We start from the raw sequence: 288,358 nt of genomic DNA, 5'->3' as shown, positions 1-288,358 counted from the left end.
CTGATTCTATAAGTAAACAAAATGTTGTAAGATTGGGCTTGCGATCACTTCATTTGCATAAAGGGTGGCAGAACAAACAAGAAGAGTATCTTGTAGGAAATCCGTCATTTTCTCCGGTTCTGTTACGTTGGAAGAGAGAAGCAATTCATTAATATGATCACTCTGATTCCAGTCTTGTTTCAGAAGGTTTACATGAATAAACCACCACAATAAAATAAAAGTATATATGTGATAAAAAGACGCCAACTTCTCAAATTGAAATATAATCTTTGATTATGAAATTCTTGTGATATTGGATTCCATCTATTGACATGAATTATTCCAAAATTATTTTTTATCAGAGCCCTTGCTGGGTGTGTGCCTCCAAGGAAGATTCTTGGCAATAGAACAGGAATTAAGATTTTTAGTGCACGGAATCTCTGTTAAATCTAAGGAGATATTTCATGAGTAAACTATGCAAAATCTCCTTGGTCTAGGAGCTTAGGGGAACGATAACATTTCAGACTGGGATGCTCAGAAGAAGCTTTACAGAAGAGTTTGATATAAGTTAGGATGTATTAAAGAATGTAAAACGTGCATTGAGTAGCGGATGCCAAGAATAATAGTGCAAAGGTGAAAACATACAAAGGATGTTTTTCTGACAGTTAGTAAAGCAGCCAGAATGCAGAAGGTCAGACATGGTGGTGGTGGAAGATAAGGCTTGAAAAACAGGTTAGCCCTAACTGGGGATGACATTGAGTGACATTGAATGGATGAACTTCAAAGAATTTTATCCTTTAGGCAAGAAAGAGTACATTCAAAACTTTTTACAATGACATTAATGGAATGAAGGCTTTTATTTGAAAAATATTTCTATCATTCATCAGAATGGGTTTAAAGAGGAGAAAGTGACAACAAGCAGAAAAATTAACACATTATTCCCAAGGTCCAAGTCTTCACTGACACAATCCTCAACTTGGTGGGTGGCAGTAGGAAATGGAAAAAAAGAAGAGAAGCAAAATATTGGAAGGAGAGGATTGCAGGGAGAAGCAATAACTGAGGGGAAAAGGCAAATGCCTGTGAGGTTTTAGGTCTGGGAAACTGAGCAAATTAGCGGTACTTTTATAAAGAAGAGAAAGTACAGGAAAGCAAACATATTTTGAGACAGTGCATTTGGGTAGTGGAAATAGAGTTCAGGCAGAGTTAAGTTCGGGTAAAAGTGCCAGGAGGGGGGTTCTCTGAGAGTAGGTATCACGGTGAGGACCTTATGGGGGGGGGGGGTTGAGAGCTAAGCACACCTGCTTTGCATTCTCTAATGTGTCGACCTGGCCCTGGGGCAGCAGGCTTGGATTTTGGGGTCAGACCCCTCCAGGCTTTATCTACGAGCCCCACCACTTGCTGGCTATGTACGTGACCTTAGGCAACATACTTAACCACCTGTGCCACAGTTTCCCTCCTGTAAAGATAGACATTAATAGTGCCCTTCTGTTAGGATTGAGCAAACAAACCTATGTAAAGTGTTTGGGATGCTCTAAGCGCTTTTAAATGAACTTTCTTATGACTTGATTTCCTCCTGTGTATATTTAGGATTGTAATAGTATTTATAGGATTGTCTAGTATTTATAGACCTACTGTCAGAATTAAATAGGAAAAAAAAAGTACCCCAAACTGTCAACAAAACGACTAGTTGATAGTAAGGGCTCCCTTTTGAATAGTCACTGAGTTCAATTACCCAATAAATATCTATCATGTACCTACTACCCACCAGGCACTTTCCTGGTAACGGGGGACGTGACAGTGGAGGAAATAGTGAAGGCACTTTCATCCCACTGAGATGAGGTCAGTGATCTGATGTCATGTGAGAAAAGGAAAGCAGATTCAGGGCATTGAAAAGGATGTGAGTGGGCTTAGACAGAGTGGTAAGGAAAGACGTCCCTGGAAAGGTGACATTTGAGTAGAGTATTAACTGAATGTAAGGAGGTGAAAGCGAAGCAGTGATCTACATGGGGTGTGGATGGGGGCGGGGAGAGGTCAGCGGAAGAGTTTTCAGACAGAGCCAACCACGCATGTGATGCATACCTTGGCATGGAGGACCTTGTAGCCTAGAGAACCCCTGGGCTTCCTGAGGCCAGGACACTGAGGAGGGAGTAGAGGGAAGTGAGATCTGGGGAGGGCAGTTCCTGGAGAACAGTGGGTCCAACAGAAGTAAAATGCCAGCTGTGTATCTAATGCTATTAACGTTTCTAGGAGCTACATTTTTTTTTGCCAGAAACAGGTGCAATTAACTCAATGTATCTCACACACCATGTCAACACATAATCACTATAAAAAAATACTAACCAGAAATGTGGGATCTTTTTTCTTTCTTTCCTTCTTTGTCCTAAATCTTTCAGACCTGGTGGGCATTTTCCACTTACAGCACATGTCAGTTCAGACCAGCCACGTTTCAAGCGCTCAATTGCCAGATGTGGCCTGTGGCTACCATCCTGGGTGGCACAAATATAGTGCAGGGAGCATTGAAGTTCATGGAAAGGAATCTGGATTTCATTCTATAAGGAATAGGAACTCACTGAAGAGCTAGAGTGCTGGGGACAGTGTGTGTGTGTGTGTGTGTGTGTGTGTGGTCCAGGATAGGGGACAGGGGGATCATGATTTGATTTCATTTTTAGATTGTCACCCCATAGATGTTTCACCAGGTATAAATCTTACTTCACACACTTGGTTAAACAAGAAGCATCTCCTAGACGTCCTTCTTTGAAATCACACTGAGCCCAGTTCCAAACTCTTTTTGTTAGGTGGACGAGGAACTTACTTCCCCCAACTTTTGTGATGCCACTTCCTTTTTCTTCCTTCTTTTAATCTTTTTAACTCATGACTTCAGTGTGGGTGGGGTGGTTGGAGGAGGCTAGGGAGTGCCGTGCCGAAGCCTGGAGTCCATTCCAAGCACCAGTCTACTCTGGTGGTTGCTGAGAGGCCCATTTCCAGAACCCAGGTATTCCCAGAAGCCTGTGGCTTCCATGCCACCTCTGGCCCAGGTACCTGGCAGAGCGGGAGCCCGGTATCTGGTGCCCTGCCTGCTTAATGCACCTTGCGGTGTCCTGTCACGCTTTCCAAGTCGTTTTTAAGTTTATGAGACATGCTGATTTTCCTCTCCTTTCCAGGCCCAGTGACAAGTTTTTCCCATTGCTCTTTCTTTCTCCCCTCCCCAAAGAATACCTAGTCTGATCTTTTCAATCGCTCAGATTTCAAGAGAGACAGAAAGAAGGGTTGTCTTCCTCAGCTCTTGCTCTCCCACCCCCTGCCTCTTGAGTCTCTGAAGCCAAGCATTTGAATGGGGTTGACTACCTGTTCGGAACAAATGGATGAGAAATAAAGGAAACAAATGCAAATTAACACCTCGGTGCATTACCTGCTCTTGCCGTTGCACAGAGGACCTTTAACTGGTGATTGAACATTTCTGAAATCTCTACACTGGATAGATTCACATCAACCAGAAGTGTGATCTGTGTGTGGCTCTGCAATGGCATAAAAAGCAAAGAGATGATTGCTGAATAAATGATTCATGTCTGATTTTCTCCATGTCTAAAATCTTGCTCCTTGAACCAATATCAGTGGTTCTCCTCTGCGAGTTGGAAATGCGGCCTCCCAGGCTCCACCACATCTCTCGGACTCAGAAGCCACATTTTAACAAGATCCCTGGGTGAGTGATGTGCACATTCAAGTGTGAGAAGCCCGGGTCTAAGACGCAGTGGTTCTAATTTGGAGCTTGGATTTGTAGTCAGCCAGTGGCTGGCTCTTCCTGATAAATTAAGCCATCAAAGGTGATAACCAGGTGCCTATAATGTGTAAGGTGCTGAGCTTAGGGACTGCAGGGATGCATAACAGTGTAAGACAGGCCTTGCCTTCAAGTTGGAAAGATAAGGTACAAACGCATGAAAAGCAAATGAGTATCTAACAGAGTACAGACAACAGCACGGTCAACAGGAATTTATGAGTCGGGTGTTTAGGGGATAGAGAGGATTTCAGCCAAGTTTGAAAGATGGGAAGGATTTATTGTTCCAAATTATCGAACTTTATTCTCTTTGTGTTTAAGGTCACAGGGAGAAAAAAAAAATCTCCCCTACTGAAGAATTACAAGCCAGAGGCAGACCACACTTCTGAGAAAAGCAATCAAGAGTCTCTCTCTCTACACAAACCCAAGCATCCCATTAGAAAGACTCCATAAGTTGACAGTTTGCTGCCAGCTTTCTCTTTTCCTTGAGGCATGTTTGGTGGCAGAGTGTTGAAAAGAAATAACCTACAACACATTCCTATAAGTAGCAGCTTTCTGCCCTTGCAAATGAGAGGCACATCTCAAATGTCAGACCACGCCCATTGTTCCCAGCCAATGTGGGCGGTTTTCAGAGGTGCAAAATTGAAAATTCCATAAATACATGTATCATATTCTTTGCAAGCTGAAGTCTTCTACTTGCTTCAACAGAAAAATCCGAGAGGAATGCATGGCCCCGTTCTTCCTGATGAGACTGTTAGATGTGCGAGGGATAAGAGGTATTGGGTGATCACAGTGAGGGCCCCAAGGTTGGAAACACACAGCAGATCAGAAAAAGATGCTATGGTTTGTCCCCATCTACGCTCCCTGTTCGTCTTCAGCATTAATAAAACTTAATGGAAAGCCCTACCTTTCGTTGAACTCATAATCTCATTTTAGCATTTTAATGATTATTCGTCATGATTTGTAGGGGCCACATTGCCCACAATGCACAATTAGAGGTAGCATGTCCTTTCCAGGGTCAATGGCTTTATGCAACTTTTGTAAATATGACCGGTGTGTTATACTTTTATTATTTGATTAGCTTTGGCAATCAGGAATTTAAGATATAATTGAATCATGTCAAGTACATTTACATTGCACATGTATCCAGGAAAAAAATGTGATGAGTACACCATAGGTTTAATTCAGGGTTATCTAATTGTTTTATCCTAAAATACAACTCCTCTCATCTCGCTGAACCCACACACTAAATTAGGGACTTCTGGCTGCCAGAATTCATTTGTGTTCTTGGATTTTCACTTTGAAAACTTCCAAAGGAGACCGGGAATCCTGCTGATAGCAGAGTAAGCCTCAGCTATGAAAGTCAAACTGGTGATAAATATGAAGAAAACCTTAATCAGTTTTAATGAATACAAATAGCATAATGCCTGGATCAGGGGAGTCCAGGGAAATGTTCAGCATGGTTCGTGGGTGGAATTCAACAATTTTTTAAACAGGGAGACGGTTGCAGAAAAGGGCCTCTGGTTGTGGTAAACAGTAATGGTGGAGAATTTATTCATGCTTACAGAATACATCTTTCAAGGCATAGGCTTTAAGCGAACAACGACTTTCCTTATTCAAGGCAGCATGAACTTCCATTGAGCTGCGGAGTGGGTAACTGTCATTTGGAAAGAATGGCCAACCGAGCTCTGTCCCAGAAGGTAGTCCAAGCAAATGAGAGAAGCCGAGTGCACCCTGGTTAGGCAGGTTCTTGATCCAGACTCCCTGGGTGTGGATCCTGGTTTTTCCAATTTGTTCCAACACTAGAAGAAAGCCTCACTGTGTTGGATTTACTGAAAAGCACTTATGTGTGTTTTCTCTAATTCTACCGGGCAAGTTACTCTGTCTCTCTGTGACCCTCTGTTCTCCTCTGTAAGAGGAGAATGTAATAACAATTCTGTACATTATTAGAAGAGTCTCTATATAATGTATGTAAATAAATATATATATACACATATGCATATATATATATTTATTACATATAAATATAAATATCTTAGAAGAAGGCCTAGCATGTAAACTACAAGCATCAGTGTTTGTTCTTATTGATGTGGTTGTAATTATAATAATAATTGTTATTGATGTTGAGTTGCAAATGAACTGGCATTACAGGAAAACAAATCAACAGCACGGTGCCACGGAACACAACTGTTTCTAAGTCTCTCACTTTCCTTAGAGTGTTAAAAACATGGAGTGATTGCTTTTGGACTTTGAACTGCCAGCCATGGGTTAGAAATGCACAGGCTTAGCCGGTGGGAGAAATGGCAGTGCTATAGATATTTGAGGAAGTTCCTTGAGAAGATGATGTCTAAACTGAGCTCTTAAGGAGGAAAGAAAGTTAGTTAAGCAAAGGCGGAGACAGAGGGCATGTGGAAAAGTCCAGAGGCAAGGGAAAGTATTGCTTTTTTACAGAGTACAAGTAGTTGAGTTTCACTGGAAGTGGCAGCAGGGTGGTGGGAGAAGAGGCATACAGAAAGCAGAGAGAAGGCTCTCAAGGGCTCCTAGGTCACGCCAAGGACTTTCCACTCATCCCCAGGACAATGGGAAGCAGGTGAGTGAATTTACAGAGGGAAGTAACAGCTAGCCATGATCAAATCTGTGCTCTTGAGCTATCATTCTGGCCACAATAGGTAATGGTTTGATGAAAATTAATACCGGAGGATTACGGTCTCTTTAGAAGACCTTCATTGTAACTCAGACAAAAGATGTTGGTACCTTTAAATCAGCACAGTGGAGTGTCGCCATAGGTTTACTTGAACTCAGCTATAGGCTTGAAGTGACAAAGTGAGAGGTGGGAATTGGAGAAAGCAGAAGACGTAGAGAAATAGCCTATTAAGTAACGCCAGCCATTCCATTCTGCCATTTGTCCCAGAGAGAGCCCAGACATCTCATCAAGTGAAATGTCCATCTAGGGTTCAAATATAAGTGCATTTTCATCCAATATGGCCCCCAAATGCAAACCAATGTCTTCATCTAGGGCTTAGCTGAAGAAACAACCATTTGTTCTGACACTAGAGAGAAAACTGTGTTAGATTTGCTGAGAAGCAGTATGTCTGTCTCCACTGAGGCACTTTCCTGAGGAATTCTCAAGGGTAATCATAACTATACATGACTCACAGCCAGCCTCAACTGTTTAGAGCCTAATCCTTCCATGAGGTGTGACTTCCCTGCAGTGACAATGAGAACAGAAAAAAGGAGGAAGATTGGACAGATATTTAGTGGGTGGAAATGACAACACCTGTGGTAGCTTGAATGTGTACAAGGGGTCAGAAGGGGTCGAGACGGATGCCCAAGGTTCCTACTTGACAATAGGGTCCAATCCTCACCTTTCATTCCCTATTGCAAAAAAAAAAAAAGTAAGGAATTATCCCTCTACACTCTTGAACTCTGGACTTTATAGGGACAAGCTGGGTTCACCCTTGAAGAATAATATCAGAAAAATCATGCTGTGGACTCATATCCTCTCTCCTTATGTGTGTACAGTGATAGGTTCGGATTTGAAGAAATAAGAAAGACAGACAAAATTGAAAAGCTGTGATCAGATTTCTCCAATGGTTAAGTCTGCGGAATTCCCAGAAATTAAGCTACCCAGACCCTGTAATCTACCCAGTAGATTCAAAGCAAGTAAACTCCCTGGAGCTAAAAGAAATATAGTTGCCATCTGACAGGTGAATAAGCAGAGTGGCGATGAAAGGAAGAAAACGAGGGATTAGTCTAAACTCTAGGGAGGTAAATAATTTCCAGGGTTGACAGACAGTCAAAGGCAATCCAGGAAGATAGATGAGCCAAGTCCAGTAAATTGTAGTGTAATCCTTGTGCCAGAGGCTGCTCTGACATGAATGACTGGTATATATTCTAGGAATTTATCACATTTCTTTGGCTAGAGCCTCCATCCAGAAATCTGCCTAAATGCAACCATGCTAGTTCCTAGAGAGGATGAGTGGGAGAGGATATTGGAAGGGTGATTTGGGGGATTTATTTGTCTGGGTTCTCTAGAGAAACAGAAACAATATGAGAAGGGATTTATTATAAGGAATTAGTTAGGTTAGGGGGGCTGAGAAGTCCCAGGACCTGCAGTCGGCAAGCTGGAGGCCCAGGAGACCACTGGTATAGTTGCCGTCCGAGTCTGAGTCTGAAGGCAGGAGAAGACACCTTGCCTTCACGTTGAAGACCATCTGGCAGGAAGACAAAATTCTCTCTTATTCCTCCATTTTGGTTCTATTTAGACTTTCAATAGGTTAGATGGGGTTCACCTCACTAAGTCTACAGATTCAAATGTGCATCTCATCCAGGAACACCTTTACAGATGATAATCTTTAACTAAGTATCTGGGCACTCTGTTGTCAAGTGAACACACAAAATTAGCCATCACAAGGCTTCAGGGCTCCACACTCTCGATTTAAATCGGGTAAGTCTGATTGGACCCTCCCGGTCGGATATGACTTGAAGACAGGGCACTGCTTTTAAAGGAAAGTTTTCTAGAGACTTCTAGAAGGGACTTCCTTTGAGACTTGTAGAGCTCAAGTCGCCAAAGCACTTACACTATTTGCTGACAAGAGTCTACCTCCCGCTTGCTTGTTTTCACAATCAGCTAGATGCACCTGCCGGTGGCGATCTTGTTCTCTTCTACAATGCCAATGCCACGCAGTGCATTCAGTTGGACAAGGCTCGCCTTGCGTATTCCTTTGGGTTTCTCAGGTCCTGCAGGGTATCTTTCCTCCATGACCTGAGGCTTCCCCCCCAGAGGTGTCAGTCCATCTCTTGGAACGAGTTTTTTTTTTTGTTGTTGCAGAATTCACCCTTCAGTTCGCACTGTATTATGACACCATTACTTCTAATGATCCCATCACAACTAGAATCAAGGGCTTGTCTGCGGAAGGCTTGGGGTTGCCCTAAGAAGAATGCCAGCTCCTTCCTAGATCTTCCTCTAAGGCTCCTACTAGAGGCAATGAGAGGAAGACAGAATGGGATTCCAAGTCAAAAGACTTGCAGCGAAATCTTGGCCAGATTCTAATTTTTGCACCTCTTTGATTCCCATTTAGCATTGGGGCAACTCTTTAAAACACCTAGATATTTAGGAACAGCAAACATATACTCCACTAGGATAGTGTTTCACTTGGGTGAAAGTGAACATAGCCACCCAAAGGAATGGCATTTTTTTTAATGTTTTTTATTTATTTTTGAGACAGAGACAGAGCATGAGCAGGGGAGGGGCAGAGAGAGAGAGAGAGAGAGAGACACACACACACAGAATCCGAAGCAGGCTCCAGGCTCTGAGATGTCAGCACAGAGCCTGACGCGGGGCTCGAATTCACGAGCTGTGAGATCATGACCTGAGCCGAAGTCGGACGCCTAACCCACTGAACCACCCAGGCACCCCAGGAATGGCATTTTTCAATAACACCATGAGTTTATCAAGTTTATATTACAAAATAAATATGTGACTGTACTAAATCAGGTATTACTGTCAACCGTATTCTAGGAGAGGCCAGTGAGGCCAGGCGCCGAAGGTGTAGGCCAAAGGTGTGGAAGAAATACTTAAAATAGAAAAGATGATATCTATAAACTTAATTTTTCCGGGGATGTGGGGAATGGCTGCCATCAATCAATTTTAATGGTAGATTTCTGTGGCTCTTCTGAACACCACTGAACTAGGTTATCAAGGTTTGCCAGAAAAGGGGAGGTAATTAGAAAAACGATAGAACTTTCTAATCCCATAAGGGTGGATGCTCTTGTCAAAAATAATCACTCGGCTGACCTGTACGAAAAGGTTTACCCGGGCAGCATGTATAACCTAGAGTCCAGTTTTATTCCATGGCTGCTGTGGGATTGCTACCTCTTAATGTCATGTTCCAAACCACTGAATCCCTGTTGGGAAAAGCAGTCACATGCACTCAGGTTTTCCAACCTCTGAATGGTTGCATATGAATTTGCCTTGGACCCTAAACATTCCCTTGGGGAGATAAAGAGCCCTCACGGCCTGGTTGGGAATATTTGTCCCTGTTTTGGACTTGATGGGTACCTCTCTGTTCTGCTCAAGTGTGTGCACAGGATGGCGCTGGCCAACACCACTTGTATCTCTTCTCAGTGTGGAGGGAATGGGGTCCTTCACCTGCAGCCTAGAAGGCCATGTGCACACCATTTCCCTGCATCGACTATACAGTGAGGTCTGCTGGCCCACGGGGGACAGACAGGCTAGGGAGGCTGATCAGTCTGTTGCTTATGTGAGTAAAGCATTGTCCCATCCAGTGCCTGCGTGAGTCATGTCTTTCTCGGTGCCCTGCCACCTGCCAACCATGCGGCGTGTTGGCATCCTGGGACTGTCGCCTCTGGTCGCAGGCATTGCTATGCTCTTTGCTATCCTGCGGGCAGTGAGACTCTGCCGCTCGAGGTGTAACAGGTCTCGTTTGCTCAGACCTATTTCCTCCCAAATCTAAGGAACAATCTAAGTTTGAAAAGAGTCTCTTCTGCGCTGCTGTCCCTGGCACTTCCCTGCCCTGGCCTCTGCGGTGAACTGCCAGGGGTCAGTTGTTGAGATCTGTTGGGGGCGGGGGGTCCTGAATATGCACCTCAGCGTTAGAGGGAGGGAAGGTCAGAGGATTCATCTAACCACTCCAGCCACACTGGTGAAGGGCTCCCCGTGCCACCTGCTGCCGGAAGTGGAGAAACTCCCGAAGAGAGGAGTCTAGTGTCCAGCCGGAAGAGAGGAGTCTAGTGTCCAGCTGTGGTTTGAGTGACAGGAGTTAAGGCGGGTCACAGAGGTGTCTTGAGTTAATGCTTAATGTAGAAATGTGGACTGCACAGAAGAGGCAAAGATTTTGTTTTCTTCCTAATCACTCATCATCTCACCACCAGAGAAAAACCACTGGCTAACCTCCTTACATCACTCTGACTAGGCATTTTTGTTCTAATTTTGCATTTCATAGCTTCTTTTTTAGTGTACATGTTTCTATCTCCAATATATTTTCATGTTGAGAAATACTCCTCTTGGCATTTTTTCTTTTATGGTTGAACAGCATTCTACTCTACAGAAGTGCTAAATAACATCTCTCACTTACATCGTGTTCTTACGGTTGGCTGTTTAGACTGTTCTTGATCTTTTGCCATTAAAACAAACAAACACAAACCCCTGCATAATGGTACACTTGTTCAATTACTTCTTTACCATTAACACCGAGCGGTGAAATTTTTAGGTCAAAAGTGTAAAGTATATACATTTTAAGGCTTTTAGCCCCAATTAGCTTCCAGAGAAGTTATAACTACACCCCACCAATGTATAAAAATCCCCATACTCGCCCCATTTGATGCTATTATTGTTTTCTGGCTCCTGGCACTCTAATACATGATTCTCTTTTACAATTAATTATTGTAAAATATTTTGGTTTTTTCTTTGACTCTCGTATCCTTCACTCTAGTGAATTCGAAAGTTTTCGCAGGTTTGTTGACGGTGTGTATGATTATTTTTGTGAATTGTTTATTCATGTTATTTCCCCATTTTGCTATCCAGAGCTTCATCATTTAAAAAAAAATAACTTGCAATTAATCTTTTCCATGTAGTGATGAAATTAAAAATAAAATATGTATCTAGCTAAAATATGGAAGTAATCTAAGCATCCATCGACTGATGAATGGATAAAGATGTGGTATATATACACAATGGAATGTGTAAGAATGAAGTCTTGCCATTTGTGAGAACATAGGTGGCCTAGAGTGGAATAAGTGACATAAGCCAGACAGAAAAACAAATACGACATGATTTCAATTTCAGTTATACGTGGAATCTAAAAACACAAAACAAACAACGACAACAGAAGAGAAACAGACTCATAAATGTAGAGAACAAAATGGTGGTTGCCAAAGGGGGAGGGGTGGGCAACATGGGTGAAGGGAATTAAGAGGTACAAACTTCCAGTTATAAAATTAGTAAGTCACAGGGGTGAAAAGTGCAGCACAGGGAATACAGTCAGTAGTACTATCATAATACATTTATCATGGTGAGCGTTTCATAACGAATACAGTTGCTAAATCACTGTGTTGTACACCTGAAACTAACTGAATATTTTTGTCAACTATATTTCAAATAAAAAATTCAAAGTAAATGAATACATTGCCATATACAAGTTTCTGTTATTTGCTCATTAATGGGGCTTTTTGACATTCAGATTTTAACTTTTGATGTAGCTGAATCTATAAGTACTTTATCTCAGGTACTCAAGCCTTTGCTTCAGAACTAAGTTTATTTATGAAGATGAATATGATATGTATGATGTCAGTTCTTATACCTAAGTGTCTTCCATTTTCAAAACCCTTATAAGTCTTTCTGAATTATATTTTTGGCTGTCTGGACCCAAGATTTATGATTTATCTTTAGTGAAATTTTATTACAGTGAGATTAGGGTATCTTCATTGATTGCAAACTGCTCTATTGAGCTAATATATGGATGGTGTGTGGGCCTATCCTCTCTACACAACCTCTCATCCTCAGCTTTTATGGCATAAAATACAAAACAAGAAGGAATAAAACTTACTACAAACACAGAAGAATCCATATGCTGACTTCACATGTATTGATGCTAAAATAAATATAACATCCAAGTTGAATCTATCTTTAAAAATAACTTGAAGAGTGTAAATGGAAGTTCTGATAATGACATGACAACCAAGAGATGGGGAAAAAAATCCCATTATCTAGATAAGGTGTTACTTCAGTAAATGGACCATCTGGCTCTGAAACAGAATGTTTTTTTTTTCTTTTTTTTATAATGAAAAAACAATTGGCCAAGGCAGGGTACGAATAATGACAAATCAGAAATATAGGGCATTAATACAAAGAATGGAGACCTTGTCAAGAACAAGTATCACAAGAAAGAGGACTTTCACCCTGTAGCTTTAGACAGACATGAATGACAAGTTCTTTTAAGATACCCTCTCACCTGAATTACACATTGCACAAACCCTTGTTGAGCCCAGCTAAGTGCTGTGACTAGGTAATAGGGGTTAAAGCATCAGCGATGTTGTGAGCCTTCCCACAAAGAAATAAATTCTAGTGAGACAGACAGGTGGTAAAATAACCATACTACAGAGCTGAATGAGAAAACCAACAGAGAAATTCACAGCACAACATGGATGGGCTGTGCGATGTGCGATTGGGTGGTTGAGTCAGGGAAGGTTTAGTTGAGTAGGTGGTACTGGACCTGAGATTTGAGAAATGAAAGGGTTTTGAAAGGAGGAAAAATATAATTCTGCGCTGAAATAGCATCTCAGAAGAAGGCAAAGGTATGTGAAAATGCATGTATGCTTCTGTTTAGGGTCTGTTGAGTAGTTTAGCGTGAGTAGAACAGAAGGCACATTGAGGCATACAACAGGAAAGAGAGCCAAATAAAGTTCAGCTGTGACTCTTTTGAATGCATGTGATAGGATTCCAAATGAGACCAGCGTTAGCAACAGTGGAGTCAACAGAAGTATACGGAGCAATTTATTTCACGGACTGCCCAAATAACAGAGCACATGGGGATCTGCGAGCCTCAGAAACAATGAGAAACAGTTCCTTAACCATCAAGGCCACCTCATTCTTTTCTCTTTCCTCCCAGAAATGGTGGCCTTATACCTGTCTGATTGGCATGAATGCAGTGGCCCGCATGGTCACGAGTTTTACATTCTATGGTTTTGGACTTATTCACCCAGCTTGGGTCAGGTACCCACCTCAAACCAATCACCTTGGTCAGGGGCAGGGAAAGACACTTCCTGCAAGAAGAAGGGGGGTGGGGGGGGCGGCTATGGAGCTATAGAGATAGTTAACACAGGTTTCTTCCGAGACTAGGTAATGACAACCCCACAATTAGTTGCAGGAGTCAGTTGGTTTCCTTGGTGCACTAGGCTTCTTTAGATAAGTATCTACCAATTAGTGAAGGTTGCTTGTCACGAAATATTAAAAAATAGTCTTCTATGAAAAATGTGCCTGGTTTAGCTTGTAACTGAAATCATCACATAAGGGCTTTTCCTCGCGGCAACCGTCGAACTTTGGTTACACAGCAGAAATGCTATGTGCGAACTCCCTACTTGACTACATAAGAATATTTAAAAAGCACGTACTTAGAGTCACATTTAATAAAATCAAGAATTTTTACTGCTTCGCCAAGACCATTCCTAAGTGAAACTGGCAGAGTTTTACTGCAAGCGTGTGGCAGAGAAGAATTCAACGTTTGATGCCTTAATTCATTTTGAGTTACCAGCCACCTTAGTCTCCATTTGCTTTTATACCATCATTGCAAAGGTCAACAGAGTGAAAAAGGTAAATAACGTATATTATTATGAAAATAATTTTGACCTCGACACCCTTCCGTGACACACTAATGGCATAAATGCTGTGGTATTGGTTTTAAGAATGACTTGGTGGCATTACAAAGTCTGCAACCACAAACTGCCTCCACTGCTGGTCCCAGGAGGAGTCGTGAGTTCTGAAAGGAGGCTCCTCATAGCTCAGGATTCACCTCTCTCAACCTTCCCAGCTCTCCCTTCTCACCAACAGATCTAACAAACTTATCCACAGGAACAGAGGGGCTAAGAGGAAACATTCCAAATTCAGATGATGTCAGCAAGGTCCTATTAACTATAATCTTGGACAAATTATCATCTCTGGTCTTGCTTCCGTGTTTGAATTTGTCAAATGGGGCAACCGGTTGGCTGTTTTGAAGATGAGCAGAGTTAAATAATACAAAGAACTCTTATGAATATTGTAAGCTATCAGGAAATTGGTTGTTGCCATTGGTATTATTTACTAATTTACTCCTGTTAGTGAGATTTGCACGTGAGACAGGAATGTGTTGGGCAATAGTATTGAATGTTCAACGATGGAATTTCAAGTGCAGTTAGCAAGCAGGTTGTTGTTGTTGTTGACTTTTAGGATCTTGTTTTGGGGGAGGAGAGAGGCTTCACGGCCCCTGAAGTCATCCATGTAGTTCTAATTACTCATATTAAATGACTCTGTTAATAAGCTCATTCTTAATGTTCAGCCAGCACTATACTCCCAGAGAATTCACGAGGAGGTAGTTATGTCTTTGTTCAGTTTTTATGCTCTACTAACATCGCTCTCCTAAATGGCTCACACGGCAATTTGCATATGGTCAAGGCCTGATAAGTGCATATAAACTACGGATCCTTACAAGAGAAAACATTCATTTGCCAGAGAACCGTTCCTTGGAAAAAAGAACTCTCCGCCAGCAATATTTCCGGAGTTTCACTGAACAAACCAAACGCAGTTTTTCAAAACAGAAAAGAAAACTTGAAACAGCATGGGTCTTCTGGCTCTAACACCCAGCGGTACACACTTTGAGAAAGCTATCACTTCCCTCGCCCCTTTGGAGACTGGAAAAGCAGCTGTTTGTTGAATTACAGAAATGAAAGCTTAGCAATGATTTCCCCACCAAGAGAAGCACAGCTTGTTGCATGTATCCATATTAGTTTCTTCTCTAGCAGCCAATGGCTGGTATAATTGCATTTTGAGAACTCTCTTGTAGAGAGAGATTCATAGTTTTTTGCTTATAAAAACCTATTTCTATTTTAAAATATAGACTCTCGGCAAGTGTCACCCTGAAGAATTGGGCCCTGCTAGACTATTTTGTTACATTTTAGGGGATAAAAAAGCATGCAGCAGTTACACTATTAAGCCACAGAAATGGAGCTGCCACTCACAACCTCATTACTCAAGACTCTCTTTAGTTCAATTATACACCTCTACAGCTAAGGAAGATAGATGGAGGTCATTTGGGAGCTGTAAACCACAATGCCTTGAATGCAGAACTATGTTCTTAAACTGATTTACACCTTGTTCTCTAGTGTTCTACAGCGGGGGCTTGGATTGAAATGCAGGGGCCATGATTGAAAAGGCTTTTTCTTGGTTTTAGCATCACAGTCCACGCGGACTGGCAATTATTACCTCCATTAAATGGCAAGGGACAATGAATGTCGCCTTCATTACTTCAGTAGTAGCAGCCAAACTCAACCCAACCCAAAGGGAAACGGGGGGGGGGCGGTGTTGGTCAGAATATCCCTTGGGGAAGGAGAAATGACATGTACGTCTCTGGTAAGTTTTAACTTGATTGTCTGAATCGGTCCAGCCAGAAAGGAATTGGGTAATTGAAAGGAGCGATTTGCTTTTCCAGCAGTGACAAAAATACCGTCATGCTGCTCTGATTTCACTCACATACATCTCTCAGTGCAAAAGACGTAAAGTGTACTCAAGGAAGGTAATTAAACAAGGCAACTCCATATGAAACCGCACAGAGAAATGAAAGATCTTCATGAATTGAAGGTAAGTGTATTTAATGTCCTATAGCCATCCTCATTGATTGCCCTGGTTTGACTTCTGCAGCTTCACCCCTAGCTGCTTCTTTAGTGTCATTTCAGACTGCTGTCGCTACTGAGAATTAGGAAGTACATTAGCAAAACAATTAGAGAGAACAACCAAAAAACGTGCCTAGAAGAACATGATGTTCTTCTTTCCCTTCCCTTATCTAAAGGTGGATGGGAGGATGTATCAAGACAGAGGACAGTGTGAACTGGGGAGGGACAGAGAGAGAGAGGGAGAGAGAGAATCTCAAGCAGGCTCTGTGCTGCCAGCACAGAGCCTGATGTGGGGCTTGAACTCACGAGACCGTGAGATCATGACCTGAGACAAAGTCGGCCACGTAACCAACCGAGCCACCCAGGTGCCCACTGAGTTTATCTTAATGCCTCGCCAGAAATGAAACAACCTAGATTTTTCAGTTGTACGTGACTCCATTGGGCATATATCCACAGTGCCAAAGTGTTTCATAAAAAGTTCACTTCTGAATTACAAGCTGTAAAGAATTTTATTCCCACAGATATATTTTCATTTGGAAAGGAATAGATCCTTTCAAGAACTTACTGGAGGCCAGTACAAAATCCATTCTGTTTCCTTCTCAGAAGAAAATGAGAATTGAATTCAAGTCATATACCTGGTCTTCTGTGACGTATTTTCTGTATGCAAGTTAATTTTAAGTTAGATGATTTTTTTTTTTTTTATGAGATGGTATTTAAGAAATTCTTTAGACTCCTGACAGGCTTCAAAACAGCGGACTTATGAAACATTTCATTCACATTTAAAGTTATCTCAGACACACTGCTGAGCTGTAGAAGGTGTTCTTAAGGGCTAAACGTTGTATGGCCATCCTAATGGTGCCTTATAAAAGAGCCAAAACATTCTAGGGCTCTGTTCAGCCTTTGGGATTCAAGATATCTTGTGAAATGAGTAGAAACTAAAATGAGAAAATGTTTCCCATTCTGCACATTTATTAGTTTGCCTTTGAAATTACACTACTGCTGTTAACAAAGACTCTACCCATTCCCTCTTTGAATACCTACAATGTATCCACATTATCAGTCTTCCTTGTTGACCTTGTTCCTAAATCACACTTCTCCTCACACACTCTAGCTGAGGACCCTTCTGGTCCTCAGACATGGCAAGCTTGCCCCATTAAGTGCCCTGTGCTTGGCATGCTGTTTCCCCAAATATGTGTAGGACTAGTTCCTGGTCACCTTTGGGCTGAGCTCAAGAGTCTCTCCAGATGACTTCTGTGACCCCCCTCTGTTCTGGGTCACTTCCTATCTCATTACCACATTTATTCTTATGTTCTGTGATGTCCATCTGAAATATTTTTATTTGTGTTATTTATCCATGTCTTACAACTTTAACAGGAGCTCCCTAAGTGTAAGAACCCTGTCTTCTTAATGACTGCCAAGTCTCCAGACCTTGGAATGGCAGGCATGTAACAAACATTGCTTGGAACGGATGAATGATAAGTTTCAGAACCCTCAGGAAACTCATAATTCTTAAGAAGGTGAATACTGTTGCATAGTTAAAAAAAAAAAACAAAATCGAGAAATCGGTATAAGTAACTTTGAAACTTTCCAGGAGTAATTGTTATATGGGAAAACAAGCTATAGAATAATTCATTTAGAAGAACATATTCCTTTGGTTAAAAAAAAAGAAAGCAGTACGTGCAATGTATTTACATGTAAGTTGGTATATAAACAACACAATTTAGAAAAAAAAATTATAAACAACAGTAATTATTTCTTGGAGAAGAAATTGCATGGGCTTTTGCTTTCTAAATTATACTTACCTGTAATATTTTGATTTTTATAACAAATGATCATGTATTCAGCAAATAGCTAATGGTCATCTACACTGTGCAGAGACTATACTTGTTGCTAATTGGTATACTAATGAACAAAGCAAAGTCCCTACCTTCACGAGCTTCCAATCTATTGAGATAAATAGATCCAATGAAGGAAATAAAGCCAAGCTGGGACAGAGAGAAAAAGTAGGGAGAGGGCTACTCTTTTGGATAAGGTGGTCAGAAAAGACCTCTTGGATGAGGTGACTTTTGAGCAGAGACTTAGATGAGGTGTGTCTCTTAGAAGAGTCTAGGTTATTCTGGAGTAACCAACAACCACATAACTTCAGTGCTTACAATGACAACGGAGGGTTTGCTTCTCATTCACGCTGATATCCAACATGGGCTGGTGAGTCATTGCGTGGTCATCCTGGCCAACAAGGGCTTTGCCATCTTGTAGTGATGCCATCTGGAGCCCATGTCCTATCCTGATCACGACAACAAGAGAACAGAGGGCTGCAGAGTCAAGCAACAGAATTAGATTCACCTAAACCCTTCACTTAGAAGTCACATGTCCCTTGTGTTCACATGTCATTGGCCCATCATTAAAGTAATGCTCTGCGTACCTGGAAGCGAAAGAAAACTGGAGTTAGTGATCATTTGTGATGTGCACTGTAAAAAGTAAGCTGTGTCAATATCTGGAGGAAGAGTTTTCAAGGAAAGGAGACCCTGAGGTATGTGTGTGCTTGTGTTCCCTGAAGGTAGGCGATGTAGCTGAAGTTAAGAGAAGAAAAGATGAGTTTGAAGAAGTTGTCAAGGGGTGGATCATGTAGGTTCTTGCAGCTCATCATTATTATTCTAAGTACGATGGGAAACCACCGGGACAGAGTTGTGGATGTGCCTGATACTATCTGATTAATGAATCACTCCTGTTATCACAAAGAGACGGCAACAGAGCAACAGCAAACAAAGATAGGCTATCAAACTGAACAGATACGGAAGAGGAAAGAAGATTCACTAATCAGATGGATAAATAGAAAGAGACCCAAATGGTTTTAAGATGCACACAGTTCCAAGGCTTTGACTGCACCTGGGTAAATCCCTCAGCTCTTTTTTTTTTTTTTTTTAACACCAGCTGAAGCCCTAAAATGTCAAAAGACACAAAAAGAATATGAGCTCCTTTAATATGGATAAACAAATTGATTATGCTCAGATGGCTCCTGCAGGGAGCAGGGGATAGGGTAGCTTTCAACGGAAGGTGCCCAGAAGCTGCTGCTGCTACCACTTAGGGAAAGAAACCCATGGGCCCTTTGAGAGGTTCTGCCCATTTTAACACAGGTGTTTTATAGTCTCTGGTTCCTTCTCAGTGTTTCTGGAGACTCTGGGGTCATGTGTGCCTTCTTGCTAGACTCAAGTAGCCAGAAACAGCCCTGGTGTGTTTAGTATGTTTCTGAGTGCTTAAGGTGAATCAAAACTCAGTCTCCAGGGTCGCATTGCTGAACATCCTGTCCCACTAGGAGACCTTCAGGCTTGCTCTGGTCTGCAATAATTAAGTGAAATTGTAAAGGGCAGATAGTGCCATAGGAATATAAATTACCATGAATGGAAGACATCAGGCCTCCAGGCCTTGCAGGATATATGTGGTGTATTTAAAATAAAAGCAAGAAGTTAAGCTTTCCAAAAAAAAAAAAACTGGTTCAGAGGCAAGAAAAAATTCAACTTGTTTGTGGACTACAACACCTGGCTCTCTTCTTATTGGTACTTTCATCTATTTATTTCAACAAATAAGACACTCCCTCTTCTTCCTAACCCTCCAGCCAAGGCATCGCCGAATCTTATAAGTACCCCACTATATGTCGCACATCACACCATTCATTTTCATCTCTGCCTTCTGTCCTGCTCCCATCTTGGCCCAAAGCCCCATCATCTCCTGCCTGAACTTCAACTTTGCATCCTACCTGACCTCTGGCCTCCACTTCTCTGATTCTGTCCGACTTCCATACGGTAGGTACGAATAAGTTTTCCTCATCCAAATCTGATCATGTCTGCTGCTTTTCTTAACCTTTTCGTGCCTCCCTATTGTTTTCAGGTAAAAACCAGGATCTTGGTTCATAAGAAACGGATCCACAAACAGTTGCTTGGTCTAGCTCCTGATTATCTCCCCGCTACATGCCATCCTACCACTCCTCCTCCACTAGTGAATTCTAGCCACACTGTTTCCCTTTCCCTCAAAAACACCAAGCCCCCTTCCCCTGTAAGGAGATGCATCACAGCTCTTCTCGAGGCCTAGAACAGTGTCTCCGTAACTTGCACTCAAGGATTGTGTGTGCACGTGCCCTCTCTTTCTCGCTCTTTTGCTTTCTCTCATTTATTTATTTATTTATTTATTTTTGCTTCTTTTTAGAGATAATGCTGTCTGTAAGGTAGCAATTCTTCAATCTTTTTGAGATTTGCTTTGGGGTATAATGTGTGTCCAATTTTTAGATATGTTCCAGGTGTGCTTTAAAAAACAAACAAACAAACAAAAACATGTATCGGGATGCCTGGGTGGCTCAGTCGGTTAAGCGTCCAACTCTTGGTCTCATGGTCATGGGTTCCAGCCCCGCATCAGGCGCTGTGCTGGCAGTGTGGAGCCTGCTTGAGATTCTCTCTCTCCCTCTCTCTCTGCCCCTCTCCGATTTGGGCTATCTCTGTCTCTCTAAAAATGAATAAATAAACTTAAAGAAAAATTTTTAATATATTCTCTTTTGGTTGGATGTAGTATTCATAAACATTTATTGACAGGTGTATAAATTATATTACTAAATGATACAAATATTTAATTTAGCTTTATTACTACTGAAAAATGCATGTTAAAATCTTCTGTGAGCATGAATCCATTTCTTCTTGTGATTCTCTCAGTTTGTCTTTAGTTTTTTGAGTCTGTGTTGTTAGTGGCATATGAATTGAGGATTTTCTTACAAAAGTGTCTTTTCAGCATTGGGTATTGCTTTACTATTATCTCTTATGTTTTTTGAAAAAGTTAGTGACTTTTCCTTGAAGCCAATTTTTCATTGGAGGGTGATCTATCTTCTTTATGATTGCCTTTTTTTTTTTTGAGAGAGTGTGCACAAGAGTGGCAGGGAGAGGGGCAGAGGAGCAGAGAGAGGATCTTATGTAGATTCCACACTGAATGTGGATCCCAACACAGGGCTCAATCCCACAACTGTGAGATCATGACCTGAGTGGAAGTCAAGAGTGGGACACTCAACTGGCTGAGTCACCAGCCTAGGCCCCCTTTATGATTGCTTTTAAGATTGACTTTTACCTCTAGTATTTTGGAGTTTTACTCTAAGTCTAGGTATGGATTACTGGTTGTTTGTCCTTCAGAGGAATTATTTTGCGTCCTTAACCTGAGGATTAATTTCTTTGGTCAAATGGGAAATCTTTCCTTCTTATCTTTGAAAATTACCTTTCTCATTTTCTCTACTCCCTTTTTTTCAGAAATACTACTAATGGATACTAGACTTCTTTATTCTATCCTCTACTTACCTTTTTTTTTTAAAGTTTATTTATTTATTTTGAGAGAGAGAGCACATGTGCATGAGAGGGGGAGGGGTAGAAAGAGAGGGAGAGAGAATCCCAAGCAGGTGGCTGGCTATCAGCTCTGACTCAGGGCTCAGTCCCATGAACCATGAGATCATGACCTGAGCTGAAATCAAGAGTCAAATTCTTAACTGAGCCACCCAGGTACCCATGTCCCCCTGTCCTACACACATATCTTAACTTCTTTAAAAAAAAAAATTCCATTCCTTTATCTCTCTGAACTTCATTCTGTGAAAGTGTCACATCTACTTTCCAGTTTACTATTGCTTTCCTTAGTTTGTCTGATACTATGTTTAATCTATTTACTGAGCTTTTCCTTCCAAAGACTTTGTGTTGTTGTTGTTTTTAATTTCTAGAAGTCTCATTTGGTCTTTTGCTTAGAGTGCTCCATTAGGCTTTTGATTTTTTTTTTTTATTGGTCTTTTCTTTCTTTATCCATTTTAAACATGCTTGTTTGATACTCCCCTGTGATTGTTTCATGTTATCTCAAGTTCATGAGATTCTAGTCTTGCTATTTATTGAGTCAGCTTTATAATTATTTCTTTCATAGCATAGCCCTTCCCCTGAAATATTCTTCATGACCTTTTTGGGGATCATATCTTGAGAAGAGTTTTCGTACTTCTTCCAGGAACCACCTTGGATAGTATTGTCCAAGCATCAATTTTTATATTAGCAGACCCCGAGGGTACGTAATAGCTAGGCAAACATAAACAACGTTTTTTGTTGTCTACATAAGCCAAAGGGAATTTTTTTCTTGCCCACCCTTCCATGAAGGGTATAGTTCTTTGAGGATTTTGGCTTTATGGGGGGGGTATAGGTTCTGACTCTTCGCCTCACACTGACCCACGAGCTGTTGACATAAAAACTCACGCCCCTAGACTACAAATCCTGTGGTTCTCACCTGTGTGCTCATTCTCAGTGCAGCTTCACTGTAACTGCATTGCTAGTCATTCTGGTATTCTCATATTCAATATTCCCTGCCTTTCTAGCACTTTACAATTTCTCTTTCTTTATTTAAATTCAGCTATATAGATATATATGAATGTTTATTATCTATGCTGCATTCACACGATATTGTGAAAATGAGGAAAATCATTGTAAACTGATATAGAATTATTTCCAGGATATATTGTTGAGTAAAAGAACAAGGTACAAGAGAAAACACATACTCTGCCATGTTTTATGTAAGAAAGAAGATAAAATATAAATGCATAAATAAATCTGTGTATGTGCATGCAGGCAGTTATTTTTTGCAGAAGAAACAGAGGAAGGCTAAGTCAGATTCCAATTAAAAATGGTTTCAACTATGGGAGTAGGTAGGCACATGGAGGAAAGGTTAGGGATTAGAGTGAGATATCACCAGTATGTTTTTATATATTTTGACCTTCAAAATTTGTAAGTGTTCTACATGTTCAAAAATAAGGGCATCTGGGTGGCTCTTGGCTAAGTGGGTGACTTGATTTCAGCTCAGGTCATGATCTCGTGGTTCATGGGCTCGAGCCCCATGTTGGGCTCCACACTGTCAGTGCAAAGCCTGCTTGAAATTCTCTCTCTCCCTCTCTCTCTCTGCACCCCTGTCACTCTGTCTCTCTCTCTCTCAAAATAAATACATAAAGTTTAAAAAAATTATAGTAAATAAAAAAGATATAAAATTTAATATATACAGAAACAAATGGAGCTACCTATATGTTAAACTGGTAATGTAATCACGCAGATAAAATTATTAACTTTTATAATTTTTACACACAATAATCTAATGTATACCCTTAATGAGCTACAGACAGTCTAAGGTGAAAAGGAACTGCAGAGAAATTTTGAATTTTCATTAGAAAGTTTCTTTTTTTATATATTAATATTGGTGTAGTAAATATGAAACGAACTTGCATGGATTATAAGACAAAACAAATGAGTACATACATTGGTATTGTTAGAAATCAGCATTGTGACTATGGAGGAAGGAGATTTTGATGTGGAATGGAGAAAAATAAGAAAGAAACCTATAAAGCTGCATCTGAAAATCTCAGGATGAACCCATGGTTTAGAACTCTGAAACTCTGAATTCTTAGCTCTATCCATTGAAAGGGCCCAAGAAGGAGTGACGTCCAGTGGGGACAAACACAGTAACTGCCTGGGTCTTGCTTTCCAAATGACTTCCCCCCACTGTTCTATGCTTGCATGGATACAGAGAAAGCTGAAAAAAATAGACACCAAAGGGTTTCAGTGATAATGGAGCGGAGATGGTGGGCAGCGAGCAGATGGAAAAATGGAAGGGAACATCTTCACACAGATTACCCTGTTGCCATGATCAGACACTACTTGTACAATTCAAAAATTCTAATGCAGTAAATAAAAACAATATACACAAAATGAAAAGAGAACCACATACGTGTCTTTTAAGCAAGAAAGCAAAATAAACCTTGCTCTATTTTTTTGTAATGTTTATTTATTTTTGAGAGAGACAGAGACAGAATGTGAGTTAGGGGCAGAGAGAGAGGGAGACCCAGTATCCGAAGCAGGCTCCAGGCTCCGAGCCATCAGCACAGAGCCTGATGCGGGGCTCGAACTCACGAGCTGTGAGATCATGACCTGAGCTGAAGTCGGACGCTCAACTGACTGAGCCCCCCAGGCGCCCCAATATTGCTCTATGTTTTCTTTAAAATTTTTAATAGTATTAAGGAGGATGCTTGCTGTGATGAGCATGGGTGTTATATGTAAGTGACGAATCACTAAATTCTACCTCTGAAACTAATATTATACTGTATGCTAACTGACTGGATTTTAATTTTTTTAATGTTTATTTTATTATTTTTGAGAGAGACAGAGCATGAGCGGGGGAGGGACAGAGAGCGAGGGGGAGACAACAGAATCTGAAACAGGCTCCAGGCTCCGAGCTGTCAGCACAGAGCCCAACATGAGGCTGGAACTCACGAACTGCGAGATCATGACCTGAGCCAAAATCTGGCGCTTAATCAACTGAGCCACCCAGCCCCTGAACGAACTGGATTTTAAATAAAAACTTGAAGCAAACAAAATAAATAAAAGCGAAATTAAATTTTTATTAAACGCATTTCAAACTAACGTTTGAAAATACGCCTAATGAGCTCTTCTATGCCATTCAAAGACAGAAAGCCAATCTCCTGTACTCCTGCATCTCTGAAGTCATAAGAAGCCACATGCTGTGTATCTCTATATGTCTTTCTCTCTGTCCTACAAATATCTAGAATTTATTGCTTTATGACGTCTAGTTGGGGTCCAATGTTATCTTCTTCTATATAGCTGGCACCATTTCTTAATTTTTTCTCTTAATACTTTCTTTACTAAATACATTCCTGAACCTTTCTTCCCATGAGCAGCCCAGCTCCCTGGGGAAAAGCTCTCTCTGATATTATGCTAGCTGCTTATTCGGTGCCTGGATATTGTTGATACTGATACTCATATATTGGCTGGGAATAGTGTACCTGAGTATAGCTGCCCTCCAGGGGGGCTTTTACAGAGTTTTATTGCAGTTTGAACCTTTACCTATTTAAGTAACTTGTTCTTTCTCCAAAGAAGTGTACGGGTGTCTCTTTACCCTTGAGATTCAGCAATTGAATAAGAATATACCAAGGGAAGTATCTTATGGATCTTTCTTGGCGAACCCTTTAAAACTGTAGGCTCAGTTCTTTTCAGCTCATAGAAATTTTCTATCACTAGTTTATACTTGGTCCCTTCTCCATCTGTCTATTGCTACCCCGCGTTTATCATTATATACGCGTGAGACCTCATCTATCTAGGAAGTCTCTTACATTTTCTGTCCCACTGCTTTGCATTTCAGTTCTAGAGCTTGAGAGATTTCTTCTACTTGACATTTTAGGAACATTGGGACAGTCCTCTTTTTTTTAAGCTCATTTATTATGTTTTTTAGTTCAAGACAATATTTGTCATCCCCCAAAGCCTTTTTTTGTGTTGGTCTTAAATCCACTCTACTGTTCTAATTGTTCAAGTTGTCAGCTGTCCCCTTAAACAGCTCAATTTCAGTAGGAGACTATTTATTTTCCGTTCCCTGGCTCTTGAGTGTTTTGTTTTGTTTTGTTTTCTTCTTTCTTCTCCATTGTGATCCTAAAATGTCAGATCTCCAGCTGCAAGGCGATGCTAAGAGGCAGTGGTCCTGTGGGCTAATGGTGCAACAGCCGACAGGTACAGTGTTTAGAATTCCTGATGTGATCTCAAGGCTCTCCTTGTATCTTGGATGGAGAGGACTCTACCCTTCTGCTCACTCCTCCTAAGCCCTTGTGGGCAAAGATGGTCCAGCATAGTCCCATGGGCAGAAGGTAATTTCACTGAGAGTTCTTGGGACCACCCCCCCAATCCCACCCCGGCTCCAGGTGATTCTCAGGTGGCTGGTGATCTCCTCAGCTGGTTCCCAGGACCTGAGCAGAAAAGGAAAGTTATGGCTTTTTATTGATGCTTTCCAATCTCACCTGACTGCTGGCCTCAGGAGTCACTTGCTGAGAAGAGGCAGGTGAGTTGGAACGAAGTTGAAAGTAGAAAACAGGTGGAGACCCTTGTCTTCCCAGAATCCCTTGCCTCCTCCTGAATTTAGTGTGATGTTAAGTCATTTCTCTTCTCTGGAATCAATACCTCAACCCATTAATATTTTCATAAGCTTATTGGTCTGAGGGCAGTTGTCTTGTGTAAAGGTGACTACAATTAAAAGCATTGTCAGCATTATGAAAGGACAGTAAAGCAAATAAAATATGCTTGACCGTCAGTTGAACCTCTGTTTGGGAGAACAGTTACCAAAGTAATTTTTTTTTTTTTTTGGAGGGGAGAGAGAGGAGGAGGAGGAAGGAGGGAAAAGGAGAAGGAGGGACATTGTAATGACTCCTGATGTCCAGATGAAAAGAGCTTTGTAAATTTTTAAAATTATTTAACAACAGGCCCCTTATGCCCCTTTCTCTTACTTAACAAAATACTTCTAAAATTCATAAAGTAAGGGAAAAAAGAAAAATCCTGGATTTCTTTCCATAATTACACATACATTAATGCCTTTTTAAAAATATTCATGGGGGGGGTGCCTGGGTGGCTAAGTCAGTTAAGCGTCCAACGCTTGATCTCGGCTCAGGTCATGATCTCACGGTTTGTGACATCGAGCCCTACATGGGGCCCTGTGCAGATACTGAAGAGCCCATTGGGATTCTCTCTTTCCCTCTCTCTCTGGCCTCCCCCCTCCCCGTGCTCTTTCTCTCAAAATGAATAAATAAACTTAACAAACGAAATAAATTTTCTTTTCGAAGTGGGAAAGTTTGGCTGTAAGTGGTGAAAACAGAATAAACCAAAACGAAATTTTCTACTTCTATCTGATGGGGTAAAAAGAGGCACCAAAGTGGTATATATATATTTTATGGTTCATCATTTTAGGCTAGAAACATGAGCAGGTGCTTCCTGTATTAGTTTTCCGTTGCTGTGTAACAGATTAGCACAAATTTAAAGGCTTAGAACAACATGCATGTATTATCTCATAGTTTTTATGGGTCAGGAGTCTGGGTGCAGCTTAGCTGGGTCTTCTGCAAGCAGCAGTTGAAATGTCGGCTGGGGCTTTGTCTCATTCAAGGCTTGTCTGGGGAAGAATCCACTTCTCCGCTCGTAATTTTGTTGGCAGCACCCAGTTCCTCGTGGCTGTAGGAAGGAGAGCTTCAGTTTTTTGCTGGCTATTGACTGGAGGTCACTCTCAACTTCTAGAGGCCACCCATAGTTCTGTGCCACGTGACCCTCTCCACAGGGAGTTCACAACATGGCAACTGGCTCCTTCAGAGCCACCAAAGGAGAAAATCTATCAGAACCAATCTGTTAGTGAACGTGATCGTGAGAGTAGCAACCCTTCACTTTTGGCATATACCATTCATTAAGAGCAGGGCATGGGTCCTGCCCAAACTCAAGGAGAGAGGTTTATACAAACCTAGGAGCATCAGGAACCCAGGAACCAGGAATCACAAAGAGTGGGGAGAGTTAGCTTACCGTCTGTCTATGATACCTCCTATATTATAAGGATTGATTTATTTGTATGCTTACTTCTTTTGGATTCTATAACTATACTAATATTGCATAGTAAGTGGTTAAGAGGTTAACTCATGTCTGGGTTCAAGTTTCAGGTTGAATATCTCCAACTTTATATGAACTCAGGTCATTTTCATAAACCTTTGTGTCTCAGTTCCCTCATCATTAAAATCAATATCTTAAGAATACCTACCTCATAGCGTTGCTGTAAGAATTAAATCAGACTAATAATTTTAAAGCACTTAGTGCCTTAAATATGTTCCTGGCACATATTAACTGCTTGTAATACTTAATGAATATAAAACATAAATATATAATAGGACACCTTTAAAGGTAATTTTAAAATAAATGCAAATAAATAAAGTTCTAATGAGTTCTTCCCATACTCTGGAAATGGTTTTTTATGCCTCCTATGGTCCAGAGACTCCACTCTGAAACCGCTGTATAAACTACCATGTAGACTATGGAATTCTGACAATAATCCCATTCATGAAGTAGAATAGACATCCATTTACATAAAATCACAGAATTCTAAAGCTGGAAGAAAGTTTTGGAACCATTTTCCCCAGCCTCTCCTGTTTTACAGATAAAGAATCAAAAATCCAGAGAGATTAAATGCTGTGCCAGAGGTTAACATGGCTCCAGAGTACTGGAAGAAATAAAAGAAAGGATCTCCCTTGGATCTCAAAGAAAGGAGCCATGAGATAAAAGACAGTCATGCTTTATCCAGCCTAGAGTAAAACAATCTATATACAATTCAACACTATCAGTATGTACCAGTATGTTCCTGCAAGTATCTTGCCAGTTTGGGGGATAGCCATTTCAGATATGCCGATGTCTGACTTTTGTATTAGATTTAAAAAATCTTCCTTAGAAAACGCAGAAAACAAGTTGTGTTGAGTTGGTAGTTATGAGACATATTTGCTGGGGATAATCCCCATAAAAAAGAAGAATTAAATACTACTTAATCATAGTGGGATGATAGATAACATACTAATATTATGTGAGTCCAATGGGCATTGTCAGATGATTGGAGTCCCCCATTTAGGGTCCTACTTAATTATACTTTCTATCATGGCAGAGGCTTTGGTGCCTTTTGTTAATCAGTATCACTCTAAACCACTATGGGACATTCAGCCAATCAGACCGCTCAATTACTGTGGTTGAATGTCCTGACCTCATGAATATGAATAGTGGATGTACACAATAGCGTAGTACTTTTAATGACAATGAAACTGCCAGGAGGGATGAAAGAAAGTGTGGATTTAAAAAAATAATTAAAATTGCAAAGAGAAAAATCATAATTAGCTGTGAGGATTACATATATTTGTTAAAATGTTTCTCACTTGCCTTTTGGACAAAGAGCCAGAGTGAGTCATTTTATACTTCATTTCCTCTCGATATGGATGTCCCAATTGCTGACAGCTGGACCGATCTTGCATTTCAATAATATAAAGATCCATGTAAATATTTGGAAAACGGAAGCAGAAGGACGAGGGTTCACACAAGCCCTTAAACCAAGTGTCATAAGGTTCAACTGTGGATATACAACTTGAATGGTGCCTCCTCATAGGTTGAAGTTCAAAGGCAGCACAATGCAAAGGGTGTCCGTCAAATCCTAGGAAACCAAACAACATTGTGAAGGAAGAGACCGTAGAAAACATGTAACATTTAGTTGCCCAGTCCTCTTATTCCACGCTCGCTCCATCCAAAAAGTGCTCTGCTTTTGTTTACGGAGAGACAAAATATAGAGCAAAACGACACAGATTCAAATCATTTTAGAAAGGTAAAACAAAAGGAAATAAAGGAAGACACGGATAAAGTCAATGTGCACACGTACACGCCGTGACATTTTCCTTGGAGGGGGCTGGTGTGATCTGAATTCATTTGCAGAGTCCCAGAAGTTACAAGGACCGCGTAAGACAGGCAAAGGCTTCAGGAAGACATTCACTGATGACTCTGAAAATGATCTCTCTTAGCCGTGGCACCCATCCCCACCAGTGAGTCTTCTATCCATCTCTCCCCGATTGTTGCACTTGTACGATGGAAAACAGGGCATTTTACGCTAAGTTTGCGCATCTTGAAAAAGATGCCAGGCTTCGGGAAATAGGTGCGAGTCAGGTGGAAACTGCCTGAGGCACAAGCCCTTGGCAAATGATCTGGCAGTCGGGTTAGGTGACAACTAAATAAGGGAAAATGGATGAGGAAGACGCCATTGGTACATACTTCAAAAGCGAAAGATTTGAATATCAAAGGCTTAAGAAAACCCCTTGGGAGAATCAATGAAGCTCTTGAATATTTCTGCAGAAATGACCTTCTATATCTCACTATGAAAGTCAAATGTGAAAGATGTCTTACTGAGCCATCATATAATTTTATCAGAATAAAAGCACCAAATAATCAACATAAGGGCATGTTTTCTATTTGGCAGAAAGTATGTCAAATATTTGAGAAAATAAACTTTTAAAACTAAGTGTAATGTCACTGTTTTGAGATAAGATTTCTGTAATCCTCTCTACGCCTGCCAATCTTCCACCCCCACCACGACTCATCCCCCACCATGATCCTTTACTAGAGAATTCTGCTCTTTGATCTAAACGCTTCTTTTTTAGCATTAATTATTGCTAATAATGAGTGCCATATATGTGCTTCTAAGAGTGGAGCCCTATCTTCCAGTAGCAAAATCCAGGCGCAAAGCGCAGTCAGTTGTATGATTCATAGTGTGCCTGAGATTTAAAAAAGAGTCAGCTGCTCAGGTTTGAAAAGAGACATTTACTCCTGCTACCAAGCCTGGACCCACACAAGCAGGATACCGTGAGGTGTTAAAACAAAAACAAAAACAAAAACACAATTCTTTTTCTTGTAACAAGCACGACTATGATCTCCATGGGGTTATGTTTTCACTGTAGCTCATGAGATAAGTGAATGGTTTCTCACCAGAGCCAAATTATTATGTAAGCAAGTTGTGTACCAGACTGATGTAGTTTTTGCTTCAGTGACCAGCATTTATATTTACATTAAAAAAAATTTTTTTTAAATATATCTTATTGTCGAGTGAGCTAACATACAGTGTATACGTTGTGTTCTTGGCTTCAGGAGTAGATTCCCATGATTCCACTGCTCACATACAACACCCAGTGCTCATAAGGAAACCATCCAAACCTTAGAGGAGGAAACAGACAACAACCTCTTTGACCGCAGCCACAGCAACTTCTTACTTGACACGTCTCTGAAGGCAAGGGAAATAAAAGCAAAAATGAACCATTGGGACCTCAATGACCAACATTTAGATAATCTTGCTTAATCCCAGAATGGAATTTAAGAGTTTGTAAAGCAGTGTTTCCCAGAATGTGTTCCAGGAGCATTACTTCCAAAAGCTTCTCTGGGACAAAATGGGGGTGGGGGAAACGGTCCATAATCAAACGAGTCTGAAAAAGAACAGATGGTATTCTTAGAGATTCCCTGAGCATGTGACGCTGCTAGGAATTTGGGTAAATGGCTATAGCATGGTTTCAACACCCCAGACTCTAGAGCTCAAGTGTCTGGGCTTTCCACTGGCTTTTCCACTTACCAGCTGTGAAGCATACTCTCCCCACCTCGGTCCTCATCTGCAAAATGGGAATAAAAATAACAGTACCTTCTTCATGGGGTTGCTATTTGGCTTAATTTTTTCATGCACGATGCCTGACACCAACAGCTGCTGCACAAGTAACAACTATAGATTTGTCCTGAAGAGTAGCTAGCTCAACATTATTGAATTCTGTATTCCATGGCATATTTGATCACAGGAGCCTCCTTTCGTCCTTATAAAAAGCTATTAACGACTTATAACAGCTACTAACATGCTGAAAATTCCCGACTCTAGTTTTCAAATAGATGTGCATATCGCAATCACTTGTAAAACTTTTTTGAAAAGAAAAGACCCACCCTCCACCACCTCAAACCGAGATACTGATTCAATAATGTGCGATGGACATAATTATCTGAATTGGAGAAAGTTTCCTAGGTGAGCCTGAAATGGTTCTTAACCACTGTTGGGAGCAGTGGTTTTCAAGGTGTTCTTGCATCAGCATTACTGGGACTTGTTACAAATGCAAACTCTTGGTCCATGCTCCAGACCTAACAAGATTAGAAACTCTGTCGTGGGGACTGACGATCACCTCTGAGTGGTTCTCTTTAAGAGCCAATGATAAGGGGGGAATGAGTAGAACTGACTGCCTTCAATCATTTTTCCATATGTTGAACTTCTTTCTGCTGATTTCAGAAAGATGTGATAAATTTCAAGTAGATTTCAGTGAGTCCTGATAGTATCCCCCTGAAAAGAAGGGTAGTTTTTCCATCTTGCCGATTAAATTCAGAGCCAATGGCTTTAGAACTCAGTTGAGCTTGGATCAAAATTAGCATTGTCCCTACAAGGAGCTGCGTCTAAACAGAAGGTCACCTGGGGTGGTTTTGCACATTGTCAGCTTAGCCAGACTGGAACCCGTTTCTGGTATGGCTATGGGTCAGGGCAGGCCACAAGAAAAACATGCATAAGGTTGAGAAAATAGATGTGAAGTAGCAGCCATCACTCTCTGAAGGTCCACGTAGGGTGTCAGGTGCTGTTAAAGCCCCTGGATGTTGTAACGTATGTTGGCCCGCCTTGCTGGCAGAGGCCAGGAGCTAGTCCCATAGCTGTTGTGTCCCAGAATCTCCTCCTAAGCTTCTCCAGGCCTGGGCCAGTGTGTATGTAGCTCCTTGGTGAAGGTCTCAAGCTTCTTTTACAGGTCATCCACATCGCTGGGGTTAAAGATGGAGGTTCCAGTTTATTTCCACTCTCCTCTGCTTGACGGTCACTCTTTTTCCTCTTTGCCTGCCCTGCTGACCTGTGGTCACCTGAGCCCCCTCTAACTCAATTCAGAGACGGTTGCCATTCATACACCCCTTGAGCCGTCCCTTCATGGTTGTTGGTTAACGTCTTGTCCTTGATCCCCCAACAGCCCCATTCCAGAACGTATGCTTCCTGCCTGACATCAGAACTGCGATGCAGAAGTGTGTGCTGTGTGTGTACTGGTGTGCATTCTCTTGTGTAGAAGGTCCACACAACTCTAAGCAAAGAATTGTGTATCCTAAAAAGAGTTGCAACGAGATGAGCTATCTATAAACTTCCCTAAAGGCAGAAAGTTTATTCCTCCCTAGAGCAGGAGGGATAAATGGCTTCTGGCCCTATTGGTGGACTTGACAGTAACCCTGAGCTACGGTGCGTGTTTACAATATGCCAGGGCTTACGCTAAATGCTTTGCAAGGATCGCCATTTAATCCCCACTGACACATTCATCCCCCTCATTTCACAGGTGCCGAAACTGAGGCTCAGGAAGCTTCCATTGCTGACCAGCCTCTTGCACTTTTAAGAAGTTTTTGTGAGGTTTTGTCCCAACCAGATGAGCAGAGAAGAGTTCTGACTCACAGGAACCACACTGCCTCAACTCCGTGTTCATTAAATAAACTTACCATGATTTGCCCATTCTTAGACTTTTTTTTCCTTATGACAATAGTAAAATATTTATTGGAAGGAAATTGGACAATTCAGACAAGTGTAAAGAAGTAAATAAAATCACCCAGAGTCCCATCAATTAGGTAATTTATGTAAAAATGGCTTCCTACTTCTTCTACTTCTATAAAGATAAAATCCATTTTTATAGGTTTTCTGCTCCTACCACTTTTCATTTTAAATACATGTCTGTTCCTATTAAACATAAGATGATTTCAGCTTAAGTTTTATGTAAGAATGGACTCTGGTGTGAATAGAACTGTCTAACATTTGAAATGCAGTCGTTTTGTTAATGGTTAACATGCCAAGAAAAGAGCTTAAGACACAATAAAAAAAAATGGCGGTGGTGGAATTTGCCTTTAATGGCCTCTGATCAGTTTTTACTTGCGTTCTGAAAAAAAAAAATCTTTTATACTCTTTTATGGAGATGCCACGAAGTCACTGTGATCAAGATTTACTGTTGTTAATATGCCCTTCAGTAATGCTAAATTCAAGTATGAAAGGCTTATGAGGCTCCTTCTGACATAAAACTCCGTGGGTTCCTGGACTCACCGTCATAAATGGTTCCTTTATGGGAGGAACTAACCAACAGGTCAGAGAGTGGCAACAAAGGGCAGGAAAAGATTTTTTTTTTTTGGCACTTCTTTGTGTTTTCAAGTGATATAAAGATAAGTGGGTTCTAAGGGTATAGATCATCATTCATTGTGAGTTTCCACCTCTTAATATATAATCTTGCGAATGATGAACTCTGCGGTGTCATTGTGGCACTGTGCAATTATCTAATAGAAAAGTGAGAGCCGTTCTGCATTTTTTGAGTAGCACTCATCGGGTCAATTAATTAAATGAGTGCAGTGCCTTCGAGTGAGAGATTCAGGTCCAAGCCAGGCTGTCTCATGACATCAGACTATAAGAAGCTAAGAAATGAAAGGAGACTGGGGGAAAGAAAAGGGAGGCCATTTTAAAGAAACTATTAAGATTATTCCACTTACATGAGGCACCTACAATTGCCAAACTCATAGAAGCAGAGAATACGATGATGGTTGCCAGGAGATGCGAGGAGGGGGAAATGGGGAGTTGTTCAATGGGTATAAAGCTATAGTTACAAAGATCAGGATGTTCTAGAGCTAAGGTCTCCAACATAAAGCCTATAGTGAACAATATGGTGCTGTGCACTTAAAAACTTAAGAGAGTAGATCTCATGCCAAATGGCCTTAACACACACACACACACACACACACACACACGCTCGCACACACACAGCAAAAGGACACCAGAAAGTTTTTTTTTTGGGGGGGGGGGTGATGGATATGCCTATTACCTTGTTTGTGAAGATGGGATCACAGGTGTATGCATGTCCAAACTTATCAAAATATATACATTAAATATGTGCAACTTTTTGTATATTAAGTATACCTCAATAAAGTTGAAAAAAAGACCAAGAATTCTTATTCTCTGCACCCAGAGATAAGAGTCATGTTCAGCCCATATCGGTTTGGCCGGTATGAATCCTTGAAACCCCTTCCTCACTACCATGTAGTTACTTTTTGAGCATCTCTCCATTCAAGCTGACTTGGATCGTAGCGTCTGTATACAGTTGACCCTTGCACAACCCAGGGGTCGGGGGTGCCGGCTCCTGTACAGCCAACAATCTGCTGTAACTTTCAACTCCCCATAATCTTAACTACTGCTAATAGTCTACTGTCGACCGGAAGCCTTACCAGTAACATAAACAGTCAACTAACATACTTTGAATGTTACACGTCTTCCGTGTGGTATTCTTACCATAAAGCAAACCAGAGAAGAGAAAACGTTGTTTAAAATACCATAAGAAGCAGCAAATACTACTTCAGTACAGTTCTGCACTTATTGAAAAAAGCCTGAGTATAAATGGACCCGCTCAGCTCAAACCCATGTTGTTCAAGGGTCAACTGGTCCTCTGAAAATAGAGCACTGTGAGTGTATATACAGTCTTCTTACCGATTTGGATTTCATGACACTGAAAGAGATATCTAGTTTTTTCTAGGTACTTCGCTCTTAGTGTAAGCTTCCTGTTTATGGGAAGTTCATCTGTGGCTATGATATTTGATGCTATAACAGGGAATTGATTTAGAGAATCCAATGCACACGTAATCTTCACCAAGCCAAGAAGCAGGAAGAGAAAACCCTGTATTAAAACAATGGGGCAAAACCCTTAAAGAGCATAATTTCAGGCCAAACACAAGAAAATATGATTCAAAGAAATTAGAAAAGCCAGATACAATTAGACATCGCATATTATTAACCCACATCCCCTCGGGAGGCCTTCGTACCACAGGAGACCCATCAATTGAACGGACCCTAAGAGTCGGAAACCCGTACTGGTTCTGCACGTATTTGCTCCTCACCACCTCTGCCTCCAAGACTGTTTTCTTCTTGAGCTCTTTGTCTTTCTCATTATGCCTTCCTCGAAGTAACATCTCGTCCCACAACCAACAGCAATAACAAAATCATTCGCGAAGACTGTTCTGTTTAGGAACTTTTACTAAACATTCGAAAGGGTAGCATGAAGGCGTTATATTTTCTGCCCCTAAACTCTGCACCTTGTTTCTTGTTCCACCTCTCCTCTTTGTCCCTCCCCTCCCCTTCCCTCCCCTCCCCTCCTCCCTTCCCTTCCCTCCTTCCTTTCCCTTCCCTTCTCTTCTTCTCTTCTCCTCTTCTCTTCTCTTCTCTTCTCTCTTTCTCTTCTCTTCTCTTCTCTTCCCCTCTCTTCTCTTCTCTCCCTCCCTTCTCTTCTCTTCCCTTCCCCCCTTCCCTTCCCTCTTCCCTTTCCCTTCCCTTCCTCTTCTTCCCTTACCCTCTTCTTCGTCCTTCTCTCTCTTCCTTCTCTTCTCTTCTCTTCTCTTCTCTTCTCTTCTCTTCTCTTCTCCCCCCTTGGATGCTCAGTCTATTATGGGGAACACTTTTCCTGCCCTTTCAGAAACCTTGGCACACTGACACCAATGCCTCACATAGGGCAGCAAGTGGAAGGTAGAATAAAAGGGAAGGAAAGAGGCCCACCTTCTACCTTGTGTCCTGATCAATGCATTTTTCAAATGGGCCAGTTTTCTCTTAAAGATCATTTTTTATCGAGGCATATTTTATAGTCTATAAAATGCATCCGTCTTAAGAACACAGTGCGATGAATTTTGACCACTTTATCTGATGGTGCTTGAGTAACCATTACATGGTTACTCAGCATGTATCAGTAGCTTGTTCCTTTTTATTATTAAATAGAATTCCACGGGGTGGATACATTATCCATTCTGCACTTGGACATTCAGGTTGTTTCCAGGATTTTGTTCTGACGAACAAGCTGATCTGAACCTTCTTGAACAACCCCTTTTGTAGACGTGGTTTTACTTCTCTTGGGTCAACAAAGGGTATAATTGTTAGGTTATGGGGTCAGTATAAACTTAACTTTATAAGAAACTGCCCAGCAAGGTTTTCAGAATAGTTTCAGCACTTTATGCTCACACCAGCAATCTAAGAGAGGCTAAGTGTTGCATATCCTCATGAGCACTTGGCATCGCAGTCTTTTCGATTCTGGTTATTTTAGTGGTGGGTGTATAGTTGTTGCCCACTGTGGTTTGTGGAGAAATTTTGATGCTAGCTCTTCAGGTAGTCAAAATTTCTCCACCTTGTTACAAAAACCATACCTGAAGTGTTGCTAATCACTGCTTGATGTGATCCCATTATCTCCAGTTTTGTAAGCAAGTAATTCACCCCAGAATTTTCTTTTTCTCTGGAGTACATCAGTGTTTTTGTTCATGGTTCTGCAGTCACTAGTTACTTTTGAAACCAAAAGCCCCGCCTATACTTTTCCCTTCATCCAACAATGTTCAGCAGCTTATTTAAAAAATATATATATATATATATATTTATAAAATCATTCTCTTGTAGAGACGTGTACGAAAATATTTATCAATGAAATTGGATGATAAACGGAATTTGTTTCAAAAATAACGTAAAGTGGGAGAATGCTGTCTAGTGGTTAGGATATAGACAAAACAAAAGAAAACATAAATTCCTAATTGTGAATATGGGTTTGGGCACACGAGGTTCTCCTTTTATATATATTTGAATATGACTTCATGAAAGTTAAAACATGTCTTGAATTTTTTGTTGATCTCTGCTCCACCTTATTTCATCAGTAATTTGTGGTGGCTAATAAGCTATTGTCATAAGATGGGAAACTACAAGCAGATAAAAACCATGGATCACTAAAAACAAATAGAAGGGCAAACACAGAATTGAATGGACAACTGTGGCTGGAAGTGGCAGGAAGATGCAGTGAGGGACGATGGGCTACGTTACAAAGTAAATGAGCAAGAGGGGATACAGGTGAATAGCTTCCACAGGCTCTCTCCAGCCAGCAGGTGGGGGACATTGTCTTGGGACTTGGGAGAGAGCCCCGAAGAGGGGGATTGGAATTGGGGTAAGGAAGGGCAGCGGGGCGTGGAATTGGAATCAGAATGCAGAAACGCAGAACCTAGAGTCTTACATCATGGATGTTGGGACACAACACGGGCTCCTATCTTCCTGGTGGATAAAGCCCAGGACGAAATATGATCAGTCACATAATTTTCCATTTCACATGAGGGAAAAATCTATCTGGTCTCTAGAGAAAGCACAGTTTTTCCTAACACACAGTACTGAATATATATATATATATATATATATATATATAGTTTTTTAACATGGGAATTGGCCTCAGGGATGCTGAGAGCTGGTTTAGCCAATGTGGAAAAACATTTTGAGCCCTCCAGCAAGGGCAGATGGAGAAAAGACAAAAACAAAACCCGGAGCTTCCCACAGCATATGCGTGCCTCTGAAACACCAGGGGCCTGGCTCCCCCAGGCCTCTGGCCAGTAATGTGCCCAGGTCTCTTCACTACCCACTTGGGGTCCTGACTGGCTCTCAGTGATTAAGAAGGAACACTTTTTCTTCTCATTACCCCTGTTCTCTCTGCAACTCTTTATTCTTATATTCTTGTCTGTGAAAACTCAAAAGAAGAAAAATAGCTGGTAATTTTGTGCCTGGCTGAAAGGAATGTCTTCTCTCTCTTTGATTAATTGATCAGCCTCCTCTCCCATTAAGAATATACCTTCCCGGGGCGCCTGGGTGGCTCAGTCGGTTAAGCGTCCGACTTCAGCTCAGGTCATGATCTCAAAGCTTGTAAGTTTGAGCCCCACATCGGGCTCTGTGCTGACAGCTCAGAGCCTGGAGCCTCTTCAGATTCTGTGTCTCCCTCTCTGCTCCTCCCCTGCTCACGCTCTGTCTCTCTTTCTTTCTCAAAAAGAAATAAACCTTGAAAAACATTAAAAAAAAAAAAGAATATACCTTCCTCAGTGGCCTTTAAAGATTAATTTGAGTGAATAGAGAATTTAGATCTTTCTGGGTCTTTAGAAACCTCCTGTTTAATTTCTTCACTTCACAGATGAGGAAACTGAGGCCCAGAGAGGTTGAGTGATTTTGCCCAAAGCTTCTAGCTGGCTACGGCTGACCCAGTCTCCTGGGTCCGAGGCTCAGGCTTGTCCCTGTGAAGAGACAAGTAGCCCCTCATCATTGCTTGCGGGTTCCCTGCAGGTTTAACCCCCCTGGTCGCGCAATACAGATGTTCTTTTTTTTGTTTTTAATTTTTTTCAACATGTATTTATTTTTGAGAGGCAGAGAGAGGCAGAGCATGAGCAGGGGAGGGGGAGAGAGAGAGAGAGAGAGAGAGAGAGAGAGAGAGAGAATCTGAAGCAGGCTCCAGGCTCAGAGCTGTTTGTTAGCACAGAGCCCAATGCGGGGCTCGAACTCACAAACTGCCAGACCATGACCCGAGCCGAAGTCAGACGCTCAACCGACTGAGCCACCAGGCGCCCCCAGATGCTCTTCTTTTTAAAGAGACTTGCTGTCTTTCACAGACCTTCACTTGCGTAAACACTTTCAAAGAGTTTGCAAAGCTGGGTAGAAAAACGATTGTAGCTCAAGCTTTGGCAGAAGCATTTGCTGTTTTCCGTCTCTCCTCTGCGATTCCAGGGGCGAATTTCTTCACACAACACATGTCTCGGACTCTCTTACCTTTTTAAAAAACAAGGACACCCATCAAGTTCCCTGAATGGTGATGCTAAAACAGCTGGTCCCATCGCAGAGTCCCAGGCTTGCGGCCCTCATCAGGACATCACCCGGGAGAGGAGAGCATCTGCCAGGAGCAGAGAGAAGGGTGGCCGTGTTCTGTGTGCCGTGTGGAAGCTGCTGCAACCAGAAGGCCTGTGTATGGACTGAAATGTCCACAGGGTCCAGCCGGAAGCTTGGTGCTCATGCAGATTTCCAGCCCCCTGCCGTAGACTTTCTAACCAAGGTGGGGAGACGCAAAAGGAAGGGTTCTGGGGAGCAGTCTCTGAATTTGCATTTCCGGGAGGCATGGGAGGAGACCCCGTTCCGGGCGTAAACCTGGCTTCAATATTCCATCTATAGAAACAGGGAGGATGAGAGTACTTTCCTCACAGGAAATAATGTGAACCTGCCCTAGTATTTCTACATCAGGCACTCTTCCAGGGGCTTTGCATGGCTTAATCAACAATCCAAAGGGCTCCATATCATCTCTGCTTTACAAATAAAGAAACCGAGGCACAGAAAAGCTTTTTTAAGAAAGCTTGCTCGAGGCCATGCAGCTAGAAAGCCGCCTTGGTGGAACTGAGGGTAAGTAGTGTGAGCTGAGTCTTAGATTTAACCACCACTTTAAATCTTATCTTCATGTGTTACCAGCTGTAGTTGGGTCCTGCTTTCTGGGCAAAAATGTGTACAAAACAAAATTCAGACTCACAAAACCATAGAGCTGGGCTTTATTTCTTTTACTGACACAGTTTTTATGATAATCTGGAAAGGGTCAACGCAAATATTAGTAGTAAAATAGTCTTATTTTTATTTACTCTGATGAAGAATATATCAAATATTCATTTCTGAAATACTATAGTTAGGCTTTCACCAAAGAAATACATGGAATCGATCCCTAATAGAGGAATGACTCTTTTTTCCTCACTGGAAATTCTCACCCTAGATATTTAAAACATTCATTCGGAATCCCGTAACTTAAGATATAATCGCCAGTCAAGTTATGGATAGTCCTGGGAAGCTGAATGGGTGGCCATCAACCCTTTGTATGTATAGACTTAATACCCTCTTGGTTTTGGTAATTTGGAAGAAGGGTCAGAGGCCTGGAGAACTTGCCAGTTTGCTGTGATAAAAATAAGAGGCTTATTTAGAATAAAAATTAAAATGACAGTTGGGCGTATTTAGAACAGTGCCTCACTATTTCAACACACACTGATTGACCTACATTGTGCCAGGCCCGGAGGGTATAGCAGAGACCAAAGCAGACATAGCCTCTGCCCTCTTGGGATTTACATTTAGGGCCAGGCATTAGCATTAAACAAATAATCACAGAAATGACTCTGAATGTGGAAGTGTTAGCAAGGCAAAGTAGATGGTGCTAGAAGGTCATATGGCAGAAGCTAGTTTAAATTGAGAAGGGATCATCATGGAAGAGGTAAGTGTTTACCAGGAGTTGCAAAGGTCAATGGTTTGTGATGTAAGGAAGGTGTGGGACACGGGAGACTCTTACTGGAAGAGTGACTCAGAAGCAAGTCCCAAAGCCACGCAGGAAATTCTACACTTGCAAAGGTAGGGATTCAACAAGGTCTCCCAAGCATACCCTCGCGAAAAAAGGCATGTGTCTACCATATATAACCAAGTATGCACTGCGATATCAAGAACAGTCACCTGGCTTTGTGAGAAACGAATAAAGGACTGCAATTTCGCTCTTTGAAGCACCTTAGGACCTGCAATGAAGGAGCCAAATACATTTCGAAACAAATGAAGACCGGACGCTTGAATTCAGCAGAATACCGCCCTCCAATAGCTTCAGAATTAAGACGTCCATATTCCTTCAAAACCTCCCCCAAATGTCCCCCTTCCGATTATCATGGGAAAAAATAGCAAAACGATTTGGGGTTGACAAGTACGCTTTCTTAGAACCGTCTGGCGTGCTCTCCTGTCCTGCTCCTTCCACCTGTCCAGGTAATTACTCCTATTGACGTGTGTGGATCCTTTCAGAATTCCTAGGTGTATGCAAGAAAATACGGAGATATTCCCGCTCACGTGTACCCACAAGAGATCCTGTTATACAAACGGTCCTGCACGTTGCTTTTTTGGCTCTTATCAGTCTGTTTTGGAGATCGATTTCATTCTTTACCTATTTGCACTCTTCTCCACAGCCTCAAACCAGTCCATTTTATGAATCTGTCTAATGTATTTTATCAGTACTCTCTTGATGGGCGTTCATATTGTTTCAGTTCTTTGGCTATTACAACCATGGCACATGAATTACCTTAAAACTATCCATTAGTCTGCATGAGTGTATCTAGAGCATAAACCCTGTGAGGCTTAGGCACTGTCTCCTTTTTCTAGATATTGCCAAATATCTCTGTGGTTCCGTTTGTTTGCCCGCAATTTTCCAACCAAGTGTTCCTTTAAACTTTTGGAATTTTGTTACCGTGATGGGTGGAAAAAAAAAAAAAATGGTATCCCGTATAGGTTTGCTTCGTTTTTATTTTATCTTTAGTGAATTCAGGCAACCATTCGCATGTTTAAGAACCTTTTTTATTTTTATTTTACTTTATTTTTTTTGGCCAGGTCATAGAATATTCCATGTTGAATGAAATCACTGGTCTTTTTTATAAAATCAAGGTTTTGTTTTGTAACATCTGCAAAATTAAGCAGCCTCTATGTTGTTGTTCTTATCCTTCCATAACTCTAAGCAACTGGGCTAACTTGCCTAAGCAAACTGCTTAAAATAACTCAAACTAAAAACAAGACCATTATGGAAATGAAGATAAACAATTCTCCAACTTGACATAAAATTCTTTTCGAGTTTTTAAATCAATTTGAACCGTGCCTCCTCTTTTGTGGTCACGGGCTTTTTAGAGCACAGCTTGAAGAGAGAAAAACGTATTTAACGCATTTAAAGATTTTTTTTTTTAAACCGGAAAACTAGAAAAAGAAAGAGAGGCACTTTTGTACTCAATCTCTATTGTATAACTTGGATAACAATTGATCGTCTGAGTGTAATCAACACGTCATTTCCATCCCAGTTATGCTCAATGAAGGATTTGTTAAATGAATATGAAGTTCACACAGGATTAAATGAGTGACTGATCTTTACGGGGGTGATTATGTTGTGTAAGTATCTGGACATTTGCCTATTTATTCTCTTGACTTTAATCTAGCCAGGGGTACGGATTCTTAAAGTAAATGCACTATAAAAACCAGTTAGTCCTCATTTAATATGTGATAAAAGTACAGACTTGTTCTCCTTCTTTACAGGCATGACTACTTTTTGTCTGTGATACATAAGACTTTGTTAGCAAAGTCAAGATTCTCCAGCTATTGAAAGGCTGATTTCAGCACCCCCTGGAAAGCATTCTTATTATCTCCTAACAGATTCCTCCTTTGGCCACTTTGACTTTCCCAGACATCCAATGCAAGTGCTCACAGTCCAACTTGGAAGCCCCAACTAATGGATAGATGTGTCTGTGGGGAAGCTTGGTTAACTCCCATCCATTGCCATCGACCTTGCCCGGCACAGCCCCCTGTATACACTCGAAGCACAATGGCTTTGCTTATCAGATTAATCAACAGATACTCTATCTTCAATCTTGATGCTTACAACTTTTCAGTTGTTTTATAGAATAGGTTTTCAGACTGTGGAGATTTTAGAGACAGCTATTGTAAAAATTGCTGCTACATCTGCCCTTTACCTCTCTTTAGGCTTTTCACCAGCCATCCATGAATTCTCAGAGATAATGAACTGTGGTTCTGTGCATTCAATTCCTTAAGTGCCCCATGACGTATCGTCAAGCCTCATAGAGGTGATGGCTACGTCCAATTTACTTACAGAATCTTCCTATTTTATGGTGGCTTTTGATTCTCCAATCACAAGTGCCTCTTATTTTATATCATATGTGACCCTCTTTATTTAAAAAAAAAAGTCTATTAAAAAAAGCCTCCTAAATTATTGAGAATAGTCTGTCTTCTCAATGTTGTTGATTTAGAGACATTTAAAATGGGTAAACCACACAGTCATAAATACCCTCTGATTTGTTATACAAAGATAATAGAGGACGTTAAAAAGTTCAGTTGAACCCAAGCAGCTCATTACCATGTGTTGATGATAATGTCTATGTCTATGAAGAGATCTTGGGTTTTGAAAGCACAATGACCACCAGGAAAAAGCAATCTGCCCCCTCCCCGTTCCCTATACTCCCTTCTTTTCTTTTTATCTATTTTACACCCTATACCCAGAGAGCCCACTGCTGTTTCATTTACAGGGCCACTATAATTTTTCTTGACATGGCAATTACTTTTTAATCTGGTTAGCATAGACTGTAATGGAACCAAGTTGTAAAACATCCTTTCTTGTTATTCTTTTGTTTTGCTTTTAATTTATTGCCTTGATTTCAATCCCTTTTATAAACCCATTAAAACTCAATTACTCACTTTGAAGTCAATCACTAATCAATTCCATTTATTTTGGTATTAAAGGGAGTAGGGAGAGTAGTTACCCAGTATGTCTCAATTTCAATAAATTTTGTGATAAAAATCAGATTATTTTAGGGTTTGCTATCGAGGCAGAGGGAGAATTCTACGCAAATAAAGAGAGAAGAGGCAAAATCCATAACCTGGTTGATGTTGTAGGAGGTAGAAAAAATGAGGTATGTGCAGTATCTGAAACGGACCTGACTTCATGAATTTAAATTGATTAGTGAAGATAAATGAGGAACTGTCACTCTCTTACTGGCTGGGGTCTCCTTTATGAAACTGAATCTAGGAGCTCAAAGCTAGGAAGAAGAACATATTTTAATAACAGTTCACAATTTTAAAAATGCTTATGCACACATGAATTTCTTCATTTTTTCTTCAGTGTGACTTGTGAGATACGTAAGGGAAGGCATTAGTTTTTCCACTGTGTAGGTGATGGTATGAAGGCCCAGAAGAGATTCAAGCAATTTGCTTAACGTCTCATAGCTTGCAAATGGAAAACTGAGGAAAGTCCTAGATTTTGGTGCTTTGGTATATTTTACACCATGCCATTCTGAACAGTGAAGTTTCCAGGGCTTGGAGCTATGTGCTTTACTTACAAACGGTGGCTCTCAAGATTGCTAAATGTATTTTTCCTATTAGATCGGATTCTATGAAGGCACATGGGAATTCTATGACTATTCGGTTGTTGACAGTGGTGTACTAGTAAATCATTCTCAAAAAACAAAACAAAAAAAGACAAAAAACAAAACAAAACCCAAACCCTGACTTGTAATATTTGCTGAGGGCACCTGCGTTGGCTCAGTTGGTTAAATACCCAACTCTAGATTTCAGCTCGGGTCATCGCAGGGTTGTGGGATCGAGCCTTATGTCAGGGTTTGAACTGAGTGTGGAGCCTGCTTGAGATCTCCCCCCACCCTCCCTCACTCTGCCCCTCTACCCTGCTCATGCGCATGTGTGTGCATGCTCTCTTGCTCTCTCTCTCTCATAAATAAATAAGTGTAATATTTGCTAGTCTCTGTGGTGTGAATACTATCACTGTGATTGGTTTCAAGCTTACCCAAAAGATGTCACTGAACTCAAAGTTGGGGAACACACCCACACCCACGTGGTTTTTCTAAACCCATATAAGCTAGCTCAACACGACACCTTGCCATTTCACCGTTACAAACGAGGCTACTCTGTCCCATAACGGCAGGTTCTACTGCTCTCAGGACAAGATGCATTATTTCACGAAATGTGGCACATATACGCAAAGGGTCAAATTTGGTCATTTGGCAAATATTTAAAGAGTATCTATGACGTACAAGCTTCTACGTTGAGCACTGTGGTTGGAAAAAGGAGTAAGTAGGAACTGGTCTGCTTCCAAGAGTTGCACAGTCTAGTGAAGGTAAGAGGGATGTACACAATCAGGAGACATTCAGGAAAAAGTCTACCACACGGGATGACGGAGTGCATCACAATAGTGCGTCAGTGCCTTCTTTGGAGGAGAGTTGGTGAAGAGAGAATCTATGGAAAAGTTAGTAGTTGCACTGAGAATTTAAAAATAAGCAGTTTGGCAACAAAGTTGAGAGAGTAAAGAGAATTTCCTGGCTTGAAGGGCGCGTAAAAGCAAAGGACAAGTTCTAAACATGTTCAGTTCGTACAAACGGTGGTTTAGACAAAACCGTGAACAAGGAAATTAGCCTCAAGGGACCGTCTTAGGATGGTGTTTCTCAGATTGTGGTCTGAGCCAACTAGCATGTGAATCACCTAGCAAATTTGTTAAACGTGTATATATCTCAGGAACACATCCCAGGTCACATTCAGAACCTCTCTGGTTCACTCTACATAGAAAAGTTTGAGGACCAGTGTATCCAGAATAAAAAAAAAAAAAAAAAAAACAATCAAAAGAATTTGAGTAAGAAAATGTTGTTTTAGAGAAAACAGATTCTGTGAGTGTATGGAATCTAGGTAGATGAAAGAACATACTGGAATCCGGAGGACAGGCTGGATTAGGCAAGAGGTAAAGAGGGTTGAAACTAGCATGGAGGCCAGAGAAATAAAAAGAATCATTTAGATTGGAAAACTATTGCGGAGTTGGGTTCTCAACTTGAGTCCCTAGACACCTAGAGAGTACCCATATGGGACTTGTGGGGTCCGTTTATCCTAAAAATGTCCTATGAAATTTTGTACACTTGGGTGCATTATCCTATGGAGAGGGTTCATGCTTTCACAAATTCCCAAAAGGGTCTATAAATGACAGAAAGGTGGAAATCATTGTTTTAAAGGAAAAAAAAAACAGGCAGTGAAAGAGGTTTGATTAACTGGGTTGGAGGATAGGGAGGCTAAAGGATTGGGGGAAAAAAACAATAAAAAGTCCAATATGTCTCATTTTTCAGTTGGGAGATTTCAGCTGAGAGATTGATGATGTTATTAATCAAAATAAGGGCAATGAGAAGAGTGAGCTTTGTTGAAAAATAAAGCAAGTTCTCTTTTATACAGAACAAACTTGGATATTTGCACTTCATCGATATAAAGATGCCCTTCAGGCTCGTAGAGATATCATAGGACACAGTGACAAATAATAATATTTTATTCAGTGCTAAATATTTATTGGGTGCTAAATATTTTATCAGGTGCTTGCTAAGCCCTTTATATACATTCTTATTTAATTCTTACAACAACCAATTAGTTATTATTATTCTAATTTTATAGAAGAATCACGGTTCAGAATATTAAGTGAATTTGCTAAGGTCATAAATCTGATAAAAACCTTGATGGTCTCTTACCAACTGGCTCCAGAGATGACATTCTGAGCTTTTCTCCTATGGCTGCCACCTGGGTATTCAGTAGGTGAAAATCAGGTCTATTTGAGCAAAGGGATAGTACGTTTGTATGGGGATGAAGCTTAGCTACACTGTCTAGAGACTGGATTGTGTCCACACATTTAAGAACAGTTTTCTCTATGACTAAATAAGAAAGAGACCATTGCTATGGCAAGAGATGCTGGTGAGAATATCATTAATCTACATGGGAATTATCCTAATTCTCCCAATTCTCTTGGAATCAATCTCTGCACCAAACCCAATACTCTTTCTCTACACTATTCACTTCTGCTCATATTTTTGTTACTGTTAGGAAAGTCATTAATTTGATTTGAAAGTCCATAAATTAAAACTCAACTGCAGTCAACGTATTCCTTTAAAAGGTTCTATATGAGATTGTTTGAGCCATGTGATAGACATGCGATTTGAGCATAACATTCAAAATAAGAAATTAGTAGAAGCATGTAAATATGTAAATGACCTGTGATATGTGTAAGGCAATATTTAATGCCAAAGTAATTTTTCACTGCTTTCTATGGCGTTAGAGGTCAGAGAAGGGTGGTTCCAAGCATTTTATTCCCACTTCTTTAGTTAGATGGATTCCTTGGCTTAGAGTGAAAAGAATCAAGATAAAGCACAGTAGGACTCTGATTGTATGTTAACTTACTTTCTGGTTACCTAGCTCTGTCCTGTTGGGGTTGAGGGCAGAGAAAAGTTCTTGGTAGGAAAGGGGAGAGCTGAGAGCAGTCATTGGAAAGGAAGAGGAAGCCTGTCTGAGTTGCAGGGCACAATGCAAAAGAGTATTTCATATTAGTGGTTAGGAATGAGAAATATGTAGAAGGTGGAAGAAGGCTGTGTCAGGACAGAGCAAGGGAGAGGTCTGGGGTCCCTATACCATCAACAGTGTTATAAGAACACAGAGCAACAGGCACGGAGTTCTACATTTTCCTCTTTATTGATTTTATTTCTCAAAAAATATATACACTGACATTGCTGTGATAAAACAAAAAAATGCAATAAATCAGGCCCTTCGTCAAATCAATAACTTTTCATATTTGAAAGGACTTGTTCAGAAATACCATTTAGTCTCCTACCCAGCTTGGACAGAGTGACAGCTAGTTTTTGTTTTTGATGTTGTTTTTTCTAGTCCAGATTCTCTTTAGGGAAAACCTACAGGGAGTCTCTTCTGGGGAAAAAGACAGGAGGTCCTTCCTAAATCTTTGGAAGACTTCCTTCTATGGGTTATAACTGTCCCACTTCCGGCCTTGGAATCACCTTCAACAATGCCTGCTCCCCAAATCCTCAGTCACCACACCTTTTAAAGGGCTCCCCAATTTGGCTTTGTCTTCCTCCCTCCTCTTCAATGACGATGAATGCAAGTCCCTGTTGCTGAGTACCTATTTCTCTAACTTTCCCCCAAACCGTGCCCTGCTTAATCAGTTTTGCACACCGAGGCTGCTTTCGTCGTGAACTCCCCTCCCAAGACCCTACAAGAAACTCTATGGCTTGCGGCTGCAAGCCCAAATTCTTCTGTTGAGTTGTCAAGGTCCTTCATTCTGTTCGCATGACACTTCACCCGTCTTATTTTTGACTCCCCTCTACTAACAACCTATGTTTTGTCAGAGAGACCTTCTGCCCATTCTGCCACATTCCTATCCTAATCCTACTGAGTCATGCCAACTGTTTATTTATTTGTGCTGCTCCCCACATGTAAAATTTCATCTCCTCATCGTGACATATTCAAATGCTGACGCTCAAAGTACAGTTCAACTGTTATCTCCTCAAGGAAGTATTCTCTGAGCGTGCCAACCTTCATTTTTCTCCTCTGAATTCTGAGAGCGCGCTTAACATCCACACCCCAGGACTCCTCTGGCTTGATCAGATGCTATTGGTTTGTCTCTCTGTCGTTGCTTTGAGTAAGTTAGCGCTGCTGTCCAAACGCCCCCTTAAGCTCTTCAATTACAGTAAAACTGCACACCACACTTCAGTATAATTTTCACAGGAAAGGACACTTAACAGGAACTCAGAAAGTTCTTAATGCTTGACATACAATCCACAGATCCATAATTTAGACCTAATAAAATTGATTCTCCTCAGTATGCAAAATCTGTCCTCATAGGAGACTTTCTGAAATTTTGTATTAGAACAGAAAGAACGTTTTTCTGGAGAGAAGCCCTCATGGACAGGAATTCGGCTGTCTAGTGTTCTGGAACATTCTTCTGATATGTGCACAAAAGCATACCTTACCTAGGGAATTTTCTCCCCACCGCGGCAATATTGAAGAACAAGTATAGGAGAGTTGAGATCTTCTGTAACTCAATGGTGATGATATTCATTGATGAATATCATCTCTTTTGCCTGTGATTATTTCCAATTCTACCCTAAGTACTACAGAGCCAGAGCAGTGATACATGGGGTCAATACTTGCTCAATTATTAATAGATTTGGGGGAAAAAATCCTCACGAAGCCACTAACTACGCTGTGCTATGAAAACGGCCAAAGGCCTGGAAGGTCAGAGTGGCTCTGCCCCGCATTCAAGTTTTCTGGCCACTTTGCTGGAGATTCTCCCTTTGATGAGATTTTTACAGAATATCTGTGTACAGCTCTTAAAATAGCGATCCCAGGGGCAAAAGGAATATTTGGTTGGAAATGAGAGGCTAAACCTCTTGGTAGCTTTTCTGCTTTCTTTTGGAAACTTTTTCATTTAAATAAACAAATTAGACATTCCGAAATTCAAAGGCCCATACAATGAAAGCAGTCTCTGTTCATGATGGATGAGTCTGATGTTTAAAAAGAAGGCAAAAAAATGCAAAACAAGCTGCCACCCCTAGTTACAGAAGAAATAGATCACAGGTGACACTGGCTTCCCTTCCATCTGTGGGAGTTAAGGAATGCATTCAGAAAAGAATACATTTCACTCCAGGTATAACTGGTGGGAGGCTTCTGGGCTATGTTTTGTATTATTCTTTTGAGGACGTGTATACACCCCCTGAAATTCTAGCTCTTTAGAATATTTTTCAGCCCCAAACTCAAAACCAAGCTCGGATTTATTTATTACCACTAACTACCACATTTGTAATGTGTTTTCTAAATCCCCAGGCCCTCAAAGACAATGGTGGGTCACTTTGTTGGTAAAGACTCAAGTGTTTTAAGGGGAAAGAAGTCTTGCCACGTTGCTTTTGAGTTCTGGAAATGGGTTAATTGTTTATTCGCCGCATGTGAGGAATGGGAAGGGGCACCTGGGTGGCTCAGTCAGTTAAGTGTCTGACTCTGGATTTCTGCTCGGGTCATGAGCTCACGGTTCGTGAGTTGGAGCCCTGTGTTGGGCTCTGCGCTGGCCGTGCAGAGCCTACTAGTGATTCTCTCTCCCTCTCTCCCTCTCTTTCTGCTCCTCCCCTGCTCCTCTCTCTCAAAATAAATAAATTAAAAAGAAAAGAATATGTAGGTCTGTAGGCTGCATATGTCTAGGTTACTGATCTGAGATAGCGGTAAGTATTTGTGGCTAGTTCAGGGTGGGGTAGCACAGACACAGAATGTGTACAAAGACCCCCCTAAGGTAGTTGTTTACCCTCCCAAATACTCTGACATTATCTCAGGTGGACCGTGGCAGCTTCTAGCAAATTCTGAGTTGATGTCTTCACTTCCGGTCATCCACCCCTAGTGGTTGCAAGTAGGGCCTGGAGAACTGCCGCCATCCTTTAAATAATCTTCACTTCTCCAGCCACCCCATCTACTGCCAGATCGAACCTTCTAAAGGCGATTTCTAACCAGCTGCTGCAAGATCAACCCCCAGCCCTCTACTTCTATTAAATCCATATTGCCTACAAAAGCATTCGGGAGCCTCAACCATCTGACCCTGAGCCAATTTCACTTTGACTAGCTTCAGGGGAAATTACATTAGCATCACCTTACCACTGGCTGGCTTTCTAGATGCCCTGGGTTTTTATGTTCTCCTGTCTCTACTCACTCTTTTTTTTTTTTTTTCCCCTGGCTATTGTGCTGGAAGTTTTAGATTCAAATTCTGCTGCCAACCTCTTAGGTACGTGAAAAACAGCATATTTGAAGGGAGACACGTGGATTTATTCGGGGATGGGAGTTTGTTCTGTTAGCAAGGGATTTCAACCTCAGCACTAATGATATTTCAGGCTGGATACTTCTTTGTGATGGAAAATTACCCTGGGCATAGTAGGGCATTTAGCAGTATCCTTGGCCTCTGCCGACTAAATGCTAGAAGCTACCCCTTCCCACAGTGTTGACAACTAAAAATGTTTCCAGACACGGCCCAGTGCTACCCCTGTTTTATTTCCAAGGCAGGGAAAAAAAATCAACCTACTAAGAATCACTATTAGAAATTTCAGAGATACATTATGTCCGCATAACTGTCCTAATACCTTGAACACAATTTTCTAAAAGGACATAGTTCCTGCCTCAAGGGCCTTATGAACTAGGGGGCAGACAGATATGTAAGGAACACCCTGTAAAACATGTCCAAAACAAATGAATGTTGTGAAAGAAACATAATCTCAAGGTTTGAGCCGTTAGAGGCACAGAAAGAAGGAGCCATCCAGATTTGGAGAGTGGAGGTTGTAATACATGGAAAGGACAAAGAGACATTGGCCTCAGCCATCTGTCTGGAGATCAGAAAGGCAGCCTTTGGCTCCTGGCTAGCTCACCATTGAAAGTCAATTTCAATACATTTGTCGCTAAGGGAAGATTTTCCGGAGACTGAACAGGTGAAAGTTTTTGCAGAGGAATTGAACTCTAAAAGAAGCAAGGGCAGAGAGGAAGAATGGAAATGGAAGGGTCCAGGAGAAATGTCAGACTTTGTAGAATCGTCATATTTTAAATTCCTTAACTCTTGCATGAAAGCAATCATCCCTGCCCATTCTGGTAGTCCCTTTGGCTTTGCTTTCCTTTTCACTATTCCTCCTTCCTACAAAATGGTTTTTATATGCTCACAGTTCAGGTTCCTGAAGCCATTGATACAATCACGCCTTCCCCCAACACGCGCGTGCACACACACACACACACACCCCTTGATGGTATCAGAGTGAATCTAAATTACTGAAACCTTCAGGTGAGCCATAGCGGTGGCCTTCCCTATTTTGTCACAGGCAAGGAGACAATCAACACTGAGTGTGCAGAGTGAGGACAGTTGGAAACTCAGTTTTAATGTGACTCCTCTATCCTTATCTATAAGAAATTAGAGAGGTAGTCAGTTTAACAATGGGGGCTAAAATACACTTGCAAGTGCGTAGCAATATATCTGGTTGTCACGGTGGGGATTAAAGAACAGGAAGCCGGAGAATGTGCCATAATTGACAGGGTCCAGCCCAGGGTTTTTGAGGTCATGGCTACATGATACCAGCCTTTTATCCCACCCTGCTCAGAGAATGCAGAAAAAGCCAGGAAGGATGGGGCTAGCGTGATGCAAAACACAATCACTGTAAATATCTCAGCATGCGTCTTGCTGACAGTGGGAAGTCCAGCTCTGGAAGAAACACTGTCAGCAGTCGTATCTATTTATGTGAAGGATTAAGCTAGAAAATGCTTATTCTTGTTGATATTTTTAGTAGTTCTCTGAGAAATTTGAAACTGTTTTCTATATGCTTTTTTGCTTGTTTGGACTTTCATACTCATAACTGATTCTATCGAATGCATCCATAAGGTTTAGATTGACCAACAGACTTTTAATATCTAAATTAAATAGCAGTTGGGTGGTTAGAAATATTGGGGGGGCGGAATCCTGCATCAAATGTTAGGAAACCTGAGTTTGAAACTCAGATATATCAACTATTAGGTACTTGACCTTGACAAAGTCATGAGTCTTATTTGTAATACTCAAGTATCATTCTTGTGGTCGTACTTCTTAGGATTTCTATGAAGATAAGATAAATCGATATATGTGAAAACATTTGGGAACTTTATGGCTAGAAAGGAAGGAGCCCACACGGTTCAGTGTTCTATTTTAAAGGCTTGACCAACTCAAAACACTCTTTTTTTTCAGCTTTATTGAAGTATAATCAACAAATAAAGCTACAATATATTTGAAGTGTACAATGTGATGATGCGATATATCCATTGTGAAAAGGTCCTCCCCATCAAGTTAATTAACACATTGACCCATCCATCACCTACCTCACATATTTACTTTTTTTTTTCTTGGTGGGAAATTTAAATTCCACTTTCTTAGCAGAATTCAATTATAAAATACGGTATTGTCGACCATAGCCACCATGTTATACATTGGATCCTCAGACTTTATTCATATAATAACTGGAAGTCTGTGCCCTTTTACCAGCCTCTCCCCATTTCCCCCACCCCCCACCTGCCAAACACTTTTTCGTCTTTGTATCTGTGAATTCAATTTTTTAAAAACAGTCCACATTTAAGTCATAGCATGCAGTATTTATCTTTCTCTATCTGGCTTATTTCACTTAGCATAATGTTCTCCAGGTTCATCCACATTGCCATAAATGACAGGAGTTTCTTCTTTTTTTAAGGCTAAATAATATTCCATTACACATATATCACATCCCCTTGACCCCGTTCATTTACTGGTGGACACTTACATTGTTTCCATACCCTGGCTATTGTGAATAATACAGCAATGAACAGAAGAGTACAGATACCTCTTTCAGATAATGTCCACATCAAACTAAAAATCTCCTCAGCAAAGGAAACCATTAACAAAATGAACAGACAACCTATGGATTGGGAGAAAATATTTGTAGACCCAATATCCCAATATCTGATAAGGGGTTAATCTCCAAAATATATAAGGAACTCATAGCAATTGAAAGCAAAAGCAAAACAAAACAGAATACAGTTAATAAATGGGTAAACAACTTGAATAAACATTTTTCCAAAGAAGACATACAGATGGCCAACAAGTACATAAAAAGGTGCTCAACAGCATTAATCGTCATCAAAACCACTATGAGATACCACCTCACACCTCTTGAGATGGCGATTATCAAAAAGGCAAGCGATAACAAGTGTTCATGACGATGTGGATTAAAGGGATCCTTGTGCAGGTGGGATTGCAAATGGGTGCAGCCAATGTGGAAATCAATATGGAGGACCCTCAAGAAATTAAAAAGAGAGCTATCGTGTGAATCAGCAGTACCACTGCTGGGTATGCATCCAAAAGAATCAAAACTCTATAGTGAGATGAGAAGTATTTCTGACAGAGAAACTCTATCCGGGTCAATGGCCATCCCGTTACACACTGTGCGAGTATTTTTAGGTTGTGGTTTTTATTCACCTTACTCTATTGTCTTCACCATATTTCTTGGAGAGAAGAGGGGGTAAGCAACTCCCTTTTCATGTGCAAAAAGCCTGCTTAATAGCAAAAGTGTCACCTCCAACGTAGATCTACAACTTGGCTGATGGATCTTCACTGGTGGGTGAAGCCAGTCTACCTAAGTGAGACCCTTTGGGGAGACTTATTGTTAGTAGATGCTCATGTTTCATGTGTTTCCTTTAAAGGGTAAACAGTAGCTACAGAGCTAGGGTAGTAACCTCATTTAATATGACTGAAAGGGTCAGTTCTGACACAGTTTTGTTAAACTGTTTGCGCCCCAACTGTTTTTGAGAGTAATCTCTTAGAAAGAGCATTTAAATTTTGAATAAGCAAACTTAAAAATTACATATTAGGGGCGCCTGGGTGGCGCAGTCGGTTAAGCGTCCGACTTCAGCCAGGTCACGATCTCGCGGTCCGTGAGTTCGAGCCCCACGTCAGGCTCTGGGCTGATGGCTCAGAGCCTGGAGCCTGTTTCCGATGATGTGTCTCCCTCTCTCTCTGCCCCTCCCCCGTTCATGCTCTGTCTCTCTCTGTCCCAAAAATAAATAAACGTTGAAAAAATTTAAAAATAAAATAAAAAAAATTTTAAAAAATTATATATTATTTACTCATAATAATAGGGGAAGGAGGCACAGAGTGACAAAACTGGTTTGTAACACCTTAACAACGCATGGGGTTTTTTTTGTTTCTTTGCCTGATTGATTAAGTGTTGTAGTTGTTTGTATTTTCTTATGATAAGTGACTGAGGACATTTTTTTTTTACATTTTACTTTCCCATCAAAGGAGATTCCTACCATCAACCAACCAGATCCAGATGTAATTTCACTGATGAGCAAGACATCTCTGCCAACTGAATTCCTATTGATTAGCATCTGATTTTGTTTGTCAGCAAAAAGAAAACCTTATTCTTTAATGGCATGTTTCAGTACATAACCAGCGGGTGTACGTCAGGGGGAGGGTGCAGACGGAGGGGTGTCTTTCAAAAGCTGATGAAAATATATTAGTGTGTATAATCATTTTTGCTCGCAACCATATAAATAACGTCCATAATCTTAAAGCAGCCAACATCTTGCCCTGAAAATGAAAAGAATAGTTGGCTTGATGTTCTTTGGAATTGGAAACTATCATGGGTTGGGATGGAGGAGACACTTTGCTGGCTCTGGGATCAGTGTCACTGTCCACACACCTCATGGGTTCCGCCTCTCTGGAGGGCTCAGAGGGGTCACACACAAGCCAGTCATTCTCTCCAGATGGGAAGAATGACAACTTGTAATGACCGAGTGTATAGCTGTTTTGGGAGATAGGTTTCTCACCAGAATAATCTGAATGGGTTTTTTTTTTTTTTTTTTTTTTTTTTGCAAACGGAGTAGACCTAAAGTATTATAATCACACACCAAGACAGATTACAGTTACAGAATACTTCAGCATTTACCAAGAAGATTTTCACATGTTATTTCATTTGATCATGACTACAATCCCATGAGGTAATTATTATTATCTGTACTTGAAAACTGGAGAAAGAAATCAAGACCTGGAGTGACTCAATGACTCATCCAATATTCTACAACTTGTAAATACAACTTGTTATAGACTTAAGGTTTGAGTCCATGCTTATGGCCCTAAGTTCAGTGTTCTGTCCAATACAACAGGCTTTCTATCTGGTTTTACTAAGGGAATATATATATATATATATTTTTTTTTTTTTTTCTTTTGGAGAGAGAGCACGCAAGCTGGGGAGAGGGGCAGAGAAAGAGAGAGAGAGAGAGAGAGAGAGAGAGATCTTTAGGCAGGCTCTGCACTCAGCACAGAGCCCAACAAGGGGTTGGATCCCATGACCCTGGGATCATGACCTGAGCTGAAATCAAAAGTTGGCTACTCAACTGACTGAGCCACTCAGGCACCCCAAGGGAATATATTTTCTACACTTTTCAGGAAAAACCTTAATTTCCCATGGGTAAGATTTTTTTTTTCTCTTAATGAGGACGTTTTATCACTCATCATATAAAATTTCAATAATTTATGAATGCAAATAATATATTACTTAAGCATCATAAGGAAAAAGCATAAGGAGTCATTGTTAATATTACAACTAACCCATATACAGCTGTTACTTAAACAGCTTGATTTCTTTGTCAAATGGATATGCTTCTCTCATATTAACCTGTGTGTCCTTACATGAGAGCGAAGCAAAAAGGTGCACAAAATACTTAAGTAATCGAAAAAAAATTCCAGGAATGACTTCAACGAAATAGATGTTCTTTTTTTTTTTTTTTTTTTAACGTTTATTTTTGAGACAGAGAGACAGAGCATGAATGGGGGAGGGTCAGAGAGAGGGAGACACAGAATCCAAAGCAGGCTCCAGGCTCTGAGCTGTCAGCACAGAGCCTGACGCCGGACTCGAACTCACGGACCGAGAGATCATGACCTGAGCAGAAGTCAGGCCACTTAACCGACTGAGCCACCCAGGCGCCCCCATGAAATAGATGTTCTTAAGTGATTGACCAAAGACCTATCAAGAGTTCTTTTCAACTCCCCATGCAGTTGAGAGTATTTCCAGTCAATTGTAGCCCTCAAGGAATGAAGAGGCCAGAATGCCCACACAGGGCTAAAATAAAATACAGAGTAACAAGAGGAAAATAGAGAAATTGGCATCAAAATGTGGAACCATCCAGGCTTGTACAAGTGCAAGGTTTCTGACAGGCCCCACCTGCTCTCAAGTGGTAGTAAGAATTTAGTTAGCTGAATATCAGCAAGCTATCTCCTTCAAGCCAATGAAACCCTATTTCATATAGCCTATCAGGAAGCACAGTTCAATAGGGAAAAGATTTTTGTCACAGAATTTTTATAAACGGAATTTTAACTCTGAGAGCATGCAGGAGACTCTCATCTTGGCTCTTCAACCCGACTCCTACTCAGATAATCTTTCCCAATAATCCGGTCACTTACTGTCCATTAAGACGATATCCTCTTAACGAATTCAGACATCTCCAAGCCACACCCGTTCTCTGTAGATCCTGCTGGAATTTCAGTGCCCTGCCCATGATCTCGAATGATCCTCCTTTCTTGGCCTGTTCCCTCAGAGACCCTATTTCACTAGACACCCTTCTCCTGCTGCCCACCCCACTAGTCACGTGCCTAGTTTATACTTTTTCATTTTTTGACTCCTTCTTTTCATATCATTGCGTCTGCATCTAATGTTTTCTCCCTCTACTTTGCCCCTGAAGTTGATGTCTTGCTGGCTTGAAGGCAGCAAAAACATGGTGGCAAAGCACCTGTGGCAGTTTCAAAGAGGTGGCTAATTAAAATTTTCAAATGTCTTCTCTTGATTTAAAGAATCAGCTAAGGTTCTAGGTGTAATATTGATAGCACGGAAGTTCTTCCTAATTAGAAAACCAAGAAGTTATATATATGTATATGTTACTATATGTATGTATTTGTATAAATATAAAAATAAAAATAAATATGAAACAAAAAAATATATATACTTCTCTGTATAATTATAATGTATACATATAATAAAGTTAGAGTGGGATACAGAGAAGGGAAAAGGGAGAGATAGAGAGAGCTACATTAGGTACTTAGGAAGGTATTAAAAAACAGAGTATAAAAAAGATCTTTCCCTAAAAGATCACTCAGTCTTACTGACTTGCACTTCAGTATTATGTTTTGAACTGTTTTCCATATAAATTTCATGTTTGTATTTCCGTGAAGCCCTCATTGAAAATGTTATTATACACCTCAAATGTGTCTCCTACTAATACAATATGAAAAATATTATTGGCATGGAGTCTTGGGAATAAAAACAAAATAAAATACAAATTTTCTTTTTTTTTCTTTTTTTAAAAATTTTTAATGTTTATTTATTTTTTTCGGGGGGGGGGAGGGGTAGAGAGAGAAGGAGACACAGAATCCGAAGCAGGCTCCGGGCTCTGAGCTGTCAGCACAGAGCCCGACGTGGGGCTCGAACTCACAAACTGTGAGATCATGACCTGAGCTGAAGTTGGATGCTCAACTGGCTGAGCCACCCAGGCGTCTCTAAAATAAAAATTTTCTAAAGACAACCGCCAATTTATGTAACCTGTCACGTCTCCGTTTTCAACTTGGCTGTTAGGATGCATAGACCCAAATATTGTGATTAATTACAACACACATTTACACTATGGTTAGCATATGTGTGTCCTCTTTTTCACAACTGTGTTTTCCTCTTTTTTTATTTATTTGTTTATTTTGAGAGAGAGAGAGCACGTGCACGCGCACAGCATGAGTGTGGGAGGGCAGAGAGAGGGGGGGAGAAAGAGAATTCCAAGCAGGCTCCCTGCTGTCAGCATACAGAACCCCGACTCTACTCGGGGCTCAATCTCACAAATCACGAGATCATGACTTTAGCCGAAATCAAGAACTCAGATGCTTAACCATCAGTGCTACCCAGGCGCTCCTGTCTTTTTCTTTATTTCAAGCAGCTTAAAATCACTTTCAGAGGAATCGAAGTATAACTAAATTGAATAAATGGATTGAAAGTGTGCTTTCAAGGAGAAGAAAAATATCAATTAAGGGAAAGCATTTATTACGGGATGAGTATGTACATATTGAGAAAATGTAGATATAGTACATTATAAAAATGGGAGGAGAACAGAGAGAAGCAAAGCTTTTAATTGTTAACAATAATTATATTGGTGGTGATAGTATGAACATTATTACTTAGAGACCATGTATGTGACGTGGAATAAAGGTAATGAATAATTACGGAATGTTCTCTTTCTATAACCTTCAGTGTCCAAGGGAACCAGGTCGTTTGGTGTGGAAGAAGAAAAACATATATGAAGAGGTTAAGTGAAAAATCTCTGTAGTTTTCCATTTGAACTGGAATTGAATTCAATAGAATTCCAATCCAAAATCCCAGCACAATTTTTTTTTTTGAGGAAATTGATAAGCTAATTTTCAAATGCATATGGTAATACAAAGGAACGAAAATAGAACAGTTTTGAAAAAGAGTCAAGTTGGACAACTTACATTACTTGATTTCAAGACTTACTCTGAGCTATAGTAATCAAGCCAGTGCAGTAATAGCAAAAGGAGAAAGGTGTTTTTATTTTTTAAATTTTTTTTTTTCAACGTTTATTTATTTTTGGGACAGAGAGAGACAGAGCATGAACGGGGGAGGGGCAGAGAGAGAGGGAGACACAGAATCGGAAGCAGGCTCCAGGCTCCGGGCCATCATCAGCCCAGAGCCCGACATGGGGCTCGAATTCACGGACCGCGAGATCGTGACCCGAGCTGAAGTCGGACGCTTAACCGACTGCGCCACCCAGGCGCCCCTTTTTTTTTTTTTTTTTAATTTTTTTTTTTTTTTGAGAAAGGTGTTATATCAGAGGAGTGGAATAGAATCCAGAAATAGGCACACATATATATGGCTTAATTGATCCTTTTCAAAGTTGAAAAGGTAGTTCAGTGCAGAAAGGATAGTTTTTTTCAGCAGACGCGGTCAGAACAATTGGATAGCCATGTACAAATACGAACCGTGATCCGTATCTTACTCCATATATAAAAAATTTACTCATGGGCACTTCGGCAGCACATACACCAAAATCGGAACGATACAGAGAAGATTAGCATGGCCCCTGTGCAAGGATGACATGCAGATTTGTGAAGCTTCCATATTTTTACAAATAATCCAGCGAAGAAATGGGCAGAAGACATGAATAGACACTTCTCCAAAGAAGACATCCAGATGGCCAACAGGCACATGAGAAGATGCTCAACATCGCTCTTCATCGGGGAAATACGAGTCAAAACCACACTCAGATATCACCTCACGCCGGTCAGAGTGGCTAAAATGAACAAATCAGGAGACTATAGATGCTGGCGAGGATGTGGAGAAACGGGAACCCCCTTGCACTGTTGGTGGGAAAGCAAGCTGGTGCAGCTGCTCTGGAAAACAGTGCGGAGGTTCCTCAAAAAATTAAAAATAGATCTATCCTATGACCCAGCAATAGCACTGCTAGGAATTGACCCAAGGGATACAGGAGTGCTGATGCGTAGGGGCACTTGTACCCCAAAGTTCATAGCAGCACTTTCAACAACAGCCAAATTATGGAAAGAGCTTAAATGTCCATCAACCTGATGAATGGATAAAGAAACTGTGGTTTATATACACAAAGGAATACTACTTGGCAATGAGAAAGAATGAAATATGGCCTTTTGAAGCAACGTGGATGGGACTGGAGAGTGTTATGCTAAGTGAAATAAGTCATACAGAGAAAGACAGATACCATATGTTTTCACTCTTACGTGGATCCTGAGAAACTTAACAGAAGACCATGGGGGAAGGGAAGGGGGAAAAAAGTTACAGAGAGGGAAGGAGGCAAACCATAAGAGACTCTTAAAAACTGAGAAAGAAACTGAGGGTTGATGAGGGGTGGGGGAGAGGGGAAAGTGGGTGACGGGCATTGAGGAGGACACCTGTTGGGATGAGCCCTGGGTGTTGTATGGAAACCAATTTGACAATACATTTCATATTAAAAAAATTTACTCAAAACAGATCATAGACTCCATGTGAAATCTAAAACTGTAAAAGTTCTAGAAGGAAGCAAAGGAGAAAAATCTTGGTTCTGCGGTGTCTCTATGTCCCCTCCAGAAATGAGGGAGATTTTAGTCTATTTGTATCGTCTCCTGAAATTTGCTGGATGTCGGATCCACAGGTAGAAGGAAATGGTGTTTCTGGGGGGACCTTGTGACTGTGGGGACCCTGTGGTCTAAAATAGTTCCAGAGTGCTTCAGCTTTTATGACCCAGCTGCGGCAGGTGTAATATAGCCATTGATTTGGCACAGTGGAGAACATCATATATTCTCTAGCTTTTCCCATTTGTGCAAATGGCCCTACTGGGCCTAAACGGCCATTTGGATGGAGCCAGCCTACTTTTTGTCCTGTGAGTGAGAGGGAAGAGCTCCTCTTGCCCAATGATGGAAGAAACGTGTGGCGTTCCTCACTCCCTTTCTCGCCGATGATTTGTTTTGCAGCCTCTCCCCTGGTAGCGCCCTGCAGCATCTGTTCCTTTTCTTTGCTGTGTATATGTCTCCTTTTTATCTTGGCAGACAAGGCAATTTCTTTGAAATAAAGGCCCCTTCTCTGTAGCAAGTGACCTTGAGACATTCGGCGCTATCATTTCCCAGCTGTATTAGTGACTCCAAATTCAATTTCAAGGTTCTTGAAAGCTTTCCCTTGTCCACCTTGTGCTCACTTGCCTTCGTTTAAGTGTCCTCCAAGGCAATTGCTTTGGGATCCTTGTATCCATTTTAGCATGTGTCTAACTTAGCCAAAGAGAATGGCAGCAAGCGTGGCTTCAATGCCTGGGGCCTGGCAGCGATCAGGGCATCACAGTTGGGGCCTCTGTCATGTCTTTGGATGCTGTGAATAGCCAGTAATGAGAAAAGAGGGAAATGTCAGGCTAGGACCTCAGGGTCCAGATCATGCAAATCACTTAACAATATATAGTTGAGACTCAATTACTCACAGTATATGGGACTATGAGTGCTTTTCCAACAGTCAACTTGAATAATAAGCAATTATAAGCATATTTTAAAATGCAGATGCTTGCTTCTGATTGATGGGTGGGATGGTGTACATGGTGAGGCCATTGAAACATGCTATTTATGGTTGTCATCAATTATGTTGGTGTTCGTCAAGGAACAGCCTCCTGAAACCTAGCTTCCTCATTTGTAAAATTTATGTCTAAGGCATTTTTCAAATCAGGCCTGCTAGGCCACCTGCTTAGTGAGTGTTCAGAAATCTATTTGATTCAGTTGTCCATGATTTCTCATCTTTTGTCCCATAAATCCTATCCAAAAACAAAAAAACCAAAAAACCAGAGAAATGTGTTTCATCTCTAGTGCTCACGATCATTGAGTGGTTTTGGCTGCCTGAGTTGTGAAGGATTCTGAAACTGCACTTGGGATCACCTAGGCACAGGATGGAGGTGATCCCAATTATATTCTCACTTCCCATGTCTGGTCCATTTTACTCCTCTCCTCCATTTTTCTCCCTCTTGGTAGAATTCAGATTTCCTGAATGAAAGCTATCCCCCCACCTCCCCTCTGGTAACCAGCAGTCTGCTCTCCAAAGTTAAGAGTCTGTTTCTTGGCTTTCCACTCTCTCTCTTCTTTTTCCTCTTTGCTCCTTTGTTTTGTTTCTTAAATTCCACATATGAGTGACATCATATGGTATTTGTCTTTCTCTGACTGACCTAAGCAGAATACTCTCTATCTTAGCAGAATACTATCTCCATCCATGTCTTTGCAAATGGAAGGATTTTATTTTTTAGGGCTGAATAATATCCCATTGTGTGTGTGTGTGTGTGTGTGTGTGTGTATGCATACATACATACATACATACATACATACACCACATCTTCTTTATCCATTCACCAATCAACGGACACTTGGTCTGTTTCCATGATTTGGCTATTGTAAATAATGTTGCTATAAACATCGAGATGCATATATCCCTTTAAGTTACTGATTTTTTATTCTTTGGGGAAAGGTCTAGTAGTGCAATTGCTGGATTGTAGGGTGGGTCTGTTTTTAACTTTTTGAGGAAACTCCATACCATTTTCCACCGTGGCTGCACCAGTTTGCATTCCCATCAACCGTGCAGGAGGGTTCCTCTTTCACCACATCCTCACCAACACCTGTTGCTTCTCGTGTTTTTGACTTTAGCCACTCTGACAGGTGTGAAGGGATACCTTATTGTGGTCTTGATTTGCATTTCCCTGACGATGAGTGATACTGAGCATCTTTTCATGTGTCTATCGGCCATCTCTGTCTTCTTTGGAAAAAGTCTGTTCATTTCGTCTGTTAGAGGGGAGGGTTTCGGTATTCCCTAGACAAATACACAGAGTGAGTGTTGGGAGGATGAAGGTGAAATGGAGCAGTGAGTCCTAAGGCATCCCAGACTGGTATAGGCTTGGCCCTACACTTCTCCGTCCCTTTGCCTTCCAGGGTTTATTCTATCCCATTCTAGTAGCTCGGCTAGAAAGGGTGGGGAAGAGACCTATTTCCATATGTCAAGATTCCTCAGGGTTCTGGGTAAGTTCCTAAACTTTCCTTTAAATATGGAGATGATTAAAAAAATAAGGCAGACCCCATTATGAGGTTCTTCAAAGAGTCTTGTGAAACATTGATATGTGTCATGAGAAAGTATCTATATGTATTTTCACGCCTAAATAAGCAATCCCCTTTAGCTGTGGCTCCAGTCCTGAAATTAAGCAAAGTGCAGAGCAGACGGTCAATAAATGCCACTGAATGGATGCAATTATTCAATATTGGTGATATTTTTAAATGTTATTTTCTTAGAGTCATAGAATTTCAGAAATTCAAGAGGGCTTAGGGTTTATCCCGCCCAGAGCCTTTATTTTTAAGTAAAAAAACTCAGAGAGCGAATCTTGTTTGTAGGTCTTGATAGCATAACACGAATTTACTGTTGACTCCGAACAACACGAGGGTTTAGGGGTGCCAATACCGTGTGCGGTCAAAAATCCATAAAAATGACTGCTTGAAGGGATATCCTAAGTATAACAATCCTATCACTTCAATATATTTGGTATATAAAAGTCAGAAGCACTGGAATGAAGGCATTAGTGAGTTATTTTTGTTTAAACTCTCTGCATTTTCCCTAGAGATTCTGCCTTCTGTCAAGATTAAGTTGCCCAGGCCTTAATATTTGTTGTGAAATAAATGGCTTTGATCTCACAGATGCCATGGAGACAGAGGGTGGAAGAGCCCCATTACTCAGGAAGAAAACAAATTTCATGGGCTGTAGGCATACATTCTGCATGTCAAGCCAGATACAGTAGTCATTCTCAAAACAGAAATGAAGGACCTGCAGAGAAATGGCTTCCCTAAGAGGCAGTTCATCACAGAAAGCATGACAGATCGACCTCCACATGGTCAAACTGGGCTTTACTGATTCGAGGCCAATCTGTCCGGGGAACAGTTAGACGTTCATGTGTACCACCAACTTTCTTCTTAGACACATTTCTGTGCGTCAACGAGACACAGCTATCTAAGGCCAGAACCAGATTTTTCCTTTCCCCCCAGCCTGGGATATAGTGAGTACTCAACAGAAGAGTTCAGAATGAACCGATTTCTAACAAATAGAACCAGAGTCTCGGCCGGTGGTTCTCAACCAAGGCCAATTTGACAAGGCCTGGAGATATTTTTTAGTTGTTGCAACTCAGAGCAAGGAGGTTATGGGCTATTAGTGTCCAGTGAGAGGGGCCCGAGGATGCCACTAATATCCCACAATGTGCAGGACAGGGCCACAGCAAAAACGTATCTGGTCCACATTGCCAATAGGGCTGAGGTTGGGAAACTCTGGCGGGGGCCATTAGAAGGACCAAGTTGTTTCTCACCTTCTTAGCTTTTCTCTCCACTGAAGGTAGCTCCACGTGCTTAACACCCGTGGCCTCGCTCCAATTCCGCACAGAGGCGAGTGGGTGATTTCTCAGGCTGGTGAGACCCGGCTGAGGACGTGGGAATGAGAAGACCAGCCCTTCCTTGCCCCTTTTGAGGATGATCAGCCCATAGGCTCCTGCTCTGTTTCTCCACACCACAAGCTTCCTAGTTCAGACCCCAAGAAAGCCTGCCCAGCCTGGGCCTGAGGGAACGAGTCTAACTTGGCATTTCAGTATTAGGGGGCCCATTGTCCTTCCCGACTTAACACACATCATAAACCTCGCACTTGATTCAGAATTCAGACGGGAAAAAAAACCAGTGCTATTTATGGCCATCCCAGTTTCCCCACTAAGTCGTGTTTGCTACTCATTAAGACGTGTGAGTTGTTTCATTAGGAATATCCCGTGCTATGCCATCCTGGAAAATTGTGGGTATTTTCTCAGCGGACACTCCCTTCCAGGTACAGGCCCTGCTCAGACAGGTGCAGTGAAACACTCTCGCTGCCAGGAAAAGGCCCTTAAATTATTAGGAAGCACAGGGCTTAAAGGTATGTTTGAAGTCATTGCCCAGCCAGCCCTGCTGTGACAGTGTCCTCACAGACGTAAGCCACAGGGAAGTGAAGTTTTCTGCTTAATGACTGGATGGCTTGGGCGAAGTAGAGAGTATGGCCCTCAGGGATAAGGTGGTGATATTCTCTCAGGCTACACAGATACAGAGGCAGAGAACCAACCTTTTCTAGGACGTGGCCGCGCACGTCCTCGCTGTACTGACAGCAGAGGGTGTAACTTTTTGGGACACGATCTAGGCCTGAGAGATTTTGTTCACGTTATCACTCTTCTATAATAATGAGACTTACCAAAAAAAAAAAAAAGCATCTGAAAATGCTCTCACCAAAAAGGGCAGAGAAAAACGACTCTAGTGATTTTGAATTCTCACAGCTCGGTTCCCCAAAGACACATTTGTTTTTATTTTTAGTGCTTTCCCTATAGCATCATTGATTATATCTGATTCATAATTAACTTAGAAAATATGAGGAAGGCTTGCGATTTCCATTTAACACTTAGATTTAGGAAAGAGAATACCGATGATTTTGTTCGCTTATGTGAGTATATCTCAGTGAACTTGGAGCAGACATCAGTTTTACGTTACCCTTTCTACCACATGGAATGAAAACAGACGTTTGACGTGGAGCAAAACCAATTTATTCTGTAGGAAGTCTTCCCCCAGTCATTACTGTTAATTTGTTTTGCAGCTTCCGTTCTTTCTTTCAGTTGGTAAGACTAAACTAGGATTGGGGCGCCTGGGTGGCTTAGTCGGTTAAGTGTCTGACTTCGGCTCCGGTGATGATCTCGCGGCCCATGGGTTCGAGCCCCGCATCGGGCTCTGTGCTGATGGCTCAGAGCCTGGAGCCTGTTTCGGATTCTGTGTCTCCCTCTTTCTCTGACTCTCCCCTGTTCATGCTCTCTCTCTCTCTCTGTCTCAAAAATAAATAAATGTTAAAAAAAATTTAAAAAAAAGATGAAGCTAGCATCATCAACGTCCCCAGCGTCATCAGGACCACGGTCACAGCTCTTATTACTTGAGTACCTACTTTGTATCCCACATTGTGTTGGGTTCTTTACGCAGCATCTTTCGAAACCTTGCAATAATCCCATGCAATGGGCATTATATTCTAGATGTTACAGATAAGGAAATGGAATCTCAGAGACGTTACGTTACGTAGTTTGCTCAAGGTCACATTACTATGAGGGACGGAGTCAGATTCAACTGAGGTTTGTCTGACGCTCCTATCGGGAATCCAGGCACAGGATCATCTCAGTCAGACACAGAGGGATTCAACCAGTATCAGTTTTTGAATGCCCTGTGCCAGCCACAGCGAGGAATAATCAGATGGCAACTGCAAAGTAGCCTGGCCTCAAGGAATGCCATGAACAAGGAGGTGGAGGATAGCAGGTATGGCCGTCACTAGCAGTGTTTCTCGAAGTTTTTACCAATGGGGCAGAAAAGATGACTGAAGTACTGTGTTAAGTTCAACAACATGTATCGTACTCTTCTCCGCAGTATATCCATGCTGTATTAACATAAAAATACATTTAAGAACTGCTTACCATTGACTAGGGGTGCCTTGGTGGCTCGGTCGGTTAAGCGTCTGACTTCCGCCTAGGTCATGATCCCGCGAGTTCAACCCCCACTGCGGACTGTGTGCTGACAGCTCAGAGCCTGGAGCGTGTTTCAGATTCTGTGTCTCCCTCCTTCCCTCTCTCTCTCTCTCTCTCTCTGCCCCTCCCCCACTTGCACCCTGTCTCTCTCTCTCAAATATAAATAAGCAAAAAAAAAAAAAAAAAAAAAAAGGTTTTTAAATACTTACCATTGACTAGAAAGGGTGGTCCCAGGAGACACAGAATTTTCTCCTTGTGATTTCAGGTACCCTTGGCACATCGCACTGCGATGAAGTTCTATAGGGTGAGTCATCAAAATGGACACCCAGGAGAACAGATCATTTTGAAGACAGGCAGGCTTGCGACTGATATTTCAGTTCAAAGGCAGTCAGGCAGGAGTTTTCTCTCAGCATTTTTATTCTATCCCAGGTCAACTGATTAGACGAGGCCCACCCACGTTAGAGAGAGCAATCTACTTTACTCAAATTTATCTTTTTTAAAGTTTTTTTTTTAGCGTTTATTTATTTTTGAGAGAAAGAGACAGAGCATGAGTGGGAGAGGGGCAGAGAAAGAGGGAGACACAGAAGTGGAAGCAGGCACCAGGCTTTGAGCTGTCAGCACAGAGTCCAACGCGGGGCTCGAACTCACGAGCAGTGAGATCATGACCTGAGCTGAAGTCTGACATTCAACTGACTTGAGCCACCCAGGCGCCCCTGCTTTCCTCAAAATTAAATGTTAACCTCATCCAGAAACACCCTCAAGGATAAAACACCCAGAATAATATTTGATCAAATATCTGTCCACCTCATGGTCTAATCAAGTTGACACATAAAATTAACAATCACAAAGCAAAACAAAAAAAAAAGCAAATTGACAATCACAAAGCAAAACAAAAAAAATGAAAATAAAAAATGAAAAATATCAAAATATCTTAATAAAAGCTTTCATTTTTTTAAAAGTGAAAAAAAAATATCTGTAGATTAAGAGAAAGTAAATCTGGACCTGATATAGATTATAAGATCCTGGACTCGGAGCTTGATGCTATGATTGGATAAGAGTTTGGAGGTCTTGGGATGGGGGTGGGTGTATTTTTCAAGGAGAAGGGACGTGAATAATCGTGACCATGAGTGTGGACATGTTACTTGCTCTCCAAGAGCTTATAGTCATGAATCTGTCGTTCTTTGTGTGAAAGAGAAAAAGAATTCTTCCACGTTGGAAATAATCGCCGTCCACTATCTACTGCTTTTAAAATTCAACTCAGGTCTTGAAAGTATTCATGGTCATAACGATTCGGGAAAAGGCTACGGTTCCAGAAACTAGACAATGTGCAGAGTTTTGGCGTTTTGGTTTTGTTTTCGTTTTCTGCAAATCAGAGCAGTATAATCGGGAAATACGTTGGCTGAATGTGATAAATAGCACGGTGGGTTTCTGAGCGTATAAACCTGAGTGTGTGTGTGTGTGTGTGTGTGTGCGCATATGCATATAGAGAATCTCAATAAGTGGCATCATCTACTAATTTATTCAACTGGAAAACCTGTGTTACCTCTGACTCGTCTTTTCCCCCAATGTTCCTAAATGTTCCTGGAATATGTGAATGTCTCTCTCGTAGTGTCATCCTAACCAAGTCATTACCATCTGCTCCTGGATTATGAGACAATAGCGTATTACCAGGTCTCTCTGTCTTTGCTCAGTCTGCTGTCCTTGTTCATTCTGCACCGGAGAGATTTATTAAAACTGTGAAACCGGCCTTTTGCTCCCTTGCATTGATGCCTTTTGAGGTTTTCCTATTCCTGGAGAACGAGGTCCAAGTTTTCTAAGACACAAAACAAGACCTTTCCTTATCTCACCTTTGCTACCTCACCTCCTACTACTCTCCCCTTCAGACCCATCCACCAGGAAATAGACACATCGTTAGGATGGGAATTGGTTGGTGCTGCCTCTTGGCATCCTGTGAGGACACGTCCGCAAATGCTGTGCCTTAGGAATCTCAGGTGCCTCACTTCCTCGAGGGATCTCCACCTTGCCCTGCATGCTGTGTGACGTGTTCCACTCCTTGGCTCCTACTATTTCCTTTGCCAGCATATCATTCTCACCTTCCTTTTCCCATCAACACGCATTCGTATATTTTAGACTTGCCTTCACCTGGCATTTTGGGGGAAGCATTCCTTGACCCCCAGGTAGTGGGAGTTTACTCATAGCCTCTATGCTCCCATAGGGGGTTTACTTCTATTTTAGCTCTTAGCTTTATTAGGTCACAACTGGTTATTTACCCCGCCCCTTGACTCGAAAATCTCTTAAGATGGAATATTTTGTCCCTCATCTTTGTAGCATACAATGCTAGGCCAGTCATTCTTCAAACTCTCCCTCTCCCTAGTCTCCCATACGTAACCCATCACTAAATTATGTGGCCGTTGCCCCCAAACATTTTTCAAGTCCGGCTACGTTTGTTCATCTCCATCCAAACCACAAAGCTAATATCATGTCTTACCTGCACCGTTATAGTAGCTTCTTACTGGCCTTCCTGTGTGCCGTAGCACACCCTTACCCCCACCGCACCCCCCTCATTCATTTTTTCATCGTAGCCAAGGTAATCATCTTTGCAAAATGCAAACGCGATCTTATGCCTCCAAACTTTAAAGGCTTCTTATTATTCTTAGGACAAGACTCATACCCTCAGATTGCCCTAAAGCCCCCCCTGCATGGTCTGGCCATGTTTGACCTCGACAGCTAATTGCACGGAACTTGTGCCATTGTTTTTTATAGTCCAGCTTTCTTTAGGTTCTAAAACATTCCGTGCAGTCCTCTAACGAATGGTCTGGACACAGGTAGGTCTCACTGCTTGGTATGTTTTACCTGCCCCATTATTTCACCAAATTAGCAGTTCCTCTTCCTCAGGTGAGTCCAGGAGTCACTAATCCAAGCCTTCTTGGTGACTCGATCTAGGTCAAGCTCTCTGCTATTCATTTTCCTAGTTCTATGTTCCATTCCTTCAAAATACTCCTCTCAGTTCATATGTTTCATGTTTCCAGGCAATTGTTTTTGTTTAACGGCATCTAATTTTCTTGGTGCTCAGAAAGAGAAAAAAACACATTTTATTATGGAAATTTTCAAGCACGCGCAAAGTAGAGAAAATATAATGCACCACATTTCCTCCTCCTGCTTTAACAATTAACAACCTATGCATCTTTTATCTCTTCTGTCTTTTATACTGCCCTACTTCCTCCCCAAATATCATATCTTACCCTTAAATCCCTTAGTCTATATCTCTGGACAATAAAAAACCATTTTTTAAAAAATCCACAAAACACTTTCACACTCTCACACTGCCAAAAATTAACGAGTGTCCTACAATCATCAGCTAGCCTGTCAGTGTTCAAATACTGTATAAGATTTTGATTTAAGTTTTGACTTCCCATCATATCGGAGACAGAAACAATCAGTCTGCCACACTGCTTGCCACATAGCAGACAGTCAAAATATAGCTGAGCAAGTGACTGACTGAATGAATTATTACTTAATGAACTGGACACCGGAGTTCAAGGAGACCTGGGGAGCAAGACCGGAAAATGGCCAGTTAAATACGATTCTACCACTTTCCTTATGGGCCACACCTCCTCTTCAGGTGGCATTCTTGGGTCTTGGGGCAAGATGGTACACTGTCACGAGGGATTTTCCTTTTTTCCTTCCCCTTGTTCCCTTTCCCAATCCCAAAGAGCACTGGACATCTACAAGTGCCCACTAGTCAACCGGGCTGAACTGGGCATTGCAGGGGTCGGTGTTTGATCAGGAGGCTCCGTGTTTCTGCGCAGACACTTGATCACTGGCTGAGTGTGCTATTAAGGACCCCAAGGTTTATGTGATCTCACCACTGGGGAAGAGAGCTGTTATAGTCAGATTTGATCAAAGGGAAAGCAAACCTTTGATGCTTGTTACTTCTATTTTCTTTTCTTTTTCTTTTTCAAATACGCAGTTGATATGATATTTTTATACAAATAGTACTTAACCCTAGTTGCAATTTTTCACTCTTTTGTGAGAAGTTTTCTATGTTATTATAAACCCTTTGCATTATCTTTTACTCCATAATATTCCATGGAGTGGCATTTCCAAACTTTATTCAGCGAATATTTCAGTTGCTTCCAATTCTGAACTATTACAAATAATGCTTTGATAAACAACTTTGTACGCAAAGCTTTTTCTGCATCAAATTTTCTTAGGGTAGATTCCCAGAAGTAGAATGACTAGGTCAAAGAATACGAACAATTTAAAAGTTTATGTATGCACATTACCAAATTGCTTAGAAAGCATGTTGTTTGCTTATAACATTAGTTTGCCTTTAAATTTAATTTAATTTTGAAGTAACTTTTATTATTTTTCTATTGCCTGGATGGTGCATATTCATCATAGAAAAACTAGACAACACAGATATGTAGCAAGAAGGAAGCAAAGAGCATGAACTACTCCAGTACTCAGAGTTAACCGCAGTGTCTTACTGCATAGACTTCCAGAGCTTTCTTTATGCATAGAAACAATGAGATTATGTTTTGCATATATATCATTCGGCTCTATAAAGTCTCAAGGAAGAAACATTATAGATGACTATTGATAACAAGGATATGTTTCAGGGGTAACACAGGGTCCTGGATGGTGAGGGAAGTCAAATCGAGAAGCAGACCAGGGCTTTCTCTTTGTACATCTAATCCCAGTTCAGTAAATGCTTTTAGCATTTTTACTTCCTGAAAAAGAGATTCAATTGGGCTTTTTGGTGTCCTCCAGATAGAACACTCGTTTTTCTTTCCCCAAAACTTTATTATTATTTTTTAAATAGACCACCCAGAGCTCACCCCAACAAGTATCCTCCTTAATGCCGTTCACTCATTTGGCCCATCCCCCCACCCACCTCTCCTCCAGCAACCCTCAGTTTGTTCTCTGTATTTGAGAGTCTCTTATGGATTGTTTCCATCTCTGTTTTTATCTTACTTTATTTTCCCTTCCCTCCTCCTATCTTCATCTGTTCTGTTTCTTAAATCCCACATATGAGTGAAATCATATGATACTTGTCTTTCTCTGACTGATTTATTTCACTTAGCATAATACGCTCTAGTTCCATCCACGTTGTTGCAAATGGCAAGATTTCATTTTTTGGATCACTGAGTAATATTCCATTGTATATCTACACCACATCTCTTTCTCCACTCATCAGTTGATGGACATTTGGGCTCTTTCCATACTTTGGCTATTGTCAATAGTGCTGCTATAAACATTAGGGTACCTGTGCCCTTTCGAACCAGCATTTTTGTCTCCTTTGGATAGATACCTAGTAGTGCAACTGCTGGGTCATAGGGTAGTTCTATTTTAACTTTTTGAGGAACCTCCATACTCTTTTCCGGAGTGGCTTCACCAGTTTGCATTCCCACCAACAGTGCAAAAGGGTTCCTCTTTCCAGATGGAACACTTCTGCCTCACTGTTGGGGAGTGCTCACCTCAAGCCATCTCTAAGCAGCTGTGTTCTCTCATACCCATATCCATTTATCTTGTGCTCTTGTATGGAGCCTTCCATCAACTGTGGAGAGAGTAGCATGACTGGTTCTTCTCCCATCAGGCAATTTATGATGCAAATAACTAAGTCAAGCCACTTTTCTGGAAGTGCAGGATCTCCGGAGGATGTCCATTTTTGAACTGTCGTTCATATTGGTGTCAGTATAATATAACACTAAACGTCAACCCTGACTTCTAGCCTTCTATGGGAGGAATGTGCCAGATGTGAATTATCCAGTCCCTTGCAACTAGATACGAGGCTGCTTCCAAATTGGGGCCATAGATTTTTAATAACAGAGAATCTTTGTAAACAAATTCTTTTTGGTTTCTTTCTATCCTATAAATGTTTGTCCATCTCTTTGATTTTAACCCTTATAAGTCATTTCTTTTCTTCTGCTTTTTTTTTTAAATTTACTTACAGAGAGAGAGAGAGAGAGAGAGAGAGACAGAGAAGAGAGTGGGGAGGGGCAAAGGGAGAGGAAGAGAGAGAATCCCATGCAGGCTCCTTGCTGCCCATGAAGAGCTCAATGTGGGGCTCAATGTCACGAACCATGAGATCATGACCCGAGCCCAAATCAAGAGTTCATAAATAGCAAAGTCAGCCACCCAGGCACCCTTGCTGTCATTTTTAAAAAATTGAAGTATGGTTGTACGTCATGTTATTTTAGGTGTACATCTTAAACTAATGTAAAGTTTTTGTTTTTAAATTAGAAAGTTTGGCCTATTCACATGGATTTGAATAAGCAAACATATATTATCTGTTTTCTTTTTAAAATGAATCTTTTTAGATACAGCAATTTATATAAACAAAAAAAAAATAAATTCACCCATTTCTCTCACCCTTACTTTCTATCTATGTGGTTTGTTGTTTCCTTGTGCATCCTTGATTATGTTTTTCCTTTTAATCTTATTTATTACGTCACCTGAGTTTTACTTGGAAATAATACAGTCTCTGATTTGGAAGAATACATTTCATTTTTCTGCTAGCTATCTTTAAAAAAAAATCTATGCTTCCCTAAAAAATGAGAAGTAGAATCTTCTAATGTTTCTCCTAGAGGCTCATACATTTAGAAAAAATGGAATTCTTCTGCCTCTTGAACTTACCAACCAGATTTTTATAGGAATAAACTGATCATGATGTGTAAATAAGCACATTTTATTCCTCCTTACTCAAGAATTTCAAGAAAATGTAAAATCCCAAGAATTTTAATGTCTTCACTAAGATTTATAGTGGATCATTACTTCTACATAAGTTATGATGTATTGACTTTATTTATCATCATCATTTTATATACCTTCCTTATTCTTTAGTGCATTATTTTTATTAACTTATTAGTCAGCTCTAGTGTTTCTTCACTTAATTTGATGAGTAAAGCTACGCGGCTACTATATTTTCTCAAGGCTTGCTCGTCTCAGAATATGAAGATTTCTTGGTTTGATTTTATAGTATCTGAACTGTTTTTCTGTACTAGTCAGTCAGCTACCTGTGGCCCCACTTCCTTCTAGAATTAAACTTTCATGGAAACCCAGTCTTCTCTGGCCGTACTTCGCCCCCTTTTCATGACTCAGTGTTCGAAGGAATTATATTGATCCTATTATGTATTCGATCATTTCGAGAGATCGGTTTCTCTTTCTTATTAGTGGGTTCCACAGAGGCATGTAATCTCGTTCCTCAGGTTGGTCCTTCAGAGTCTTTTAACACCTGTGATTTTTTTTCTGCATTACTAATTTATGAATCTGAGTGTGGGTGCATGAGTATATATCAGCGTGGGGTGGAGGTTGTCTTTATAGATCCAGTTCTAGGAGCTTAGATGGTTTCCCTCATAGAGTCTGTAAGACTCAGTTAAGGGGAAAAGGAGCATTTGCGTGTGTAGTATGTGTTTCTGTTCGTTATTGCGCCATTTTGTTTGTGTATGTGTGCAGTTATCTCTTTGAATCGGTGTTTAAGTTATGTGTACAGATGAAATGATCCTACAGTTAGAGGCAGACCTGTCAGGACCTATTATTAAGATGTAGGGTTTTTTTTCCCTCTTTTTTTTTTTTTTTTTTTTTTACGAGAGAGAGAGAGAGAGAGAGAGAGAGGAGCAGAGGGAGCGAAAGAATCCCCAAGGAAGCTCCACGCTCAGTGCAGAGCCCGGACGCAGGCCTTGATCCCACGACCGTGAGATTATGACCTGAGCTGAAATCAAGAGTCAGACGTTCAACCGACTGAGCCACTCAGGAGCCCCTCCTCCATGCTTTTGTGGCATTCTGAGCTCTTCTGGAGGCACTCTTCTGAATATTTTCTCTCATTCTGTCTTCTAGCTAAGCTGTTTCCACATCAACTTTATGTTGTTACAGACTTAAACCTATTTTTTTTCCAATTTTTTAATGTTTATTCATTTTTAAGAGAGACAGAGAAACAGAGTGTGAGCAGGGGAGGGACAGACAGAGAGAGGGAGACACAGAATCTGAAGCAGGCTCCGGGCTCCGAGCTGTCAAGAGGTCAGCACAGAGCCTGTCGCAGGGCTCGAACCCATGAGAAGCGAGATCATGGCCTGAGCCAAAGTTGGACGCTTAACCGACTGAGCCACCCAGGCGCCCATAGATTTAAACCTATTAATCTTCTAATAAAAACATAACTAACTTTGTTATCTTGCTTAGGAAGGTCCCCTTCACTTCAACGTTTAACAAATATTTGCCTATATTTTTCTCTGATATTTAAAAAAAAATTTTTTTTAAATGTTTATTTTTGACAGAAAGAGTGACAGAGCATGAGCGGGGAAGGGCAGACAGAGAGGGAGACACAGAATCTGAAACAGGCTCCAGGCTCTGAGCTGTCAGCACGGAACCCGACGCGGGGCTCAAACTCACAGACCGCGAGATCATGACCCGAGCCGAAGTCGGAAGCTCAACCGACTGAGCCACCCAGGCGCCCCCGCCTCTGATATTTTAAATTTACACAGATATTCAAGCCTTCTCTGAGTTATTTTTGTGTATCTTATGAGATGGAAGTCCTTCATTAGTTTCTCGCAGACAGCTGGCCAGTTGTTTCCGTGCTGTATTGAATAATCCTTCATTTTTCCATTGGCCTGTAGTGTTACCTCAATCATATACATCTCCATATGAACATGCCTTTATTTCTGTGCTTGAGATTTCAGTGATATCTAATAATATCTAGATTTCAATGAAATATTTTGCTGATGATATGCCCGTATCAAACTCTTTTGATTATACTTGCTTTTAATGCAGAGAATTATTAAGTTTTCTTGTAAAGTAAAGCTAGTCTTTTGGGACACCTAGGTGGCTCAGTTGTTAAGCATCCGACTCTTGATTTTGGTTCAGGTGGTGATCCCAGGGTCGTGGGATCAAGCCCTGCCCTGGGCTCCAAGCTGAGCATGGAACCTGCTTGAGATTCTCTCTCTTGGGGCCCCTGGGTGGGTCAGTCAGTTAAGTGACTTTAAGCGACTTTGGCTCGGGTCATGATCTCATGGTTTGTGAGTTCAAACCCCGAGTTGGGCTCTGTATTGACAGCTCAGAGCCTGGAGCCTGCTTCAGATTCTGTGTCTCCCTCTCCCTCTGCCCCTCCCCTGCTCGCACTCTGTCTCTCTCTCTCTCTCTCTCTCTCTCTCTCTCTGTCTCAAAATAAATAACCATTAAAATAAATAAAAAAAAAAAAAGAGATTCTCTCCCTCTCCCTCCACCCTTGCCGCTCTCCCCACTTGTGTCACTCTCTCTCTCTAAAATTAAAAAAAGAAAAAACTTCTCTCCCTATTTTAAAAAAATAAAAAATAAAGTAAAGCTAGGTTTTTTTTTTTTTACAAAAATTCATTTTTAATATGGGATTTATTATCATTATTCAGCCAAATTTTACTCTACATATTGCATCATTTTTTCATATGTTGTCTTTCCCCATCTTAAGTTCTTGATCTGACTCATTTTTCATTAAGCGGAAGTAATTCCTTGGTCTTTAGCAAGAATTCTTTGATGATATACTTTCTGAAGTTCCACCTATCTGAAAATAGTCTCCCTTCCTCCACAGGCGAAGGCCATCCTCATTGGTTACAGAAATCTTGGGATTCACAAGTTTATGCTTCCAGCTTCCAGGTTTACAAATACCTGATACGTTTACAAATCTGGCATGTCTCTGATTTTTTTTATGTAACCTTGTTTTCTTTCTTTCTCTCTTTCTCTTCCTTCCTCTTTCTTTCTTTCTTTCTTTCTTTCTTTCTTCCTCTTTCTGCTTACAAAGAGGGTCACATCTGGCCAGCTGCTTCTTTCTGTAAATAAAGTTTTATTGGGACCCAGCTACAGCCATCCATTTCCGCGTTGTCTAACTACCGCACAGGCAACAAGGCACAATTGAATGGTCGCAACAGGGACCATATGGTCCACGAAACCTAAACTATTTACAATCTGGCCCTCTACAGGAAAAATTTGCTGACTCCTTTCTTAACCTAACTCACGGAACACACCTCGCAGAACAGATCTCCAGTGATGGCATTTCAGACCCGACCCAACAGCGATGTGGTAGACTTTTTGGAGCTTGGCGATCTTAGGGCGGTGCTTCTCACCCCACGCCTTGACTGTGGCCTCCTACAAATATGGGAGACCAAGCTTGTAAACCCTCCTCTGAAAGGGTGAACAAGCCAGACATCTGATACCCAGATGGGTCTGTACCAAGTGTAATTCCAAGCGGCCTGCAGGTGCCAATTTCACTCTCTGGGAGTGAGGTGGGCGCCAGGCAGAGAGAAGAGGATGACCTTTTTGAATGGCTTTATAAATTCCGTGGCAGATTCAGCTGTCACGTTATCGAAGCTGCTTATTGCCTGAGAGCAACACTTCCTTCAGGGCAGTGCAATCTTGCTAGTGGAAGACGTTTAATTTATAAGCAGTCTAATTTAATTTTCTCTGTTTGGACAATCTGTAATTTGGTGCTAGAAAGAAACCCTTCGAAGAGCTTTGTTGTCTTAGCTGACAATTACATGGCTTTAAGTTGCCCCAGCTCAGAGGCCCGGTACTCACACTTACGTGGCAGATTTATGTTCTTTTTTTCCTTCAGGTGCTATTTCAAATCAGCACTTGGGTGATAGCAATTTAGGCAGACAAGGTAGCTCGTCTAATTCTACTTATGCCAAATTATGTTCGGTACAAGGGAGCAGAACATTTTAAATCATAGAATCCAAAATCTACAGATTCTTTTAGAGCTCCTAATTGGGGGAGGTAACGTATTCAGGAACACCCTGGGACTCTGGCAGAGCTAATTCGTCTCACCAGAAGGAGCAATTATTATCAAAGACCAGTGTGCCTGGCTCACTCCACATAGGACCAGGCTCACAGAAAGGAATCAGGCTTTTTTAGAATACTGCATTATTCTAAATTTGCTTTCTGTTCCCTCTACGAGAATTTAACTTTCATAAACCACTGAGCAAGCAACGCAAGTTTCAAGACCATTCTAGAGTTCACTGTGTTCATATGTGTCTAGAAATAGTCCAACAGTCTTAGCAGAGGGAAAAATCAAACCCATCTGTTTTGGAGACTCAAAAAAGCTCCCCTTTTCCATCACTGAGTGTTTTGAATTGAGCTCTGGAAAAGCAAGTTCATATGGGTCAAGTCAGGCACTGCAAGCTCCTTATTTCTGTTCTGTCTAGCAAACACTGGCGTAGCACTTGCTGGACTGACAGGCACTGTGGTAAGTACTTGAAAAGTTAAACTTTTAATCTTCACAATAGCCCTATTAGAACAGGTAGTATTATTAAAATCCACTTTGATGAGAACACAGAGACATGAAGCGGTTAAATAATTTGTCCGGAATCATGGAAATAGGAAAAGCCAGGATCAGGATTTATACTCAACAAGCCTGGATCGCAAAGCCCAAGCTTTCATCCACTCAACCCACGCTGCCATCGTGCCCTCTCCACCGGCATCGCCAGCCACAAGAGAGAGCTACTCAAGTCTCATGGCTTCCGGGAAGCATCCTTGACTCACCCTGAGCCACCAACGGCAAGCTCTCCCACCACAGAACTCCTACAGCATTTATCTGCTTCTCCAAACCTCCACTGAGGATACTTGTCTTGGAAATAACATTTCAGAGGTATGCTATAAATCTTACATTCTAAATTTCTTGGGGAGAGTGTGAGCTCAGCACCGTGCTCACTGAATACTTAGTACTGACTTCTGCATTGATCCCTATTGTTCTTAGAATAACTGAGACCCTGTGGATATTTTATTTACTAAAAATGGAGGTGTCCTTTTGAGGTGAGTTGTATGGGAGGCAGATTGCTGGCTAGCATTACAGCTATCTCCCAGCGAGATGAAGAGATCTCACTCAGTCCATGGTGATCTGAGGGCTGTGGCCCCCACTATTTTTGAGTGGACATTTGTAGTTCTTATTCTCTGTTGATAAACCAAACTCCACAGTTTATAATAATCTTTCCCCTCCCTAGCATGAACTAAAATTGCACGTGTTCAAGGTTGGTGTATGAAAAGAAAGTCACTTAGCTATAGACAGACTTGCTCATCCACCAGTTTTCCTTTCAATGCAGCATGGTGGTCTCTCTTTTTTTCAAAATATGACTGCATTTAACTCCCACAGCCTGTGATGTAATCAGTATTGGGACCACTTTGCAGAAGAGAAAACTGAGAACACTAATTGTGTGGTGGTTATTCGCAAACACTACTTTGAGACTCGTGAAAATCTCGGGATCCAATTCTGGAGACTACCAAGATTTTCTTGTAGTTAGCAACTTATAGACTGATTCTGTCTTGAAAAGACCACACCTTTTCAAACACATTGATGGCAGTGGAACTTTCTGTAAAACGAAATGTACACAGAACCAAAACATAAAGCAAAAAAAAAAAAAAAAAAAAGGCAGAGCTCCTCAACTTGGCCTCTAGGACTTTATAGGTCTGAAAAGTACTGCTATAGGTCAAGGATAGCTAAGGGTTTTCTGTGTTATTGGTTAGAAAGGATACAGGCAGGAGCAGGGAGTGGGCAGACTGCATTTTTGATAGCTTTGTGAGTATGTACCTTTTGATTTTCATTGAATACTTTCACATGCAAAGATGCCAAGAGCAGAATTTGTTGAAGTTGCTTAGAATTCCATTTAGATTGTTACTTAAACATCGATTTAGTTCCACTCAAAGCAGATTTTTTACAAAGCAGAGACATGAATTCAAACTCTCTTATTTCACTGGGAGGACATTCTCAGATGAATTAATGGTAGTCTGAAGGACCTCTATCTACCAAGATGGCTCCATACGTTCATAGTTTGAAATACCTTTTCATCTCCTTGGCTCCAAACATTTCACTAAGACTGATGGAAAGCAGAAAGGGGGCAGAAGGGTAACAATGAATAGAGTTGAAATCCCTGTCCTGATGGGTTCCATTGCTGGAAGTTAACAGTAGTAGCTGAGAGTGCAACTTAGGAAGGGTAGTAGGGACTAAAATAACAAGATGGAGAATTAGAAGTCAGTGCCCAAAGATAAGAGCTGGGTTTTAACAAGGCTTGCAGACTTGTTAAAATAGACCAAGGAGGGGAGGGGGGGGGGTTGAAATGCTGCCCAACTGAGTTCTGGGCTTAGGGCTTTAAAAGAAGCTGTGTAGTAGTTATTTGCAAATACTACTTTGAGACTCATAAAGATCTCAGGATCCAATTCTGGAGACTATCAAGATTTTCTTGTAGTTAGCAACTTATAGATTGATTCTGTCATAGACCACACATTTTCGAACACATTGATGGCAGTGGAACTTGGGCGCCTAGGTGGCTCTCTCCGTTGAATGATTCGACTTTGGCTTAGGTCATGATCTCGTGGTTCATGAGTTCGAGCCCCACACCAGGCTCTGTGCTGATAGCTCAGAGCCTGGAGCCTGCTTCAGATTCTGTGTCTCCCTCTTTCTCTGCTCCTCCTCTGCTGTCTCTCTCTCTCTCTCTCAAAAATAAATAAACATTAAAAAAAAGTTTAAAGGAAGCTGTGTCCTGACATTTGTACAAACAACCAGCAATGAGGCAGCTCATGGCACTGAATCTGTGACGTCTCGATGCCCCTGCAGAACAGGTACTCCTAATTGCATAGTAAGGCATGTTTTGAAATCGGAGACAAAGTGCCTCAGGGCAGAAAAGTCAAAATTATGAAAGTGATAAAGGCATAGAAATAGAAAACAAAAATAAAACAGAAATCAACATTTCCCTGAAAATGAACCTGCAAAGCCGACTTTCATGCTTAAGAAGAAAACTAATGCTATGAAAGACTAATATTGACAGAGGTTTTCTATTCTGTTCCATGAGTTTCTCAGTCCCTCTCTTTGTCAATATCAAATGCTCTTGATTATATGTTTTACCATATGTATACATTTTACTATATAGGACAAGTTCCCAATCTCTTACTATTTTTCTTCAAAATTGTGTTGGTTTTGACCCTTAGCTATTCCGTCGTACTTACTAGATAAGCTTGCCACATTCCATTCAAATCATGTTGGGATACTTATTGGAATTGAATGGAATTTAGAAAGCATTTATATTTTTACAAAGATATAAATGAGATTTGCTTACATATGAAGCTGGACTATTTATGAGGCTATCCAAGTCTTTCTGTAAATGCTTTGTAATTTTCTTCAAAAAGGTCTTGGACATCTAGTTTTTTTTGCTATTGTGGATTCGACTTTAAACATAACATTGTAGATTAGTTGCTACTGTTGTGTACTTTACCTTACATGAATGACCACTGAGTTGACAAAGAATTCTTGGGAGCTGGAGACCAGGAGACGATGAACTAATATCGTCATAGTGTCAAGGAGAAAAAAAATGACCAACTTAGAATTTTATGTTCTGCTAGACTGACATTCAAAAGAGAAAAATAAAAGAGATGCTCTTCAGAGTACAAAGGCTATGAGAATTTACCACCTACAGATCCCTGCCAAAATACAGATTAAAAAATTATGATTTATCTTAGCAGAAAAAAAATAACCCAGTGAAAAAGTGGAGGAAGCAAAACCATAGGAGATTGGTAGATTGTTTTTTTTTCCTTATTGTTCTTCAGCTTCATTATCATGTTTCTAGGTGTGGACTTATCTACATTTATCCTGCTGAATATGCAAAATATACTTTGTTCTGAGGTCCTTTCTTTTCTTAATTCTGGAAAATTCTCAGTTATTATCCTTCCACATTTTCTCTTTTTTTTTTTCCTTTGAAACTTTTATGAGAGTACCCTAGAAAATGCAAAAATGCTATATTTTTGGTGGATGTCATTCCTTTGCTTCTCCTTTTAAACGTCTTTGACATGGTCACTTTAAAATTCTTTATCAGACAGTTTCTCAAAATTGGTTTAATTTGGAGTGAATCAATAAAATAGAGACAAATGACCAGATAGTGAAACGGGCAAAGGTTATATCCAATAAATAAATAAATAAATAATCACAGGATAAGAAATCTAAATGGCCAAATAAACATACAAATGTTTGCTCTCATTGTAAAAATAACAAAAACACTCACACAGCATTTACTGATGCCAAGCACCATTCTAAACCCTTTATCTTAACTCATTAAAACATCAAAAACTCCTATTTTTTGATGAAAAGGGAACATAGAAATGGAAAGACTAAGTAACCTGCTTAAAGATAAACATGGGGTGGTGACCTGGGATAAACCCAGGCAGAATGGTTGGCTGTGAACTGTGCTATCCAGTATGATAGCCATGAGCTACGTGTGGTTATCTAATTCAAATTAAAATTAGTCAACATTAAATAAAATCAAACATTCAGGTCCTCCATTGCACTGGCTACATTTCAAGTGCTCAGTAGCCACATGTGGCTACATGCTTTACCATATTGGATGGAGCAGGTATAGACGATTTCCATGATGTAGCATCACTGAGAAGGGAAACTGAACCTCAGTTTTTCTTCCTGCCAAGTAAGACTGCTTATGGGCTTTACTTTCTTAAATTTTTACAATGTGCAATATACATTTATATTCTTCTCTGAGCCTTCTACTCCTTTCTATTCCTCCCCATGTGGACTAATGAAATTAACTAGGCAGCCTCTGCCAGATTTGATGACAGAGTCCGTTTCTCTACAGTAGACATGAGCCCAGGGATTCAGGGGAGCTGTGTGATGCCTAAGCTCCCCTTCTGGCATCTCAGGATAAAGTCTCATCATCTGGTACCTGAGGTGTCTCTTACTTTCAACCTGAAAGAGCCTACTAGACTTAGAATACTTGGTCTTCCATTTCAAGCTGGTGCTCACACATTCATTACTCATTATTTTTAAAAATGTTAAATATATATATTTATATTAAAAGAAAATATTAAAAAACATAAACCATTGTCAATTCTGGTTATTCAGAACCTAGATGTTTGTTATGTTTCGTACTGCTCTGTAATTTGTAAATTTTCCCTTCAGAAAATAAGTATTATGAGAAAAATGATGTAATACCCATTTTACAGATATGACTCACGAGCCCCCAGAGAAATCAAATAACCCACGCAAAGTCATAAAGCAAATAAGTGATTTGAGAAATGGGGTCTCACCTGGGCGCCTGGGTGGCTCAGTCGGTTGGGCATCTGGCTTCAGCTCAGGTCACGATCTCACAGTCCGTGAGTTTGAGCCCTGCACTGGGCTCTGTGCTGACAACTCAGAGCCTGAAGCCTGCTTTGGGTTCTGTGTCTCCCTCTCCCTCTGCCTCTCTCTCTCTCGCCCTCTCTCAAAATAAATAAACGTTAAAAAATAAAGGGTTCTTATCTTTCTCAGAGCCAAATTAGCTAGCTACCCCACAACTAAAAGCTCCTAGAGTCAGTAATTTATCTCTTCTTTGCTGCCACATAGAAATAGCCTGGTTTTTACTCTGCCTTTGGAGAGCCTGGAAAAAAGGAAATGCATGATTTTCTCTGGGACTGAAAGGTGATGGGTCTCTCAGAGGACAAGTGCCTCATGATGGGCTGGTGCATGGTAGTCACACTGTAAAGATTTGTTGGGTTGAACTAAACCGAACTAAATTCAATTGAACTGAGCTCAAAGAAGAGGGGTGGGGATTCCCCTTCCCGAACATCTTGGGTGAAACAGCAATCACTTCTCCAGGGCTGGTAGAATCCAGGCATCCACAAGCACAATGTAGCTACAGTGTTTATAGCTGAGGTGAGTTACGCCTGTTGAGTAAAGCAGTCATCTTTCTAATTTCATAAACAGCGACGGAACTCAGGAAAAAGAAAGAAAAGACAAAAGGACTCAGGACGATTTGTCACTGAAAATTTATTTTCCTGGTTTTGCTTCTGTTTTTGTTTTACTAATAACTTCTTTACATCTGGGAACAAATGTGTCAAAGCATTTATTAGAATGGATTCTTTCATTTTGTTCAAAACAACTTGAGGAAATATTTTTTAGATGTCTAGAAAAGACATCGTAGGTAACTTTGGAATTAGCATCAGAAAATCCTTTCTTTTATTACAATCTTCCAGTATTTGCTGGTTTGTCCTTCACTCTCTATGTATATGTTGCCTTTAACATGTCACTTTTCCAGGTGACAACTGCCCTAAAGAGGCCAGGTTCCCACAGCAATATGTCAGAAACGATAAGCTTTTTTTTTTTTTTCGTTGCACACAGCTAAACTAGGACTTTTAAACACGAAGCTTTCCAGTCTATTACATGCTTACGAACCTTTGTTTTGCTGTCACTCGGAGGGAAAAAGTGTACAAATCAATTGGGCCAGGGTTGGTTTTTTTCTTTGAATTAACTAGTGAAACCTTTTTCTTCTCTATTCCTTTTTACTTACACGACTTGTAGTGTCTTAATTCCTACTAATGGTTCCAGCCAACTGTACTGCGTGGTCCTCCAAGTTGCAGGAGGCACAATGCTTTGGGATCAAATCAATCATAGCTCTACAAACGAGAACAAACTACGGAACTCATGCTAAAATAGCAAAGCCAATTGTCCCTACTTTTAATAATGCAGCTTTGCACACGGAGCACATAATGACCTTTAAATTAAGAAATTAGTTACATTTCCTTGATAGCTCACATTCTTATTAGCATGATTGGCATGCTTCCTTGGCCTCCGTCTAATTATTCATAAAATGTCATCTTATACGAGAGGTCTCATTTTCCATTTAATTTTTCAGTTTTTAAAAAAATATTATTATTACTATTACTAGCATTATTATTATCAGCAGCAATATTAAATGGCATATGCCCAGTTTTTGTGTAAAAGGAAGAAAAAGAAATGAAAAGATCTTTTCTGTGAGATGGAAACTGGTAATTACGCTCCGCTAAGCACATCACGGACGCCCAGCTGGCGCAATTAAAGAAATAGCTGATCAGTTCCAGTTATTGATTCTGCTAACATGTTTGTTCACGGTTGCTTCTTGTCTAATTAGTTTTTTCTGCTTTCTTAGTCTAAAAGCATACCTTTCCAGACAGGGCTATTTTCAAACATTAGCGAGCAAGACTTCCTTCGGCGGCCTTCTAGGGTTTGTTTGTTTGTTTGTTTCTTTGACACACACAGTTTGTGTATTCATTTGTTCATTTGGCAATGAAAACTAGACTTTTCTCTGAATTCCTTACTGAATTTCAAACCTGGATTTTACATGCTTCTCCTTTTAAATGGATATCCCCGTCGCGTTGCTACAGCCACGTTTGACGCTGTTGTCATCGCCCATGACGTGCGACTAGGGCCGCTGCGCAAACACTGGACAAACTGAAAATACCTCCAAGATGTCGCGGGTCCTATTTGGCGAGGCTTGGGGGAAACGATTATTCTGTCTTCTGCCAAAAGGAAATCTCTAACTCACTGTGATTTCCATTTCCTTAACGTAGACTCGACCGGAACAGCGAAAATGTTTTCGCTGTTAACAAACCGCAGGCAACCTGCGTCAATTTCCAGGAACAAAAGCTCACGGTCTGGGTCCTGGAAAACTGACCGAAGGAACGCAGCGCTGCGGCAGGAGCCAGGGCGTGCGGTAGAGACGCGCTGCCTTTGTCAAAGTTGCGGAAGTAGAGCCTGAAAACACGACACCAGATGCTGGTGTGAAATGGGGGCAGAGCGTCCCTGGCCCAGCAGAGTTGTTTACCAATAAATCCCGCCCTGGCTCTGTGGTCCTGCTCTGTAGAAATGGCAGCTGTCACGAAGCCCAAGGACGCTGGTGTGCCGTCAACGTTTTAATCACTTCATGGGCAGGAAAAAAAAAAAAATGTTGCTCTTTTTTTAAGACTATTTTTTTTTTTTTCCCCAATGCAAAATTTAGGAGCAAAGGCGTTTGTTTACCTAAGCATTAATAATGAGACAGAAAAGAAGTTGAGTCTTTCGGTAAGAATTCCTACTCTCTGGGTAAAATAGGATGGGACCCATCCATTTTCATCTGGTGTTTTTACTGGTAATTGCTGATTTAGTTGGTCCTGTTGCTATAAACCTTTCAAACCATGGAGGATGAGCCAGTTTTCCTTCTTCAACAAAAGAGCATCTTGCAGATTATAATATTCCATTAACTTTACAGTTTTACTTTTAGCATCACATCGAGGCCTTGGGACACTTTGATTCAAACGATAGAAAATTAATTTTCACTTTTTTATTACATTTGCCATGGAACACTACTGATGACATCGCTGCTGTGGCATAAAAATGACACAAGAAATTATGAATTTTATTTCCTTCAGGGAAAAGAAAGCGGACAATTAAAAGCTTTACCGTTCCCTGTACCCATCCTCAAAGTTCACAGAAGACTGACGTTTGGGGGTGGGGGGAAAGAAAAGGAAAATGCAAGACAAGAAAAAAGAAAGAAGGAAAATACGAAAAAGGTTAAGCTTTTAAAAGTTCTGTTCAAATCATTAGATTTGGGTGTAACACATGATATCAAGTAAGAATAAGAACGAATTATAGCAACTCAAATAGAAAAAAAATCCGACAACAGAGGCAGACTTCAAACATGGTAATGAAACCCAACTATGGCTCTTGGGGCAAACCCTGCCCACTACCTGCTTTCCTAAATAAAGTTTTATTGAAACGCAGTCGCATTCAACCTCCATTTACATACTGTCTAGGTTGCTTTTGCATTAAAATAGCAGTCCTTAGTAGCCCGGACAGAGAATATGGCCCTCAAAGCCTAAAATAGTTACTATTTGCTTTGTACAGAAAATGTTTGCCAACTTTGGGCATTTTATCCTTTAAAAAGAAAACAGAAATAATGTAGGAACTCCCTTGTTTGTTAGTTCTTTTTTTCTGGCACAAAAATAATCAGTTTAGTTGTTGTTGCAATGATTTATAATTCCAGGTCCTTTCCGAAAGGGAATCCCAAAGGAAATCCAGTGAGAATCAAAGCCTAAAGGAAAACTGGAACTTTGGAGCACTCTTCAAGAAATAAATGTGCTGCTACAGTTCATTTACTCAGATATTTAGAAGGCACTGAGCCAAATAGGAGATCCTGTCTGCACACGTTTTATTCAGTGTATTACAAATCGGTAATTTGTGGAGCCCGCTTGGGATTCTCTCTTTCCCTCTCTCTCTCTCTCTCTCTCTCTGCCCCTCCCTCGCTTGCTCACTCTCTCAAAATAAATAAATAAACTTAAAAAAAAATCAAACAAAACAAAACCCAAAAAGAGAAATTGGTAATGCTTTAGCTTCCGTAATGTTGCTCAAAGTCGCTCGTTTCCCTACTAATTTCTTCCATAGCTTCTGTCGCTATCTGGCTTACCTCCTTTACATCTGTTTAACTCCATTGCCTCCACTGAGCCACAGAGTTCATGTCCCACTATTCTGTCCCTCAGGATCAGTTTACCTTTTTCGTCACCAGCCCCTATAAATCTCTGCCTCCCCGTTTCCCACCCTCATTTCTACCTCAAGCATTTAGTCGTTGGAGACTCTCTTTTTCCCATTCAAAACTCATTCAAAAGGGAGGATCCACACTGAGGTCACTAGGGTATGGGAACCGATCAGATGAAGACCACTCTCATCAGCACCACTCTCATCAGGGTGGTCAGATGAAGACCACCCTGGGGGATATCGTTTCTAGAGGGCAGTCTGTGAAGGTTGGGGTGAGGCGTGGCCTCTGAACATGAGGCTTGGATCATTGTCTTTACGCTGCTGAAGGTATGTGACCAAGCTTCTGCCCACATCTAAGACTTTTGGCCAACCATGTGCTTTCTCCACTACGCTTGCTCTGAACCCACCATGTCCCTTCATTAGGTGGTATCAGGGACCAAATTCTCCAATAAATTGCGAATTCCCTGAGGGCAACGGCGGTTTCACACTCACCACTGTATCTCCAGCACGTGGCACAACATTGGGTCTGAAACCCAGGCTCACTGAATATTTGAATACGTGAGCATATTCTGCTGCACAAAATGCCCCCATAACTGTCCTCTTGACTCAGAGTAAAAGCCAAAGTCCTCACCAGGGTCCCCAGGACCCACATGGTCTGGTTTCATTTTCTTTCATTTTCTTTCTGACTCACCCTTTGCTCTGTCCTCTAGTGACTCAGTTTTTCTTGCTGCCACCTCAGGGCCTTTGTACGTCTTGTTTCTTCTGTCCAGTTATACCCATGGCTTACCACCTTCCTTTCTTTCAAGTTTCCCCTCAAATGGCATTCTTTCCCATAATCGTCCGTCCTCTTAAGCCTGCTTTATTTTTTTTCCCCACACACTTGTCACCTTCTAAGATGATACATAATATGCCTTCTTATTTTTCTTGCTTTGTACCTCTCTCCATTAAAACATGAACTCCACAAAAGCAGGGGATTTATCTGTTTTCCTTGTGATTGTCTTCCCGGGATGTAGGACAGTGCCTAGGACACAGCGGGCACTCGGTAAGTCTTTTTTGAATGAATTTTTTTAAAGCATGTGAGCAAGAAGCATTCTTCCCTCCATCTTCCCACCCTGACTCTGTGTTGTAAATACGCACAATGGCTAACTTATAAAAACGTGCTTCTTTCCCTGCTCCCCACCGCCCCCCTCCCACACACTGTGTTTTCTATTCCGTGAGCTTCATTTCACCTTCCGCTGAAATCTTCTCAAATTAAAACAAACAACACAACACCTTATTCCACAACAACAACAACAAACACCTTATTCCTCCCATCCCCAACTCCATATGCATTAAGACCCTTGTTACAATGGACTCCTTCAAACCCACGCGGTATCTCTGCCCTGCTGCTTGAAAAACCACAGGATCTACACCCCAAGTGGTCGTCTTGGCCCATCCCACCGGGTCCCAGATGGCACAGATTTTCCAGACAGCGAATCTAATATATGTGGAGTCAACAGGCCATGGTGTCCTATGCCTACAGAGGAGAGAACCTCTACAGAGTGATCATCATTATGTAGCCATATGACAGTCCTTTCCCCTGACATATGGGCTGGGAATTGGGATGGCTGTCACCCCACGTAGATCCTAAATTGCTGAAGGGCAAAAGAGCATTTCTTCGGACCAGGTAAAACCTCATCGCGGCTGGCGTGGTGCTTTTGTCTCGGTAAGCATTCAGCAGAGATGCTGATAGACAACAGAAACGAGAAAACAGAAGAGAAAGCGGGCAATGGATTAGCTATTTGTTTAGAATTATGACACCGCCATATGCAGGTAATGGCGCTAGTGGGAATGGGGCGCTGCGCACAGGGGAAGCTGTTTTGACAACATATGTGATGTGTATACGGAGAGACGCAAATGCAAAGACTATGCATACGTACAGCGAATCCAGATACGTTTATATCTGGATGACTCCGTGCTCTTTCCACGTAATATCCAGTGTGCAAAACAGATATTCACGGAAAAATTTATTCTTTTGTTTCTGCAATTTTCAATGTGTAAATATTTTTTAAAACTTTTTTAATGTTATTTATTTTTGAGAGAGAGAGAGAGAGAGAGAGACAGAGCGCAAGCAGGGGAGGGGCAGAGAGTGAGGGAGACACAGAATCCGAAGCAGGCTCCAGGCTCCGAGCTGTCAGCACAGAGCCCGACGTGGGGCTCGAACCCACAAATGGCGAGATCGTGACCTGAGCCGAAGTCAGACGTTTAACGGACTGAGCCACCCAGGAACCCCAATTTTTAAATATTTTTTAATGTTTATTTTATTTTTGAGAGACAGAGAGACAGAGCGTGAGCAGGGGAGGGGCAGAGAGAGAGAGAGAGAGAACTGGAGAGAGACAGAATCAGAAGCAGGCTCCAGGCTCTGAGCTATCAGCACAGGGCCCGAAGTGGGCTTGAACTCATGAACTGTGAGATCATGACCTGAGCCGAAGTCGGAGGCTTAACCAACTGAGCCACCCAGGCAACCCTGCAATTTTTGATTTTCAAGCAAAATTACAGTATGTGTTTTTCCATAACAAAATATAAGATGTGGCGTTCCCTGAGTGAGCTTTGAGTCTCATAGTCGATAGGTAATTTTAAATTGAATTAAGCTAATGCAGCTCTTATTTATGATATCAACTTATTTATTTCTCAGTTGGGGAAAAAATATGACCACCTTACCAGGGTGGCTGATGATTAAAAAAAAAAAAAACAAACCACAAAAGTATAAATGATTAAAAGGTGATGTGAGCTTCCTCTGGGGAGTGTGGGAACTGAAATCTGCATTAAGGTCTGGGGTGACAGCGCCCGCTGCCCTCCCACAGAATCTGTCCCTTTGTCGCACTTCTGTATCTGCTTTTGTCTCCTTCTACTGCAACCTTACTGTTGTCCTTCCTTCCCTGCCTTTATATCCCCTCCGCTGCTCCAAATACCCTTCTCATCAGCTTGTCCGTGATCGCAGGACGGGTGAGGCACAATGATGAAGGCAAAGGAGGAGGACGGTTGGCCCTAATTCCACCGTCACAGCCGTGAACCAGTGTCCCCATGCCCGCCTTCCCTGCGGTCCACCACCACAGTGCCTTCTCATCTCAGTCCTGATTCCCTCCTTTTCCCCCGTGTCTGCTCCCGGTGTCTCAGGATGCCTCACATACTACACGCCTCATTCCAGAGTTCCTACCATGGTTCTGTATTCAGAGAGTAAGGAGCTTTTAACGCAAGCCATGGATCTCCTTTGGCCATAGGAGCCCCACCCCCAACCTCAGTAGCTTCAGACCTACAACCAACACATGCACGCTGAATGGCGTGAGAAGAAACCTCTGCTCTCACTTCCAGGCCTGCGGTAAAGAATAGGAACGTTCCCCACATTCACCTTGGCCCTAGTCATGCACTTCCTCCCAGGGACATTGTCATGCCCGGTGACTGGAGCGTTCAGTACCATAGAGCAGAAGAGCCTCAGTAAGTACGTGAGAATGGGGGTAGGTGGATCGTGGCCACAAACACCCAGCCACCAAGTTCAGAAGGGAAGAGAGAAACCTCGCAACCGTTGGAAGCTTTTTCTTTAGCTTTACTGAAATATAATTGACATATAATATTGTGTTCGTTTAAGGTGTATGTGTGATAATTTGACACACGTATCTATCGTGAGATTAGTACCACCGTAGGGTTAGATATCTCCTCCATCACTCACATAAGTACTGTGTGTGTGTGTGTGTGTGTGTGTGTGTGTTGCGATAAAAAGCATTTAAGGGGCGCTTGGGTGGCGCAGTGGGTCAAGTGCCTGACTCTTGAGCTTGGCTACGGGTCATGATCTCAGGGTTTGTGAGTTCGAGCCCCGCATTGGGTTCTGCACTGATGGTGCAGAGCCTGCTTGGGATTCCGTCTCCCTTTCTCTCTGCCCCTCCCCTGCTTGTGTTTTCTCTCCAAACAAATAAATAAACATTAAAAATTTTTTTTTAAACTTTAAGGTTTACTGTCAGCAATTTTCAAGTATATAGTACAGTATTGTTAACTACAATCACAACACTGTGCGTTAGATCCCCAGAACTTACTCGTATTGTAACTGGAAGTTTAAGCCCTTTGACCAACATCTCCCTATTTCCCCATTTCCCCCACCATGCAGGCGTGGCAGCTACCATTCTACTCTCTGTTTCCGTGTTTGGATTTTTAGACTCCACATATAAGTGAGATCATATAGTATTTGTCTCTCTCTGTGGTCACAAATGGTAGGATTTCCTCCTTTTTTACGGCTGAATAATATTCTTGACGGAGGTGTTATCGCTGTTAGCTTCCTTCTTGGAACTGTTCTTGCTGTATCCTCTACGTTTTGATGGATTGTGTTTTCAATTTTGTGTGTTTCCAGATATTTTTTGGTTTCCCTTTTGATTTCTTCTTTGACTCATTCATTGTGCAAGAGTGTATTGTTTATTTCACACCTGTTGTGAATTTTCCAGTTTCCCTGCTGTTATTGATTTCTACTTTCAAACCAACGTAGTCAGAAAAGATACTTGGTATGACTTCCATCTTCTTAAATTTGCGAACACTTGTTTTGCTCGTTTTGCTAACGCTCTGTTCTAGAGACTGCTCCACATGCACTTGAGAAGAATATGTATTCTGCTGTTGGATGCACATATCTTTTTGTGCACTTTCGCTTTGAGCCTATGTGTGTGTCCTAGAAGTTAAAATGATTGGAGAGTTTAATCCGTACGTTTAGAATAATTATTGATAGGTATGGGCTTATCAGTGTGATTTTTTAAATTAATTTATTTTTGAAAGAAAGAGAGAGAGAGAGAGAGAGAGGACAGAGGAGAGAGAGAGGGAAAGGGGCAGAGAAAGGGAGAGAGAGAATCCCAAGCAGACTATGCACTGTCAGTGCAAAGCCCAACACTGGGCTCGAACTCACCAACCATGAGATTGTAACCTGAACTGAAATCAAGAGTTGGACGCTCGACCGACTGAGCCACCCAGGCACCCTTTACCAATGTGATCTTATTAATTATTTTCTGACCCGTGTTCCTTCCTTCCTATATTGATGTCTTTCTTTGAGAATTGATATTTTCCATGGTCGTATGTTTTGATTCTCTTCTTTTTATCTTTTGTGCATCCACTATATATTTTTTTGCTTTGGGGTTACTATGAGGCTTGCATAAAACATCGTAACAGATATAGCTCTCTATTTTATGTTCATAACAACTTTGATCACATACGAAAGCAAAACAAAACAAAACAAAACGAAAACCACTACCCATTTACTCCATTCTTTTATGTAGTTTATGTCAGAATTTCCTTCTTTTTGTATCACATACTCATTGAAAATTATTGTTGCTATCGTTATTTTTAATACTCTTATTCTTTAATCTTTATGCTTGAGTTAAGCAGTTAGCACATCCAACATATTACAGTATTAAAGTATCCTGAATTTGATTATATACTTACCCTTACTGCTATAACGTTTCTGCTGAGAAATCTGCTGATAGCTTTCTGGGAGTTTCTTTGTAAGTTGCAAGCTTCTTTTTCTCTTGCTTCTTTAAAGATTGCCTCTTTGTCTTTGATTGTTGACAGTTTTGTTGTACGTATCTTGGAGAAGATCTCTCTAAGTTGAGTTTTTGGTGAGCTTATGAGCCTTGTGAACTTGGACGTTGAAATCTCTCCCCAAATTTGGGAAATTCATAGCCATTTTACCTTTAAATAAGCTTTCTCCCCCTTTCTCTCTTTCTTTGTCTTCTGGGACTCCAATAATTTGCAGATTGTTTCTTTAGAAGGTTTCCTATAGACCACAGACGGTTTCTTCACTCCTTTTTCATCCTTTTCTCTTTGTTCTCTTCTTGGGTAATTTTAAAGGTCCTGTCCTCTAATTCACAGATTCTTTCTTCTGTTTGAACCACGTGGCTATTGATGCTGTCTACTGCATTTTTCTGTATTTTATTCATTGTAATCTTCAGCTCCAGAATTTCCGTTTGGTCCTTTTTCACAATTTCTTTTTGTTAAATGTCTCCTTTGGTTCATGTATTCTTTTCCTGATTTCATTTCATAGTCTTGCTCTGTTTTCTTGTAGATCATTGAGCTATTTTGAATCCTTGATGGGGTAAATCACAGATCTCCAAGTCGTTAGAGTCGGCTCCTAGAAAACTTATCGTGTCCCTCTGTATTGTTAGGTTTCCTTGACCTTTTATGGTCTTTGAAGTCTTGCCTCGCTAACTTCACTTTTGAAGTGGCACTCACCTCCTCCAGTCTTTGCTGACTGACTTCAGGAGAGACATACTTCCCATCGGCACTGCTAGGGATCCTGAGACTCTCAGACCTTCTACGGATATACCTGCTCCACATTTCTTGCTCTCTCTTATGGCAGAATTCTTATGTTTGTATGCCCTCTCTAGATCCTGCAGGGCCAAGCCATATGTCCATACCCTCAGTTTTGGTTTTCCAAGGGGATTCTCTCCCAGGCCCACAGATTCAGACTGGCTTTCTGTACATGCTTATTAGCCGCCTGCAAAATCTCACTCCTGCCGCCATCTGGAGCATGCACAGGCAATCCACCACAGAGTGAAGGCAGGTGTGTGGATGAGGCACATGGAATGCTGCGGGTGCCAGTGGACCAGGTGGGGGTATCTGTGGGCAAGACATCACCGGTGGCTCATAGACAGGCCTCCTGATTGAGTCCTGATGTGCTCAGAATGATCCTTGTCCCCTATATATGTTTTGTTCTGAGTCCCAGCTGCTGTTCCTCCAGTCTGTCATGTTGCCTAGCCATGCAGCTCATGACTCAGTGCTCTGGATGTGGCAAGAGGGAAAGGTCCTCTTTGGCAGGGTCCCGCAAGGCTAGGGAAGCCAGGAACTCACTCACATGCCATCACTTTCCCCCACAGAAGAAATCAAGGCTCTCTTGTCATCAAGCTATACTTCCCTGGGGGAGGAGGAATGCAGGAAAAGTTAAACGTTTCCTCTCACCCTCTCCAAGACATCCAATCTTATTATTTTTCTTTCCTACAATGGTATGCTAGAACTTTTTTGCTGGGTTCTGGACTTCTACAAAGCCTCTCTCCTCTGTGAGTGATTATCTCCAGGGAGTCTCAGACCATGGTTGGGAGGGGCGGGAGCCAGTCTTTGGGGCACTTTGGGTCCACAACCAAGACTGAAGTCTATATGCCTATTACCTGATGCATAGGTGGGTGAGAATTCTCCCAGGTCCCTTGATGTATGGCTGCTGACAGAACTAAAGTAACATGGGGCTGTAGTCAAGTCCTTGGAGGTACAGAACTGCTTGCTGGTCTAGTGCTGGGACAATGGTTGACAAGTCAGCTACCTAAGTGCAGACCTGTCTTCTAAAAACAGCTCTCCTCATTTGTCGACTACACCGGGTTTCCCAGTCTCCTATCTGGATCCCTCAGCTCCCGCAAAAACACTTTTGCCCATGGATCAATGCCAAATTGTTGCTGTTGAGGGCAAGGCATGAATGAGGGATATCTTATTTGGCCCATGCCACTCTCTGGAAACTTTAAAAGTTGTCAAAAATGTACAGCCCAGTTGAAAACCGTCAGCCTGAATTCCATGATAAAACTTCCTTTATCTTTGGTTAAGCTTCATCTGTGTAGATATTTACACTCCAACAGTTAACTAATCTACCTTCCATACCAGTTTGGCCTAAACTACGTCCTCCAAATTCTAATGTTGAAATCTTAATCCCAAGTACCTTAGAATGTGACTATATTTAGAGATAAGATCTCTAATGGTGTCATTAAGTTAAAATGAGGTCACTAAGGTGGGCTCTAATCAGACATGACTTGTATCCTCATAACAAGAAGAGAAGGACACAGATACACATAGAGGGGAGACCACATGAAGACACACAGAGAAGATGGCCAACTACAAGCCAAGGAGGGAGGCTTCTAGATAAAAAACAAAACAAAACAAAACCAACTCTGCTGATCCCTTGATCTCTGGAATTGGGAGAAAACAAATTCTTGTAGTTTAAGCCCCTTAGTCCATGGTAGTTATTACAGGAGCCCTAGAAAACTAATACAACACCCTCCTATACACTGTCAGTGGTTTGCAAATGACATGGCCCTAAGTGACAATTTAAATACGTCTAACTTTGTTTCCATGTGAATATTTTGTGCAAACTCTTAATCCTTTAGGGAAAAACTTTTGAAATGCTTTCTCTGTTGAGGACTGCTACCTAGAAGGGATATCAAGTACTTTTCAGATCCCACTTTTGTCATTTTAAAGACATACACTAGAGGTACCTACCTGAGAAATCTTTCTAATTTCTAAATTCAGGGATTAGAGATCTGTCAATTCTCGCAGTGGCAGAGACTGCTATCGTTCTTTCTCCCCTTCTCCCACTATAATAGAGGCTTTAGAGAGGCAAAGCCAGCACCAAAGTAAGAGTATATATCCCAGTAAGGAAGGTTTGGCCATAAAGCTAGGATCTGGCTAATGAGATGTGACTTGAAGTATACATCCTTTGAGACATATCAAGAGAGTAGAAAAAAAACATGCCCTTCTTTTCTTTCCTTTTACCCTTGAGTCCAAGTGGAGAAATGGCGATGAGTGGAAATGATGACTACCTTGGGGACAAAAGCAATGCCTGCAGGATCGCAGATATTGAGATGGAAGAAGTTTGGTCCCCAACACAGCTGAGCTACTCAACATCCCAAGCTGTTCAGACTGCTACGTGAGAAAGATATACTTTCTAACACCTTTAAGCCACTGCATTTTGGAATTATAATTATAGTAAACTAGATTGTATCTTGACTAACACAAGGGGAACTGTGAAAGAAGAAAGCAGGTAAAGATCTGGAAAAAAGTGCAAGTTCCTCACGTATATCATTTATCCCTGCATTAATAGTTAAAATCCATACTTTTCTACAAATCAATAAGGAAAAGACAGATGACCAGGTAGGAAAAAGGAGCAAGTTACTTGAAAAGGTGCTTCCCAAAGAAGCTATCCATATGGACCACAAACATGTGCAAGGGTGTTCCGTCTCATTAGTTATGAAAAACAATACTACCTCGCGACCTCTGGAATGGCTAAAATCAAAACCATTGGTGACACCAGGTGTTGGTGAAGATGTGAAGAAACTGGAATTTCCTATGTTGTTTGCTGATGGGAAGGTAAATGGAACAGTCATTCTGAAAACCATTTGGCAGGTGTTTACCACCAAGAGTTGATCGTGTCCCACCACTTATAACACCTAAAGAAATGTGTACGTGTATTTCCCAAAAGATATCTAGTAGAATGTTCATAACAGCATTGTTCATCCCGGCCCCAGATTGGAAACATGCAAATGTCTCCCAGTAATAGAGTAGATGAATAAATCGTGGCATGTGCATACAATGGAATAGCATATGGAAATTATACCAGACAAACCACTGCTACACAAAGCAATATGGGTAAATATTGCAAATGTGATGTTGAGTCACAGGAGCCTGTACACACAAGTAGAGAAACTCTCTGACCTAGGGCTTCCGGCCAATGAGAATCCTGGGTTCTAGTAAATCCTGGCCCGTTCTTCTCCGTTTGCTTCCTGATTCCTTCGTGACATCAACACACAAACACAACTTGAATGAGGATATTCAGGACTTAAACAAAGACATATTCTTCTTCCTAATCTAGGTTAGCCAATTAAAATAGAAGGAGGCTAACTGATACATGATCATAAAAGGGTAAAACTTTATAAGTAGGAATTTATAAGACGGGAACGCATGAGTTTTAGATTACAAAGCAAAGGGCATACATTTCCAGTGTCTGAGTGCATTACTTGAAGCTGATATTCATCAAGGAAGGGTTGTAATTGACTGACAAGAGAGGAGATGGGCAGAGAAAAGTGTTGGTAATAGGAATAGAGGAGAAAGCCCTCATTAAAAAGTCATCTGAGGGGCACCTGGGTGGCTCAGTCGGTTGAGCGTCCGACTTCAGCTCAGGTCATGATCGCATGGTTTGTGCGTTTGAGCCCTGCATCTGGCTCGTTGTTGTCAGCACAGAGCCCACTTCAGATCTTCTCTCCCCCCCACCCCCCGCCAATCTTTCTGCCTCTTCCCTGCTTGTTCTCTCTCTCTCTCTCTCTCTCTCAAAAATAAATCTTTTTTTAAAAAAAGAAGTAATCTGAATATGGAGGGCCTGGGTGGCTCAGTTAGCTAAGCGTCCAACTTCAACTGAGGTCATAATTTCATGGTTCCTCAGTTCAAGCCCCACATCGGGCTCTCTGCCATCAGCACAGAGCATGCTTGGGATCCTCTGTTGCCCTCTCTTACTGTCTCTCTCCTGCTGGCACATGCTCTCTCTCTCTCTCTCTCTCTCTCTCTCTGCGTCTCAAAAATAAATAAACATTAAAAAAAAAAAAGACATAATCTGAATATATGGCAGAAAGAAGCTGTATTTAGAAAACTAGGCTTTGGAGCCAGACAGCTCTAGGTTCAAATCAGAGCAATTTCCTACGTGTGTAACTTTGGGCAGATTAGCTCTCTAAGCCCCCATTTGCAAATGGGAGAATGTTTGTTTCCACCTTCCAGTGATTTGGGGAGGATTAATGACTCCACAGAGCACCTGGCATGTACACAATGCTCAGTTAATTTAAGGTCTAATTATTTCTATAATTACTGAAATTTTACTATTATTATTAACACATGCACAGTTTAGGAGGGATATCGTCATTAAACTATATGATTCTTCATAATTCTGGCTTACATGGTTTATAAAGTGCTCCTATGCTCAGTATCACTGAACCTTGGGAAGACTTCATATTTAGAAGATTTACTAACCGAGAGTCGTTGTCCTTAAAACATTTTCATAGGCCATATTCTGATTGTCCTTGTCTACACATACGTTGTGAGTGCCCTTTAGAGGTCCCCAGTCTTAATATGCAAATATAAAACTGAAAAATGCCATTTAGCCTTTGTTTATCATATCATATGGTTCTTTGAGGCTCCTTATGTCTCTGTGACTCTATGCCACACACACTAATTGAAAAGAAAAGCAAGGATAGTTATCCGCATCATTCAAAGAGCAAACATTTGCTGGAAATAATTAAAAGAAAAACTTTCTTGAATCACGTTTTCTATGATACAGCTCACCAAGGAGCTGTTCAACTTAGCAATTTCTTCTATTTGTACCCCTTTTCTATGCCTTCTAACTCTGCCTTTACTTGCTTTCATAAAATGATGTTTAGCGTTTGCATAAATGGGCCTCTAAAATATGGAAATCTGGTTTATAGACATGGCCTTGTAGAGAAATACCTGGAGATAATGCTCACAGTCAACTGTTATTAGGAACAAAGAACTCTCTGGCTTGCTACAAATTGGAATTCCTAATCTTACCCCCAAGAAAGGTGTACGTCTTTATGGCAGTCTGAATTATAGACTGTTTTGGATTCTCACATTTGTATAGTCATTTGCATAGAACAGAAAACATATTACATAACAAGTCAGTCAAGCTAAATTATAGGCAGTTCTTTCAATCAGGCCACTGCAGTTCTGCGTTGCTCAGTTTCAGCTCCTGTCTCCCACTGTTCAAATGTTGCCATGGTGAACCAATTTTTGTCATGTATATTCCCAGATCCCGTGCGGCCTCCTTATTCATAGCACTTTGCCATCGCTACAGCGACCGCTAGCTGCTGTCTTATTATCTAATCTCCCCTTAGTAATACATATCACCTTTAAACTACCTGGGTGAATTCTTGAAACCTGAGTATAAATGATATGTTACAGAAACCAGAAAATAAATTCACATTAGATAACGTTATAATGATAATAACAAATAAATAAGACTCCTTAAGCCGGCCATAAGCAGGGGCTTTGTGAATTCACTCCCTTACATTGCCTCGCTATGTCACCGTCCGTGTCACTGGAGGACCATCTGATTCTTTTACGACAATGGAGTAACAAGATGGCAGAACCGGTGAGCTGAATTTGATCAACCGTGTTGCAATTCATCTGACTGTTGAGCTTTTTGGTGTTATGACAGCTGAAAAACACAAATTATCAGCATATTGGAAGAAGAAGCCGAGAGGTGCAGAGAGAGTCTAATTTATCCACATGCCTGAAAAGACAAGGTCGTCTGGCTCAACCAAATGTCACCCCTTTTTCCTTTTTAAATATTGTAGGCTGACCGTCTTTCGAGTAAAAGCACAACCTTAAAAAGAATCACAAGAAACCAGATCAAAGACATAAATAGAACAAAATATGCACAAGAGATCTCCTCCAAGATCAAAGATGTGAACGGAATTGCCATGAATAAGCAGTGTAGAGCTCACCAGAACAGAATGTCTTCGGCATACATAGAATTCTACCAAAAAGAGAAAATAGAAGAAGGAGGAGAAGGAGAAGAAGAAGAGGAGGAGGAGGGGAAGGGAGAAAAAAAGTCTCTGGGAAATCAGGCCCTCTGCAAAGCAAGTAAGATGTCTTTATTTTTCCCTTTGCAGTAAGCAAAATTTCTATGTCGTTTCCCTGAAATGACCGAATACAGAGCAGTGTAATCTGAAGGAGGGAAGCATAGAGACCCTTTCCTTTCTGGGGGCTAAGCATCTTTCGTGTTGTTTTTTTTTTTCTTTTTTCTGTCAAAATCCACTCCCAAGACTTCAATCTTTAAATGTGTTTCACTGTAAATCAACCCGGTACAGAGAGTTTTCAAGGGTGTGAAATATTGAGGCAGTAACATTCGAGAGGGCAGCTTTGCTTGTGAAAATGAAGTAATTAATTTAATGCATATGGGAAAAAAGAAAAAAAAAAGTAAAGGGAGTTCCCTTTATTAAATATTTATCACTGGAGCCCCGGTGGATGCCACTCAGAAAAGCAATCATTAGAGATGGGACATTGATTGAAGTGAATATTAAGTAGCACTCTACACTAAATAACGGTTGCTGATTTCTTGGAAGAAAAGTTCTTGGGCTTCTTAGCTACTTCTCTTTGAGTGTCTTACAGCATGTGCTTAATTTTAGTAATTCGGTCTTTTAAAATGTGTCTCTGTCCCTGACCTTATAGAACTTTCATCTCATTCGAGTCAATGAACCCAACTCTTTTCTACCCTCTGTAGGCACAGCGTGCAGGAGAAAGAGGGACAGGGAGCTTGAAACAGTGAGGGAGAGCGGCTAGTTATCAGAATGCAAACTCATGCCTGCAGAAGGAGGAAAATAACAAATTAATTAATCCATGATTCTATTTAGCCTACTAGGGGGAGGACAAATTTATGATTCAAGGTAAACTTTGATCAGATTATGTTAGCGGCTGAAGGTAAATTTTCTGAACTTGATTCTTTAAAGCAAAAAACATTCACGAGGCAATATATTTCCTAATGATATTTAGTCTTAAATATGTACATTAACATATACCTTCTGTTTTACCCTTAGAGGATAAATATAATAATTGCAAATATATTTTTTAAGTAGGCTTTCCACTCAACATGGGGCTTGAACTCACGACCCTGAGATCAAGAGTCACATGCTTTACTGATGGAGCCAGCCCGGTGCCCCCCTTTTTAAAAAACTCATGCGATTTTGGAGCAATCTCTTTCTATGAGGCTCCTGTCCCCAACAAATGTGCCTGAATTCATGTTGAGACAATTTCTTATACTGTAGTATCATTGCAAAGAGCAGGATTTTCATGTTATTCTAGATCCTGAGTATCATCGGACTTCTATTGTGACTAAAGTCTTTACATGCTTTGTACTCCTGAAGAAGTAATTCTCTTCCTGCAGTATCTGGAATTTCTAAGAGAACTCCTTCCTCCCTCCATCTATGCACGTTAACATGACTATGGGTAGGCTGCTTTGGAGGAATTTGATTGACGCCATGGGCAGGGACGTTTTTTTAAAAAATGGTTTTTTAAAAAATGGACGTTGTCTCACAGCCAAAAAGTACAATGTTATATTGACAGTTTGGGGCCCTTTTCTTCACAAGCAACAAAGTGGTCTAGTAAAATGGAAGAACATTCCTTTGAGTGATGCTCACTTTAGAGTAGTGGTTCTTAACCAGAGGCAATCTTCCCTCCCTCACCAGGGGATACCTGGCAACGCTTGGAAGCATTTTTGATTGTCACAATAGGGTGAGGTGCTCTGGTGGCATCACGGAGGTAGAGACCAGAGACAACGCGTAACGTCCCGCAATGCAGTTCCCATGACTTATCCTTGGATTTCATGGGAACATTTTTACCAAGAGATGAAGTTTATGCTTTCCTTAAGGGCAACCAAATCACAATTTTTCTCAGGTAACCATCATGTGTTCATGATCCATTTACAGCAATGGTGCTTATGATGCTTCCAATTCATGTATTGAAATTTAAACTTTTATAGTATTCAGCTTGAGGTTTGAATTCATAATTTAGCACCCTGGCTTAAGCCTATACGTTTTGTTGGAATGAAGTGATTCTCCACCCTGTCGTTTCTCTTTTGCGTCCCTCTCGCGATTAGGGTCTGACGCCCAGAAATGGCTTGGTAGCTTTACAGACAACACTTCCACACTTTTCCATGCGTGGGAACTTTTGGGACATGATACGTGATTGCCTTGGAAATTATTTGATGTTGACGAATTAGGTCCTTTCCAAAAAAGAGAAGTGATTTTCAGCCACCTTGAGACGCCATTTTCTCCTGTTACACAAAGGTAGACTTCTGGCGATCTTCTCAGAAAGCTCAAATAGTTTTCTTGAATGAGGGACTCGCTATGGTGGGGATTCCCGAAAAAAAATAATACGCTCTTTTCTAGTCTTTTTGACTCATAGAGTCCTGCTAGTTCAAGTCAGAATTCTAGATGATTTGAAGTTGATAAAGGAGGCTTAGAGCTTATCTGTGCAGCCATCCCATTAGAATGCAGCACCTTCTTGTAGATGTTTCGTACTTCGGTGAAGGAAATGGCCTTGGACGCCATTATGGTGTCAGAAACCATCACTGATCCACACATTGTGGCCGGATCCACAGCACAGTAGGTCACCAAGTCGTTTGGTGACGTGCAACGTATTCATCACTGGTCATTGATTTCTAAGAATTCTAATTAAAAAGGATCAAGCAAGTTGGTTATTTGAAAACTTCCTTTTACCAATTGTGAGGCTGCCCTTGAGCTTTAGGCTACCTTCCTTTAGTAATGTTCTATAATCTTTGGTTTTCATACAATTAGTCAAAGATATGTGTTGAGTATCCACCGCCAAATATATATGTAAAGTCTATATTTTTGCTAAGCTTATCTCTGGTTGTCGAAGTATTCTCTTGAAAAGCAAAATGACAAAAAAAACTACACAACTTTTTACTTTTCTCAAAGTCAGTGCTTTCCAAAATGTCCTCAGCATAAAAATGATGTGGATTGCTTATTAAAAGAAAAGACACTTAGTTCCACCCAGACCTCTCTGGGAAGACCCTAAAAATCTGTATTTTTGAATAGCACCCAGGAAGCCATATGATTGGTAATTTGGGAGGACAGTGCCATAGGAGAACGCACATATTTGGAGACCACAAAAGACACCATATTAAATTATAATGGATTGAGTAGCTGCCCTTCAAAAGGTTGTGTGATGCATATGCAATACTTACGACAAGTGTCTGTATCATTTCACAAGGTGAGCCTTCCAAAGCCATTAGCCTTTTCAGCCACTTGTATTAGTATATCCTTTCATCTTTTTACTTCAGTGTTTGACCACATTCCTGTCTCTTTTTCAGTAACTCTCCTATTTTGGCTCCTTTCTTCCCTCTCCTTTTAACTGAGTGTGCCTCCTGATACTGACTTTCCCAAGAGTCCTTTAATTCTTTATCTGTGCATACAGGAGCCCTTCCTGGGAATTCTAGCATTCCGTTGATAACTATCAAGGTACGCTCCTTGATCCTACTCTCTAGACCCAATTAACCTGGAACCTGGAGCCTAAGACTGATTATTTAAAATTTATCTACAATTTCCAGGCATCCGTGTGGCTTTCACCCTCCAGAACTAATGTCACTTCAATCCGCAAATATTTAAATGCTAGTTTGGAGTGTTCCATTTGAGTGGTCTAAACCACCCACACGTTGCACCTGCCGTGGGGGATATGTTGAACCTGAGAGCACCCAGACGACATATTGATTTCTTTCTACGATTCAGAAGGAATCTCTGTGCTCATTCGCTGGCTTATCCATAACTACAGCTTGTATTATCTTTTATAGAATGCTTGGAACAATTGTAAGAAAAGAACAGGAAAGACTGTGTGCATAACCAATCTGTTCCTTTCTACATTACTCATCCTCGCAGACTCTCTTAAGTAAAAAAAAAAAAATATTTGCTGCATCAATGAGACATGCAGTCTATGTCATTGAGCTAAAGAAAGAAAGAAAGAAGAAGCTATTACTCTGGACTCTATCAACTCATGTACGTTTCACTTCTGCATCTAATATGAATACCGTTGGGCTGAATTTTGCACTTGAGAGATCACTCCACCTTTTGTCGGGAGTTCATGCGTGTATACAGATGGCTTTACGCACAAAGAGAATATGTTTTTCTCTCTAACGAAGACGCGAATTCTGAAGTGGGTGGAAAACACACTCGTGTGTATTTTGTCTACCGAGTCTCTCCGTTTAGACCTTAATGAATTCTATCCGCGGCACCTCTGGAAATTCCGAAATGGCCACAATCGCTACCAGTCCTCTGGTGTTAAAAGAGGTCAAAGTGCCCAAAGACATAATTTCAAGTCTTAATTGAATGCTAGCAACTGAACCATGAGCAGGACCCTGAAGAATGGTAAAGTCCTCTGTGGGCTTCACACAATGGGAACGTGTGGGTAGATGCCATCTGTAGCTCCGGGGTGGGGGAAACAAAAGGGGCATTTGAGGAAGAGGGGATTGCTTACAGATATGATATAATGGGAAAGATCTGAAAGTCATCCATCATGCCCGTGACACACATCACACCCAACAACAGCCAAAAGCCACGAGATGTCACACACCGCCTGCAGCGTGTCAGGCCTTCTGGCATCAGCACTTTTGTGCACCCTGCCACCTGCCCTCTCTGGCTGCGCTGCGTGGGGAGGCCCAAGAATGCTCTGCCCGCCCCCCACCCCAACGTTTGCTAACGCGGGCTTTAGCCTCATAGGCCCCCCCCCCCCCCCCAGGCGCTCGGGACACATTCATCCCGTGACAGGGAGTGGACAATCAGAGCCGAGCAGGGATGCCAACGCTACCAGATGTTTGCCGAAGCTCCTAAATTTGGTTAGCCCAACCGCGCTGCTCTGAGACGGTCAGACAATGTGGCCCAGGCGGGGACACGGGGCCGCTCGGAAGCTCCCATGCGGACAGCGGCTCAGAGGCACGGAGATTAGGCCGAAGCTTCCCTCCTCTTCTTTCCGTTTTCCGTACAGGGCTTGCTTGAAAGTACTCATCTCGGAATATCAAATGCGATTGGGTTAAGATGAGCAAGAAAAATATATAAGCTATGTTTTCGCATCACTGTGTGACAGCAACCTGTCACATCCAAGGGTTGCTCTTTAATTTTGAAGGAACACATGGCACACACACACACACACACACACACACGCACACAAACATCAGAACGAGTTTGTAATTAAATTTGTATTATGTCTCTTGGCTTTCACTTCTGTGGACGCTTTTTATCTCATCTTCCAATGAAATGGCAGGGTCTCCAAGTGCAGGTGCCGTGGGTAATGGTGCCCTTTGGCCCTCACGGGGCCTAAGCAATATTAAACACACACTAGTTGCTCGTATGACTAATCAGATCGGTTTCAAACGGGTTTGTTTGTGGTTTTTGTTTGTAATATTTCCAAAGGCTAAAGAAGAACACTGAAGACAGCACGCAGCGTGAAAAAAAAACCAAGGTGGAAATTATTAGCTGGGACCAGGTTACAAGAAATATAAAGCCAAGCATTTAAAGTTTATCACTTGAAGGAGGATATTAGTAGCCTGAAATCCTAGGCTGTTCACAATGATTTACAGGCTAATATCCTAAATATTGTGCCAACATTTCACGTTCTAGGCTTGTTTATGCCCCAGTATAAATAGCCCACTGGCGGTGCATTTAGGTGTCTCTGTACTAATTCATAGTGACCCATAAAAACTACAGTAAAGGACAGTTCTCCAGAGCAATAACTTGTTGGGGTGCAAAATAATTGGGACACTGGGACTCTTGCTGACTGAATGAGTTGTAGTGTTTGGAAACAACCCTAGGAAAATAGCAACCATACGCTGAAGCTAGCCCTTCAACTGTATCTGGGAAAATCCATATAATTTGGGCATCGCGTACTGTTTTCATCCCTATTCCAATATCTTTTGAATACGTCCAGATCTTCTAGATCTTATCTAATCGTGTTTCTTCTAACATCTTGTGATCTTTACCATACATGCAAGGAGAGTTCATTTATATTGAGGTCAGGTAATTGTATCCATTCCTTGAATATATTCTCTTGTTTCAGTTCCAGAACTTGGTACCATTTCAATGTTGTATTGCATCCAAAACAACTTATATTTTGGGCACTGATGCGATTAAAAATATTGCATATTTATCATGTGTACTCGTTGTCAAGAGGACCTGATGGCAATGACAGATTCTACTCTGTTTGATGGAAACTTTCCATTGAGCTCCAATTTATAAATTGTGGACGAAAATGTGGGGTGGGAGAAGTAACAGAACTAAATCAAGCACGTGATTGTCGGTAATTCTTACGAACAAGTTGATGTGTTGAACACACTGAAGATAGCGTGTCTGACCCAATTCTTAAACTACAGGTCAAACCAAAATATGAACCTGAGCACAGAAAGGATTTCCTTAATGTATATTTCCTATAAATAATGTTTCCTTGTTAGATTTAATCTATAATTGAAGTGACTAGATTCACTGCAAACAAGAGGTTGTGGTAAAAGGAATTAATCAGTATTTTAAATATCTGTGCCTTTCTTGCTGGGATGAGCACTGGGTGTTGTACGTGAGCCAATTTGATGATAAATTATATTTTAAAAAAATCTGCGCCTTTTTGATCAGGCACCTGGAGACTGACATTCCAGGTTTTCTGCATAGAGAAAATGAATAGATTCATATATATACGTGTGTATATATTCATATATTCATAGATATATTCATATAATATATTCATATATATCGTGTGTATCTATATATACGTATATACGTATAGATCATATTATACGTATATATATATATACACATATATATGTATATATATATATATATATACACGTGTATATATACATATATATAGATATTCATTACGCATACAACGAGAAGATATTCCATCTAGGCATGTAATCACCTTATCTGAGTGGCCTTCCCTGATATCTTATTCCTGCAGCAGCATCGGTCCCCCACTTCTGGCTGCGACTACCCCTTATCATTTATGACGTACGTGATTTGCGCATTTGCCTTGTTCTCCCCCTCCCCCCCCCCCCACTGGTTTACCTCTAGGGCGACAGAGACTTTGCTACTTTGGTCCCTACAGGATTCCTAGCACTGCACAGTGTCAGTGCCTGACCCTCAAGAAGTACGTGCAAACGTTTGAATATGTATGAAATACACGTGTTCTTTTAGAAGCAGATGAATGAAGGACACCAAGACGGCTATGCGTGTGTGTAATTAGGATCTTAGAGTGTCAGTTGTAATATAAAATATTTCATTCAAATTGAGCGCTTCACCCAGAATGGTTTAGTAGGCATCGCACAAATAATCTTTTTTCAGTAAATCATTTTCAATAAGTGCTTTTTTGGAGAGCAAATGAAAAGGGAGTGTGGAAAGAAGGTTAGAGACAAAACATAGCAAAGCTTTATGATTAACATTTCTGAGATCCTTAAGGTAGTAATCCATAACTCAAGAAATGAAGGCCCATAAAATCAGTTAAATGAAACCAAGTTCGGTATGTTGTATTCGATACTTAGATTTTCTGAGTTTTAATGTTTCTTATTTCTTGAGAGAGACACACAGCACAAGTGGGGAGGGACAGAGAGAGAAGGAGACACAGACTCCGAAGCAGGCTCCAGTCTCCCAGCTGTCAGCACAGAGCCTGGTGCGGGGCTCGAACTCACAAGCTGTGAGATCATGACCTGAGCCGAAGTCGGGCGCTCAACCGACTGAGCCACCCAGGCGCCCCGATTTTCTGAATTTTATACAATGTTTATGTTTGCCAGAAAGGATGCATTATTTATGCTTATGTTAGGTGTGCTGATGGTAAGTAACTACAGTGATGAATGGGGAGATTTTCCTAATCACAGAGAGTAGCATATAAACTGTTTTAAAAGTTTCCAAGAATGTGCATAATTTTAGAATATTTATAATAAATTAAAAACAATGTAAATCTTGTATGTGGCAAGCACTTCTAATTCTAGTTAGCTCTAAATGTGTGGATAGATGGAAATGTTAATAAAAAAGGAAGTAAGTTCCGTAATAAAAGATTTAGGCCGTTGAAAAGTTTTTCTTCTAGGAGACTTGAGATGATACTTGGGACAAACTAGACAAAAATGGGGGGGATTCCAAAACTTAAGAATTACACTTCTTACCAATTGTCTAAGATATTTCCCTTCAGCTTATTACTAACCACCAGGGTGCCTGACTTCAAACCAAATAACTCAGACATTTGGCAGGAGACCAAATTTATCAGTACCATACCCAAGGATAATGTGTTTTGAACATTGTGTACAATGTAATCTAGAATGCTCTCCTTGAGAGAAGACCGAAAAAGCATGATATTTATATTCTAGCTCTGCCTTTCTGTAAGGAAAATTATTTATTTGTTTTTTGCAAAAATTAATAGACATTTACATGAGTCAAACAGCAAAAGCCCCAAAGGTATGTTGCCACATAACCCCCTTCCCTTACAAAGTGTTTTTGGAGTTGGTTCCCCGGTTTCCACCAAGAGCAAATTTGTATTGTTCTCCGTTTTACATCTTGGTCTTGGGAGTGTTTCGAGGAACAGGTGTTTATAGATCAATGTTCATCCAGAAGTTAAGGATCAAACTAAGGCCTCTGATTTTTTCCCCCAATACGTTACCTTTCCATTGTATTCAATGGCACCTGCCTGCCAGCCTGATGGAAAACTTTTCTCTACGATTTCGTATCTGAAAAAGGGATTCTTTCATCAATCTCGCCCTTCTCCCCCACCCCAGGTACATTGGTTCTCCTGTAGTCATCAGCACCAAAGCTCTTTAAAGACTAAGCCAGATTCATCACCACTATCTCTTCTACCCACTCTTTGATTTTGTGAAATCCCATTTCTACACCATGACCATCACCCCCCCCCCCACACACCACACACACAGATTTCAGTGTAATTTCTCTTTCCAGAATCACTGTGACCCACACGACATCCTAATCAACAGTGTCTAACACGCTGGCAGCTCCCCAGGCTCTCCCTCCCTCCCCTCCCTCCCCTCCCCACCCTCCCCTCCACCCCGCCACCCCCCCCCCCCACCTCCAAGCAGCTCCTTCCTTGGGGATTCTCTTCTTGCTCAACCTGGCTTCCTTCTCCTGGCCTTAAGATACTCCTTGTTCCCTTCATTGGTATTCTTTCTTCTTTCCTTTCTTGTTTATTCCAGAGCCTCTGCCTTTTATTTTATTTTGCATGTCTGTCTGCCTGTATTATGTATGTATCGTCTCTTTGTTTTAAACCTTCTCTTCAGATATCCTGTCCACTATTGCTTCTTTGCAAGATAATACAAACATCTTCCCTTTGGGCTCTTATCTCTCCCTGGAATTTCAATTAAGGCACTCCCCAGGGCTCCTGGGTATTTTACCTGATTGTCCCACCACTACCTCAAAGTCCACTAACCTCGTGTTCTGTTTCCTAAATCAGTGCAGCTTCCGAACGGAGGGTGATTTCGCTGCTGCCCCCTTTCTCCCCCAGAACACTGCAGGCAACATTTAGCAATGTCTGCAGACATTGCCACACTGAGCAGGGGTGCTGCGGGCCTCTGGTGGGTAGAGACCAAGGGTGATGCTAAACATCCTGCAGGGCACGGGACAGTGCCACAGCAAAGAATTTTCTGGCCCCAAAGATGAATAGCATCCAGGCTGAAACTCTGTCCTCATGTATCACAGAAAGGAGGACTTTTCTGTCACTTACTCGCTTTGGCAGAATGAACTGGATTTAATCCTGGGTTGTCCTTCTTTTCTGTTTTCTTCATGCTGCTCACTCCATTTACTATCCAGAGTCTCACTTGGGTTTTTCCTTGGAAATTTCTGTCCAGTGATTATTTCCTCGATTCCTACTACTGCTGTCCTTACATGCGTGCACTTGGGTAAAAATATATACGCTTCACTGGTCTCAGTAGCTCAAGTTTCTTCTCCCTCCCATCCTGACATGCTGCTGTAAATTAAATGCCTTCAGATACTGTTTTCCTCACATCAGCCATGTTCAATGGCACCTTTCTGGAGCCTCGCTCTTTTAGGATTCTTTGGCAGTTGGACCCTTACCACACCTCCCTCCTATAGGCCATATGCGAACCTTCCATTCTGGCCAAGTTGGCCTACTCATTTCATTTCTGTCCTAAATGTCATAACCAAGTCAATAATTCCACTACATTAGTAGTTCTTTTCGATAACAAAATAGTTGATTAGTTACCCTCATTAATGAAAATTGGTTTATTGTTTTGAAGTTTCCATGGCAGACATCTTGGAATATATCTAAGGGTTCTGGAACCAAGCTAACTGGGAATCAGGTCTTGTCTCTGTCACTTGTGAGGTTGGGCCAGTAACCACATCTCCTCACCCGTAAAATGGGCTAGCAAGAATGCCTGGCACATAGGGTCGCTGCATAATTTAGAATAGTCCCCAGTATCTAATAAGCACTAGATAATTATTCACTCTTATTCCAAAAGAAAAGTGTTATATTATTTCCTTCATAAACCCACATTTGAAGACTAAGCTAGACTCATCACCACTATCTCTTCACCACCATTTACCCACTCTGATTTTGTGAAATCTCATTGCTACACCACGACCATCACCCCGCACACACACACACACACACACACACACACACACTTCAGTGTAATTTCTCTTTCCATCATATTACTGATGCAGGGTGTTAATAATATTGTTGTCACTACTGGTGTGATAGCTAAAGCCACACACCCTCCAAGGCACTAAATTGTTTGATCAGTTGTGGAGAATTTTCCAGAAATACCATCCACCAGATATTTAAGTGTCTTGTTTTTCTGAGAGGCCCCGAAAGATTCTGGAAACATGAAAACGGCTACCAGATGCAAAACCTCAATATACTCACTATTCCCACATCCGAGACGTTCTCCTTGTTGCCAGGGTTATCGAGTTTCTGAAGTTCAGTATTCAACTTGTTCACTATTAATTAATATGGGGCTCTGATCTACTTGGGGAAACTGTAAAAAGCAATTAAGAGCAAACCAGACCCAAGAATAAAGCATCGGCTTTCTTTCTCCTTTTTATCTTTTCCCAGAGTTTCAATGTTTTTCGGGGTAGCTCCCCCTGGGTGGGTTGGGAGGCAGAACAATTCGTAAGAATTTATTTTGAAATCGGTGGGGCTGACGGAATCTGCGTTCCTCCCTAAACCCTGTGCCTGCCTTGTAAAGTTGCTGTTGTCAATCCCGTTCTTTCCTCTCCTTCCCCTGGGTGGTCTCTCTCCCCTGAGTGATGGTAGGAAGCGGGGAAAGCCAAACAAATGGGGCAACGTGGATGTGTAACCACAGGACATTATCGCCTGGTGTAGAGGCTCCCAATAGCCATTCTCTTTTGCAACTGGAATCCTTCCCTCTTGCGATCCCTTCCATGCAGTCCCAGGCTCTCCCCAACTCCTCTCTCAACCACCACCCCCTTAAGTGGAGCTCGTAGAACAAGTGAGGATCTGCCTGTAATTACTGCTTAATTCATTTGCATGTGGATGTTCTCATTATAATGTCATTAGCATGGGGAGGGAGTCTGGTTGCCAGAGCAACCAGGAGTGGGGCAGGTGCAGTTCAGCCTCAAATGGATTCTCGGTTCTGTTCGGTCAAACTCCACCTGTATTCCTGGCTCTTACCGCTCTGGTGGTTGCCAGAATGAAAACATTCCGCAGCTTTCCCCTCTTTATTTTGGCCGTGTCTCTGGAATTTCTTGGTAACCTGTTCTGCCTGGTTTTTACTGAGAACTCCCTTCATTTTAACTAGCCATGCTCCGGGACTTAAGCTCCTAGTCTTTGCTGCCCAGGGCGGTAGCCGTTCACTGCATATAGTTTTGAGCCCTTCAAACCGGATCAATCAGAACTGAGGCATGCTGTAGGCGTCGTATATACAAAGGTCGTCAAAGACAATACAAAAAAAAAAAAAAAAGAGTGTAAATTAGCCCCATACATTTCTTAATTTTGAGTACCTATTGAAATGGAAAGATTTCAGATACGTGGGGTTACATTAAAAATATATATAATTAAGGTTCATTTTACCTAGCTCTTTTATTTTAAAAGTTCAGCGCCAAAACATTTCAGGTAACAGAGGTGTCTCATATATATGGTCTATATTATATTTGTATGGGCAGTCCTGTCCTTGATCATAGATCCCTCTTCCAGGTCTTTGACAAATACTGCCTCCTTGATCTTTACATAATTTACAATAGCAGTCATTCCATGCAAAACTTCCAGCCCGAATTCTTTCTGGATGGCCAAGCAATTTGTTTATTTTAGCCATCATTTCTCGAATGCTCTTAGAGGTAAAGGAATTCTATTTTCTCAGCAGGGTTTTCCTCTTCAAGCCACGCTGATAAATGGTTAACCGGGTTCTGCAGGAGTCTTTCCTTGCAGGTCACTGCTTCACAGACCATCAGATAGAGAAAAACCCCAGTTGTAAGAAAGTTTCCTTTCTCACATTGACAAGAAGTCTGTTTCCTTGTAAAAGCTACCCGCTGATCTCATTTCTGCCCTTGGAACAAAATAGAGTAAAGGTTCTCCTCTTCCACATGACAGCCCTCCATTTCCTGGAAGACAGCTGTCATGGTCTGCTAAGCTAAGCTTCTCTTTGTTAAACATGACCCACTCTCCTCAACAATTTCTCACAAGTCATGGCCTCAAGGCTCAACCATCCTGCTGCCCTCCTCCGGATTTTGGTCATTTGTCAACGTCCCTGTAAAAATGTGGAGTCCAAAGAAGGACATCCAGCTCCAGATGTGGTACACGCTACGTAGAAGACAGTAGGGACTGTACCTTCCATCTCTTCATCTGGACACGGGAACTTGGTTTATTTAGCCCCAACGTTGCGTTTGTTTTATCACCTCCTCTCCTTCATGGCGGACACGTGTTGAGCTTTCCATCCACCATACCTAACAGATCTTTTCTTCACATAAACTGGTACGAAGTCATAATTTTTTTTTATCACAGACTTATAGAATTGATTTTTAAAAATCTAAACCCAAGGCTTTATGTTGATCTCAGTAAATTTCACGTTGGGGCTTTATTCCACTGTTTCAGTAGACCAAGATCATTTAAAACCTGATTCCTGCTCAGTAAATTAGCTGTTCTCACCTGTGTACCAAAGACATGGTAAGCTGGCTTCTGATTTCATCTTAATCACTGATAAATGTGTTAAATTGGACAGAGCCATCTTGTCCATTACGATATGAGAAATCCTGTGAACTATCTTTCTAAAATAAAGATACACTGTGGTGTTATCTGATCAAACTATTCCACCAGAAAAGAAGAGTCGTCAACACAATTTATTGTGTGCCTACTATGTGCCAGAAGTTAGTGAGGCACTGAGGTGTGACTTGAGTTTAGTGAAACAATTCTAGTTTTTAAAAGTTTTTAAAAGTTACTTATTTAGAGGGGGTGGAAGGGGAGAGAGGGGACCTCAGGCAGGCTCCACACTCTCAGTGCTGAGCCAGATGTGGGGATCAAACTCAATAACTGAGATCACGACCTTTGCCGAAATCAAGAGTTGGTTACAAGAGTCTGTTACAAGAGTTGGATGCTTATCCGACTGAGCCACCCAGGCACCCCTAATGAAACAATTCTAGGGGCGCTTGGGTGGCGCAGTCGGTTAAGCGTCCGACTTCAGCCAGGTCACGATCTCGCGGTCCGTGAGTTCGAGCCCCGCGTCGGGCTCTGGGCTGATGGCTCGGAGCCTGGAGCCTGTTTCCGATTCTGTGTCTCCCTCTCTCTCTGCCCCTCCCCCGTTCATGCTCTGTCTCTCTCGACCCCAAAATAAATAAACGTTGAAAAAAAAGAAACAATTCTAATGCCTAGCGATCCTCTCTTCCATCCCTATATGTTCCCAAGCTGTATTTTTAACAACTTGTTAGGACTGTTAGGACATTTTGCCAGAGATCATTGTTAATCTTACTGGTTTTTCATTTTTGTAATCTAGCCTTTTCGCTCTGCAAATAGCAGAATGCCGTATGTCGCTTGCCACTTTTTCATATCCCATTCGTTCTCAGGGTGTCTTAAAGATGATCAACCATGACTCCACAATCATACCTGTAAGTTATTTTGTTTTTCAGGGGAAGAACTGAATGGCACTTGAAGATTTCTAGTTACTTGAAGTTGCTCTCTCTTTTCTTTTCCCCGTCCTGGGGAGGCTATCTGCTTTCATTATCACTGTAGCCGAGCACTTAACACAAGGCTTAATTGTTGGCTGCTTAAATTTTCAATCTTTGTTCCTTCCTTTTCCATTGTGAAAGCCTATCTCTTCATTTCAGCGAAAAAGAAGGAAAATGAAGCTAACTAGGTCTTCTGTTTCTTTTGTTATTAAAACATCTTTCCTCAGGCGTGACCAACAAATCTGTCTCTTATTCATTTTCCGAAGGCAAAAGGTACACCTCTTCTATTTTTAATGTTTATTTATTTTTTTTTAATTTTTTTTTTCAACGTTTATTTATTTTTGAGACAGAGAGAGACAGAGCATGAACGGGGGAGGGGCAGAGAGAGAGGGAGACACAGAGTCGGAAACAGGCTCCAGGCTCCGAGCCATCAGCCCAGAGCCTGACGCGGGGCTCGAACTCACGGACTGCGAGACCGTGACCTGGCTGAAGTCGGACGCTTAACCGACTGCGCCACCCAGGCGCCCCAAATGTTTATTTATTTTTGAGAGAGAGAGAGAGAGAGAGAACGTGTGTGTGAGTGCGGGAGGGGCAGAGAGAGAGAGAGACAGAATTCCAAGCAGGCTCCTCACTGTCAGGGCAAAGCCGGACGTGGGCCTGGAACCCAGGCACCTTGAGATCATGACCTGAGATGAAGTCTGACGCTCAAGGACTGAGCCACCCAGACGCCCCACATCTTTTTTTTTTTTTTTTTTTAATGTGGAATTTTCATGAAGATAATGACACTAGATTCCAAGAGGCTCTCTTGGTTTCTATTCCTGGGTTTACTAGTGGATCGTCTAGAGGTTTTGTAAACTTCTTTTCCCCTTTTGTACTATGTTGCTAACTTACAAAGTTGTGAAAACGTAGTCAATGAAAATGAACCCTTTATCAAAATCATCATCAGATTTCTAAAGAAACAAATTTCCGATTTAGGGCTGATCCTTTATTTTTTTGTGTTTGTAGCTTCTGAAGACGCTTACAAGCTCTTGACATTAACACATTTTATTGAATGGACCGATAAAATCTAATTAAACTCATTATGCACTTAATTCCAAGCTCAATGTTTACGTCATTACCTGTATTTTGTATATCGTACATGCCGCAGCGGTTGGCAAAAGTTGTATGGCGAGAATGGTCTAATGTCATACATGGAACTCTTGTAGAGTGACACTACAGGGTCCCAGAGGAAAAGTTCTAACATAGGTGCTTTTGGAGAAGAGGATGATAACTTGTTACTATCTATGTTGCCAAAAGGTAAGTGATTATGTATAATTGGATGAATCTTGAAAGGTACTGTAACCTATGAGTTCAGTGTTCTGCATCTATAAATGTTACATCCACACTTAGATTGTATCTACTCACATAATGAGAAGGCAAAGTCTGAAAGAGTAATTTGATTAATTCAGTCAAAATTATCATATCAATCATTGGGATATTTTAGAAGAAAGTTTTAAGTGCCCGAATTATGGAAATAATTACTTTATTTCTCCATTCCCTTTTACTTTGTGCATATGAAAAGATAATCTGATAGACGACTTCTTTTTTTTTTCTTTTCTCCTTAGAAAAAGACAGCATTTAAAATTAGGAACCACCCAATATAATCTCTGAAAACCTGGCACAATTTTGCATCTGGCTTCTTTTGATAAAGATTATCTTCTCACTTTTGTAGTAATTTTTCCAAAGCAGAGAGAATCTTTTTCCACAATTATTTGTCAGTATAATGCAAATTAAAAACTGAAGCATAATATTGTAGATTCTTTCCTTCTAGCATTGCAAAAACGGCCTTGAATTGAATTGGATTATACTGGCTTACTTAACTCTGTTAAAATCAGTAAACATAAAAGAAACTAGATACTGATGTTAATTTTACTCATGTCTCAGGTTTACAATAACCTCAAATTTTTTGTTTGATTTGTTTCTCCACCAATAATTTAGTTTAATTTACACTATAAAAATGAATAGGTTATCAAAGTATTGAAATACATAGTTCTCTCAGGAAACCTGTGATCTGAGATTGTCCTGGTTTGTACTCAGCGGAAGATTGTAAACCTGCAAGAAAATTTTCTAACCAAAGATAGCAATGGATTGACTAATTAAAAATGAATCCATCTGTTGCCTTGCTTTTTGAAACATGCAGATCTAATGGGCGTTTATTTAGAAGACCCTCTAACTCTGAGAGTTATGAATTCATAAGCTTACATTCATAAACACAAAAAGGTTAACACGATAACAGAGAGTTAGCTACACGGAGCATTTCATATTTCTCTGACACGCTGAGTTTTACATGTGTCATTTTGGAAAACGGAGCTTTAATGTAAAATCCAAAATAGGTTTTAAGTATTCTCCTTACAGATTTGACAGAAATTAAAGGATTTACACACAGAAACACAAGTTTCATACAACCCACTCGATGTTTGCTTTGTTCATGAATAGTAGATAATTATTTGGAAGTGATTGGATATGAAGCTTTATTCTTCCCCAAGGAAAAAGTGTGGAAGTTGCTAGAACTGGGATCATATTATCTTAGAGTTGAAAGGAACCATCTTGATGCTCTAGATTAGAAACCGAGGCTCACAGGGAGGCAACACTTCTCCAACATCCACCAGCCCACGACTTTTGCTTTCTAATATGGCATTCCTTTTATTGTTTCACATGTGTTTGCAGCCCCTTTAGCTGAATCGTTTGATTTCCATACTCTGCTTTTTAATATCATAAACAGAATCCACATTCCACGAATTGAGAATTGGTCATCTGTGTTTGAGAAAGAGCCGTTTTGACTGATATCTATATTTCCATGTAAATTTCAGGTCTAGGAGAAAAAGTTATGGCTCACCCTTTGTGACAGTCAGGCAAAAAAGCAGTTTGTACATGTGCACACACATTCTGCAATAGAAGAAGCCTAATGTACAGATTAAATATAAAAACAGATTAATATCTACAAGAGATGGGGCATGGGAGGAAGGCAATCCATTATGGACCACCAATGAGTCCAACTCTGAATTTAAGACTAGTAACAAATCAAAATATAATCATCGGCAGAGAAATAGTTGTCAGGCTCTTTAAAAACATCTCCTAAGGGCGCCTGGGTGGCTTAATCAGTTGAATGTCCAACTTCGGCTCAGATCATGATCTTAAGGTTCATAGGTTCAAGCCCCATGTCAGGCTCTCTACTGACAGCTCCGAGCCTGGAGCCTGCTTTAGATTCTGTGTCTCCTCTCTCTCTGCTCCCCTCCCCCTGCTCATGCTCTCTCTCTCTCTACCTCTCTCTCAGAAATAATAACATTAAAAATATTTTAAAAAAATCCTCTGGACAATTACATTGTAAAAATATAGTGGAATTAAAAAAAATGGCTTACCACAATTATTAGCCCTCTCTCACTGAACACCAAATTAAGATACAATACTATTAACAAAAAACAATTATTTTGCGCCTGGTCCTCTGTTTATGGCAGTAGGTGGAGTATCTCACTTATTCCCTATAACAATCCCGAAGTAGGCGCAATTATTAACCCCATTTTACAGATTAAGAAACTGAGACTCTCACTAGGGCATGTATTTCTCTACTAGAATGTGGAAAATGTAGAGAGAATGATGTTTTGAGATGAAGAGCAGAAAACATGAGAGCTGAGATGAGGTTGAATGCCAGATGGACAGTTAGTGTCCTTTAAGTAAATGGCACCTTCTCTTGCTTTAGCTATAAAGTGCATAATTTAAATTTGAGTCTCAGTGATGTTAGAAATCACATGCCATTGTCAATCAAATGGTCAAAAACTCCCATGTCGAGTCTGTATATGGCTCTGCTACACCATACCATGAAGAAATAGATTTTTGTGCAATGCTTAATTCTGACAATATTTTCAAAAGGTCAATGAATTCTAAGTTAACTTTGACTTCTGGAAAAAAGTGAGAACAGGGGGAAATGACTTTAAAGCATCAGTTTCTCTAAATCTCATCTTAATCAGCAATTTGAATCTTCTAAACCATCTAACTTTTAAGCGTACTTGCTAACACATAGCTAAGCTATTTGCGTTTGTTTGGGGTTTTATTCCTCTCTTTGTTGAGGGCAAATAATCAGCTAGCAAAAAAGCCGATGTCAGTGGCTTTTGGGGACAATCTTCAAGCTCCTAAAATCAAAAGTTGACTGAGGAGACAATGGGGAATGTAATTAGATACTCTGTTTACAGAAGTGGGCACATTTGTCCAATATGGTACAACATAAGGCCATTCATTTTGGTGTGGCAACAAGCAAGTAATTGTGTGAAAATCTACATTTATTCCCCAAATGGCTATAATGAATGGGCCTCATAAGGAGAGTCAATGCAAATCTCACGTGGTCACACAAAAGAAGCAAACCTTCAAAAGTTCTGGGGAAGTTTTTACCATCAGCTAGCTCAATTTTATTTCATAGATTAATTATACCCTGATTTAATTATGAATACACATATAGGAAAACACCCCTCCATGCACAGTATGACTACCTACTGAAATTCATCTTTTATGGTTATTACTTCCAAATTAAATACACTGAACATAAAAGGAAAAATGTATGCTTTTCTATGGTGAAGAAAGAATTAAGGAGAAATTCAATATTAGGGACTTAAAAGAGAAAATCAATAACTTATTTTGAGGTTTAAAGAGGCAATTTTATACAGATGCCGATTTTTAAGGAGTTTATTTTTTTTCCTTAACAATCCACCGTCCTTCCCCCCTTCCCCATATAAATTGCTTTTATTTTGAGTTAGAAGGTGAGATAGGATTACCCGAAGGTCTGTTCTTTAGGGACAATGACCTTAGTGGAGTACCAAGAGTATTTCTGGGTTTGTGTGAGTTTGTGCACACACATGTACGTGTGTGTGTGTGTGTGTGTGTGTGTGTGTGTGTGATATTTGTACAGATAATCTCCTGGTATGCTTCATATTGAAATATACCAAATCAACCCAAACTGAATTCTAAAGACCAATATTATTTTGGGCACCATCTTACTGAGAAGACAATTTACTAAAAGCTTTCTTTCTACCTGCAACCAAGTGTAATTTATTGGGGGTTTCCAGAGCTTTAAAATATTAATTCCCAGTATTACTTCATTTGTTCTCACTGATTTCATCATTTTGAAACTTGATCAACCGTCAAAAAAGTTGAACTCTAAGTGATATTACATTTAAATTATGCATGTGTATTTTATCAGAACATGAAGAGCAAAACACATTACAGAATGATATACAGGTAAATTATCCTTGAAAAAGATCTATGTAAACTGAGAACAATCAATAATAGGGCTTTGATTTTAAAAGTTAAAGGCTGCTCTCTTTGCCACTCTTCCGCTGTGTGTGTATATAATTTCCCAGAATTCTTTACATTTAAACTGGTTTTATTTTTTATACTAAGTACCAGAGAGTCACTGATTTTGAAGATTAACTCTGTTCAGGCAAAAAAGGAAAAAAAGAAAAGAAAAAAGAAAAATCACAAAATTGTTTTCTTGGTAATTATTGGCTTTATACTTGATAGGTTTAAGGCACTGGTGAATCAAACATTTGCTGAACATTCCCCATGGATTTGCCAAGCATCTGTGTTAACATCCCAAATAAACTCCAGGGTTATAAAGTTATTGACTCAGGTTTATTGGTTATACTCTTGCCTCTGAACAACTGCGGCTTATCTTCTGCCTGCTAGAAGACAAACCCAAATGTTACAAGCAACAATGCTCCCAGACAGCAAAACAATTTATAGGTAGGATGGAAAATTATAATATTCAAATTTATATCATCACACTTTTTACTTTCATATCTTCTTACCTCCAATAAAACAAAAATAAGAACACATTAAAAGTAGAACTTGAATGTAGCTAGTACAAAAAGTAAATGTAATACATGACGATGTTGTACGATGTTACAGTGTATAAAATATTTTGGAAGACATACACCTTAGTGGAAACAGAGGCAACTATATTTCATTTCCCGAGACAAGGTGAAAATTAATCTGTTTACTTTTAGAGAATATCAGGGCTCCCAGTGATTTTAACATAGACCTGGAACATTTTGTTTAAAGATCCTGCAACTTCAGTGGATTGAGAAAATGATGTCAAATTTAAGAGACACTTATAATCAGAATGCCGATGGCACCAAATAAAACAGAGTAATTAAAATAAGGCCCACATCTTAATTCAGGCTCTCTTTCTAGAGATCAAAATTTGAATTTGTGCTAATGACCTATCTGGCTTTTCAGGGAAGTAATCTGCTGTACAAATAGAAATGTCTCCAAAGTGTGGCTTCGTATTATAGGACGCGACCTCCTCCCAATATTAAGACGTTAAACGGTGCAGGATGCAATCCATACGAAGCCATATGCAGAACGTTCCTCCCGCTACTCTCCAATTAGCAAAAATAAATATACCCAGGCAATTTTTATGCAGAGATGTTAGTACTTACAAGTCGGCTAAGAATCGGTCAATCCAAGACGGGGAAGCTAGACACATGTGATCAGTCACACTAGGAGAGAAACTAGGTCTATTCTTGGATTCCGACCCCTGATAAAATTCAGCAAGGGTGCTTTATTCTTTGCATCAGCAAGCCTTGGAATGCTTGCCCTCCCAGGGTGCTTTTACATCACGTTGGTGCTGGGCTACAGATGTGGGGGTTTGGTATATGTGTTTGCATTTTTGCGTGTGTTTGAGAAAGCCTTTTCTGAAGGGCTGTGGGCCAAAACTCCCCCACTGGTACTTTCCCACCCCCAGTTTTCCAAGAAGAATTGGTTATATCCCCCCCCAACCCTTTTCTATCTAAATGTGGTGCTGGGCCTCAGGAGGCCTTGGTGCACAAAGCTTCCATCGAAGACTGTCACTTGACTGACAGCAAAAAGGTTGCAGGAAGATGGACAGCTGGGTGTAGGTGGACATGGGGAAAAAAAGACAGCCGAACAGATTAAATCAGAACACAGCAAGAGGAAGGTTCTAAATCACAGACCTGTCCAGACGGAGAAGGCTTTAGGAGTTTTAAAACCAGCTAATCTTATTTTTAATCGAAGTCAGGTTTTTGAAACAGCACCCAAGTTTATAAATAAATCTGCAACACATAAATACATATTGTAAAGGGGCACAAGGAGTAAATTGCTGAAGACAGCTGGAAGTGGAGAGGCCCAAAGCATCCTAAATTGTCTTATTACTTTTGCAGCGGTTTCTGCAATGCAAATTTAGATTCGTGTGTCACTTAACCAGGGTGGCCTGCTAAGCAGTGTGGGTACAAGGAGGCATTTATCAAAGTATTTTAAATGATAACAATCCGAGGGAAAACTGTAAAAGTTTCAGATTAGAGCATAATGAGAGGAAATGGGGCCCAGCTTTACTGAGCTGCAATTGATCATTTGATGCAAGAGACTTGATTGATTTCCTGCCAATGTTCAATTACCTCTATAAGTGTCCAATGTAATATAAATAGGCTGGTTGAAATTGCAGAGATAGGACCTCACTCTTAAAGTTAAAATATGTTGGAATCTCCCTCATAACCACCTGTGCATGTTTTGATTCAAAAAAAATTCTAATGTTTATTTATTTTTGAGAGCGAGAGTGGGGGGGGGGGGTCAAGCACATGAGTGGAGGAGGGGAAGAGAGAGGGAGACACAGAATCTGGAAGCGGGCTCCAGACTCTGAGCTGTCAGCACAGAGCCCAAGGCGGGCCTTGAACTCCCAAGCCGTGAGATCATAACCTGAGCTGAAGTCGGTGCTTCACCAACTGAGCCACCCAGGGGCTCCTGAACTGACATACTTTAGATGTCACTTTGAGTCAAATGATCCACTATTAACTGAATTCTTTTTACCCCCCTGCTTCAAATAAAACTCATTTTTTGTCTGAATTTACCCCAGTCTATTTGTGCAGATAGAGTCAAGGTCTAAGAAAAGGTGGTCCTACCTATAACTTAGGGGCAGAGGGCTGCTTAGTACGTTCAAAATTGTGTGATGCAGGTTTATGCATACACTCCTGAGCTGGCATTTATTTTATAGAAATTCTTCATTGTTTTCAACATTATACATCCAGAATGCCCCCAAATAACGCTACCTGAACCAAACCCTGTTCATGAATCTCACTCTTGTATTTCTTTATATAGGGAATGTATTTGTGTTCAATTGATTTTAATAAGGTTTCATTAATTTACAGTGGAACTCCCATAGTATGTGATGCAGAAAAGAGCATATGCTATGTTTTCTCGGAGTTTTGACTGAGTTTCCTCTTAGCCCCTTTGCATAAACAGTCAAGAGGCCTAGTCTTTTGCAAAGAAAAGACTTTTCCTATTTACTGTTTGGCATAAATGATTGGGTTACAAAAATGATACATAAATATAATTTCAAAAGTAACATTTCCTCTATAAATACACTTTTAAGTTTCCATTATCTAAACAAGCATTTACAGGATTTATGTTGTACATAAGGAAATGCATTACGTGTCATTTTAGACGTTGTCAGAATATTCGGAGATCTTTGGAAATTATAAAACAAATGTTTGGGACATAAAATACTCTGTAAATGCTTTAGACTATCATGGGGAAAAGAAAAGTTAGGTTTCCAAACTTACATTCTCATTATGCAGTAAATCATAAAGTATGTTCATGGTTATGTTCTTTTTCCTACAACATTTCATTGCAATTACACATTGTTTTTCAGGGGGGGAAAAAGAGGGCTATTACAGGACTTCCATAAATTGGTTCTCTAACTAGATAATTATTTCTCTGGTAAAAATGGCTTTAAAAAATTGCACCAGTTTCTGTTATCCACGTATATATTATCATTAATATTTCATCATAAAACAACCATAATTTCAAGTTTTTTAATGATCATAAATCAATATAACTATTAAATATCGAAGTATTTAATCACTGTAACTTGAAGCCTTATGTTGGCATTTTGAGTTACACTGAGTGGACACCATTTCATAGGTGTTCTTCGAAGGTTTCCAAGTAAACAGCATTTTCTGTTTCTTTGCGAGCATGGATTTCATGCAAAATAGTTTCAGTGTTTAACAAAGCAAATAGTTTCAGTGTTTAACTCCTGTTCCCAATGTAGCCAAAACCCGATGCAAATGATCTCCTCCAAATTCTCTTGAACAAAGGTTGATTTTCTCCACAAAATGTTTAGTTCTTGGGATCGAGAGCTGTCCCAGGACTGAACTGAGTGTCTTTCTCTCTCTCTCCACCACCCTTTGAGGAGTCCTGAGGATGACAGAATGTTCCTGATGGTATCCACTCAGCCCCCACATCCCCATGTGGTAGGTATCACGCATCATCAGGGCTGACAAGAAACCTCTGTTGACAAATGTTTGTTAAAGCTGAATTAGACTTCGGGTCCAGTGCCAAAGTTTCAGAAAAGCCTTCGTCCTGGAGAACTCCTTGTCTGTTTCCTTCTCAGTGACTCAGAAAGGCCTCTTTCTGTGTCCCGCCCTCACTCTTCTGACTGGTCAGGACCTGAGCTCTGGGGCCATTTTTCTCACTCAGGTGTTAAGGGCTCACAAGAGTCCTGCCTTCTTATTTGCATCAGAGTTAACATCAAAGTCTCGGTATCAAAGGATGAAATCTCCAAAAGGGTTTTCTGGGAGCTTTACGAGGCCCACCAAATGTTGTTTTAGGATACCATATTTCAGGCGGTAGCTTGTGGTCAGGAGTGCCCTCTTGGCTGTGTCATCAGACAGAGCATCGGTTACTCATGATCGCAGATATTTTGATTTGGTGGTGGGCGTTGGGTTCCCCACACCTGTTTCACTTAATTGTTTTTGAAACTATTAAATTTGGAGATAAGTGTAATCCTCAGGCTCAAATCCAACTGTACCATCTAGGAACGTGGGTTGAATGTGAGCTGTAACAAATCAACAACGAAAGAAAGGAAGAATTGAGAAGTTATTTCCCTCCCGACTCCAGGAGGTGCTGAAATACAACACTCCCCTCTCAGGGAGCCTACTGTGTAAATCACAGTGGCAACTTTCCTCATGGAAGGGAAGCTTCAAGCTGAATAAATGCTTGCCCACTTAATAACATTAAATTATTAATATTAAATTGATGATATAACATGATTAATATTAAGTTATTAACTATGAAAAAGTTATTAGTAAAATATTATTTGAGAGTAATAATAACTGTCGACCGCACGTCAGAGACCATACCAGGTACTCTACAAAATTCACTCCATTTTTAGAAGAATCACATAACCTAGATGCAATTCACACATGAGAAAACCATATCTCAGAGAGGCTAAATGCCTTACCCGAAGACACACAGCTACTAACAGATCAGCTAGAGGTCTGTCTTGAAAACCCTGCTTCTGGCAATGACAGGGAGTCATTGCAGTACTGGTGGGGGGTCCCTTGATAAAAAGACTGATGGCCAGGGGCGACTGGGTGGCTCACTCAGTTAAGCATCAACTCCTGATTTCAGCTCGGATCATGATCTCAGGGATCATGAGCTAAGCCCCGTGTCAGGCTCTACGCTGACAACTCAGAGCCTGCTTGGGATTTTCTCTCTCCCTCTCTCTTTGCCCCTATCCTGCTTGTGCGCTTCCTCTCTCTTTCTCTCTCTCTCTCTCCCCCCGCCTCTCAAAAATAAACATTAAAAAAAAGTGATATCCAAGGAGGTCCAACAAAACTAGCTTTAAAGAAATCTGGCAGTGTTCAGTAAAAGGCCGAGTGGATTCGTCTTCTTGGTGTTATCCTCTCTCTAGCGTTTATGTATTTTTGTCATTGCTTACTTGTCCAGAGGTCAAAGGTCCTTTTGTTACCACTTTGTTGAAATCGGCCCCTCCACTCAGAGGTGGAAACTCTGGGATACTTGGCACTTTTTTAAAAGGTCTTTGCAAATTAAAAAGTAGCTCAAGTCTTTGTGGTATAGGCACTGTACAGGAGGGAAAAAAATGTATCCAAATTTTTGAAATACTGGATTACTATATTCATTACGCTTATAACCACATACCTTTTGACATGTCTTGTAATGGGTTCAAAATACTCTCGAATTCTTTTTTATTTTTTAGATTTTTTTTTAATTTTAGAGACAGCATGAGTGGGGAAGAGGGGCAGAGGGGAGAGAGAGAGAGAGAGAGAGAGAGAGAGAGAGAGAGAGAGAGAGAATCTTAAACAGGTTCCATACTCAGCACTGAGCCCCATGCAAGGCTTAATCCCCCCCACCCTGGGATCACGACCTGGGCTAAAATCAAGAGTCAGATGCCGAATTGACTGAGCCACCCAGACACCCCAATACTCTTGAATTCTTACAGCATTTAGGAGGCTTGTTTTATTCTAAAGCCTAGCGAATTTATTTTAAAAGATGGTGGTTTTAGGTACTTTTTGAGATTATGGTATTCTATTGTATGCTCCTGACCCCAGTGGATTATTGATTTCTTGAAAATTCTTGTGTCTTCCAGTAAAGTGGTTCCAGGCTGACGACAGACTGGACCATCATCTTTTATTCCACTTTTGCCCGATTTGGGGGCAGGAATCATGCCTCTTAGGTTAGAGACCTTTTCCTCTAAGTAGAGGAAACAGTTCAGTTTTCCAAGACAGCATTTCCCGCCTCTTGGTCTTCCAGGTTACTGGGTCGCTTTGGGTTCTGAAAAAGGAAAATGAGAAGAAAAAAAGGGGGAGTCACTGAATGTACCCCAGCAAACGGAGCCTCGCTTTCAGGCAGTCGGGGCTGGAAAGACCATGTTCAAAATTCAGTGCACGTATCCCAGGAGGCGAAAAACGGTGCGTGTTCTAGAAATGTTACTGTTTTTTAGGAAGGCAGGCAGTCCATTTTCCATTCCAACCACAGGTGCACGCCAAACGAAAACTAACTAAAACTTAAACTCTTGCGGAGAGGCAACAGGCAACTATTGTTTCAAAACGTTAATCGCTCTTTCCTCTTTCCAGGGGCTGTGCCAAATGGCCAGGACCAAATTCACCTTTCTTTTTCTATAAAACCCAGGGAAACACAACAAAGCATCTAGAAGTGAATCCCTTAAAGGGACTCCGTGTAGTTGTTTAAATAATTGATACATACACATAAGGGTACATCCTCCCGTCTGCATTACCCACCCCCCCTTCTTACTTGCGTGAAAACAGTAGCTACAATAACTGACATCCACGTCCTCAGACTGTGACGTTGCGGGTCTTTCACCGAGAAGCCAAAATACCTGGGGCCCGCGCAAGCTGTCCCTCTAGGCCACCCACCCGCACAGCTGCGGCCCACGTCCTCGCCCCGCGAGCTCAAATAAAACTTGCCCATCTCATCAGCCCGCTGCGGAGTTTGCAAGGGTGCAGATCTCCAGCCACGGAGGAGACACGATGCGCTGCGGTGGCCGACGACCCGAAACCGCAGCCGGGACCCCCTCTTTCCTCCACACCGCCCTACCCCCACCTCTTGTTTGATCTAGGATTCCGTTTTATGTTTTTCAGGGACAGAAGCGACTCCAGCAACCTTGGGGGTGTTGGTTATGAGTTTCTCCTTGAAACGCGTTCTGATTCCATTTTCCGTAACCCAGCTGGCGAGAAGCACGGCCCCTGGGTCCTCGGCACCCCGGCCGGCCACCACACCGCAGGAGCGGTCGGGGTGCGCGGGACGTGGGCGGGTGGTTGAAAAGACACCCCGCGGACACAGGCGCGGGTTGCAGGTTGCGGGTCTTTGTCCGCTCGCCTTTCCGCGGGGGCCGCGCACTCCCGCGCCCGGCGGTGGCGCGGTTGCCTCATGATGAGCCGCTGCCTGCGCGGGGAAAGGCGCTGCCACCTCCCCGCGGTCGCCCTCCCGCTGGGACCCAGGCTCCGGAGAAAATCCCGGTCCTACCCTGGAGGTTGACAGAGGAGGCGCGGCCTGGGGGAGGGAAGAAGGAGGCTTCAACGGGAACCGGGGTCCCTTTAAAGGTCCGGAGGAACGCACCGAGTCGCTTCGGGGGGCCCGTCCCGGGGCCGCCCGCTGCGTTACAGTCGCCGGGCGGCGCTCGGATGGTTGCGCCCGCAGCCGGGACATCTGGGAACAGACCGAGGCCCAAGTGGGGCCTGCGTTCCCCCAAAGGTCGACAGTGACACTCGCGGGCCGGGGCAGGGGCAGCTGCGAGGATTTGCGCCGCCTCTGCAGCCCTCCACCGGCCCCCGGGCGCGGAGAGCGGTGCGGAGCAGCGGCCGGCAGCCGTCGGAGCGCAGAGCTGCAGCGGCCGCGCCAGGCAGCCTCCGCGTCCCCACCTGCGTGGTCTGGGCAGCAGCAGGCACCCCCGCTCCCGCTTGAAGCCCTTCGCTTGTGCCCCGGCGCTCCGGACTGACCAGGCCTGGTCCCAGGGACGACCCCCCGGGTAGCACGCAGTCTGTTCCCTGCAGCTCAGGCCAGGCCCTCTCCGGGCGTCCTGCGGCGATGGGAAGTCCTGTCCCGGCCAGGGCGAGACCCGCTGCGTGAACGCCAGGTGCAACCAGAGGGCTCTTCTCCGTTGCTCAGAAGTCACTGGTTCCGTCTCCGGAGACGGTGACTGAGCCTTGCCTCCCGCCGGGAGCTGCCCTGGACGTTGGGGACCGATCGGGTCTCTGCTGTCCAGGCAGCTGGGGAACCAGGGAAGAGAGAGATAATCAAATCACAGAACTCCCCCAAAGAGCATTCATCTGGAGACGCGCCGTAAAGACACAAACGGGGCAGGGTAGCAGAGGGTGCCAGGGGCGGTGCGCCAGCCCGGGCGCTCGAGACGCGAACGCTCCGACCCTCAGAAAAAAGCGACAGCAAAGCGGCAGGGTCAACTTTATACTTATTTTATTGCAGTAAAAGAACCTTTTCCTCCATCTCAAACCGCCCGTGGCGGGGGGGAGAGGGGGTTGCCAATCTTCATCGGATCCCCCCCACCGCGCCCCCCACCCCCAGTCGATTCAGTCTTCGAAGCTCCTTCCACTGCTCAGGGGCTGGACCCCTGAGGCGACGTCCAGGGACCAGGCCGTCTCCCTCCGGCGGGGGCGCGAACCTGGCAGAGCTGGGGCCCCGAGGCCCCGGGAGACAGCGCGCCCCGCGGAGCCCGGAGGGGGCGGGGCCTCGGGGCGGGCTCTGCTCAGTGGGGCGGGGCCGGGCCGCCCCGTCTGCGCCACTATTGGCCGCGGGCCCCGGACTGGCGGGTGAACGTCACGGGCTGGGCCCACCCCCTTGGCAATGTCTTCAGCCTGCTGCACTCCTAACTTAAGCATTTATTCCACTGGGATAGAAGCGGCAGGAGCAGCGTTGGCACCGGCGAACCATGGCTGGGATTTTCTATTTCGTCCTCTTTTCCTTTCTCTTTGGGATTTGCGACGCTGTCACCGGTTCCAGGGTGTACCCCGCGAATGAAGGTAAGAGCGAGGCGGTCCTTCTGCGGTCCCGGGCAGAGAGGTGGATCTGCGGGCGAATGATCCCCGGGCGCGAGGCCGGGGTGTGAGGGGATCCTGGCGTGAGTGGCGCACCCCCACTTCGGAGAAGGGGACCAGGACGAGGGGATCCGCGAGGAGGAGGGGGGAAGCTGCCGGGCAGCCTGCCCCGGGAGGTGACCGTGCATTCGGCGGAGCTACCCAAGTTTGTAGCGAAAGGACAAAGTTTATCAGCATCCGCCAGCGAGGCGAGCTCCAGGCGCCCCAGGGGATACACGGGAGCTAACGCCAGGATTAAAAAAAAAAAAAAAAAATGGACCTACCACCGTTCCCAACCCAGCCCCGGTCAAGGGGGGACGCAAGCCTGGAACCAAGTGAGTGCTTGGTGCTCCAGGGTTCTTGCGAAAGCCTTGGAGCTCAGGTTTCTGCAAAGTTTCCCGAGCCTTGGGCTTCCCAGGACCCGGCTGCGGGGCCTCAGCTGCACAGCGGTCGTGGCGCCGCTAGCAGGTCGCCAGTGACCTGATTTCTGTAGCGCCCGGCGTCAGACACCTTTCTCCCCGCTGGGCCGCGCGCTCCGGGTGCGCGATCGCTGGCCTAAGGGCGCCCATGCTCTTCAGATAACCCCGCAGACCCCGGGAGCCCGCTGGCAAGTTGAACGTACTAGTTTTCGGGTTTTGCCCCCAGAACTATACACTGGGTTAGTTTGGATGGAATGTGCGAGACCGACCGGACCCGTCTGGGTGTATTTTCCGCGCGTCTCTTCGGACGTGCTGGAAAGATTGTATCCGTGTAGGAGGTTGATCATTTAGTTTCTGATGATCTCAGAGAAAGGCGAATTGAATGCGTGTGTGTGTGTGTGTGTGTGTGTGTGTGTATGCGCGCGCGCACAAATGCGTGTGTGTGGGTGCGCGGGTGCCCGCGTGGACGCGGACGATTGTGTGTGCCTATGCGTGAGTGTCCTGATTGTGTGCGCCTGTGTTCGGTGCTGCTTGTGTTCAAGTAAGCGTGCATCTAGCCTTGCACCCGTCTCGTCGACTCTTGCACACACACCCCCGCCCCGCGCTGCCTCCCCCAGCCATCTATCCATCCATCCATCCATCCATCCATCCATCTATTCATCCGTCCATCTCTCCAGAATCCGTCCACGCGTCCCTGCGCAATCTATCATTTTTCCTGTTCCGAAGGAGGGAGCCAAAAACCAACTTAGCCTTGGCTGGGCATCCGGTACCCAGGAGCTCGCCAGACAGAGGCGAGATTCGGAGAGATTCGCACACCTGCCGGCAGACACTGTTTGGAGGAAAGGGGCGCCCTCCCACCCTCTCGATCTCCTCCCTTCTTCCTTACTGGCTTCTGGTGCCATCGTGGTCGCTGAGGCCCCTCGATCCCCAGGGTCATTCCTTTCAGGGGAAGCATGGATCTCGCTTTCTCTTGACTACTTCGCACACTTGTTAGGACGTCCCTCAAGACCTCTCTGGCACCAGACGTAACAGAGATTTTTTTTTCTTTTTTCTTTCCTCTTTTTTTTCTTTTTCTTTACCCTTTTCTTGTTTTTTCTTTTGGAGGCAAAACTTGGGAGCGCTAGACAAAAACGGTGTTGATGGAGCTGTAGACTGATGTAGAACGAAGGGGGGGTGGTATCTCCCCTCCCCCCTCCGGCCGCTCCTCCCCCTTAAAAATTAATTCATTTTGTTGCTTTTTATTCCCATCACGTTTCCTTTTCTCCCTTTTACCCTCCCTTTCTACTCCCTCCCTTTTTTTGTAAATTGGGTCTTATTGTTCCCTTTGTGTCCCTAATCCACCTTACATAAATCCAAATGGATGTAGCGGGCTTTTCTCTAGGGACCCAGAAGAGGGAATGAGGGGGGGGGGGGGGGCGCAACTCCGGGCGGGAGCGACCCAGGGTAGGGCTCTACATTTTAAAATAATTAAGAGACCCTAGGAATTCTGGCTCCTCGGGAAAACCGGGAGAAAGCGCTGATTTGAAGCCCTTGACTTGGGGATGAAACGAGGGAAGGTGGGCAGAATTCAGGGGCCTGGCGGTGAGATGGTGAATCTGAGTGCCCAGGAGCAAGGTTGAGGGCTCCCTATTCCCACCCCTCCCCCAGCCTAAAGAGCCAGCCTCACTGATCAAAATTAATAACCCGGGGGTTCCTTTGAGATGGGCCTTTCGACCCCCAGGCCTGCAGATCTCGGTGGGAAAGGGAATGTGGAGAGGTTAAGAATCCATTGTGTCCTTTTCAGTGTCCTCGGTGCCTAGGACAGTTCCAGCCTGGGTGGGGTGTAGCAGCTCTGTGGCCTTCCCACCCCCGCATCCCCCACCCTCTTAGGTGCAGCACAAGGACACTAAACCTGTTAGACAGCACTCCCTCACCTAAAATTCAAACCGGTGATGTCCTTCTAGGCTGAGGAGAAGTCTCTGGTTGTCCTCCAAAAGACCTGGGGAAGAGAATATTCCAGTGTGTTTGCATTTAATTCTACAACGGTTCTGCCATTACCCCTCTCTGAAACTTTCATATTTTAAAAAAAAGGAGCGGATACCACATCCGGGGCCTCTTTCTTTGGTGGGGGAGGGAGAAAGAAATGATAGAGAGAGCCTTTTCATGACCCTTTGGAGTACTCTCTGTTAGAATTCACATTGATGATGAGTTATGTGGTCATCGAAACTTGCAAAAACAAATAACTCTAGTAGATACCACACAGAGAATGAATGCAGGTTTTGCTCTGGAGTGGAACTGCACTACATAGATATATTTATTTTTTGAATTGTAACTTGAGATTCTCTATTCATCCTTTTTTCGAAAATGAATCAACTCAGTCCTGGGATGGAATTTTAATGCCAGCAAGTTAATAAATAAGAACGTGCAGATTTCAAGAGGGGAGAAGATCAAGTAAGTATGATTATTTACATAAGTGAGACCAGTTTAGGTTTTGATCAGGAGTTGGATATGCACACCCTCAGCACATATGGAAACGCTCAGGCAATGGTTTTTGTAGTATTAGGGTTTTTTTGCCATTGGGAAATTACATCCATTTTTTTTTTCTTTGTTTCATTGCAGTACCTTATTGGATTCCAGGTCTGTTCAGGGAAAACTTGGGTGGATAGCGACCCTCTGGAAGGAGGGTTAAGTTTCCGAGTTGCTCTCTGATCCAAAGGGTAAAAAAGGGAGTGATTAGCAACTTTCTGCGAGTCCTAATGGCTTTATTCTTGTTGATTGTGGTAGTGGGTCAGATTTCCACCATGGCCTATGAGTGAATTACGCTTTGTTGGAGAATCCTATACTCCCTTGGATGGCTCTGTCATAGAAGAAGTAGAAACCAAAAGGGCAGAAAGGGGTTTCAAAATTAGGAGATTGGTGGAGGCATAGACTTAGATGCCTATTTAAAACTAAAATACCCTCAAGAAACACAATCCAGGGACCAAATTAGAATTCGTGCCTATTAATATGATGGCCGTGAAGTCCTGACAGGGTTCATTTTAGAGCAATTGTTCTGTTTCCAGATGAGGAAAATGCATAAGTAAAGAGACCAGGGAGAAAACATTTTCTGATTGCAGCAGGTACAGGTTTAGTTCTAGGTGTAAGCAACAGGGCGGGGGGGGGGTGGGGGGTGATGGGGATGGTCCTTACCTTGCTATCTGCAGCTCTCTTGCACACAAAGAGAAAGACCTATGAACTTGTGCCAGAGGCACAATATATGCAGAAACAAACAAACAAATGAACGAACCAAAACACAACAACAAACAACGCTTTTGAATTGTTGGTGCTGAATGTGGCAACAACACAACAACAACAACAGCTTTTGAATTGTTGGTGCTGAATGTGGAAAAGTTTACATATTGGAATCTTGAATCTTTGGGAAAGGGGAAGCTAGAAGAATAAAGTATTGAGAGAGTTCATCACTGTTCATTTCTTCTCAAATGTGCCACCCCTGCCTCCTGAAGATTTACAGACCACGGTTAGGTCAATGGCCCACATCTTCCCCCTCACGCCCTTCAGAACACGGTCAGAATGCATCAGCTTTGGAAAGAAATCCATTTAGCCTTTAACTCGGCTTCTGCCAATTTAAGTATTCTCAATCCTTTAAAAATTAAGTAGATCAGTCTACTTTTATATGCTTGATAATCTATGACAGAGTCAGTTGTTAAACACATGAGGTGAACAGAGAGGGAGTGTTTAGCAGGCGAAAGCCCTAAGGGCCGCTCCCGTATGGTGCCCTCACACCACCTGTCCATTGAATCACAATAAAGGATGAAAAAGTAAAGATTCACAGAAACTTGTAAAAAGGCGGGCTGCAAAAAATAAGGCAAGAAAGTAGTAAGGCAATGGAGACTCTTAGGGGGCCTTTTTTCCAAAAGAGGTCGTGTAATCCACATGAAATAAACCGGAGGTCGCCTTGCCTTCCTGTTTATCCGCCTGAACTTGACTGCACTTGGTTGGCTCTCTGCTGAAAAAATTCTAGTCGGGGCCTCAAAACCATTTTTTAAAGGGAGGGGAGTGATTGGCAGCCTCTGGCATTGTAGACGGCTGTATTCACTGCTGTTGCAGGCAATTGCCCTCATCCTTTGAATGCGAAGAAAGGTAAAAGCTTATCTTGTGAGAGTCAGCCTCTTGTTAATCCTATACCCTGGAAAGGTCACTGATTCAGGGAGGCTTTCCCATGCTGTACCAGGAGGATAGCTCTGTAGGTTGACTGTATTAGAACTGCTAGCAAAATTGAGGATGGAACGCATCAGTACTTTGAAAATTTAATGAGCCTTATTTTCTTACTGGCCACTCTCAAGTTTGAAGGGAGAAGGCATCGAATATGATTTTGGACCTGCCTTGCTACACTAAATATACATGTGATCTGTTTAAAAGCAAGGAATGACACATTTCTGAGTACAGCCTATGGTCTATCTAGTTTCTGGAAAGCTTTTACCGCAACTTAATATGCTGTAGACATCCCACATCCTGCACCCACCCCCCAACTGCTGAAAGGACACCTGCTCACTTTTTCTAAACACAAAACTTCTTTCGGTCGTCTTGAAGTCTCTTAAAATAATACTGTGCGTATATAGCTGATTGTGTACAACCCAGAACTTTTTATGGACCTAATGTGGACTTCTGAATGCAGAATGTAGTTGTTTTTTTTTTCCCCCTCTCCTTAAGTATTAGGGGTGCAACATTTTAGATATTATTGCAAGGGGCTGGAAATGACATTTTGTTTATGTATAATAGAATTAGTCATTCCAAAATATATAGTAGCCATTGAGAAATTATGTGCCGAATTATAAAGTCTCATTAATCTGTAGATCTTGTAATTTAAGAAGACTTTTTCAGGCTTAGAATGAAGGTATGAATTGGATTATCTACCAAGTATGGATGGACTGGCTTTAAAAAGTTCTTTCTAGCTAAACGTAAAAGCACATTTGTATCTTTTGGTTATTCTGAAATTTCTACCTGCAGGGAGAACGGCTTATATCTTTCTTGGCTGGAAACTTGGGATCACGGTTTGGTCAATAAGTGTTGTCCTTTATTTGTTGTTATTGTTATTTTTAAAGAGGAAGGGAAAACTTAACAATACCACAGAGTCAGATATGAAATATAGTCAGAGACAACTCCCTGTTCTCTTTTTTTCTGTAAGAACAACTAAGCAGAACATAGAATAATTGAAAGGAATGGCTCCTGATGGCAACATTGTAGCAAAAACCTAATTTCTTGGCAGTGGTCCTTTAAAGGAGTCTATTGAGTTTCTGATACTGATTGTAAAATACAAAACTAAGGCCGAGATTTGTCATTGTTCTGGTGAATTGATCGATGTGTTTAGACAATTAAGGTCAGGCTGGAAAATTCACATTGGACCCAAACTATCCTGTATGAACTCTATGGAGATATCCCTGTGTGCTTTCATTTACATTGATAAATGTGTTTTTCCATATTCCCTTTGTTCTGAGATGAGAAGCATGCTGAGTAGGGTTTTTTTGAAGGTGGAGATCTATTTTTGGATTTACATGAATTTCCCCAAATAAGTAAATTACTGGTGATTTATTGCTTAGCGGATAAAAAGAAATTTTAATCACCACAGGGCACTTATCCCTCCCAGTTCCAACTTTCATAATGGTCGCAGATGAAAGGGATACAGAATTTTATGCAGTGTGGCCCTTCACAGAGTAACATTTCCATCCATTAATAGTTTTCCAATGCACAGATGGAAAACCCGTTAAAAGATACATTATGGTTGTACGTACTTCATTGGATTGAATGGAGCTTTAAGTGGAGCTATTATGGAATATGAATTTTTTTTACACTATCTTTTTTTTTCTTCTAATTATATTCATGTGTTAGATACTTAAGCTGATTTATACCAGATCTATATAAATGCATCACTGTAGATATTAGGGAAGAATTGGAGGCTTCCTGCTAGCCCTCTAGGAGCCCCCAAACAATCTTGCTGCTCTTAGGATTATTTTTAAAAGCTGTGGCAAGAGTGAAATTACTACTCTAGTCACAGTGAGTTCAGACTGTCCCACCAGTAGAATCTTTATGTGAGGAAGTCGATTGCAAAGAAAACCCTAAAAGCCTTCTTTAATTTTCTTGGGCTTTCAATCATACATACCACCTACTATTGTATTTTCAATGTCCACAGAATATTTGGAAGAGGCATATGTGCGTTCTTGTTTCCTTACGGGTATGTGTTTTAAAAATAGGAATACGTATATGAAAATCAGAATATACATAATTCATTGAATCCATTGCTCTGCAAAGGTGTCTCATTGTTATGAATGACAGTGGATTTGAGAAATCCAACCATAAAGTTTGCTCTCTGTCTTCCCAGGATTACCAAAACCAGAAGAGTGAGATTTTCTTTACCTCTTTAAAGAATAGGGACGGTGCCAAAAAAAAAAAAAAAAAAATCGACTGACATTTTTTTTTTAGGTATTAGAGAGCAAAGTTCTGACAGGAGCACCACTAATTAACTGATAATTGTCTTCCTTTGGCAAGCTTCTTTCTTCCTGCTCTTAATTTGCAGGTCTCTGCTCAGTTGTTGAAACAATACACATACTAGTTTTTCATTTACGAGTAAATTTGAACTGTTGCCACTTGAAATTGTAGCTGTTGTAATAGGCGAATTTGAGGTTGTTAGACCACCACAAGGAGCTGCTAGTGAATTCATAAGCGATACATCTACCAATGCCTCTGGATTTTAGGCAAAAGAATGAAACCACCACAAACACACACACACACACACACACACACACACACCACACAAACACACACACACCAGAAAACAAAAAATAAAAAAAATACTTCCCCAATAAAATGTTGTCTTGTCTCCCATAAGATGTTTCATTAGTGAGGGTTGATGCTCAGGAGTTTGCTTCCTCACTGGAACAAAAATCATCACTGTCCTGCGAGGGTAAAACGGAATGGACAAATCACTGTATGATGACGTTTTGTAATTGATACATTTCCTCTGGATCTTTGCAGTGGGAGGAAGTGAGCATAATGGATGAAAAAAATACACCAATCCGAACCTACCAAGTGTGCAATGTGATGGAACCCAGTCAGAATAACTGGCTACGAACTGATTGGATCACCCGAGAAGGGGCTCAGAGGGTGTACATTGAGATCAAGTTCACCTTGAGAGACTGCAACAGTCTTCCGGGTGTCATGGGGACTTGCAAGGAGACGTTTAACCTGTACTACTATGAATCGGACAATGACAAAGAGCGTTTCATCCGAGAGAGCCAGTTTGCCAAGATTGACACCATTGCGGCCGACGAGAGCTTCACCCAAGTGGACATTGGTGACAGAATCATGAAACTGAACACTGAGATCCGGGATGTAGGGCCACTGAGCAAAAAGGGGTTTTACCTGGCTTTTCAGGATGTGGGGGCCTGCATTGCCCTGGTATCGGTCCGCGTGTTCTATAAGAAGTGTCCGCTCACCGTTCGCAACCTGGCCCAATTTCCAGACACCATCACAGGGGCTGATACGTCTTCCCTGGTGGAAGTTCGAGGCTCCTGTGTCAACAACTCAGAAGAAAAGGATGTGCCAAAAATGTACTGTGGGGCAGATGGTGAGTGGCTGGTACCCATTGGCAACTGCCTATGCAATGCTGGGCATGAAGAGTGGAATGGAGAATGCCAAGGTAAGGAGAGCCATATTGTACTTTTCATTAGGGCTTAGTGCACGTAATTAAATCAGAGATGAGACTAAATGGAGTAAAGCCAGTAATTAGCAGCCCCTGTGGGATGTGGTGGGACAGAGGGGTCTAATGAGTAAGTGCTATAGCTCCAGGTGGCAAGGCTAAGACATTTCTAATACTGACAAAATAAATGATGCTGTGTAATCAGCAGAAGGCCAAACACATTTGCTAACAGGCACTTAGATCTGAACTGGCTTGATGTGCCCTCTGAAATGTAAATGAACAAGTGGAAGAAACAGACTCGATTGATCCTTACTTTAAGCAGGCAGACACGTTTTCAAACCATAGTTTTGCTGTCTACAGATCTGGGAAAATGGCAGCAATGGTTAAATATCTCTCGTCGCGTATGTATGTACAGGAACGACTTAACTGTGACATTAGGATCGCATTCTTGCAATTCCCTCCCACTGATTAAAATCGAGCTGTGTGAAGAAAGTCCAGTTTTTCCTGCCTCATGGGCCAGTGTAGACGAGTGGAGTGGAGTATAGACAACATGGAGTGACAGAGTTTCAAGTACACTCTGTTCCACCGAGCACCCATTGATAGGGTCTGCAAGTGACATTAATCTTGATGAAAGACCTCTTGATTTCCCCGAGGAGGTGATAAAGAGCTAATGAGAGTCTTATTTGATCTGTATGGTCGGAAGCCATAGTGAATTGTGATCCATTTTGGTTATTGAGTTTTTGAAGAAATCGAGACTTTTTTTCTATCACGTTAATTACTACTTATCAGATTACCAAGAAGATTTTCTTTCCTGAAGTTTAGTGTATGCAATTCTTCCTTCCCTTATTTCTCCTTCCTGGGGAGTTTTTGTAAAAGAGTTTTCTTTGCAGCGGCTTTGTTTCTGAGCAGGGGGATGAAAAAAGTTCATATTTAGATGGATTGCTCGTGTTGTGTGTGGATTAAGGCTTAAAAAACTCAGTCATGCCTAGCGTTGTTATTTTTGCTTGATGTTTTATTTTTAGTGGTTATCAATAGTCTGCTGCCACCAATCTTATGGTTACTCCTAAACAGTGTAACTCTGGTCCCGACTATGGAACGGATCCGATTAATCTGTTCTCAGGGTGACTGTTGAGCTGTAGACTGATTGCCACATGGTTCATCTGATTTGGTGATTAAAGACCCCGCAATAACTGACTGCCAAACAATTTGTCTGGCATTTCAACCATCTTAATGACAGGGTGGGATTAGCCATGGGACAATCCACTTGACTGACTGGAAATCAACAGTTATAACCTCAAGAAAGTTGCATTTGTGGTAATTTGATGTCATAGGTTATGCATTTTTCTCCTTTATACTTTATGCTGTTTTAAAGTGGCACTCCTGATTTGCTAGTTATTTCTAGGAGTAGCTAACAAGGAATGTCGTAAATCCATCATAAATAAAACAATAAACCTTTTCTGTTGACCCAGAGTGAAAAGGTAAACTTGTAAATTTGAAAACTTTTAGGTTGGTTGTTAAAGTTGTTTGTTTGTTTGTTTACAACGATTAATTTCTTGGTCACTGTGTTGGCTCTTGACTTAGCAGCTACTAGATCGGCTCTACCAAACTGAAACCCTGAAGTATATTCTGGTAGGAGTATTAGAACATATATGAGAGCATTGTTATTGGCACCTAGATGGCAATCATCATAGCAGGAACAGTGACGTGAACAGGACAATGACACCGCATCACATCTAGAGTAAATTATTCTGCCTCTTCGATTTTTGTAACACAGGACTTGCACGTCTTCCCATGTCAAGATTCTTATATATATATTTAAAAGAAAAAAGAAAAAACACCATTGTCTTCCATTTCCTGCTTTGGCATTAGGACATCTCTGTATCTAATGTCATTGATTTTCAATTGTCACAGAGCCCAGTAACTCATACATTGCTACCCTGTGAAAGTCCTTGACAGTTTTACAGCCCAAATTAGAAGAAGAAGAGAAAAAGATGGAGGGGGAAGTGAATGTAAAGGCAATTGAACATTTTAGTGGTTTGCTTTATGGAAATAATCTTGGGAATCCAGTTAATCATATGGTTCATGGAAAGGGTGGGGCTCCGTGTTTTAGGTCCAGTCTATTTCTAAGCAAACTGTTCCTAACACAAGGCCAGATATTTAATGGAAGGGGAGGTTGAGGCCTTTTTTTTTTTTTTTTTTTTTTCTTTTTGAATCTGTATTGTTCTCACTCTGGTATTTTCTTTGCTGCTCATAAAATGATTAACTCTTTCAAGAAGACATTTTTGACCAAAATCTTGCACGTTGTTTGTTTGTTTGTTTTTAATACTACCAGGGAGGACTTGCTGATGCATTTAGGGAGGAAGGAAAAACTTGAATGGCAAGATTCTTCAGATCCAAACTTGAGTGAAACTTTTTAAAGGTGACTCAAGCCCGTAAAAATCTTAACAGTAATAAAAATAGTCGTCTCCATCCTTGACGTCATTACTGGGACGCATCCAGGTAGAGCAGAGAGAGCACTGAGGCAAAGAAATGTGTCTCGGTGTGGTCACTTAACTGTGTGACCTTGAGCCCGTTTCTTAAGCCCTCTGAGCTTTGTTTCTTCATCTGTAAAATGGGTTGACGATAACTCTACTTAGCTTGTAGTCATCGACGAGGACACAGTGATGTAGGAGTAGTAAAAGTCACCTTGTAGACCATAAAGCATTAAGCCCGTGTTAATGCTAGCAAGTTTTTGATCACTTGCTCTTCCCAAAGCTGTGGACGTTTAAGGGTATTGAGTTGGAAAAGTAAAAGAGAAACTCAATCTCCCAGCCACTCGGGGACGTCAAGGCTAAAGATAGGAAGGAAGCAGGGCCCTTGCCTTAACCAACAATAATGTCTATTTTCACACTTCATCTTGAAAATGATATCTGGAGGGTGTCATTTGATCTCTCCCCTGCAGGAAAGAGAGCTGTCCTTTGAGTGAGAGGAAAGTGATTTGGGGGCGGGACAAGAAAGACCAGGGTTGCAAAGAGAGCTTTAGGAGGGATATAAAGGGGGAACTGGCAGTCTTCAGAACTCTGGCAACAGGTTCCTCCCCAATTGTCTTTCCAGTGGGCCTACTGTTGCAGGCCCACTAAAGCAGGTGAAAGGTCACCCGCTTCCTCATCCATCTTCCCTGGGGTCCAGGGGGTCAGAGTGAAGACGGATTCAGGTCTTACATGTTTGACAAAGGATCCTTGGACAAAAATGGCCGGGGGGGGTGGGGGGCTTGCCCGGGGGGTGCTGTTGTTTGAATCTAAGCCTCGTCATCTGCCGGAGTCCTCAAGGGACTTTGGGGACAGAACGACACTTCCTCTTGGCGTTCTTACCCCCAAGCAGTCCATGCTCATGGAGTCCTCCAGGGACGCTGGGGACAGTTGGGGACAGAACGACACTTCCTCCTCCGGGAGAACCTACCCCTGGCTGGCTTAGGCAGTGGTGTGAACTTGCCTCGTGATTGGCTGCAGAGGACAAGTAAGTTCTAGTTTGTCTGGTGGCCGGGTCTCCTCAGGCTGTTGGAAGAAGGAAAAGAAAATATACACCTTGGACCACCCCCCACCTCCCCGCAGAGCCGCACATGTACCCCCCATTGAGGAAATGGTCCAGATGTTTTATACCTTTGTCTGCATTCCTTCAGAAACATTAAGCAGAAGAAGAGAGGAGAGGATTCTTTATTAATATAGTCTTTGCTTAATTAAAAAGCTGAAAAATGAAAGGAAAGTCACAGATTTACTCTTTGTGAAATATTAATGAGAGATATTTTAGAGAGTATATATAAAAATAATACTAATAAAAAAAGTCTTTTTTTTTTTTTTTTCTGGAGTCACTCTTAAAGTCAAAGAATCACAACTGTGACAAAGTTAAACTACATAGGAATCAAGCCTTGCTGAAATACACGGTTTTGCTGTAGATTGTTTGGGTTCATATATATCTATCTAGGACCTCTATTACCTGTTATTAAAATGTGATGCCTTCGTATCAGCAAAAGGGATCATTAAAAGCTCTTCTGAGAGAGAACAAGATAGAAACGCTTTGACGGCCATAACAGAAATATTTCAGATTTGTGCTCTGAAAAGTGGGAGAGAGTTATGTTAAAAAAAAAAAAAAAAAAAAAAGACAACGAAGAAGAAATTACTTTGTTTTCTTACTATGCTGTAGAAAGAGTTTAGGAGAAAAAAGTACCGGAAAGGAAGCATTACGAATATAGTTCAGAGAAATGTTGTTCCATATCCTTTCAACCTTTGAAATTTTTCTTCTACCTTTGAATCAGATCTTTAAGAATCAATTACTTGAATCACATGGCTGCTTTTATCTTCAGCTTTGAAGCCTGGCTGTGATCACTGAAAGACGCAATTCTTTATATAAAAGAGCAGGGTTTAATTATTGTCCTCTTTGTGTCATACTTTTTCTTAACTCTTCCCTTCTTCGTGTGACCAGGGTTCTTTTGTAAGTGTGAAATCATGGAGTGGTCTCTATTTTGGGCTCACCGGAGCATCACATAGGAAATTATCTCAGTTAGGGACTTTTGAATCTGCTATTTCAGATTTGATGACTTATTTGAGTCTCACCGAGCTTTCTCGTACCTTTCAAAAAATGAATTAAGACGTCGTTATTCTGTTAAGACTTGAGTCTTTGGAAAAAAAGACTGTGTAAATGGCTTTTCAGTTACTACTGTGTAAAGCAGAGGTGGTCCTGAGAGAAGTTTGACTTTCTTATCATTGAACTTTACCACTCGGGGTTTTGGGTTTGCTTTTTCGTTTTGTCATTTAATTGAAGAATTTAACATTACCAAAGAACTATATGCCTCAAACTCTTCAACTTTTTATGAGTGACCACTCTTTATAATTTGGCAGGCAGCCCAAATGTCATCTATCTTCATGTTTTTACAAAATTAACAGAAATAGAATCATCCCCTTGATTATCATCTTGTTTTTTACGACGCTTGACTATTTATCATGGACATTACTCCGTGTTAGAGGATATGACTTTTCTTCATCCTTCATGATGGATAATTAATATTCTGAAGCATGAACATCGACATTATATGTAATTTTTCCCTTACTGATAGATATTTGGGATTTGAGTTTTTCCTGGTAATATTTTTGTGGCATAAGCAGACAAGTGACGCCAGTAATCAATACGGAACATAGTGGGATCTCATTAAATGTTCATTGAATGAATGAGTTCCTTAGTTCCACCCAAGGAACTGTGGCCTGCTTCATATTAAATGCTTAGTTGGTGGAGTAATGTTTCATGGGGTCAGCATGCTATATCAAAATCTTTGCATGTGACTAAATGTATTAATGAGGTCCTTGTTTATAATTCCTACTTCAGTTGGGTCTTCTCTTTTCATCGTGTTTATGAAGCATCTCTATGCCTGAACATTCACAAATCTCTGCAGCTCATGGGTTAACGTAATTCTTACTATAAAATGGCTAAGACCTGGTTTTGGAGTTTGAGACTTGGGTTTAGTTTCTAATGGTGCTACTTAACCAGTTGTGTGATCACGGACACTAACTTGACCTCCAGTTCACTTTTGCAAATTGGCGGCACCGGTATGTTACTATGTACGATACGCACCCATAAGCATGTTTGGAGAAAAGGGTTTCATGCAGCGTCTAGAATCATTAAGCACTTGGTCAGGGGAAGCTGTTACTGTTAATTTTATTGTTGTTAGATACAAATAGGCTGAAGGGATGGGTTATTTGACCAGTGTCTGTCCAACACTGAAAGCAATTCATTTAGGTTCCAGAGTAGAAGTTGGTTTGTTTTTGTTTCTCTTTGGCGGGGGAGTGGGGGGGGGGAAGACGTCACATAAGCAAGGGTAGGAGGTGACATGAAATGATGCATCTTACGTGCATTGATTTAGATCCTCTGTTCCTCCCATCATTGTACCAGGGTAGTGGTTCTCAAAGTGTGTTCTAGCTGGATTCCCCAAGACCCTTTCTTGTGATCTGCAAGGTCAAAACTTTCTTAATTAATACTGAACTATCATTTGCCTTTCACCTCTTTTTCTTTCATGAGTGGAGTTTTCTAGAGGCTTTTCTATGTGTGACAGATATTGAATTGAATGCAGTGGCAAATATGAGAGTCCAGCTGTCCACGTTAAAGAAATTTGCAAAACAAACAAATAAATAAATAAATGTAAAACAGTGTCACTCTCATCACTAATTTCGTTTTGGGGAAATATAGTTACTTTTTCATTAACATGTAATTTGCGTAAACATGGTTTAAAAACCATTTTCTTTAACTTTTTTTTTTTTTTAATGCTTATTTATTCTTGAGAGAGAGGGGGCAGAGCACAAGTGAGGGAGGGGCAGAGAAGGAGGGAAACACAGAATCCTAAATAGGCTCCAGGTTCTGAGCTATCAGCACAGAGCCTGACCGGGGCTCGAACTCACCAACCGGGAGATCATGACTGGAGCCCAGAAGCCCAAATGACTGAGCCACCCAGGCGCCCCGGTTTTTAGAATGGATTAAGAAATAATTTTCAAGTCCCTCAATTTCAATTTCTATCGATAGCTTTAAGTCGTGCAAACAAGAGCATTTTGGCATCCTCAATATTTTTAGAAGTGTGAAGGGGTCGTGAGACCATCAGCCGTTTAGTTTCCCTGACGGTATGTAGAATGCACCCTTCTGCCTTGCTGCAGACACGTTGAAAATGAAAAGGAAATAGGAAAGTTCTGAAAGCTGCCAGAATCTGCGAGATGAAGGTAGCTTAGAAGAATGGCCTTTTATTTATTCAACCCTTTAGATGTTTCTATCAACTTAGACAGCAATTTGTAGCTTTTAGCCCTTTAAAGCTGCTTATCTGTGTCCAATAAGGTGGCTCAGCGCTCTTTAGTTTTATTGTCCTTGTGAGGAGGCACGATTAATGAAGGCCTCAGCTGTCCCCTGGACCCGGAGAGACTGTGGGGCATAAAACCTTTCTCACTGTGGGCCTTACAGCTGGTACCTCTGAGCTGTTTTGGGGGGAGGAGAGCAGGTGAGGTCACCCAGTTCCATGATCCGACGGGTAATTAATAGTCCCATGACTAAATGGACATTTTATGAATATTCAGGGTCTGTTTCGGCTTCTTGGGAAACAATCCTGTCGGAACCGCTTACAACTCCCTTTGGAGCCGCCGAGGGTTTTGTGGGTGAATGCGGGTCGTCAGCTGTCGGCCTGGGGGTTGCTTTTCCAGGCTGCCCAGTCTTCATTTGCATTTTCTGTATGCGCCCTCATGCAAAACAGCACACCCATTTCCCCCCTCTCACAAAGGTGGTGAGGGCTTCCTTTGGAAACTCCAGCCGAAATCTCCTTCTGTTTAGGCAGAACCCACTGATTTAGACACCATGCAAATGAATTCGGTTTTGATTTGAATGCCTCCAGAGATTGGGGGCGGGGGCAGAGAGTGCACTGTTTGCACTGGGCTCTTTCTATGCGCCAACCCCCCCCCCCCCCCCCCCCCCCCCCCCCGGGTGGCTGCTTCTCACTCCCCGGCCCCTTGCCCCTTGCAAAACAACCCGGCTCCTGCTGCTCATTTTTTTTTTTTTTCTGACCTTTGGAAAGTAACCTAGTGTTGGTGAAGCCTTTAGCTTGTCTGTGTAGTGACAGCTTCAGCTGGAATCTTGCCGTTCTTTCTGAGTGCACAATTCAGATTATGCTAGGAATGTTTAGAAGTGTCCCAACAAAGGGCTGGAAAAAAAATTGTAAAGTAAAAAGATAAAATTCTTTGAAAAGCAATTGTCAGATCTCAGGAAGTTCCAGAAATAGGCGTTAGGTCACTGATGGGCTGGAATCCATTCATTCCTTCAACAAATAGACACTGAAGGCATATAACTTGCAGACCACCGTTGGCATTTTCATCTGTTTCTACATAGATGAATGAGTCCATCAGGCTTTGTACCTAGAGTCGCAATTAAAATCCCATGTCTGATTTTATCTTCAACTTGTCCCAGATAAGTTTCCTTACAAGGTGTATTGACTGTGTTCTGTTCCGTATCTCATACGTGCACTCACGGGGGGTTGAATGTCGCCTGTCCAATTCCTGTCTTCCCATCCCACCCAGTGTCTCCAAACTGACTTAACCTTTGCTTTATTCTCCTAGAAGGGCAATGCAAGCACCCTGCGTGTATAACCCAGCGGACTTCACCCTGCTTGAAAGCAGCGCTATCTTCCGTAGGCTGTGATCATATGCATCCTATAAAGTAGAAGAAGAGGACTTTGCATGAAATGTTTTTGAAGTTCGATTAGTTGTGAGTTCGAGCTAATTTCACAGGGCAGAAAACGGGCATAGCCAGACTTCGCAGTGCAATTAAGTGGAGGCAGGGTCAGCTAAAACAACATCGAAATATGGAAGAGCTTTGGTTGAGCTCCACATGGTCTGACAAAGTTTGATGATGCTGTTCAAAGTCCATTTGGGATGGATTATTAGGATTAAAGAACAGCAGAAGGCTCTGTACTTCGTGTGTTCTCTGGTGTCATTAGTGGATGAGAAAATTCAGCTGCTTATCTGGCTCTTGTTTCTAAGGATGGATTTAAACAGACCCACACTTCTTAAAGGTGATCTTACTAACCTCTTCTTAATAAGTTACAGATCCCAAATTGCTCAAAATCCTTAAAATACCATTTGAAGTGAGTTGATTGATAATTATCATTTCCCCTACGTGTACAGATATTTTCCGCAGCAGTACAAAGCTAAAGTACAGTTTCTTAATTACCCAGATAATCCTGTTTGCTTGTATTTTTAAACTATGAAGTGCTGGGTAATTATTCAATTCTTAATAGAAGGCAAATGGCAATGTAAACAATAATTAGGATGTTAGACAGACTAATGCGCTTCAAAGCAAATTGGATTTTTTTCATACTGTTCAGCATGATGTCCCATAAAGCTAACAATTTAGAAGCAAGACAGAAAAGGTTCCATTTTGTTCATATTTTATGGCGTTATCTCTTCACGGCTTGTTTTTGTGAATAGCAGTTTGCCCCAATGAAGCCGGCTGTGCCCACGCCAAATGTTTCCGTAACAATCGCTTCCCTGCTGTTTGACATTTGGCTGTGTGCTCCCAGGGCTCCAGATTGGTCCTTTGTCTGCTTCAGATCCCAGGGGTCAGAGGTTAACAGAATACTGATTTCCTCCCATAATACCATGGCAGGTAAATATGGGCCAACCTCATGATCAGTTAAGACACAGCTCAGTGAGGAATGCTTTTCTCATGGGCTTTTGTCCTTAAGAACTTCCCTGATTTAAGACGCCAAGTTTCCCAGCTATCGTTTTCCACAGCGGATCCTTCATCAGGAGCACCGCCGCCTCTTTTATGTGGCATTTTCCATTGATAACCATTCACAACTCAACAATGTATCCCCAGAAATACCTGACCTGGAAACTATGAGCAAATCATCGCGTTCAATGAATTAATTTCACAAACTTAATATGGTAACACTTTGCGGTCGTGTCTTGTCGTCTTATCTGCACTGCATGTTTCATTGATGAAATAATAAACTGATAACAAAGACTGCAGCCAAAGATACTTTAATAATGGTGCTATTATTCCCTCCGCCTTTTTCTTGTCTGGCCCTAATGGGGTGTCACCGGTTAGAGGTGTAATTAAATGAACAATCAATTTTATTTTCCATTTTTATCATGTATGGAGACGTCCAAGCATTCACCAGTATAATGTTATTAATGTTTTACATCAGTTTAATGATAAAAGTCCTATTTCTTTTTCTCCCAAGGATTCATGCGGGCCATACGATAGACTACTTCTTAACTGGTTGTGATGCACACACAGGCTTTAGAAGTTTAAAATCTGTTTTTAAACTTCCAAACTTTTTGTTACCATCAATGAGTTTTAGACCACCTTTCCATATATGACCTATCCCATTTCTTTTTTTTTTTTTTTAATGTTTACTTATTTTTGACAGAGGGAGACAGAGCATGAGCGGGGGAGGGGCAGAGAAAGAGGGGAGACACAGAACCCGAAGCTCTGAGCTGTCAGCACAGAGCCCGACACGGGGCTCCAACTCACAGATCTCGAGATCATGACCTGAGCGGCAGTCAGACGCTCAACGGACTGAGCCACCCAGGCGCCCCTGACCTATCCCATTTCTAATTGGCCAGCCTCCTTCATGTTGCACTGTGAACTTGAGGCTTGGGCTCATTTGTTTTCAGTTCTAAATGTCTGAAAAAGACATCTCCACTTTGAGAAAACTGTTTCCTTTTGAAGGGTCCAGGTTGGCAATGACTGCAGCAGCCCTCAGGCAAATTAGCATGTTAAAAGAATGGATCAATACCTTTCTGGCTCCTCCACCCTTCTTACTCTCCTCTGAGGGGGAAGAGTTTTGAAGAACCCTGGGAGGCCCTTGACAGATATGCCGGGGGGAGATTTCAAGAGGATCCTTCATTGCTGAGTTGGGAACATTGACAGCTTGATCTAGTGCCCAGACTGATTCTTCGCCGGTCATTTGAAAACGGATGCAGGAGGAATTGACAGCTTCAGGAAAGCTGTAGCAGTTCATGTAATTATGGAGAGGATTAGAAGAGAAGCGTTGGGAGAAATGAGAGAGAAGTAAGGGCACTAGTTGACCGGACTCACCTTTGGCCAACCGTTAGAGCACTGCCTTTTGTAACATTTAGCCTGCGTGTAGAGGAGCCATTGATAATAGATTTGTTTTCTTTTTTTAAGGGTTGTGCAAATCTATGCATACAAAAAAAAAAAAAAAAAAAAGCGACTGATTTTTGAGAGTGGACTGGTAGGTAATTAACAGCATAATGCTTCCAGTACTTAAGATGCAAAGGTGGTTGGGGCGCCTGGGTGGCGCAGTCGGTTGAGCGTCCGACTTCAGCCAGGTCACGATCTCGCGCTCCGTGAGTTCGAGCCCCGCGTCAGGCTCTGGGCTGATGGCTCGGAGCCTGGAGCCTGTTTCCCATTCTGTGTCTCCCTCTCTCTCTGCCCCTCCCCCGTTCATGCTCTGTCTCTCTCTGTCCCAAAGATAAATAAACGTTAAAAAAAAAAAAATTAAAAAAAAAAAAAAAAAAAAAAAAAAAAAGATGCAAAGGTGGCTAATTAACTAATGGGAGAAATCGAGATGTCATTACTCTGTTTTCTAAGGAGGTGCCAACAGAGAGGTACAGCCTAAAGTAATACTTGAACGTTCAAGTTTCCATTTGAAAAGTTGTCTTTGGGAACTCCCGGTCTGTATCCTAGACTTTTTGTCTTTGTTTTTCATTTGTATGTTATTTTATTTGTTTATTTATTTATTTTAACATACGGTGTTTTATTAGTTTCAGGTTTACAACGCAGTAATTCAGCAGTTCTGTATCCTAGGGTTTAAAATTAATGGTGATGCAAGACTCCAGTAAACCAATATAAAAGTGTGGTTTTATGTGAAAGGAACTCATGTTGATGGGAAAATGAGAACGTTATCTTTGCATGAATGAAAAGAAGCATTAAAAAAAAAAAAAATGTTGGAAACACGCCGCCAGAGAGTCGCAAACGGTCTTACATTCTGGAAGTTCTCCACAGGGCGAAAAGGGCTACTGTACTTAGCTAAAATAAACCAAGTACATAATTTTTCCTAATCTTTATGACGGACTCTGGGACTCTCATTCACAAAACATTGTAGCTATGACTATGTCAGTAATGTGTAAATGGGTACTTGATACGGTAAGAATCTTGCACTGCGATTTCAGATTTCAGCGGTTGTTCTGGAATTGTTTTGGTTCTGTTTTTTTGGTTTTGTTTTTAAGTTCATTGTTAGATCTTTTATTTTTCTTCTCCTAGGGAGACATAAAGTCATTTCTTTTGCAACTTTAAAAAATAGGTATCCTCAAAAGGAAGCCCTCCCTGAGGAAAGGGTTGTTGACTTCTGCTACGGATAATGACTGAAAAACACAAACCTATTGAGGTTTTCCAATATTTTTCATTAGGTCTTCTTGCTGGTTATCACTGATCTACAGGAAAGCTATTGATTTTTGTATGTTTATCTTCCATCCAATCTTTTTATTGAACTGTCTTGTGAATACTAATAGGTTTTCAGTTAATTCTCTAGAGTTTTCTAGAGAACTGATAGTTTTGACTGCATGAAATTATATAGTTTTTCTTTCTTTCTAAACATAAAACCCCTTATTTCTGACTTTTATCTTACGACATCGGTCAGAATTTTCAGGCCAGTAATAAATGATAGTATCAGTTGTGGCTGTCTTTATTTTATGCCCAATTTCAGTGAGCATCATTTACGAATGCTATGGGATATTTTTTTTCTTAATATCCTATTCCCAATATCGAAACACTTCTTAAAAAGAAGGAATTTTAAATTTGGTTAAATTACTTCAAGTATCACTTTTAGTTATGTGGCTCTTTTGACTTGTTGTGTTTATAAGATTAAATATATTCAGCTTTTCTGAAAATGGTCCATAAATTCTCTTTGCATTTGTGGGGGAAAAAACCTATTAGGTGGCAGTAAATTTTGATAAAAAGCTTTTTGAATTCCATTTTTTAATTGAAAATGGTGGATAAGAGCCAAAGCTTTGGAATAAGAATTTAATTTTAATCTCAGCTTTTTTGGGGGCGCCTGGGTGGCTCAGTCGGTTGAGCGTCCAACTTTGGCTCCTGTCATGATCTCGCCGTCTCTGAGTTCAAGCCCTGCCTCAGGCTCTGTGCTGATGGCTCGGAGCCTGGAGCCTGCTTTAGATTCTGTGTCTCCCTCTCTCTCTGCCCCTCCCCTGCTCATGCTCTGTCCCTCTCTGTCTCAAAAATAAATAAACATTAAAAAAAATTAATCTCAACTTTTTCACTTACAATGTGACTATGGGCTAGTTTAGTTACTTTAGCTTCCGTTTTCTCCTCTGTTGTATGGGGATGATGATACCTACCCCATGGGTATACTTAGGATTAAATAATACGCATAACGTGTGGGACGATGTACATAAGTTTCACTTGGGAGATGGTATCTATTCGGTAGTCAATAAAATGTGGAAAGTTTTATTAGTTTATCTTGAATCTTTAGGAAATATCCCACTGCTATTAGCCTATATATTCTCTCTCCTTGTTTGTCTCTCTTTCCAACTGTATGTCATTCTTTCTGTCTCTCATCTTGTTCTTTTTCATTGTTATTTGTTTTTTAAGTTTTATTTATTTATTTTGAGAGAGAGAAAGCACAAGCAGGGGAGGGGCAGAGAGAGGGGGAGAGGGAGAATCCCAAGCGGGCTCCACATTGTTAGCGTTGAAACCAAGAGTCAGATGCTTAAACTGACTGAGCCGCCCAGGCGCCCCTCTCTCTTATTTTATTCTTAGCAGGTTTTGGTATTATAGTCGATTCATCAAGTTAATTTTGATAGTTTTCCATTTTTTATTGGCACCGCAGAAAGTTAACGTGTGTGAGAATTAGCTTTTCTCGGCGAGTTTGAAAGCTTTCACCATTAAAGCTGGCTCTCGACTGTGCTCTTATGATTTGGGCACTTTTCTGTATATTTGCTAGAATTCAATAAAAAGTGCAACAACCCCATAAAGGAAGCTGGCTCTGGGACTTTGTTCGATTGTCTTTCAAATCACATGGATGGCTTTTCAACCCTAACAGAATAGACCTCCTCTTTGACTTTGATTCAGGCCTTTCCCAGCCTCCGCTGACTTTAGGAAGAAAGCAAAGATGTCACATTGCTCTCATCCCTAATTTCATTATTGAGCTTTTGTGTTCTTGTGCGGATCTTAAATGTATAAGGTGAAGAGAACGGGATCGTTAAACCTAGAGTTAGTGCAGTGGCATGGTTGAGCCGCTCATTAATCAGGAGCCTGGCTGTTAAGGAGAATCTAGCTGAGAAAATATTTAATATCCCATTGGGGAAAGCTGCATTTCACTGCGGGTCAATGTGGATGTGGCCCCTCTGAGCTGTGGTACTTTGCTCCCCTTTTTTATTGAGAGAGAAAGACAGAACGTGAAATGACAGACCCACTGTTACAGGAACATCTGGTGTCCCTCAGAGCCACAACTTTGACATAATAACTTGTAAATATCTTATATCGGTTTTGAGGAAGGGCAAGTTTCATTTTTCATTTAACCAAGCAGACAGATTATTCTGTAGGCTGCAACAGGCAGAACGAAGGCCAGAGGACAGATGTTGCCTCGATAGAAGGAAGAACTATCTAGTATTTTGAACTAGGCAAGAGTGGAGTACGATGCCTTTGGAGGCGATGAGCTCCATATCTTCGGACGTGTTCGCACTGGCTTGATGACCCCAAGGCATCTAACAAGTTAGAGACTAGAGACCCTGTGTTTCTCAGAAGGGACACCGTTGTCCTTCTGGGCAGGACAGTTTCTTCCTTGAGTACTCCATCCAGCGTTGCAGGTCTGTCCTGTGCCCACTGGGCAAGCATGTTACACAGCATTTAGTATCCTGAGTCGTCCCCAGGCATGAAATGCCTGTGGCGTCCTCTGTCACTGTGACAGACCCAAACCTCCCCTCATATTTCCAAATACCCTGAGCATGCATACTAATCTCAATTGGAAACTTCTGGACCAGACTAGAAGATCTAAGATTCTAAGACGTTTGGACATTTGGTACCCTGCTTTAAATATTTCCTTTAGGGTAAGTAACCTGGGTCTAGGATCTCGTAGTGGAAAGATGGAAAAGCTTTTCAAAGAATACCTGCTATCAACCTCTCTACTTTAATTTTTCTTCAGTTTAACTGAACACCATAACGTCTTAAAATCACTATAACGCTTTCCCAGTAGGCACCAATTAAAAGAGATGGAGAATGTCTTTTGGAAGAAATTACTAACACTTTATAAAAGCATCCATAGCAATGACCAGCAACCAAGTGCTCTACTAGGTTTAATTTATGAAGTCCCAGAACAGCCTTAAAAGGCTATTTGTTATTGTTATTATGCCCATTTTACAGCTGGGAAATCTGAGGCACGGGAAGGTGCCTGAGGTCATGTAGACTACCCAAGCCAATTTGAAATCAGACAGACTGGCTGTAGCCCCCACACTTGCCAACTCTTCACCATACTTTCCCTACGTAAGGACTGTTAGAAAGAAGGGAAACTATCCCCAAGTTAACAGTATGGGATCACCTTCTATTCTAACAAGGTAATAAGAAGAATATTTAAAATGCCTGGGTTATAGACTTATGTAAACAGTGCCCTGTGTTGACTCCCAAGATTTGTCAAACATTCATCTGCCAATGGGTGGCCTTTGTGTTATTCGAATGGCCCTACAAAGAGCAAATTGTGACTTTGCAATTATTAAGCTGAAGACCTTGCCACAGAGTGTGTTACTGAGCAAATTATTCTTATTTTGACTCTGTATCACAGCAGAGAGGAGAGTTGTAAGTATAGACCCAAGTTTACACAAGACAGAGCATCATCTCATCCTAACAGGAGCACAGCCCATGCAAACGAGAACTTTTTGATTTCTGAAATGCGGTATAATAAATCCAGGGAGATTTACAAGGAAAATCAACCTGCAAAGGAGGGTGAACTTTTAATTATATAGATGTTGGGCATGTGCATTCAGGTAGAGTATTTACTTGGCGAATGTGTGCAGGAAAAAAATGGCAATGAAACCATGCAGGAGGCAATACCTTTCTATAAGAAAGGGGAAAGAGGAAAAAAAGATGGGGAAGCAATTGCAAATGGTGGTATAGTGGTCCCCCCCCCCCACAACATCCCTTATCTTGGACACATTCCAAGACCCCCAGTGGATGCCTGAAACAACAAATAGTACCAAACCCTATATATACTATGCTTTTTTTCCCCCCTATACATACCTACCTATGATAAAGTTTAATTTATAAATTAGACTCGGCAAGAGATTAACAACATAACTAATAATAAAACAGAACAATTATAACAATACACCGTAATGAAAGTTGGGGGAATGTGGTCGGTCTCTCAAAAATCTTAATGCACTGTACTCAGCCTTCATCGAGTGATGGTGTGAGATGATCAATGCCTACACAATGAGATGAAATGAGGCGAGTGATGTAGGCACAGTGATGCAGCGTTAGGCTGCCACTGACCTTCTTATGACAGAAGGGAAATCGTCGGCTTCTGGACTGTGGTTGACTATGGATAACTAAAACCACAGAAAGTGAACCGGGGGTAAGGGGGACTCCTGTATTTGTCAATTCCTTTAGCCCCCCCCCCCAACATCCACTGACCCCCTACTGTGCTGCTACTTTGTGCTTTCAGTGGAAATGGCTCACCTTTCAGCACCTAAAAGCAGTTACATCCTGAATTGTTACGTAACTCACAAAAAATCTTGTTTCTTTTTCCCTTTCTTTCTTTGTTTCTTTCTCTCTTTCTCTCTCTTTCTTTCTCTCTCTCTCTCTTTCTCTTTTTAGATCAAGCCATTTAGAATCAGGTGTTCTCTTGCTTGCAATGCAGTCCTAATTAATAAAGGAGGTCATTACTTTAGCATGGCGATTACTTTAACATACTGGTTTTCTCTGCACAAACATCACACGTAGAAAACATAATGTGTTTGCCCAGGCTGAGCAGTTGCTCATCCAAAAGCTTTCTTTATAGTCCTTTAAGCAACAGAAACATCTTGGATGGCTCGTGGTCCTCCCTTCTTATCCTGATGGCATGATGCACTAGGTTGGAGTCTGTTGGTGAGAGAGACAAAGGGAAACCATGTTCCATACAGTTGCTTAATGAAGTGGGACACCTGTCTTCCTAAGAGTGGAGAACGTTCGGGGCTCCTGGGTGGCTCAGTTGGTTAAGCGTCTGACTCTTGATTTCGGCTCAGGTCATGATCTTGCGGTTTGTGAGATCCAGCCCCACCTTGGGGGCAGCGCGGAGCCTGCTTGGGATTCTTTCTCTCCCTCTCTTTCTGCCCCTCACCCACCTCTCCCCCAGATAATTAAATAAACATTAAAAAAAAAAAAGGAGTGGGGAATGTTCAAGCTGTAAAGACCTTAGGAATCTCATTTTTAGATCATGCTTCTCATTTTACAGATGAAGAAACTGAGGCTCAAATTAATAAACTATATAATAGATGAATAAGGACAGGCTCCTGAAGTCTGACATTGTAGAGTCCTGCCTTTTTGTCCCGCTAAAGGGAGTATAAAACTCAAAAAAGACGTGAGCCACCAAAGCTACTCCTCCGTTTCGAGAAAAGATCAAACTTCTTCCTGGATTGCGTTCATTGGGGTTTCAGCAAACTGTTTCCCCCCATATAAAGTTGGCCTCCTTGGATATACTATTCCTCTCTCTGTCCACATCAGGACATACTGAACTCTCCATGCTTTCTACGCACTGCTTGCTTCACGAAAGAGTTCACAGTCTGAGGAAGCAGGCGGCTTTGTAAAACTGTTTATAATCTTTGATAAGTGGAAAAAGCCCGGTGAGGTCCTGGAGGAGGGAAGGCTGAATATCATTGCAGATGAGGTGTGAAGGAATGTTTTTGGAAAATTAAACAGAGTATTGAACAGCAGAGGATTTCAACTGCAAACATTTCTTAAGCATCTACTGGGACCAGGCAATGGGAGGCAAAAACGCATATGGCATGAAACCCACTCATGGATACGGCGACCAGTGGGAGCAAGGAGTTTTGTGAAAGGGAAAATTTTGAGTAACTTCTAAGTTTTAGGCTTGGTCCTTCAGTGCATGGTGATTTCATTCTGGGATAAAAAAAAAAAAACCCTAGAGGATGTGGTCATGGTTTTAAAGATTTTTTTTTAGTTCTTAATTTTGAGAAAGAGAGAACGAAGGCATAGGGGGGGAGGGGCTGATAGAGAGGAAGAGAGAGAATCCCAAGCAGGCCCTGCACTGCCGGCTCAGAGCCCAACGTGGGGCTGGAACTCACGACCGTGAGTGAGATGGTGAGATCATGCCCTGAGCCAAACTCAAGAGTCAGACGCTTAACCGACTGAGCCACCCAGGCGCCCCAAGGATGTGGTAATTTTTAAGGGAGGGTGGTTTGGTGTGGCAGGATGAAGGCTTAGTTTATACTCGCGAAGGGATGAATGGATGAAAGTGTTGGTCCAAGAAAGGACAATCACATTTTTCTTTGCTTTTCAATTCTGAATTTGACTTTGTAGAAAAACAGCTTTTCCGAGGCTTTTGTTTCATATCCTTTGGGAAATACCTTAGGCTGCTTGGGTTGCCGTGAGAGAATACCATCAACAAGGAGGCTTAAACAACAGAAATGGATTTTCTTACGGTGCTAGAGGCCAGAAGTCCAAGATGAAGGTACCGTCAGGGTTGATTGTGTTCCTGGCTGTAGACAGTCGCCTTTTCTTTGTGTCCTCACATGGCCTTTGTGTGTGTGTGTGTGTGTGTGTGTGTGTGTGTGTTGGGCAAGAGATTCTCTTAAAGGATACCAGTCCTGTGGGATTAGGGCCTCGCCCTTATGACCTCATTTAACCTTAATTATCTCCCTAAAGGACCTGTCTCCAAATATAGTCACACTAGGGGTTCGGGGTTCGGGCTTCCCCATATGAATCCTTATAGGACACTTTTCATTCCATCACAGGAGATGAAACATGTCTGTGTCCTGTTCTGTAAAACACACGTGACCATGTGGCAGTCTGTTACAATGTTTCTGTCACCTTGTCTCAGAGTTTATTTTATATATCCATCTATGCCTATGTGGATTTCTCCGGAAAACAATGCAGCTTGGTGGCCTAGAACTAGGGACCTAGTGACCAGGGTTCTATGGTTACAAATCAAGTAATCTCTCCAAGCCCTTGTATTCCTCACCCATGAAATGGAAATACTATTACTTTGAATTTTGCAGTGTAATTCATATGATCCATATATAGTATGTGTTACATTTATTATACATGTATTATGTCTTTGGTTAAAGAATATAGTAATTTTTAAAATTTTAGCTCATTGGTACTTCACCGGACTCTGACATAGCTTTCTCATGAATTGTGTGCTGGCTTTATTATGTGCATAGCTGCCAGGTATAGCATAGAAAACACCACTTACTGGGGTGTCTAAATATGGTTTTAAGCCATGTTCAAGGGAACTGATGAATCACAGGTTATCAAATTCGGGGAAAAAAATCACAAGAAATCCACAAGTTGTAAAAAAGCAGTAACATAAGCAAGTAAAAAAAAAAAAAAAAGACTGGCAACGTCGTCTATAATGTCGCCACATAATGAGAATCATACTTTTAGCATTTTAGTTCCTATGCTTTCAGACTTTTTTTTTTTTTTTGATATCTACAACATATACACACACTAAGATTTATTGATCATGTAGCATGACCATTACGTCCTTCCAGATCAATAAAGAAGCGTTTTCTCTCGCTTGGACGTAGGACAGTTTCTTCAGCCAGCCGCCTACTCGAGTTGGACATGTGTTGCTTTCTGTTTGGTGCTTTTGGATACTACCGCCCTGAATATCATCTCAGCAAAATCTCAAAATCGAGCCTGAATTATTTTCTCATAATCGTTGGTTTGAAACACTGTGCAGTTTTAAGGGTTTTGGCACCTCGTGAAAAAGGCTCAGATTTGAGATGCTGCTTACCTGAGCTTGAAACAAACAATGAGGAATGGGGCACCTCTAGGGACATTACATGTTAATTTCCAAGCAAAACTCATTATCGGAAGTGGGAGATAGCTTTACTTATTCCACTTGCCTGTGAGAAAACTTTGTTTTTCTTTTTTTTTTTTTTTTTTTGCCTACAAAGCCTTTCTTTTCATGCTAAAAATCAATTACTTCTGCTTGTTTTAAACGTGGGATTCTTTGTCTACCTGTGACAGCTGTTGGCAGTTACCGTTTAATGTAAAGGATAACCTTTCATATAAAGGATTATATAGTTTAGCTACCTGATGCAAATTATTGCCTATAAATCTACTGTAAGTTTTTTCTTCTCCTCGCTAAGGAGCATCATTGCTCTTAAAACCCAGAGAAATGCTGCCTTTCAAGAAGACATTGTTAAAGAGAGCTTGATGGGGCTGATTGTCTTTATGTAATCGCTTAGACAATGTTGCCTTGCAGTTTTGCAGAATGCCTTCAGGGTTTCACCGGCTGGAAAGGAAAATGACTTCATGGACAGTGCGTGGACTTTAAAATACACACGTAGAGGGGCGCCTGGGTGGCGCAGTTGGTTAAGCGTCCGACTTCAGCCAGGTCACGATCTCGCGGTCCGTGAGTTCGAGCCCCGCGTCAGGCTCTGGGCTGATGGCTCGGAGCCTGGAGCCTGTTTCCGATTCTGTGTCTCCCTCTCTCTCTGCCCCTCCCCCGTTCATGCTCTGTCTCTCTCTGTCCCAAAAATAAATAAAAACGTTGAAAAAAAATTAAAAAAAAATAAAATAAAATACACACGTAGAAACCAGGAGTTCAAATCCCTGTAGGACTGGCTGGTTTCCCCTTCTTTAGAAGTTAAATGCATTGACTGCTGTGTAATCAATTGTTTCTGTGACCTTAAAATTCATCTTGTTACACTTCGGAGCTTGAACACCTTTAAACTAGGTCATCCAAGAGCCTCTGCTAGCATTCCTGCAGTTATCTCTGGGGACCCGCTTTTTCACTATGAAATATTAATTATCCAGTTCAATTTTGCACCTTCCCCATTTTGAAACAAACGAAGCACCTTGCAAGTTATTTTTCCAGTTGCGTGGACGGAATATGGAAACTGTTTCATCGGTTCTTTCCCACCTTCTCCTAATCCTCTTGGCCTTCTCTTTCTCAGTGAGAGGCTCCTACACATGTTGGCCCTAATCTGGAGGAATTTGCCGTCTGGAAATAGCGCCGAGTCTCCACGGACAATGAAACCATGAGTGCGTTTCTTCGCACCTAACACATTCATTCTGCTTTCTGCAGCTAACCTCTTAGCAATATGAAATATAGAGCCATGTTCCTATTGTTTTTTCTACTGAATGAATTAGCACATCTTATTCACGAAACCATTACTGTTCATTGTAGAGCGTTTCGAAAATGCAGAGATACATTTTCACACGCCGAGTAAACTTGAAGTCCTCTTCGGGAATATGCTGGTATCTGTCCTCTCTGGCTTCACGCTGGACATGTCTAAAGACAGAATGATTTTATTCTGCTTACGTGGTGGGACTTGTCTTTTCCTCTCACCTGGCAGGGCAGACCGAGGAAGTGGTTCATTGCTGACCTCAGAATCACCTACTTGCCGGGTGGGGATTCATTTTGCTGCTGCAGACTGCATTCCTGTCTTGCTTGGGGTGAATATTGGCATCGGCATGCCTGTGGTGTTACGGCTTCCCACACACTTTATTGGCCCAGAAACTCTAACTACTCCTGTCTCTTTCCAGCTCAGCATTCCAGGCCCCTACTGGGACCGGCACCTTTGGCTGTAATCCCGAAATCCTCTATGAATGAGTCGGCCGTTCCCTTCCCCTAGGCTGCTGCCACCCTGTTTCCCAATCTCACAGAATCTTACTCTGAATCATCAGGAGCTTGAATGTGGATCGCCTACCTGACTTCCAATATGATACCTTCTTGGCTCCCGCCGCCCCCAGCTGCTTCTGTTCTCTACCCTCTCGATCAGAGTCCTGAGAGTTTGACATTGTCCCAAATCAAGACTTGGCTTCCGCAAGATTTGGGACACTAATTTGGCCCTACATCTGTTTCTATACACTTAGTGCCTCTGGATTCCAGTTACCCCCTATCTCCCTCTGCCTATGTCGGCGAGGTTTCTACAAGCCTGGGCAGCCAACCCATCAAAGATAAGCCGTAAGCCCTCTGCCCCAGAAAGTGTTTAAGCCGAAACTAGAGGGAGTCTTTAGGAAGAGGAGCTTCAGCGAGTATCCTTCGCTGCAAAGGAAGACGGGAATAATGAACTCTGGTCCCTTATAATTTTAAGGTTATTATAATTCAACAGGACTTGCCCCTCCCACTCACAGATTCAACAAAAACTCTCTCGCTATTTCCCCCGTCCTGTGCGGAGAGGACCAGTTGGTACCCAGTTGGTGGTATGCCCACCGACTAGAAGACCGAGTTTTAAAAAGGTCGGATCAACACAAAAAGAGGAAGGATAATAAGGTGACCAAACATAACCTGTTTGGTAACTTAAGTTGCGTTGGGCAAATTCAACCACGGGTCACCTTCTGTCAGAGGTGAAGACAACTGTGGAAAATGACTCGGTTCACTGACTACAGGTATCACTAGTTGGATGTGTATTTGCTTTGTCTTGCACGTAGAAACTTAAGTAATCCCAAGAGCGGCAGCTGGATGTTTTGCCGTGAACAGAGAGAATTTATGGAACTAATTAAGAAAAGTGTCTTGTAAAAATAGACAAGTGCTAATAAATGAGGTAGTTTTGGGGCGTGATGACAAATCTCTCCTCCTCTACCTGCTCCCCTCCTCCAGACCTACCCGGCCTTCATTATAGACGCTGGATATACAATTACCGTAGGAGATGGATATACCGGAATTGTAAATATTACTAAACGTGAGAGCTGATCACAGATACTCGTACTTTGAAACAACTGGTCCTCACCTATGGCCCTTTAGGGAAAGGTGGTCCGAGCTCTTTCTAAACGGTTCCTCCACTGCATTCGGCTGCTGGGATTTTCCACGGTTCAACCTGCCCCGCATCCTGCCTGTCTCAGTGGAACACATTCCTCAAGGCGCTGTCGAAGAAGCACTTTCTTCTCCCTTGGAACTGTCTTTCGGAACACCAACATACGTTGCTGGGTGTTTTGAGTACATTGCGTAACGTGACTTATTTTCTATCGACACGTTCTGACTTTTCAGGGCACAGAGTATGACTTAGTAGATGAGCTCCCTGCACCTTATTAACGGTTTGACTTCAGGCAAGTCCATTTGTTGCTCTGTGCTTAGTTCACTCGCCTGTAAAACGTAGATAGTAACGATACCTATCCTATCACGTTGTTGTGGAGACTGGACATGTAAATACTCTCAGAGCACCCGAATCATGCCTGGAACATGTAGTCACTCAAACATAATATTAGCTATTACTACTATTTATTACTACTGGGTTGTTGTGGCCCTGTGTTCGGGGAACAACTCATATAGCTACATATAGCTGTATATAGTTCAGTGCCAGAATCTTCGTTCTTCCAGGATAAATCTATATTCCATTTATCTTTGTGTCTTCTCTAGCGCCTGAAACAGTGTAGTATGGAGGGTCCTATTTTGTCCAGGCACTCTGTATGTGAGTTTTGAAATGAATGGATAAATACATGGGGAAAGGAAAAAAAAAATGTCATTGTGATTTTGTTTATTTATAAACAGTCCATTGGTTTTTGAAGCACAGTCAGAGCATGCATCATGCGTTTTCAGTAACAAAGCACTATTTGTCGCCGTCTTGTTACGATACTGGAGATGTCATAAATTTAAAGAGTGTAATTGAGGCTGAATTTTCTGTGGGTTTATTTACTAGATCAAAGAGTGACTTCAACTTTCAGCACTTACTTTATTTGCCAGCATAAACTCATGGGTTTCGTCAAGTGCCAAGAAAAGAAGTTAATCATCTGAATTATGTGGATTCTGGCAAATCACTCTTTCTTTCTTGGGGGGGGGGGGGAGCTTTGAGCCTTTATCTCCCTTCAGCAAATCCAACTGATTATAATAGTAAGAATAAAACTCTAGTAATTAATCTAATAGCTCCAGGCTGCTAATCATTCCGGAAAAGTGACATTACCCAGAATATACTGGTTACCCTTATTCCGTGTCGTTGATATATAATTCGATTGATTTTCACACTTTTTACATTCCAAAATGAAATACAGCTTTTGTCATGTCACTAGATTGGAATTCTTTGACAATGCATTAACATGCCAAAAATAATATTACACACAAGAATAATGTAGAGATAAATTACAGGTAGAGCTGTATCCCTAAGGAGATTTTCATTTGTGTCTTAGAACAGAAGACTTATAACCTTACCACACATCTATTTCATGCCAGTATGTTTTAGGCTCTGGTTCAATTCAATAAATAACAAATTTTGTGCTTGCTGTATGCCCAGTACTCAGTTTTACTGAGCAAAATGCTTACACAAGTCTGTGTGAGTCTGGAGTGCAATTTTTTTTTTTTTTTTTTAAGAGCAAATACAGAGTCTTTCATGCAAATGAATCCCTGAAAGTGGTCGCCTTGATGGTTTTCTAGAATCTTTACAGTGCCACCACGACTTTGGAACCTTTTTGGAACTGCCTTTTTCAAACTGTCTAATGCCTTCTTTTCAAATGTGCTTAGCATTGGGCAATTTTGCTTTTTAAGGTGGATTTAAGTTTTGGAACTCGTAGACAAGGTTGTCGATCAGTGAGAGGATCAAGCGTGCTGTTTAATTTTGCTTTCTTTCAAATCAAGAACAAGGCATGATTGCAAAGTAACAAACTCTTTTCGAGAGTAACTTTTAACTTGCTTTGAACGCAGCTTCAAAAGAAGTATATTTGGAAAGTTGGTGGCATCAATGGAATCAGGATGTGGTAGGTCTGTGGCATTTTTAGATTTATCTGTCAACCACAATGCAATGTGCGTGAAGGCGGGGCCTCCTTGGTTCCCACCAAATCCTCCTGGCCTAGAGCTGAGCCTGACGCGTCGTTGCTATTGAAATGAATGACCCAGTGAATGAAAGCGTGCATGAGTGTTCACAGCAGTGCACAAAGGCGTGCAAAGGTTCGTGGCGTATAGTGGTTTATCTTTTTTTACTTTCTGGCATTAATTCAAATCATTTGTTGGGCTGCCTGGGTGGCTTCATCGATTAAGCGTCCGACTTTGGCGCAGGTCATGATCTCATGGTTCGTGGGTTCAAGCCCCGCGTGGGGCTCTGTGCTGACAGCTCAGAGCCTGGAGCCTGCTTCGGATTCTGTGCCTCCCTCCCTCTCTGCCCCTGCCCCGCTCACGCTCTGTCTCTATCCATCAAAAATAACTAAACATTAAAAAAATTATAAATCGTTTGTGTGGAGGTCACTGTGCACCTACCTGGTGAGAACTGGGGTCTCTGCTAAGCATTTGACTTTTGGTATTTCCTTGTAGCACCACAACCTGGTGGAGGGGTGACTGTTACTATCTTCTCATCAATGAGGAAATTTAGGCTCAGACAAGGAGAGCAATTTGCCCAAAGTTACAGTTAGCAAATGGAAAGTCTGGATTCAACCGGAGAAGTCTGGCTACTGACTTAACATCTTAACCAAGATTCTTTGCTTCCTTTCAGTGTATCTTTGTTTTTCTGATTTGATACATGTTCTCACATTTCAGTCATCCTAAACTGGGGATATAATAACCCCCTTTCAGAGATAAGGGAATTAGCTGAAATATGGCTTATAGAGTGACTTCCTAATTTCAGAATTAGTGGAGATTTGGGGACATAACTTTCAAGAAAGTCACAGTTAGGGGCACCTGGGGGGCTCAGTTGGTTACGTCTCCGACTAGGGCTCAGGTCATGATCTCACGGTTCGTGGGTTCAAGCCCCACCTTGAGCTCTGTGCTGACAGGTCAGAGCCTGGAGCCTGCTTCAGATTCTGTCTCCCTCGCTCCCTGCCCCTCCTGCACTCATGCTCTGTCTCTCTCTCTCTCAAAAATTAATAAACATTAAAAAACAATTAGGGACGCCTGAGTGGCTCAGTCCATTGAGCGTCCAACTTTGGCTCGGGTCATAATCTCACGGTTTGTGAGTTCGAGTCCCGCGTCAGGCTCTGTGCTGACAGCTCAGAGCCTGGAGCCTCCTTCGGATTCTGTGTCTCCCTGTCTCTCTGCCCCTCCCCCACTCATGCTGTGTCTCTCTCTCAAAAATAAATAAACACTAAAAAAAATTTTTAATTAAAAAAAAAGAAAGAAAGTCAAAGCTCTACTGTAAACCTTCTTATGGAAAGTACTTTGATGGTCAGACGTCAATAAAAGCGTAAGCACTAGAACATTTATTAAAAACAATTTCTCATCTGAAGTCCAAGCTCCCAGAAAGCCTACGCTCTGCCTGAGAAAGAGTCCTTCAGTGTGAAAAGACGTTGAGTTTCTAATTTCTTCTGAAAATATCCAGTTATCTGATCGTGGATAAATTCCTTAGCTTTCTCACATCAGTTTCCCCATCAAGAAAATAATTAGCTGGGATAAGTCGTCTGCAAAATACCTTTTAGCTCTTCAGTGCCCAAACGTGTGAGAGGATAGTAAATCTTGTTTCCTTAGAGATTGGAAGGAACCATCCATGTTGACTGGAGTTATCTGGGAAGGCTTCCAAGCAAGAGAGGAACTCAATAAAATGTGGGTAAATAAAGATGACGACGGAGGAGGAATGGGCGTCCCTGAGCCGGGAACAGTGCTGTCGTCCTCAGAGGCTGAGGAGACTGGATTTGGGGAAGACTTTGAAGGGGAGCAGAGGGCTTTGTTCTCTGGCTCTGTCTCATTCCTCAAATACTCATTGATTGCCTGCTCTCTTCGGGCTATTGAGAGCCATTGATCTCGGTAGAGTCTAGATCTTTCATCCAACTGAAGGGAAGGTGCCACCGATAGCAAGATTTGTAATGTTTACCAAAATCTTTGTTCTGCCACTTTAGGTATGCAGAAGAAAGATAAGGAAAGCCTCAGAGTAAAGTTGACCTGAAGGTTATGGCGTCATTTAAGCAAAAGGGGAAAATAACAAATCAGCTGTTGGAAAAGTAAAAAAAAAAAAAAAAAAAATGCTCTCGGTTTGGTGTGATTGATGCTTTATTACCTTGTAGATGGGTAGTTCAGGGCACTAAGCAAATGATGATGTTTATTTAGATTTGGAATTTGGAACTGTCCTAGAAGGTCGGCCCATGGTTGTTACTTTGCGTAGTTGTAAGAAGGGCATAATACTCTGTGGAGGATGATGGCTTTTTGGGCCTTCCCCCTGATGATGAACCCCAAGGGTTCTCAAAACGAAACCTTGTTTTGTACGTTAGAATCATTTGGAGTGTTTGCTATAAATACACATTTTTTTTTTTTTAGTTTTTTTTTTTTTAATGTTTTTATGTATTTTTGAGACAGAGAGAGACAGAGCATGAGCAGGGGAGGGGTAGAGAGAGAGGGAGACACAGAATCCGAAGCGGGCTCCAGGCTCTGAGCTGTCAGCACAGAGCCCGACGCGGGGCTCGAACTCACGGACTGTGAGATCATGACCTGAACCGAAGTAGGATGCTTAACCCACTGAGCCACCCAGGCGCCCCTATAAATACACATTTTTAAGGACTCATCACAAGAGTTTTGAGTTTGTGACCTGAATTTTTAACAAGCCCCCAGGTGGTTCTGGTAGGTGGAAGAATAGAATTTGGACTCCACTGTGAGCTCCTGTGCTCCCCACACCGAGAAGCCTGGTTGACACGGAGGTGAAAGTGAGTTGCTGGCCCCCTTGCCACCAAGTACAAGATTGAAGGGAGGTAATCGTGTTGCTTGTTTCTGTTTAACTTGGTAGGAATAGAAAGGCCTGTGGATCCAAGAAAGTGCAGGACCAGCACCCATCTAGGCCAATCAGATCAATCCCAGACAGGTAGAATTCAGCCGGTTCCACATATGTTTCGATTGGGTGCTCTGAATAATGTTCTTTCCAGTTAATTAAAAAACAAATAAAAATAAAACTCAGGTAGATGCTTAAGGGAGAAGCAGTTCTGTCTGCTGGAGCGATACGAGTGCTTCTTTTCTAAAAATTTGTTTTAATGTTTATTTAGTTTTAAGAGACAGAGAGCAAGCCGGAGGGGGGCAGAGAGAGAGGGAGACACAGAATCCGAAGCGGGCTCCAGGCTCTGAGCTGTCAGCACAGAGTCCGAGGTGGTTCTCGAACTCACAGACCGCGAGATCAGACCCAAGTCCGACGGGGACGCTTAACTGTCTGATCCACCGAGGCGCCCCTAGGGCGTCTTTTCTATGGAAACTGTTTCTGGAGGGGAGGAGGAGTAATCTGTACAGCTCCACAGAAGTAAAAGGCTATCCACTTGGGTTATAGGCATAAAATTATTGCAAATCAACTAAACAGTTATCAACTAAATAGCAGAAAAAAGAAGACCCAGGCAAATTATCAACTACTAAGACTTTCAGAGTGAACGCGGGGACTAGGGATTCTAGGGGGAATCACAGCTCGCGGGTTGTTTTTTCTCTTCTCTCTAAAAACTAGGGAAATCCCTCCCCCCGCCACCCCCCACACACTGTTGCCAAACCAGGGAGGAAGGTCGTTTCAGGCCCTCAGGCACCTGCAAGACGTAAATGTTCCAGGAGGGAGGTCCTTCCCAGTGTTAGAATTTGGAGCTTTTGTAGATAAAAGGTATCAGAATTTTCTTGAGTTAAGCAAGCATTTGGTTAAAAAGAAACCTTGTTGGGAGCAGGGCTGGATGTAGATTATTAGCCAAGAAGACCCAATAAGTGGAAGTAGAATCCAGGCCAGCATCAGAGCTAGGAACGGAGCAATTTCCCGAATCGCTTGTGGGTGGCTGGATCACTGGTGATGTGTTTATTTCTTGGAAGTCTGTTTTGCATAAATTCATTCTGTGGTAAGCGGGATGCAGGCTCTTCTCCTTCTGGGCCATTCTCAAATCTTCCTTTTAGTTATCCTTGTAAAGAAATTAGGTGAAATGGGGTCTGCTGCTATCCTTCAAGGGAAGCATTTGGATTGACGTTTGCCGTCGAGTCTCCGCTTTCCGGATTAGACAGACTGAATAGTCAGCAGTAGAGAGCAGTGGGTGCCCCCCTTAGGACTCTTGTGAACGTACATTTTACTCACTTAGGGCGGAGACACATGTGGTGACACAGAGGTGTGGGGAAAGGCGGTCCCACCGAGGGGCTTTTGCCCTAACACCTCTGGGGTGGCTCTCACGTTGGCAGAGTCTGGAAAGTGATAGCCCTGTGGAAGGCTGTTCTGATTTTCGTAGGAGAGAGTGTCCCTCCCGACACCTACCTCAAAGGCATGTTTTTGACGTAGCTGTCACAAAATTAATTGCCAGGATGTGTTTGAAATCATACTGATTTTTTTTTTTTTTTTTTGGAAGGGACACGGCCCCAGGTGCCATCGTTATTACATATATTTTGAAACGCCATAACCTGGAACTCGTTCAGTGTGATTTCCCCTGTGTCTGGAAGCTGTGTTGACTTTAGGAGTCACAGATGGGTGTAGACCGGGGTTTCAACATTTTTCTCTCAGGGACACACCTTTGAATTTATGCTTTGAACACAGTGTCTTCCTCCCTCAACCATCAACTCCCTTCGTCATGTGCACATCTGTATTCTTCACCGATACAGATGTGGGGGCAGGGAAAGGATTACCTCCATTTCCTCCTTCCAGCGTTCTAACAAGGAGCCACAAGCAGGAAAGGAGAAACCAAGTCAAAGGCAGATGAGACCAGGCTCATGATTGGTGGTAACCCATTTCGAGCGCAAAGATGCCAGTATTTGGAGATGTAGAGGGTTGGGTCAGTAATGGGTTTATTATAATGCGTGCACATTGTTGAATGTAACTTTGTCATAGGTTCTATGCCAAGGTTGTTTGCGTGGCTCAGAGACATTTGACAACTTTGACGTGACTACTTTGAGTGTTTGCTTATCCCCCGGAAGCTCACAAAATGGCTCAAAATGGTTCCTGGAGCAGGAGCTGGAAATTAATATTCTACCCTTATAATAATGAGGGATTTAGTTCATTCATGCGCCTACTTAGCAAATTAAAGTGGCCAATAACTAGATTGTTAAATCTTTTTTTTTAAATTTTTCTTAACGTTTATTTATTTTTGAGACAGGGAGAGACAGAGCACGAACGGGGGTGGGTCAGAGAGAGAGGGAGACAGAGAATCTGAAACAGGCTCCAGGCTCCGAGCTGTCAGCACAGAGCCCGACGCGGGGCTCGAACTCACGGACCGCGAGATCATGACCTGAGCCGAAGTCGGACGCTTCACCGACTGAGCCACCCAGATTGTTAAATCTTAACTGTTCAGCTTTTCTTACCTTGCAAGAGGATAAATAAATAAATAAGATACTTCGTATATTATAATAAATAATCAAATAATTAATTTTAATTAATTTTTTTTGGAGAGAAACAGAGCACATGTTGGGGGAGGGGCGGGAGGAAGAGAGAGAGAGAGAGAGACAGAGAGAGTCCATACTAAGCGAGCCGGACTCAGGGCTCCATCCCTAGAGTTTGAGATCATAAGAGCTCGAATCAAGAGTCTGAGGATCAACCTACTAAGCCACCCAGGTGCCCCACAATAGGATAAATTTAAATATCTTTGTGACAGTTGATCCATGGTTGAAATTAACTTTGCAAAGCATCCCAGTGTATTTGCTTTGTCTCAGTCAGCCCCCTTCGAAAGAGCACCGGTCACTCCCTTGATGAAGGAAAAGGGTCAGTGATGCATTTAGAATTTCTCGCTGCTGACGCATTTTCATTGGGAAATTCGGCACGTGGTATCTCTTCATTCATTTCTCCGTTCTTTCAAGCAAACATTTGTATTTGAAGTCTCTGAAAATCCAGCCATGACCTTTACCCAAAGAAAAATTCTGGCTGGGTTTGAGTAGCTGTCATGTAAAAAATAAAATAGCCATTGGGATAAAATATTTTTGTCTGTATCTAGAAACACAGCAATTGTTTAGTCCAGATTTGGCATGATACAGATAGATGGATGTAACTTATCCTATTTATATTACCTTTGTTCTTAAAACAAAACAAAAATAGCTTTTCGTGCACATCAAAGAAGGAAAGGGATATCAGGGATTACCTGAGTTGGAAGGTAAAAGGACTTATTTGTATAGGAAGTAAATTTGCATATTTTTCCTTTCTCTCATGGTTCAGTCTTGAATTAGAATATCTTTTTGTTTTTCTACTTCCATTTGTGATCGCTGTGAAATCCTTGCCTGAGGAGTGCCAGGAATTTTGTAAAAATTATAAAATGCAAAAGTGAGTTGAAAGAGGATTTTGAGTCCCAGGCAAGCTGACTCTCAGCTCAAAAAGTACGTATGGCTTCTGCAAGCAGAAACAGGTCTAATGCTTTGAAGAATGTGAGAAATGATCAGTATTTTGGAGGCATTGAAGTGGTTAATCTATTAATCTATACTGGAGTAATAAATCTGCCCGTGTAAACATTTTCCAACTGGATTTTCGTGTTTAGTTTATTTCAGAGAGAAAGTTTAAAAGTGTTTCTAATTTTGCAGTTTCAATACTAAGCATGGTTAGAAGCCCTTCTTGGACTTTGCTGGTAATTCTTGCCTGACCTTGCTTTCTCGAGTGGTCTTAGGACATTGATTTGCTGCAATTGAAATAGTAGTATTCTTTTCTCTTTTTTTCAATGCTTCTTTTTATTGGGGTATAAGTGACAACATTACATTAGTTTCAGGTATACAAAATAGTGGTTCGATATTTGAATTTTTTTTTCTAATGTTTATTTATTACTGAGAGACAGAGAGAGACAGAGCGTGAGCAGGGGAGGGGCAGAGGGAGGAGGAGACACAGAATTGGAAGCCGGCTCCAGGCTCTGAGCTGTGAGCACAGAGCCCGACGTGGGGCTCGAACTCGTCACCTGCGAGATCATGACCTGAGTCGATGTCGGATGCTCAACCAAGTGTTGCAAAACGTGTTGCAAAATGATCACCGCAATGAGTCCAGTTAACATCCGATTCTTTTCTCAACCTGACTCTAGCTGGGTGCACTGGGATGAACGAGTGACTGTAAATTAGCCTTAGTAAATTAATTCCCAGGCCCTTGAGGTGTCAACGTGTCTTCAGCCACTTCCAGCCGGTATTTGAAGGACTTCCAGGGTACTTGGCATTGGGGGGCGGGGGGCAGCGCTTAAAGAATCAGATTTACCCACCCTACAGGGGAGTCGTGGAATCTGGGCAGAGGGGAGGATGTGCTGCCTTTTTCTCAAGTTCATTTATTTTGAGACAGAGAGCGAGCAGGTGGGGGAGGGGCAGAGAGAGAACCCCAGGCAGGCTCTGCGCTGACAGGTATGGGGCTCGAACCCACGAAACGTGGGATCATGACCTGAGCCCAAGTCAAGAGTGGACGCCTAGCCGACTGAGCCACCCAGGCGCCCCAGGACGTGCTGCTTTTTGACAACAAAAGGAACTGCCTTCCTGCAGACCGCAATGTCCTGCGGCGATTCTTCCCTTCCTGGCTCCACGGGCTGTGGACACACCCCGTGGGGCTGGAAAACAGAATTCCCTGTGTGTCCCATTCCCGCATCATACACACCAAGCCGTCAGCCCACATATTCAAGGATTCCTAGCATAGCAGCCTTTCCTGCTGGTTGCGCTGTTCCACCGAAGGATGTGCAGGGTCCTCGTGTCCCCAGGCAGCCCCGCAGGGCTCTTCTGCTGGTGGCAGAATCACTCTAGTGCCATACCGGGCACAGGTAGGTGCCCAAACCTGTGTTTGCGAGCCCACCCTGGTAACCTGCTGCTACACTGTTCCATTCTACAATTTGCTTCCCGATGGGCTCAAACGCTTCATGTTAGGATGTTAGGGAATGTTGACTGCCATCTCTTCTGTAATGGACAATGCTAACACGAAGGCGGTTGAAAGTAACAGTGTGATCACATCCTTTCTCTTCCTGTTCTGATGGGTGAGTCAGTCTCCTGGCCTTCGTGTTTACACAGATCCTCAATAACAAATAACAGCTGATGGCGACTTGCTGTGGCATGTACAATAAGGAAAGGAATTATATTACGTCTTAAAAGACGTGGCCTTGGTCCCAATTTTTTTTTTTCAAAGAGGAAGAAGAAAAGGAGGGAGGTAGCGAGGGCCTTGTGCTAACAACCAGTTTGGGCAACACTGGTCCCTCTTTCAAGCCTAATGAGGTCCCATTCCCCCAAGGATTTTGATTTATTACCTGTTCCTTCTGGCCTGTGTGCCTTTGGTGTTTATTATTTTGATATTCAGTTAGCATAACACTGGACATCATTTCACTTCCTGAATCCGTTTTTCTCCCCTTTCACGAGCTTGGTTTTGCGGTAGGTCGGATTTCCTCGTGTGAAAACAACACTCACATTAAAACACCTTTTCTGTTTCCAGGGCTCTGTCTTCACGTTGAGGAAAATATACTCGAGGGTTTGCCCAACTGAAGGAAAAAAAAAAAAAAGAAAAAAAGGGCGCTCGATTTGGGTGTCAAAGCTCCAAGTGTCGCGCCTACAAACCTTTACCGTTCATGCCACATTCAGGGACGTTACCGCAGAGCTACGAAACATTAAAATTTGCTCTAAGACTAGGCTTAAAGGTAGCGTGTGATGATCTTGGAGATGATTTTGAGTCAGAGATTTGATACCAGGGGGGATCTCCGAGCGTTAGGTCAAAAAAATTAGCTCTGCCTACAGGATAATCAACTCTTCATCCCAGATCCAGACCGTCTGCAAACTTGTCTTAGAAGATAGGCATTCTCTGGTTGGCACAAGTCAGGGTGTTCAGAGGCGGAAAGGATTGCCGGCCCTCAGGGAGGGGTGGCTGTTTCCCAGAAGTCACGGTCCCCGTGTGGAGGGAGGGAGCCTTCTGGTCAGTTTCCCCTGTGCTCTGTGGATGGTGGTGACCGCCTTCACCCCCAGCTCCCTCGGACCCGGCAAAAGTGACCCTCGGTGACCGCTGTCCCTTTCTGTCCTTCCTCAAGAGACTCCTCATTTTAGTGTTTTCTTTGCTTAGCAATTTTTTAGATGATTTTCTCCTGCCAGGGCAGCGTAATATATACTAATTACAGAAAATTTAGAAAGCATAAAGAAAGTACTGGAGTGGAGTGAACAAAATGACCCATGAGCCTATCACTCAGACAGAACCATTGTTAATATACTGTGTATATTCTTGAGGTATCTCTTTTTCCTTTCTTTTTTTTTTGGGGGGGGGGCAAATGAATAGAATTTTTTTAACTCTTTTTTGTTTTTTGCTTTTTAAAAATAATTTTTTAATGCTTATTCATTTTTTGAGAGACAGAGCGTGAGTGGGGGAGGAGCAGAGAGAGAGGGAGACACAGAATCTGAAACAGGCTCCAGGCTCTGAGCTGTCAGCAAGGAGCCCGACACGGGGCTCGAACTCACGGATCGCGAGATCACGACCTGAGTTGAAGTCAGATGGACACTTAACCGACTGAGCCACCCAGGCGCCCCTGTTTGTGTTTTTGCTTTTTTAAAGAGAAAGAGGGAGTGTGAGAGCTGGGGAGAGGGGCAGAGAGGGAGGGAGAGAGAGAATCCCAAGCAGGATCTATGTTCAGCACAGAGCCCCACTCGGGGCTCGATCTCTTGACCCTGGGATCATGACCTGAGCCGAAATCGAGAGTTGGACGCTCAGCCGACCGGGCCACCCCGGCACCCCTGTACTCTCTCTCTCTCTGCTTTTAATTTATTTGAAACTGCATGTTCTTCTTTATTATTGATTTATTGATTTATCTGTGTGTGAGAGAGAGCATGTGCATGAGTGGGGTGTGCGGAGAGGGTCAGAGGCAGAGAGAGAGAGAGAGAGAGAGAGAGAGGGAATCTTATGCAGGCTCCATGCTCGGCATGGAGCCCAACACGGGCTCGATCCCACGACTCTGGGATCATGACCTGAGCCGAAATCAAGAGCTGGACGCTCAACCGACTGAGCCACCCAGGCGTCCCCGAGACTGGACATTCTAATTTGATTCTCTGTTTATTTCGGAGGGCTGTATCTGACAGAGGCTAAGAGCATGCCTTTAGTTGCATGACTACTTAAAACTATTTTAAATGCCGGGGTCTAGCACATATGGGGATGGCACCAAAGAGCATAGGAGCAGCAAGCTAGATAGAAAAGGAAAGCCGTGAGAGGTGTGGCCGCCAGCTCGGAGGGGGTGACACAGGAGCAGCACTGGATTTCTTCTAATCAGATCAGGTTCCTGCTCTGCTGGCTGGACAACCTCGCTGAAGCTGTTTCCTAATCCAGGAAATGGGAGAACTCCTACTTTTCTGCGTTGTGTTGACGATTCAGTTTATTAAATGAGGTACTGTTTATGAAAGTGATCTGTCGATCAGCCCTGCAAAAGAAGCAGCTTAATCACATTATAATTGAAAAAGGTGTTCGGGCTTGACCTTGTGGGCTCGGGGGGAATATGGACAGAGTGAGCAAAGGTGGCTGGAAGCTGCAGATGGGCAGGCAGGTAAAAACAAAGATCGTCTGTTTGATTTTTGTGGTTGCTGTTGTTAATGCATCCGTGTAGTGGATGCGTGCCTTCTGTTAAGGTGGTCATCCAGCCTGAAATTGGGATTATTTTATTTGCTACTTCATGCTGGGCGCTCTCTCTTCTTTAGCTGTTTATTTTTAACTGGATGGGTACATTCTCCTCTAAAGCTAATATGTTTACTCTCTCACCTAAGAGACTCTTATCAGACATTTACTAGGGATTACAGGCTTCTATATCAGGAATCTTGCTGGATTTACACAGGAGTGAACAGGACAGGCATAGCTCTGTGTTTTAAACAACAGATAAGGTTTTGGAGAAGGGAGGGGAGGAGAAATGGGGAGTCCTGTTGGGTGGAGATGAGGCCTGGGCAAGATACATAAACAACTTTAATACGCGAAAGAATTTCTTTGTCTCTGCTCATGAGCCTCAGAAGCGGGAGGACTATTAAAAGGAAGGGTTGGGGCGCCTGGGTGGCTCGGTCGGTTAAGCATCCGACTTCGGTTCATGATCTCACGGTCTGTGAGTTCGAGCCCCGCGTCGGGCTCTGTGCTGACAGCTCAGAGCCTGGAGCCTGTTTCAGATTCTGTGTCTCCCTCTCTCTCTGCCCCTCCCCTGTTCATGCTCTGTCTCTCTGTCTCAAAAATAAATAAACGTTAAAAAAAAAAATTAAAAAAAAATAAATAAAAGGAAGGGTTGGCAGGGCAGCGCCAAGAACTCTGAAGTCGGACAGCCTCGGTGTAAACCCTGCCATACCCATTCCTTAGCCAGATGCCGGGCACGTCAACTTCACCTTTTTTGTGCTCCCATTTCCTCTTTGGTAAAAAGGTAATGAAAATAGTACCTGCCTCATAGGGCCGTTGTGGGGGAAATATAAGCCATTAATATGTGCGGGACTGGGGCACCGGGGTGGTGCAGTCAGGCAAGCATCCGACTCCTGATCTTAGCTCAAGAGTTCGAGCCCCCAGTCGGGCTCTGCGCTGATGGTATGGAGCCTGCTTGGGATCCTGTCTCTCCTTTTCTCTGCCCCTCCCCTGCTTGTATGTGCACGCGCGCACGCTCTCTCTCCAAATAAAAAAATAAACTTAAAAAAACCATCTGCAGGACTGATCCGTGCCTACTTTGAGCGGAATCCTAATGTAGGGTTTGTGAAGGTGGTCCTGCGAAAGAATGGGCTTCTAGATATTATGGCTCTGAGCAGACCCATGAGGATCTCTTTTCTGGGCTGGGGGCCACCACACCTGGCTGTAAATATCTCGGTGGGAATGACGGTGGAGTGATACGGCTTCACATCATGCTATGACCCCTCCATCCCATGGGGCTGAGTCATCGTTCTAAATCTGGAGATCGTGAAGGTCTGTCCAGGGCAACTTTGGAAGAATGTGTCTATTCATTTCCACTACCTCTTTCCAGGGTCATATTTTGCATTTCTCCCTTTCTCTCTCTGTTTTCCCATGAGGCACTGGGCAGGTGCACATGGACGTTAGTCAGAGATGCTTGTCATGGAGGAATAGAACATATTTATTAATATAAATCCTTTGAACCAAGAGTAGTGGGCGCTGGTGAATTTACTGGACTTCCACACATTTCTAGTTTATTCTTTTGTGTTGTTCTAAGACAGATTAGTAGACTGGACTTGAAGAGCGCTTCTCAATTTAAACACGTGTGTGTGTGTGTGTGTGTGTGTGTGTGTGTGTGAATTTTTCTTGACCGTGGACCCTAGTCCCTGAGCACCTAGAGGAAAGACAGATACTCGGGAGGCATGCTTGTGTTTTACGCCCTGGTTCTGGAATTATACTGCTTTGTCCAGACACTGATTCCAAAACCCAGTAGCCATGTGCTCTCAACCAGCTGATTGACCCTTCTTGCCTCAGTTTCCTTAGTTTAAAATAGAGGTAATGTATTTCCTCATTTGTAAGATCATCTGAAGTATTTATAAGATAATGTTAAGCGCTGAGCTATAACCACCCGATAAACATGAGCTGTAATTATTTTTGGGATGTGGTAAAGCTCACTTTGCCTCCTGCTTTGGCCATTTAACTGGTTGGCACCTTCGCTGGACCTTTGTTTTGTCGTGGTGAAAATCAAATAGGAAAAAGCAGGATCTAATTCAGAGTTGCAGATGGGATCGTAGGCAATAGCCCGCCCTACTGGGGACACAGAGCCTGAAACTACTCAATGGGATTTTTCTTCCGTGCCCACCCCGAGCCTCTTTTCTTGGCAACACCTTTTCAGGGGAATCCCCATGTCAGGAGGAACCTGTTCTATGTGGAGGGTATAGGATCCACGTTTACATTTCCCGGGGAGGACCTCAGGGCCACCTAATGGCAGTACATTTTGAGTGCTAGGCCAAGTCCTGTGTGGCCCGTTTCTCATTGGTCTTCACATAACGTCCCCATTTCCCCGAGGAGACACAACTGAGGGTTAAGTCCCCCACGTCACTGTACAGGACAGCTCCCTCGTGCCATTCCAGCCTGACGTCGGCCGCTGGCCTCACCGCCCCCGATGGAAGGCGGCTCAGGTGTCCCCAGTGAGCATCCCCATTGCTGGAACTAATGGAACTACACAGAAGACATATTCCTTCCCCCCCCCCCCCCCCCCCCCCCCGGGGTCTTGTTTCACTTGAAAGCTCATTTAGGGAGCATATGATGATTCGTTTTCCTTCACAGCTCTAATATCCAGACCACGAGTCAGAAAATTAACCTTTTAACTTAATATATACGTGGTACATTGAGGCCGGTGCCGGTTTGCATCCGCCTAAGTGGTAAGTTTCAGGGGGCTTAATGGACGTCAGGGGGAGGGGGACCGATGGCGGCAAGCTTTGCCCTGAGGCCTCGGTGAATGCCGCCTCGCTTGACCGATCGGTCTAGTTGCCATCATCAATGTTTATCACATTCTTTTATGAGATAGAAATTTCTATCATGGGCATGTAATTTGGTGACTATTGAAAATCGTCAACTCTTTCAGAAGGTTATCAAATTATATATTTATGGATGTAGGAAATTTGCCCTCTTTTTTTTTTTTTCCCCCTCTCCCTCGCATTTATCCCAGGTAAATGAGACAAGAGATAAGCACCCTTTGGGGAACTTAAAGCGTTATAAAAATAAATAAGGTTGTTATTTTAAAAACGGCATTCTCAATCTCTGACTTGAGCCAACACATACCTTAAATATGAGCGTGTTTATTTTTAATTTATTGGCAGTAGCCATAAAATGCGATCTCATCGGGGGCGCCTGGGTGGCGCAGTCGGTTAAGCGGCCGACTTCAGCCAGGTCACGATCTCACGGTCCGTGAGTTCGAGCCCCGCGTCGGGCTCTGGGCTGATGGCTCGGAGCCTGGAGCCTGTTTCCGATTCTGTGTCTCCCTCTCTCTCTGCCCCTCCCCCGTTCATGCTCTGTCTCTCTCTGTCCCAAAAATAAAATAAACGTTGAAAAAAAAAATTTAAAAAAAAAAATGCGATCTCATCAAATCTGGATTTGATGGTAGTAATCTGAATTGATACTTGAGATGTTGCAAGTATTCAGAAGTTTAAGTACAGATTTCTTTTTTTTTTAATTTTTATTTAAAAAAAAAATTTTTTTTTCAACGTTTATTTATTTTTTGGGACAGAGAGAGACAGAGCATGAACGGGGGAGGGGCAGAGAGAGAGGGAGACACAGAATCGGAAACAGGCTCCAGGCTCCGAGCCATCCACCCAGAGCCCGACGCGGGGCTCGAACTCCCGGACCGCGAGATCGTGACCTGGCTGAAGTCGGACGCTTAACCGACTGCGCCACCCAGGCGCCCCGATTTTTTTTAAATTTTTAAAGTTTATTTATTTATTTTGAGAAAGAGAGAGAGAGAGAGAGTGCAGGCAGAGAGAGAGGGAGAGGAAGAATCCCAAACAGACTCTACACCATCAGTACAACGCTGGATCAGGGGCTCCAATCCCCATGCTGTGAGATCACGATCTGAACTGAAATCAAGAGTCAGACGCTTAACCCCGTGAGCCACCCAGACACCCCACAAATTTCTTATATGTTGTGTCTTCTTGTCTTAAGTCAAGCCATTAGGATATACAGCTGGTCTTCAGCCAAATGGTTTTGAATTGCATGGGTCCACTTACATGTGGAGTTTTTTCAATAAATACAGTACAGTGCTGTGAATATGTTTTCTCTTCCTTACGATTTTCTTGATTTATTTTTAATTTTTCAAAGATTTTAAATTTAGTTTGGAGAGAGAGAATGCATATGCGAGCAGGGGACTGGTAGAGGGTGAGGGAGAGAGAATCTTAAGCAGACTTCACGCCCAGCATGGAGCCCAACGTGAGGCTCGATCCCACGACCCTGGGATTATCATGTGAGCTGAAATCAAGCCACCCAGGAGCTCCCCTTGTGATTTTCTTAATAACATTTTCTTCTCTCTAGCTTCTTTTATTGTAAGAATACATAATACATATAACATACACCATATGTGTTAATTGACCTTTATGTTATTGGTAAGGTTACCAGTCAACAGTAGGATATCAGCAGTTACATGTTTAGGGGAGGGGGAGCGGTGCCCCCCCCCCCCAACCCTCACGTTGTTCAAGGGTCAACTGTATTTAAAGTTTATGTAGATAATTGAGCCTTTGGGAAATTCTGAAAGGTCAGCATCTAGGACCGTATTTCCTTATCTTTTCTAGTTTTCCTTTCCATTTAACACAGGCAATGACAATTGTACTTCCCAGGTAATGTTCGTTCTCATATAAGACTGGTTATAAGACTAACGTGGTGGGTCATAATGACTTCTAGATATACCACGAGTCAGCATGGACTAAACGTTGCCCTACACTTTCATTCTCGATTTGGCAAAAATACCTGCAAAGATGTGGAGGAAGGATCATTTAGTTTACTACTTGCCTTATTGAGTATAGTGCATAGGTGATCATACGTTTTCTAGTTTCTCAAGGTTTGCTTTTCTTTCTTTTAGCCAGAAGCCTACTGTTGAAGTCCACTCGGGCAGAATCTGATGGGTTTCATGCTCCCCTGTGGATTGTGGAGTACGGATACTAAGGAGTGAGGGTGGTAACTCTCAAGAGGCAGAACACAGGAATGTCCAGAAGCCTCTTGCTCTAGAGTCATTCTCTTTGCCTCTGGCCTCCAGTCTACCACGTAGTAAACATTTCACTGCCCTCTACAAGCCAAGCATTGTTTGGGTGTCTCATTTTTCTCAATTGAAATACATCTTATTTTTTATTGCCCCTTCAAAACACTTCTAACCACCTACCATTGTTTACATACTTTGAGTATTTTATTTTATTTTATTTTATTTTATTGTATGTATGTCTGTGTTATTCTCTTTCCCCACCAAATTGACAAGGAATTTTATTTATTCCTAGCACATAGAACACTCACTGATACACGCTAGATGTGTAAAAGTATTTATTCAATAAGTTGGTTAATCCGTAAATTCACTGATTTAATTCACACTTCTTAGAGTTTGACCTCTCAAACTCTAAGTTAAAGTAGCAAAATTGTGTTTCCGAGCCCCAGTAACTTTGCTGCTCATATTACTCAGGCTATTAACCAGCTTCTCAAATTCTAGATGGTCCTAGACAGTTTTTTAAAAACAAATAATTGTTAGGATTTAATTTTTTTTTTTTATTTTTTTTCAACGTTTTTTATTTATTTTTGGGACAGAGAGAGACAGAGCATGAACAGGGGAGGGGCAGAGAGAGAGGGAGACACAGAATCGGAAACAGGCTCCAGGCTCCGAGCCATCAGCCCAGAGCCCGACGCGGGGCTCGTACTCCCGGACCGCGAGATCGTGACCTGGCTGAAGTCGGACGCTTAACCGACTGCGCCACCCAGGCGCCCCAAGGATTTAATTTTTATTATCACTTTTAATCTATAGCAAGGGAGGTAGTGGCTTCTAAGTAAAGATATTAAGGATGCGATTGAACTCTCAGAAGGGAAGATGCGAGGAAAATGGAACCCAAGTAAATGAAGTGGGGAAAGACCCCGTTTGAACCATGTTCTTGGGTGGGTGTTTATTGGATATTTGGGGGGGGGGGCGGGGTTAATTCCAGTAGCTTCCCTGAGCTTTCTTGTAATAGCAATCTGTCGTCTTTATATAATGTCTAGGTTAGTCATTGCCTAGGGGTTGTCAGCTAACTTTTTGATTCATTGCGGTGGATCAGCCGAACCATTCCTGCAGTAAGCTTCTACCTGCGCCACGTGTTCTCAAAGGTTACAAACACCTCTGACGTTGACAATCCCAGCCTCTTGCTAGACCTCATCCTCCTTGACAGCTTCCTTGACTGTTTGAAATTCTAATTTTGTACTTCCTTCATGTTTCCTCCATGACGAATATATATAGCCTTTGGCCATTGGCATTGGACGCTGAGATCCTCAGGTGCTTTGCATGCACGGTGGGTACAACTGACAGTGGCCGTGTCGAGAGCACACAGGGGAGGGTTAAATGAGGTCCCATGTTTAAAGGGCAAGTTGGAGGTGAAGTTGGCTGCTTGAAGTTAGGCAAGTTTCTGGTGGTGCTCGGGAAATTCTAGTGTCCTTCTGACTCTTCGGCCTCCTGTATGCCTTGCCTTTGCACTTCCTTCTTCTCCGATTGCCTTTCAAATCTGGCATTTCTAATTCTTTCCTGAACTCTTTCTGAACCTGCGGCTCTTCCACTCCTGTGAGTTTTGTGTGCTTCCCAGATGTTTGTCACATCTCTGTCTCCAGTCGCAGTGACCTCCACACCTGTCTTTCCAGTTGCTTCCTCGACATCTCAACGCAAACATCTCAGAGTCAGTGACCGCCTAACTGACTCCACGCCCCTCCTTCCAAACCTGACTCCTCTTCTCTAGGCCCTGTTTTGGTTATAAATATCTCTACTCTCTCAGGCATTTGGCCTAGAGACCTTCAAGCCAATTTCAGTCCCATTTTTTGTATATTCTGAGACATCTAATGGGAAGGGAGATACTGCTGTTGGTTTGGTGTTGGAGAGGACTTTCTTCCTTTCCCCATTCAAGGGCAAGTTGGAGGTGAAGTTGGCTGCTTGAAGTTAGGCAATAGCTGCTTGATTGACATTCACAGTAGGAGGTCACGGTCTGGGGGGATGAGAATAGGGAAGGAATTATTGCAAGATGTCCCTGGGTTAACACTGGGGACCAAGCCACACCTCACTGTGTGTGGAATAACCAGACTCTCACAATCTCTACTTTTCAACCACCTGCAGATACCATTAGGGCTCGTAAAATGCAAATAGATTTTTAAAGAGTCACTGAATACGTAGTAACCTTTTTCATTGTATAATATGTCAGATAATGCATACTGAAAGTGCAACTCTCAGAATGTTAGGATGTCATATTATGAAATGTGGATGCAAGGGTGATTGGCTTTCTTCCCTTCGTTCGGGCACCAGCACATAGGAAAAAAAAAATCAGAGCTTACAGGAACTTTCAAACGTAAGATTTGGGGGAGAGACATTGAAATTGGAAACCTTGAAGGGCGCCTGGGTGGCTCAGTCGGTTGGGCATCTGACTTCGGCTCGGGTCATGATCTCGCGGTCCGTGAGTTCGAGCCCCGCGTCAGGCCCTGGGCTGATGGCTCGGAGCCTGGAGCCTGCTTCAGATTCTGTGTCTCCCTCTCTCTCTGCCCCTCCCCCGCTCATGCTCTGTCTCTCTCTCCCTCTCAAAAATGAATAATAAACATTAAAAAATTAGAAAAAAAGAAACTGAAAACCTTGAAACACTTGAATAGTGAGTTTCGGATTCATACTTCCTGAAAACACATCTGTTATATTCAGGATAAGATACTAAGCTCTGTGTGTGTGTGTGTGTGTGTGTGTGTGTGTGTGTGATGTGACTATGTCTAGGGTAAGTCTTATCCTCTGAGTTTATCAGTTGCTTGCTGGATCATAAGGGGCATAAATGTGCAAATCAGCATAAAGGTGCTGTGTACACAAAAATAAACTTGAGTTCTGATTCCTGAAAGCAGCAATGCTTGATAGAAGAGGCCATGGTTGGTTTTAGGTTTTGAAGAGAGATTAAGATTTTCTTATTTGTAAGTGAGTGGGACTGTGTGGACCGTTCAAGTAACATCAGACGGTCCGCAGTCTGGTGTGATTGCATGTAGGATATTTGAGGGACAAATTAGGGCAGGATGTTGGGGCTCTTGGGTTTCTGTACTCTTCTGTTTGACTTTCATGGTATATACAATGGGGCGCATGAAAGATTTTAAACAGGCTTGTCACCATGAGCGTGAACATTATATTTTAGTTACTTTGTGAAAGGAGTATTGAAAAATTAGCCTTGGGTGCCTGGGTTGCTCGGTTGAGTGTCCGACTCTTGATGTCCACTTAGGTCATGATCGCGTGGGTCGTGGGTTCGAGCCCCACTGTCGGTCTGCATGCTGACAGTGCAGAACCTGCTTAGGATTCTCTCTCTCCCTCTCTCTCTCTGCCCCTTCCCCATGTGCTCTCTCCCTCTCTCTCTCTCTCTCTTTCTCTCTTTCAAAATAAATAAACTTAAAAAAATCTATAAAAATTAAGTCAAATTAATGGCGAGTAAAGGCAAGGGGAGACGAAACAAAAGAGGTGAGGATAGAGAGAAAAACTGAGAAACTACAGAGGAAGAAACATAATCCTCCAAGAAATGGAAAAGGCATGGCTGGGACTCTAGATTGTGCTGGAGGTAACCTGCTTTTGTTTATTCGGACTGTGAGTTTAAAACGTTCCCTTTGCCTTACATTTGAGAGGTTGATTTGGTGGTTCCCCCACTACGCACAGGTCTTTCAATGTTCTGTTAGCCATAAAACTTGACAAGGCTCCCTTCCTAAGGGACAGTTGTAGGACTAGCTTTGAGTGCCAGCAGGGGTAATACCTTCAGAGACCAGAGTCTCCTGGGGAGGATGCGTTTATAGCCGAACAGAAGAGAGAAGTTCTTTCGGATTAGCCTGAAGAACTGCAGAAAAGGGAATGAATTTTCTCCATGTCAATTGTCCCTTCCTCTTCTCCTCTTCTCTCTTTCCCTCAGTCTTGCTTTCAGCCACCAGCTGTTTTCCACCTTATAGTGCCCTGGGATTAACATCAGCTCTGCTGCCCGTGACTCAAGGTCCAAACACCCCTTTCCAAAAACAATGCCTTATTTACAGTTACAGTGAGGAAATTTGTGTTACCTTTGTGGCCACAGGACCCGGATAATCTTAGTATTTACTAGTCTCAAAGCACAGATCTTGTTTTGTTATTTTCTACCCCTTTGATGCTTTCACAAATTTATGTAAAACTACACTTACAGGCGCCCTAGCTGTTATACTGCACTATGATTTGTTGAAAACATGTGGCTGCTTTGTTAGTAAAGGAACCTTTGCCAAGAGCATTGTGTGTGGGAGAGTGTGACTAACTAGGCAAAGGGACTTATCTCTTATCCTATCTGTCTCAGCTCTCCGGGCTGCCTTTGATATGACTTATTTCTTCCCCCACCAGCCCCAACCCCTCCAGCCTTTCCTGCTATCATTCCTCCCCAAGTTATTCATATCTAAATATTTTCGCTTTTCAGAACTAATCTGTTCTCTGGATTCATTTTCTGTTGGGTGATCTGAACCACGCTTTTGAGTGACGGGTACTCACAAACAGAGAGCATTAAAATCCTGCCTCCCCTGCTCCTCTGCCCTCTAAATGTTAGCAGCAGCCCTTCTTGCCTTCTCGTGTTAGGATCGTCTTGTTCCCCTTTTGACAACTTTTCAACGGAGCCTGTGATGCTGCGAGGCTGTTTGAGGGGAAACCTCAGTCCCAATGGCCAAGAAACACAGAAACAGGAAAGCGAACCCGAAAGGAGCTCTGTAAAGTCACGGCCAAGAGTTGGACTGGGCTGCCTTCTGGGTCCAAACTTCTAGAGGTGGTCATCAAAGTTCAGATGCTAACGAAGCCATTTATTCATCCATCTCTTCACTCTATAAACATATACCGAGCGGCTAGCATTACAAGCTACTGTCCTCAGTATTAGAGCTCTCATAGTTAACAGGATGGGCATATTGGCTGCCGTTGAGCTCCAGGGGAAGATGTGTTCTATGGGGGAAATGGACAGTAAACCTCTAAATACACAGTTCATTACTTAATTACAGTTGTGACGAAGGAGGGGGTATAAAGAGGGTCTGTAAGAGAGAGAAATTCTCATGGGAAGTTTCCTCATTTTTTTTTTAACTTTTTTAATTTTATTTTTGAGACAGAGAGAGACAGAGCATGAACGGGGGAGGGGCAGAGAGAGGGAGACACAGAATCTGAAACAGGCTCCAGGCTCCGAGCGGTCAGCACAGAGCCTGACGCGGAGCTCGAACTCACGGACCGCGAGATCGTGACCTGAGCCGAAGTCGGCTGCTTAACCGACTGAGAGACACAGGCGCCCCATCCTCATTTCTTACAAGCTGGAGATACGGACCATTTTACACTGAAGAATAAGGACTGAGTTCCATGACCGTAGGGGCAATCAAGGGAAATGGGCATGAATGGTACTGGATCTGAACAAATCTACTTTGATTTTTCAGCCTTCCTGGTAACCAGCCAGCTAGTCTCCCAATTAGGTCACCAGCAGTTCTGTGCGGAAACAGGAAGGCGAGGTCCTCACTTGCAAAACACCAGCTCACGGCCCACACCAAGAGCTACCGAATGTCAGCTGGGAACCTCATAAACTTCATCTACTTCTGCTGCTGTTGACAGGGTCTTGTCAGCTGCACTCTTGCTTCCGGTTTGAATCACGCTCAGGAATCTGGCCCCTAGGCCAGTGGCTGTCAGTGGGTGCGGTCCTGTGGCCGCCATCCGGGTGTGGCCTGCCGTAAGCGGCCTGAACCCCGGGCCCGGCGACCAGCTCCTAAAGGCTGTTGTGTTAGCAAATGCACGAGGTGCTTGGTAATGAACGGTGGAAGTGATGGCCCGGTCTGCTCAGGTGCATCTAGACATGACTCATATGGAAGGACGGAGCCAAGGGGAAACTCCAAAGTTCCTTCTTAGGTCATTTGTTTGGTGTCTTAAGTCCACTGCAAGGAACACCTTGTGACCGTGGGGAGAGCGAACTGAGCACCTCCGTGGCTTACTCGGAACCCAGCTATTAAGCCCAGTTCCACTGTCTCCCCCTCCCCTAGGTGACCATCACGTCTCTCTGGCCCCCGTAGCCTCCCTCTGGTCCCTGTTCCACCAGCAGTCAAACGATCTTTTGAACTTTTGCAGCAAACCGCGTTGCCGTGTCGAGAACAACCTTGAAACTGTGCGCCGAGTTTACGTCTTATAGTGCGGACCCCCCTGGACTCGGGACTTGGTCTCAGCGCTCTTGAAGCGTTGCCCAGAGACAGTGCTAGTCTTTCCATCCCTCTAATACCCACTCAGCACAGGGCCACCGCAACGTTTTCTTTTTCCTTGAATGCTTCTCCATGTAAAGTTTCACATGTGTTGACGCCCGTTTAGCTCAGCGCCCAACTCACTGGTCCCCTATGAAGGGCGGTTCCTCAGCACCTGTTCTCAGCCCCTCCCCACCTCACGCTTCCGCATCACACGTGTCGTTCTCCTGTTAAGTGACACCCTGCCGCTCGAATGTCCGCAACTGGAAGCACAGACCTTCTCGGTCCTCCTCCTGAGCCAGGCGCGTGTAAGTGATCGACAATATATGGAGACTGAGTGAACCCTGACACCAGAAAGAAAAGACATTTCTTTCCTCCATTCTCTTTTCTTTGACTTGAATAAGTGGCGAAAAGAACACAAGAGACACTCAGAAATCTCTGCCAAGACAGGTAAAGAGAAAGTTCGCCAAAGAGTTGAGAGTTAGGGGGCGCCCGGGTGGCTCAGTCGATCGAGCATGCGATTCTTGACTTTGGCTCAGGTCGTGATCTCCAGGGGCGTGAGATCGAGCCCCGTGTTGGGCTCCACGCTGAGCTTCGAGCCTGCTTGGGATTCTCTCTCTCTCTCTCTCTCTCTCTCTCTCTCTCTCCCTGTGCCGATCTCCTCTGTGCTCTCTCTCTCTCTAAAACAAAACAAAACAAAACAAAAAATTAATGGAAAAAAAAAGTTCAATGTTATGAATTTATTGGAGGAAAAAAAAAGGTTGTTTCTGTGAGGCAGTAAATCAGACCCTTGCTCCTGGTTCCACAGCTGGTAAGTGGCAGAGCTTAGATCCTGAGTTCTATGGATGAGCCTGCACCAGTCCCAGAAGGGAGAAGTCTGGTGTCCTTACAAGAAACCAAGGCCCGGGGGCGCCTGGGTGGCGCAGTCGGTTGAGCGTCCGACTTCGGCTCAGGTCACGATCTCGCGGTCCGTGAGTTCGAGCCCCGCGTCGGGTCCTGGGCTGACCGCTCAGAGCCTGGAGCCCGTTTCGGATGCTGTGTCTCCCTCTCTCTCTGCCCCTCCCCCACTCATGCTCTGTCTCTCTCGCTCCCAAAAATGAATAAGTGTTAAAAATAAATAAATTTTAAGAAACCGAGGCCTGGAGATCTTAAGCTGGTAAATGTTGAGACCGGGATCCAGGTCCGCTGTCTCCAGAGCCTGGCCTCCTGGCAGGCGTGCTGTCTGAATTCACTTCCTGCACTTCCACGTAAGCGTGGAGTGGATTCTTGGTTGTGTTTTTGACATACCATGTGTAACCTTGACATAGCCTTGAGGAAAAAGAGCTTCATTTTGTTCATGCAAATGATCATTCACCTGCCAATTTTTTTTAATGCCTTCCTCCCTCCCCCCCCCCCTCCCCTGCCAGGCTGGGGAAGTATTTATGACTTCATCATTCTTTCTTTCTTTTTCTGTTTCTTTTTCTTTTTTTTTTTTTTTTTCACCTCCCTTCGAATCCAAGCCTCCTTCAGAATGACTCAGCCTCAGGGCTAGGAAAAAAAATGTTTCATATCCTAATACGCAAAATGCAGGTCCTCTCTTGGTCACAGCTTTCTAGACACAAAAGTGATCTACTTTTGACGGCTGCTTGGAAGGACTTGCTAATGATTTTCCGTTGCTTTGTGCTATATAGGAAGGAAGAGTTATTAGCAAAGAGATTAAACCGTTTTCGTATACCTAGATGGAGGTCTTGTAAATCGAATCCTAGAAAAAGTTTTCAATTTCCTATGCTGTACGTAATCATGTTTGAAGGTTGGTCTAGAAGTTTGTTTTGGATGAGTAAAGGTTTTTGTGCATCTGAGATGAGTTTAGTTTATGTTAGTGACAGACATGCGGTTCGTTCGTGTTTGATAATCAGCGTGATTTGTCCTCCGTATTTCTTCAGATGGATCACCATTCATTTTCCTCCCATCTATATTTTACAAAGGAGGGGGAGTTCTACTTCGTCTTCCTTCATGACCCAACCCTGTGGGAACATGTCAGCATCATGGGTCTCATTTTTGTTTGTATTAATTGTATTAATATCAATTTTCATCACGGTTGCTCATGTTTGATATCTGGGAGGAGACACAGACGCACGAGCAGATTATGACTCGGTATTTCCCCTGACATCCCTCTTTGTGATTTATAATTTATAACTGGGAAAGATTTACCGACCAAACTGATAATCCTTCCCAGCAAAAGATAAACACACTTGTTAAATCATCAGTGTAAGTCAGATGCACTTGAAAGGGACGAAGAATTCACCTGCAAGCACTTTTGGCATCTTGCTCTTTCCCACGGATCCAGACTGATGACAGAGAAAGCTGAGGCTGCCAAAGCACTTTCCCCGGGAGCACCTCCCAGAGCCCCTGGGGGGTGGGACGAGCCCGACCTGCCCTGCCATCCTGAGGATCTAGACATCAGCCCTTTGTGCTTTACCACAGGAGATCAAGTGAAGGCACGGATGTGTGTGTTCTAGTGCTGTGGACCTGTGGAGTCCAGATCCGTGAATGCACAGGTCCCCTGACCCCATCTTGTTCCTGTGGTTCTTTAGGAAGCTCACCTGTAAGCCCCCAACAAGGTACCAGGCCATCCTTGTCCAGGCAGGTGCATGCGGGCTCTCCAAGTCCCCCTGCACATTCCTGCTAGCAATTGAAACTGATTTCTCAGGACGCGGGTCTGTCGACCGGATGTCTTCAGAAGGCATTGAATAAATGATCAAATGCTCCCCGCCTGCATGAGTGTAACTGAGTCAGTGGGAGAGAATGCGTGGGTTGTACGCTATTTTGTATAGTAGCAAACGCATCACTGTTATCTCGCGTCTGGTTCTCTGGTTCTTGCTCTCATCTCTTAGATTGCTACTCTACTGCACCAAAAACAGACGGTGCAGATTCCCCATAAATTTCACTTGGTCTAGACTAGCACTCTTCTGGGAGCTCCTTGGGAATTTTTATTTTGTTCTCCTCAGACATCAGCAGTGTCGGAATGGTCAGACACATAGAATATTAAATGTTGGCCGATAGTTCTGAGAAATCATTAATCCACTACCTGCAGTGCCAAAAGCAGACGTTTAACCTGATCGCATCCGTTACACATGAATCACTCTCTTTTTATTAGGAGTACTCAGAATTTGAAAATTCTCTTTAAAACATTCCCAATCGTGTTCAAAAGGCAAACAGCACAGGAACTCACGATCAAAACCCTCAGCAGAGCATCGTGAGTGCGTTGCTAATAACTGACATGGGGGAAGTCAGTCTTTTAAAGCTATTTTTTTTTTTGTTGCTGTTTTTGAGATCCTCAGGCCCCATCAACATAACAAAAAGGAAGAAGGGGCACCAAGCAGTTATTACTGTGCTGTTATTCCCGCGGCGTAAATCATGATTTGTGACAACCCGGGCTGTAAAGTCGTTGCGGTGACAATGACGAGCAACGCTGCTGGAGTTAATCAAATAATTATTTAACACATGTTTCTCTTGATCTGGCCCTGCCTTCAGACCATATTTCATTCTTTCCCAGTCTTCTTTACCACCTTGACTTTTAAATGGAGCAAATGAGCACGTATAGGATGTACGTGGAGTTAATGAGGAAACCACTTCTGTCTCCAGTCGGGCTGTGAGCTCCCTAAAAAGACAGTCCTTGTCGCAGTCAGCTTACTGGATGCCGGGAGCACCCGCTGCGGTTGGCAGTCGCTGTCCTTTTTGAACTTCCGGGGTAGCTTCCTGGCTTAAACTCTTTCGGAGTATTCCACACAGGGGTCGCTTACTCTTTCAGATGCCATTTTTCTACTCCATTCCTTCCACAAGCAGATGGCCCGGGTTAGGTGCATAGGGAAGGACCCCATAGTAGTCTGCGGGCACTTCTGCCAGAGAACATTCCTTAAGATGTGAGGGTAAGCAGGGGCGCCTGGGCGGCTCAGTCGGTTGAGCGAACGACTTTGGCTCAGGTCGTGATCTCACGGTCGGTGGGTTCGAGCCCCGCGTCGGGCTCTGTGCTAGCAGCTCAGAGCCTGGAGCCTGTTTCCGGTTCTGTGTCTCCCCGTCTCTCTGCCCCTTCCCCATGCACACTCTGTCTCTCTCTGTCTCTTGAAAATAAATAAATGTTAAAAAAAAAAAAAAAAAAGAGATGTGAGGGTGAGCAGTGGTCTGTTCTGTTCCTGAAGGCAACAGCTTCACATTTCTCTCAACTTTTATTTTTTATTTTTTATGAAATACATCTTATTTTCTTTTATTTGTGCTTTAGTATTTTTTTTTTTTTACTGTTTCTTTATTTTTGAGAGAGAGAGAGAAAAAAAAAACAGCACGAGTGGGGGAGAGGCAGAGAAAGAGGGAGGCACAGAATCTGAAGCAGGCTCCAGGCTCTGAGAGCCCGACGCGGGGCTCGAACTCACAGACCGCGAGATCATGACCTGAGCTGAAGTCAGACGCTTAACTGACGGAGCCACCCAGGTGCCCCTTCTGTCACCTTTTAGAGCCTAGTACGTGTTCCATAAATATTCACTATCGTTATTACAGTTACTGTCACTGTGTAAAGGTTTAATAAATGTTTGCTAAAACATGAGTGGCCAAGTGAACAAATAAATGCACATGCCTCCTAGTGGGGTAGCTTTCTACATGCCGATGCTAATCACACAGACTCAGTATTAAATTCAGATGCGGTAGCGTTAGGTGTGGAAGATAAGACAGCTGCTTCCTTTATTCAGTGCCTTGACCTGGTATTTGTAATCAGTGGATATGTAATGAGCCACCACCAGTCTTTATGGACCCAAATACCAAAGGGTGAAAGAGACAATAGCAACTCATCAAAAAACCTGGCCCTCTCTGAAATGTCACGGGTAATCAAGTTCCATGTTAATGGCTTTAGATACGGATAGTACATCACTCTGAGTGATGTACTATCCACGGTGAGGATTGATAGTTTATATGGCAGGACTTAATCGAAATCTTTCCGAAGTATTCCCTTCAATTTTCAGTAATTTATGTTCAAATTCAAGGCAGAGATTAGGTGTTTTTAAAAACATGATTAAACGCTTTCTGCCTTTAGCTCATCTTAAAGTATTGTTTGTTCTTGATCGTCTTTCTTTATAGGGTGGTCATTTGCGTTTTTAGTAACCATCTGTTTCCTTTCTTCATACAGATTTTAACATATTAGAAAAGCCGATAAGCTTACATTTTGTCATAATCTTAAAATATTGTTTAAGTCATTCAATTAAGTTCTGCTCCATATACGTGAACATTATGTCTTCAAATAGAATAGATAAATCGAAAACAAATATCAAATTAACATTTCTTCAATCTCGAAGTTTACTTACGAAAGTCATGGTCATGGATATGTGAAATTTAGGTATGAGATAAAGGGAAAAAATACAAAATTTGGAGAGTTTAGGGATTAGATTGTTTCCCTGAGTTAATTGTTTTTCAAGTCAATGTTAAAATCCCTTACTTTTTTTTTCACATAGAAAATTTTCAGTGCCCTATGCGGAAGAAGAAGAACAAGGCTTAGAGTAAGTGTAGGGAATCTTTTATCTAACAAACTACACATTAAAAAAGAAATTATTCGGGGTGCCTGGGTAGCTCAGTTGGTTAAGCATCTGACTTCAGCTCAGGTCATGATCTCGTGGTTGGTGGGTTCGAGCCCCCCGTTGGGCTTTGTGCTGAGCCTGGAGCCTGGAACCTGCTTCGGATTCTGTGCGTGTCTCTCTCTCTGCCCCTCCCCCACTCATGCTCTGTGTCTGTCTCAAAAATAAATAAACATAAAAAAAAGAAATTATTGCAATTCCAGTAATAATCACAAATAGTAATTTGCTGTGCTGCCTTCTACTTTGAAATTGTCATCCCTTATCAAGCCGATGTAATTTGTTTCTAACAGTGCTCTATCGTGATCCATTACAAATTCATAGTAACTCTATCTTAGAATTGTCCTGATTCAATAAATAAAAGTTTCTAACGACACTGTAATCAAACCTGGTAGCAACCTCGGGGTTTTTAGAACAAACGGAATAGATTATGTCTTTTTCAAAAGTCCCAAAGCCGCCCTTCACTTTATCTATCAGTCAAGTAACTTACACCTGTATTTGGAAGCCTGATTGCCTTTGTTGGAGCCCTTAAAAATTCCCCCACGAGGGAGAGCCCCAGGCGTACCAGCCAAAAGTTGCAGGTACAGAGATGACAGCCAGAAATCTTCATTCCCATCACTAACTTTACACAATAAGGAGGAGGGCTGTGTAGAGTTTCTGACAATGCAATGAGGTCTTGTCAACGTGCGGAGTCTGCTAATTAATTCCATGTTTAATTGAACTTTGTCTACTTCGGACCTTCTGTTGTTCAAGTTGACTCCCTCCAAATTCACCAAAAGAGAAATAGCTCCTTCCATAATTAGATTGTCTGTTTCCCAGGCAAGCAGGGGAAATAATAAGTTATTTCTCCACTGCATTCTTCTTGTTTGTGTTCAATAATTTTTTATGGAGTTAATTTAAATTGAGCAAGCTTTATGTGAACTTCCTTCCAGAGGATTTACTGCATCTTACGTGAAAACCGTCTACATCTGACATTTTAGAATTACCCACCTATTTATGAGATTATACTGCATTCTCTTCTTGAAAGAGCAACTCAATTTTCAGCATAGATTTTTCGTTCATTGTTTTTTCCCTCCATCTGTTTTTATGAAAGCTAGCTCCCAAGTCAGAGTGGAAACAATAGAAGGAGATGGAATGGAGAGAATGGGACAGGATTGTAGCTAGCTAGAAGAGAAGGTCTGGATCATAAACTATCAGTGGAAAGAAGAAACCTTGAATCCCCTCCCCCACCCTCCACCCCCCACCAGTAATCTCTTTCATTCTACAAATGTGTTTACATATTTTTAATAAAAAAGAAATTTTTACCTGATACTTGCGGTCACGAAATAAGCTGCAGATGCTATGAACTGGAACTCACTCTAAAGTTTTCTATATCACGTTAGCAGGGGAAATGAAACAATTACGAGTAAGTTATCTTGCGATGATTTAGAAATTGTGTCCAGTACTATGTAAAATACGTGGGTTATCCACACTCTCCTCAGTTGCAGGCCACCCACATGACACTGCAGCCCTAACAAATCACCCTTTTAATGAGTAGCTAATACAGGCCAGACACCAAACTTCACCCCTATCCGCTGTCTCATTTCATCATGACATCAGCCCCGCACAGGAGAAAGTCGAAGTCCGAGGACTTAGTTTGTTCTAGTTCACATATCAAATAGGTGGCGGGACTAAGAAGCAAATACGGGTCTAGAGGACTCTAGACCGAAGTGCTGGCCTTTCTCATTCTGTCCCCTGCTGCCCCTGCTGTAGACTCTTTTGGGGTCTAAAAAGAAGTCAGACAATGAGTAGAAATGTTAGAGAAAAAAGTAACCAGTGATTTATTTCTGCACTACTTTTTCCTTTGGTCATTTTTTACTTTTACTTACAATCTTTTTGTTGATGATTATGAAGCATCTCTGCCCTAAATATCTTAAGTTCCTGAAACGGATGTCCAGTCTATTCCTTTATAAACTTGATTGAGATAACCAAAATGAAATATTTTCCTTTTATCCGAAACCTTCTGTTTTCACCACCTCCCCTAAAGCCATCTCAAAATAATACCCTGGGGGTAGTGAGGACCCAAAGTCACTAAAATCAGGTCAGAGCCTTTACGATTCGTACAGCTTTTATGTATTATTCAGGTGTTCGGTACAGGCTTGTACCTCGGCACGGATGGGACAGACTTGATTCCCATCTGGCCTTTCAGAACGAGAACCACTGTCTTTCAGAAAGTATTTTTCTCCAGTGTATATTAAAAAAATCTCTATGTAATTGTTCCATTATTTAATCACTTAAAAAACAAAACACAGCACTGGGTTTTGCCATCCTGAATGTAGTATCCAGATAACAGAAGAGTGTTCTGAAATCAAATAAACAGGAATTAAACATGCCATTTAATAGTCTTGAAGCACAATGTCAAAAGAAAGAGGGGCAATTCATAGTACCGGTATTAGGGGACAATTACTTATTGGAGACAGTGCTAGTTTAGTAAGTGTCCTTTAGATTTTTGGATTAATCCACTTTTTTTTTAAAGATTTAAAAAAAAATTTAAGTCATCGCTACACCCAGCGTGGGGCTGGCACTCACCACCCTGAGATCAAGAGTCCCATGCTCTACTGACTGAGCCATCCAGGCGTGTCGGATTAATCCATTTTTTATGAAAACATTCTACAACAGGATCTGTTCTATAATGTTGGGGTTTATTACAAAGTGCAATTATACTGGTTTGAAGAATAATTTCGATTTCCTATGGAAGTCTTTCATTCTCTCAGTTTCAAAAAATGTCACATTTCTGGCACGTTCTCTCCCACCCCCCAAACCCAATTACTCTCCCCCTGATAATAATGAGGCCCAGTTGTCATTCCCTGTAGCGTTTGGGTCCTAGAAAAAGGATGAGATGGTTTTACCTAATTTGAGATGAACTGTCCTTTGACATTGTTACTGAGAGATGGGTCTGTTTGTTTACTGTTGGGCAGTGGTTTTCTTTTTTTTCTTTTTTAATTTTTTTTAATGTTTATTTATTTTTGAGACAGAGAGAGAGACAGCATGAGCAGGGAAGGGGCAGAGAGAGAGGGAGACACAGAACGTGAAGCAGGCTCCAGGCTCTGAGCTGTCAGCACAGAGCCCGATGCGGGGCTCGAACTCACGAACTGTGAGATCGTGACCTGAGCCGAAGTCGGACGCTTAACCGACTGAGCCACCCAGGCGCCCCTGGGCAGTGGTTTTCAAACTGTGGTGCCCGGACCACATTGTCATCAACCTGGAAATTTGTAGGAAATGCAAATTCTCGGGCCCCATCAAACAATCCAAAACTTGGACTGGAGTTCAGCAATTAATCTTTATACGAGACCTGCAAATCATTCTGGTGGATGTTAAAGTCTGAGAGTGACCGCTCCTGGGAATAGAAGCTAGGCATCCTTGCCAAATTTGGCCTATTTTAGTTTTATTTGTTCTATGATTTTAGCGGCACGAAGAGCAAAGGCGAGTGTCATTCTTTTATTGTGTAGAGGAAAACAATTATTGTGTCATTATTGTGTAGAGGAAAACAATTTGAGCTCAGGATTCCCAGGAAATAAAACCTTAACACAATAGAAAGTGAAAGTCAATCAGAATGTCTAATTGCCAAAATGTATAGCATCTAAGAGATACTGTCCCCCAAATCAGGTTAAACGTCATTTAACCAAGAGAATCATTTTAAAAGTGGATTTAGTTAATACTAGTACTGAGTCAGGTCAGTCTTCCAGTAAGGTGGTTGATGGAAAGTTTATTCTTCTTCTGCAGCAATAGTAACAAAGGGTTTTTTATTAAGCTTCACCATTCAGAACTAACGGAGGCCCTGTAGGGTAACAGAGACCACAGAACCTTGGATTCCAGACCTAGTCCTGGAATGCTCTAGAAGGAACTACCATCGAAGATGAGTATGTTGGACTAGATCAAGTGTCAGCAAAGCAGTGCCCTCAGGCCTACCACCTGTTTTTGTATGGTCCGAGAGCCAAAAATGTTTTTTACAGATGACATTTGCAATCAATTCCATAATAGGGGACACTGTCTTTGATACCTAAGTAAGTGAAATGTTATCTTTCCAGATAAGAATTTCATTCTTGAGACGCCTGGGTGGCTCAGGCCGTTAAGCATCCCACTTTGGCTCAGGTCACGATCTTAGAGTTCGTGAGTTTGAGCCCCGCATCGGGTTCTATACTGACAGCTCAGAGCCTGGAGCCTGCTTCTGATTCTCTGTCTTCTTCTCTCTCTGCCTCTACCCTGCTCACCCTCTGTCGCTCTCTCAAAAAGAAACCTTAAAAAAAAAAGAATTTCATCCTTACCAATACTAAATCTGTATTTTTTAAAAAATGACTTAATTATTACTATTTTACTTTGAATCCCATTAATAAAAAAATAAAGAAAATGTGTTAGAATTTTATCTTGCAATAGAAATACCTTCTTTTTTTTTTTAATTTTTTTTTCCAACGTTTATTTATTTTTGGGACAGAGAGAGACAGAGCGTGAACGGGGGAGGGGCAGAGAGAGAGGGAGACACAGAGTCGGAAACAGGCTCCAGGCTCCGAGCCATCAGCCCAGAGCCCGACGCGGGGCTCGAACTCACGGACCGTGAGATCGTGACCTGGCTGAAGTCGGACGCTTAACTGACTGTGCCACCCAGGCGCCCCAATAGTTGCTATTTTTTTTTTTATTTTTTTAAAGTTTTTTTTTTTTTTTCAACGTTTATTTATTTATTTTTGGGACAGAGAGAGACAGAGCATGAACGGGGGAGGGGCAGAGAGAGAGGGAGACACAGAGTCGGAAACAGGCTCCAGGCTCCGAGCCATCAGCCCAGAGCCCGACGCGGGGCTCGAACTCACGGACCGCGAGATCGTGACTCGGCTGAAGTCGGACGCTTAACCGACTGCGCCACCCAGGCGCCCCAGAAATACCTTCTTAATATTCTTAATCTTCCCCTTGGCCTGCAAAACCTAAATTATGTGCTGTTTGGCTCTTTACAGAAATGTTTGCCAATCCCTGGACTAGTTGATTTTTAAGGTTCCTTCAAAAAACTCAAATGTTCAGTTACTCTCAGTGCGTATCAGTAAAACCAGTGTTGAGCCGTGTTTTCCTCTTCGGGAGTGAAATCTGATCAGATGGGCCCCCAAACAGAGCCCCATTTCTCTCGCCGTCCTCCCCCATGAGTGCAGTAATTCAGTCCACACCGCCTAGGTTAGAAAATCAACCCTGCTTGGGACAAATCCTTAACTTTGTTTGCCTCAGTTTTCCCATCTATGCAGTGGGAAAACAGTTCATGCTCAGGGCTTCCCCGAAGATGGCTGGGGCTTGCGTTGTTATAAACACCGCAAAGCGGAAACCTTATTTGACAGATTGTTTTCCTTTCCCATCAGTTTTTCTTACATCATTCGTATAATAGTCTAGCAAGTAAACAGTTAATCAGAGAACTGAGTTGGATAACGGCCTTTAAAAGTGACTCTGATATTTCTCAAGTAGATTTCCTAAACCTACCAGACCTACTGTGGAGCCAGTCAGTACGCCGAGGGCAGTGTCCCCATAGAACCTATTTGGAAGTGTGTGCGGAATAGCATGCCTACACGAAGAGGCTGGAGGGACCCATGGGCTCTCCCCAGCGCCATCTGTTCCCTGGAGACGAGTTTGCATATAAGGTTCAAATTTCCTGGGCGCCTTGGTGGCTCAGTGGGTTGGCTCGGGTCCTGATCTCGCTGTTAGTTAAGTTCCAGCCCTTGGTGAGTTCGCCTCTGCCTTGGGCTCTCCGCTCTCAGTGCAGAACCCACTGGGGATCCCCTTTCTCCCTCTCTCTCTCTCCCTCTCACTCTCCCTCTCTCTCTGTCTCTCTCTCTCTCCCAAAAATGAATAAACTTAAAACAAAACAAGACAAAACAAAACAAAAAACCAAGGTTCAAATTTCCCCCAGAGAGCCACTGCTAAAATTTCAGCCTTGACCTTCAGGACACTCTGTATTAAAATGCAAATTTGTTACCTAGGAAGGTAATTTTTAACCCTTTTGTGCCTATTTATGAGTACTTGGGCCAAAATTCGGTTTTTCAAATTAGCTAGGTGCCTGAGAGCAGCGCTTAAATAGAAACTGACCCGATTCTCTGATTCTCTGAGGTGGGCTTAGGCCAAACCTTATAAAGGTGCTGGGGTGACTGTGACGCGTGTCCCAGCACTTTCTGCGCTCCGCCTTTACAAGAGTCCCTGTGCGCATGCGTGCAGCCACGGGCGCCTTACTATGAGGGACTTTGAGAATAGCTCTGTCCAACAGACACAGATTGCAAGCCTCTCAGATAAGTTCAAGTTTAGTAGCCACATGAAAAAAAAAAAAAAGGTGAGATCTACCATGCGGAATTAATTTTAATGGTACATTTTTCTGACTTGCTATACCGCCCTGCATTATTGCTTCAATATGTAATCAATATAAAAACTATTAATAAGAGACTTTGCTTTTGCGGCCCTAAGCCTTTGGAATCCAGTGTGTATTTCACGCTTATAGCCCGCTTTGGACCAGATCAGTAGCTGCCTATGGCCTAAAGCCGTCGTACCGGCCAGTGCAGCTCTGAGAGCCTTTAGAAACTGCTTCGCAGGTTGCAGAGAGCATGGCACTGGTTGTGAAAACAACCCCAGGATGGTCTGGGGGCACAAGTGGAAGCTGGGACCAACCTCAGTTCTTTTGTACTCTGTTCCATCTGTGTCGGATTTTTGCTGACGGTCAGTGTTCACCCTGTGTAACTGCATAAAAACTTTCATCAGCACATGAGCCGGGGTTAGATACTGACTTCCACTTAATTGTGTGACCTCAGGCAAGTTACTTACAACCCTCAGTTTCTTCACTTGCAAAACGCGAATAGTGATAAAGTCTCAAGCTCAAGGGATTCTTGTGAAGATGAAATGAAACGATGCCTATGAACACCTTAAGTGCTTGATCTATCATCACAGGTGCTGTTATTGTTAGATATTCTTACAACCAGAATGGTTTAAAAATGAACTGTAAAGACAGTCTTTATTTCTCTAAGAAGGGGGAAAACGACCACACCATCTATATACAGTGTTTTTAAAGAGTGGGTTTAACTAGCTCCTTGAATTTGGCATTGCACCTCGTGTCAATCATCTGTGCACCGAGAAATCCTGAAGGTACTACATCATCTTAAGAACATTTTGGTTTTGTGTTTCACCGGAAATTATGATGTGTAAGTATTCCACAGGGAAACTTCTGTAGAAGACTATCCTTAAAATGCAACCCGTTATGGCACTGGGTGAGCCAATGAAAGAAAAGTGTTTTGCTTTCTCTTCTTGTCCTCACTTGTCTTCTCCTTTTGTTTAGAGTCAGCAGAAAGAGCTCATTACCGCAAAACTAAAGGAAGTGAATTCAGAGTTTTCACTGCACACGTGAACTCATCCTCCCACAATGACGTATCTGAAAGGCCAAATAAGGCTCTCCTTCCCACCGTACTCCAGCGAGGGGGCAGAAGGAATTACACACGCTCTTGGGTGTAGAGTGTACAATTTGACTCACTCCTAACTTGCTTCCCAAGCCCTGGCCATAAAAAAAATACAATGGAATAGTTCTCACCTCTGGGAGAATGAAGGAAAATCACAACACATGTCAATGCTTGTTAGACCACATACACCTTTCGTGGGGATTTTGTTTGGAATGAAAGATGTAGTGACATTTTTAAAATGCAAATAGGTGGTGAATAAATATGGGATCTACTTCCACATTCATGCACCAAATGCTAGACGACTGTGAACCACAAGAGCAAAGAAACGTACCTAACCATCAATTTACTAGGTCATTTTGAGCGTAGGCAGCACAATGGCCGCGTGCATGAAAAACCACTCCTGTATTTTGAGAGAGCCTTTCTAAGAATGCTGAAATATTAATAACATGGTCTTAATGTAGTTGAAGACAAAGGAATGTGTTAAGGGCGGCAAGGGTGGCCGAGAATAGCACAATGACAATGTGGTATTTTTCCTTGCGCTTGTAAAAGCAAGAGGAAAAGAGAGTAAAAATAGTGCGTTTAAAAAACAACAGCCTTCGATTTTCCAAATGGGTATAAAACTCCGTATTCCACAAATGAATTCACATACACCTAACTCTTGCTAACACATTCCCAGCAGCTTCAAGGAAACGTAGACAAACTATAAACTTGCGATCTCATTTTTCCCTGAAATTAACATAAATATACAACTAATTTTTGAACTTTAGGAAATTCAAGACATCCTCTCATTTGACTTCTGTGAACTCTGAATTTAATTTTTTAACTGGAAGTAGTCTGATCAGAATAGAAGTTGACGAAATAGCAATAGTCTGTTTTTCTCTTCCTTACACCTTTCTCGACGTGCTCTGTTTTCGTGTTGCGGCGAATAAATCATAGGCCAATTTTTCTTGTCACTCTTCCACTTCCATTGTGAGTTTTTAGGTTTTGCTGCCTGGTGAAATGGAGGTGCGTAAGGATCATCAAGAACATGGAGAATGAAAAAAAAATTTTTTTTAATGTTTATTTAGTTTTGGGAGAGAGAGAGGGAGAAAGAGAGAGAGAGACAGAGACAGAGACAGAGAGAAAACAACCAGGGGAGGGGCAGAGAGAGTGGGAGACAGAGAATCAGAAACAGGCTCCAGGCTCTGAGGCTGTCAGCACAGAACCTGATGCAGGGCCCGAACTCACGAAACCACGAGATCATGACCCGAGCCCAAGTCCCACCCTTAACTGACTGAGCCACCCAGGTGCGCCAGGAACATAGAGATTTCAATCCACTATCCAGATGCGGAAAAATAAAGCAATTTATGCCTTCTCCTCAGTCCTAGCTCTACCAAACCTGCAGCACGTTTCCACAACTTGCCTTTGTTGGCTGTGACTCAGTAACCCCCCAGGACCCAGTGGATTTGTTTCTGAGTTCAGGGACTCGCTGTGTTTGATGTGGGAAGGACAAGCTTGACCCTCAGTGCATCTTTCTCCCCAAGCTGGTGTTTCTGATTTTAGTCGAAACCCTAGGGCCATCTTAAGCATGACCAAAAAGCACCTTGCATATTGAACCATCCCTAATTATGTGATGGGTATAAACTTGAGACACATAAATCTCAGTCATTGGAGCAACCTGTTTTTCTAAGAGTCTCCGGTCCAGTGAAAGACGAAAGCAAATAAGGGAGAGATTGATCTCCTAGCACTTTTATTGTCGGTGCTCCACACATCATAAAGTTTTGGCTCGTTAAAGGAAATTCCATAAACAACTTTAGTTAATAATAGTGAAATAACCGTGTGCCTTTCTGGAGCTTCTGCTAAACTCCCTTTCCGCTTGCCATTACCAGAGCATGATTAAGAAAATACCAACAGGCTGTTCAAAGGGGAGGAATAGACTCCAACTGGGAGCCGTACAGATGCTTGAGGGATGAGTAATGAGACAAGGGAACGTGGCCATATCTCCTCAGAGAATCACGCAGTTTTGCGGATCTCTTTTTTTGTCTCCTCATTCGAGTGAAACCCGCTGGGTTTCTGGCATGGTCGGTCTCCTTTCGTGGTCAGGCTGATGGCAAATGCCTAACGGGTTCTTCTCCCAGCTGGTATCTTTGATAGTTTAGGAACATCTTAAGGACGAGATAAATGGACAACATTGAAAGTGAATCGTACTGGAAAGGTGGTGGGTATCTGTCACCTTTTTTTTTTAAACCTCTGGTTGCCCGAAACAACTTTATTTTTCATGACCTTGTCGCTGTGGGTTTACTACTGATGGTGTTGGTCAATTTTTATTCCAAGTGGAGACAGATTTGGGAGGTGATGGTGAAGGGCAGAGGGGAGAAACGGGGGGGGGGGAGCAAGGCCCTATTAATTATTTTTTATTGTGAGGTTTCCCAGAATTATTGAGATTTTCCACATTAGGAAAAGCTGCCATTGGTGTCAGCGTGATGTTTGCAAAGATGAAGTCATGGAAAGCATGTCAGGTGCATAAAGAACTATATGGCCCATGTTCTCTGCAGCAGCCACGTAGGGTGTGTGAGCATAGGGAGGCGGGGGGTGTTGAAAAAATAGAGAGAGGGGAAAACAAGAGGGTTTTATTAATCTGAAAATGAACATAAAATATCGGCTGATCTTAAAAAAAAAAAAAAAAATCTTAGTATGTTATAGTCCAGAATCTACGGTCGGTACTTTATATTACTTTCCCTTGAAACCGTGACCCATGTCTTACCAACTCTTTTCTTTTATGCCTCGTTGCCTTTGTTGGCCTTTTGCTTTGATTCCCTCTGTACCGGTAATTAGGAAATAATCACCGATAATTTTTCTGTGAGCGTTTGGATACGCTTCCGACTGTTGGTTCAAGACCACGCTCTCGGATTCCGTAGCATGTAGCCAAGAGCGTAGGTTTGGGGGAGAGAACACTTGCGTCCAAGCTGGTCCCTGACCTTTACCTGTCGCGTGGTCTGCCACCAAGAATGGACTTTTCAAAGCCAGCATCCCAAATTTCCAGGGGAGGGCTGATAACAGTACGTGTGCGTAAGCTGTTCGTCGGGATTGGACACCATCCTGCACGTAAGCAGCGTACCTACACGCAAGAAGCCCTCGGGAAACATAGCTGCAATTTGACCGATACCGCTGGTTTTAAGAAAATGTCTCCCGTCGGGCTCCTTGCCCCCTGACCGGGAATGTAATGACCTTTGAAGAATGACTGTACCCGATTAATGTTTTTCGCTGCTTTACCTGCGTCTCAAGCCAGGTGATCACTAGCGATTCACAGAAACGTCCCCCTTCTGCTGGGTCAAGGAGGTGACGTTTTGCTCTGCTCTGTTAGTGGTGGCTTATGTTGGTGTGTGTTTCCTTCTTTCCCGTAGCCTGCAAAATTGGCTATTACAAGGCCCTCTCCACGGATGCCACCTGTGCCAAGTGCCCGCCCCACAGCTACTCTGTCTGGGAAGGAGCCACATCGTGCACCTGTGACCGAGGCTTTTTCAGAGCCGACAACGACGCGGCCTCTATGCCCTGCACCCGTAAGTTGTGTGCTTCTGTCTCGTTTCTTCGATGCCAACAGCTGCCGTTCCCGCCTGGCTGGGTCTTCTCCCAAGATGACCGGGCAGGGGGCAAGTTAGATCGACTGTGAAATCTTTTGTTACTCAAAGCAGGAGGAATGCTTATGAAAAGGAAGGATCCGTCTCGCTGTCCGGGTCGCCTTCAAAACGCACAGCTGACCACAGGCCACTTTCTGGAGCAGTGATGGAGCTCTCAGGGGTTGTCCGGCAGTGCGATTAGAGCTGAGATTGGAATTTATACATGGCTCTACCGTCTCCTTCGGGAGTCTTGGGGAAGCCTGACAGCTGCGGGGGAGACAGGTCCCGGGCAGGGTTCCGGGGACGGGATCACGTGTGGGCTGTGGTTTCAGTTTGGGCACTGAGGTCATGGCTTGCGTTGTCATTACCCTTCTTCCCTCTTTCCTCATAGTTTTGTGTTCATAACATTTAGGCCCGGGTCCTAATAAACGCCTGTTTAATGATAGGCACTCAATACATGCCGGGCTAATGAATGGATGGGGTTGGCCCCTTGGTATGCAGAGGAGCAGGGAAGTCTGTTCTCCCACTTTCTGTGGACCGAGCTGCTAGTGTTGCCATTGCTTCCACCAGCACTGTGGGCTTCGCAGACCCTGCCGTGGCTGTGACCTTGACCAGAATAGGCAGCGGGGAGTGGGGGGGGGGGGGGGCCAGGCGTTCCACTCATGGTGCTTCCACCGCGTGAGTCAGTGTGTCGAGGGACAGAGCCAGGCACGCAGGGTTCGCACATGTTCTGTCTTTGTTTCCAACATCCCTCCCTCCCCACAGTTAAGAGCAGGTTGGCAGTTTAGTCTCCTAAGTTTCGTCTCCGGTTCCTCATCTGTAGAATGGAGTTAAAAATAGTACCTCCGTCATCGTTGTTGGTATTTAGCACCGTCCTGTGGGCCCTGTTAGCATAGAAGTGCAAAAAGTGACGCTACTCAGTGTATTTTAGCTTTTACTGTGTTTATGGCTGTTACTGTTTTGTTCCCTATTATAAATTCCATCTTGGCTGGCCCGGAGCCAACATCCCTCCAGATAGAAGTATTTTCTGGCTGTGAGGCCATTGTCTGGTTAAGGCAAGTATCAGCCTTAAAAGGAGTGGGAAGAGATTCCAGATCCATCCTAAATTTGGACTGAGATTACCGGACCCTCCAGAGTTTCTTTTATAAATGACGACAGCAGTAAGAACCATTTCACAGAGGCGCCTGAGTGGCTCAGTCAGTTGAACGTCTGACTTGCTTTCGGCTTAGGTCATGATCCAGTGTCAGGCTCTGGGCTGAACGTGGAGCCTGCTTGAGATTCTGTCTCTCCTTCTCCCTCTGCCCCTCCCCTGCTCACACACGTGAGCTTCCTCTCTCTATCTCTCTCTCAAAAAAAAAATAATAATAATAACAAGAAGAACGGGGTGCCTGGGTGGTTCAGTCGGTTAAGCATCTGACTCTGGATTTCAGCTCTGGTTATGATCTTCTGGTTCTGTGAGTTCAAGCCCTGCACTGAGCTCTGCGCTGGCAGTGTGGAGCCTCCTTGGGGTTCTGTCTCTCTTTCCCTCTCTCTCTGCCCCTCCCCAGCTTGCCCTCTCTTCTCTCTCTCAAAGTAAATAAATAAACTTAAAAAAAAAAAAAACAAAGAAAACAAAAAACAAGAAGAACCATTTTATGATACCCAGGTAATGTATCAGACACTTTCAATACACCTCATCACAGGGCTCATAGTAAACCAAATCTATAAAATAGGCATTATTTTCCGTTTATACACGACGTAATTGCCAGCTCAGAGATGTTAAGCAGGAGCCCAGGACCCCACCCCAGCTTGGGGATAGAGCTGCACAACCAGAAGACTGACATTTTTCTTATCACAGGCAGGCTCTCTTGCCCACTCCCCCCCGGGTCGAACTCAAACTCCCTCCTGAGGGAAGGAGAATACGAGGGCCAGCCTTGGGTGTAAGCGTAAATGGGCAAAGACTTCCTCGTTTTCTTTTTGTGTTCCTTCCCTAGACTAAGTACTTTCTCTAGATGGCCATGATGTTTGATAAGCTCAAGTCCCAGGCTTTTTCTTTTCCAACCTGAGTATCCTCATCCCGTGTTCCACTCTGTGGGATCAGGTAAACTCTCCTCCTCTGACCACACCGGCTGCCAACAGTTCCCTGGGTGTGGGATTTTAGGGCACCAGAACACTCAAAGGGCAGTATTGGGGCCAGACCGTGTGATGGCTGCCTTCACCTTGCATCATGCAGTCTGTCTTTCCATACAGATAGAACCTTCCCCAGACTGCAGCCCGACTGTGTTAAGAACCTCATAAAATTCATCTTTGATGGCAAGATGGTCTGGCTCTTGCCTCCAGGCATTTTCAGTCTCATGATTCCGATCTGTCACCAGCACTCTAGGACCATGGGCCCATCATGTAACTACTGCACCTTGCTACGTGGGAGCAGTTTAGGGAGACCCCAGAGGTCACCACCTGCCTGAGTTACCGGAATGCTTTGCCGCGTGTGTCAGTGTGGTAGCCGAGCCCTTGGAATTTTATGTTTGCGTAGGCATAAATTGTTGGCTGTATCTTGAGGATCCAAATGAGAAAAAGAAAATATGGGTTTTAGCAATTGGGGGGCATCAAAAAGTTTCAGAGCTAAAGTAACTTTTGCATTTGTCGGCGATTGCTTTCAATAACGTGAAGAAAGGAAAACTGGCAGCTTTTTGTGTCACTGATAAAAGACCCATGAAAATACCGACGCAATATGTGATCTTTTTCCCTCCGGTCCATCCTCTTAGTACTCCGCCTACACTTGACTGACTCAAGCTCTTTGTGTTATTCTAAGTTTATTGCGTCCCTCTGACTCGAGCTAGGAGGAAGCACGGTGCTGTTAACACCACAAAGTTCTGAGGCTGTTCAACCCCTCGACGCCGCTTACCCATCGGTCAGCTGGGATTCTCATGATCTGCCTGTCGGGTTGTTTTGAGAATTAAACAAGAACATATTTGTAAAGGTCTGGCACATGGTAGGGATCTGACAAATGTTTGGTCCCTTCTCGGGTCCTCAGCTGGTCACTTCCTCCCCCAAACCACGTCCACACCACACTGCCAGCGCGTCTGACTGCCTCTCTATGGTGCTTTTCTCACTTGACCGTGCAATTGAATTGCCCAGTGGCTGCACTAGACTCCAGAATCTCTGGGGATAAGATTCAGGCATCAGCATTTTCAAAAGCTGCCCCCGTAATTGCATTGTAAACACAAAGTTGAGCCCACTTCTCTACAGAGTTTATTTTTAAGTGTTTTTTTTTTTTAATTTAATAAACATTAACGACATAAGACTCTTAAGACCTCCTTGGAGACAAGGATAATTGGGGGGGGGTGACCATATTTTGCTAATAGGTTTACTAGTAAATTAAGCAGCAGAATTATAGTCTCTTCTACTTTACAGCTCACTTTAGGTTTTTCCCTTCCTGCACTGTCCCATACTGTAGCCACTAGGCGCATATGACTCTTTAAATTTAAAAGTCAGTTTCCAATTTATGCTGTGCCATATTTCAAGGGCTCCCTAGCCGCATGGGGCCAGTGGTGACCATACTGGACAGCTCCTCTGTGGAGTATTTTTGCCATCGCAGAAAGTCCTGGATGGCACTTAGTAGGCATTTCAATAGAGAAGACAGTGGGAGTTTCTCCAAGAACCTCCTGTTCAAATAACCCACAGAATGAAGCCCTTCCCCCTTGCCTCCCCCCCCCCACCCCGCCCCAGCTTTATCGGATTCTTTTGACAAGATGTGGGGGAGAGAAAGGAACATAAACATCAGGGATCCTTTCAAACCAACTCCAGCCTTTAATCAGTTCTTACCAGTTGGTTAAGCCAGGTGACAAAGCCAATTCCCTTGTGCTGACAGCCATGATAATCAGGCACCTTCTTTGTTCATTATGCTATCTTTAACTCCAGCATTCTCATGCAGCCCTGCATTTAGTGATCGCTCACTGTGACGGCACGCTAATGAAGAAATAAAACACACTATCTGAGCCTCATTCTTCTAGCCAAAGAGAGACTCTGCTCCACTGGTTTGTAAAATCAGGTTTTTGTTCACTCGGAGAACGATTAGACCAGGTGAACACAAGCAGCATCGGCTAATTTAGAAGGAAACACCTAAGAAGGTCTTCATACCATGCACGCTGCTTGAGAACTTCAAAGGATTAAATGGCCAATAAACACTATCTTTAGGAGGGCCTCTCTTGGCGCTTCTGGTTAAGGTTAGCATAAATGGCCGCCTGTGGAATAGGCTGTATTTCCGTGGAAGCATCACGAATATTTTCGAGAAAATAATCCGCACCCCGGTTAGAATAGAGAGTTAGAAGAAATGCTTCTTAAATATCAATGCGCGTAGGAAGCACCCGGAAGTCACCTAGGGGTTAGCAGGAGAAGTCGGGCCTGATAGGCTGCATTTGTGACAAATTCCCAGCTATTGCTGATTCTGCTGGTCTGTGGACCATCTTCGGGTGGTGAGGATTTAGATCCTTCCTGATGGATGGCAGGAGACAGGAGGCCCTCTTTTCTGTGGCTGCAACTGTCAGGCCTATTCTCCAGCTCAGTGGTGACTCTAGGAAGATATTTCAAGGGTGGGGGACATTCTCCCTTGATGGAAATTGAATCCTTCCTTTGTCTCCCAGAAGAAAACCCAACCTGGTTTGGAGTTACATCATCAAATACACTCACCATGGAGCTTTGTTTGTTTGTTTGTTTGTATTTTCTTCCACAGTCCCCACCAGGTTACTGCCTCAGAGTGGAAATGTCATTGTTCACCTCAGACACGGGTATCAGTCAAGAAAGGTGACAGGGTTTTCGTGACTGCCAGCAACACAGACTCCCATACCTGTCTACACACAAGGATGCCGTTCAAGCTGATGAAGAAATTTTGATCTCGTGAATCATTTCTTAGAGGGAATTTGAATGTGATTTTTATTAAAGAGATTCATGTCATTTAACTCTACTGATAACCAGCCCCTCCCCTCCAGATCTCTTTCACCTCCCTCTTACCTTTCTCTGTAGTCAGGAATGTGGTCTGACAGCCAGCAGTGGTGGGAGAAGCCAACTACATGCCTGTGTAGGAAGACTTTTGATTACCTTAGTTATTTAGTTGCTTGTTCAGTGACGATAGTGAGAAAGGTCTTTCCCTCCCCGGGAGACCGAACCTATATCATATTTAAGGTGACTTGCCAACCCCTTACTGTGTTGCAAAATGTACTAGACAAAAATGCCTTCTAGAAGAAGTAAATTGGCTTCGGATATCTGGGAAGGAAAAGCTAATTTGTTATTTTGCCACCTTGACTTCTGAACACCATTACCAGAATGGTTTTCTGTACGTTTCAGTTGGAAATCTATCCTTGTGCTTTGGGGTGCTCTTTGTTTCACTTGTTGGATGAAACTTATTAGAGCCTCCTGATTGGAGCACTCTGTGAAATAAGAGATTATGATTTTGGATTGCCAACTTGAGGGGTCTTCACAAATCTGTCCCCAAGTCAACGGCCTTGAATGATTCAGTCAGCTGTGCCAAACAAACAAAGAGTGATTGATTGATCCTCAGACGTGGCCTAAAATACTCCAAATTTGCAGCTTTTAAGACAATTTATACTGGAGGAGCTTAGAGCTAATGAGGGCAAATTTCCCAAGGTCTATGACGAAACGTCCTGATTTGAAAACGCTGGTCTGCAGGCTTAGGTTATTGAGAAACTGAAATAGCTTAGCTCCAAACAGCGAACATCACTTACTTTGTTTTTACATTTGCCTTTTCTAATTGAATGTAGTGCACCACTGTTATTTCCTCCAGAAAGTGTATTGTTTTAAAATTACCATTTCAGGTCTATTACTCAAAGCCCTCACTTCTAATGCCTTCTGACAGTTATCAACATAATGAACCATAATGAAATGATGAGCAATTTTCAGTGGAAACCCAATGTGGATCCCAGTGGTGCTGTGTGACTGTGTTGTTAAAACTTGAATGCAAATTAAAATAACATCGTCCTTACTTGTTTCCAAGGTCAGGAGAAGAGAGACCCCTTTTTTTTTTTTTTTTTTTAAGCGCTTTAATTTTGGAAATCTCACATCCATTTTCAAACAAGCCCTTGAAGGTGCCACTGATGTTCGGTTCAGTTCTCTGCCCCAAAGATTTACATGCTTAACAGTCTGGCTAAGGGATTTGGGGAGGGATGTCTAGCATGAGTCTTTGATGTATAAACCATAGCATAAAAGGCAGCCTTCGGTTTTAAGTAAGCTACATTTTTTCCCCCACCCAAAAGCATATATCTTTTTGCTCTAGGGCTTCCAATAACTAACAGTATAATGGTGGAAGGCAGGAAATTCTATGAAATTGATCAATGAGAGTGTAGTCAGCGGTCGTGAACGACCCGTTGGTGTAGGAGTGAAAACAAAAGCCAAAGATTCCTACAGTTTCGTTGATAAGTGTTGCAGGAGATCCGTTCGTTGATCTCTGACCATATCCCAGTTTATCGGCCATGTAATCAATCATTTTTGTGAACCTATTTTTACGGAAATTCTTGGATCTGAAATTTACAGGGGAATTTGTTGCTTCATGTCATTTATCGAATTTGTGAAATGAGAGTACAACTTCATGCTACATTCCGTTTGTCGCGGGATAAAAACTCAGATTGAGACACCAACTGTCCCGCTGTCAGATTCTGTGACAGGGATTTTAGTTCGCAACATATGGTCATGCCGCCCAGTAATCAGTTGTTAAGCCGATTAATATGCCTGTCCTCGGACCATACCCGACAGATAAGAACAATCAAAGAGATTTTGATGATTCGGATGCAGTCTTCAACAGGTAAATGAACCTGTTGGCTTATTTGGGTAGATCTCAGTGGTTCAGAGTCTGGTATCGGTAATGAGTAACCCACATCCTTGCCTCTCCCTTTCTGATTGCCTTTTGGCATTTTGACTACCAATAGAGAAAAAACCACCTCTGGAGAGGCCAAGAGTGTGATTCTTGTCCAAAGACGATTAGGGCTACAGGGGGAAAGATCACCAAGTAGTGCTTATTGGAAGAGGATGGATGCATCCTAGTCTGACCACTTGCCATTGGGCTGTTTATAAAATTTGAAAAAGCTTCAGGGTATTTAATAAGGATCAAGTGTCCTCTCCTCGAACTGTGTGTTTTAAAACAATGCTGTTTTAGCCTTCTCTTTCCCCTCCAGCCTACTTCTCATTTTATACAGATCAACAGTCCAATGTGGACATTGTATAGGGATTACTAGTACAACGTGGATTCGACTGGAACGTGCATAGGTTTGAGGAACACTGATGTGATATATGCCCAAGTGAAAGACTTGAATAATCTCTGCCAACGCCATTTAGCCAGCTTATTGCAATTTTTCCACCACCATGAATGAGTAAGAGTGGCTTGTTATCAGTCGAGCCCTGTCATTTCTGGATCGCATTTTTGACACTAGTCATGGAAGTCATACAGTGGTTGTGCCCAGCATGCTTCTATGAAACAGGGTCAATTATACCTTGTGCTGAGGTCCCCTGGGGTGAGAACTGGATACCTTCTTTGCTCTCAGTATTTTGATTTTCCTCCCATAGTTGACTCTTATTCTACACGTGATCTACAGCTCAACAGAAGATGAACTCAGAGAAGAGTTTCTTTGCATCGATATGATTGCCCCCCGCCCCTCGTGTGACCTTCTCCCTGCGCCCCCGCCCCCCTCACCCCAGGGGAAAAGCCTTTAACAGAAACTCCTAATTGCCCTCTTGAGTGGAAGTTAGGACCAGGGAGAGAGGTTAACTCAACTAAGACAAGAGCACCATCTAGGAAGTCATGGCAGCACATTTCAACCTTAAGGACAGGCAACTAGAAGAAATGTGATTCTGGGAGGAAGTGAGAAAGTGAGGAATGGTCCACAAAAAGCTCAGAGTTGTGCTTTCTTTTTTCTTTTCTTTTTCTCTCCCCCCCCCCTTTGGATTGCTTGTATCTTTGTGACAGGGGCCAATTATAGCCCCAGAATCAGACTTTCTGATCACAGTACCTTTGCGCATTTGGATCGTATTCATTTGGGCGACTTGCGAAACTTTTCTTATCTTCGGTTTGGTCATCAGATTGCCGAGGCTGATCGATGCCCTTTGTCAGATTTTACTATGAGGATGAAATAAGATAAAGTATGAAAAACCAGCTTGCAAGAAATGTAAATTAATTCACAGCCTGGCTACTTTTAAAGCGAACTGCTCAAAATTTCGAAGAAACGGAACAAAGCGCCTTGCTCTGCCTTTCCCCCTGTGGCCTCCTCATGACTCATGGGGAGTTTCCTTTTAAAGCACTTGAGCCATAAACTAGTCGTCCTCAAATAAATAAACCGAAACCTCCGTGAGCCCAGTAAAGACGAAGGTGTCTGGAGAGGACGATGTGAGAATAGTTACGCCAGAAAAAGAGGCAGGGGCAGAATTGCAACCAAGAATGTTTCACGGAGCAACAAGTGGTTGGTGCATCCAAATGGTTCTATTTGTTAATGACGGGCAGTTACGCTTTGGCTCTACTCATCGTTGAAACACAGAAACTGCACTGTTCATCTATCTCAGAAGAGGTGTCCCCGAACAGCAGTCTTTGTGTAAACTGACCCACAGCCGCAGGGACTGAGAGAAAGCGATTAACAGTGGCAACATACACAACTGTCGGGGGGAGGAAGCCTGGGCTTCGTTTCAGGCAAAACTTACACACCCCAACTGTTGACTCTGTGTTCTAGCCTGTCTTTCAGCCGGAGAGAGATTAACACAGGCTTATCTGAAGGGGTGGAAGGTTTTACGGCTAAGGCACTGAAGTATCATTGACAGTCCAAAAGTTGGACGTGATTAATGAAGCCTTATGAAGTGGAACTCGAGACCCACGGCCCCTCTTCCTCAGAAGAGACGTCTTGTACTTGTTGCCTTGGCATTTTTGTAGGGTGACAGTCGCAGCATTTGAAGACATTGATCATTTAAGAGTCAGGCTTCTGCCCATGCTCCCGGGGGATGTTTCTTTCCACGTCCAGAATTAATTTCGTGGCTCGGGCGTGGAATGTTAAAATGGTGATTAAAAATCCGTTAAGTATTAGATGTCTGTGAGGGTTCTGGAAACCACTCTTGACGTGAGCCCAGCTACTTTGTTCTCCTATCAGCTATCTCATTGCTTTGGTTGCAGGCTTGCATTTTTTCAACCTTCTAGCCTGTGATTGCCTTTTTTTTTTTTTTTTTGGAATAGCCTATTTTATTTTATTTATTTTAAGCAATGTGGCATTTTATTTATTTTCTTAATTTTTTTTTTATAGAGAAAGTGAGAGCAGAGGAGGAGGGCAGAGGGAGAGAGAGAATCTTAAATAGACTTCACGCTCAGTGCAGAGGGTGATGTGGGCTCGATCCCCTGACTCTAGGATCGTGAGCTGAGCCTAAATCAAGAGTCAGACACTCAACTGACTGAGCCAACCAGGTGCCCCTATTTTTTTTTTTTTTATTTTAGAGGGGAAGGGTGAGAAGTGCAGAGGGAGAAAGAGAATTTTAAGCAGGCTCCACACTCCGTGCAGAGCCCAATGTGGGGCTCGATCCCACACCGTGGGATCCTGACCTGAACGAAAATCAAGAGTCGACGCTCAACCAACGGAGCCATCCATACACCCCTGGAATATGCTTTTGCAACATACACCAGTGCTGTAGTGGTGACACCTTTGATGAGTGAGCTGGACTGGGTTCAGGAATCGTCATTAATTCGTTTATTTATTCAGTAGATACTTAATGAATATCTATTAATAAATTTGGCACCTTCCTAAGGGCCGGGGATACTCTCATGAACCAGAAAAAAATATTTCTGTTCTAATTGGAATATGAATAATAAATAGGATGATCAAAAATTCTCACAAGAAGGAAAAAGATGATGTGATAGAGTGCAATGGAGGAAACGAAGCGTTTCATTTTGCGTGGAGGGAGAAGGGAGGAGGGAGGACCTGAGCTGGGACCCCCTGAGGGGTAAGGAGGCAGCTATTGGAAAAGCCAGGGGAGAGAATTGCAGGTGGAACTACCAAGTCTAAAACATATGAGCTGCGTGTCTCGAGTTGTGCTAATAATGGGAATTTTCAACTTGACTTTTTGCCCCTAGCCTTACAATCTGTTAGCATTTTAACAATTGTTATAAGACATTGCGAATTTTGGGTTTATATAGCATATTATACCTTGCATCCATATAGATTTATAAACCTTCGGCAGAACCCACTTCTAGCTGCAGTGATCACAGTATCCGTCTTTTTGGTTTCCAACTTCTTCTGAAGTACCAATTGCTACCTTAACATTGAAAAAAAAAAAAGCATTTTATCTGGCTTGTGGGTTGGGGGTGGGGTACGTAGAGAGCCCTTAGCTTGACATTGACTTTCCTTGGAATGGTTTACACCAAGCTCCTCCTTCGCATCAGAGGCATTTATGACTTTAGGTTCAGTGTTGGCTGATCCCTTTTCAATGACTTATTAATAAGTAAGGCTCATACAGATTTCATGTGGATATGTTAACACTGGGTTCTCCTACATGGGGCTACTTTAAATCCTGACGTAAACCAGTGCGTTCTCTAAACTACTCGGGAATTATGCTTTTGCCTAATGCACAGGAGAGAAGAACTAAGATTTGTAGAGTTACTAGAATGTTCTTTTATACTTGGAATGTTGCCCTTCTTAAATGTCACATTCAGTCAACTTCTCTAGGTAGAGTATGCTTTATTTCTGGAAGGTTGTCTTTTCCCAGAAGAGAGTACATGATGGGTTAAGGGAGATCAAGATTCCTTTTATGATATAATATGATATGATATTTTATTATATGATATGATAGTCCTTTGCTTTTGCTATAATTTGGCTAAGGTTTCTTTGGGACTTCATATTGTCAAACTCCTGTCAACCAAATGCAACCTGACATCCCACTAGAAAATAATAATTACCCATTGTAGCACCTTTCCCAAGTACCTGCTGTGCAATCGAGAAAGTATTTCACACCAGTGAAGCAAATGGATGTTCATTCAATTTATTCACAGTGGCAGGAAATATGGTGCCCATTGCTTTCAGAGCACCGAGAAACTCAAGAAATAGGCCATAATATTGCACATATTTTATTTCTTCCTGAGTCCGTGAGGGTAGATGTAACTTCAACCTTAGAAGCCAGGGCTGTCGGAAGATATAAATCAGGGGTTCTTGGACTGAGCTCCCGAGATAGTTTCAGGGTATGCTTGAAGTCCCTAGAATTAATGTGCCAAATTGTGAGGATTCTAACGAGCATCTTTTTGAAGGGAGGGTGCACTTCTCCCAACAATTTCTTTGTAGCCGGGGCTGGTAAACTACGGCCCGAAGGCCGAATTCAACTGCCCCGGTTTTTGAAAATGAAATTTTCTTGAGATGCAGTCACAGCCATTTGTTTAGGTGATGTCTATGGCTGCTTTCGAGGTACAGTGAAAACTTGAGTAGTAGCTACAGAGAACGAGTGGCCCATAAAACCTGAAATACTGACTAGCTATCTGGTCCTTTACAGAGAAAGTTTTGTTGAATACTATTGTAATGGATTTGTAAGTTAAAGATTATTGCATTTGACCTTTGGCCCTGGTAGCAGAGTTATTATCTATGCCACTAACTTATATTTCAAACACGAAGGACATTCTAAACATGAGACGTTTAAAAGAGTTTAACATTCTACCTCCATTCGTGGAGGGACTTATATACATGAATTCCAAAGAAGTTAAAAAAAATGTAAAGGAAGTACATTTATTTCCCCCTACCGACACTCCAGCATTTGATTGACTTGTATTTAAAAATGTCTTAATGTTGATGGTAAACATAAAATGTACAGGAAACTGTGGTTCTAGAAAGGCTACTAAGGAAAATGCCAGCCTACTTTTGAAAATGTAAAACTTAACTTTCTTCAGGTATAAAATTGCCCGCAGCTTCTGAACCAAATAAACCATCGACTGGAACCAAGATGGAGAAAGAAAGTCGTAATAACCAGTCCTAAATTAACAAAACTTTGATTGAGGGAGCTCACATATTTTTTTTTTAATTTATCTTTTTAAGATTTTGTTTTTAAGTGATCTCTACACTCAACGTGGGGTTCGAACTTCCAACCCCTGAGATCAAGAGTTGCATGATCTACGGAGCCAGCCAGGCACCCCATGGAGTCCACATTTTAAGCTCCCAGCCATGCTGGGCTGGTAATGGAGATATAAAAAATGAGAGTGAGTCCAGGGCCCGCACTATACCTCCTCCTGCTCACATCATCCATATTTAGCTTCCTTTAGTCTTTTCCTTCCCCCTGATTTCCTGCCCTTTCCTTCTTCAGGTATCCAGGAAAGCATCAAAATGAGTCTGATTTGTCTTTCCCTTTGTCTTCTAGAGCAGGCAACAAACAATAAGCATGTGAATGAGTCCACAATCCCTCCCAACGGAAGTGATCACTAAGATGTGATGTACAGCCCTACTTCCTTTTTGCAAAGTATTTTTAAAGTGTAGAACAGGGGGACTTGAATTAAGCGAGGTATATTGAGATACCCCTCTCCAGGGCTTAATGCTAATGAGTCTGTGTGTAAGAACGGACTCCCAGCTTTAGCTCAGGGAGGGCTGTATCAATTCACACACTGTAGGTAGGGGGCCTCAGGTGCATTGCAGGACTTTGTTAGTTTGCCATCCAGCCATTCATTCATTTGTCAACTCCTCAAACGTTTACTGTGCTTATTCTGAAGTGGGAATCAGGGTAGACACTGGGAAACGATGACGACATCAGCTCTCTTGGGGAGTACATAGACCGGTGACAGAAACAGATAACGCAGCGTATGTCTGAACAGCAAGACCCCGTCACATGGTCCAAAGTTAGACAGAGAAATAAACGTGACCTGTACGGTGGGACGATGCCATAAGCAGGATTGCTGACGGTACTACATAAGGGCTAGTAGTGGGTAGTTTTGGAAAGGATAAAAGGACAAGACCCTGTAACGTATAATGACCTATAAGCTACCTGAGGCTAGGTACTTAGTAGGTGCGATCTCAATAGGGAGACTAGAAAATTTAAACAAAGAGTATGATTACCGTGTTTTGTTACAGATCTCATATTTGTTTTTTTTAAAGAATTTTTTTTCAACGTTTATTTATTTTTGGGACAGAGAGAGACAGAGCATGAACGGGGGAGGGGCAGAGAGAGAGGGAGACACAGAATCGGAAACAGGCTCCAGGCTCTGAGCCATCAGCCCAGAGCCTGACGCGGGGCTCGAACTCACGGACCGCGAGATCGTGACCTGGCTGAAGTCGGACGCTTAACCGACTGCGCCACCCAGGCGCCCCACAGATCTCATATTTGTAATTGGAGACTTGCTTGCAAGTTGACCTGTTTCTGGTGAGACAGGCAAAATCCCTTGTCAGAAACTTAATGTTTCCCAAATATCCAGATACACTACTTAGTGTAAACAGAAGACAAGATGATCTGAGTTATGTTTTGTTTTTTTTTTTCCTTCTGGATGCCTTGTATTTACTGAGACAGCCCATGTTACTCAGAATGCTATTTTCTTTTCTTTATAGCCATCTCCACAGGTAAATTGTGTTAAGGTGCTGCTATTAATATTAGGTATTACTGTTGGATCTGGATGGAGTTTTGGGTTGTATTAAAGTGTATACTTTCTTGTCTTGAGAATACTTTCTTTTCTGAGGAAAAGAGGGCACCTCCTTGTAAATGGAAATATACTTACCATCTCTCAATGGACATGAGTTTAAAAACAAAGAAAGAAAGAAAACCACGATCCTGCAAACAAAATACAACCACCGTTATGATTTTAATTTATAAAGCATGCACTCTTTCCCAGGCCTTTGCAGAACACCGTGATTATCGTACTGGGTGGGCATTTTTCTATCTGCTACCCCCCACCCCTAGAAAAACCCACAAAATAAAACTCTACCATAGTCCAATTTTTAAGCCCATATAACATCACTCCCTATGGCAGCAAAACAAAACATATGCAGTACAATTCACCAAACCATTCATGGAGGCATCATTGAACTTGAACTTGCCTAGTCCTCTGTCTTCCCGTTAGCATCCACCGCAGGGTCTTCTTTAAGAATCGGTACCCAAAGAAGCCTGTTCCAGGCCACCACTTGTTTGGGGCCCGGCCCTCCATTTTGAAATCCTGCAGCATCTTTTTTGTTTTGTTTTGTTTTCCTTTCTTTCCCATGGGGCAGTGTTCTATCTCTGAGTCCTGTGACCATTTAGTTTTCTGCTCCATTTCTTCTCTGTTTAGACACTGCCATGCCCCGTCCTACATACTAATTACTGACTTTTTGCTTCTGCATTGCTTGATTCATTGTGTCACATTTTCCCATGTGAAAGTGGGTCAGGAACCTTGGCAAGGAGGTTAATGGATTTAAGAGTCACTCGTATTTAACCCTGGAAGTCATAGCAAAGTAAGAGCCAGTGGCTGACCCATTGTATAAACCGAGCTGCGGTAAGTTTTAGCTGCAGACTACTAGTGGATTTCACCGTGGTGGCAAGCATCCATGAAATTTGAACAGGATTGAAGATACACCCTCCCTTTTTACCTTTACCTCTTAAACTTTGGCCGAAACTACTGCTTTTGTTGTTACTACACCTGTATGGGGAGCCACATAACGGAGCGGAAATAACCCCGGAGTGGGAGTTAGGACTTTTGGATTTTAGTCCGACTCTGTCACTAATGAAGTCGCATGGAATTTCAGTATTATCAGGTCCACTTACTGGATCTCAATTCCCTCGTCTTTTTAAAATGAGGTTATTTGTTTGGCCAAATCAGCTTTAACTTCCTGTCTGTCTCCAGGACACTATGATTTTAAATAACTGTTCACGTATTCAAAAACCACTTATTTACCTTTATTATATTCCAGTCACTAAGCTAAGGACCATAGCTATAAATATGAAACCTCAGCAAGAAAGAAATTCGTATTTTCCTTCTGCAGACTTCTGTGGGGGTACTCCTACTTTTAAGAACAAATTTTACGACACTGGACGGGGCCTAGATCTCAAAATTAAGAGAGGCTGTTGATAATTAGTCTCGAGGGGAGATCGGGAAGCCCTGGATTAACCCCTTTTCAGCATTACCACCAAGATCCTTTAGCAGTCCAACAGCATGAGCTGAGTAATAAATATTGGGTATGACTCCTTATTAGTAGGTTGCCTCGTTCGATTTTGTCCCCGTGGTTACTTTGGAACAACGCAGTCCTTTGTGGTTGACTAGATAAAGCTTCTTCCCAGTTCACACAGGCCTCCAGTTAACTTCCTTTTCCTGAGGAACATGGTCACATTTCCCTTAAAGCAGTTCAGTGCAAATACATTAGAAGAGATAGAGTGAGCCAGAAACCTGAAATTTCCATTAAAACTCACTCTGGTTCTTTTCTTGGAAGACCAAAATGGGGAAGAGAAAGGAAGAGAGGACTTTCCACATGTCCCTTTGAGGAGGTATTTGGCATCAGAGTGGGGCAGATATCTTTCCAGCCTTTGGTACTGGCTCAGTCCAGGAATATCCCCTCCCTTCTCCCACCCAGATTCTTCTCCTTGAAGGCAGTTTGCGTTGCAACTCTTTGGCACATAAAGACTAATCTCCGGCAAGAAACAAGGGGGTTCGTCATGGCTCTCTAGTCTTATTATTATTATTATTATTATTTTTTATTGCTATCTTTAAAACCAACCACTATGTTGTTTGCGGTCAGTTGTTCTGTTTCCAAACAGCCACCACCACCGTTCATGTTTCACAAACTCTTTGATGTCAGTGGGAATGAGTAAGCTCAAAAGGGCCTGGTCCAGCCTTGGCTAGCTGAAGGGCAGGACGTGGGGCCTGAGAGCCTTTGCACGATCCCTGCCCCAAGCTGGGATCTCCCAACGACTCTACCTTTGACATCGCTGCAACCAGGTTACACGAGTTCCTACTAATTACCTAGGACGAGCTTAACTCCCAACTGCCGTGCTGGGCTGAAGAAGCGTGTCTATACGATTCGGTTAATTTTATTCCGCATTGAGGACGCGCTGTACTTAGGAATCCCGATTTATCTTCAGAAGTGGCACATAACTCTTACTCTCCCAGGGTCCCACACTAGCCCTGGGAACTTGAATCAGGCTCATATGTGCCTGTTTGCAGATGGTGAGATAAAAACCAGATAAGTTCTATCTTCTTTTTCTGCCGCTTCAAAGAGAAGCCTGGACTTGGAACGTGTTTGATGTTGATGTCGAGATGCACGCCGTCTCAGGATAGCAGTCAGTGTTACCGATGTAGCAGCCTTCTTTCACGGTGTGCTTTTTTTTAAAAGATTTTTCTTTTTTTTTTTTTTTCCTCGCTGGCTTGATTGGCTTCCTGCTTTCTTTGCCACATGGGCCCACCTTACTTCCCATCGCTGCAGAGAATAATAGAAATTCGGAGAGATTCCGAAAGGATAGTTCAAGTTCTTGGTGTGATAATGTATGTGTGTGTGTGTGTTTTTTTTCCTTCTCCAGGCCCACCATCTGCTCCCCTCAACTTGATCTCAAACGTCAATGAGACGTCCGTGAACTTGGAATGGAGCAGCCCTCAGAACACAGGTGGTCGCCAGGACATCTCCTACAATGTGGTGTGCAAGAGATGTGGGGCTGGTGATTCCAGCAAGTGCCGACCCTGTGGAAGTGGGGTCCACTATACCCCCCAGCAGAATGGCCTGAAGACCACCAAAGTTTCCATCACTGACCTCCTGGCTCACACCAATTATACATTCGAAATCTGGGCCGTGAATGGGGTGTCCAAGTATAACCCCAGCCCGGACCAGTCGGTGTCTGTCACCGTGACAACCAACCAAGCAGGTAGGAATCCGATCTACTTTATTGTATATATGATATAAATAGAGAGAGGGGGCGCTCGGCTGGCTCAGTCGGTTGAGTGTCTGACTTTGGCTCGGGTTGTGATGTCATAGTCCGTGGGTTTGAGCCCCTCATTGGGCTGTGTGCTGACACCTCAGAGCCTGGAGTCTGCTTCAGATTCTGTGTCTCCCTCTCTCTCTGCCCCCCCCCCCCCATTCTCTCTCTCTCCCTCTCTGTCAAAAATAAAAAAAAAATTTCAAAAGTTTAAAAAATAAAAAAATAAATGTACAGAGATAAAGGGCTTATGTAGGTATCCATGAATTAACTTTGACTTACTTCTGCAATTAAAGTGGAACCCCATGGATCTGATTATAATCCTGCGAGCTGCCTTGTAATACAAAAGATTCTTAGAAGAATGATCATTTGTTCACCAATACTGTTTTGGACACCCAACTGCATAGCATGCCCTATGCTAAGTGGTGACCATCACATGAGATTAAAAGACGCTGTCTGATTGAAAGGGGATGGTGAGATGGGTCACTCCATGCTGGACTTCTCTTGTCAGGGATTCATATCAGCCATTTTGATCACAAGGCCCATGGTTGGACATCAGAGCATTTAACAGATTATTTTGGCTTATAAAATTGCTTTTTACCAATGCAGAGCACCATATTGGCATGTGCTGTCTTTTCCAACAAAAGCATCAGTGGCTATGTTTTGATCTTGTTTGAATTAAAAAAAAATATATATATACCTGCCTCTACTAGAGTCATCAGGTAAATCTGTGGATGGTGAAGAGATTAATGGGCAGCTCTCTCTGTGTGGTTTGGCAGAATTTTCCTCAAGACACATAGTAGGTTTGCAGCCTCTTTGCTAGGTGAACCCATAATTGACACGTGGGGGGAGAGTGCATTTACCCCATTTTCCGCATCACTTTCCTCTTCTAATTCAGCCGACTTGAAGACATTCTCTGTTCATGAAGAGTTTCTGCGGAGTTCATTGCAGAACTGTTACAAAGTCTCGAATATCTATAAAATGTTTCAAAGAGCAAAGCCGAATCTGGGTTTGTAAATTGCAGCTCCTGACCCACTGGTTCCGCTCATCCCTTGCAAACGTTTTCACGCTTTCTCCAGCTAATTTTCCATCCTGGGTCTCTGCCACCTGCTTCACATTGCTGGCTCCCTGTTATTTATTTCTGGCGAGTTAAAGGGGAATAGGAAAAAAAAAAAAAAAAGAGCGATAGCTTATCCTTTCATGAGGCCCTTAAGAACAACAAACTTCGCCCGAAAAGGATTGTAAATTGCCAAGCAGTCCTATCACCTCTTACTGTACTTCCCTCTCAAATGAATGTTTCAGTAAGTGCACTCAATAGTTAAGTAAAATATATCTGTATTAATTGATCCTGTAGTGAAAAGTATTCCAGCGTCCCACTCCAAAGCCATTATTTTCCCCCTTGCCCTGAACTCTCTAGAATAAATACAAAGTTACGACTCGGGTGGGGGTTTTGAACTGGGGCTCGAATGGCGAATCTTACCGGAAAGTAGCTTCAAGTGTACAGATGTGACCCGTCTTGTAAAATACGTGGTGTGAACAGATCGTCTGCTTTTGCTCTGGTCTTTTATTTCTGCGCTTTCGGGTGTTGAACACGGTTAGCGGCGATCGGCTTTACTTTTCTACAAAGACTGGTGTGATTTAGGAGGTTTTGATAGCATCGCAAGTACTCTGTCTTTGCCAGCTTTTTATTGGTTCTTTTTTGGAAATACTGCCCGTGGATCCCGGGGAACATATTGGTGCTACTGCTGTCTCTGAGTGAGACGGGGCCAGCCTCTCTGCGCCCGCTGGGGAATCTGGTTTATGATTCAATCAATATTCTTATGTTCGGCAGAGGCGTGGCGTATCCTCAGACACATCGCTACTTTGTGTTCTTAACTGATTTAAAAGTAGGAAGGGACTTTTTGAGGCCTCAGCTGTACAAGGTGAAGTCATTCTCTTTGGCCGAGAATAGCCATTGGGAGACATGCTGAGGACAGGCTTGGCTCCCACAGATTTTGTGGGGGGACCCCTATGACTCTCTGTATACGTAAGAATGCGGGCCAAGGGATTATGTCAGCTCCGACCAGGCCAGAAGGCCCAAGGAGTGCAAAGAAGGCAGGCTAAAAAGCCTCCGAAAGAAGAAAACGTGCAAAAACAATACGAGAGAGGGAGGGGAAGAAAGTCTAAGTTTTATTAAAAATGTAGGTGTAATTCTTTTCGATCTAGCAGAAGGAGGGGGACGGGGGATTCCTCTGACACGGTGAGGTTTTCTCTGCCGTGGTGAGCAGACCCGCCGGGCGGTTTGCTGAACAGGACAAACTTCCAGCTCCCTCTTTTAATTTTCATGAAGGGTAATGCTGGGAAGCTGTTCAAAATTAAAAATAAATCTTTCAATAAGGAGACCTCCTATGTGGCCAGCCAGAAAGCTTTCGCTTAGCAGAGAGTTGTGTATGTGCGAAGCACTGCCTCATTACAGGATCTGGAGTTCCCTAATTCGATATCAGCGGAATAGTTTATCTTTGATTAACAAACCCTTTCTTCATAGTAGGGCAAATTAATAACGCAGGCCAAAATTCTGGGTGAATGTGGCCACCGTAAACTCTATCAAAGCTCCCTTAAGCGTATTTACGTACACACAATTATATTCTAATTGCAGTCATTCCTATCATTTCATTCAACTCAATTCCTTAGGGACCCCTGTAGGCAATGATGGCTCATTCTGTAAGGAATCCATAGAATAAATGCATATTAGCATTTACCACCTGAAAGCCCCGGTTTAGGGGCTCGCCTGTTCTGCCTTGTTTTCACAGGGTTCTTTCTCTCATCAGTCACTTATTAACGACCACAACAAACACTACGGGCCTTCCTTAGATACCTGGTTTTGTCACCAGGACCTCTGAGACGCTCAGAGCTGAACAGGTTCAGGAAGGTGGCCTGACTCACCCGAGCTAACGTCAGGGCCAGTACCTGAAACCAGCGAGCACCCTCCCTGCTCCTGAAAGGACAAAGTTGCTTTCTTTTACCATTATTGGATAATTAATAGCATCCCTGTATTCAGCCTGGCATTCTCCCCTTTTAGGCGACCAGTATCTGGGCACCAGAAAGGTAGGTCTGACCGGCCTTTGATCCTTTAGTTGTGGAATGTGGTGTGAATGGGCTGGTGTTCTCACATGGTTATTTAAATCATTCTCACCCAGGTCCTATTGTTGGGGTCTTAAGAAGTAACTAACAAGATGCTCTTCCTCCCCTCCTGAATTCAAACCCGATTGACACTGGGGACCAGACCCCGGGAGCTCAGGATGTCAGCTTTATTGCCGACCATCTGATTGAAGGTTCTGAGCTTTATTTCCGGGGCCAAAAGGGCTGGCTCTTAAAGACACTTGCCCAGTGTCACCCAGACGGTCTGGCTCAGCTGGCTGACGGCAGGCTCCCTGAAGGATCAAGCCTGTGCCCCCGAGGTTGTCCACTCTGTGCAGGTGGGAGGGTGTCAGACAGCAGATTTCCGTGACAGAATTCATCCCCACCCCCACCCCATGCCAAGAGTGGGAAGGAGAGGCCGGGAAGAGGGTGAGGGTGGGAAGCTCCCGCGGAAGTCCCCCGGTAGGAGAAGAACAGACCAGGAAAAGTCAACTCCTCCCTCCCGACACTTCCCTGCATTACAGTCCAAAAGGAACAACGTGAGAGTCCCCGGGAAAACTGAACCTGTCCCTTCCTCCATCAAACATCCTGTGGCAACTGTTGCGTGTTTTGTTTAGGAGAAGATGGTTCTGGTGTTTATGAAAAGGGAATACGGAGACGGCCGGGTGATTTGTTTTCCAAATGGCTTTCCTTTGGTTTACTTTTACTCAAGTGGACCATCTCGGGCAAATGAATACAGGATGTGTCGCCAGGAGAGAGAGAGGCTGTATAAAGGAAACAAGGGTTTTTCCTTTTCCTGGCCAAGCAACCGAGCTGTGAACCTTTTTGCAAAAAGACATGCTGAGATGGCAGCCAGCAGTAGATCTGAAGATCTCAGAGTCAGCTTGCACCGTCTCACACCCCCTCCAAGCCCCCCCCCCCCAGTGTCTTTTAGTTCTGCGGCCGAATCGTACTCAAGGTTGTTTTCGTCTGTTTTACATCGTTACGAACTGCTATGGGTAGTATTCATTCCCTCCTAACCCCCAGTTGCACCTGGCACGGCGAGCTGTGGCACATTTATTTATTTGATCGTTTCTTTGTTTCTTTAAGTAAACTCTACACCCAACACGGGGCTCAAACTCACGACGCCCCGACCGAGGTCAAGAGTCATTATGCTCTACAGACTGAGCTGGCCAGGCGCCCCAGTGATCACAACTCTGATTTTTCCTTTGCATGAGATACTCTTCTGAATCCTTGACGATGAAATGGCATCTGGTAACCTCTTGTCAGCACAGCTGCAGTGTTCCAGTGACAAACATCTTTAACGCACTGAGTTCGGAGGAGTTCAGATATTTGGTGGATTGCATAATTATTTGAACCTAGCTGATCTCTAAGATCTTTTCTAATTCCAAAAGTCTGTGATTCCGAGAATATAGCCATGAGTTATGGGCATGAAGAAGTCGGGCTTATTCCCACAGGATGTTCAGGAATGGGCTCCCAAGGCAATTCCAAGGATGGGGGAAATTCCAAAAAATGCTTCTGCAGAATCAGCAGGGTGCGCCTGAATCCTGCCTTCTCTCTACCCCTCCAAACTCACACCTACCAAGGTATTTCCTTGGAAGGGCAACACGGTAAGCTAGCTGCCTCTCGAGTATGGTTCTTCCATATGCCGCCCTGGACATTTGGCGATGCCTGGAGATCTTTCTGGCTGTCGCAGGTGGGAGCGCCATTACAGTTCGTGGGTGAAAGCCGGGGATGCTGCTAAACACCCCATCATGCGTAGGACCGCCCCCACAATGAAGAATTATCTGGTTCGAAATGCCCATGGTGCCAAGACAGAGAAACTCTAGTGATATACATTTGAAAAGGAGATTTCATGACTTCATAGAAATTCCGACTTTCCAAGGGTTCCATCGCCAGCCTGTCTCTGCTTGTTTCCACTGCTCCATGCCAGGAACATAATCCTTCCAACGCTGCTCTTAGAGGGTTATAAACAGCCCTTTGGGGGCCCTTGTGAAAGAATCCCAGTTGCCTTGCCATTGCATGAACTGGTGCTCCTCGTCATACTAGCCTTGTTCTCTAGGATGGACAATCAAGAAGACTGAAAAAGCAAAACAGAAACAAAAACAAAACCCACCACATCACCAATAAAATGACAGGACACCTCGACGCTAATGCCACCGCACAGTCCATAGCAGATACGCAAGTCCTGTTTGTCACTTAACACGTTTATTTATAGCCAAAAACAATCAATGAATTCTTTCTCAAGTAGTGATAAATTTAATAAAACCAAAATAATGAGTAGAGAAAAGAAAATAACTGAGTACAAGAGGCATACTGTCTTTTATTACTCAACTGGCAAGTTCCCATTCTTTCTTTCTCTGTCATCTTTTAATTAGACAGATTATGTTATTTGAGTAGGATAATGGAGAACAGTGGGAATTCTCATCCCCACTGGGTATAATTGCTACCTGTCTTCTACATGGTAAGGGGAAGGCTTCAAGGAGACGGTGGGAGAAACAGAAACATCTTAGAGCAATTGAGCTAGGAAATGTGCTCCAGGAATGGTGGCACCAGACTTTGTGGGGTCTGAGGCTTAGACAATTTTTGTGCGATTTCAAACATATCCTACAAAAGTGCAAATATCAAATGAAGAACGGAGCTTTGGAAAGGACCTGTGCAAACTTCTTTCGCTTCAGTGTGTATAATTCTGCCCCTGACTAGGGTGAAATGAACACAGATGTCAGGTAATGGGGCCATTGTGTGATGGCAACCAAGGGTAGGAAGGAATAGGAAGAAGGGAGAGAGATCAGGAAGGCCAGTTTGGCCCGGTGTGAAAAGGCCTTGGAGAGCAAAGTCGTTCTGGAATGGTGCTGGCCACAGTTAGGCGTGAGGGGCAGCATGGGAGTGGCCTCAAGTGTGGTTCGCAATCAAAGTAACAGGCAGAAAGCACACCCCTGGCGACTTGGAGAATGGTGATGGAATATTAAGCCAAATAGGACGTGACCAGAATTGACGCTTTTCTGTAAGTTTGAGAAGTGAGAGGAGCAAGGGGGAAGTTCTGTTGATATTTTTGAAGCACAGATGTCTGACTTTTCTGTTAGTGCCCTTGAGGTTGGCAAACTAAAAGCCAGGGGCCAAATCTCCATCGTCTCCCAGGTGGTGTATATAACCCACTAAAAATGTTTTTTCTATTTCAAAAGGGTTGAAAATAACCAAAAGAAGAAGAATATTTTGCAACACTGGGAAATTATATAAAATTCAGTTTTCTGTGTTCGTAAAGAAGTTTTGCGGGAACGAAGCCCCACTCATTCGTTGGCGGACTGCCTGAGACGGCTTTCACGGGGCAAGAGCAGAGCTGGGTAGTTTCAAGAGAGGGAGTGGCCCATACCGCGTGTATATTAACCATCTCACTCTTTGTGGGAAAAGGTTTGCCGATCCCTGCTCTGGAGTACTAGATCGAGAAAGAGGACCAGTCAGGAAGGAGGTTGGGAAGGTGTTGACATGCTGGTGTCATTTGTCAGAAACCACCCTGGTCAAGGTTGTGGTGGATTAACATTGAGATTAATCTCACATTCGAGACAATTTTCCTAATTGGCAAGACCCCTTCCATTGCAGAGGTTTGGGCTGCATAAACAAGATCTCAGGGAATCAGGTAGAATTTCAAGCATACCTTCACTCTCCTGTACCTCAGACATTTTTCCCAGTGACCCTCAGGTTTAAAGGTATAATGTAGAACCTGCTTGAGTGTTCTGATCAGGCGATGTTCAGTTTTCTCGAAAATATGCATTCCGAGCACTGTTGGGTTGCTTAGATGCTGACAGCGATTTCCTTCTTAAATAGTCATAGACGCTCTCTTATACCTTGGCCCTTCGTGGAGATGATCTCTCATTTGCCTTTGATCTCTTGTAAATCATGTTCTATTTTTCTAACTCCTAAGAAAGTTAGAGGAAAAACACGCGATGAAACTAGTTGAATGTTAAGTCGGAAATCTTTCTCAAGACCCATTTTTAAAATTCTTTAAACAAGCTGTAGAGCAATTCTGTTGAGAGATTTTGCTGGGAAGTTGTTTGCGCGTCCTCGGTGGTTGGTATGTAATCCTTAGGACTTCTGAGTGGAAGCTGGTTAGAGTCCTTTCTGTGCATGAGTAATTACAGGCCCGAACCAGGCACACAATGGGCTTCAGAGAAGCCAGGCTATGGTTTTCTCATTAACAGCCCAGATCCTCCTATGGGCTCCTGGTTTACATCACAATGCCTAGGAAATGTACATTTTATTTTTTTATTTAAAAAAAAAAATTTTAATGCTTATTTATTTTTGAGACAGAGAGGGACAGAGCATGAACAGGGGAGGGGCAGAGAGAGAGGGAGACACAGAATCTGAAACAGGCTCCAGGCTCTGAGCTGTCAGCACAGAGCCCGACGCGGGGCTCGAACTCACGGACTGTGAGATCATGACCTGAGCCGAAGTGGGATGCTTAACTGACTGAGCCACCCAGGCACCCAGGAAATGTACATTTTAAAACATGCAGCACATTTTTATTTTTTTAAGAAAGGGAACAGTCGCTTGATTCTAATGTTATACATAAAATAATTTCATGTCTATTGAATATTGTTGCCGCCTTTATAATTATTAAACATACTCACTAATTGTGATCATAACTAACAATAAAACAAACTTGGGGCGCCTGGGTGGCTCAGTCGGTTGGGCATCCGGCTTCGGCTCAGGTCATGATCTCACGGTTCGTGAGTTCGAGCCCCGTGTCGGGCTCTGGGCTGACAGCTCAGAGCCTGGAGCCTGCTTTGGATCTGTGTCTCCCTTTCTCTCTCGTACCTCTGTCTCTGTCCCTTAAAAAATGAATAAATGTTAAAAAAAAATTAAAAAAAAGAATAAAACAATCCAGGAGATGTATAGTGGTACACAGCTTCTTTTGTGTGGCACCAGGGTCCATGAATTTATGCTCAGGGTGGGTGCCACAAGTTCTGATGGGGAGAAAAAAAAATAAAAGAACCTAACTAAATTATCCAGCTTCAAGGCTGACTGAACAGCATAGACAAATAGTGTGTATTGAGCCTACTAGTAATTACTGTATATATAAAAATTGCGTTGCATTTTAAAAAAGGTGTTGGTACAGTTGACCCTCAGACACTGCAGGGGTGCAGGACATCAACCCCTATACTGTCAAATGTCCACATACAACTTTTGACTCCCAAAAGTTAACTACTAATAGCCTACTGGTGGCCAGAAGCCTTCCAATAACATAAACAAGCGATTAACACTTATTTTGTCTGTTATGTATCTGATATGCTATACTCTTACGATAAAGTAAGCTAGGGAAAAGTAAATGTTATTAAGGAATTCATAAGGAAGGGAAGATACATTTATAGGACAGTCTTGTATGGAAAACAATCCACATATAAGTGAACCTTCTCAGTTCAAACCCATGCTGTTCAACAGTCAACTGGTTTCCCTCTAAGAAAATGAAAGTTTTATTTACACCCAAGACTGAGGACACCTTTTTTCCCACTCCCATCCCTTCACTCTTACATAAATGTCCATATTCACATACGTGTGTGTGTGTGTGTGTGTGTGTGTGTGTGTGTGAAGGCAAATCCATTCTCCGGCATTCACCCTAAACACTTGACATCCTCATTCTGATTCGTTTTTCATTTCTCAGTGCTGTGCTTATTACTTCGAACACGAACACCGCCTTTGCACCCTCTGGAGAAGCCATCAAGAGATTTGAAAAATAAGTGCCTGGCTGAGATGAGAAATGAACAGCGCAGGACTAGCAAAGGTTTTAGGTGGGCTTCTACATTGATGAGGTATCACTCCAACTGGCTCAATTAATGACTACCTCCTCCGAGGAGCTAGGAGAGACCCTAGAGTCTAGTTTGCATTGAACATTAATAAAAAGATCCAGAGAAACTTTATCAAACCTCCCATTAGCCCCCTACTAATATCTTTAAAGGGTTTTTTCCTTTAAACACCAGGAAAACCAAGAGCTGTGCTGCAGGACTAATCTTGCATGGAGAGATCTTAAATCTACAGGGACTCATTAAAATGTGTGTCCAGATTACCCCCGCCGTACAGAGCCTTCCCCGCACGTCAGCGTCTGTGTGCTGTTTTCACGTGGGTGTACAGCAAGAGAGTATTCCAGATGTTGTCTTCAGGTGAAGACTTGGGAAGATTTTCTTTTTCTTTCTTTTCTTAGGTTTTACATTTTAATCAGTCAAGATAAGCAAGCCTTAACTCTATCCATCAGTGTTAAAAATAGCTTTAAAAAAAATTCATTTATTTTGAGAGAGAGACAGAGAGAGCACAAGTGGGGAAGGGGCAGAGAGAGAGAATCCCGAGCAGGCTCTACACTGCCAGCACAAAGCCCGAAGTGGGGCTCAAACCCATGAAGCTGTGAGATCGTGACCCGGGCCGAAACCGAGAGTCAGACGCTTAACTGTCTGAGCCACCCAGGCGCCCTAAAAATAGCTCTTTTTAAGAAGGTCTTCCCCCAGCATCCACCTTTTGCGCCCAACACACACAGCCGTACTCCTTCCTCCTTGGCCTGTGCCGGAAGAATGAAAAAGATTCCATGGGCTGCCCCAGAACTACAGTGACAGAAAAGAGAGGTGTGTCACACATCAGTGTGGCCACTTCCCTGGGGACCACCCTGGCTTCGTTGGAAAATGTCACTAATGATTGGATCTCACGTGTGAAGGCTGGTACCCGGAGCGCTGTGGGAATTTGGCTGATCGGTCAGCAAAATGGCCATCGATACAGGCACAGAACTGAAGAAACAGAACCTTGCATTAAATTCCTTCTTCCTCTATTCTGAGAAGTTGGCCAGCTCGTGCTAAAGGAACTCTTTGCGGCTCTCCTGAACCATCTGGGTTGTTTTTGTTTTTGTTTTTGTTTTTGTTTTTTTGTTTTTTTTGTTTTTTGTTTTTTGTTTTTTTTAATTACAAGGCACGAGGACTACCTTTCTAAAACCCAATCTACCCAAAATATCTTCTGGGTAAATGACAATGATTTGAAATATTTGTTTTATTTTGTGATCCCTCTTGGAAGGAGAGGGAGAGGGAGGGAGGAGAGGGTGGGCCACTTCTCTTTGCCTGGCATCTTCCAAATGATAAGCTCGGTGTATGAATTTCTCAGGCAGTGGGATGCTCACTGTCAAAAAAAAAAAAAAGCCTCTTTAATGAAGGCTCTGGGGTGGATGATTTTTAAAAACTTCTTATCTAGGAACCTTTTGATGGTGTGCATCCCAACGAGACAAAAATGTGACTGCGACTTCTCAGTGGGTATTAAATAGGGACTGCCACCAATGAGCTCACTTGGGTGAGATCCATCGATTAGCACAAGCACTGAATGGGGCAAGCTCACAATGGCTCCCCGGAGGGTTGCTATTTTCTAGATAACATACTGCAAGCTGTCAATCTGCCTCTTGAATCAACCCTAATTTATTTTTTTAGCATACTAAGGGTGTATTTTGAGCATAGAAAGTGTCCAGGTGGGCAGAGAGCACAGCTTCTTCCACGTTCCTGCATCAAAGCCAGAGGCACACATATAAACAGGCTAGAGATTTTGAATATGCAACTAGCTGAAAGCTTATTCAAGTGTTCCCTCCACTTTCCAAGATGATCACGACCATTTTTTTTTTTCCATCTGAAAAATTGAGATGATCTGAAGAGTTGTTGGTGTAGCCCTTATTTGCACGGAAACTCACCGAATCCTACAGGGCTCTAGCAGAGCCTGATTTGGGGAATCTTCCCAGGAGGACCCTTTAGGAGACTTGAGAATTCGCGAAACTAACATCAGCTCGTTTCTCCCCATTTTAACATCGGGGTGGTGATTATCATTACAGTATGTAATTGGGATTCTTGTTGCTTTGTTTTCCACCGAAAGCAGGGAGTACAAACATGGCAGAATAGCAGCCTGGGAAAATTAGTGTCATAGAACTTAAAAAGCATAAATTGTGTACGCAGCCCTCATCGCAGACACCAATGGCGAGTAGCCATCTAATTCAGGTGTGGCTCGAAGAGGCTGGTGACATATTTAAAGGATCTTTGTGTAATATAAGAGGGTATTGTCTGGGGAAGAATGACAGACGAGAAGCCCTTTAAATCTCACTGTAAACTCTTCAAGAGTATAACCTTCATTGTACGCGTGCTTCGGATGATGGCTTTTTCTCTTTCTCTCCATCCTCTCTCTTCCCTTCCTGTTTCAGAAGGACATGAAATAGTTTCGGGAAAGTGCCTGTAGTGTGCTGGCGCCCTGCTCCACTGTCTTTCTTGGAGACCATGCTGTGGGACTCTTTCTAGGTGATGTGTTGTTCTAATGAGGTCCTTTTGGGATTTACAGAGTGACTCCTGGGTGGGGCCAGTAATACTGAATTTCACACCTCAGCAAGTTCTGTTAAAGAGGGGTCCCGGTGAGATGCTGTGAAACCTCCTAGTTAAAAAAGAAAAAGAGAAGAAAGAAAACAAAATTCAAGCCCTAAAACAATGAGAGATTTCCTAATTCATTCTTTGTTATTCTTTAAGACTACAGAAGTTATCTTGAATTCTCAGACACAGATCCAGTTGGAGACATCTATTGGCCTTAATCACATTTTAAAATTTAATAGGTCCGCTGTTTCAGCTTCGGTCTTATAATGCCTGTAGGAGTTTAAACTATCTGGCACATACAATTTAGTTTCTGGCTGATACCCCAATATTAAAAAAAAACATTAATTCTATGGTTGCAAATTCCCAAGCTTAAAATTCCTTCTCATAAATTATGCTCCTTTCTCTAACCTCGATCATAGCTTTTATGACAATTGCCAAAAAGATAGGGTTTCAAATATGAGGGCTGTAAGAATATCATTTCGTGGCCCTAGTTTTGAGAGCATAGCATGTGGTGACCATTTGTGTATGAAGCATTTTCCAAATGTGCTGGTTGTAATTTAACCCCAAGGTCTCTGTCGCTTCTCTCCACTAACCAGTCACTTTGTGCTTGTCTCTGTAGCGACCGAGAAACTGGGCAAGAAAGATCTGGCTACAAGGAAACAAAGCTTTCCCTAAGTAGTACTAAAAACCAGCTCCTCAGCATTCATTCTATGGCTTATGGATATTGGCCCCTGAATATTTGATTTCCCTGTATTCAGACCTTTCTCAGACTTCCGTGTATGAAGCCAACTGGGAATAAAATGGAGAGTCTCAGCGTTGGATTTCTTCCCGTTTCTCTCTCCCTCCCTCCCTCTCAATCTCTGTCTCTCAGTCTCTCTCTCTGTCTCTTCCACCTGCAACACTCTACTTTATCATCCATGGCCATCATTTCTCATCATTTAGCCCTCGTTGTTTAAGCCAAGCAACATTTGGACTTGGAAAAATTCCAAGTAGCACAGTACACATAGATTCGCGACCAAAATTGTATTGAAATGTACCCTCTGCCTATCTATCTTACCCTGTCAGTGATAATCTGTAGCTTATAATTTCTTGCTCCACTTTATTCTTTGTCAAATATTTTTCATTTGTGTGTGTGTGTGTGTGTGTGTGTGTGTGTGTTTGTTCCTGCTCTGTCCATGTGTTTTGAACTGCAATTAGAGAAAAGGACATTGAGTTATTACCCAGTAGTTTTGGATTTTAAAATGACCATGGTTGGTGAGGATGCTTACTATTTAAGGAGCTAATATCCTCAATTTTAGGTCACCATAGCTTGCTTTTTTTTTTTTTTTTTTAGCAGCTCATGTGGTCTTTTTAAATGACCATTAGGAAAAATAGGTATCCTATTCCAATTGTATATGTGCTGGGGAATTGGATGGCTCAGGAGATGACTAATGGGACTCTAGACCTTTCCGTCTTTAGGTCACCTCCTTGAATCTGGACTACATCATAAGTGGTCCAAGTCCTGACCATCTGGCAGCCATTGAGTGGCTGTGGTAATGAAATTGGTCTCAGTCCAGGTCTTAGTCGACAGGTGTTCACATCGTAAGTGACACTAATTGACTTCCTACTCTTTCAATTTGGAAGATGGTGGACTGTCACTGAGCCGGTGATGGGGAAGGAGTTATTCATGATATATTCAGAGTCCAGCGAAAGCCAAGGAATTCAGGGCCTTGAGCTGGCACCAACCTGGCACCTCACAAATATTGTACTTGTCTCTTATGGGTTCCATTAGCCTCAGAAATAAAAAAAAAAAAGTAGCAATCTAATTTCAAAAGATTTACAATAACTCAGAATGGCTAATGCTGCTTTTCTGTAGGTCTAGGAACCTCGTGTGTTGAGGTTTTTCTCTTCCTCTCGTATTATGGTGATTGGATGCCTCCTATGAAGATTCTATGTAAGGAAGAAAGAAAGAAAATTGCATTCTGGGCCTCTATGATAATATCAGGCAGTCTCTTTGTTTCTATTCTTTCAACTTTTTCTTTGTTTTGGGGTTGATCACCAGGTCACCCAGTCGTAACACATGCTATGGAGAATGTGGCAAGTCTGTCTTCAATGCTCTTGTGAAATGGAGACCAAGGTGGAGAAGTAACTTTGAGACCTTTTATTAACAATAAATTTCAGTACACAGGGTTCCGAGGCTTCATCCAGCACATACTCTTTCCATTGTTCCAGGTGTCTGAGTCCAGAATAAGCTACCATTTATTCACTCTCACTCGGAGCCTTGACCTGAGGGTAATTTGGCCTGACTTGGAGGCCAGGTATTATTCGTATTATTAGGAGGACTAGCATGAGTAGTAGTGATGCTAATTAGTACTGGTAGTACTAGGAGTAGTAAAATTTTGTTCCCTGAAGTTTATCAAATAACTCTTTTTTTTTTTTTTAACTACACACATTATTTGGGTGTCCCCGTAGCAAGGGGCAAAGAAAGCCACACTCCTGAATCAGTTATCGCACTTACAAAGTCAAGATGACAACAGTCACAGTGGATCTATTTATTGAAACAGACGACTCTTTTAGCGGAATGATCAATGTCTTACCTCTTTCTGAAAGGCTTTTCAGGGGTAGGAAATCATCGGGCATCTGATATAAAGTCATGAACAAGGCCTTTTATTGGTCAGTTTCTGGAGCAGGCTTTTAAGCATGTCTGCCTGTAAATGTAGAAACCTGAGTGTGGAAAGTAAAAGGCGAGAGCAGAAGATTTACTGGGCGCATCTATCTTCCTGGCTTTTAGAGTCTTTGTGATTAATACATCTTTAATAGGGGACTGATCTAGATGCTTCGCATGTCAGAAAGCTAAATGTTACAGCATTGTCTCCTTGGTTCCAAACACAGCAGGACGATTAGCAGCTGTCTGAGTAACAAAGACAACCTGAAGCCCACAGCACAGCTTTTATTTTCCAGATTTGGAAGGCTCCAAGCTCTCCAAGAGCCGAGTTGACAGCTCGAGGAATAGAAGCCTTGATTCAGAGCAGCTAACCCTTTGCTACTCTCTATGCTGTATTTCTGCTCAGCAAAACAGAACCTTTCCTTTCCACCATCCTCCGGATTCCAGAATAAGTTTGGCAGACGTTGTTGGGCATGGAGGGGCTCACGTTGCCCAAGGCTCGTCCTCCTGTCTCATCAAGACACATGCAAACTCATTGCAACTAAGAGCTTTTCCTTGATACTTTTCAACCTCCTGAGAAGCAGTGAGAAGGTTCATCTTCCTAGCGGCATTCAGAGAAAACAAAATATCTAATTTTTTATTCTTGCTAAACTTTGCCCATTCCCTTATCTTAAAACGGTTGCCTTGCTCAGGCAAATTCTTACAAATTGCCTTCCAGTAGAAAGACTTGTTTTTCTATTTGCCTCAAACTGGCATTCGTACTTAACAGGAAATACACACTGAATCCTGCCATGTTTCTGTTGGCAAATGTTGGGCTACCCTGATTGGAACCTGCCAACAAGTTTCTTAGTAAGCAAATAGAAAGTAAAACAAGCCGCTCTCAGAGGAAACAGAATACACACTTGAACTACAGCAGAGACACTCGGTGCCCCTAAGCCATCCCGTTATTCTGGGGGATACGTGCCTCGGTTCCAAGTTGAGCTGTTACTCACTTGTGATTCTACAACTGACGGTATGGCTATACAGGTAGTAATGCTAATTTAAGACGGTAATTGTTATTTTATTTTATTTTTTTATGTTTTTAATGTTTATTTCCTTTTGAGAGGGAGAGAGACAGAGCGCGAGCAGGGGAGGGGAAGACAGAGAGGGAGACACAGAATCCGAAACAGCCTCCAGGCTCTAAGCTGCCAGCGCAGGGCCCGACCCGGGGCTCGAACTTGGGAACCATGAGATCAGGTGCCCCTAAGATACTAATTTTTAAAAAGTAAGGGGTGCCTGGGTGGCTCAGTCGGTTAGGCATCCGACTTCAGCTCAGGTCATGATCCCGTGGTTGGTGAGTTCCAGGCTCACGTCGGGCTCTGTGCTGACAGCTGATCTTCTGTCTCCCTCTCTCTCTGCCCCTCGTGCACGTGCAGGCAGGCTTTCTCTCTCTCTCTCTCTCAAAAATAAATAGACCTTAAAAAATAGTAAAACAAGCATTTAATTAATACACTTTCTTTACTACAGAGAGCAGGGATTGCTGTACGGCTCAAATATGAAACAGAACGATTAACTCGTTACAAAAGTCCTAAGCTGCAAAAACTTAGACCTTTCATGACACCTTTAGACCTTTACCCAAAAGATTAAACATTTTGGATGGGTCTAATATTAATTTTCGTATTCCATCCCTAATACCCTTAGTTAACGCTTTTCTTTGTCTTTTATAGCCTTTTGATTATGAAATATACACACATACAGAAGAGTGGATGAGACATAAACATATAGTCAATGAATTATCCCAAAGCGAACACCTGTGCCGCCATAAACCAGGGCAAAGAATAGAACGTCGCCAACCTTCCACAGGCTTGCCCCGTACTCCCTCCACCTTCCCTAGCTTCACATACTGTTGTTTTATTTTGCAATTGAATTTTTCCATTTTAGACAATTCTTCCCTTAGCCCTCTAAGTAGTTCTCTCATGAGGTGATCCATCTGTGAAAGCTTTAAGCTTTGTCTAGACACAGAGGTCATGTCTCAATTACCTCTGGATTTCTGGCAAGCAGGAATGCACATAGGTGGCCCTGTACCTGACTGACTTAGAGCAGACCTAAGATTTGCTCTGTTACTAACGCTGCTGCAGGAGAGCAAGCCATTTAACGTTCAGATCTCTCATTTCTTACCAGTGCAAGGAGGGGAGAGACCAGAGGCCTTTTGTGGCTCAGGGGTTGAAAACTGTGGGCTCCGGGACTGGACTTGTGAATTCACTGTTTATATGCTGTCACTGGGGGAAAGCTCTTCAAACCCTCTGTGCCTTCGTTTCCTGATCTGTAAAAGGAGAACAATAATAATACCTGCCTCATAGGGTTTTCGTGAGGGCGATAGGATTAATTTATTCAAGGCCTTTGAAACAGTGCTGGGCACGTAGTAGTTACTCAATAAATGCTCACTTGTTGAGCGTGTGTTTACAGGTGCGTCATACGGTAGGAGGATTGTATGCTTGTGAGGCAGGCACTCTTGGGCTTAAAAATTTCATTTTATAGCGCTGGTCCGATCACTGAACTTCTGTGTATTACCTAAGTTTGCAGATATGAATTCAAAGGGGATAATTATAAGCGCTTCAGAGGAGATGCAAGGATGAAGCGATGTTACCTGTGTGCCCAAGGGCCTCACCGAGGAGACCAGTATTTGCTCATTTGCCCATTCTTCTCTGTTTTCCTCCAATTCACGTGGCCCAGGCCACGCCAGCTGGTAACTAGGCAACGAAGAGGAACCCTTTTCTGAAAAGAAAACTCAACCGAGCCATCTGGAGAACACCACTGTCTTTTCCCGTTTAACGTTAAGACGAACTCAGCGGAATCTTTGAGCCCAGGAATGTGGGACTCTGCTGAATCCACTCACGGGTAAAAGACCCGTGGCCGATCGTGTCCCTGCAAACCTGCATCTTCTATTCCGGGCAGGGCCGACCTCAGGGCCACGCTCGCCGGAGGAGTGCGTCGATATCTGCTCACGGTGCATGGTCATAGGTGCATCCCCAAGAGGGGACCTGAAGGCCATTCAGGCAGCTTTAGACCACCGCTCAATCTTCTGTAGCCACAACACACTACACTTTAGTTAGTTATTATATGAAAACGGTATTCGAAAAATGCCCTTTTTTTCTTTTTGCCAAATGGCTACACTTGACCTGAATGAATATCTGCTGTAACCCCAAATGTCAGTGAGTAGGTTAACTGACATTTAAAATTATTTCTTAGGGGCGCCTGGGTGGCTCTGTCGGTTAAGCGTCCGACTTCGGCTCAGGTCACGATCTCGCGGTCCGTGAGTTCGAGCCCCGCGTCGGGCTCTGTGCTGACCGCTCGCAGCCTGGAGCCTGCTTTTCGATTCTGCGTCTCCCTCTCTCTCTGCCCCTCCCCCGTTCATGCTCTGTCCCTGTCTTAAAAATAAATAAACATTAAAATTATTTCTTGCCCAAGTTACAGCCAGCGGGTGGTGATGAGGGAGGGGTTGGTGGGAAAGCTTTCAAGACGGACGTGGGCATCAACATCCAGTGGGCAGACTGTAAGTTAGAGAGGATGGAAGAACCCAAAGACCGGGCCTAGAAGAGGAATAGTCACTTAAACCCACATTCCCTTGCTGAAATTCAGTCACGTGAACCATCTGACATGTAAGGGAAATGTAGTCCCTGTCTGAGCAGCTCCATCCCAGAACAGTTATTTATTCTTTCTTTAAAAGTTTTTGAAGTTTATTTATTTTGAGAGACAGGGAGAGTGAGCAGGGGAAGGAGAGAGAGAGAGAGAGAGAGGGAGGGAGGGAGACAGAATCCCAACCAGGCACTATCAGTGCAGAGCCTGATGCAGGGGTTGAACTCACGAACCGTGAGATCATGACCTGAGCTGAAACCAAGAGTCAGACGCTTGACCGACTGAGCCCCCCAGGCGCCCACAGAAACAGTTATTTAGGGGAGGGGGGGCTCTCATCTTCTGGGCAGTTAGCCACAGAGGTTAATCCCAACACCTTCACCTTTCTTCTGCAGATATTTAACACGAAAGGGAAGAATATCACATTCCGTCATTTAAAATATGGCTAATAGCTCCCTATAAAAGGTTTTTCTAAGATCACCTGCCACCCATTCCTCTGGAAAACTAAGTAAATTAAGAGTCTGAGCTTAGTGTTTTGTAAAGTCTTACTCTTGGATCACTTACTGAAAGCACCAGGAGTCTCCCAAAATGAGATTCTGAAAATCGTTGTAAGCATGGGTCTGTTGTATCTTTTGGTAAGTGTTATGGTGCCCTGCTTACTTTATTAGTATTGTTTAAAATAGACTCTTTGTACTGACCTTGGAAAGAAATCACCTTCTGGAAAAAAAAATGCATCCCTCCTATATTTTAAGTGTATGCTTAATTAATATTAATACATCCATATTTAAATATAAATGAGCTTCATTTAATCCAGAGTCTTCTAAAGGCTTCAATTGAGAATTTGGTTCTAGATCTTTTGTTGAATAGGAAAATAATTCAGTATCGATTTTGGAATCATCAACTTTCTCGGTACCTTTTTTTTTTTTTAATTTCTTTGATATTTATTTATTTCTGAGACAGAGAGAGACAGTGGGGGAGGCGCAGAGAGAGAGAGGGAGACACAGAATCCGAAGCAAGCTCCAGGCTCTGAGCTGTCAGCACAGAACCCGACGCGGGGCTCGAACTCACAAACCATGAGATCGTGACCTGAAACGAAGTCGGTCGCTCAACCGACTGAGCCACCCAGGCGCCCCTCGGTACCTTTTAAAAAAAAAAACAACAATTTTACAGATTTATTTCTTGACTATGATAGAATGTGCTTAGGTGCTTATTAATGGTACAGCAGCTAAAAGCTGTGGGGTGCAGAGTGGCGTTCTTACATTGGTGATGTATCGAGGAGGGTGGACAGGAGTGCAGTCTTAATGACTTTTACCTAAAAAATAACGGAGGGCTAACCCAGCTGGTTGAGTGTATTGCAAACGAAATCATGTGTATATGAAAACACTGCGGGCGCCTGGGTGGCTCAGGACCATTCCATTCTTGCAAGATCTCAAGTTCCTGAGTTCGAGCCCCACATAGGGCTGTGCGCCGAGGGCACTGGATTCTGAGTGTCCTCTCTGCTCCTCTCCGGCTTGTGCTCTCTCTCTCTCTCTCTCTCTGTCTCTTTCAAAGGAAATGAATAAACTTAAAAAAAATAAAATAAAATGAAACACGGCACACTGTTGAGTACTCTAAAAGACCGCGATGATAATAGTAAAAAAAAAAACAAAACAAAATTACAGTGTTGTTCAATGCCGTTGGTCGTACAAAGCTCAGAGGAGAAATCCTTCCCTCCCTTTGGTGGGATGTGAAGAAAGCAATTAATATTAGCACGAGAGTTCTTAGCATTGCTGTGACGACAAAACCCTTAATCACAAGGATATCATTAGTGTTCTGGAGCATTTAATTTTGATGCCTGACAGCGTTTTAAAATGCACAAACCTTTGATAAAGAGCAAATCAGAGCTGCGGTGTTGAAATGAGAAAGAAAGGGGGGAACAAAAACCACCTTAAGCTCAAGTAATAAATTTAAATATGCCATTTGCATTAAGCAGAGATATGTATAAACTTCGGGTTTATTTTTCCTATCCGTGAAAGACCCCTTAAGTAAACATCATCCCTTTACATTCAGATCCTGGGGAGGGGGAACCCCGCTGTGGTTAAGTCCTTTTCCCTCTAAGCACTGGGCATTGTTGTACCACTGACATCCTTGGCTTTTGGTTTCTTGACTTTCATAAAAGGCTGTTTTCACTCTTCCTTGCCTGCAGGCTGGAGACCTTTCACTGCATCTGTTTATTTCCTGCCTTCCTCCCTCCGCCCTCCTAATTTGGGCCAGTAGTGAAATGCAGTCGGTCTGTTTCAGTGCTTTCCCCCTCCCCCCCGCCCCAAGTCCTCCGAACTGTTTTTAATTCATCGCTCCTGATACTGGACCCAAGCAAACAGTTTGATGGCCCGCGGTGATTCACAGCAACTCCTTCCTGCCTTTCTTTGCTCCTTATCTTTTTTTTTTTCTCCTCTCCATCCTATTTGGGTGTCAGAAGTACCAAACTGCTGCAGTAAAATGACTTGTAGGTGTTTAATGGCAAGTCATTGAGGAAGCGAATAAAAGAAAATTGTAGCACTCGCGTCGGTGGGGAGCAAGGAGAACTGCTGAGCTTTGAACCAAAGAAAGTTAAATTTACCATTTGCTTAAAAGGAGCCTCCTCTGTTTGACATCAAAGCATCTCCTGTAATTCTTCCTTGTGAAATGTACCACCGTTAGAGAGTCATGATAGAGCCCCCGAATCTGTGCTGTTTCTGTCTATCAAAAACACACAAGGAGATAAAACCCACATGTGCTTTCTGCGTGCATGGGGCCAGGTCTCCCACCAAGCGTAACCACAGGTACATAGCAAATGGGGATTCTATTCAGAAAGCATTCTCAATTTCCCAGGGATATGTGGAATTCTGAATACAGAATTATTTGAAGGGGGGGGGGATAATTTATGTTGGCTTCTAGTAGAAAGCTCAGATCATTCAACCTTCAAGCTTTGGTGAGTTTTTTTTTTTCTTTCATCCTCAATGGTTTTTGGTCCATCTTTAAAAAAATGATATTTTACTACCATTTTACTTGTTTTCAATGAGTGTGCGGAAAGATATCTGTTCCACATGCTTAATCTTGCTGCCCTTAACCTGATTACATAGGGTTCTGTACTCTATTACCCTGACACTTCATCAGTGATGTCCTTTTGGTGGGATTTCGGGGATCCACGTGGTACCTAATGGCTTCTTCTGGCGGGGATGGACTTTGTTTACATTAGCGCATCTTTGGAGATCACTCTGGTCTTACAAAACAAGAGAGATGCTTAGGGCCCTTTCTGGATTCAGGATTATGACTTGGTGGGAGAGATCTCACCACCACGGTACCTTGTGGTTAGGAGAACTATTTACATACCCTCCGGATATAGAGGTGAAATCCAGAGAGGACTGTCAACACCTCCGTCACCAAAAGAACAAATCCCTCAAAATGCTGTCTGTAACAGGTGCAGTGGAAACTAGTTTTAATGTCAACTCACATTTGAGTGACATTTTACAACCTGTGTGCTTGAAAGAAGTTCAGAAGCATCTCATATCTCTTAGAAAACAGAGACTCCGTTTATAATTAGAATTGTCCTTTGCTTTAGTCCTAATTGTCAATAGCTTAGTTAACTTAAATAGCAGAACCAGACCCACAAAAAGGTCATCTGAAACAGGTGCAGGATAAAAAGTTGTTTTAGGGATGACTTACTTCTGGTACTTATATTTAGAAAACATGTCGGTGTCTACAAAGATTTTTTAAGCTCTATTTCACATATAGTTCACTTTTATTCGTTTGACAAATTATAGAGCACTCACTGTGTGCCAGACACGGTCTTGAATAGTTTGGGTATAGATATGAACAAGGGAAAGCCCTACTTTTGTGGAGTGTACATTCTCGTAACTCACATGCTTGTATCTGAGAGGAAGCTGGTTCAGAAATGGGAGAATGGAGTGAAGGAAGTTGAGCGACTGCCCAAGATGGCAGCTGGTAAATTTCAAACCCAGAATTTTGCCCCCCAATCCTTCTAGAAGTCATTGGTCTTCCCACCAAATTACTAAAGCAAAGAATACTTGTAAGTATATGAATCAAATATATTTTCATCGTTATCTCATTTCACATGTCCTAGATGAGCCCTCCGTGCTCACAGAGTCAGAGTGCTAAGTGTTTTCTTGAAATTTCCAGTCATACTTGGAGCAGGTACACCTCTATTCAGCCGTCTTTCCCCTTTCTGCCTCTTGTCGGTCCCTCCTAATCTTGACCGTGTTTCACCAGCTTTACTCCAAATCCTTCCAGAGTTCTTTCTGCAATTTGCGATGCCCTCCTACCTATTCTGTCTCCTCATCTTAGCCACTATCTTTATTTGGCCAGAGAGCGCTTAACTGTCTAAACATAAATGTCTCCTTAGCTCTTTGGATTTTAAGTTCTTCGAGCAGAGGCTTAAAGGGCATTTGTCGAATGACTGAACGGTTATGTCAGCGCGATTTGTAAGCGAAAAGGAAAGGAAATAGAGAATATGGTTTGGATTAAAAACTACCGAATACCCTTGAGATTAATAGGATGTGGTCTCAGATGACAGACAGCATCTCAGGACAGGAAAGTGGACATCTGTCGGTCATTGGAAATACTGCTCCTAACACGTGAAAATTAAGGACTTAATTGAATTAAGTCACAAACCTTTCTTTCAAACTACCCCAGAGTAGTTCTTGCCTTTGTGATTTTCACATCCATCAGTCATCTTTCTCAACCATGTTACTGTTGACTAGCATGACCAGCTGTCCTCGTTGTGTGTTATTCCAAAACTCTAGCCACGGAAGAATTCTTCCTTATGTCCGGGGGCACAAAACTTTCCTTAAAGCAAACATCTGTTTTATGAGGGAAGTCTGTGGGTAGGTAGGAATGCTTCCAACCTAAGACGCGTCTTTTTCTTCAACTGAGTATACTTTCATCAGCCTTCCGCTTCCTCCCGACTTTTCCTCTGACTCTTCAGCAGGTGTATTGCGTGTCTAAAACCACAGTGGGGTAAGGAAGCGCCCACCTCACCTCGTACTTCTGTCCGTCACTATGGGAGAATCTGGAAAAGAAGAGGTTACCAGGAACTGTCTCCTCTTGAGTTCTAGAAAATGGGTGTCTTCTCGGGGCGCCTGGGTTGCGCAGTCGGTTAAGCGTCCGACTTCAGCCAGGTCACGATCTCGCGGTCCGTGAGTTCGAGCCCCGCGTCAGGCTCTGGGCTGATGGCTCGGAGCCTGGAGCCTGTTTCCGATTCTGTGTCTCCCTCTCTCTCTGCCCCTCCCCCGTTCATGCTCTGTCTCTCTCTGTCCCAAAATAAATAACGTTGAAAAAAAAAATTTTTCAAAATAAAATAAAAAAAATGGGTGTCTTCTCTGTGAGACTATTATAAAAATTTCCTTTGGCTCCTGGGGTGGCTCAGTCAGCTGGGCGTCGGAATTCGGCTCAGGTCATGATCTGCGGTCCATGAGTTCGAGCCCCGCACTGGGCTCTGTGCTGACAGCTCAGAGCCTGGAGCCTGCTTCGGATTCTGGGTCTTCCTGTCTCTCTGCCCCTCCCACTCTCTCTCTCTCTCTCTCTCAAAATAAATAAACTTAAAAAACAAGCTGATGGATACGATGGGTCTTAATTTGATACCAAGGACTGGATTTGATTCCGATTTGTCTGCCCCTTCCTAGCTTTTCCTTGTTCTCTTGGTGCTCACTAAGTATGTGCTTAGTGGATGAGTTAGTCAGTACTGAGGAAAAACTATGTGTCCACGGTTTTCAGAATGTAAGCCAGAGAACTGAGAGGCAAGCAGGACCTTTTTTTTTCTTGGTGTTTATTTTATTTTTTAAGTTTTTTTTTTTTTAATTTATTTTAAGAGAGAAAGAGAAAGAATGAGGGAGGGAGGGGGAGATAAAGATAGAGAGAGAGAGAGAGAGAGAGAGAGAGAGAGAGAATCCTAATCAGGCTCTGCACTGACAGCACGGAGCCTGACGTGGAGCTCAAACGGACGAACCTTGAGATCGTGACCCGAGCTGACCCCAACAGTAGACACTCAACTGACTTGAGTCACCCAGCCACCCCCTGCTTGGTGTTTTTATGTTGACCCAAATTTCCCCTATGGTGAGGGGCCCTCTTTGGAACTAAGGCACCGATTTGTTATCTTTGAGGGAGGAGAGTGTTCAATCTGTTATTCTATCAGTAGATCGTCTTGCAAATTTGTTAGCAGAGGACAGAGCCCTGGGGTGTCTGGACCCGGGATCCGAAACCTTTCTAGTTGACAAGGACTCGACGGGATTTACCAAAATGTGGAAACATCCCAATGGTGGCGTCAGAGATCATGTTAGTGAAAGTCCACGTGGACCGTTCTGTAATACTGAGTTGCCCTGTGTGAAAGTTTGTTTCTTCCCAGTTCTCTCTCAGTGACTCCAGAATCTCAACCTGGTGCGGGGATTATCCTCAATGCGTCTCTCACCCGGGGCTTATCTCTATTTTTGGTAAGGCACGGAGAGGAGGCAAGAATGTCCAGCCAACCTTGATAGCATTGTTTATTTCCATATTCATTTTTATGGCTACCCGCTATTAACTGCCAGTGGTAACAAGATTTCATGTATATCAGGAATGGGGCTTTCTTTCTAAGTACAACTCGAGTCAATAGAGGGTGTTGGCTCATGAAAAATATCTCTGAAAGCACAGTACCCGTCGCAGAGGGATGCGGCAGCAGCTACATGGACGGCATGAGAAAACGAGCTCGGGGACCACTGGGGTAGGAGAACGATCGAGAAGTGCCATTGCCAACTGCCTCATCTGGGGAAGCGAGCTGCAGCCGGGCCCACGTGGCAGGCGATGGCTTCCAGATGTGGAGTTGGAGGCTGGATTGGAAGCAGGGTAGGAAGGGCGAGGGAAGAACCCCCTACGTGGCTTACGATGTGGCCCAGATTGCCTCTTTCCTCCAGAGTGGCAGTGCGGTGAAGCCCAGAGTTTCCAGACCGGTGTCTTTGTGCCAGCGAAGGTAAGACGCTCTCCTCCGGGGAAGGAAGGGCTGCCCTGTTAGACTGCTGTGCAGTTGGTATATTTCCTCAATCTCACTTGGCGACGGAATGCCTTTGTCCCTGTGGCCTGGTACACAGGCTTTCCTGAACACGTCCGTTCAGAAAGACTTCAGACATGACAGCCACACGGCATAATACCTTTCGGGAATTAGAAGGCCGCTGCATTTCTCTTTCTGTCTCGTTTTCTCCCGTGTTTACGACAGCCGAGCCAGAGCGCGCACGGTTGGTTTCTTTGCACATTTGTGCGCACGGATTCTCCGCCTCGAGCCGCATTAGGGATATTCTATTAGTGCACGTGATTGTGCTGTGAACTCCCTGCCTGCGATATTGTGAGCACTTCGGTTGCGTTCATCTTCCCCTTCAGTGGGCACGGAAACCCTGCCGCCCCACCTTCTAAAATGGAAATCAGGTTCAGGGCCCACGTGCAGCAGTTTAGCGGTAACCCAGCCAGAGAGAAACCCAGCTCAGTTCGTCAGGGCGCCCCAAGGGCAGCCGCGCAATTCTTTCCCGAGAATCTGCCACTTATCAGGATCTGACCCAGGCCGTTTCTGAGGAGAAAGTCCATTTTATAACTTTATGATCCCCCCCCACCCCACCCCCACCCTCACCCCCACCGCTTTCTTTCTAAGTCCTTGCCTTTTCTGTTTCACTTTCCAATCCCGAACATCGGAGTTTAAGAGCCCCTTTTTATGGAGTGTATGCTAAAGTGCTCTGTTAGGCAATGTATTTATTGCCTGGAGTGAAATAGCTTTTCACAGCCGGGCAGCTTTCTTAGCCTTCTTGCGATCTCCGTATTTCAGAAAGTCGCTGCTGGCATTTTGCTGGACAATGCTTCCGTGTCAACCGGAAGGAGAGAGAGAGGAAAAACGTGCGTGTGCGTCTGTGTGTGTTGGGGGAGGGAAGCCTAATGCCGCTAATGAGCACATTTCCGGTTTTCATTTTCTTCAGATGTTCAGTGGCTTCCATATGGCTGCGGCACACAGCTCTCTGTGCATCCAGTTGGGTATTGTTACTAACCTTGGGGTTGCCTTTGATGGAGGACATGTGTATCCACTGTATCTTTCACTTGTGTTTATGCCTGAGATTCAGTCTGGAATAGCTTCCGGGGAGAAGGAGAGGGAGAGAGAAATAGGGCAGGGTGGGTGCGTGTGCCCGCGCGTGGGGACGCGCACGCGCCCTCTTGAAGCACCCCTAAGGGGAGATGCCAGGCCGCCCAATCCAGGCCTCCCGGAGGTGCTCCCTGCTGGATTAACTTGAGCTGGAAGGTTCCCTTGTGGGATGATGGCATCTCTGGTTGCTTTCTTTTCCATCAGGATACCTGTCAGATATGGTCAAGCGTGTTTGAAGTTAGCCCCAGTTCATTTTTAGTGACAATTAATTTTCACTTGTTCTCTTGTTTCCTCTGAGTTAGGGTTTGGCTGTCGTGTGTGTGCTGGGAAAGAGCAGGACACTATGATGTTGCTCCCCAGGGGCCATTGTTTGATGTCTGTTTTCGAGTTTTCCCCCGATTTGGTAACAAACAAGAATACGCATTCAATTTAGGAAGATCCCCCTAATCTCTGGTTGTACAGACCAGCTTTGTTAGGTAAGATTACAGATTTCATGAATGCCCCTCTTCTCCCTGTAATGGCACATTTGTGTCATTGTCAGTCACAGCAGAGCTCGACAACAGCGGGCTGGAGATGTGACCGTCACAAGGAAGAAGAGGGCAGCCTGGTTTTAAAGATCTCAAAATACCCCCCCCCCGACAACACACCCGGTAGAGGACCGTTTTTGTGTCTGTTTTCGGGGAATGAAGAAAGTTTGCTCCTCAAGAGGCAAAAGCAAGATCTCAGCTTCTGTAAAAATAGCTGCCAAACGTCACACATGTGCAGAGAGAACATCGTCGCTTTATTTGGGTTCATCATAATTTGCATCATCGTGCCACACGGCAGACGTAGCTACAATGGAACAGTACTTTTATCTATGTTGGAAAGGATATAGATTCTTTGCGTGTCCTACAGTACTCCGGGAAGAGTTGCAAATTCCCCTGCTGGTATAAAATTAAAGATCTGTAAGATGACTCTGGAGGTGGGATGAGGTGCAGTGTTCCTCAGCTCAAGAGGAGCTCTTCCAGTGCCTTTCCTGGCTTGCCAAAATAAAGAAGCAGGCGGTGTTCTCTGTACCTCCAGCCTTTTGTGAGACATGGCTGCAAACTCTGTGGAGGTGACGCCACAGGCCTGTGGACCGACCAGGCTCTTACTTCAGAGGTTATCTTTCTAAGACAAACCGTATGCCACGGTATTCAAGAGAATCATACGACTGGTACGCCTCTGTCCTGGGAAGGAGTGAAATGGGGACGGGGGGGGGGGGGGACGACAAGACAATCCTTGACGCTCTTCTTAAGTAGAATGAAATTATTGACTGAGACCGCCATTTTCTTCCCCATTAAAGCAAGATGTCTTTTGTTTTCATTTGTTTGTTTGTTTGTTTGTTTTCCCAATAGCACCATCGTCCATTGCTTTGGTCCAGGCTAAAGAAGTCACAAGGTACAGTGTTGCTCTGGCTTGGCTGGAACCAGATAGACCCAATGGGGTGATCTTGGAGTATGAAGTCAAGTATTACGAGAAGGTATTACTTGGATGAGCAAGCTTCTTTCCTTCCTTCCTTCTTTCTGTTCCCTCCCTCCCTTTCTCCCTTCCCTCCTTTCTTCCTTTGCCTCTCTAGTTCTTAGCCAGTTGTAAATCCAGAGTACCAGTGAATTTCAAAACCAAATGCATTTTGTTCCCCAATCGAATCCAATTATGAATTTTATGTATTAAATCAGTTATCTTGAAAAATAGGAAAAATACATTGTGTTCTAATATAACCACTTTTTTTTTCTTTCGAGTAATGGGAATCAAGATAGTGAAGAAGTTCTTATATATAAGCCTTCTATCAGTGAGAGTGACTCATAAAAGTCGAAATAATGATCTGTTTAAGTAGATCACTGCTATTCAGAATCAAGGTGTGGGTTTTGATGACTTTTAATAGAAAATCGGGGAAGGAAAATTACATTTTTCAGCCTCTTAAAGTTATAGAAAGACATTATTTTTACAAATAACTTGTCTCTCATAAAGGACAGGATTCTGAAGAGAGCTATTTGCATTCAAGATTGTCTAGAAAATGAACAATTGACTTCTCTTTCTTTTTAAAGATAATCACTTATTGGCTTCTTTATTAAAAGCAGAAAAGGGACAGGATTTATTTTTCACTGAAACCAGATTACAACATTTTTGACATTTTCTAGACAGAAAATAGAAAAAGACAAGAGAACTTCTTACAGCTATTTCTCTTAAATTGTCAACTGTGGAGTGAGAAAAGCCACCAACCATCGTCTGATGTTCTTTTCAAAAAAGATTATAAGTAAAGGTCTGGATATGGTCAGCGTCAATGGTGATCATACCTGAACTCCACGTGTCTTTCCACATCCAACATGTAACAGTGGTACTTCCCACATCAAAGAGAATATAAGGTTTAGAGAGTTTAGCAATCTCTACTTACTTTCAACTTCTGAGTGCCCTGGCCTGGTTCCTTTAAAATTGGGCCTAGAGTAGGTGAGGGATTTATTTACCACCTTCCCCAATTTTATCATCCCCACGATGCAGGATCAGAATGAGCGAAGCTACCGGATCGTCCGGACGGCTGCCAGAAACACGGATATCAAAGGCCTGAATCCTCTGACTTCCTACGTGTTCCATGTGCGAGCCAGGACAGCAGCCGGCTATGGAGACTTCAGTGAGCCCCTAGAGGTCACGACCAACACAGGTATCAGCTGCTGAGGCCCTTTTTTACAGTCTAGGTGAAATCACATTACAGTGAAATCCAAGGGGCTGTACCTCATTTTTGGTCAGGCAAACATTCTGTTGCAATGAACACTGCGTGGAAGTAAGGTGTCTGTAACTTGGAAAATCCCATGCTATTTAGAAAAGAGCATTTTTCGTATTATCTAACCTGTCTTTTTGTATGATTGAAAATGTTTTCTTCTTCTTCTTTATTTTTTTATTTTGAGTCTTCTATAAATGATGAAAGACAGGGCTGCTAAGTGGACCGATTGAGCCTTGCATAGCTCTCTTGCATTAAGATCGGAAGTTTTCTCCCTGGGAAGAGTAAAGAAGGGGCCCCTTTCCCCCCACCCCTTTTATTTCTTTCTAGGAATCTGTTTTAACCAAGTCAGGTTGGTTTTTTTTTAAAAGCCTCTTTGGACCAATATATCAAATCTTTCAACATTGTGAGTTGGACCAACTAATTGATTGAATGGAAAATGTTAACAAAGGACATGCCCGATGAATAAGCAGTTTCCATAAGATGGCTCCCCCTGTGTAATTAACCAACCAAAGTTGAGCTTACTTGAGAAGGAGACGGTAGAGAAGAATTTTCAATGTCAGTTCTAGAAAGTAATTTTATTCACAAGTTGTGAAATAAAATATGAATATAAAAACAGAAGAGGAAGTACTCTAGAATTGAATCTGAAGGGGTTTGACATTTTGGGGGGATATTCCTGGAAGGCTTCAAAGAGGACGTGGCTTTTGAGCTGGGCAATAGTAAGCAGGGTTTTGATAGATTTGGGGTGAGGGGTGGGTAAGTATTCAAACCTGCTTGTCGTTTTTGAAATTTCCAAGTGTGCTTCTCACTAAGGAACGCACCAGATCATTAAATAAGCGTTAGGGCTGAAACTAGAAACGGAAAGAAGAAAAAACAACGGGCGGTAATGTTTACCAGGGGATTTAAAAAGAATCTTCTGGTTGAAGTTCTTCACGCAGTTATACAGAGAACGTCTTCATCCCATTAAAGCTCTCTTAGAAATCCCATTGTGTAAGCACTTACCGAAGGGCAAGAGAGGCTCTGAGCGGTCCACATGGCTTCAGCACTTTGGAACTTGTGCCCCAGGCAGACAGACGTTCTAGCTCCTGGGACCTTCCCAGAAGTGATTGTTGTGTCACTGTCTTTCCCAGTGCCCTCCCGGATCATTGGAGATGGGGCTAACTCCACAGTCCTCCTGGTCTCCGTCTCAGGCAGTGTGGTGCTGGTGGTCATTCTCATTGCGGCTTTTGTCATCAGCAGGAGGTAAGCACTTAAGCCACTCACTGCCCACCCCACCCCCCATCTCGGGTTTTTATGAGGGAGCTTTTTGTCTCCTCCCCACAAAGCCCAGGCTTTTGATTAACACCATAAACAGGGCATGTGCGGTGGCCAGCTCCTTGCTCTTGGCTTTGATCTCCCCACGTCCCTGCTGGAGCTGTTGGCTGTGACTGGTGGCAGCTGAGAGTCCTGGAAAGACCCAGCTAATTCCTGGAAACCCAGCCGAAAAGCAAGCCAATGAGAGATTTCTAGATACTCTGAGCTGTAAGGTGTTACATTTATACCTCTCTTAAGCTCGGACTTACTGCCAAAGCAAAAAAGAAGCCATATAAAACGTGGGTCCAAAATTTGAGCCCTACCATTGGTCAGCTGTATTACTTAAACTCTTTCCGTCTTTTTTCCCCTTTTATAAAGTAGGGATAGAGGATCTTAGAAGATCTGCCCGTAAGAGTTACTGACAGAATTTTGATGGGTAAAGTAGAGAAGTCAGCACACAGTAGGTGCTTCAATGTGAGTTCGGTGAATAATAATTGCAACCAAAGCAAATAATTGGGCTCCGCGCTCAATCTTCTTTCAGGAAAGGCCATCAACAAGGAGAACCGTTAAGTAGGCTGTGGGCATCGCACTGTTCTTGGAGATGAATCTAAAACAGCAGATTACTTGTTCTTCTGTGAAAGTCTACAAACTAACTTGATACTTGAAAAACAATCTAGAAAAGAGAGGGAGAAATGAAAATGACCAGGCAGCCGATGTTTTTGATTGTTGCCCTCCCCAGAGGCTCCCGAGGAAATGGGCGGGGGGGGGGGGGGAGGAGGAACGGCCACTTAGCTCCAATATGTGCCCACTTCTAGGCTTCTCCAGCCTTCACTCCCCTATGCTGTCCACTATTTCACAAGGTGGAGCTTTTGGCAAAACAAATTTAAAAAATTAAAAAAAAAAAAAAAAAGCAGAACCTGGGGATGTCAAAAACGATCATCTTAAACATAACCGCTTTCATGTAATGGAAGAGGAAAATGATCTCAGAAAGGCGCAGGACTGGTCTAGGATCATTGCGTTGCCTTAATAGGAGACCCACTGTTGGCTTACCCAGCAGCCATGCTCGGCTCCCTGGCTAGGGTCCGTTGTATCCTGTCTCTCTCTGCCTCTGCTGTTGGTGACCTAACTCGGTGATATCACGACAATGCCTCTGGCCATTGCCACTGGCCTGAGCAAGCCATGGTGCTTTTTCCTCCCTTTGTGATACTTTATAATTAGGGTGATGACTGTATATCCTAATTTGCCTGGATGGTCTCAGTTGTCACATGTATTTATTAATATCATGCCTCCTCTCCCACTGTCCCAAATGTCCGGTATTGTAGAAATCAATCACGGTCACTCTCCTACAGTATGGAACAAGAACTCATCGTGAGCAGGCACCACCTACATTTGTCATTGTGTTTGTTCTTTTCGGTGCAAAGTCCACAGCAGCATGTTTGATTAGAGCCGTGAGTTCCATCCCGAAGAACCTCGAACCGCTTATTCCTTTTGCTCTGTTACACACATGAAACATACATAGACGTGCCTGTGGTACCCATATATTGCTATATCTCAGTCTTTGGAAACTTCAATTTGGCCTAAACAGAATTTGACTTTTTTTCTTTAAGATTTTTTTAAAAAATGTTTATTTTTGAGAGAGAGAGAGAGAGAGAGAGAGAGAGAGAGAGAGCATGCAAGCAGGGGAAGGGGGATCTGAAGCAGGCTCTGCACTGGGCAGCAGCCAGTCCAACGCGGGGCTCTAACTCACAGACCGCGCGATCATGACCTGAGCCAAAGTCGGATGCTCAACCGACTGAGCCACCCGGGCGCCCCCAGAATTTGAATTCCAGACGGACTTACCTTTCCTGGCATTTGATTGTGGAAGTCAGTCAGGATGAACCTCTTGCTTGTCCATTGCCTTTGGGTCTTGCGTATGTCCACATGGCGGGCACACAAACACACAGGCAACTGTGTGCAATAATCTATATCCATTTCTGATGGTGGGATGGGGGGGTTATGAAAATCACATGGGCTCTTGCTTTCATTATCACACATTTCCGCCTCTGAAAATTTGACGGTGCATCGCAATAATTTTTAACAGAAAGGAAAGACATTTAAAAGTCTCAAACTACGAAAAAAATTCTTAATTTCCTCCACCTCAAAATAACATTTGGCTAAAATTCAGCACCATGTGATGCTCGGAACCATCTGAGAGGATACTTGTTTGCAGAAAGTGGGTCTCGTCTTGTGTCTCAACCTCCTCTTTGATGTTGATGGGAGCCTTCGTCTATGCGACCAGCGTTTCTTTAGCGTTACCTTTGTCTTTTCAAGTTACCTTAACGATACCAAAGCAACGGGAATAATTAGGAAGAAGTCACCCCATCCTAAGTTTCTTCCGGATGTTCTGCTTTGACAAAAAGAAAGGAAAAGCGCATGAAAATGTCATGCAGGAAGACAGGCTCATTAAAAGCTTGGAGCTATAGAACATAGAATCGCAAACTTGATGACTTGATTTCCATGCTGCCTTTATTGATCACTTTATTCTTTAGGACAGAATGGATAGGAGGATGCATCGGATTTCCAATTATGAATCCCCACCTTCGAGAATTGAGCCTGTCGAGTTACCCAGCGATGATTCTTGTCCCTTCTCCCCCATTAAAAAAAAAATGTCACTTCCCAAGGCTGATAAACACCGCTTGGTGATTGGTCCTCAATGGATCACTTTTTAGAAAATGAAATGTCAACCCCTTGCCCTCCTATTGATTCTTCTTTAGTGTCGGCCATAAAGCTGTCACGGGAAAGCCGCCTGGAGCCAGGTAGCTGACAGGCTTTGCACCCGCTGATGCACACTCAGCTGCTTGTCCTCCGCACGCAGGCTGTGTGTTCTGTCACGCCGCAGTACAGATGTTTCAATGCGACAAGAACAGGTGAAGAGGGAGGAGACGGGTAGTGCGGACAAAAGTCTGGTCCGTGCTTTCAGTGCGAAAGGTAGTGAGCGGCACCCCCAAATGATCTCGCCGACCAGTCTGGAAACCAACCCGTGGAATATCCTGGCTGGAAAATGATAGGGCTGCTGCTTAACGTTTTAGGGCCACAGAATGTTGATGGCGGAGTCAGTGCTAGAGACGGAGAGACCCCCTTTTAAGGTGATCCCCCTCCAACGGAGGCCCACATGATGCCATGTGAGATTTTTTTTTTTAAGAAGTAGAGGGCAGGGACCCACACAGCGAGAAAAGTTTCAGCCCTTCTGATCACCTCAAAGAAAAATCTGTCTGGTGCTAATTTGTCATTGAGGAAAGAGGAAACGGCCTCAGGCTCACAGCTGGTATCTTGCTAGAATTTTTTTTTTTTTTCCCTTGATAGCAATTGTTTCATTTACTATATTTCCTTTCTACTGAGAAGCCTGAGCTGTAGGCGAGCCAGGGTAATCTCCATTCCTTTCTCAATGAGAAGATCCCCTTTTTCCTTTCGGCCAACTTGCGTGTATAAACCATTCAGGGAGCTCAGGGAAAGCATCAAACCCCCACATTTATAAACTTTATTTACGTATTTGAAATGATACGCCGAGTACGTTGGCTTAAGACGTATTGTATGTTTTTACCACCCACGTGATCTTAAGCTAATTACCTTACATTTTTTTAGAAGCGTCTACGGTCCGTGTGTCCTCCGGCCCTTGAGTTGTAATTAGAAGACCGTGTCAGCTTTGTGGGCACACACTGTCCTTGCTGCGGGGCTGTTTACGTGCTGTTCGCCTTGTATCTATGCGATGCTGTCCCTAGAAAGTTTCTCCCAAACCACGCGTGTGCGTTCTCTCAGAAGCATGACACCGTGTCCCCATACTGCTGCAGGTATTTATTTGTGGTCTCCGCAGTGGAACCACTTTATTGCTAGCTAAAGTGATTTTTGAAAGGACTGTTAACAATGACATCATAAAATGCAGCGAGAAGGTCATCACCTCCGGGACTCGATGATCGAATGTGTTAACGTTTCTCTGATCCCTGCTCCTTTATTCGTGATTTCATCAGGTTATCCCAAATACTCTTAATCTGGGTTGCTTTAGGCCAGTGTGCCCTTCCCCCAAATAATATTTGATTATTCGAGAAAAACTTCTAAGAAGAGGCTAGAATACAAGATGAGTCTCTCCTCTCTCTTTTGGTGATCAGAGACAAGTATTGCCTGATAACCAGGCATGGAGGTTTTTATACTGACTTTCTAATGATGGCTGGTTCTACTGGGTTATTGTTATGTCCATTCATGTTGGGGTATGCTGACTGTCCCCTTTTTATTAGAATTAAAGAAAAAAACAAGTGAATTGATTCTAAGAAAATAAATGAGGTGGTTGCCGCAAGATTTCTGAAAACATATATACCCGTGGCTCTGGTGTAGGAAACTACTTAATTCTAACACTGGCATCTTCTGCATTAGGATCTCGAGGCCTGGCGAGGAGGTTAAACAATTAACTAAACCGAGGTCCCACAGCTACTTAGTCGCCTGATCAGGACAGGAATCCATCTTCCCTGGCTACCGATACTGGCATAGATTATTTTCATGTCTTCCGAACTGAAAAAAACTGACCTACGTCAAAAGCCCACGTGGACGGTCCGAGCGGACCCCGATTTCAGGAGTCTCAGGGCTGGTGGGAGCAGTCGCAGTCTGTGAATTCATGTGCACGCCTAACACACACCATAAAGTCAGACTTGGCGCGTTGATTTTGTCTTCGATTGAAGGCTACGATTTTCCACTTTGGAGCTAACTGTTCGCGTAACGCTGAGCCAGTTCCCATTCAGTCTATATCTATCTTGCCTGGTGTCCTAATTGGAATATTATGATCACATAAGAATGAATGCACTCAAACGTTAGCCTCAATTGGCTCTGATGGAGTCATGTAAATTCATACAATGAGGGGGCAGATGGTACTCTGGGAACATTTCTAAACAACTTGCGTGCAATTGTACGGTTCAATTCCAACCATTTCAAAATGTTGCTCATGAAGAACATTTAGACATCATTTGGTGCAAGAACAATGACAGCTTAAGGAAGGGGAAAAAGAAGGATGGCCTCTATGAATCTTCATGGGTGATGCCATTAAATGCTGCAAAGGGTCCTCCTGGAGCCGTGCTGGTTATTACATTGCTTTATCTTCTTTAATCTGCACTTTAGCTGAATAAATTACTTACCTTTTGCTAATTAGTTTTGGAACAGTGAACCACATCAATCAAATCCATCCACTTGATCAGGGAAGTTAGTATTTTAATAAAAGCAGGGTTTTCCTGTGCTGGGCCCCTGCCACGCTCCCCCTCCAAGGTTTTGTTTGTTTTATTGAATAGTCAAGGTGCCAAAAGGACACATGGGTTGGGAGGGCAGTGGTTGGGGCTCACGCTGTTCCTCAACAATGCCTGCTAATACGCTGATTCCGCCCCCCTTTTGACGGAGGGCTGGGGAGGGCTCAGCTCTGCCTCCCAGCTCCACCTGAAGGGGAGGCTTTCCTCTCCCTCCTGCAGATGAAAGGTCCCGGCTTCCTTCTGGAGCATTCACTAACAAGCCCCCCCCCCCCCCCCACCCCGCCCTGTTACAATCAGATTGCCCAAATCCCAGGAATTAGAAGATCTTCAGCAACAAAGGATTCCTTCTGCCATTCAGGTGATCGGCCTCGGATGTCAGTTTAGAGTTAGCACTTCTTTAGGCTGTGTGGTTTCCTCCAGCCTGGCCAACCCAACTTCAGTGGGCTTCCCTGGAACGCTAACGTACACTTTGTCCAACCCTGAGCCAAGGAAAAAGAGTCATCAGGTGACACAGATGGATCCTGACTTGGGCATTTCCGTTTCCAGTGTATCATGGAAAAGCTAATCAGGCTACCATTCGTCTTTGAACAGTAATTTCTTGTGTTTCTTTCCCAGCATTTTCTGGACTCCTGGAGGGTCCTCTCCGCCAAGGAACACTGCAAGTCAAGAAGTTTCTTTAAAACTACACCTTCCCCTCTAATTTACTTCCTCCTTCTATGTTTAGAAGTCTGAGGAGGGGGTGGGCGTGGCCACCTTATAATTAATGATCCCTGCCATTTTGCATTTCCTCTGGCTTTGCACATATTTAATGGAGGTGCTTGATGTAAAACAGATAACTGCACTCCTGGACAGCTGGAGGCCCTTGTTTCTATTGGGATATTTCAGGGTCTTTTTGACAGACTCGCTGGCCATTTAAAGTTGGTACCAAAGCTCTCCTCTGCTCTATGCATTGTTTTGCTTCTTTAAAGGAAAGACATTCAAATCAGTATCGGAAATCTTAAGTGGTTCGAGAGATATACTTGTAATTTTAGATCATGCTTTTAGGAACGCTGATAAGATACAATCGCACAGACTGGCAGGACCCTATCACACCCCCGGGACCTCGCCACGCGTTTCCCTGACATAAAATCTTGTTTTCATAGTCCCTGACCTAACACTTCTATTTCCTTTAAAAGGGGAAGGGGGTGGGGAGGGGCCGAGGGGACTACATCTCCCATCCAGACGCTTGGTTTCGGGACATTTCGATGTGTTGTGTTTCCTTGATGAAGCAATGGCTTTTCAAAGCAGTGGAATCCAACTTAAGTGGATATACTGATACAAAATACAGTATTACAATAACTCTCATCAGATATCTTGATATAACTTCATCTCTACTACGAGGGGCATGTGAAATAGTGAGCAGATCAGGGGAGACGCACTCCTGTCCTTGCTAAGAGGGTCGTGGGTGAATCAGTTGCCCCATGTGCTGTGGAACTGAGCATGTCTGTCTGGCTGCCTACTTCCCTGGGGTTGTCGTGAAGATAGGATTCAATAATAGACACGATGGCTCTTTAAAAAGTTGAAAGCAAAGTAAAAATGCAAGAATTCTACACGCTTGGCAGTTAACTCTAGTGACTGAGGTCTCTGTTGACCAAGCTGCTTCCTGCTTTGTAAACAGTTAGCGGAGGGGATGATAATGTGTGCGGAACACTCTGAAAAGTGAAATGCGGTGTACAAGCGGAAGGTGGTATTACTTGCAGGGAAATGACAACGCACAGAGAGACATCTGCAGGCCCTGAGGGCCCGATCGCAGAGCTGGATCCTGCACCGAGGACAATCAGGAGCTGATGGGGGACCGTGATGGGACTGCATCTCCGGTTGTCCAGTTCGGCCCCGTTAGGTTCTCTGCTGTTCTCTCTTTTACGCGATCGTCCCACCCTTCTCTACTTGCTCAAAGTTCAGGGGTCCAGGGGTCCAGACTCTGATAGGACCACACTGCCAAGATGCTTTATGGCCTCAGTTTCCTCATTGTGAGAAATCTGGACTTAACTTGTCTGTAAAGCTCCTAGAAACTAGGAGATGATTATAAACTCCAGTGAACTCCAGTGCACTTTACATTTGGGACAGAAACACAAACGTACACATCTTATTCACTTATTTGACCTCATCGTCCCCCAAACTTTAGAAATCCGTCGTACCAACTGAGTTGAGCTTTTGATTCATTTCAGTGATATACACACATACACATATATATACACACATGCATGCATATATAACGTATCAAAATTATTGATTTAAGATTGATACGTATTCAAGATTTCTGACTCCCAAGACTTTTGTAACACCCAAAGCTCATTTCTTTAGGACATTTAGAGCAGAATACCAAATGTGAGACCATACGCCATTTTTTTGGAAAGAGATTTCGGCTACAAATGGAAACTTCTCATTTTTACTCTTTCAAGTTTTCTACAAACTCTTAAGGAACGTGATCAAGTAGAAAGCGCAAATATTTACCTTTTAAATTTTCATTAATAATTTAGGAGTTTGCAAGCAGCAGCTGAAACCAATAACCACAAAAGTATTGTTTTAAGAATATCATATATGATAATGAGGTTTTTGTCAATAACCACAACACTATTGTTTTAAGAATATCATATAATATGATAATGAGTTTTTTTCTGGTAGTGGTTTTTGTGGTTGTAGCAACAGGACTTACTATTACTTATCACATACTGAACATTATCGCCATTTGATTTATCCATAATTCACCCATGGAAACTTATTTTACTTTGGAATATGTATGGGAAAACTAGCCAATAAACTTATAATCTATCTTCAATAAGAGAAATTGATTCTGGAGATTTGAAATTATATTATAAAATATTTGCTTTATCACCTTAGTTTCTAACATTGTGGGTAAGAGCAGAGACTCTGGGGCACCTGTTTAGTGCAGTTGGTTAAACGTCCAGCTCTTGATTTTGGTTCAGGTCATGATCTCACAGTGGTGAGATCAAGTTCTGCTGAGGGCTCCACGGCCCTCAGCTTAAGATTGTCTCTCTCCCCTCCCCCACTAATGATTTTTCTCTCTCTCTCTCAAAAAAAAAAGGCAGAGACACAATCAGTTCTGATTGTGTTTGAAACCATTATTCACCAGCAAACTTTCCATAAACCTCAGTTTACTTGCCTGTGAAATGTGCACAGTATTTTTATTTGCCTGACTTATATATAGTATGGTAGCAAAGAACTTATCTTGTGGCTTACTACTTTTGAAAATAATTGTGTGTGTGTTTTTTTAAATTTTTAATAGACGGAGTAAATACAGTAAAGCTAAACAAGAAGCAGATGAAGAGAAACATTTGAATCAAGGTACAACAATTGGATTAAGAATAAATTTCATTTTTAGACTCTGTCTCGTGTTTTCAGTTTAGAAATGCCTGCATTAAATTCATGTGGCTATCAGTATTATAGCTCTTTCATAGAATTATCTAAGTAATGTACTTATTTCCCACTGAAATAAGTGATTTGGGATTGTTTCGAGTGAGGTTAAAGATGGGGGTTGGGGAAACTTCCTTTCGATTCTTCTTATTCCTTATTTTACTGTCTACCCTGAAAAAGTATTGGTCTTGCTGGTCATTTGTGTAGCTGGGTGACAAGGCTTAACAGGTGACAATTTTTCTCATGTTTGTAAGATACAGTTTTTGGAGAGGAAAAGAACAAAGAACGAACAGTAATCGCTCTACCCCCAACAATATGTGCTGTGGCATTCAGGACTACTAATATCTCTTTAGTGGGTTCTGCTTATTCGGGGGTCAAAGAATAAATTCAAAGAACTGGCCCTAGAATGACTTTACGAGGTAGAAGATTCTTAAGATCCAATAGAACATTTTGAGATGATGGCGTTGTCCTCTACCTGCCCTGTCCAACACATTAGCCAGTAGCCACGTGCACTATTGAATACTTGAAAAGGAGCAAGTGTGAATGAGGAAGCACATTTTTAATTTCTTTGATTTTTAAGTAATTTTCATGTAAATAGCAAGGTGTGGCTAATAAGTGCCCTATTGGACAGCAGCACAGGGAGGTGGAAGGAAGAGAGAAACTAGGGGTAGGAAGAATCATCTTGAGAAAGATTTTCTTGGCTACAGCATATAAAGCAATAAAGGCTATGGAATGTCTGACAACCTTCCATTTAGTCACCTTATTTTCTTTCTAAAACCATATTTTTAAAATTTGCATATGGTATATATATTTTTAAAAACAAACATGACTTTTTTTTTTAATTTAAATGAGATGATGAGGACAAGACTGATAGTTCCGGAAAATCAAGGAGATTAGGCCAACCAGTGCCCTACACCCTTTCTGTGCCCCAAAGCCCTAGGAGCTCCGGCAGGGAAAGGAGAGTTCCCAGTAATTACTGATGCTTCTTGTCCCAGCAGCCCTGGGACATTCTGAATTTCGGCTGCGAGTTGTCTGTGGGGTTTGGCTGAATGACACTTCCTGATATTCCAACCATTCACAACTAGGCTATAACACTTTCTCCAACTGCAGCTTCTGGATGACGTTCAGTGTCTTATAACACCTTCTTTCCAAAGCAGAATAAATGTGGAAGCCCAATACAGAGTGTATATTCTCTAGTCAGCTAGCTAGCATTGTCCCTCTTATCTATTTTAACCTAGCTTTCATCTTCATTTGTTAATTATTGGTCACGTGCTTAATTGGTCCAGACATTGGGCACCGTGTAAACATGGCCGATTAAGAAAGGAAGTTCCCATTATCTTCCCTGAGCGAATATAGCTGCAGATGGTGGGTGGGACACGAGCAACCGACTTGCACAAAGGTATTCAGCTTAACACATTCCAAATTTTCTTGTAGAGACTCTCTTTTCCTCCATGGGATGGGTTGTTTTCAAAATTTCCTCCTTGAAGGGTGAAGACATTCCAGGAAGTCAGTAGAGCTGTGGCCTCTTAAGTAGCTAACAATTCTTTGTTTACCCACTAATGAAAACCAGAGCAAGAGTTTAAACATTTCTGTATGTCTATCGCTAAGTATGTTTGTCATGCTAAGCAAACTTCCTCTGCTAAATATTTTTAGACGCGGACAACTTAAGTTCGTTAGCGGTTTCTGAGAAGTAGTCTGCCAACCTGTCACGTGTTTATTACTTAGGTGTTAGAACTTACGTGGACCCCTTTACCTATGAAGATCCCAACCAAGCAGTTCGAGAATTTGCCAAAGAAATCGACGCATCCTGCATTAAGATTGAAAAAGTCATAGGAGTTGGTAGGTGTTTGAGTGTCTCTCTAACAAGCAAGCCTATTTTCTTTGTGGACATTAAATATACCTATGCGGATTATACAAATGTGTACGAACATATCGCGTGTACAGGTATATATGTAAATATCTGCGTATGTGAAATTCCCTTGATCTATGTAAAACATTAGCAGAGTGCCTGGCATGTAAGTAGCACGCAACAAATGTTAGCTCTTACTTTCATCTTGAATGTGTTTCTGGCCCATCGTTGATTCGTTTTCTCTCCCAAAGGTGAATTTGGTGAAGTATGCAGTGGGCGTCTCAAAGTGCCTGGCAAGAGAGAGATCTGTGTGGCCATCAAGACCCTGAAAGCTGGTTATACAGATAAACAGAGGAGAGACTTCCTGAGTGAGGCCAGCATCATGGGACAGTTTGACCACCCGAATATAATTCACTTGGAAGGCGTTGTCACCAAATGTACGTGGGGTGCTCCTTTTACAAAGCCACGTTAGAAGTTCCTGGCAAATTAAACACACATTTTCTTTCCAGGGAAATGACAGATGGAGCAGACCCACTGATTGCTAATGGGAGGAAATCAGTGCAGGACAAGTCATTAATCTTGCCGTCAGCTCTCAATGGGTCTATGGTTTAGGCTGATACCCTATTTCCAAGGCAGCTTGTGTGAGATTTTAGGGAAATTAATATTGCAGATTTTTGGTATGCCTCGCCATCTTTCAAACCTTTGCTAGACCCAACTGATTGTCACAGGGTAGGTGCAAGCAGATGGTAAGCAAAATAAAATTTAAGTACTTTTCGTATGAAACACAACAAAAGCTCGCCACGCCTCGTGCTCGAACCTTCAGTTCCAGATGCAGGGAGTGAATCTTGGAAGTCTGTTTACAGTAACACCTGGTTGAACCTTCCTTTTTTAGCCCATTAGCATTCGCGGAGCCTGCGAACCACGCTTCGGTTAAAATACGACACAGCTCAACAGATGCATTTTGTGAAGCAAACCCTGAATACATCTGTAAGGCTGGCTAAGACCCATTTTTAAGGCACCACATGGACAGTGAGCTGAAGCGGTTACTACTGAAGGGTGGCTCTGTTCCAGGAGCCGCAGTACCTACTATTTCACTACACGGCAAAGATCTTATAAGCCCCAGGGCCGTGTCTCCAGGAAGGCCAAGGTTCCTCTCACTTGATTCAAGGTGCCTGTGAAAAGCACCCTCAGTGAACACGTGCAGAGTGGGTAAAAGGGAGCTGTGGGGAGAGAAGAGTAGGTTAAAAGAGTAAAACTTTGGTCATTAGCTCTGGGGTAGAGCAGAAAGTAAGACCCAAGAGCACATCATCTTTTAAGAAGAGACAATAAGGAGGTTCCTAAAAAGTGAGAGAAAGTGTGCCTTCATTCAGAGGTCCTCCTCAAGCTTAAACGTCCATCAGAATTCTGGAAAACGTGTTCAAACAGTTTCCTGGAGCAGGTTTTATTCCTCAGGTGGGGTGGGGCCCATGCGTTCACATTTCTGAAGATCTGGAAGGTGAGGCAAAGGCTTCAGGGCACCGGACTTGGAGACTCCCGTGTCCACGCCACTGCTAGGAAAGCATGTGGTCGTGAGCAGTTAGTTGCTCAAGATTTCAGTTTCCTCATCTACAAAATAGAGATGAAAATAGAACTTGCCCAAGAAGGTTATTTTGGATGAAAGACTTCCCGTGTTTAGCATAATGCTTGGCGAATTTAAACAACAGAAAACTTCCCTCAGTGTTAAATGGTAACGCTATGTCTTAAGAAGTACACCTTTCCCCATCATCAGAATCCCTCAAAAACGGAACCTTGGTGCTAAGGGTATATGATTTCCCACCTAAGGCGAAGGCTATGATTAGCACAGAATGCCTCTCTTTGCTTTTTAAGATTAGTTTTGCAGACAGGATATTTTTCTGTTGCCCGTTGGCCTTCGGAGCTGCCCAGAGCCCTTCACTACTTTAATTGAAAGATAACATTCTGTTTAAATACTTCTGCAGGGGTCCGGTTTCTCAAAAGGAGGCTCTGTTCAGCTTGGGGTGTTTTTTCCTGCTGCAGACAGTGATTTTCATAGCACCTCTGCAGAAGAGAGAAGAACCAGGGGATCTCTGTATTAAAGTCCCACCGCGCCTCTAAAACCCATAGCTATTACAGCTGTAACTGTTATAAACGACTGGATGCATTTGCATAATGCAGTTGTCACTGAGTTAAAATGATTTAAAATTTCCACCAGAGGAATTGGCCCCTTCCCCCACTCCACCCCCCCCCCCCCCCCCCACCACGTCCCTGCCTGTTTCAGGGGAGGAACCACCTTCCCTCCGTGAACCCAGCTGAGCCCCATTTTATAAGCCCCTCTGTTTACGGAGACATTCGTCTTTATTTCTCTTGGAGAGCTCATAAAGATTCTGACAAATGGATACTTTTAATAAACAGAAGAAGGAATGTAGAAAAATCGTGAAGACCTGCCAACAGTCAGAGGAGGGAGGCGCGAGGGCACAAAGGTGATGTGGGAGCGTGTGAATTCATTACCAGCAGTTACTTGAAGAACTCTTTAAACTGATGGGGAGATGATACATTCCCTCCACCACCCCTCCCCCTGCAACTCTCTTCTGGGGCTTCTACTCTCTTGTCCACACCTCCAGAGGGATCTGGTGAGGTAGAAGTAGGTGTTAATGCAAGAGAGTCCATCTCACTCATTGGTTGACGAAGTATCTTTTGATTGAGTTGGGTTCATTACAGCTCACTTGGATGCATTTGGTCTGTCCGTGGCCGCAGATGTAGAGGGTAAATGAATCTAAGACAGAGAGCTTCGGAGCACCTGGGTGGCTCAGTGGGTTAAGCATCGACTCTTGATTTCGGCTCAGGTCATGACCTTAGGGTTTGTGGGATCGAGTCCCCCATCGGGCTCAAGCACCGAGCCTGCCTAGGAGTCTCTCTCTCTGCCTCTCCCCACACCCTCCGTACTTTCTCTCTCTCTGTCAGCATAAATTAATAAAATTAACTTATTACAAATGTATTTAATAATTTATAAAATAAGTAAAGCAAAGAGCTTCCTATTTATTGTATTGAGGGAGGACAGAAAAGGGTTCAGAGACGACTCCCTCCAGCTGAGGGGAAAGACCGGAAGTGGTTTTCCTCACCCTTTGATCGAAGCCACGACTTCCCCTTTTTCTGCCGGCTTTCTTTCATTCATCGCTGAAAATAAACTCTCCGTGGTATTATTTCCTCATCCAAAAGTTTTACCTCGGAAAGATTGCTTAGACATGATACCAAAAACACAATAAAAAAAAAAAAATGATTGGGGTTCCTGGATGGCTCAATTTCATCTCTGGTCATGATCTCAGCATTGGTGAGTTTGAGCCTCCCGTCAGGCTCTATCCTGTCTGTGAGGGGCCTGCTTGGGATTCTCTGTCTCCCTCTCACCCTGCCCCTCCTCCCTTCTCTCTCTTACAAGTTTAATAAGTAAATAAACGTTAAGGTAAAAACATTAAAAATAAACAAGTGATTTTAAAAAATGATAACTTGGACTGTTTTGAGATTGAAAATTTCTGTTCTTCCTAATTTTTGCCTCTGAAATAAAGACATTGCCCCCCTCCGCACATCAGAACGGAGTGTATTCTGGGTGGGAAAGGTATTAAGTTAGGATGGTTACAGGAACTTTCCAGCAGTGACCTACCCCGGTCCATTTTCCCTGACTGAATGTCTAAGTCCAAACCGTCCACAAGTATAGCAATGAAAGTGAATATTTTTGATTTATCAAACGAGCATTTTATTTTCCTCCCGGGGAATCTTTTATGTTCTCTTTGCTTTAACCTTTCCCTTAGTACAATATTGAGGATTTACGTCCCCACCCCAATTCCCTCCCACAAACACTATTTAAAAAGAAGGAGTTTCAGATCTTGAGTCCATTGCCAGCCATGAAGAAACCAAAGAATGATTCCTATTTCCTAAGTTCCTCAGAAAGAAAACTAAAGTAAAATAAAAGTATAGTTCCCCCCCCCACTTCTCCCAAACCTTAAATTCATGTTATTCTCTTTGCTAAAAACAAACACACACACACACACACACACACACAAACAGGTGAAGGGGGAGCAAGGATATCCTAGTGCTGAATTAATTTGTCTCGGTTGAAATAATTTCCTGCAGCTTTTCTCTGATTTTTGTTTTTTTTGTTGTTGTTGCTGTTGTCGCTGCTGCTGAAGTTGTCCGCTTAAAGGACCAAATAGGATAACTTTTTTTATAGATAGGAAAGGGAAAAGAAAGGAGATATCTCCCGATCTGAGTAAGGTGGCGTGGGGGGGAGGGGAGGAGAGGGGTTAATATTGTGCATGCTTGAGCTTTAAGATGTGTCTGAGTAATGAAGTATCCTGCGTAGTTACTGCTCTTAGAAAGTTGAGTTTCTCTAAATAAGTAAAAAAGTTTCTCTGTCCATTGATTCCTTTAGCATCACACAAGTGGCTCTTCTGGGGACAAAATAAATTAATTATCCTAAAGATTTTTTCGCCTTTAAACAGGCCGGCCCATTTATCTTCCTCCCCTTTTGCTTGAGAGAGCAATTATCCATTCATGTGCTCCCTGGATACCGGAGGCCACTTTAGTTAAAGACCTTGTCAACAGGCCACCCAAAGGGTTAACCTTCCAGATGGAATTTAAACCTACCCGTCCTTTTAATATTTCATTCCTAGCTCCCCACAGCTGAGGCATAAGCTTGGCTTGTTTTAATTAAATTAGATCGCACAAGACAGGTGTCTTGGCAGTAAAATTGTGCACAGCCCATTTTTATCTCATTAACTGCAGTGCTCATCAAGGGTTTGTGTTTTTCTTTCTGAAAACTCTAGGTAAACCAGTAATGATCATAACAGAGTACATGGAGAATGGCTCCTTGGATGCATTCCTCAGGGTACGTGACTACTTTATATTAAACCCAAGAATGTCGGTATTTAGAAAACTCTAACAGACTCCTTGCGTCCATTCTGTTTAGTTGTATTCGTGGAATTTTTTAATGGGGCAAGGGAAGAAGAGGAGAAATAGAGAATGATGTGATTTTTCAAGGCTATTAAATAATCCATGTTCAATGAGGGTGGTATTTGATTTATTCTTGCATTGTGGGGCTATGTGAGCCGTAGATTCATTACAGTTGGATAATTTCCATCTACCACAGGAAGCAAACCCAGTTCTTAGGATACACTCTGCTAGTGAATTAGTGACTTCGGTCAGAAAGGTCCGGAAATAGTGTGGCATTTCATTGCAGGCTTGATACAGAAATCAAAAAAGATCTAAGTAATAATAAATGCTTTGGTGAAAATTAATTTGGCCTAATGCTAATGAGATTTTTCCTTATTCCTTTCCTATGCAGAAGAATGATGGCAGATTTACTGTCATTCAGCTGGTGGGCATGCTTCGTGGCATTGGGTCCGGGATGAAGTATTTATCGGATATGAGCTATGTGCATCGAGATCTGGCTGCACGGAATATTCTGGTAAATAGCAACTTGGTCTGCAAAGTATCTGATTTTGGCATGTCCCGAGTACTTGAGGATGATCCGGAAGCAGCTTACACCACCAGGGTAAGGAGGATTTGTGACCTCTGGGTTTTGACTCTGATGAAACTGTTCCTCTTTTCTCACTTTGATGTTTAAGCCCTTTGTGATTTTGTAAGTTTCCTCATCCTTCCGAGCCTCTTCATATCCCCGCATTCATTTTCAAGCTGTGTTTCTGAGAGGGATTTTGAAACCGCCTTAAGATGTGTGACTGCTTTAAAAACGGCAAACTAGAGCTTTGAGTAATTACTGTATTTATTACACTTAATTTTTCTTCTTTTCCTTCCTTCCCTCCTTCCTTCCTTCCTTCCTTCCTTCCTTCCTGTTTTAGATTTTCCATTTGATTCTTTTCTATTATTAAAAAGTCTTCTTATTTTAAACAAGGTAGAGCAACGTTTCTAGTTGGTTGGCCACTGAGTCTGAGGATGTGTACACAGGATTTATAAATCATTTACACTGTGGAAGGAGTTTTCAACTTTAATGGCCTTCGTTTTACTCCTGGTAGATAGGCCGGATTAGGGCACAGTTAAGAGTTATCAGTATACAGTTAATGGCTATCCTCTCTTAGCTGGACAATCTGAATATAAGATACTAATGGAATAAACAGAATCCTAAAAGTGTTTGGCCATTACGGCTGGGCACTGCTGAAATCAACGGAAAGCAGACATTTTCCTCCTTTGATGCTCACTTTGCATTTACAATCCTAAGCATTGTTTTTGTTTGTTTGGTTGGTGGGTGGGTGGGTGGGTGGGTTTCTTTTCTTTCCCTGGTAGTGTTCTATGGCCGTGGCTCTAGCTTTGAATCTGACACATATATCCACTTTTGAATTCTAAGTCCATTCATGTAAGAAAGAATGCATCTTTGTGAATACTGAAGATCTTGTATTTTTACCAGTTATTTGGAGAGGAAGATTAAAGGAGGCTTTGAGAATGATCCATTTACGTAGATTAAACCTTAGCCAACTAGTTAAGGAAGGTGGAAGGCAGCGCAAGTGTCCTTCTGTATAGAACAAGTAGAAATGTAACACGCTGGGTTTTCAGTGTTTCAGTCACACTACAGTGAATCAATGTCATTTCTAGTACTGTTTAGTGTCTTGTTTAGCAGCCTCAGTAAAGCAAGCTTTCAAATGATGTTCTCTGGAAACGCTGGAGTCTCAAGTTAAGTTGTATTAATTTCCCCAGATGGAACCTGAGGAAATTTGAAACTTGATTCAAAACCCCTTTCACCTAAGTGTAATAACCAAACAATAGACATTTGGGGCAAAGAAAAAAAAATCAAGCACCAATTTTAAACTTTTTCTGGGTAATAGTCAGTTCCTTTGCCACGTTTGCAGGTGCCCTCCCTCCATTAAAGTCAGTAATGACATTAGCATCTGCTACTTGTCTTCCTCTAAGAGCCTGCGTAATGTGTTATCTTCTAACCATGTTAAGCATCTTTCTCATGCTATATAAAAGTAGGATGGCAGTGTGGAGGATAGAAAATTTCATACTTAACTTCCTTAGTTCATGACTCCAGAAGCAATACTAAATATCGCTATTGTGCTGCTGGGTGAGAGAATTCAGCAAGAAGTCAAAGTGAGCGTCCGCTACGCATCCACTGATATACCGTCATAACATATGCATGTTGTAAATCCTGCGATTTCCTTTCTCCTACAATATCGCCTGAAGCAGAACTCAAATAGGTAGGCTCTTTAAAAAATAATTAAACAGACTACTTGTTCACTTCCCTGTGACCAAAGAAAACACATGAGAAGTGTCTCAACTTAGAAGACTAGTTAAAATAAACAAGTCTCTTATTATTGTTTGGAGAGCTATCTCAGGAATGCTGTTGTCCTGCTTGGCAAACAGTAAGAACATTCAGGGACTAAAATGGCACATCAGTGATGTACTTAGGGAATAACTTATGGCTCGAATGTTCACAGGGTGGCAAGATTCCTATCCGGTGGACCGCGCCAGAAGCAATTGCCTATCGTAAATTCACATCAGCGAGTGATGTATGGAGCTATGGAATCGTTATGTGGGAAGTTATGTCATATGGAGAGAGACCCTACTGGGATATGTCCAATCAAGACGTGAGTCTTTATGTTCTGAAATATATGTCTCTGCATTGAGATTCAGGAAGGATTGCATCAGTGTATGACGGAGTAGGCTTGAGCTTGAAACTCAAGATTCTCAATACAAATGTGTGTAATAATCTCGTTAAACCTCACAGTCACGGATTTCAAGGACCAAAATTACGTCGCCTAAATGGGGGTAGTATGAGAGACCAACTCAGTAGATTTATATTTTTATCTATAAATTTATAGATTTAAGGGGGCGCCTGGGTGGCGCAGTCGGTTAAGCGTCCGACTTCAGCCAGGTCACGATCTCGCGGTCCGGGAGTTCGAGCCCCGCGTCAGGCTCTGGGCTGATGGCTCGGAGCCTGGAGCCTGTTTCCGATTCTGTGTCTCCCTCTCTCTCTGCCCCTCCCCCGTTCATGCTCTGTCTCTCTCTGTCCCAAAAATAAATAAAAAACGTTGAAAAAAAAATTAAAAAAAAAAAATTTATAGATTTATATTCGATAGATTTATCTTTTACGTGATTAATGCTCCAATCCACAGTGGCATACAATTCAACTTTGATTTCTAGGAAAATACAAGGATATATGAAAAACGCAAATTTCACATGTGAAAAAATGGACACCAAGGGTTTATCTGAAGAGAACTAGTGAATATTTTAAAGCTGGCATAGTTGTAATTAGAGCTTGCCCCTTGAGGACTCTAAAATAAAGCTTCACTAAATGACCCTTTGTAAATTATGCACATCCCTTTAAATGTACCATCTGGACTACTGCGTAAGGGAGTATCCACAATGCCTGCAATTTCAGAAAAGCATTCAATAATGACACTAATAAGATTCCAGAGTAATAGAATTTAATTACAAACATCTCCAGTGAAAAAGAAGGAAAAAACCAGAAAAACAAAAAACTTGAACCAAGGGGTCTTCCCAGAACACTTGTTAGTTGTACGTGTGAAGTAAAATATTAGCACACAGGGCTTCCAAAGGCGTGGCCTTCAATTTCTCAGTAAAAATTACAGCTTAGAAAAAAATCTCCTTTTCAAAAATTTTCTCTGATGTGGAATGCTACCTGACCATCTGCTTTGTCCTGAAACAGCAAGAGGTTGCACAGCCTTGGCTATTAGATGAAGAACTCGAGAAATTGGATGCTGGTTGCCTTATCAATAAAATAATGTTCAGAGCGATAGAGAAACTAATGCACTCCACGGCGAGGGGCGCAAAAAAGAATTCGCTAGCCAGATTAAGAGGAATGATGGTGTTGACATTGTGTTATCTGTTAAGTTATACAGAAAAGTTCATAGCGGATAGGAAGAAGGCCAGCAGCTACCATAACTAGTAGGTAATTGCAGGCTGGAAAAAAACTACAGAAGTGAGGGGTGTGTAATGCGTTGTTTGATGTGATTGTGCTACAGACACCTTCCAGTACCTACCTTGTAACAACATTTGTTTTCGGATTAGAGACTTGACGGAAGGACAAAAACAACCTAAATGAGCAAGTAATGCATACCTTGACTCCTTTAACGATGTGATACTTAAACTCTCTTTCGGTTGGCGGTCGTGACCAAATGCTCAGAAGAGCATCGACTCTCGAGATCCTGTCCGTTTCCCTGCCCTGAATATTTTCAGACCCATGGTTTTGGCAGTTTCTATATTACGTTAAAATAATTTTTATTGTTTTAAACTTTTCAGTTGTCTGGTTTTCTCCGTGAGGAGCATTTGAAGCCATTTCTCTCCCACAGATCACGTCGAGCTGTCGTTCCCGCGTGTTTGTCTCCGTTGGGTTCTGCGTAGGACAGGAATCAATAGGAAATGTAACTGGGAAATCACTTTCATGAGTAGAATTCATTTGGCATATGGTGAATGGACTCAAAATAACTGTCGCAAATATGGCAAACTTACCAAGTTTTTTGTTTGTTTTACTCTTCAGCCCCCCAAAAGCATTCAGCAGTAAACTGAGAAAATATGCTTTGTTAACCCACAAGCCATCTTCCAAGCTGGCAGTGGAGAGGGGGCTAATGAAAGAGTATTAAGCAGTCTGAGGGTTCGTAACAAATTGTGTTATCCTGGCGTTAGCCCAATATTTCTCTCATTCTCATCAATTCAATGTAAAATGTTGTCATCAAGTCTAGAGTCAACACCATGCACCTGGGAAGATAAAAGAAAGTCAGAAGATCAAACTGACTTCATGTAATTGCCAGAAATAAAGAGACTAATGTTTAGTAGGATAGCATGTAGAAGTTTACTCTACAAGGAGTAGTAAATAATACGAATACAACAGGATGTTGGCAAAAATACACGGGAGAAAAAGGATCAGGGGGCTTAATCAATCACAAGAGGACTGTCAAACTGTGTGCCAGCTGAAAAGACAATAATCATACTGATACATAGAAACTGGACCCAGCTGAACTAACTGTTTGCTGTGGAAGGCCAGTTGTTGAACAGGAAATATAAACCCCACTGCGGGGTGAATCCAATGTGGCCACTGAGATGGCTAGAGCTCTGGTTGTTTCATTAGCAGCTACCCATTTTGATAGAAACCAAACGAAACTGATTTAAAATGAATAAAACTTTTTAAAAAATCTCCAGACCAAAAAAAAAAAAAAAAAGAAAAAAAGGACTTTTAGAATTTCATCGGATTCCCATAAATGATGCTAATGTGTAGCCAAGAAATTATGAAATACTCCCCCTCCTTAAATTTGGCATGAGTCCTACGATATTACATTACTGGGATTCATACCCTAAAGATGGGGGGCTTTGCAAAAGGCCAGTAAGAAAACTACTGTAATACCTGTGAAGACAGATGCAAAAATTTTGAATTAGAAGAAAGACTGTTAGAGAGTTAACTCACGTCTTATTAAGCAGGGAGAGCTCTGGGCAATGAGACAATTACCGTCTACCATTATAACTTCTTTCCTTAGATGTGGAGAGGTCCCCTTCAGAATGTGAATGCTCGAAAAGAATTTTTTTCTTTTTTAATTTTCTTTGCTACTACTTTTTTTTTTTTAATCCACTTACTAACACCTTTTAACAGGGCCAACTGTCAGACAACTGAGACCCAAGAATGTGATGTAGCGTTGGTATATTGGTGTATTTTGGTCTTCCAAAAGAAAAAATGGTTGGCCATGTGGAGGGTTTGAGGAGAGTGCTATTTTAGAGAGAAGGAGTGTCTTCTGGATTGGGAGGTCTGGAAGGAGGGCTCCTGTACTGACCCATGAACTGTCTGTGCAAGAGGATACAGACTTAAAAGGATACAACGAGACGTTCATCTTGGACGCAACTATGAATGCTTCTGAAGGAAGATCTGTAACGCGAGGCTAGAGTGTCTTTTGTTACGAGGGCTCAGAGGATGCTGGATAGCAGGAGGAGGAGGGCGGTCACCATGTGATCTCCGAGAGCCAGCCCAACACCAGGCTGTTGATCTGATTGTGTTCTAACCACTTCGGAACACTGATGCGTTCTTCACTTTAGAATTTCAGATTGGCATTGCCTGTCATCTGAGAACAGCTCATGGCAACAGCTGGCTTCCCTGTCCCGTTGCCAGCAACACTCAGGTCCAGCTTTGGCTTCTGTGAAGAAATTGGTGCTGTTCCCATGCTCGAGCTTGCCGGCAGCTGAACGTCCAGGGGAACTTGCGGGTCAGGAGGATGGACCTCTGACAGCAGCTTCCCCTGACCGCTTAATATATAGCGTTCTGTTTTCTCTGACAGGTGATTAAAGCCATCGAGGAAGGCTACCGGCTACCTCCTCCAATGGACTGCCCCATTGCACTCCATCAACTGATGCTAGACTGCTGGCAGAAGGAGAGAAGTGATAGGCCGAAATTTGGGCAGATTGTCAACATGTTGGACAAACTCATCCGCAACCCCAACAGCTTGAAGAGGACGGGGACCGAGAGCTCCAGGTCGGCCATGCCTTCTTAATAGTGATGTATGAAATAATACATTAGAGGTGGCAGGCGAGCGGTGGCTCACTTTTAATTCCTGCCTTTTAGTCAGAGGCCACTGCACAGCTCTCTGCAGCCTGGGTGGCTTCTGTCTCAGTTAATGGAGTATTTATGGTAGTTTTGTTCACCATTTCGCAGAGCCTAACACCTGTCGGGCCTCAAAAAGTAGTACAAAAACAAACATAAAAAAAAAAATTAAAAAACCCAGCAACAAATAGCTAAAGTGCTTACTTTATTATGCTGGACCTGAACATTTAGGAAGAAAGATAAAATGTACTTTGGGAAGACATTCAGGTCACTAGATGCTATACTTGGGGAAGGGAAAGGAACACTGGATTAGTAAAAAATGAGGAGTAGAGGATAGCTCTTCATGCACTGTTTTTAAATTTTTTGTTTAACATTTATTTATTTTTGAGAGACAGAGAGAGACAGAGCATGAGCGGGGGAGGGGCAGAGAGAGAGAAGGAGACACAGAATCTGAAGCAGGCTCCAGGCTCCGAGCTGTCAGCACAGAGCCCGATATGGGGCTCGAACCCACAAACTAGGGGATCGTGACCTGAGCCGAAGTTGGATGCTCAACCGACTGAGCCACCCAGGCGCCCCTCTTCAGGCACTGTTTTAGGTTGACTTCTAAAGGGTTATAGGCTCATACAAGCTTACAAAGCACAAAATTCATTCGGTTTCAGTTCCTAACATTTCTCTTTACTGAGTCTTTCAAGAGTAGAAGGAAGCAGGACCAAAATAGAAACTGATCAAGTTGCAAAGCATATGGCTGAATGTTTGAGAAGGGTTTTAAAAATGAATATAATTGAACCATCTGTAAAATAGGTAGTTGTTTCATTGGAAAGGGCAAAAGGAAGAAGCGTGATCAGTCCAGAAAGAAGATCCCAGATACTCCCGAGTGCTCTTAATTCAATAGGAACTTTTCAACCTGGTGTAAGATTCCGGATACCTTGATACCGGTCCCACCCCAAAGAGTATAGACCGCCCCTGGTAGTTAAATGATTTAAATGAAGACTAGCATAGATAATCAGCTGCTTCGAGCCTGCAAGAAGTAAGGTATCTACTCACTTCCAAATCTGCAATTCTCCAAGGCTCCTCTTTCATCATGACGCTGAGTTAAAAATTGGAGGATGTTTTTTTTTCCCCACAATGTCCAAGACCTTCCAGTCTCGGTCAGTGCAGGGAGCTCCCCCTCCAGTCTTCTGCAGACTTAGCCTAATGGTTGCGGAAGAGAAGGTATATACGCTGATTATTTCAGTGCACGAAGAATCTGGAACAAGCAGCAGAGACACCCTCTGTTCTCTTCTGGGCTTTCAGATCCCTTGGCATTTGCCACAGCCCAAGAGCTTAATGATCAAGCTCTTCTGAAAGAACACTTGGGATGGGCTAAGTTCACATCTTACTTCTGCCACTTGATAGCCAAGTGACCTAAAAAAAAAAAAAAAAAATTTTTTTTTCCCCTAGCATCTCCAGGCTACTTTTTGTTCTTTAATTCTCCGATATCCAGTTCAATTCTGGCCTCTTCTATTCCAAGGTGAATTTCCTCCAGCTTTTAGGTCTCCAGCTCCGGATCCCATGAATTTTGTCTGAAGGTCCTAAGGCTGGTTCATTGGTATTTGGTGCTTCTCCTGCTGGTATAAACTCTTCAGCCACTGATATTGCATAATGTGTGCTTCGTACAATTATGCAGAACAAATTGAGAACAAACTGAGTTATTGGATACACTTTTTAGAATTCTAAATTCTTCTCGCTGATGGTACTTCGGTAGCTTTGATGCTGATTACTGCTTGCTGATAATGGGATGTAGTATAACATTGTATGTGATTCGGCACAAAATTAGGCAGATGTCATGGTGTTCCACAGAGAGCACAAAGACTTCCAGAGCAAGCTTGCAAATAATCCTTAGAGTTCATTGATAGTGAATGAGGTTATTTTCATCCTAAGGTCATTTTGACCTTGTCGGGTACCTAGAGCCTACATGTTGCCTTATTCATGCTCTTGGCTTAAAGTTAGAAATGCAAACTATTGGTCTTGTCTAATGATGAATATTATTGATAAACATGAACACTAGTGTCTAAAATTCTACATGATGTTACTTGTTATTGGGGGAAGAGTTAAATCTTGATTATTCTTGTCATAAAAATTCACACAATTTTACTCAGAAAATTGGACTTAATTGAAATAACGGACATAAAAATTCACAGTGGCAAGCTACGATTTGGACACAAAACTGATTGATAAAACAAGTCTTGTTTGAAATAGTTACATAAGAAAGAATTTGTGCAAACCAAAATAACAGGTAAAAATTATAAAATAAACAATGGAATTAGATTAATTTTGCCATGCAGAGAATTAATCAAGGCATTATACCGACTTAATTTTGTTTTCACAAGAGAATATATTCTTTTTGGCTAAAAATTCAGTAATGATGATATTCCTATTTAAACATTTCTATTTAAGCAGCGCAGCCTCAGGAGGAAAACTAGGTCAGAATGTGAAGATCAACCCCATTCTATAATTTCTAGGGAAACGGGAGCTCCAGGAAATATAATAAACAAGTAGCCGTGTTGCTCTACAGGTGATTAAAGTAAAGGTGGCATAAAATACCTGGTGAAGGTCTACCCAATAATTATTAAGTAGTTTGATGATAAAGAGGACTACGTTTCTCTTGATAATAATTGTTGTATTATCAGTATCACGAGGAATGGCAAAATTCCCGCCTTGAAGTGTAGTCGCTCTTGACAATGACCTAACGTAAGACACCTGGCCTGAGAAATGCGTAAACTAAGAAATAAGTTCATAAAAAGTGCCTAGAGTTCATTGAAATGATTATTTAAGAGCCCCAGCAAGGGAAGACGAGAAGCGCATTCCGTAATCCATGCGGTGATCAAAGTGGCCATTCTTCCTTCCCGTCTTGGCACACGTGCTGGTCAGGCATGGGCTGATTAAAGAGGGCATTAACTCCCTGCTGTCCCCAAGTTTGTTTGAATACACTGAGCCTGCCTTGCAGACCTGGCTGGGAGCACGCTGGACTTGAACTCTTGCTGTTTTCTCTGCTCCATCGAGTCTGGCGAGTTGCAAGCTCACAGTGTTTTGTTTTTTTGTTTTTTTTGTTTTACTCCTACTTCACTAGGGTTTCCATAGCTGCTGTCCTGAGGTATGTAATAGTGCTGGCAGGAATTTCCCTCTTCCTGCAAAGACTCAACGGGTATCAGCCACAAGGTCTCCCCCAATCTTTCCCCCCAGGCTGAGATGTGAAAAGACTGGGATGATCCTTAGTATACCAAGAGGTCCCCATGAAACAAATGTGGGAAGTGGAATCAAGGGCAGAGAAGGCGATTGATACATGTTTTAGCGACTTTGTGCGATGAGGGGTAAAAAAAAAAAAAAAACCCCAAAAAAACATCACACGATGACATTTGACAACAGGCAGTCCTCTAAAAAGCCCGTCCTTGGCATTTCAACGCCTATCTTAGGCAATCTGACTTCTGAGTCTTGCTGTCTCACTGATGGTTCTCGTCTGTCCACACTTTCTCGTTCCACCGCCAGACCTAACACCGCCTTGTTGGATCCGAGCTCTCCCGAGTTCTCCGCCGTGGTATCCGTTGGCGACTGGCTCCAGGCCATTAAAATGGACCGGTATAAGGATAACTTCACGGCTGCCGGCTATACCACACTAGAGGCTATAGTACACATGAACCAGGAGTAAGTACTCAGCGATGTAACACCAAAGGGTAAATCTAGATTTAATAGTATTTGCCGTTCTTGCTTTGAGCTGCATTATCATCCTACTCATTAAAAAAAAAAAAAGAAAGAAAGAAAGAAAAAAACTGGAATGCCTTTCATTTTGATCGCGTGTAATTTTTGCACAGCCTCTCGAGCACCTACATTGTTGCATTAAATTGCTTAATTAGACATTAGAACATACCTGCCTTGTTGTGCCGTATGAGCTGTGGCTGATTCAAATGTGTGTCTGCATGAAGCCCCGAAACGAGATTCTCGGCCCTCATGCCTTTTTCTCTCCCTCTCACTTCTCCCCCTACATCCAGTGACCTGGCAAGAATCGGCATCACAGCCGTCACACATCAGAATAAGATTCTGAGCAGCGTCCAGGCGATGAGAACCCAAATGCAGCAGATACACGGCCGAATGGTTCCTGTCTGAGCCAGTGCTGTTGAATAAACTCAGAACTCTTGAAATTAGTTTACCTCATCCATGCACTTTAATTGAAGAACTGCACTTTTTTTAACTCCGTCTTCGCCCTCTGAAATGAAAGAAAGAGTAAAATAACCTGCAGCGTCGCCCGGTGTACAGATTTTGCTGAGATCGCGGGGCTTACGGAAATGACAGACCGTCGCTCGAATCGAGACCTGGAACCCATTGTGTCTCAGAAGTACTCCGTCCGTCACCAGTTTGTAAAATACACGTACCTGTATAAATAGAACACCACCTCCGGGTTTTGATGAGTATTTGCTGACAGACACTGAGCTTCTCTGAGACATCCTTGATCCTCTCTCCATTTGGAATTACAACTACAGTATTTTGTTTGTGGTGTAAATGACCGTCCTCTTGCTCTCACCGGAATGAATACCATGCCCAGGAACATTTGGGAAGGACTCAGTCGTAGCTTCTAAGGCTTGGTTCTTACCACGGAAAACAACCTAGGTGAAAACCGCGTAGCTCATCGGGCCACCTGGTGGCTTATGGTGACCTGAAAGTCATCATAAGGGGCTGGAAAGAAAAGGAAAGTGGATTTTAAAAAATAAAAATAATAAGAATGATAATAATAAAACCCAAACACCTCCCCCTCACTGGACAAACAAGGTCTGTTTCTTTGGGCCTGAGGCTGTGCCATATAAAGTCGTATTTTGGGACTCTACAAACTTCTTGTAACTACCTTATGGATAGTGGACCGTGACAATCTTGAATAGGGAACTTTCACGCTTCCCTCCTTTAAAGAAGCAAACCCAGACCTACAAGGTAAGGCAAAAGAATCCACAATGGATCTTTCTCCAGTGAAAACTCTTTTTCTGGTTTTCTTTTTAACTCGATCCAACTTGAAACACCAACCAATAAATATTCTTTCATGACTGTCAGGCAGTTAGGGGTTCCTTCGGGATGTTAGTCCTCTCTTGACTGTGGGAGTAGAGACCGGTATGGAAGCCAGTAGGTTCTTCCCTGTTGTTCCTTCGGGGAGAAGTGAAATAGGAACTATACGAAGTCAGGTTTGGGAACATGGCACCTAGACCCCCACTGGCTCTCTCTCTCGCTGAGTTCCTTTTACCCTTTGGTGCCCGTCACTCAGGCCACAAATACTTCCTATCTTTGGGGTACCAAGTAATCACCTCTAATCTGGGATCATGCCTCATTCTTTGGAGACTTTGCTGCAGTTGAGAAATCCTGGAAGGTCCATCCATTATTCTTATTTTCTGCCCTGCTCCTGTCGCCCCGGCACCAGACAGGGTCAGCCAGGGAGGATTTACCTCGAAGTCAGGAGTGAGACTTGGAACTTACCTTGATGTCCTCGCTATTAGAATGTGACCTACCGGAAAACATGGCTTCTCATCCGTAAAGGCCGCGAGCCTTAGATCCTTCTATTTTAATCCCAGAATTTTCCTCGTGCAACGTGAATTAAATATGGCTTTGTGTATTGTCAGAAACAAACGACCTAACTCTTTTTGCCTGGACAGATTTTAACTTCTTAAACGCTTCCATTTGCGCTTTTAAACAAAAACTTGGTTGATTTTAATGACCTTCCTCCCCCCGCCCCCCCACCCTTGGTTTTATGCTGAAAGCTATTTCTTATAGAGCAAAAGGCATGTTCAATCTGATGCTGTCAAATCATGACAGTTTAGTAAAAACCTTTTTGCCACGCTGGTTGTAAAAGCTTTTCTCTTCAGAAGGAATGTGAAATTTCTTTCTTTCTTTTTTTTTTTTTTTTAAAACTACTCCAACAATTTCTGTTTCACCACCACTTTTGCTGAACCCTAAGAGTTCCGGATATTCATGTTCAAAGTTGACAATGTAGGTGGGGTTTTTTGCTTGCTGTAAAAAAAAATAAAAAATGTATATGTTTATTTTTTTCCTTCAGGGAATCTGTGGAGTATTTTGTTTTCAATCTCCACGGTGCAATTCAAATAAGGTGGCATTATGACATTATCTTGTAAGTCAAAAGAGTGTTTCCTTGCATACACCGAATAATTAGAAGTCTTGCTTTCTTCGAGGCAGCAGCTTAAGACTTGAGCTATTTTTCTAAACGCTGAACATACTCAAAGCAGAACGTTTCTAAAAAGAGAACGTGTCAGCTCTAAGATACCCTAACGAGTTAATGCTGGACACTGTGCGGCCGTCATTGTGTTGTTTTCTCAGCACGTATCTGTGTACGTGAGCTCATCAGGCAAGGATTGCAAGGTGGGACGTGAAATCTTACGACGTTCAAAGGTTGCCTCCCGAATCTTCATTTTAACACAGCGTAGGAGGTAGAGTCCAGGCCAGTGGAAAGGCCAACAGAGGGCCTTCCGAGTGCCCACAATAATATCCAGTAGCTGTGAAAGTGAAACCTCACTGCTTCTGCGAAGTTACACATTCTAGAAGAGAAACAGGAGGACAGTGGGAAGGTTGCATTGTTTCCCAGGGCACGGAGCCAGGCTCTGGCGTCCAGACAGCTATGGATTCGAAAGCCAGCTGAGATGTTGACACTGGGAAATTCACTCCGTGTTTCTTTATAACTCAGATCCTCCACCTGTAAATCAGAGAGATGGTGATAACTTCAATAATAACACCTTTCCTAACACACGGCGTTGTCGTAAGCGTACGTGACACGCTCTTATGTAGAATGCGCTGGACTTCATGGAGGGAAGGTGCGCTCTTCCTCCTCCAAGGTTTTCTAAGTGCTACTCATCCCTCTTTCACTCGCGAACCCAAATGTTGCATTGCGACATGCTGGAGTGAGGTGAAATGAAGTTCAGTGGTAGGAGCCGTGCCCGCGAAGCCGCTTCACCTTAAATGGATTCGTGAGGATGTGATTTAAACGTGTGTCTGTACAAAAGGTACACCTACCTTTGTAGACCTACCAAATACTCCTTTGTCACTTAGCCTTGAAATTCGTGACATTGTTTTATAATTGAAAAAAAAAAAAATGAAATGCACAAGTCAGATCCCATTGTAACGAGTGGAACTGGATGGTAAAGACACTTTGATGCCTTCATAACGGATTCAGAGGAACAATGCTTTGTTTATTTAGATGCAGTGAAAGTCACATCTTTCCCTCATGATGCCACATAGACCACATGCTTTGGTCTTTGTCCAAACACTTCCCCATGATAAAGAGGTTGTCTCCATTCAAAGGAGCTAACGTTTATTTTTCTCCACCCTAGAATATTCTGGCATCAGCTAGATACAATCCTTCATATTTCCTACCCTTGTCACTTCAAACATCCAACCCTTTTCACATACACAGTGAGTCCCCAAATAGCCCACTTCCTATTACAAACTATTTTCATAACATGTATTTATATCCAGGCATTTAGTGAAGAAGAGGGTTGGGGAACTGAAAGGGGGCAAAAGTGTTTTGGGACTCCTTTTTCTCCTCTAAGAGTGGGATTTCTAGCAGTACAACAAAATCACCTTCCAAAAGTGTGCCTATCCATATGGCGTTGGTTGTGTTCCAACAGTCTTAAGGTCATACTCCTGTTCTCCTTGTCCTGCATGTAAATACATGCTTGCCTGATTAAGTCTCTGCACAGTCAGGTTTCAGGAACTACATTTGACAGACATACTAATTTCCAGAGAAGACACGGTTGGAAAAGTAGATCCAAATCCTTCTCTTTCTTTTCTTCCCCCCCCATAATTGTCAAAATGAATGATGTTGACAAGAGGCTTCTTGAAGGGAGGGCTTGCTAGTTATAACCGTACCCACATGTATAATTTTAAGTTGCTTAAGAAGTAATCTCTGAGTATTTTATAAGAAAACTTTATTTCTCTCTCTCCAAATAGACTAAAGTGTTCTCTACAAGACCAAATCATGGTTATTGACCTCAAAGAAACTAACCTGGATTTATATCTCACACACGACAAACACACATAGGTACAAAACCAGCATGTAAACGATTGGTTTAATAAAACGAGCTAAACTGTCTTTGAAGATACGTTCCGGCCTTAATCCTTGCTCTCTCGATACCTGAGGTCATTCGCTGCCAAACACGGCCGTTGTGGTGGAAGACACAGTCCCCAAAGCTACCTTGATTGTCAGTTGTCACAAGAGAAAGAAGAGAAACTGCTTATTCGGGTTTGCGTTGATAATTGTGAGGACAGTGGAGAGCCACGATGATTCCATTGCATCGCGCTGATCTGCCCAGTGCTAGACTGATGGGGCAGTCGTGACTGATTAGTTGTTGGTGGGCTTGAGCCCCCAAAACCTTTCTCACTGGCACACCAAATGTTTCCCCGTGCCACGGCCCAAAGGGTCCCTCTCGGCGCCTGGTCCATGCAACTCGTATGACTCCTTTACCAGATACTCTCCTTCATTAGAAGTTCCTTTGTAAGAAAAACGTTCAGTGATTTTTATTTCTTCGTTTGCATTTTTGCCAATCATGTCGTTGAATAACGGCGGATCGTGGCGTTTCCAGATCTGTTCCCACGACACACAATTTCCCTTTTTGGAAATACCGGGAGCTAGTATCCGGGGCTTTACCTGTAACACAGTTTGCCTTTCACATCATTTTACCTTTCTCCTCTGACACAGATGAATCATCCCAAGTCAGAATTTTCATCCCACAGAGGCTGCTTGCACAATGGATCAGGCATGGCTATAGACTCAGACTGTGTGGGTTCGAATCCCCGCTTTGCTCCTTCGCCATGTGTGACATGACCGTGAGCAGATGGCTCGGCTCTGCTGAGATTCAACGGCCTCATCCGTGTGATAGGAGGAAGACGAGTCCCTTCCCCAAGTTGTTATAATTAAGCTACTAATAAACACTTCTGTTGTTGCTGTTGTTGTTACTATAGTGGTCCTGTTTCAGAGGAGGAAAGCAGGAATTCATGCTCTCCCTCCTGAGCTGCTGCTTATTGAGCCACACCGACCCTTACGTGCTTTGTTCTTGCCCGTAACGTTGGCTGACAACTGGCTGGCCGTATTGGCTGATGTTTTGTCTAAAATCTTGCTCCTTTCTCTACAGGGAGTAGATTCTGCTATCTTGGCCTCACAGCCCTTCCTGTCGATCACAAAGCCCACAGAAGAAAACAGAACACACCCTCCTCCGTCCCTTCGAGATGTGTTTCTTCTGTTTCCCCTCTGCCAGTTCTGGAGCAAAGACCCTGATGAAACAACACCCGTACCTGAAAAGAACAAACGGCTGACGTTCCAATCTCCTTTCCCAGTGAAAGAAACAGCAAACGTGCGAGGCTCAGCACCTGTTCTCCCGTTGCACTGAGGAACGGACTGCCTCGCGGCACCAACTCCGCAGAGCCCTTGTTCCTAAACTCCTTGTGGTTTTATTTATATGTATTTCCGTATCTCATTCCTGTGCGTCACTGCTGCATTGGTGCGACAGCAAGTGACCCAAGGCTACAGGTCTTACGACGGACACCAGGTCAGGTGCCACTACGCAAAACAAAGCCAGTTCCCTTGAGCTGCCTATGATATGCATTGCTGAAGTCACATTTTACCCAGGGTGTGCCATTGCAGTGATATAAATATATTTTTTTCCTAGACTAAATATGAGCTGACTATCTCTTTTGATGTGTGTACATACGTGTGAGTGTGCGAGTGCGCGGGGGTGTGTGCGCGCGTGAGCGTCTAACCTCATGCTTAGACCTGCCTGCGAATGTTGTGGAATGCTACACCCGGAGAGTGCTGGTTTTTCCACCGGTCCTGAGATTACGAGCCGCGTGCGACAGTGGGCCTGGAGACCGCACCCGTCCCCTTAGAAAGACAGCCCGGAAGTGTTCAATGCCCTGTATCTAGAAGTGTGTTTCGTAACTGCCACACTAACCTTAGTAAGTAAGTCGACAGCTTTGGATGGAGGCATTTTCACCTTAGCAGGGGGGTAATTTTAGAATATAAATCCATGCGGGTGACGACCCATCGTCGAGATCATTAATGCGGACTGAACTTCCCATCTGAATCACCAATTTCTTGATGGAGAGAGAGAGAAGGGGATGGAATTTGTCTGGTGACCCCAAGTGGAATAGAAGTAGCCTTTGTTTTCCTGCATAAATGGACTCGTTGAATGCGAACAAATATATGCAACCCATGCGCTTTCGGAGATGAACGTAGACGCGTGTGTCAGCTTTGAGATGATGTGTCCCGGATTAATACTTTGTCTCTCAATGTCACAGAAAAATACATGCCAGTGACTCTTGAGGTTGGCATAGTTGGGATTAAATGTCCTCAAGTGATTTCAGGTTCCCAGTTTAGAGGATGAGTTCTACAATTAATTCGTATGCAGCTAACTCCTATGGCCCTTAGCCTTCTAGAATCTGAGGTCCAGTGTGTGAAGATTCAGTTCTGATAGGACACGTGTACCAAACTCCAGCCAACATACTGCCATTTTTTCATAATCTGAGTGGCTGCCTTGCGTATTCTCAGCTACGGTTGCAGAAACTGTGGCCATTTACATAAGCTATAACATCAAATCAGGGAAAAATGGGAAAAAAAAAAAAAAGATTCCGAACCCTATGCTATTGAAGAAGTAGAGAAAATCATCAATAAATATTTATTACATTCTGACAGGGTGTGTGGCATTGTATTCTCATAGCTATGCCAGAGTGACAAAGTGAATTCACCCCTTTTTGGGGACTTTACTATATTTTTAAAGGGATGTGCCTATGCATTGATGCCTGAAAAATATGTATAAAGAAATGAGGTTGAATCTCTGAGCTGGTCATCTTTCCCCAGAGGTCAGGGCAGGAGGCCAACTTCAGGGACTGGATTAGCCCCATAAGCGAGTGCTGGCCTAGTGAGTTCAGATGCTGAATCTTGCTCAGATCTTCCATTAGGGCAGTATTAAGCTGTTCCCCTGCACCAAATCGAGTAGCTTCACCATGTGTCTGCCGGCCCCAAATTATTTTTAACAGTCATGGATGAAACGTTCTGGTGTGTTCAAAGAGTTATTTTGGAGACAGGTTGTGTTCACGACACTACTGGTGTGTATGTTTTGAGAACTCTTGTATCCGATCTGTGAAGGATATGTGTATTAATCCATACACGCTCATAGCCTCAATGTTGGTCCGAAGACACGCAAATTCTGACCAGTCAAGGAAAGTTCTAGAAGCAATATTTTCACTTAACATTCTCCAAACATCAAGCGTTGATACACACTGAAGAGTGCATTTATTTTTTGTATCACTCCAAGTATGTTGGAATATGCAAGGACTGTGGTTAAAATTAGAATGTACAAGGCCTATTATAATTTAGTTCATGCCATAAAGGAAATTAACAGAACACTGCTTGGTTCGTACATGTTCCAAAATTTGAGCGCTCTCTTGAGTTAGACATAGATTTTTCTATTTTGTTTTATTTTGTCAAGGTATTTTTCTTCCCTTCATGAACTTTAGGTACACATAACTTATGTCATTTATTTATGGTCTTTTATACCTAGTTTGTAAAATTGTAAAATAGCAAACTAAATGCAAAGAGTTTGCATTTGAAAATAATAAAGTAGTTGCCGTATACAGACCTGGAATCTAGTTGTCTCTTTTCAATAATTTGTCAACATGCATGCTGTTTCTAAACCCATGAATTCTTGGTTGTCCTTTGGTTAGCCCACAAGATCTTAAATTCCAATCGAGTGTGCTTAGTTAGAGGATAAAAAACGTTGACTTCCAAATGGCCCTGGCCCTTGAGAACCATGCATTAGCAAATCGGACTTAGGTTCTATGAGTTTTGCCCCTATCCCAATGTAATTAAGACAATGAACTTTGGTTGGAATTTAGTGTCCCCTCCTACCATGCAACCTAGGGTGAATTTCTTAACTTCCTGGGCCCATTTTCTGGTTGGTGGAGTGGCAATTATAATACCACAAACTTTTATAAAGACTAAATATATTAGAACGTTAGCACAGTGTCTAACCAGATGATCTAGCCAGAACTCAGCAAATGGTAATTACAGTAGTCCTCCTTTCATCTGTGGTCTCAGTGACCAACGGTCCACCATGGCCTGGGCGCAGGTGACCCAACTTCTGGTGTAGCATCAGGAGGTCAATAGTAACTTAATATTATGTCAGTGCCTGTGTCATTCAGCTCACTTCGTCACCTAGGTATTTTATAATCTCAACATCATCACAAGAAGAAGGGTGAGTGTACTACAATAAGATACTTCGAGAGAGGGCGCCTGGGTGGCTCAGCTGGTTGAGTGGCTGACTTTGGCTCAGGTCACGATCTCACAGTTCGTGGGTTCGAGCGTCGGGCTCTGTGCTGACAGCTCGGAGCCTGGAGCCTGCTTCGGATTCTGTGTCTCCCTCGCTCTCTGCCCCTCCCCCGCTCATGTTCTGTCTCTCTCTCCCCAAAATAAATAAACACTAAAAGAAAAATTTTTATTAGCAAACAAGATATTTTGAGAGAATGAGAGACCATATCCATATAACTCTTGTTACTGTATATATAATGTCATTCTATTTTATTATTAGTGTTAATATCTTACTGTGCCTTATTTATAAATTAAACTTTTAGGGACACCTGGGCGGCTCAGTCAGTTGAGCGTCCAACTTTTGATGTCAGCTGAGGTCACGATCTCACGGTTCGTGAGACTGAGCGTCGTGTTAGGCTCTGCACTGACAGCATGAAGCCCGCTAGGGATTCGCTCGCTCTCTCTCTCACTCTCTCCCTCCCTCTCCCTCCGTCCCTGCCCCGCTTGTTTGTGTTCTCTCTCTCTCTCAAAATAAATAAATAAACACGTGAAAAACTTTTGCGTAGGCCTGTATGCATCGGAAAGAAAAACATCATAGATACGGAGTTTGACGTTATCTGTGGTTTCAGATGTCCACTGGGGGTTCTCAGAATGTGTCTCCCGTGGATACGAGGGGACTACAGTAGTCTCAAGAGCATCTTTACTGATATAACCTGTCTTCCGTACCCTCTCTAACATCTTTGCTACTGATCCAAGTGACCAGCTACCCATCCTTACCACAAGCTTTTATTCCTGGATCTTTGAGAGTGCGTTGGGGTCCAAGAGTATCCCTAAAAGATGGTCCCAATGTTAATAGTGACAGGTCTATGTGTGTTTTCATGGGGAGAAAGCCCATCAATTTCATCAACTTCTACATGAATGTGGCATACAAAAATAATAGGGGCCATGGTTTTTAAGGGTGAATACTCTCCTCATTATAGCATTTCATTAAACAAACTATCAATTGGCTGAGCCCCTGTTAATTGAAAATCAGTCCCAAGACTTACTACAATGTATTAATGAAAGCCCTTAAGAGCAGCTGGCTTCAGAGAACGAGAGCATGCTGTTTAGTGTCATCAGAGACATTTTAAAACAGATCTTGAAATAAGAAGAATCTGGGGTATGTAAAACAGGTTATTTTGTGTTTCTTTCTCAGTTAAGTATCTCTCGAGATTCAGCTATATTAACATGTAGTCAATAAGATATTTGTGAGACTGACTGGGCTTGGTATTTTCTGTCCCACTTGTTTAACAAGACAGAAAGTCAACTGTATTAGAAATATATCTAAATCTATAAATATATGGCGAGAGTCGTTTTACGGGGACTCGGCTCATGGATTTATGAAAGCTGAGAAGTTCCATGATCTGCAAACTGGAGACCCAGGGAATTCAGTGGGGTAGTTCCGTTCAACTCCCAACAGCCTAAGCACCAGCCACACCAAAGGCGTAAATCCCAATCTGCGGGCAGGAAAAGATGCGATGTTCTATCTCAGAGAGTTAAGGCAGAAAACAAGAGGGGAATGCTGCCTTTCTCTGCCTATCATTCTATCCAGGCCCTCAACATATTGGATGATGCCCACCCACACCGGAGAGGGCATTCTATTGAATCTACCAATTTAAGTGCTATCCTCATCCAGAAACACCCTCACAGACACACGCAGAAATAATGTTTAATTTGGACCCCCCCCCCCCCCCCGTGACCAGTCAGGTTGACGCGTAATTAGCCATCTCAGCGACCAATATTCTCCCCTAGGTTTTCTAGAATGAGCTGGCAGAATGGCATCAACATGGCCACATGTCATCTGAAAAATAATTTTGAGATCGATTTCAGTGTAGTGTCATATGAGACGTTTGTATTATTTAGGGTCATGAATGCTAGCTTCTGTAATAAATGGCCCCAGATTTTCAGGGCTTAACACACTGAAGTGTTGTTTCTAGCAAACATCATCATAGCCCGATGAGGATCCAGAGGATCTTTCTGGCAACTTTGCAAACAGTGACGTGGATCCAAGCTCCTTTCCTCCTGTGAGGCTGCTATTTCAATCTGTGGCATCTAAGGACACCACCTAAGAGAATGTAGAGGATTGTTTTATGGCCAGGCTTGGAAAGGGCTTGTATTTCTACTTCTCTTATCTTATTGGCCAAAACATCACATGGGCCTAAGCTACTGTTTGGAGAGGCCGGAAATAAGAATCTTGTGTGCACAGGAAGAGGGATTAAATCAGCTGAGCAGCTAGCCAGTCTCTACCACAAGTACAAAGGAGCACCGTGCACCAACGGGAGGTCAGGGAAGGCTTCCTGGGGAAGTCAAGTGCATCTATAAGCGTTGTTTGATTTTCTCCCGTAAATGTGTCTAATGCTCACTTCCCCAGAAATGCAGAGAAGCATGAGCAATGTTCAGACTTGCTATCACATTTGCATTCTTGTCCTCGTCTACCCAGATACTTCGGCGATAACATCTTTCTTTCTATAACACAGATCTCTATGCTTTCTCCAGTCACAGCTTTCTGTTTATATACAAAAGTTCCTGCCTTTTCAGGTTTTTAATTGCCTTAGCCACTCAGTGCTCCTAGGATGAGGCAAGGGAGTGGGGAACACAGAAAAACCCCTAATCCTGGGCAAGAGATTTGAAGCATTATTTTTCCTCTGAATAACGATACAACTAGATACGACTAGAATGTGCAAAACCCTAACACCTTAACCCCTGGACATTGATCGGATGGGCAAGACCTTAATTAAAGTCCTTCCTGAAGCATCCTGAGAACTGGCGCTAAAGCTCAGGCTTACAGGGTTCCAACCCCTTTAGTATTTTTGAACACTTACCTACATGCCAGACATGGATTACGCTCTGTTTGTTTAAATGCAACTGCCTGTGTCTGAGATGTAAGGCCTCATGCGTTCATTTCATGGTTGAAAATACTAACGTCCAGATCGGTCAATTAGTTCAAGGCCACCTTGCTGATAGGGCTGGAATTTGGGATTTAAACCCAAGTAGTTGGACTCCAGCAATTTGCTTGTACCTTCTACATCACCCTGACCCATGTATGATAAACTCAATCCGATTGAGCAGCTTTCCAGGCGGGTATGTTCCAGCTTGATACTGATGCCACAAGCCATTGTTAGCAGGTAAGCGTGCCTTCTTCTTTTAAAATATTTATTTATTTTGAGAGAGGGAGAGAGAGTGAGAGAGAGAGAATGCAAGTAGAAGAGGGGCAGAGAGAGGGGGGAAGACAATCCCGAGCAGGCTTCACGCTGTTAGCCCAGAGCCTGACCCAGAGCTCGAACTCGCAAACCATGAAATCATGACCTGAGCTGAAACCAAGCGTCCGGTGCTTAACCGACTGAGCCGCTCAGGCGCGCCCCTTGGTGCCAGTACATTCTTTCTTAAGCACTGTTTTCCCCTTCTGTTGCCAGGTGGCTTATTTTTGATCGGTTTGTCACGTTGATTTTTGTTTTTCTTTTGGTAAGCTCTAGTTGAAAGAAACTGTAACCGAAATACAGTGTTCACCTTACGCGCTGTGTTTTGTAAGAATTGATCTCCAAAGTCTACTGTTCACTTAAAAACAGAGTGTCGTCTATTATCACTAAAATACGACTATCTGATACGGAGTGGGGGAGGAAGTAGTGATTTTCTGTAATAATCACGTTTGTGTTCCAGGCATAAAAATCACGGATGGTGGCACTTCTCAAGAGCCATTCTTCACTTTGATGACAGTGTGTGACAGAGAGGCTGACCATTAACCAAACAGAAACGAAAGACGGCCCCACGCGCAAGAGAAAAATGAACAAAAGTGGAGCCTGAGCATCACGTAATCACAAAGTACGCAGATTTAACGTGAACTCTACCTTGGCTGCTCACTCCCTCTGGCGACCTTGAGCAAATCGCTTCATCTCCCCGAAACTAAGTTTACTCACCTTTGAAACGAGAGGAAGAATTCTCTACTTGGTCAGGGTCTTGCAAGAATTCAGTGTCAACAATTCCGTAAGGAGCAGGAGCCGCAAACATGGGTGTCTACGCAAACCAGTTAGGTCATGTGAATGTCGGTGCGGTCCAAATGTACCACGAGAGTATATGTTTTTTTTCTTTAATTTTTTAATGTTTGTTTATTTTTGAGCAAGAAAGAGAGACAGAGCACGAGCCGGGGAGGGGCAGAGAGAGAGGGAGACACAGAATGCGAAGCAGGCTCCAGGCTCCGAGCGGTCAGCAAAGAGCCCAACGCGGGGCTCGAACTCACGGACCGTGGGATCGTGACCTGAGCCGAAATGGGACGCTTTACCCACTGAGCCACCCAGGTGCCCTGAGAAAACGAATATTTTGATAAAACATTAGACGGGTAAGACGTTCACGAATATTATCCAGTGGATGGTACAGGTTGGGGCAAGAAGGGTTCTACAGCCAATTAAGATGGGAAAACCGTGATGCATCCCATCACCCTCTTTCGGAGATTCATAAAGCACATTGGTACATTGAGGGCTTTGAGAAGTCCTGCTGTGAAGAAACTGGTTTTGCCAATTTGACGTAGCATTTTCCAAACACATTTGAAAACGAAACCCTCTTCATGTCTCGTTGGAACGAAAGTCCTCTGTCTATCCTTTGGGATTTCAGATAAGGACTGAAGGAGAGAAAAGCAAAGGGATGCACCCCCTGAAGTACAGATTTTAGCTCAAGTTTCCTGATCCCCAACCCACCACACGCATTCTACCTTCACCACCCAAGGCATACTCCAAGTACCTATTTGCACCGGACTCTTGACCAGGGCTAAGATGTCTGACTTCTTCTAGTCCTAGTAAAGAACCAAAGAGATTTTGGCAAAGCAAAAATGCACGACACGCTTCAATCACCAACCTAAGACGTGTAGCTACACCGTGGGCTCTGGCCTCAGTTAGTTCACCCTTCCCTTTGGAGGAAGTGCCTTCAGCCATGGACGGCTCCCCGTTGAATGGGTAATAGACCCCTGACATATCTTGTTTCTGGCGATCGCCCTGAACATAATTCTTTGTTTACAGTGCTGTTGTAGAAAACTTGATGAATACTTAGGAGAAAATAGAATTAGGACCTAAGGACCCAGTTAAAATCAACTTAGTAGAACATAGTCATTGCTTTGTGTAGAGCTGGAAAAGATAGCCATGAGAGAAAGTGGCTTAAACATACACCAGAGAAACTATATATTATACACATAATATGTAAGAGGCAATTATGGCCTAGTAATCTGCAGTATGTCACTACCTAGCAATCAGATTGACGGATTCTAATGAGACCCATGTTGTTTGTAATCAGACTGGCATTGCTTATTCAGAGCTCTATTCCGTAAGATGCACTTTTAAATGGCTCAGATTGCACCAGATGCTATAAGAAATAGCGTTCCGTTTTATTCCATTACCAGCATTTTTCCCTCTTCCAATTAGCATAATTTAAAATCAGCCCGAGGCAAAATGTGCCGGGCTGAAAAGTTGCGAAGAAGTTCGAGAAATACTTGAAAAGAAAAAGGCAAAAAGACACACATGCACAACAATTTTTTTTTTTTTTAAATTTGGGCGAAAGAACATTACAATGAATAGACCTCTTATTCTTTCAATTGCTCAGAATTTATTTCTGTGACTTATTGAAATACTAGAATCTCTCAGGGGGCTAATTGCCCTGGAGGTCGCTCTTGCTTATGCATTATCTTGTGGATGACATAATAGAATCACCACCTCATTTACCATTCAGTCAAGGTTTAATTGAGTTCATTTTTTTTTCCCCCTCCTCAAAATGGCCAGGAACTTAGAGAATCAAAACAAATTTTCATTTGCAAAATGAGAAGATCCTTGTAAATTGCCTCTTTATAAGTTAGGTCCCGACTGTTTATAAAATATATGAAGTTAAAACTTAGGCTAACGTACTACACAATTTTCCCTGATGTCATCTGCCGCGATAGTAAAAGCAGAGCTAGCTTGTTAAATAAGGATAGGCATCGATGTTAAAAGACTCATTTTTCAATGATTTGCCTCCCCGGGGGCAACTTCCTCATAATGAGGTATAAACTCCCCGGGTATAAACTCCGGTAGCTCGCGTGGCATTCACTCCCCCTGGGGTCTCCCCCTGATAGCACCTAACAGATATCTGTTGAGGATCCAGGTTTTCTCTTGATGTCATTAGGGTGGGACTGACCCATCCCTAGCTATATTATCCTCGTGGGTCTGAACCAGAGTAAACCTCTGAACCAATGGCTGCTCCAGAGGGGTCCATTCAGGGTGAAACTTGAGACTTCTTACCCATAGTATGGGAAGCAATCCTTCTTGAACTCCCCCCCCCCCCCCCCGCCCCGTGAACAAAAAAGGGCAACTTTTGCTCTGGCAGCCATTTTGGAATCATGGGAGAAGTCAGCCTCCGGGTGAAGATGGCAGACACATAGATGAAGAGAATCTCAAAGAAACAGAGCCGTATCCAAGGGTGTACTGGAGCCGGTTTGTACCGACCAGCTCCCGAGAGCTGATTGTTAAAGTTGTAGGATGCGTGTGAGGCGCCTGGCCGGCTCAGTCAGTAGAGCATGTGAGCTCAAGCCTCCCGTTGGGCATAGAGCTTGCAACTGGCCACTATGGTAGTGTTTACACCATAATCATGGGCAAACACTGAAAGTGAGGGCTGCTGTTTCTTTTTCTCCTTCTCTCTTTCCTCCTCTTTCTTCCTCCTCCTCCTCCTTCCTTTCTCCCCCGGAGCTGGTTGTCAAACATTTCCCAGCTTTCCACTAGCTGTGCCTCTGACTGAACCGTGCCTGAGGGAGGCTTGGCCTGCTTCTGCGCTTTTCCTATCGGAGGCCCAGAAATCTCCTCCATTGTTTACGTCAGTTTGACCCAGAGGATTTCTGTGACTGTTAACCCAAACCATAATCCACCATTGTCTGCAACCTTCTCCGTAACAAAAGCTCACATTAATGAAGACTTTGCCAAGGACCAAGAACTCTGCTAAGTGTGAATCTGCTTCGCTCAAACAAACCATCCACTTGCACAGAGAAGATACCTTGGTGGTTTCTAACACACCCATGAAGAGACTAAACCTTAGAGTACAAGTGTCACTTATCCAAGTTTCAAAGAGACCTATTTACAATTTTCCAGATACACCAAGGCTTGCCACACTTCAGCGCCTTACCTATGCTGTTTCCTCTCCTTATATACCTTGTCGACCTAGTTAATGCCTACTCGTTTTTCAGGATCCTGAGTCAGCGCCTAATGGAGTACTTCTTTATCCTATGAGTCTGAGTCACTAAGTCACTTCTCCTATCACCCTTTGCCTACCTTGTCTAGAGTGCTTTTAGCAATGCAGAGTGCTTATTGATTTTCTTGTCGGTTCCCCTACTAGACTATACGATCAACAGAATCTTGGAAATAATAGAAAAAAATCTTTAACTTTCTTGTCTATATCTTCATGCATATAGGCATGCCTGCCACATTATAGGTTCTCAATCACTGCTGGCCGGGTTACTTGCATGGATGAATTAACAAAGCCTCATGATTTGTTTTCACTGCATTGAAATTCAAGGAAAGAAGAAATACTCTGTCATTACCCTTAGTACATATCCTCACGCTAAATATGTGAATCATCCAAAAGCTATTAAAACTCCTTGACCTCTTGGTTTTCTTCATTTTTTTCTCATCTTTAGTATTGCCATCTTTATCATCATGTATCGTTTGCCCGGGTGTCAGGCAAATGGAAGAGCGTGTTGAGGGCTATTAGAAAGATCATTGGGTTTTGTATCAAATAGACAGGATACGAATTCCAGTTCCGCTCTTTACTGCCTAAGTCTTAAGCAAATTACATGCTTTCCTCATATGTAAAATAGGAATGGTCTAACATTTAAGGTTGCCACGTGGAAGTAAATCATTGGTACATGGCCAGATGCACGGTAATAGGCACTTAAGAAATGGTAGCTCTTTACCTTCATGTCCTACAAGCTTAGCCATATTTTGCTTTATTTTTTTCCTAAGAACTATCACTTGAGATTTAGTATCTGATGTCCGTTTACTTCGTTTGGATGTTTCAAACTACTGTTTCATCCTACTAATCCAACTGTGATTAACAATAGCCACAAACACTGCTCTATACCCCCATGAGGACTGGAGGCAAAAACAGTTTTTTCAAGCTGAAACCCTATCACTTACAGGTTTCTAAGAAGTTTCTTATTTTCAGGGTCAGGCTATGATTTGTCTTTGGATCCCTTCAATTTGTTTCCCTTTTTATTAGATCCATGCACACCCACCCACCCACACACACACACACAGAGCACCGAAACTTGCTCACAGGAAATCAGAACGTGAGGCCAGACCATGACAGAAATGATATACAAATTGCCATATTTTCATGTTTTAATTTGGAAGACATACTTTGGGGAAGGAAAAAAAAAAAAAACTGGGCTAGTCTTAGCAACTGGGAATGAGTGACTCTTGTCCTACATGTGGTGTTGAAATTGAATATGCCAGACTTTGGGAAATATCCTTTTGACTCTCGTGAATGCCACGTCTGAACTATGACACCAGGTCACATGCATCGGGTGGCAACTTTGCCCTGGATGGAAGGTTGATCACTGTCAGTCCTCCTGAAAGGAGGAAGTTCCAGGGCTGGACAGAAGCTCCCCCTGGGACTAGCAGAGAGGACATTTTCTTCCCTAAGGCCTTAAGTGGTGAAATAAAGTTGAGCCATGGGAGTGTTT

The 288,358-nt window shown here is 42.7% G+C and overlaps 1 protein-coding gene and 1 non-coding gene across 4 annotated transcripts; both read left to right on the top strand.

The window, feature by feature from the left end:
* Window positions 1-59,353: 59,353 nt before the first annotated feature.
* LOC115522525 lies at window positions 59,354-59,458 on the top strand. The gene has a single exon (XR_003971431.1). It is a non-coding gene; the product is annotated as a U6 spliceosomal RNA (small nuclear RNA).
* Window positions 59,459-127,302: 67,844 nt separating this feature from the next.
* EPHA4 (EPH receptor A4) lies at window positions 127,303-278,959 on the top strand. 3 transcript variants are annotated; one of them, XR_003971064.2, is made up of 18 exons: window positions 127,303-127,443; window positions 130,515-130,580; window positions 134,925-135,588; window positions 198,297-198,452; window positions 214,965-215,303; window positions 242,595-242,719; window positions 243,736-243,895; window positions 245,083-245,194; window positions 253,793-253,851; window positions 255,646-255,759; window positions 256,021-256,206; window positions 260,584-260,645; window positions 261,102-261,311; window positions 263,206-263,355; window positions 267,049-267,242; window positions 270,837-270,992; window positions 271,337-272,267; window positions 276,464-278,959. XR_003971064.2 is itself a non-coding variant. In XM_030326654.2 (17 exons), exons 1-17 carry the CDS (start codon window positions 127,438-127,440, stop codon window positions 276,468-276,470), a joined length of 2,766 nt encoding a protein of 921 aa, XP_030182514.1. In that variant the 5' UTR covers window positions 127,303-127,437; the 3' UTR covers window positions 276,471-278,959. The 3 variants fall into 3 exon arrangements, 2 of the variants coding, with proteins under 2 accessions (XP_030182514.1, XP_030182515.1); XM_030326654.2 differs by lacking the exon at window positions 271,337-272,267; XM_030326655.2 differs by lacking the exon at window positions 276,464-278,959 and having other exon boundaries at window positions 270,837-271,021; window positions 271,337-271,401.
* The last annotated feature ends 9,399 nt before the right edge of the window (window positions 278,960-288,358 follow it).

Source organism: Lynx canadensis, chromosome C1, assembly GCF_007474595.2.
Source record: "Lynx canadensis isolate LIC74 chromosome C1, mLynCan4.pri.v2, whole genome shotgun sequence".
Taxonomy (NCBI): Eukaryota; Metazoa; Chordata; class Mammalia; order Carnivora; family Felidae; genus Lynx; species Lynx canadensis.
The sequence above is the reverse complement of the archived record's forward strand: the minus strand, read 5'-3'. Positions and strand labels throughout refer to the sequence as shown.

What these genes read in the sequence shown, in the direction of transcription:
- EPHA4 (XM_030326654.2), top strand. An exon ending in CCTTGGATGCATTCCTCAGG is followed by an intron (nt 260,646 to 261,101) that starts GTACGTGACTAC and finishes TTTCCTATGCAG; the next exon opens with AAGAATGATGGCAGATTTAC. An exon ending in AAGCAGCTTACACCACCAGG is followed by an intron (nt 261,312 to 263,205) that starts GTAAGGAGGATT and finishes GAATGTTCACAG; the next exon opens with GGTGGCAAGATTCCTATCCG.